Source organism: Mauremys reevesii, linkage group 7 (assembly GCF_016161935.1).
Source record: "Mauremys reevesii isolate NIE-2019 linkage group 7, ASM1616193v1, whole genome shotgun sequence".
Lineage (NCBI taxonomy): Eukaryota > Metazoa > Chordata > Testudines > Geoemydidae > Mauremys > Mauremys reevesii.
In genome coordinates, this window is record NC_052629.1 from 9168708 (window position 1) to 9433751 (window position 265044).

Here is a 265044-nt window from a genome sequence, read left to right on the forward strand (position 1 = left end):
GCCCTGGATTCATACAACAAGGATAACAACCCTTTATTACTCCTTCCCCAATAACAAGGAGACTAGGAATTCAACACCAGCCCAAAGTGACCATTTGGGGAAGCAATCCCATCATGCTGAGCACCTAGCCAGGCTGGGTGTGCCCATGCAAATGAGATGCCATTCTAATGACAGCTCCTCAAGTCCTCTTCCGCAGCTCATCACTGGATGTGAAGAGGGAGCTCATTCAGACTCTGCTTACATTAGAATGGCATCTAATGCCCTGACCATTCCAGGGTCCCACTGTGCTAGGGGTTGCGCAAACATATAATAAAACCATCCTTACCCCAAAACTCTTACAATCCTGCAATGAGCTCCATGTGAGTGGACTCCTGCATTCACGGGAAGCCATACTGATCCCACTGCAGGATGACAAGCGGTGCAACAGGTGGGTGAAACAAACATAGGAGGATCGGGTAGCAGAAATACAAACTCATTTTACAGAAACTACCTCTGAGATTTTGCATGGCTCCTAGAATCACTCTTATGACAGAATCTATTCTCTCTCCCACTGAGTCGTCAATTGTGGTGGTGATTTTTCTTTATACCTGCCTGAAAATGTCTTACAGCCGGTCAGTCTGTGGTACACTTTTCAGTCTTCTTTTTGGCTGGGTTCTTGAAATCCTTAGTTACAGTTTTCTAGTCTGGGTCCAAATTGGTGCAAGGACTTTAATACAAATGGTGTTGTCTTCTCTGTATGATTTTTTTTTTTTACCTTTTGTCATTTCAATTAAGCTATTACTGATCACTGAAACATGATCAAATGTAAACCATTATTTTTTTAAAAAATCTTCCCATACTCTCTATGAAGCAGGTCAGTAGTACCTGCCCCTGTGGCGATGGAGAAATAGATACAAAGAGGTGAAGTGACCTGGGTAAAATTTTCTGAAGTGCCACCGTGAAATAGAAGCCTACATCTCACTGACATGCAACAGAACTTAGATGCTTTTGCAAATTTTACTCTTTGTTGAAGGCCTGAAAGAAAGTCAGGGCAAGAGGAAGAGATAATTGTAATTATAAAAATGTATAGTAGACGTATAGTAGATGTATAGTAGAGGGTTTTCCTCTTTGCTCCTGCTTCTGTCTGGTTTACCAGCCCAGCACCCACCTGGGTTTTGAGTGGCACACCACTCAACTGTTGGATGTCTTGAAAGATTTTTGGAACCCAGACAGACACACAATATGTTTCTAGTCAAACAGCAAGACTTGATGGACAGTGTATTTCTGAAGGATTATCAGAGGCCTGGGGCACGTTGTGAGATGCGAGGCTGAAGGCCAAGAGCTTTCAACCCCTGCAAGTGCAGTAATCTGTCAGAAATGCTTTGTCCTAAACAGTTTAATTGTGGACTTTGCACAGAAAATGATTAAGAAAGGAAAGGAACAAACAAGTTTGCCTGGCATGTTTAGTGGGGATTGTCAGTAGTTGACTTGAAATCCTGTCTTGTTCATGGCCGGATTAACTTTTTGTGGTCCTGGCGCCAAACATATTTGTGGGCCCCCGCTGGGGAATGAAGGGGCCAGAACACAATGGGCAGGGTGGATTTGATTTAAATAATGATTTAAGTCACTAGTCAGGAAGATTTGATTTAATCATGGTTTTCTAAATAAAAGTGCATTCTTGTTGGTTGTTGTATTCTTCACAACTCAGAGATAGATGTAGGTTTCATTTTAGTAGGTACACACTATATATTTTTAAATAGTGATTTATTTTGAAAACTTTTCAGATGAGTTTTACAGCTATATCAGAAAATGAATGATTGTTTTGGTTATTTCATTTACCAAAGGTAACTGAAGCAGATATTTATGAAGTCATTGGGAAGTGAACTATCTCCAATTCAACAGGTTAATCATTAATATTTGTCAGATGAGACATTCAGGGCTTGACAGCACTCTGTTATAAAACTTTTACAAGCAGCGTGATCCACAAATCATGCAGAAGGATGGGACTCTTACGAAGCACGTATTTCATCTGGCTTGCTTTTTCACCTTCCATTCTCTCCAAAAACCACCGGAACTGATTCTTTTGCAGGAGCACTGGGAGCTATGCCTTAGGCTATAACAAATAAGTGAGCCTCTAGGTGATGCCTCAAAATATCCCCAAATAGTTTTCAAACATCATTTTCTGTCTCCTTAGCTCGTTGAAGTCAGTGACCATTTATACCAGCAGAGCATCTGGCCCCTAGACTCTTTCCTGTCTCATAACTCTTAGTGCTTCTTCTCCACGAGGCAGAGTTGGGATTATCATAGAAGGAAAAGCCGCTGGATTCCTGTGCCTCTTTAGAACAGAGCCAGCTTGGCATGATGGGAAACAGACTCAGGAAGGAAGGAAACCTGAGGTGGAGAGGAAACAGCTGAGCCACCTAAGGAGAGGTGTCCCAGGGATCAGAGCCATTGGGGATGCTGTCAGAGGTGGAAAATGTTCCAAAGCGCCTGTTAAAGAAGCTAGAAAGTAGGGTGACCAGATGTCCCAATTTTATAGGGACAGTCCCAATATTTGGGGCTTTGTCTTATATAGGTGCCAATTACCCCCCACCCCCGTCCCAATTTTTCACCCTTGCTATCTGGTTACCGTACTAGCACGGTTCCATTGGGACACAGCTTTGGCAGTGGGATGGTTTTCATTTGGGGTTCCACTGAGGAGCAGACCCAGCAAGAAAGATTCTGAGCTGTTAGGGAATCTTAGAGGGAGGAGAAGAGTATATTGGAGGGCAGAGAAAGCAACAGTCTGACACTAACTGGACAGCATGGACACAGTGGGCTTGTAGGGAATGCCCATACCAATGAAGAGCCAGATTATCCCTGGCCTGTGGATAGTGGAGGGGTCTTCAGGACTTTGTCTAATGCAAGGACCTCCACTGAGCCTCTTAGTGGGGTATTCACTGAAGATACTGAAGTAGCAGCATCCTCCGAGTGTATTATTCAATCTGGATATAACGGTAGGCAGGGCACAAACAGTCTGCTCAGTTGGAATGATTTTGTTTTGTGTTAACCTTCCAACAGGGATTTATCTGTGTCTGCTGGGAATTATGATATGAAATACTCCAGGGTGGAAATTCTGTGTGGGGATTATCAGACTCCTGTTTGGTTAACCCATAGCTGTCCATGAGCAATCCAGAGCTCCCATTGCAGAGGTTCTAAAGCATTAGCACTTAGTGACAGTCAATCCTAATTCTTTGTGCAAAGGAAAGAAAACGAGGAACATTTCTCTGCCATATCCCCCTGTGGTGTGCCAGTGTCTGGGTAAGAAATTTTCAGCATTTTCTTTCTTCCCCCTGGCCTTTTTTTAAAAATCCCTGGCTCATCTGAAAGATGCAGGAATTTACTCTCCAGCTTTGGTCTATGTGCATGATTTCCTGATGGGTCAAACTAAAACCTTGGATGCAAACACTTCCAAATATTGGGGAGGTTTGGATCCAGATCTGGATTTTGCACCTTTTCCTGACAGATTAAAATACAGAACAATTGAATTTCATATATACATTCCCCAGTTATCACAAAGCATTGAACAAAGTAGCACTTATTTTTTAGCTGGTCACGGATGGTTAACAGTATATGCAGCTTTGAGGCTACCATTGAAAAGCTCGTGGAAGTAGAATAAATGCATCAATTCATCTCTTAAAATAGGTGAGCAGTTAAGAGCATATAACTGTGGTGGCTTGGCATGGGCTATCTGTATGCTTCTGGGTGCAGTTCACCATATTGAGCCCAGCTATCTGAGATAATGCTACAGACCCTATGTTGTATCATGACTGTTACAATCCTCTGGAGCCCATTTGTTGTCAGTACCTCAGGGCTGAACTCTCCAGCTCCAGTTATCAGGGCTTTCTCAGTGGAGGGCCCATGTCTGCTCCATCCACTAGTCCACTAGAAACTCATATTTGGCTAGCTTCAAGGTGCAGTATAATGCATCTATTTGGTCAAGAGTTTAAGTTTATTATTTTAGGTGCAGGTTCTACACAGAGTAAAGACAGAGCTAGGTTTTGTGAATTCTATATTTAAACTATCATAAGTTGTCCAAGTGCTGAAGTGATGGGAGCTGTTTGGGAACCCATTAATGTATTGCTGTCACCTTCTGAAGACCTCGCTAGCGGTCTGATCCTGTGTGGTGGTCATTACCCTCAAAAACTATCCATAATGATGAGATGGAGCTACAGAACTGTGGAATAGTCTCCTAGTGGAAGAAGTGATGGGAGCTCCATTGCTTGTGTCACTTTAAACTCGATGCAGAACTGAAAAATATTATCGAGAGGTGGCAGGTAGCCTTTTCATACTATAGTTGCCACTAGAGTCCATGATGATGCCTTATTTTTTCCCCCACTATAACTTTTTTGCTTGAAAAATTTGGCCTGATAATTGCCAGATATACTCTGAAAGCCAAAGAGAATGTTTTTTGAAAAAGTCATTCACCTTTCTGTCTCATTTTCCTCACCTGTAAAATGCTGATAATACTTGAAAGCACTATATAAATGCTAAGAATTATTGTTATGAACTAATGACATTCCATTACTGGGCAATGTAGACCTAGTATTTTGTTGAGATCAGTGTTGTAAGCCCTAGTTATGTCCACTCATTCAGTCCTCCTCTCCTGATGTGCCCAGTCATCATGTAATAAAATAATCAGTCACACTTCGTGTTAAAGGTTACATTTATAAATAGTTAATTGGTTAGATGTTTAACTAAATGGTGAATCAATTGTTATAGATTCCAACAGGTCAATAGATTGTTTCCAACTATCTCGAACACCTTTGTGTAATGTGCATATAAACCAGGCTGGTGTGAGAACATTCATTCTGTACTCTTTTACTTCTGTACAGTTACAACTCAAACCTTATTGGAACTTTTCTTTTTCCTGCGTGCAATTATAACATTCTATTTCCGTTGCTAACCCTGTAGTTTTGGATCCCTGAACTTTAGACTTTGAAAGCTGCATTTTGATTTGAATGTAAAGCACCTGCTATTTAGAGTGACACTTAAATCCATAATGAAAATTCAGTCCTAATCATCAAAGGAAAGTGAGAGTTAAGTTTGTGCATGTCCTATGTATCCTGTTTCCCTGCTGCTCATCCACAGAAAATAAATTACAGTGGATGTCATTGCATCTCCTATTCTTTGTTTAAATGGTTAGAGTGGTCAGTGAGTCTGTCATTTTGGGAACACCATGTGAATACTAAAAAACATTTTTTTTTGGATAGTCAATTAAAATGTTTTGATGAATACAACCTCCCTTCCCCCCCATTTTTAAAAAAGTCATAAGAAATCTATGGGTCTGATTTCACCACTGTGGCATTCCAGTTCTCTGCTCATGTGACTCCATTGAAATCACTGGAATTATATGTATGTAAGAGTGCAGGAACTCAACAGGCCATTGAAATCAATGGAGTGACACAAGCCTGAAGCTGGAGTAACACAGTGGCGAGCCGCAGTAAAAGGCAGTGCACAGGAGACAATGCAATATGCACCATATTGCTACTCAAAGTGAAACAACACAATCCAAAATGTCCATGAAGGTCCAGAAGCAAGTATGCTGTCCAAGAAGTCATTGGTCTTGGGTTTCTTCAGACAAGACATCGATAAGTAGATCCCAGATTTTCTGCATTCCACCTGAAAGTTGCCCTTGAAATGAGCAATATAAAACGTCTAAAGACATGAATGGAAGCCCACAGGTCAAGTAAAAACACCCAGTTTTGTCCACTTTAACAAGCCAGCTTTCCGAAGGCCATCCCACCATGGATGTTCTGAGTACCTTCAGCCCTCAAGTGATGCCCAGCACCCTAGATTTGTTTTCCCAGCACATCTCCAAAAAGACATAACACAGACCTGAGCCACAGAAAAGCAGTAAAAGCAATTTTACAGACGTAGGACTGAGAGCTGCTGCGATGCCACACAAGTTAAAATTAATGGGAAGATTTTAAAAGGCACATAATGGAATTAGGCATCCAGGTCCCCTTGACTTTGAACCACTATTGGGCACCTAACTGCCCTTGTATCTTTGAAAAATCTTCCCCCTAAAAGCCTAAGCTATTTAACATGGAAAGGAAAAGAGGGAAGGGAAATCTCATAAAGGTCTATAATATAATGACTGGTATAGAGAAGCATGGTCTCATGGTTCAGGCATTGCTTGGGGACTCAGAAATGTAACCCAAAGTCATTTGAAATCAATGGGAAGACTTCCATTGACTTAAATGGGCTGTGGGTCAGTGCCCAGGAAATCTCTATTCAGTTCCCAGCTCTGCCAGACTCTAATCAATCTATAAAATGGGTATAATACATCCTCTCTCCCCCCCTTTGTCAGTCTTGTCTATTGACATTACAAGCTCTTGCAGTCAGAGATCTTCATGTAGCACAGTGAGGTACAAATGTCTAGTCCCAATTCAGGAAAGAACTTAGGAATTTAAAAAAGGGAAGGAAGAGGATCTGGGGAGCTACAGGCCAGTCAGCCTCACCTCAATCCCCAGAAAAATCATGGAGCAGGTCCTCAAGGAATCAATTCTGAAGCCCTTAGAGGAGAGGAAAGTGATCAGGAACAATCAGCATGGATTCACCAAGGGCAAGTCATGCCTGACTAACCTAATTGACTTCTATGCTGAGATAACTGGCTCTGTGGATGAAGGGAAAGCAGTGGACGTGTTATTCCTTAACATTAGCAAAGCTTTTGATATGATCTCCCACAGTATTCTTGCCAGCAAGTTAAAGAAGTATGGACTGGATGAATGGACTATAAGGTGGATAGAAAGCTGGCTAGATCGTTGGGCTCAGCATGATCAATGGCTCCATGTCTTGCTGGCAGCCGGTATCAAGTGGAGGGCTCCAAGAGTCGGTCCTGGGGCCGGTTTTGTTCAATATCTTCATTAATGATCTGGAGGATGGCATGGACTGCACCCTCAGCAAGTTTGCAGATGACACTAAACTGGGAGGAATGGTAGATATGCTGGAGGATAGGGATAGGATACAGAGGGACCTAGACAAATTAGAGCATTGGGCCAAAAGAAATCTGATGTGGTTCAACAAGGACAAGTTCAGAGTCCTGCACTTAGGACAGAAGAATGCCATGCACTGCTACAGACTAGGGACCGAATGGCTAGGCAGCAGTTCTGCAGATAAGGACCTGGGGATTACAGTGGACGAGAAGCTGGATACGAGTCAACAGTGTGCCCTTGTTGCCAAGAAGGCTAATGGCATTTTGGGCTGTATAAGTAGGGGCATTGCCAGCAGATTGAGGGATGTGATCATTCCCCTCTATTCGACATTGGTGAGGCCTCATCTGGAGAACTGTGTCTAGTTTTGGGCCCCACACTACAAGAAGGATGTGGAAAAATTGGAAAGAGTCCAGTGGAGGGCAACAAAAATGATTAGGGGGCTGGAGCACATGACTTATGAGGAGAGGCTGAGGGAACTGGGATTGTTTAGTCTGCAGAAGAGAAGAATGAGGCGGGATTTGATAGCTGCTTTCAACTACCTGAAAGGGGGTTCCAAAGAGGATGGATCTAGACCAGGGGTGTCCAAACTATGGCCGGTCAGTTTTTATTGGCCCGCAGCAAATTCTGAAAATATAATTGAATATGGCCCGCACATGGCGCTTGAGCTCAACTCTGTTGCACTTCTCAGTTTCAACACTAGATGGAGCCAGTCACAGAAAAGGTGCTTCTCCACTAAACAAAATTAAGCAAAGAAAAATAGTTACCACGAGTCACCAGAAATGGCAGCACCGAAGAAACGCAAGATAGCAAGTGAGTGTAGAACAGGGGTGGGCAAACTATGGCCTGCAGGCCACATCCGACCAGCGGGACCGTCCTGCTGAGCCCCGAGCTTCTAGCCCGAGACGCCGGCCCCTCCCACACTGTTCCCCTCGCCCACAGCCTCAGCTCGCCGCTCGCTCCACTGCCGGAGCCGGCACAAGGCTCTGCTGTGAGCTCCTTGGGCAGTGCAGCTGCAGAGCCCGGCCTGACCCAGTGCTCTGAGCTGCGCGGTGGCGGTGGTGGCATGTCCCGGCTCCAGCCGGGTGGCGCGGCTGTAACACTGCCAGCCACTGGTGCTCCAGGCAGCACGGTAAGGAGGCAGGGAGCAGGGTGGGTTGGATAGAGGGCAGGAGAGTCCGGGGTGGTGGTCAGGGGGCGGGGTGTGGATAGGGGTTGGGGGAACAGGGGTTGAATGGGGCAGGGGTCCCGGGGATAGTCAGGAAGGAGGGGGGTTGGATGGGGTGGCAGGGGGCAGTGGTTCTGGGGGCAGTCGGGGACAGGGAGAAGGGGTGTGGATGGGGCAGGGGTCCCGGGAGGGCCGTCAGGAATGAGAGGAGGGGTTGGATGGGGCGGCAGGGGCCCAGGGGCAGTCAGGGGACAGGGAGCAGGTGTGTGTGGATGGGGCAGGGGTCCCAGAGGGACCATCAGGGAATGGGGCAGTTGGATGGGGCAGGAGTCCTGGCCGGGGGGGGGGTGGTAGATAGGAGGTGGGGGCTGGGCCATGACCCCCTCCCCTAACCGGCCCTCCATACAATTTACGAAACCCGATGCGGCCCTCAGGCCAAAAAGTTTGCCCGCCCCTGATCTAGACTGTTCTCAGTGGTACCAGCTGAAGAACAAGGAGCAATGATCTCAAGTTGCAGTGGGGGAGGTTTAGGTTGGATATTAGGAAAAACTTTTTCACTAGGACGGTGGTGAAGCACTGGAATGGGTAACCTATGGAGGTATTGGAATCGCCGCAAGCCTGGGAGGTGGGAGAAGTGAAGCAGCTCACCCCTGCCCCGCCTCTTTCCCGAGCATGCCATCACCGCTTCACTTCTTCCGTCTCCCAGGCTTGCGGTGCCAATCAGCTTAGGCACCGCAAGCCTGGGAGGTGGGAGAAGTGAAGCAGCCACAGCGTGCTCTGGGAGAAGGCAGGGCAGGGGTGAGCTGGGGCAGGGAATTCCCCTGCATGCCGCCCCACCACCTTACTTGCTGCAGGCAGCCCTCCCTGCGCTTCCCTGCCCCAGCTCCCTCCGCCTAAATGCCGGCGGTGACCGGGGCGGCCGAAGATCCTGCCACCACGGTCACTGCTGAAGAAAATGATGCCCTCCCAAATCCTAGCGCCCTAGGCGACTGCCTAGGTCTCCTAAATGGTTGCACCAGCCCTGCTTCCAACCCTGATATTCTATGATTCTATGTGCTTGAGTGCTGTCCAGAATATTTGCCTGAATCTTAGATTCATAGAGTTTAAGGTCAGAAGGGACCATTAGTTCATCTAGTCCGGCCTCCTGCATATCACAGGCCATTGCATTGCACCCAGTTACCCCTGTATTGACCCCATAACTTGTGTTTGGCTAAAGTATAACTTCCTGACAGGCATCTGGTCTTGATATGAAGACATCAAGATATACAGAATCCACCACTTTGCTTGGTACCTTGTTCCAATGGTTAATCACCCTGTTTTAAAAAAAAAAATTGTGCCTAATTTCTAATTTGAATTGTCTGGCTTCAGCTTCCAGCTCTTGGTTCTTGTGCCTGTCTCCACTACAGTCATTATGCTCTTCTCAGCTTTATTAAAGATAACTAGTACCCAGTATTTTCTGCCCAGGAAAGCACTTATACCAGCGGTTCTCAAACTTTAGCAACCTGAGCACCCCATTTTGATTTAAAAAATTTTGGGGACTCCCCTAAGCCCCCCCTCACCCATTGCCCAGCTAAAGGGGGGAGGGATAGCTCAGTGGTTTGAGCATTGGCTTGCTTAAACCCAGGGTTGTGAGCTCAATCCTTGAGGGGAGCACTTAAGGAACTAGGGCAAAATCAGTTCTTGGTCCTGCTAGTGAAGGCAGGGGGCTGCACTTGATGCCTTTCAGGGTCCCTGCCAGTTTTATGAGATAGGTATATCTCCATATACTATATTATAACTCTCTTCCCCCAATGCCACATTCCTACCCTGCCCCTTCTCCAAGGCCCCCCTCCTTCATTCCATCCCCCCTCCCTCCATCGCTCGCTCTCCCCCAACCCTTGCTCACTTACATCAGGCTGGGGCAGGGGTTTGCCATGCAGGAGGGGGTGAGGGGTGCAGGCTCTGGGCTGGGGGTGTGGGAGGGGTGAAGAGTGCAGGCTCCATCTGGGCAGCACTTACCTTGGGTGGCTCCTGAAAGTGACCAGCACATCCCTCTGGCAGGGGGGCCAGGGGGTCTCCATGTGCTGCCCCTGCCCGCAGGCACTTCCCCGCAGCTCCCATTGGCCGCAGTTTCTGGCCAATGGAAGCTGTGGAGTCGGTGCTTGGGATGGGGGCAGTGTGTGGATGCTGCAGAGACCCACTGGCCCACCCCCCCAGGGGCTGCAGAGACGTGCCGTCGGCTTCCAGGAGCTGCACAGAGCCAGGGCAGGTAGGAAGCCTGTTCCACAGCATGTGGGAGGGAGAGGGAGGATCTGACTTACACAGTTTAATCAAGTGACCTCTCAGTCTTCTTTTTGATGAACTAACAGATTGAGTCTCAGTTGGGGTGTCTAGGTGCTACTGTAATGCAAATAAAGTAGTAGTGTGATTTGTTAGGTGCCTAATGTGTGCTTAGTGCTACTACAGTAGAAAAACAGTCCCTGTCCAAAGTGGTTTATAATCTAAATAGAGAACCCCTGTTTGTAAAGTAGTTTGCAATATGTACAGCGCTATGTAAGTGTGAAGTTTGATCAGATAGCCAGTTGGGAGCAGCCTTTGCTTCCTGTTTCTGATGAATGAGGGAGTATTTGGTCAAATAAAAGACAACCCGTATAAACCAGCTACATGATTTTACAGATGGTAAACTGCATAGGGAATTAATTTTCACCGTGCCTCGCAAATGGGGCTGTGACCATGTTTGGGGTCACTGGTCGTTAACATACTACACATAACTTTTATTTAACCTTTGGCGTGCTCTGCCGTAGAATGTTAGAGAGAGAATTTACTAAGATTCTAAAAGCAAGGATTAGACACATTATTATGAGTACAGTATCTGCTGTGATGCTAGCTGTGATAAAATGTCAAGGGCCATCAGTCCTCCTGTTTCAAAGCATACATTTATCATGAGCTGGAGTGATGGAGCAGATTCCTCAGTGGAATAACAAGTTACTGCTAGGCGATCTATGGTATCATTTACTGAATGCTCAGTCACTCAGCCATACCTTCTCCTGGTGATGCCCCTAGAAAGAAATCACCTGTCTTTATCCCAGGGCAGTAACTCAACCCCTCTTTATAATACATACAGTTAGCTCCCAGATGGGACTATGTCTCTAAACTGACTGAGACCCTCACTGAGGATTACCCCAAAAAACCTCACATTGCTTTCTGTCTCAGCCTGTCCTCAGTCTAGGGATACCTCTTTGCAGGGTCCCTCATATTTTTATGCACAAAGCTGAATACTAGATACTAATCTACTTGCAGACGTTTGTTTCACAGTTATTTTTCATCCCTTTCAGAAGGCAATCAGTCACCTAGTATTTCTTTCACTTCCCAATTAACTATAGGCATCAGCGTGTCTCTCTATATAAAGAATGACAATCACAGGAGCTTTCTCCACTGTAATAACATGGAAGAATTCCATGCAGAGCCCCTTTTTCCAAATCAGAAAGGGATGGAAGCTTGAGACGTTTAATACTAAACTGAACAAAGCACTAGAGAATGCAGTGCAAGGAACAATTCTTTGTTGGCAGGGAAAAGGATGTGATGCCCTGATTATTTTTCAAAATATATATAAAGTACAGGTTGCTTGTCATTCTAGAAAGTCTCTTCCGTGTTATGCTGCTATTGAAGGGATTGTACACATTGAAATATACGCTGCTGGTATAATTCTCCATGATCTTGAATCTGGTTGAGATATTTACGCCTGTGCAAAGTAAGTACAAAATGCAACCAAATCAGAATTTTCCACTCAAAGTGGAAGTAGTATGCAAATTTTTTCAGAAAGCAACCCCTTGAAAGAGTCCCTAACTAGTACCCCTTTTCTGTTTCTCTGTAATATATATGGGTATATATCAAAAAGCATGGAGATGGGGGTATGTTAAAGGTTTTAATAGCACTCTGTTTGCAATAAGCAGCATAATTGGCTCATTGCTTTCCTACTCATCAATAATGTGTCCATCAAAATTTATGCAGGTTAAACCTCTATCTCATATCACACTAGCATGCTGTAACTCTTTCTCTAATAGCGATTCCTGCATTAAAGCAGTGGTGGGTAAAGTTATTGCTATATTGGCCCTGATCCTGCTAACACTTACACATGTGCTTAAGTGTTTGCAAGGTTGTGGGCCATAACTTACACGATCACTCAGTAAAAATACACTCTTTGGGTGATCCCTAACAGGAGTTTCTTTTAGGGATGACTCCATAACTCGTGACTAGCATAGGAGAGCGATGACATTGCTGGCTGGTGCATAATCATCCTCTCCTATTTTATAAACACATGACACGGGCCATATGCAGCAGATTATTATTTCCAGGTGTACAATGGACACATTATTAGTAAAGGGTAAAATTATATTAACACTTCCCTCCCTCCCAGAGGTGGTGTGAAATTTAATGTTTGTAAAGCACTTTAGATCCTTGATAGAACTACATTATGGAAGTGCTGATATGTTGAAATATTAAGCTGGGTTTCCTTTCTCGGGCTCCATCACAAAAAGGAGAGAGGACTATGAAGCTCCCTACATTTTCTTTGGGCACAGGGAACAGCTGTATGCCGGCAGCAGAAACCTGTCCCTCCCTCCATACCAAACCAGTGACTGATTGCCACAAATAAGGCACCAATAATAAAGGTGACGGGGGAGATAGATTGTCACTGTGGTCAATTAGGCTTCAAAAACACAGTTAGCAAGCTTCAAACTTGTAAGGATTAGGAAATGGAATCTTTGCTTGGAGCTCCAATAGTGTCCCCACCTGTGCTTCTAGGAAATAAAGGACACAGATGACAGCAACTAATTTAGGGTGCAAAATCTTACAATTGCATCGGAATGCTTTGTTTGATTATTGTAGAAATATGGGTCAAATTGCTTTTTGGGGCAGCAATTCCCTTTGTATAGACATATAGGTACAACTTCCAGAACAGTGGGGTGCTACTGTAATAAGGATGAAAAATATATATTTAATTTTCTACAGGACATCAGGACCCCAAATAAGAGGCAGACAGAGATACCACTGAGACCCGAGAAACAATCAGTTCTGCAGAAGCCACCAGTGGGTTTCCTGCTGCATCTGTGAAGAAGGAGAACAAAGCAGAGGAAAGGTAATGGGCTGCAGGCTCTCTGGGGGATGGAGGATGGTGAGCTGCAGGGAGGGAGCTCCAGCTGCTGCTGAGGCAGAGCACTAATGGGGTGGGCAGGGAAGAGGCAGCATCTCTTCTAGGAGATGGGGAGGAAGCTCAGGGCCCTGGACAGTACCTCCCCTGGGGTGGAGCATTACTCCCCCTGCCCCTGTAGCTAGGGGGATGATGGGGAAGGGAGTGAGAGGGCAGCTGCAGGAATAGAGAGGGGATGGACCTGACTCACTGCCCCCAAAGGATTGGAGCGTTTGGGGGGGGGGCTAGTAAGGAGGGAGACAGGGGTGTGGGAGAACCCCATGGCTTGACGGTAGTAATAACAACCAAATACAGGGCTTCCGCTTCCAGCACCCCCACTATAACAATTGTTCCAGCACCCCTGGGGGGTGGAGTAGGTGCGGTAACGCCCCCCCCCCCCCCCGCCAGGAGGAGGATAGAAGCGGGGTCCTGGTTCACAGCACCCCCCCAGGCTGGAAGGGGGACCGAAGGGAGAGTCCCGGCTCGCTGCGCCCCCCGGGCCGGGAGGGGGCCGGAAGGGGGGGGGTCCCGGCTCGCTGCGCCCCCCGGGCCGGGAGGGGGACGGAAGAGGGGGGTCCCGGCTCGCTGCGCCCCGGCCCGGGAGGGGACGGAAGGGGGTCCTGGCTCGCTGCGCCCCCGGCCCGGGAGGGGACGGAAGGGGGTCCTGGCTCGCTGCGCCCCCGGCCCGGGAGGGGACGGAAGGGGGTCCTGGCTCGCTGCGCCCCCCGGCCCGGGAGGGGGACGGAAGGGGGGGGGGTCCCGGCTCGCTGCGCCCCCCGGGCCGGGGACTCTCAGGTGCGGGAGGGGGGCTGCTCCTCCCATTGGCTCCGCTGTGCCAGGCATCGCCATAAATGCTGCTCCCCAGGCGCCGGCCGCCCCCTTAGGGCCGCCGCCAGCCTCCTCGCCGGCCGGGGGGTGGCTCCCGCTCCGGGCTCCCGTGGGCCGGGCAGTCCGGCCCCCTGGCTTTGCTCCCTCCCCCGGGCTGGCTCCGAGGCGCGCTCCGCGGTGCCCCATCGCTCCTGGGGGCGGCTCCGGCTGGATGGTTCCCGCTGCCACCATGAACCAGGCTCCGGCCCCCAGCGGCTCGGAACAGCCCGACCGAGATGCCCGCAAGGCGGTCCCCGGCCAGCCGGCCTCCAGCAGAGGGATGCAGCCGCCGCCCCGCCTGCCCCAACTCATCCAAAAGTAAGAGGCGCGCTCGTGTCCGCCGGGCTCGGAGCCGGAGCGGGGTCCAGCTTCGCTCTGGTTTCTGGGCTGCTCCCGCTCCCCTTCCTGCCCCGCTGGGCCGGCGGTGTCACACTGACAACGAAGCGCACGGGGGGGTCTGTGTGCAAAATCTCCCCCCCCGATTCACGGATCTGTCTAGCCGGGTTGCTTTGGCAGGTCTGGAGCGTGCAAACCCTTACGGGTCCGTCAGCTGAGGGATTTAAACGGCGATCGCTGTTTTCAACTCTCCGAATTTAGGTACCAGCGGGAAGCAAATTTCACCCTCTTGGCCCTAGGGAGACAAACGAGGGTAAATTCTGTTCCTCTGATTTACAGAGTCATCCCTGCAAGGAGCAGCACAGGTTGAGTTTTGCTGCTGGTGCTCGGCTGAGTTTCCTTTTAAACGGGCTCAAATAGGTTCAGAGTATGTAATGGGTCCGTTAGAATCCATTTCATTTCAGGGTAGATTTTCAGATTGTATTTGGACGCTTCTGAAAAGTTTTTGCTTTTGTAGCTGTTGTTGCTTGTGGTTGCGTTCAGCACAGTTCATAAACAAAGAAGTTGTTGTTTTCGTATGAGTTGTAAATGTGATAGTCCTCAGGCCTACAATGAGCGGAGTCAGTATTGTACCGGTACAGACAAGAAATAGGAATAGTTAGGAAAACTTACCAGTCCCATGCATAGAAGACTCTTCCTCGCCCTTATCAGTGTAACAATGGTAATAAAAAACCTTATGGTATTTTACTTTTTTACTCTGGCACTCAAAAGGGGAAGAAATACCCTGACACATACAGTTGCTTAAGAGTGATACCTATTTTCTGTTGGGTTAAACCAGGGGTTAAAGACTAACTAAATGCTCTGTAGTTAGTACATGAAATATGAATACTATATAAAAACTATATAAATTGATATAAGGTAATTTTGTTAGTTTTCTCTGGTCATAGCTTTATGTTAAAAAAATAAAATAAATCCAGACTTGTATTTTGGCAGGAAAAAAAATACACTAGTAAATGTCGATTTGGGAGCTGATAGATTAGCCCCCTCTTGTTTTGAGATCTGCTGATTGCTTTGTTGATTAGAAAAGAGATTGAGCATTAAGCATTAGCATATGTTAAAAAAACACATTTTGACATAATGGTCCAGGCCACAACAGGTATTAAGTTCTTGCGTTCAGTTGTCAAGTAAATCTCTGGTATGGTCAAACAAAGTCTGATGCATTGTAAAGTAATACTAGCCTACTAGTTAAACTTGGTATTTGTAGAACTTTATCAGTAAGTGAACGTATTTTCTTTAAATATTACTATATGGTCAAGATTAAGTCTACAGAGCAAACACTCTCAACCTCCTTCCCCAAGATATTCAAGGGAACAATTTTTATTATAAACAGAACATATGGAACATTATTTTAAATTGAACATCTGTGTATTTAATTGAATTTTAAAATGTGTATGAAAGCAGACTCTCCAAGATGTCTCTTTACTTTATGGTACTAAAAGTCGACAGTATTTTCTGAAGCAGGCAGCATAATTTTATATATGAAACTTTCCCATGTTTGGTATATGTGTTTGGGCCAATTATTCTTATAGAAACTGAACTTCAGTTTGAAATATTAATGTGTATAATATACAGAAATATAGTATTTCTATAATATTAGTATCATATAGTTCTTCTGGGTAACTGAAGAGCTACTATATATGTAAATTGTAATCCTTCTACTAGCCACTTAAATTTGTTCCTAAATCATCACAAAGTCTGTCTGAACGTTTAAATGAAAGTCTCTAAAGATGGCCCTGATATCTTACTGTTTATCGAGATTTTATATGGCACATAACACAGAAGCTAGCGAGGTGAAGATGTCAAGGTGTTTCATGACCATCTTTCTGTTTTTTGTTTAAAACATTTTTAATAATCATCACATTTTTGATCATCGCCGCTGACAGCAAATTCTGGGTAAAAATTGAAATGTGAGTCGCCCTTCAAGTCTATCTTTAAGAAGACAGTTTAAAGAACATGATGTGCGTCAACTGTTCTGTATCATGGCAGCATGGCGTAAAATGGCAAATGTCGAACATCTCTAGCTGAAGCACTGCAACTTGATCGTGTTATTTTGTAACTGTGCTCCATAATTTAATCTGTGCTTCCATGTTTACATTATAGTTAGTGCACTCCCACATGAAGTATATTAAGTAGGAAATAATGGCAAATTGTATTTTGTTGCATGAGGAATATTTGGAAATTAATTTTATAACCCAAATATTTGATTCACATGTTGGTTATTTAAGATAACAAATATAATGGTACGTCTTAAAAATGCAGTATCAAATTAGCTTTTTAATGTAAATTAAATTAAATGTAAATTAGGACAGATATTATGATCCTCAAAACAAGATGCCTTAGAACAAGGAAATGGTCATTTGTTATTCTTCACAGGAAAGAGAACTGCTGATTCATAACTAGAAAAGTTCAGTGCTTATAGGAATTTTTCTTTTCCTCAGACGAGTTCTGCATTTCATGGTTGCCTTTTTAAAACATTTGTTTAACCTTTTGTTTTTGTTTTCCAATCTGCAGGAAAAAAAAGAGCTTTCTAGATTAGCTGCTAATTTTCTAGTTAGCCTAATGCAGAATATAATTTGTTTTTATTACTGTTTTTTGTGGGCTGTTTCCATTTTGTTACTTGTATTTATTAGATTTATTTTTAAGTGCTCTGGCTCCTCTGGCCCCCATAAAAGTGTTAGAAGCTATTGCAGACTTGAGTGAAATAAAGATGGGATTACTGAAAATATTTTAAAATAACACTTTACAAGAGTAACTTGGTAACCATTTACAATAAACAATCTGTTGGGCAATTTTGAGTAAAATTAATAGAACTGGAGATTTGATACTTTGACACAAAGTATCTTTGTTAAACTCTTGCAATGTGAACATAATAAACTATGATTCAGAGGCGGTAGCCCTCTTAGTCTGGATCTGTAAAAAGCAACAGAGAGTCCTGTGGCACCTTATAGACCAACAGATGTATTGGAGCATGAGCTTTCGTGGGTGAATACCCACTTTGTCAGACGCATGTAATTACATACGTTTACATGCGTCTGACGAAGTGGGTATTCACCCACGAAAGCTCATGCTCCAATACATGCGTCTGACAAAGTGGGTATTCACCCACAAAAGCTCATGCTCCAATACATCTGTTGGTCTATAAGGTGCCACAGGACTCTTTGTTGCATAATAAACTAACTTTCTTATTTCCAAGGATTTTAAAAAAATGGTTCTCCAGCTTAAATTCATAATATTTTCATAAAATGTAATTAAGGTATTTTAGGTTTCTTGCTGATACTAGACTGATTAATGAAATAAGATACAGAGTACTGTAGAATATACTGTCTACGCTCGGGTGTATAATTCTATGTTCTGAAAACATCATTGGTCTTGACTAATAAAGAGCCTGAAAAGAGATTTATAGAAAGCTTAAAATTGCAAACATAAGCATGATTTAGTTAGCTGCATTGGGAAATGACTTTTTATTCCATGGAAATAAAATTTGGCTTTGAGGTCAACGCCATCAGATTATGAGATCAGTGTTGTCGGGGGAATGTATGGTGAACTGATATTATTTTGAAGATTAATTTAAAAAAAATGCATATATTTGTATATAAAATAAACCAGACAGCTAAGGAAAGGAAACAAGGAAAATTTGAATATTAGTAGCAATTATTAATGATTATTTTATTGTATTCTGTTTCTACTGTGGTAGTGCCTAAGGACCACAAACAGAGATTAATGGCCAATTATACTAGGGAGTGTACAAACAAACAAATATTAGAAACCTGTAAAATACCTAAAATAGCTATTCTATACATAATAATGTTAAGTAACTGTTTGAACTTCTTTATTCTTTTTTGCTAGAAAAGTTCACTTTTACAGAACATGTTTTATATTTTAGATGTTGCACCACACAGTGCAAAAGCAATTTTTAGCCCATGGTTCAGTGTTGTACTGTATCACCTGCTCTTAGGTTGAGTGGGAATGCTTAAGAATCAAGAAGAAGCAAAAACTTGTATTGGTAAATCTTTGGCTTCCAAGATGCATGGTTCACTGCTGTGTAATAGAACAACTATCTAGAAATAACTTTGAGAAAAGACTGATTAGCATTATTACCTTAAATATAAAGAGACTTCATGAAATGCAGGTTGAATTCTGTATTAAAAACCTTAGTTAAAAAAAGCTGTGAGTAAATACACAGTTGAGGGCATTAATTGTAACTGAATGCATTGAAAATTTTAAATGATTAGTTGCACACTTGCAGTTTTAATAATTTGTCCTGGATATAATAATATCTAGCAAAAATGGTGCGGTTTATAGCCTCCGGTAGATACTGTTGACATGCATTGCAAAACAGATGCAATGAGCCTAAGGTATCTAAAATAATGAGACAAAAACAAAGCAAATATTTTTTTTCTAAGGGAAAATGTTACCTCACTGTCATGTTTTGGAAGGAAGATGAAATCTCCAACATCTGTGCCTAAGTACTCATCAGTTTTAGGGTTACACATGTTGGTGTTGAAAATTTTCAGAATTCCTTCCTTTACTCCCTACATCTTAAATAAGGAATCTAGTTGGGAGAAAAACAAGCACTGAAGGAAAACATACTGTGGGATGAACGTGTATGGTCAAAAACCTGGAAGATCCAAGAGAGGCTTCCTTGCCTTATATCCTAAAATAGCTCTTGTTCCCAAATTAGGAAAAGTATAAATCTAACTAATCTATTTTAGCTGTTGTTTTAAACATTAAATGTTAGCATCAAGTTTTCATATTGCTTATTGGGTTTTTTGTTGTTGTTGGGTTTTTTTTGCTAAAAATGTAACTTTTTGTTAAATGTAACTTTTTTTTCAACTATAGGACTCTTTGAACTCACCTGAGACATAAAATATTAGATGTACGCCATTATATCCATTAGTCATGGCAAATAGCTTTTTACATATAGTGCATGCATAACTGCTATTTAACAATGGTACTGTAGGAGAAAAACTGTTTTTATTGGTTTTGTTCTTATAGATCTAGGCTTTCCATATTTATGTGTAGATTTAAATGACAGTTTTAAAAAAAGGAGTTAATTTGATTCTTTACATTTCTCTTTCCCCCACCTAACAATGTAGTTAATGCCAATTATAACAATGTGATCTTCTTTGCTTTTTCCCTTAGCCCCAAATGAAAAAAAATTACCGTATCCGCCTTCACCAGGAAATATTAACAGAAAATTGGAAAGGAAATATAAAAACTAGATCAAGCAAAACTGGCATTGTGGTGTTAAGCAGAGCTTTACTAAACTCATCATCCTAGTCCTCTCATCTGCTGTTTGTATGTTTTTGTTTTCTTTTCCATTCTGCAGGACAGGTAACTTGTCTTTGTCTGTGAAGTGCCTAGTGCCTTTCTGGTACTACATAAACAATGAGTCCCTTCTCAGACAATGCCTAGTATTCAATTCAGGACTCAAAATGTGGATCACAAATTAAGTGCAAAATGAAAAAGCTATTTAAAGCTTCACTTCAATTTGAAATCTGTGTGTGTGTGTTTTTTTTTTTAACAACACAAAATGAGTTAAAAGTTGTTTCAGGCACTAGAGTGCTTGTGGCTTAGTTATAACTTCCTATTGAGAATATTTTTCTCTCCCCTGTGACTGCGTGGAATACTGTACATGGGAAAGAGTGAAACTGACTATACATGCGGTGCTGTCAAATGCACAGAGTAAGCAAACAGAAAAAATGAGATTTCTTTTTCTCTACTCTATTCAATTTAAGTGTTACTGCCAATAGTAGGTAAAATATTTTCAGGCATAAAGTGCGATTTTTTTTTTAAAAGTTGATGGCATTATTTTAATAATATAACTGTCTGAAACCAGGACTACAGAATTTGTTTTTGTAGTCCAGGAATTTTCCTGTGGGCTACATAATAAAACTGAACAGAGTTTTGTCCTGAGATGAGCTCAACAGGTTTTAGGACTTGAGGAGGGAGTATTGAGGTGGAGACAGAAGTGGAACACCAAGCAGAACTATGCTTTTTAATAAGCATGAAAAAAATCCCCCTGTGCACAAATATCCCATTGAATCTAACTTTTATGATTAGTTACGGTCATTATCCAATTTTGGATGACCCTGCAAATATGAAAGTTGTTTGGAAGATTTTAATGGAGAAAATGCTGCTGAGCTGCAGCTGGCCTGGATAGCAGGCAGTGCCCGTGGTTACAGTGCTAGAGACTTCAGTGGAATGAACCCATGCTTCAGGAGCAGGATAAGGAAATAAGCAAAGTAATTAGTGGTTTATGGAACACAACACATGGGAGTGGATTCCTTCTTACTGTTACTAAATGGAATGGATCTAGTTCTTTTTTATTGGAAATTCAATACTACTGTTCCCATCAGTGAGGAGGCTGGGAAATGTTTGCCTTCGTTAAGCAGTCAGCTCTTGCTACAGGCATTGTGAATGCAAATGCTCAAAGCAGTAGATATGTATAAGCTAAGCTTGGATATTGACGCTACCGCTAAACGACTATACTGCATTCTTCTCTTTGTTCTTTCCTGTATTAAGAGCCAATGTGTGTGGACAAATTCAGCCTTGATTCAGTATTGCAAAGAATCCTTTCTAAGGAATTGTTAGAACAATAATTAGAAGTAGTTACTTTAAAGAATATTAATATTATACTTTGTCTACAGGACTACACAGATGTGTTTTGGGAGGGGAATGAATGGAGGCATTATTTGCAACAATCACTATACTGGACTGAAACATTTTATGCACTTTCCAAATATTACCTTGATTTTTTTTTAATCCAAACAAATTCTTTTCATCCGTTTTCCAGCTAGACATTTTGTCAAGCTCTTTCTCCCCCTCCCCACCACCCCAAATATACGTCCCCTACTTTCATCCCCCTCATTCTTTGTAACATTTTTGTACTTGATTTAAGGATTTAAGCTTCTGCCCTTGCTTTCTTTAGATCACACTAATGACCTATCAATAGGAAACTGTCACTTTATGCTGTGGTAAAAACTAGCAATCCTGCCCCCTTGTATTGTGGAAACTTTTAATATCTTGTTTGTTCTGGCATCAAGCACAGTCTGTTTCACAAATTCCTCCTGCCTGTTATTAGAACAAATGCGAATTATACGCATTTTGCATCAGACCGCGGGAAACAGCTTAATGCTTTTGTAGTGTATTATTTGATTAGGCGGTAGATGTAATTATAATGCACAGAGGCTATTATTTCATGGCAGACTTATTGCATAGAGAAGTTTAGACTATATGCAAACCATTAGATTAAAAATGATTTTATCTTTAAACAACACCTATTAATGAGACCACATCCGTTTATCTCTTATAGTCAAAAGATTTCAAAGGGGCCAACTTTGTCACTTGGTTTTCCTTCATAAGCAGATTGTTAGGCCAACTAGGTTGACAATGACCGTGGGCCCAATGTATAGTGATATTACGTGGACATATAAATTGCAGCATAACTGTCATTCTTTCTGAATTTGCCACAAAATGGTGCTCCAGAATCTAAGCTATAATTTACACAAATAAAAACTTCTCGCCCTTATCGGTGGTTGTGAGGATAGCCACTAAACTGTAAAAGCTTACAGGGATGTCTGCCTGAGTCTGCAGACAGCTTGCATCTGTAGCTCTAGGAGGAGTGAAAGGTTGACTTTCCTCAGTGTGGTGTTAACTCTGCAGCCTATTGATAATTGAAATGGTGATATGGGTAACTATTTCACTGCTGATCCTTTTTAATAGATATACCCAGATTACGTACTCCTTCCTCAGTTTAGGATGTCCTGCATATACTGGGAATGAGTGAAGTGGGGTGTGAGAAAAGGAATTTTAACCCCCTTTCCCCCCCCACTCTGATTGCATTCTAGATGCCCCAAACCCCAGCTGTTCCCTACCTAGTTGTCAAAACCTCCAGCTTCTCCCCAAGATACCTACATTGCAGCTTTTTGTTTTCAATACAAAAAATGTGCAGCATATTGAAACTTTGGTAGCAGTGTAAAATATCCTGAATATAACATCACCAAGGATTACTGGTTTTGATTCTACTGAACAGTGGGGAGGCATGTTGTGATGGGGTGTGGGACTCAGGGGCAGATATACTTAATTCAGGATCAATATGTCTTCTAGGACATAGGGCCATGATAATGATATGCATTTTCTCTTAACGTTTGTATTGTATTTTGGGGAATACTGAACTACTTACAAGTCTAAGTACAATGAGTAAGTTGGCAGTTAAGTCTTCTTTCATTGAGCTAATATTTCCCCACCCCCCAGTGTGGGTTTTTGTATGTCTTACATGTAAGTGCACCAGTAACCTGAGAAAACAACAGAATCTATTTTCCACACTAAGAAGCATTATTTACAGGCAACTGTATCTGCTTAAAGGTAGTGTTCTTTAGTTCAGTAATACTTGTATGATTCGTTATACTGACTATTTGTAAATGGACTGTTCTTTGTTGTTGTTATGAGGCCATTACATTTTAAAAACATAACTTTTGTTTTTAAATCTGTGAGCCTGCATATCAAATAAATACAGTATATTTCTTTAATACTATGCAGGATACTGCATACTCTTTCTCCCTATTGCCCATTCTCCTTGGAAGTAAACTGAGTGCTGACAACTTATAGTATAGAGAAATTGTTTGAGAAATTCCCTCCATTATCCATAAATTAAACATGAGTAGCCTTATTCTCACAACTACATACTCGGCCTACTCAACATGGATGACAGTGTTGGATGCCAATTCAGAAATATTTTCTAAAAATGCATTTTCCCAACATAAGAAGTTTGTAGGTGTTAAAGATTACACATATCTCAGATCGGGGCTGAAGTCGTGAGAGGGTTTCTTTCCTAAAACAGCCGAGAAATATTAGTAAAAGAGGCAGCATATTTGTCAGCTCTTGACTTCTCTTACCTACCTAAACTCTTCCATTAACACATCTGAAAATTCACACCATAGCTATCCGTGTACTGTGAGCCATCCATTTGTGCTCTACTCTTTCGCCACCCAGGCACTTGGTTCATTCTTTCAAGGTCAGCCACGGTTTCCACCCTCCTGCCAGCCAGTAACTGAGCATCATGCTCTCTCCTCTGTTTACAACTTCATTTAAGGTCATTACTTTACGTTGCAGTGTACGTTACTGTCTTTTGGACAGGCCCACCCTGCTGCTGATGTCCATTGCTGGCTGTTCTTGAAATGTGTCATGAGGCTAAACATTTTAGGAAGCCATGTAGTTAACCTCTTCTATTAAGTTTGAACTGCTTACTTTATGTCAGTGATTTTTTCCCCCTTGATGTTAATGATCATGTCCTGGCAAGGATTTTTTTTCCAAATATTCACTACTGAATCATGGCTGCATGTTTTCCCCAGGGCCCACTAAGATGGGTTTTAGTAGCCCTGTTGGCATAATGGACAAAGAAGTTTGTAGACAGAATGGATTTTTAAAAACTATACACTTTCAGTTGACAGCCTAATCTTTGGACTGGTAGACAATTTGAATATATTAGTGTATTTTGTCACCTCTGTATACTTAATGTGCCAGATATGTACCTATTTCATATTTAATAATAAAAGTGGAGGTAAAGAGGGGAACTTCTACAAACCATAGAACAGTATGTCTTCAATAAACTGAACATTGTTCCAGAAGATTATTCATCATTATTTTCCAAGCTAAATTTCTATTTAGAGAATAAAATGGACTGACCTTGTTTGAAAGTAAAATAGAATAATTTTACTCTTTGTATTTCATTTTATGGTTGCATTTTAGATGACCCAAGTATGAGTTTATGCAGAATAAAACAACAGCTTTCTTGTAATTTACATATTCCTGCCTTATGTGGCCAGTCCAACTTTATTTCCTCTTTGGGTATAGTATACGGACTATAGTATACAGACTATGAGCCTGATCTTGCAAAGCCTTATTCACACACATGAGGGTTACTTATGGGCTCCGATCCTCTCAGCAAACCTCACAAAGCATCCTGAATATTACCATTAAGCTTTCCCTCTGAAGGCACTGGAGCTGCGGTACAAAAACACTTAAATACAATAATTAATAACAAAGACTTTATAAATATACAATAGAGGCCAAAGAAAGAAAGAAACATCTAAACCATGTACCATCCTATTTTAAAGGGGCATGGTAGCTGGGAGGAGATTCTACACAGGGTCCAACTTTAATTAAAATAGAAATCTATACAATGTTATCTTTGAAACAGGTGAGGGATGAGCTGAGACAGGTGTCCAGTCTCGATAAATTTCCACACCTCAAGGTTCTCCACATTAAGGATGATAGCTATCTGACTTCAGACATAAAAATAAGCAATAACAGAATTTAAAACTTCTCACTCGATCCATTGTCATGCTATTATACCTATAACTCAGCCTATGCATTAGAAAGCAAATACTGTTGGTCACGGTGCACAATTTTATCACAAATCTTGCCTGTTGTTGGTGTTTTGCTTAAAACCTCAGCTCCTGAGAATGTCAGGTTTCTTTTTGGGGGGGGGAGGGGAAGTAAATTGTTGGTCCTCATGGTTGTAGTGCGAACAAAGTGCAAACCCTACAGATTCAAAAACCAGAAGGCAAATAAAAACCCAACCTTTGTTTTTGAAAACCTCATGATTTTAAGCATCTCTCGTGATTTTTTGCGGTCTGATTCGTGACTTTTGAATACTTGGAGTTAGCAGAAGGTAAAGCTGTGGCAGTTTGAACTGATGAGGTTTCAAAAACTGGAGTGGGATGTGGATCATTTAATGAAGATTTCACAGTGTTGCTGTGTGAGATCATTAAAAAAGTTCTTCTCCAATTCATTCTGCATGAAGGAAGAGTGGCACATGTCAGGACCATACAATTCCCTCTACGCCTCTCAAGCACCATGGTAGGGGATACATGGGCAGACTGCATGGGGTCTCCGCTCAGACGCCATATAGGCCAGCGTGGAGTTGACTGAAGACAGTCCAGGAGGGGAGGACATAAGGTCTCTGCTTACACAGATCCAGTGATCCAAAAGTCCCATTTGGGGGGAGGGGAAGGGTGACAGCTATTATAGGATGGAATAGCTAGGAACAGGGGCCACACTGACTACTGAAATTTATTTATTAACTGAAAACAAGAACAACCTTTTAATGATTTGAGAACCATCCAGCTGTGCAGTCAATTAGCCTCTGAAACCAAACACTCCTGTTACTGTTTCTCTTCTCCTCCTCCTGTTCTTTTTGATTACTCGCTCCACCCATTTGCTGCATCTTGTGTTAAAATAGATTGTAAGATCTTTGGGGCAGGTATTGCCTGTTACTGTGCATGTGTGCAGTGCCTAATCCCATGGGGCTCTGACCCGAACTGGGGGCTCTGCAATGCAAAACCTACCTGTGGGGTTGGAGGCTGAGTGGCAAAATTCACATTTTGTCATGTGACAACAGTGGAGAACAGAGACAGCTGCTTTCTTCAAAAACCAAAGAAGGAACTCCATTAAAATAAGGAAAAACAATTTTCTCCTTTAAAGCTAATGTATCCTCTGCTTTGTTGTAGAGCTTTTGACTGGCTCCCTGCTACAGATGTAAAGAAACATTATTCCTGTCCTCATATATGAACAGTTGTTTACTAGGGCTTTTAACAGGTACTGCTAAGACTTCACCCATATTGCTTATTGGCTTAATAGTGATCAGTGTAAGAGATTCCGCCCCCCTATGTGTTTTAATTTAACACCTGTCTTGTTTGTAGAGTTGAAAACAAAAATTTTAGCTTTACCATTTCTTCAAGTTAAAGCACCATTAAGTCAGAGTTGGTAACAATGTCCCAAGGCTGACTACTTGATTGGCAAGTTTTAGCTTTGAGTAAATTTTCACAGCTGATCTACAAATCCCTGATGGACCATTAGATGCTTGACAGTAATGCTGGCAGGCACCACTATCATAATTGTAGTTTAAAGTTTGTTATATTTAGCGTTCTCAGCTCTAGTTGGAAGTCTAATGTGGCTGACCACTGTTAGAGATATCTCATTACAGATATACCACTACATTATCTGCATATCTTTTGCCAGTCAATTTTAAATTGGAAGTTGCTGTCCATACCAAACTCTTGAATGGCAATTTTGACCCATATTGACTCGCAGTGGGCAAGGTACGGGATGTCAGAGGACCCAATTAGTGACAAATGGACCCCAGTTCTCAAGTTTCCATAGAGAATTGCAGCACATCACGTCTCACTTCCCACCTTCTCCCCGACAACACACACACACGATGGCTGAGAGAGTTATTTAGTCAGGGAAAAGTTTCTTAAAGTTAAATGTGATGAAGATCCACGTCTGGTCCAGTTAGACAGAGAAACACACGACTTCCTGACGTTATTTTAAATGGCAAATACTGAGGTAAACTTATTTATCTGCAGCAAAGTTGGCAAGTATAAGGTTGACCACTAAACTCTAAGAGGAGGACTGGCATCCTAGCACAGGTGCCAATAGGTGTATCAACAGGCACTTCCAGCAAGACTTCAGTTACTTTTATTGTTTGTGATTTGTATTATGTAGCACCTTGGAGCCCTAGTCATGGACCAGGATCTTCTTGTGCCAGGTGTTATACAAACATAGAACAAAAACAATGGTAGATTTGCAAATGCAAGTGGAAGGCTGGTAAATGAAACAAGCCTTTTAGAATGATAGACATTGAAAACCACTGCTCAGATCGACATCCGTACACCAACGCAGCTGGAAACAGACAAGTTACTACTAGTATAGGAGTGGCTATGATGTTGCCTGTATCAAGCTTCTGAGAACACCCCGGGTAAATTAGGGGCCTGATTCAGGGTCTAGTGAAGTCAGTGGAAATACTCCCTTTGACTATACTGGCCTTTGGATCATGACCTACTGGTCCCAGAAGCCTGGGCAGACTCAGAATGAGCGGAGTGCTCAGGCAGTGAATAAAAAATGCTGTGCTTTCTCTCCTGACAAATCTTGAGTGAACGTTATACTTGCCATTTGATGTAATCTGGTGCACTTCCTTGTGGGAGTGAGCGGTGATTGCTCAGTAGTATAGGGGAAGGGGTAGGAAGGTGATCGCTGCCAAAGGTAAGGAATATTTCCTCCCCTCCCTCTTTGGATTTGGACAAAGAGAAATTAAATGTAATGCAAAATGGTTTTTGACTGACTGTATCCGAAGTTAGAACATAAGAACGGCCATGCTGGGTCAGACCAAGGGTCCATCCAGCCCAGTATCCTGTCTTCTGAATCCCTTCAGCCTTTTCAACAGAAGCTAAATCAGCAGCTCTTACATAAATCAGTAAATCCTTTTCTATATTTCATTACACATGAAGACAATTTGAAAGGCAATATCTGAACTATCTATCAACGGGGCAGAAAGAAGGAAAAATGGTCCCTGGTGTTAACTCAGGCAACTTTGAAATTTTTGATGGAAAAAAATTGTCCAGTGATGAATTCACATTAAAATTTATATATTAAGAGAACCTGAAATTGTGTTCCTAATGGTCGCACTGCAATGTAAATAAAAAGCCTGTGTGATACAGTCAGCCATGATGAAATGCGCATTGAAAGTGTGCTCTTGATGGAGGGACAGAAATAAGTTGGTTTAAAATGTTTCCTTGCTAGGAAGCATCTTTGGTTGATAGACATCCATTATAAAAGAAATAGGATCAGTCATCATCATAATCAGTCCTTGCTTTCAAGTGGCTTTACATTCCATTTGTGGCAATGAGCTCTCCAGTAGAACTTCACGCTCTTGTGGCAGAAACGTGATGCTAAGGGTGTCTGAGCCAGTTATGATATCAGACACTTGAACTAGATAAATCTTTAAGAGAAACACAGTTTTAAAGGAAACAAAACTAATTGCTTTCGTATGAACTACGCCAACACATGCAACCATGCCAATGGCAGAAAGAAAGAAGACAGCCCCAAGCTCATACATTTTTTATGGGACAATGATTTGCAAAGCAATAGAAACTTTTTAGTGTTGTACAGAAATGAGGTAGGACTCTAGCAAATATATCAGCCAAAAAACAGTATTAGAATAAGAAAATAATGATGTGAAGAAGATGGATATGAGCAAATACAGCTGTCAAAATCTGGAAGAAGTATAAAGTGACAAGAGCTCTCCGTTTCTTCCATTAGGGTTGAAGGAGTGGGAAGCAAGTGAATATGGGCCAGCTTGCAAACCCCTTGGTGAGATAGTGAGACTCTTCCTGGAGTGACAGGATTACTCACAGAGTAAGTGCTCACCAGCTTGAGTAAAGGGTTTACAATCTGGCACTAAATGGCAACAGTGGGTCTAAGTGGTCCCATTGACTTGCATGCCAGTACTTGCGTGAGGATAGAGTTTATAGGATCTGGCTTGATATGAGCCCCTGCTTAAGAAAAAAAAATTATATTAGGAAAAATGAATCTTGAATAATTTATTTTGATGATTATCTTGCCCTAAATTAAAGGTGGGGGAAGGCTATCAGAGAGGGCAATGGATGAAGTAATGAGTCCATCAGCTTTTTATGGCTATGAGAAACCGAAGGTACCGTACAGAAATTAAATCAAGCCTGTGTTTTCTTTTGGGGTTTTCCCCTCAAGTCCACGGGTGCCATCTTTTGTTTTTGCTGGTTGGCGCTACTCTCCGCCCTGCCCCCTGTGTGAACAGCAGGCCTAGGGAGGAAGAGGCTGAATAGGGGCAAGGCCTCAGGGCGGCGCATGGGTGGAGCAGGGGGCAGGGCCACGGTCTAGGTGACGGGGCTCACAAAAGATTAATTCAGCCATGCGGGTGCTGCACAACCTCGGGTGCTTGAGCCCCAGAACACCCATGGAGTCAGCATCTATGCTCACGTCATTAAGTGTTTTCTGGCTTAAGGGTTTTCTTTTCCTCCTATTGATTAGAATTAGACTAAAACTATTTTCCCCCGCAGATAAAAACGGAGGGAATTGGTTGTATCTTTATGGGAGGGCTAATCAAAATCTCACAATTTAAATAATGAGTGAGACAGTCTGCAATAAGTAAAATGCACCCATATCCTATTCAGTCAGGCATAGGTAATCTGGAAGAGAAGGCAACATGCTCGCAGCAGTCACAAGAACATGACCGTTTCATGCATCATTGGATGTGAAGGTAATACCAATGTTTGTTCCTGAAACCTCCCAGTCTATTGATGAGGACATTTTCTTTCCCTCAAAATAGGTGGAGAGATCAGTTTTTTACTTGGTTTTGTTAGAAATTGATATATGGTTCAGTGAAAAACTGGAAAAAAAAAAAAAAAAAAAGATTTGCCCTTGTCCCATGCAATGTTAACCTTTCAGCAGCCTCTAATATCTGAAAGTTCTCTGACTGGTTTGTGCGCCTTTGAGCATGAGTGGCCCGAGGAAGTAAACCAGAACTTTTTCCTGCTTCAGAGGGTGTACGGATTTAACTGGGACTACAGCTGTTTATTAATAGAACCTGCTGCATTTCCTTCGTACAAAAATACGAAGAGCGCTTTGCTGAGAAAAATTTTTGCTGCGCCTCTCTGTCTTTATGGCTCGCTCATCACCCAGCTAAAATTAAAAAGTGAAGTCAGGCTGTTCTTGCACTCTATTTTTAAATTGTTTTAGCATATGAATGTGAGTGTGAAATCTTTCTTTAGGCCTCCGTTAACTCAATTACCCACTTATTCAAAACATTCTCTTCTCAAATTACTGGATTATAACTGCGTTAACATGTTCTGTGTACATGCTGGAAAGTGTGGCTCTCAAGGTAACATGCTTTTCTTTAGCTACCTGTGTTTATTTCATTTGTTTGTATGCTCAGTTTGTAGTTATATAATCACTAACCAGTGATGATAAGAGACATCACAGAAGGCCAGCCAGTGTCTTTAAAATCTGCCTTGATCTTCAGGAATCCTAGTGAATAGAAATAAAAAAGATTATCTATACAATTCCTCCCCCGCTAGGAAGCATTTCAGCTAAGGCTGGATGAAAACCCTTCTCTCCCCACCCCCAACTCTTTTTCAAGTGACAAATTTTCATCTGAAATTATTCATGGGAAATTTTCAGATGGGAACGAAATTTTCATTTCATTTAATTAGAATTGAATTTTTTATTTTGATTTGGATTAAAATGTTTGTTCCATTTTGGTTTACAAAAACTGAAAAAAATTTAAATTTTTGGATCTTTGTTTTTCACCTTTTGTATCTTTTTTTCTTTTTGCCACTCAATTGAATAAAATGAAACATTTCTAGGCTTTATTTTTTTCACTTTTTTCCTTTATTTCACTCTAATTTTTCAAATTTAGAAAAGTTGCAAGTGACAAAAGGAAAAATGAAACACTGTAACTTTCCCACCCTGTAACTTTACATTTTGTTCTCAATCTTTTGAAAAGTTAGAAAGCAGCAAAATTAGGGTTATTTTTCTTTTTGTCACTCTTTAGAGCTTTTCCATCTTTAGAAAAGTTGCAAAATTAGAGAGTAGAAAAGAGAAAAAAGAAAAAAAAAGTGTTTGTCGGGGAAATATGGGGAAAAACCCAACAAGCCTCCCTCCCCGTCCTGTCCCTAGACTTTTTGCAGTCAGTGGTGAAAAGGAAAACAAAACTTTGAATTATTTTGAAAAATAAAATGAAAATCACAAATAACTAAATGAAAATATATTTTGTTTAGAAATTTTCATTAAAAAAAAAACTGAAAGAAAAATGCCAAACAACATTTTCCTCTAATATATATAAATTAGCAAGAATTTTTTTCCTTCGAGACATTTTGTCATGTTGGGAGAGCTGCTATTTCTTGAAACGTAGGTATTTCTGATCCCTGAGATATTGTAATCCCATGAGACGTCTCTAGAGGTCACCATCAAAATGAATAGGAAAGCATTGTGCTCACAAAGAGAGAAATCATTGCTCCCAGATTCTTGATGTGTGTTCTTTTAGTTTCAGACAATCACATTAATGAGGGAATACAGGGCCTGATCCAACTCCCACTGAACGCAATGGGAATCCTTCTAGTGACTTCAGTGGAAGTTGGATCAGTCTCATAGTGAGTGGACTTTCCTCCTTCAAATCTCTTCTTTGCCATGATGCCTATAAGACATTAGCCAGTTAATGATGGGTTAAAGATCAACCATGGAAATAAATGGCACTTATATAATATATTTAGCATTATCAGGGGAACAATTGCATCTGCGTATAAAGATTGTATATATTTCCTCGGCACAGGCCTCCTTAGCTTGTAAGATCTTTGGAGTGTGGACCATGTTATGTGTTTGTGTAGCAGTATGGAATCTTGATCCTGATTAGGGCCTGATTGTGTAGGGGGGAAAATGCCCCTTATGTGCCCCTGCTCCCTTGGGGCCTAGGATCATGTTACAGACAGCCTGCCCTAGTGTTCCCTCTTGGAGTGTTCAAATAAAACTTCACCCAGGCTTTTTCTTGGTAAAAAGTACATCTTCTTGGGAACTGGGTGAAAATAAACTGCAAATAAAACTAAAAATCCCAAACAAAGTCCATTCCTAAGTCCACACAACACAAGGTTTCTCTTCTTCCTCTTAGGCCGTCCTACCTGAGGCCTTTGCAGTCTCTTCACTGCTTGGACAGGGTCTCTCTAAGGTCTCCCTGCCTTGGGCAACTACTTTGGTCTCAGGGGCACCCCTGAAGGACCCTGTCCTCACTCTGTGCAGACTCTGCCACAATTTCTTGAACTGCTGCCCCTTGTTGCTCTTTGTAGGGAATTACCTGATCCAACCCAGGTATGCCTCATTCTGTCATCAAGATAGGCCAGTGTCAGCCCTTTAGTGGCAAGCCACCCTGTTACAGAATGTTTAGGCCTACCTTTGGGCCTAATAAAATAGTAAACCCGTTCTGAGAGTGCCATCTTTTGGGCTGGTAATGCAAGTGGTCCTGTGCCTCTGTCTAAGTTCTGCATGCTATCCATCTGCACGGCATCTTTCTGCTTATCTCTGTCTCTCCTGCCCACCAGAAATACCTGAGATTCCATGTACTTGGGTGTTAGCTGATAACACATTTCTGTTGCCGGATAGAGTATCATGTTGCTCTTCATGGTGATAAACAGTAGTATGGCCAGATAGCTAGACAGTGATGCCAAGTAACACAAACCTGGAGCCACAATATTTCTGACATATCGTTCCATGCCAACCTTTATGCTTGAAATAGCCTGCCTACTATTATGTGCCCCATCCCCCGTTCCTTCTTCGGAAAACCCTTGGAAAACCATCTGTTCTGTTAAATGTTCTAGCTGTAATGACCACTATCCACCCTGTTCCTTCTGCACTGTGCTAGTCTCTGTTGTCATCTCTTCTGCCTTTAGATTGTAAAGTTGTTCACATAGAGCTATGCTTGGCATATTTTGCCTTTTTTTTAAAAAAAGTAGACAGTTATCAGCTCCTCTTCCATAAATGGAAAGTTTCACTTTCAGACTTAAATCTGGACAATGTGGTTACTTGGGCAACAGGTTAATATCAGCTATTTTTACACTGATCAAATTTGCAGGTGTTGGCAGAGGCCCAACATTCATGATGATGTCAGAGAATCTGTATTTATTCACTAAATTCACTACCAATATGATATATGCCATCATGTGCAAGCAATGCCCCTCTGCCATGTACATTGGCCAAACCGGACAGTCTCTAAGTAAAAGAATAAATGGACACAAATCAGATGTCAAGAATTATAACATTCAAAAACCAATCAGAGAACACTTCAGTCTCCCTGGTCACTCGATTACAGACCTAAAAGTCGCAATATTACTACAAAAAACCTTCAAAAACAGACTCCAATGAGAGACTGCTGAATTGGAATTAATTTGCAAAATGGACACCATTAAATTAGGCTTAAATAAAGACTGGGAGTGGATGGGTCATTACACAAAGTAAAACTATTTCCCCATGTTTATTCCCCTCCACACACACACACTGTTCCTCACAACTTTTTGTCAACTGCTGCAAACGGACCATTTTGATTACCACTACAAAAAGTTTTTTTCTCTCCTGCTGGTAATAGCTCACCTTAACTGATACACACTGTAACGAGAGTGATGGTAACACCCATTGTTTCACATTCTCTCTCTGTGTGTGTATGTATATATACATCGAAGCTGCGGGACCAGCGGACCCTCCACAGGCATGCCTGCGGGAGGTCCACCGGAGCCGCGGGACCAGCGACCGGCAGAGCTCCCCCCGCGGCTCCACCGAAGCTGCAGGACCAGCGGACCCTCCGCAGGCATGCCGCTGAAGGCTGCCTGCCTGCCGCCCTCCCGGCGCCGGCAGAGTGCCCCCCATGGCATGCCACCCCAAGCACGCACTTGGTGTGCTGGGGCCTGGAGCCGACCCTGAAGATGCCACAAGTACTCCTGTTCTTTTTGCAGATACAGACTAACACGGCTGCTACTCTGAAACCTGTATTTATTCAAAGACTCTATAATTCTTAGATTGCTGATTATTCAGGAAGTGTTACTTGACTGTGAATGGAATCTACTTTCCTTTACAATATACAGAGTTACAGCTGATAGCACCAAACTGTCTGCATTTTTAAGTTTCTATAAGTATTGTTAAAATGTTGACTGTGTTAATTTTTGTGAATTAAAATACCCACAGTGCTTATTCAGAGGCCCCAGTAAGGAAACAAAGTTTCAGGAATTCATGAAAATGCTTAAGCATTCATTAAAGTTTTCAAGAAAAGCAGAAACACGGGTGGCTTACTTAATTGGGGCCTGGAATATCTGCTTGTCTAGGTGCTTTCACTGTGCTCAACACCATGGTATCTGAGCACTTACAAGTGTTAAAGGTAGTCTCAGGCATGCACGTTTTGCGTGTGTGTGGACACTGTAAAACGAATGCAGAACCAAACACATGAGTCTACACAAGAATCCTTATTTTCATTTTGGAAAATAAACTCTTTTACAGATTAACCATTTATTTGTATTTCTTTGCTTAGTTTTACTACAATCTTCATATTTAGCCACAAATTTAGTAGCCACTGTAAAGAACAGGAAATATCTTGATAGATGGTGTAGTGAGGCGGCCTGTCTCCCAGCTGCACCTGAAAGGGCCGAGCCAGAACAGCCGCCAAAGTGGGCGGAGTCACCACCGCCTGTCCCCGCCCTCCGGAAGTCAAGGGGCGGGACAGGAAGTATAAAGTCCCGGCCCCAACGCTCAGTTGCAGCCTGGCCGTTGGAGAGGACAGACGTGGGTGCCCGAGCTCCTGCTGAACCGGGCCTGCCCCGAGCCCGGTACCCTGAGGAGGACTGGCCGAGCCTGCCCCGAGCCCGGTACCCTGAGGAGGACTGGCCGAGCCTGCCCCGAGCCCGGTACCCTGAGGAGGACTGGCCGAGCCTTCCCCGAGCTCGGTACACTGAGGAGGACTGGCCGAGCCGGCCCCGGTCCCACGACCCAGAGGAGGAGTCGAGCCCTCCCGTGCACCCGTAGCCCGAGGAGCCGATGCTGGTGGGCCCCACTGCCGAAGCCACGACAATACAGGTACCAGTGGAGGGGGAGATTGGAAGTGGCCCGGGGATAGCCGACCCCAGTCTGGCTGTAGCCGACACTGAGCCTATGTCAGTGTGTTGCGGCCAGGATCCCCACTGACTGCAGCGGATCCCCGCCGCTGCTAGGGCCCCAGGCCGGGACGCAGTGGAGTGGGTGGGCCCGCGTCCCCCCGCCACCCCCTACTCATGGGTGGCAGTCTCCCCCTCACCCCCAACGCTCAGGCTTAGAAGCCTGGACTTACCTGTTGGCTGCTCAGCCCTGCCTGAGGGTCTGAGCCCTGTACCTGTGTTGCTGCCCCGCCCTGAGCTAGGGCTTGGACAAACTGAACTGCTCTGTTTGCTCAGCCCCTGCCTGAGGGTCTGAGCCCCTGAACTGCTGCTTGTTTGCTCAGCCCTGCCTGAGGGTCTGAGCCTAGGACTACTGTCTGTTGCCCCGCCCTGACCTAGGGCGTGGACCTTAAGACTGAACTGCTACTCAGCCTCCTGTAGTGGGGCGGCCTGGTTCCCAGGTGCCCCGAAGGCGAAGAGCGACCCCTCACCTGACAAGGGGACCCGTACACGGACCCTTACAGATGGTCAAAGCACTTCCCTCTTATAGGGCTGATTTTGCAAGGAGTAGTGAACGCAGTTCTGAAGTGTGAGTGCCCTCAGCTCACACTGACTTCACTGAGAGTCAAGGGTACGCAGCACCTTTCAGAATTGAACCTCTGGTGCACAGCAATTGTGAGATGAAGTTTTCAAATAAACATACAGAAGAATGTGGGTTTTCTGACTTCTCCATCTTACCTGTAATCGTGAAAAAGTGGTCCATTGTGATCACAGCTGTTGTACATACTATCTCTGCCTTTCTAAAACAAGATTGCGCCCATTTCCAATGCAGGTGTGGAAGGGGGAAGATTTTCACAAGGAACAAAGGAACACAAGGGTTCTATGGGCTCACGGAGCTCAAGGGCTGGCCATTTATTGCCAGAACTAATGAGACCATATGCTGCATGCTTTCCAAGGAGGGTGGGATAGCAGAGCAGCAGTGCTTTCCACAATTCTAGGAAGCCTTGAGCCTGAGTGAGGCAGAGTGCCTTTCGGAGCATCCCATTGGTCAGTGGGCTTCAGCATCATCACCAGGGCAGGGTGGTAGCTATGTACCAGGTTCTCATCCATGGAGTTTCCCTGTTACTGTCCATGACTAATTTTGTTGAAGATAGAGACGCATCCATATTCTCACTAGCAGGTGTTTTGAAGCCATAAATTGTGTCTTTAAAACTATAACAGGATTCAAAAAGGAACTAGATAAGTTCATGGAGGATAGGTCTATCAGTGGCTGTTAGCCAGGATGGGCAGGGAATGGGTGACGGGGATTTGCCAGAAGCTAGGAATGGGTGACGGGGGTGGATCACTTGATGATTACAAGTATCAGAGGGGTAGCCGTGTTGGTCTGGAACTGTAAAAAGCGACAGAGTCCTGTGGCACCTTATAGACTAACAGACATATTGGAGCATAAGCATGCGTCTGATGAAGTGGGTATTCACCCACAAAAGCTTATGCTCCAATACATCTGTTAGTCTATAAGGTGCCACAGGACTCTTTGTCACTTTTGATGATTACCTGTTCTGTTCATTCCCTCTGAAGCACCTGGTATTGGCCACTATTGGAAGACAGCAAAGAATCCTGTGGCACCTTATAGACTAACAGATGTTTTGCAGCATGAGCTTTCGTGGGTGAATACCCACTTCTGCCACTGCTTGCATCCGAAGAAGTGGGTATTCACCCACGAAAGCTCATGCTGCAAAACATCTGTTAGTCTATAAGGTGCCACAGGATTCTTTGCTGCTTCTACAGAACCAGACTAACACGGCTACCCCTCTGATATTGGAAGACAGGATACTGGGCTAGATGGACCTTTGGTCTGACCCAGTATGGCCGTTCTTATGTATTCTAAACCATCATATGAAACTCAGGCAACGTTTCTTTTGCTAATGCAAGGCTAATATTCCTCTATTAAGGATAAATAGATTAGCATATCAATTGCCATTTAAAATTAATCTACTGACACTGACATTGCTTGTAACCAATAAGCTCTGTGAATCTTTCTAGCTCGCTCAGAAATTGGAAAGAAAATTTTATGGTGCTGGAGCGATTATGATAGAGAGATTAATGAGCATTTATAAAGAGTAAATTAAATGAGTTTCTTTAGATAGTTGAACTGTTTAGCAGTTACCACCGTCGGTTTTAAAAATCTTACTGGCTTTAGCCTGTATGCAGCAGACACTTTAAATGCTGTACTGTGCCTCTCAATGGAATATTGAATTAAGTGAGTAGAGGATTAGAAACTGTAGCTGGTATTTAACAGCTTGAAAATTTTTACCCATTTATTTGGATGCTGTATGTCTTTTATATGAACAGATTTACTAGCCAAATTGAACGTTTTTGTTTTAAATCGAAGACTATTAAAATCCTAATTATGTTTTCTTCATATAGTGGCATTGAAAGTAGTTGTTATTATGAGCCATTAGTGTTTTACATAGCAATCACTGAATTAAAGCTGTATATGTGGCATATTTAATTTGCTACGGTTGTATCTTGGAATTTTAGCATTATACAGTCAGTTTGGTACTTAACATTGACCGTGGGTCTGAGAACCCTCTCACTTGATAACAGACTTTATGGTGCAATGCTGAGGCAAATCAAGGTTAAGCTTTTATTCTACAGCTGCCTTCAGTGACAGATGGGAAGAGGCAGCAGGGGTTAGGGGTTAGGATGCAGAACTAACACTCTACAATTCAGGAAACATTGATTCTATTTTTGGCTCCGCTAATGACTTGCTATGTGACCTCTGGCAAGTCACTTTATCACCTTTTTGTCTCTATTTCCCTAACTGTAAAATGGGGCTAATGCTGCTTACTTACTTCCATAAAGCACGTAGAGAGCTACAGATCAAAATCTGCTATATAAATGCTAATAATAATAATTAATAATAATTAACCATTTTCCTCTGATTTAGCAGAATTTCACATCACAGCATGTTGTGTAACTGTTACTTTTCATACTTGCAAATGGTGCTTTGCCACATTTTATTTAATCAGCAAGAGCATAACAGAATATTTTTATACTGCACAATATGTTTGTTTGTTTATTTATTTATTTTTTAAAAGTGCTTATGCCCTCTCCCCTTGAAGGAAATGGTATCTCTCCTTCCCATTCATTTGCACTGGAGTTTGCTTTTTAATAAATACTTGCTGTGTGCTTCTAGTGGCTAGTTTAATTTAAACATCTTAGTTGTGTAATTTTTGTTTCTTAAGAGTGGAATGAGACCACATGGAACTCATTACAGGACTGGGATCTTAGATTTCACTTCAAAGACCAATTGTAAAATTTAATTTGTTTTAATTTAAAGGGAGACAAAAAAAGAAACAACCCGTAAAACAATAAAAGTTGCATATTTTCCCAAAGCTGTAAAACTAAACCAGCATGTAGCATCTGCTCCCAATGAAGTCAGTGGGAAAGTTATTAACTTGAAGGGTTAAGGCCTTTAGAGACTTGAAGTTTGAATTAACACAGTGCAGATTACCCCCTTGCGAAATTTTAAAAATGTGTCAGAAATGATCAAATTACATGCAGTTTAAACAGCTCTGACTTTATTTTAGGAAACAACTGATTTTTTCTTTTAGCAAAAATGATGGTACTGGGATTTATAAGAACAATATAAAGGGGTTTCTTCCAGGAACTGGTATAACAGCCAAAGAACTAGCAGCAATTCAGTGAAATATAGCAATAATTAAATGAAGTATTCAGAACCCCTAAAATAAAAAAGAATATCCCATTATATTAAGCAAAGGAAGATGTATACCCGGATTACTTTATTTATTCAACTCAAATTATTTATTTATATATATTTATAAATTTATTTATTTAACTCAAATTACTTTAGAAAATATGTTTTACAGTTATTAATATTAATTACTCTTCCAAGATGTGAAAACTCCCTTGTTATCTCCAAAATAATCAAACCCTTGTCCTTCCAAAGTAATCTGATCTGATTTAAACAGAAGTTTATGTTAGGCTTGAAAATTGAATGTAAAGCAGAATTATTTGGTATAATATATATCATTATATATTGACAGGAAGGATTTTTAGTTATTCAGTCTGATGCAAAGCCCAAGGTTTAAGGTGCCATTAGAATCAACCCTTCAATTCTTTGGTTGCAATCCTAAAAAAATAATGTTCTATCCCAAATTATGTGCTATGTTTTGGCTCTCCTGTCAATTTAGGGTTAGGATTATAGCAAGTATTCTGAACAGTTGGATGAGTGTGCAGATGTGTTATGTTTTAGCAATGAGTATGTGAAACATACCAGGCAGTGGCTACAGATAATTTGGATTGTGCTACAAGGTTATCTTAAATTCACTGATTTTCATTCATTGCATTCAAAATAAATTAGTGATCCACTTTTGGGACAAGTCCTATGAAAAGCATTTTTAAGATTAACAGATCTTAAAACAGGGCATCACTGAACACATGGTTTTATTTATTTTAATGTTAAAATTAGGTCACAACCCCCCCCTTTTAATTGCACTTAGTATAAAGCGGAAAATCTGTTCAGATTTTTCACTTTCCTTTAACATTTTTCTAAATTTGTGCACTTACATGGTTCCTGTTCTTTTGATCTTAAGCTCTGCCCCACTGTGCTTAAGGCTAAATAAGTCTTCAATGATTGTCCCTTCGTCGAACCAAACTAACTGAGGAGTCAATGGGAGTCTTTCCACTGACTTAGGCTTTGTCTACACTACTGCGGTAAATTGACCTAAATTACGCTACTCTAGCTATGTGAATAATGTAGCTGGAGTTGACGTAGCTTAGGTTCACTCGCTGCGGTGCCTACACTACGCTGTGTTGATGAGAGACGCTTTCCCGTCAAGTTACTTTACTCGTTCCGGTGGCGTACCGGAGTCGACTGGAGAGTGCTCTGCTAAATCAGAACCAAAAAAGACACTTGACTAATCAGACTGGAAAGCAGACAATTCCATCGATGAAAATTACTTCGCTAGTGAGCACTCTTAGCTGCTGTGTTGTACACTAGTGCATTCTTCAGCTGTGTCTTCACTGACAAATGGGATGTTCAGTCCACTCCCAGTGTAGCTCCACTAGTGACAATGGAAACTGTAATATACGCAGGCCTGTGTTTTCACCACCATATGGTCTTAGTCATTAATTTAGATGATAAGCTCTTTGGAGAAGGGACCATGTCTTTCTGTGTTTGCTGTGAAGAGCCTATCATGCTTGTGGATGCCATAAAATATTAAATACAAGTCATTACCAACCCAGGGAAACTTCAGATCAGCGTCCTGTTAATGAAAAATCCTGCATCTCAGTACCATACTCCTGAGCTATCCAATCCGCTTCTAGACCACATCAGTGAATTCAGATATAAAAGAGGATTGCTTGAAAATATCTATCTATCTATCTATCTATCTATCTATCTATCTATCTATCTATCTATATATCTGATAAGGGTGCAGCCTGGAATTTAAATTCACACAGATATTATACTTTTGTTCAAAACAATAGCCTGCTTAGTAAGTCAATAGCATATTCTACAAGTTTTCATGTGTTCATGCTGGAGCTCAGATGGGTTATGTTGTAAGTGTGGAAAAGATTTAGATTACTTCACAGTATTTGTGGTTTTCTTGTAACATTTTCCAGATGGCAGAACGTGATATGACCTATACTGTGTCATTTGCTTCAGTGAAAGCTCAGCCATACCTAACAAGTAACTAAGAACCTTGTAGAAGTTTATCATGCTAATACAACCATAGCTGATTAATCCAAACAGTCTTTATTACGGGGTCTGCACAGATTAACAAGTCAGTGGTCAGTGAATGCTGGAAGATTGATTACCAGCTAGATCTCCCAGATAACTAGATATCTAACATGAATTAGCTAGTTCAAACTGTACTCGAGTTGATGAATTCCATTTTTCTAAGGACCATTAAGTAGTTCACAGCCACTGCATTGTGCGTTTTGTTAAAAATCAGATTGTTTTGTTAACAATCAGATTTTAACAATATTTGTGGTTTTGATATTTTTCCTTGAACAGACTAGCAGTAGGCAAACTTTATTTTGCATTGGCTTTAAATAAAATGCATAATGGCTGAGATCAGGCTAAGTGAAGCTTGCTGTTGCTCATAATTCTGCTGGTGTCATTCCAGGAATGCTGTTTACTTATTGATTTTATTAGGCTGACAAATAAGACACACAAATTTTTCAAAACAGACCATAATTTGAATGTTAAAAACCCCATCAAATTTTAACAGGCCCTTAAGGGTAAATCCCGCATCTTCTCAGCAATGATGGAAGACCTCAGATGTACTGCGGTGGGACAGATATGAGTCTCTGTGCAGGGGCAGAATCTGGGGAGCACACATGGAGTGAAGTTCCCTTGCATAGCACGGAGCCCAGCTGTGTAGGGCTCCCTATCCGAGTCCCCATAGAGCAGAGCTGTAGTGGCACAGGGTCTGCAGATCTACTGATCATCATCTCCAATGGAGCAGGAATGCAGGAATTCTGTTCAGAGTCCCTCTATCTCTTCCACTAGGCCCATGTACTTAGGTTAGGTACAGGAGAGCGGGATGAAAGGAGGGCGGGGAAAAAGTTTGGAAGAGGTACAAACTTTCATAGGACATTAGCCAACCTCTGAGGAGTTAGGAGGAAACTTCCCCTATAGTCATGTTATTTCATAATTGCTCACTTCAGGATTTCTTGCACCTTCCTCTGAAGCAGCTGGTATTGGCCGCAACTGCAGACAGGATATTGGGCTAGCTGAACTGGGCTGATCTAACAGGGCAGTTCCTCTGTTATTGACAGGGCCGGCTCCAGGCACCAGCTTATCAAGCAGGTGCTTGGGGCGGCCACTCCGGAGTGGGGCGGCACTTTCAAGTATTCGGCAGCAATTCGGCGGAGGGTCCCTCACTCCCGCTAGGAGTGAAGGACCTCCCGCTGAATTGCCGCAGATCGCGATTGCGATCGTGGCTTTTTTTTTTATTATTATTATTTTGGGGGGAGGGAGGACTGCTTGGGGTGGCAAAACCCCTGGAGCTGGCCCTGGTTATTGACACGTGTTCCCTAAGTAAAAAAAAGAGGTTTGCAATCAGAGTGGATTTTTTGGAGTGCTGCTTAAAACCCCTGAAGCAATTGCTACCATAATTTATATTTTAAAATATCTTTTGAGCTGTATCTAATTGTAACGATTGTACTTATGGATTTTTTCCTATGGTTTTTATTATATGTGGCATTACCAGGCTGTAAAATATTATTATCCCTTTTACCACGTTCTTAGGGAATTCTAAAACTCAGTATGGAAATGTCTCTTTGGTGGACAAAAGATGATTTATATGATGCATGTGTCTTACGGTATAGCTCTGCGATTATCTTCCCTCGTCTTTACTCTTCGTAACAAGCTTTTTGTTGTTCTGAGACATTCAATCCAGGCTCATTTATTGAATCAAGCTGTCTCTGCCCTGTTCAGCACTGCTGCTGCTGAATATACTTTGGAGTCTGATTTGTATTGCTTGTCCTGTGAAGCAAAACACGTCAGAAGATTTCAGAAATTAAAGAACAACTGCAGAAATGAATTAAAATTATTAGCTAAGTGTTTACTTGACTTGTGACCAAACATTGCAAAGTGTGAGCAAATCGTGGACTTACCTATATCGTTAGAAGTAATTACCTGCAAGAAAGTAACTAAGGCCATAAGCCAACTGAAGAGTGGCAAAGCATCAGGCTGTGATAAGATAGATGCCATAATGTCCAAAGCTGGAAAGATTGTGAATTACATGTGCTGAATGGTTTGGGAAAAGGAAATCTGTAATAGAGAGAGAGAAGAGAAGAAATAAAATCTCTAGAGAGAGGAGACCAGAGACCTTGTGACTTGTGGAGACAGTTCTGTCTCTCTGTACCTAAAAAAAATTTGTTTTTTTCATTGTGATTAGGACAACAACTGCTGCTGATGAAGTATTCAGGGAAGAACAGGTTGGATTTTGACCCAATATGTCGTGTTCAGATCACATTTCCATCTTGAGAAGAATTATTGAGAAAGGCTTATCATACCAGCAGAAGATGGTTTATAACGTCATTGATTTTACAAAAAAGGTTTGATAGTGCCTACAGAGAAGCCCTCTGGAAGCTCCTGAGACCCTATGGAATGCCAACAAAGATTGTTAATTTGATAAAAGCTATGTCAGGATGGAGAATGGAGATATAGAATGGCTTAAGCTTGTTACTGATGTAAGGCAAGGTTGCGTATTCTCCCTACTTGTCTTCTGCATTGTCCCAGACTTTGCAGTGAGAAGACTGATGACTGCTGCCATGGACACTGGTATGGTCTGGGTAAGAAATAAGCTGTGATACCTCGATTTTGCAAATGTTATAGTCATATTAGATACCAGCTTGGATAGAATCAAAAGAGTTTTTATGAGCATAAAAGCAGAAGTGACAAAATGGGACCCGCAGAAAACCTAGATGATTGAAACAGGAGAAAATGCTGCCAATTCTGGCAGATGTATGAGTGGTGGAAAAGAATACGAAAGAGTTGATGACTTCATCTATCTTGGAAGAACAATATCTGCTAGTGGCCAGCTAACAAAGTGAAGGCGAGAATTGGTAAAGCCAGTGGATCATTCTCCAATCTGGCAAACATCTGGAAGAATAAGAAGATACATATACACACTAAAATGAGATTGTACAACACTGTTGCCCTCCCAACACTATTGTACATGTTGAAAACATGGCACATAGTGGAAACACTCAACGGGAAGCCGAATGCACGTCACCAGCATTGTTTAAAAAGAATCTTCGGAATTCATTGGAGAGATCATGTAACCAATGTGGAACTGTTGAGCCATATGGGTCAGCCAACTGTGGACTCAATAATTGGACAGAGATGGCCACAGTGGTTCACCCATGTCATCCAGCTACCCTGTGGCAGAAGCACAAGGTATGTCTTAGACTGGATTGCACCTGGAGGGAAGAGACAGCATGGAGGACAAAGAATGGCCTATCACAGGATAGTTGAAAAGGATGCTGCCATCATGGAGACAACTTATGATGGAGTCAGACATCTTGCTCTGGACAGAAAGCAGTAGGAAGAATGGGTTTCTCAGGTGCCAGTAGGCACAGGCGATTCTATGTCTAAGTAAGTAGACTTCACATTCAAAATGGGCTTGTACCAAAATTGACTGTACCGTGATCTGTGCACTTGTAACTGGGGATGGTGCTAGTTTCTCTAGTGAGTGGCCATCATTCTGATGTTCAGTCCTGTCAGATGTAACACATTTTGTGTGACACTAGCGCATCAAGCTCCTCTGTCATGCCTCCTGGTTTTCCAGATGAGAGACCTCATGCACTCAGCTGGGCTGTGGACGAGCAGCTGCGGTTATTCCTTCCAGCTGCTGGGGAATGCTGTGGCACTCAGTTTCAGGCAGCCTCTCTTCCTTCCCTCTCTCTGCACCCTCTGCATTCACCTGTGGAACACAGAGCCCCCTGGAAGGCAGGGGCAGGAGCTGGGGAAGAGAAAAATCCCTCTTTCAAATTCTTTTCCACAGCAACCACTTCCAGAAGCCATTGGCTCCCTCCAATACCCTGGTCCCCACTATCTCCTCCCTATGTGTCTCCTTACTTCTCAGGTGTGCATGGAGGAACAGGCTCTTGCCTCCTCAAGAAGCACTCCCCTTGAATGGAGGGGGAAATCAATGACTTTTTCTTGCTGGCAAGAAATGCCTCTCCTGTCATTGCCAAGGATTTTGCAGCTATGGCTGTTTCTGAGCTGGAAACCTAGTCCTTTTGGCTTTAGTTCGAGACACTGGAAATGCAGCTCAGAATTTGCTTGTGTGTGAGAGGCTGATGTAAATGCGGAACAGTTTTTCTTGAAAAATAACATTTATATGAAAATTTAGTATTTGCCTAGTAACCGTTTATCAACTACTTTTTGGCACTAAGTGGTCTCTGCTTTTAAATAACCTAATTTTTTGACGTGAAGGGGGCAGAAGGCATAAAAGTCGACATTAATTTGGGTCTGTCGAGTTAATGTAGTATAGAGTGTCCAGATACCATATAGAGGAGGTCTAAATCCTGGCTGAAGGGAGCAGTCTGGCATGTCAGAGCACTAACATAAGGAGCAGACGCTGTGCTGGCCAGACACATACCACAGCTTCCCAAGCTAGACAGTCCTTGAGCAGAAAAGGTCACAATTGAGGTTACTGTGTGTGATATAGTATTATTTTTAGAAATTAGAAATCACAGAAATTAGAGAGATCTGTTAGGACACTCTATTCCTGCTTCTGCTAACGGAGGATTGTTACATACTTGAGTCCTTTCTAAAAAAACAAAACAGAACTCCCTACCAGTTTTAAAGGTCTATTTGATTTAAAATGTGTTTAAAAGTAGTTTCAGGTGTATACTGAAAATTGGCCCCCTGGCCAATTTTATGGTTTTACAGCCTCATTTTCTTTTCCTTTTTTTTAATCTGAAAAAATCCACACCAATAACTGAGAGAACTGTTTATATAGAAAGCACAGTCAAATGCACAATATATTTTCAGCAATCTTTCAGTGATAGCAGTTGAATGTGTTGTTTTTAACAGCAATAGGTTGAAAAAAAATTCAGACACAAGTATGATTTTTTTTTTTAATGTTGTCATTGTCCCTTAAAAATTTAAATCATTACACTTCCCCTCCCTTCTCCAATTTCCAGTTAGTCCAAACACTGTCAATGTTTTGTAAACCATGTAATCACATATTTTAATCCAGATATTTATTTAAGCACAGGAATTCTTAAGGACTAGTAAATCAACAGTACTGCACTCAGCAGTTGTTTCCTAGGGAAGATTTGTATTTATTCCAAGCCAGCTGTGTCCAGACAATTTTTACAAAAAACGTTTCGGAAAAAGCATGAAAACTGGTTTCTTGTATGAATTACTTGTTTCAGTCTTTCACTAAACTTCTCTCCTCTCCTCCAGATGCCACCTTTTACCCTTTTCCACCATATTGGTCAAGACTGCTTTTTTAAAAAGCAGTCAGCCCACAAAGTACTATGGTGTATTTTTGTGTGGGTGTTGATAAATCCTCTTCCTTCCTGCAGGTAAAAAATAAATAACCTTAAAAACATCATGAAAATTTGTTGTACTGATACAGTGTGTGGTAAACTTTAATATTGAATCATGCTACTTTTTTACATCCTGACTTCACTTGCATATTATCTCTATTTTGTTCTAAGCTTTTTAGATGGAGATCTACATGTCTGTAAAGTGCCTAGTGCACTCTTGGTACTATATAAACATTTATTTTTAAAAAGTTTTGATAAGTAAAACTTGCCCAACTATTATAATCTTCTGTGTTATGTACAGAAAAAATAAATCTCAGTAGTAACTAGCATTTCGTGTCATATTTACCTATCACGGGAACTACTCTGCAGATTAGAGAAATGCATCACTTTTTTTCCAGAGGTGATAGATAAGATCAGGGATACGGGGGCTATTGACTTAAGTCAAAATATTATCTATACCAGGGGTAGGCAACCTATGGCACGGGTGCCGAAGGTGGCACGTGAGCTGATTTTCAGTGGCACTCACACCCCAGGTCCTGGCCACCAGTCCGGGAGGCTCTGCATTTTAATTTAATTTTAAATGAAGCTTCTTAAACATTTTAAAAGCCTTATTTACTTTACATACAACAATAGTTTAGTTAGACTTATAGAAAGAGACCTTCTAAAAACGTTAAAATGTATGACTGGCACGCGAAACCTTAAATTAGTGTGAATAAATGAAGACTCGGCACAGCACTTCTGAAAGGTTGCCGACCCCTGATCTGTACAGATACCCACTTCATTGGTTAGTTTAGGGACATTTGCATACCAAAGACAATAAACAAAACAAAACCGTGTATAGTGATGAAAGCTTAATGGAAAGTCAACCATACAATAAGCATATTTCTCCATTTTTGATAATTTTATTGTAGTTGAGCATTTTCTCTTAGGAGACACTGATATGTGATAAACAAGATGATGTATTACCGGTATGCATATAACCTACTCTTTTCCCCTCTTGTATTATTTCATCTGAGGATTTTTCAGTGTAATTGTGCGTTGAAAAGTAACTGCAAAAATGTCCCATTCTTACTCAGTAGATCTGTTCCATATGTGTGCACAACTGAATACAAATAATTAATAACAATATTTGACATTATAGCTGCTTGCTTTTATGAAATTAGCTTACCTCTGTTGCAGTAGTTCTGCATAGATAGTACCGCAAAGAGAGAGAGAGCTTGATTGTGTTCCAGCTTGCGCAGCATCAAAAGGTTTGCATATCATCAAAAGAACTGTTCACCTGTCTTCAAAATGTAAGATTTGTGATGTGTGATCCCAAAAGAACCTAAGCTGGCTTTGAAACCCTAGACTGAGGACTGACCATTTAGCTTGCAAGTAAAAAAAAAAAAAATCTAAACATTTCTAATATGCAAGTCATTTAGAAAAGTATGAAACCCCCCAGTGCCAGTTTGAATAGCTTTTCAGAGTGTGTGTGCACTGAGAAAATTTTAAAACCTGCTTTACAATTACATTTTAAAGTTGAACTGCTCTGGTTTCTGAATATGTGTTCACTGCTGACTTTATTAGTCACATATTTCCTAACTGCTCTGAAGGCAACTCTCTGTTCAGTGGGAGAGATGCAGACGCAGGACCAGATTCGATGGAGCTATTCCAGTTCACACCCTACAGGGAACTGACCCCTTATTTATATCCTCATATTTGTCTCAAACCTGATTAACTGGTTATTCATGCTCTGAATTATCGCCACATAATACCTATGCTTCAAATTACTGATTCCAGATTATTGCTTTTTTCTTGATCTCATGATTTTCTACTCTCTCTATAAAGTTTCTAGTATCTTAAGATGTACTGTGTGCATTACACTGTAGTATCTGAGAGCATCTCTGCACTGGAGTCAGAGGGGTGATTGCAGCTCATGGAGGTGTAACTGCCTTTAATCTAGTTTGCTCAGTTAAGTTAGTGGTGAAGACACAATGGCATGGACCTGGTGAATTTATGCAGACCGCACCGAAGCCCATGTCGCCATGTTCTTCGCTGCAATTTTTAAGTTGCAATAACTACACGAAAGCTAGCCAGATATGACTAAATGAGCTGCCGCCACGTCTCCGATTGCAGTGTAGACATACCCTGAGAACCAAGCATTTAATTTGCCGTTAAATCTTCTTGTTAAATGTCAAAATTATTGGTAGAATTTTACAGATAGCAAAAACTTTGACTAAAGTGTTAATCCATTTTTCCCCTTTACTTTGGGGAATTTTTAACAATGATTTCATCCTGATACACTGTACTTGGTGGTGGTAACATCTTTATAGAATGGTATATTTCTAGTTGCAGTGCACAAAATATTGCAGTTTCACATGTTCAGAGATGTTTTTCTTTCTCATATACGATATGGGTAAGATTTCCTAAAGCTGCCTCGAATTTAGAGGCTCTTTAAAAAATTGGTCCCTACTCTCTTGTTTCTTTTAAATGCACCCCCCTCTCTGCCACGTTCACCCCCTGGAAGAGCCAGGGGTGATATTTTTAAAGTTTTTAAAATTCCAACTATAGTGAACCTGATTCACTGTCCACTTCTCCCTTGTGTCACTCGCTCCCTCCCTGCCACTGCACCCCCTGCAACGAGCCCTTTTTGCCTCTCTGCAATCTCTTCTCTGCCACTACACCCCCGCCCCCTCCACCCTCTGCAACAATCCCGTGCATCTTGCATTTGCTAACCCTGGATATTCCCAGGATTTACAATTTTTAAATAAAAGCAAACATAAAATAGCCTCTCAGTACTCTTAAAGAGGGTGAAACCAGGTTTTGAATGTTATTGTTTTGCAAAGAACTCTGTCCATGCTGAACAGGATAAACAATTCTTATTAATATGTTAAAATTTGAATAAATCAGATGCCTAAATGTATTAATATGTTTTCAGGGAAAAAAATCACTTAAAAGCAGGTACAGTACAGAAAATGAGTTTTCTAAAATCAAGCTATTAAAAACCAGCACTTCTGCTTCCAGTAAGATTCATCAATGAATCACAGCATCTAGTGGAAATGAAACAAACTACAATTTGTCTAAATGTATTCAGTTAACAATTCAAAATGCTCTTATGTAGCTCCTTAAAAATTTAAGGTGACTTTAAACTATGCCACCAAAATGATTTACTGTGACCTCAAATTCTGTTGCAGGCCCCTGGTTACATTTCACAAGATAAACCAATAAAGGCCAACACTTGTTATCTGACTTGTTTCCTGACTGCCAAAGACTTAACTTAGCCATATTGACTTCTGAAAAATGCATGAGTTAGAGCCTTGCTAACTTGTGTGAATGTTCAGGAGGAGCGTGGAGAATTACTGAATTTTTGTGAGCAAAAGAACAAGCTCAATTAAAAAAGCCAAAGATTATGCATCACAAAAGGTATCGTGTTCATTTAGTTTGACAATTTTCGTTTAGTTTTAATTCATCAGAATAATATTTCATAGTTCTATAAATCAATGAAATCTTAATAATAGGATACTTTACTACTGCATCTGCCTATTAAATCTCTCTTCAGAAGGAGAGAGAAATTGTTTTGTATGTGTATGTCTGGTATATTACAAAGTATGTAGATTAGCAAAATGCAGATAGATGACGGTCTGGTTTTTTCAGTCGTTGTTGTAAAGTATGTGGTGGTAACCATAAAGGGTGAGGTTTCTTCATATGCTTTTTACTTTGCTATTTTTGAAAGAATCTTGAAAGGGTACTAGTGAAATCACTTTAATTAACGTAGTAATAGGTGGGTTTTTTTAAATTGTTTCTTATTGCCCTTCACCATCCTGGGTTTTCAAGGGCATGTCAGGGAAAAAGCTATTTTCAAATAGATTGCACCAACTCCAGATGCCATTATATCAAGTGCTTAATGGAGTTCACAAAACAACTCACTGTGAGATAACGGTGGAACTGTGCACCGCTGCATTCAGAGTGAGATGATCTATTTCTGACAGTGAGACCATTAACAAGCCCTGGCTTTTATCAGGTCAACTGGTGGCAACTGAAGGCCTTATCACTTTTTATTTTGCTGACAGCATGTCGTTATCCGTGATGGGTCACAGGGTGATGGGTAGATACCTCTGGTATTTAAACACCTAGATAAGAGATGCAGCAGAATTTATTTTTCTATTTTTAATGATACTAGCAAGACCCAAGTAATTTGCAGAGGCAGAGAAGTGAGTTGGGGGAGTGTGTGAAAATATCAGTAGCAACATTGGGAGGTCACGGGGAAAAAAAAAATCCTAACTACTTTTCTGAAACTAAAGGTATTGATAGCATAGATTAATGTTTGATAAACTTTTTGAAAATCTGCGTAGATTAAACTTTATTACTCTTTTCCATTTATTTAATTAATAATTTAGTTTCATAGAGATGCTTGCAGCAGAAGCACATTTTATTGACTATCGTTCTGGGGGTTTGTGATCAGATTTTTTTTTTCTTCATTTTTAACTGCTGAAGAGGCCCACTGACATTGCATGGTACTCAGGTTAAGAAAAGAAGTTATTTAAATGTTCATAATATTTACAACTAAAAAAGCCAGTACAAACTGGTTAAACAATCTTACATAACTAAGCCACGGAAAAAAGCTTCTGAGTTGTGCATAAACAGAATGCATCCCATTCCGTGAGGTCTTACACCCTGTGAAACCCGCTAGAACTCACAAAGGCGAATTTGGATAAGCAGAACTGATTTAACATGTTAGAGAGTGGTAATAGCCAAAATCTGGTGGCAATGCATAACCACATTTTATCAACCATGTCAACCATTAATTGTTTTGAATGATAGGAATTAAAATCCTCAGACTTTACAGAAATGAAATAAGCCAGTAATTAAGTGTGATATTTTAAATAGTGACTAATGGATTTATGGATTAATAATAATTAAACTAGATAACCACCAAAATGTATACATTGAATCAGGTTCACTATAGTTGGAATTTTAAAAACTTTATTTCAGTAAAATGCAACTAATATTTTTAAATCTTTGCAGTGATAAAGTATACAGGGTTTATGATGAATGTAAGGGACACCATTAACTCTAAAATCTCATTGAAAATGTAGCATAGTTTACTGTAATTACAAATAACATTTAAGATTACTGTAACTGAAAGCAGCTAGGAAAATCACCATTTTTCCTTGCATTCAATTCGTTTACTTTGTGCATTAGACAATATTTATGTCTGGTCGCTGTTTCCTCAGTATAGGTAATTAGCTGGTCAGTTTCTTCCGTATTGAAAATACCCGTAAAAATGAAATAGCAGAATAGGAAAACCCTTAATTTTTAAAAAGGTAATATGATATGAAACCTTCCCCCCAAAATCCAGGGCATGCTATTTAAAGGGTGTGCTGTCAGAAATAGGGGTCTTTATTTGGTAGTCCGTTTCAATAATAATTTTATAAATCTTCAACTTGGTAATGGTCAATAAAACATGCTGAAAAAAGTTATATGGACACTTTCCTGATTCGGCAATAAGAAATTTCTTTTCAGTTCTGCAGTTGCAGATTTTTTTTTTCTGACACTCAGTTGTACTTACTATGCGTATCTTAATATAATCATGCCAGAAAAAAAACAGAAAATAAGGTACCAAATTATGCATATTTTTATCTTGCATATATGAAGTCCAGCAGGAGCTAATATTTAATACTTTGGGTAAATTTGATCTTACAGTTAATGGATAACTTTTTCTATGAAGAGCAAATACTAGGCTGAGCAAAGAAAAATAGTTGAATCCCTTTCTTCTCTTAAAATAATTTGTTAGTGAGATGAAGCATGGTCTTGTAGTTAAAGCATTGGACTAGGAGTTACATCTTCCATAGCTTATATAACCTACTTGTCTCACCTTGCAAAAGTCAATTAACCGTTAAATGCCTGAGTTTTCCTAATCTGTAAATGTTTAAGTTCTTTAAGTCTGTCAGATGGCAGGTGCTGAAGTTGCACAATTAATAGATTATGGCTATTTATGAATTATTCAAAATATTTCTGTAACAAATATGAATAAGCTTAGCTACCTTAGGTAAAACTGGATACTCGTGGCTGTAGTTCTTCATATTTATCTTAGAATAGATCATTCCTTAGTGTTATAAAGTGGTTATTGATGAAAAGCCACCGAGCAGCACAAAAGTAACTTCCGTTTAAAAAAAAATCATGTCATTGTTTCTAGCTAAATTACTATTATACATTGTTCCTATTGCAGTAGCGCCTGTGGACCTCAAACACTGATTAGACACTCGTTTATATTAGGTACTGTCCAAAAAAAGCTGAACAGCCAAGATGTCGCTGCCCCAGAGAGTTTACCATGTTTAAGTGATCATGTACAGAGGCATGACATTAGCAGGCATAAATCACTGGAGAGAAGGATACAAATGAGTTTAGGGAAGAATGTCCGAGAGAAGACAGTTGCCCTGAGGCAATCTCTAATTCCCTGGTGTGTAAGGACAATTTTATTCCTCATGACTCATAGAACCAGAGAAACCAGATAGCTATGAAAAGGTTCCCCTGCCAGCAGTGTAATTTAACTGTCATGTAACCGTCCCAAAAAACTTGGGTTTGCCCATTCAGTGCATGCACGGCTCTGTTCAAAACCAAATATTTGTACCTCTGTCAACACAGAGCCCTTTGCATTACTACAGTTAATGTGTTGGTATTTCTCCTTTCAGCCACTTATCTTCAGGGTTTAAACAGCTGAAAAAAATCCCTTGGGTTGGCCTCCGGCACACTGTTTTGTCAACTACATTTTTAAAAAGCCTTGTGGCTGACTTTTCAAATTAATGGTTTTCTCCAAATATAGCTTGTAGTTTTATCCTTTGCTGTGGGTGGTGTTCATTAGGGTTCTTTAGCATAGAAACCACTTTCATTTCTAGTACTTCGTTTTCTAGCTAAAAGTCCATAACCAAGCCCTGTGTAACATGTATTTGGGTATTGTTGGAGGGGGGATGGTAGGGTGTCATGTATTGGGTTTTGCAATGTTGTCTAGTGGATACGTCCGAGAACTCAGGCTGCTAACTGCAGGGTTCTATCCCAGTTCTGGCCCTGACTTGCTCAGTGATTGTATGCAAGCCACTGAACCTGTTTGTGCTTCAGTGTGCCCATCTGCCTCCCTCGCAGGAGTCTGGTGATGTTTGCGAAACACTTTAAGATCCTTTAATGAAAGGTCCAATTGAACTGGAATGTATTCTTTAGGGAGTGTGACAGGGTTCCCGGGGTGCAGCCTGGACTCTGGGACCACTGAGCCATTTCCCACCAACCTGGGGAATCCTTTTCACACTGTGATGCTGTTGTTAAGCCACAAACCTCCGGTAGGTTCTGCACTTATGCAGACATCCACAGGCAGGGACTCACCCTTTGCCAGCCACTCACGAATCAACAATAGAGCGGCTCCAGCCAATTCCCCCCAACTCCCCAGATTTGCACCCCAGAACTGTACCCTTGCTCTGGTCAGAAGTCTGACCCATGTAAGTTCATTACCCAGTCTGCCCCCCTCTCGATGCGGAGAGGATGCACACTAGCCTTTGGAACCTGAGCTGAGCTTTCCCAAGCACTTCAACCAAAACACAGTGTTTTAGGTAAAATATAGAACAGATTTATTAACTGCAGAAAGACAGATTTTAAGTGATTATAAGTAGCAAGCACATAGATCAAAGTTGATTTCTTAAGAAATAAATAAATGCGCAGAGTTCCACAAACTAAACAGGTTTTGAATCAAGCTGTGTCTCCCTTGACAGATGGTACAAGCAGGTTACAGTTCCTCAGTACACAGGCTGGGAGTCTTTTCCAGCCTGAGACCACCCTCCCCAGTTCAAAGTCTTTGTCCCCCAGATGTTTCTTCCAGGTGTTGAGTTGGGGGATGGAGGGAAGAGAGGTCAAGTGATGATATCACTTCCCCTCTTTTATAGTTTTTCCAGCTTGCTGGAAAGATTTATGCTTCTGACATGGGAGTCTGTTCCCATTGGTCAAGCAATGTCCATTGTCTACGTGCTCTCTCTGAGAAGTCTTCTGGGAGAGTGGTTCCCTTTAATGGGCCATCAGGACATCTGGCTACTCCATTGTTGTACCTGAAAGGCTGGTTGTGGGTGTTTCCAACCTCACAACATATTTCAGTAATATCTACAGCAATACTTAACCTCACATACGATGATAGCACATACAATCCAACAGGATATTAATGTTCAACAGATCAAGACTTTCACAAAGCATACTTTGTACAAAGCGTATCATAATTATATGACAGTGGTGAATATGGGGGTTCCAGGGTGCTTCTTTGATGTACAGTGTGTCACACCACCCCCCTTAGTTTACTGCAGGAATGTTAGTCACTGACTAATGTGGGGGCAGTGTGCTCAAGGTCCTCTTTAGGTTTTGACCATACAACTCCCAAGTGTTCCTAAACATTGTAGTGTTACTCACGCGTGTTCTTGCAAAGTTCTGTATACTTGTTAACACTTTGTGGATCAGTCTGGTGATCTCAAAAGTTAGCAAGTGTGCCTTCTCTGGGTTGCTAGAAAACATCTCTTTGTATCTGTGCAGCATTGTTAACCCTTCTGCTTTTCCAACTGGTGTTAACTCAGTACAGATATTAATGTTTTCTAGAGTGTAGGTATCTTGGCATTTAGCCATCAATGCCATGAGGTGGTGTGCCTCAGTTTCCCCTTCCACACAGCAGACCAGTTTTATTATGGTTTCTCCGCTGTGCCAAGCTTCAAGCCTGTTTACAGGTATTAGCTGAGAAACAGCATTACCATAGGACCTCTTAACACAGGGTGTGTTCTTATTTACCATTCTTATCATGTTCCAAAGCTTTTTCCCCAAAATCACCTTTTCATAGGCTTTGCCATCAGTACCAAATTCTTTGTCATAAGGTTTACCATTAACACCAAACTTTTCATCATGAGATTTAACAAGAACACCAAATCTTTCATCACAGGTAGATGTTTACAAGTATTTTAGTCATACCACACCTTCTGTTTAGACGTCGGGTTTGTTCAGTACCGACTGTATCTTTCAACTCTTTCCTGAACCTTCACATTTGTTCAATTACTGGTTTTTCTTTCCATTCAGTGTTAGTCCACAACCAAACCATGTCTTTGGGGCTGTGGTACTCCAGGGTCTGGTGAGGTAAGGATGTGAGGAGGATTCTGCATGTTGGCTAACCCTCAGTGGAGCTGTCTTGCAATTCCAGGGTTATGCCCATGCAAAAATAATCTTTATCCCCTCTTGGGGTTACCCTGTGATCCTCAGTTCCCTAGAGGGTTGTGATCTGTGTTCTCTGGACTAAGAGTGTCTACTCTTTGGACACATGTACCTTTTCCCATCAGCTCTCCCTTAGCTGTTTTCTGTGTCTTACCAGCCCGGGGGGAAGACACCAGTTGCATTCTCACAGACAGCCATTCCTTCAGTAGAATCTTAAAGAGACACTGTTAATTTCCACAAGCATATCAGAAGCAGCATCCTGAAAAACTGGGACCTGGCTTGGGGTACCCTCCTTCACCTCTTTTTCTGTCCCCTAGAGGTCAGCTGTGTGATTGCTCCCCTCTGAAAGGTCAGTTGCACAGTTCTCTGTCAAAGCTGAGTCACAGGCTGAGTTCTTGGGTGCACAGATGCTGAATCAGCCACTCTGTCCTGGGCATCCTCTCCCAAGTGACTCGTGAGGAGATATTCTTGAACTCCTATTCTTTCCCCAGTTCCCCTCTCTGGGGCCCTCCTAAGATATCTCTCTATGCTCTCTAGAGTGGGATCTCACCCCTGTTCAGCTGTAAAGGGCTCACAGTTAGTCAGAACTAAGCCATACAGTCAGAATTCCCATTATTAAGCATTGGCAATTGAGCCTTAGAACAAATACATATTTGCCAGAGAGAGAATAAACGTATGGAAATTGTGATTTACTCATGGTTGTTCACTGAGCAGAATAGGCTGAGTTTGTCCAACCAGTTATTAATACGGGTGTATTTGAAATAATTGATCTGGGACAATTTCTGTCCCTGTCCATCCTTAATTAACTATCAGTGAGCTGACACATATGGACCCCAGGCCTTACAACCATTATACCTCAGGGGGTTTACTCAAGACTTTTGGCCTGGCATGAGAGAGAAACTTAAAAAGAAAAAAATCTGCCCAGTATACACTGTTGTTTGTTACTGACTTCCTGAGGAAACTACAATCCTTTGGTGATTATTCCAGAAAACACCATCCTGGCCACTATGGAGGTAGACACCTTCTACACCAGCATTCCACACAAAGATGGACTACAAGCCATCAATAACAGTATCCCCGATAATGTCACGGAAAACCTGGTGGCTGAATTTTGTGACTTTGTCCTCACCCACAACTATTTCACATTTGGGGACAATTTATATCTTCAAGTCAGCGGGACTGCTATAGGTACCCGCATGGCCCCTCAGTATGCCAACGTTTTTATGGCTGGCTTAGAACAATGCTTCCTCAGCTCTCGTCCCCTAACGCCCCTGCTCTACTTGCGCTCCAGTGATGGCATCTTCATCATCTGGACCCATGGGAAGAAGGCCAGGGAGGAATTCCACCAGGATTTCAACAATTTCCACCGCACCATCAACCTCGGCCTGGACCAATCCACACAAGAGATCCACTTCCTAGACACTACAGCGCTCATAAGCGATGGTCACATAAACACCACTCTATACCGGAAACCTACTGACCGCTATACTTACCTACATGCCTCCAGCTTTCATCCAGACCACATCACAAGATCCATTGTCTACAGCCAAGCTCTAAGATACAACCGCATTTGCTCCAATCCCTCAGACAGAGACAAACACCTACAGGATCTCTATCAAGCATTCTTAAGACTACAGTACCCACCTGGTGAAGTGAAGAAACAGATTGACAGAGCCAGAAGGGTTCCCAGAAGTCACCTACTATAAGACAGGCTCAACAAAGAAAGTAACAGAACGCCAGTAGCCATCTCCTACAGCCCCTCATCTCCAGTGCCTAATCAAGGATCTACAACCTATCCTGAAGGACGATCCCTCACTCTCACAGACGTTGGGAGACAGGCCAGTCCTCTCTAACAGACAGCCCCCCAACCTGAAGCAAAGACTCACCAGCAACTACACACCACACAACAAAAACACCAACCTAGGAACCAAACCCTGGTGCCAACTCTGTCACATATCTATTCAAGGGACACCATCATAGGACCTAATCACATCAGCCACACCATCAGGGGCTTGTTCACGTGCACATCTACCAATGTGATATATGCCATCATGTGCCAGCAGTGCCCCTCTGCCGTGTATATTGGCCAAACTGGACAGTTTCTATGCAAAAGAATAAATGGACACAAATCTGACATCAGGAATCATAACAATCAAAAACCAGTAGGAGAACACTTCAGTCTCCCTGGCCACTCAATAACAGACCTAAAAGTGGCAATTCTTCAACAAAAAACTTCAAAAATAGACTCCAAGATGGAGCTGCAGAACTGGAATTAATTTGCAAACTGGACACCATCAAATTAGGCCTGAATAAAGACTGGGAGTGGTTGGGTAATTACAAAAACTAAACCTAATTTTCCCCTACTGTTACTCACACCTTCTTGTCAACTGTTTGAAATGGGCCACTCTCATTATCACTACAAAAGTGATTTTTCCTCCCTTGGTATCCTACTGTTAATTGAATTGTCTCGTTAGACAGACCTCACACTTGGTAAGGCAACTCCCATCTTTTCATGTGCTGTGTATTTATACCTGCCTACTGTATTTTTCACTCCATGCATCTGATGAAGTGGGTTCTAGCCCACAAAAGCTTATGCCCAAATAAATTTGTTAGTCTCTAAGGTGCCATAAGGACTCCTCGTTGTTCTTGTTAAATCTGTTAGACAAGTGACCTCTAAAGAGCTAGAAGAGTTTAGCAATTTTCGCCTTATGGTTCACAGGATTAAGACTTAGAAAAAACATCCTCCCTGGCTGAATGTTTGGAATTCCTCCAATCATGCTTGGACAAAGAGTTGTCTGTCAGTACCCTACGGACCCAAGCACCTGCTCTTAGAGACAGGATGTGGGGAAGATACCCACTATCTACATCTACGTAGTAGGGCAGTTTTGAGAATACCTATTAATATTAGACCCAAGGTTGGAAGTTTGTCTCCTCTCTCAGGAGCTTATATTTGATATTTAAACTACGAGAGCTATCCTTCTAGGGTCACAGCCTCGGCTATGTGGATTGTCAGAGCTCAACTGAAGTCAACAGAGCTATGATAGCTTATACCAACAGAGCTCCTGGCTCCTACAGGTCCAAACCCAGTCCTGCTCCTGTAGGAACCAGTAGCACAATTCCATTTTATTTTTTGGGGAGAGAGACTGTGCATGATCTTTGTAACTTTATTTGCTTTTTAAAAAATCCACTGGAAAGGCACCATTTGTTCACTAGAGCAGGATGAATACTGCAAATAATCATTCATTTCATGAACTAATACATATCAATTCTTTCTACATGCTCTTTGTGTTTGTTTTTCTGATTATTTTAGTTTAATGAGTTTATTAGCAGTAATCTTCAAATATCAAGCAAGTACTGCAGGTTTATGGAAAGTGAATTCTGAATTTTAAAGAGTTAATCATACAAGAAATTTGATTCTAAGAATTATGTACATGCAGTAGAACCTGAAACTCATAGGATGGGACCCAGTGTGTCCAATCACAGCATCAAATTTTAAATATCTAATACTTGCATCAAATTGCTTGTGAACAAATTGCAGATCAAGAATTATTCAGAGAAGTTGCTTAGCATATAATTTTTGAATAACTAATAAATTGGAGAATCAAAATCTTAGCAGTCAGTTTCTGAATGAAAAAATAGGAAATTTCTAATAATTTACTTGTTATAGATTATTCACCCAGCTCTGATATTAATCACCAGGGTCTAGTGAATTGTATGTTTCAAACATGTAGTGTGCTGTAGGTTTTTTAGAATTTCCTCAAATCTCTGTTTACGGTGCCAAACAATTCATTAGGTTTCTAACACTTATACACCTTTTTAAAAAATCAGTATTTAATGAGAACATATGACATTTTTTGTTCAAGAAGCAAAACATTATTTAATTTTATCACTTTTGCTACATGTGCTGTATTTGTACTTGTATTTCTTAATTGTCATTCTATTAGTTGGTAACTAATCGATTACCTATAAATTCCATGTACAATAACAAGAGACTGTCTAGGCAGTGTGTAAAATATCTGCTTCATATTTTAAAGATGGTTAGTTTAAATCCAATTAGAAGGCTGCTTCTGTAGATTTTCTGTGATAGTACCATTATATATTACTACTTTCCACTTATTCAAGCAATAAAATATCTGATTCAGAACATTTCACTTTTTTTTTAAAAAGTGTCTAAAACCTAACCATGTTAGAAAAGGGTGAACTCTTAGACAGCACAACAAGGGATAAGTTGGTCCCTATTTCTAGAATTTTAAAACCCACGGGAGAACTCTGAAATGAAAAGTATGATAAGGCATAATGACGATTGTGTGTTTGTGACCATTAAATGGCTGTCTACTACATGGATGTTTAATACAGATACTTCTCATGAATATGTATGTATGTAATATTATTTACACATAACTTCATATATATTATTATTACTAACGTTTATGTGGCTCAACTATTTTTTTTAACTTGAAATTTAGAAGGTTTTTGACACTTTTGGTATTAGAGTAAATAACAGTTTGGTTTCTTGTAATGTGGGATTTGGCCAGCTGCTGGGTATCTCTGGGGTATTTCTGTCTTATTGTTATTGATTGGCAGGCAAAAAAAGGGGGGCATTTTCTGTGCTGGGAATTTGCCATTGGGTTTGGTAGGACTCTCGGGTATTTTCTGTATTTTGAAATCAAGACTTGGTTGTTGACTGGGCTAAGTTGCCCTGAAGTTAGGTGAGTTCGTTCCTGCTTTCTAGCAGGCTCTTTGAATTGAAAGCTGTGCAGGTTTTGATTGAATTAAGCCAGTGATTAGAGACAGCTGAGTGAGAGGGGTTGAGTCACCCATTCCAGCTGAGTGTGGGGCCCAGACGTTAAAAAGTACACAGGCTCTCACAGACAAAGGCTGCTGGCAGACTAAGGCAGTTAGCCAGTGGAGGAAGGTAGGGAGGGTTTTTTCCTCTCCCTTAACTTGAAGGCTTTCTACAAGGAAGAACCCACAATGGGAGGAAAACAGCATGTTGCCAACACCACTGCTAGCTCTTTTCTCTGCCTGTACCTATGGGGTCCCAACCAGACAGGCGTCTTGACACTGGACGCTTTCTCTCAGGTCCTGACATGCTGGGAATGTGGCCTACATGCAGATTAAAGCCAGTCTGGGGGAAACCCCTGGTATGGGAAGTGTCTATTGGTGGAATCCCTCAAGAAGCAGGTAACAGGGCTGCCGGAGGAGGTGGGTTTTCTGTATAGTATCCAGGAGCACAAGGACTTCATTGACAGCATGCATGTGGGAACATGTGAATTGAAGGATACTGGACAACTACAAATGACTGCAGTAGCACTAGACGAGGAAGGAGAACCATCCATGGGCCACCGCAGGCAGTAGACAATTCTCCACCCCCACCCAAGTCCCCATCCATCGCGGCCAAGCACCAGTAACCTGTAGTGGTGACAGGAGATGAGGAGCAGATCCCAATGGCTGAGGAGAAGGAGCCCCTTGCCTTCAAGTCTGGGAGGCTCATGGCCACCATGCCCAAGAGGAGGAGTCATAGGGTGCTGATGGTTGGGGACTCCATTCTGAGGGGGACAGAGATGTCCATCTGCTGACCTGACATAGAATCACAGAACTGGAAGGGTCCTCAAGAGGTCATCTAGTCCAGTTCCTGCACTAGTGGCAGGACTAATTATCTAGACCGTCCCTGACAGGTGTTTGTCTAACCTGCTCTTAAAAATCTCGAATGATGGAGATTCCACAAGCACCCTAGGCAATTTATTCCAGTGCTTAACCACCCTGACAGTTAGGAACTTTTTCCTAATGTCCAACCTAAACCTCCCTTGCTGCAATTTAAGCCCATTGCTTCTTGTCCTATCCTCAGAAGTTACGAAAAACAATTTTTCTTCCTCCTCTTGCAACAACCTTTTACATACTTGAAAACTGTTATCATGTCCCCTCTCAGTCTTCTCTTTTCCAGACTAAACAAACCCAGTTTTTTCAATCTTCCCTCATAGGTCATGTTTTCTAGACCTTTAATCATTTCTGTTGCTCTTCCCTGGACTCTCAGGAGGAGTGGATGAGGCATTTCTTGAACAAAAACCAGAAATATCCAAAACTCAAGACCGGGTAGTAATGGGGGACCTTAACTACCCAGACATCTGTTGGAAAAGTAATATTGCAAAACATGTCCAGTAAGTTCTTGGAATGTACTGGGGACAATTTTTTGTTTGAGCAAACATTGCCTTATGTTTTTTTTCAGACAATTAGGGTTTTTACTATACTTCGATAAAATTCAGGTGTTAAGTATATTTTCATCACGTTGTTTGATCATTTTGAAAGTTCTCAAACACTGTTAAAAATAAAAGTTCAGATCTATCCCTTGTATAACTCTATTCCCTTCAAAGTTATTTAGGGGATGAATTTCTCCAAAGCATCGACTAAAATGAAAATATTGCCCCAGCCTGATTTGATTGTATCCTTGTAAACACCAAACTGATTGGTATAGTAGCCCTAACTATTGTAGTTATTTAGTAGATGCCAATTAAAATAAGGACAAGCCTTTGAAGTTTAAAGGAATGTTTTTATATGTATTTTTTAATCTGAGAAATAAATGAACTGGAAGAGAAAAGTCAGCAACAAAAAGACACCTTTGTACAATATGAAATGTTTCTAGTTACTTCATGGATAATGTCAACTTACAAGAAAATTTGTTTAAAAATATTTTATTATTAGCAATATATTATTAAAATTTACTGGAACTGAAAGAATTTACAAATCCAATTCATATATGCTGTTTCTTTACTTACATTTTCCTCATTAGAAGAAGGAAAATTACTTACGTCAGCTTCCGTTTTGCATATAATCAATTTTATTTTCAGATTCTCTGTGCTGGGACATTTGGGTTACAGACATCGCTGGAGAATGTTTATCTGTAGAAAAGCCTATTAGAGATAATAATTGTCACCATTGATATAAAAAAAAATCAACGAAAACATTTCTCTTGGTCTTGGCTCTCAGGGACAAGGAACTACTGTTTGAGAAGTGCCTCACACATTGTGCATGTGAGCATACTCCAGAAAGTAAAAAATTAAAACAAATAGGCTTTAAGTTTGCTTTTTGACAAAAAAAAAATCTTAAATTTTGGGCCAAACTTTAATTGGCAGCTTCCCTTTAATAATTTTCAATTAAATATTTTCAAAGTGAAAATTAAGATGTTTCTATTTGTTGTTTTAATAAATATTTCTGTCCTTTAAGAGAGGTAGCGTAGAGAAAAAGCTGTAGTACAGCTGCAGAGGAACCATGATAGGTAAACCAGGAAGGTCAGGAATGATGGTGAGTTGCCAATGTAAGGTATTTTGTCCATTAGTAAATAATGCAAATATTGTTTGTTTTTCTTAAAATGTATTAAAATTGGTGTTGACAATGAAGTGCATTTATCTGCCTTCTAACACTCTCCTGTAGCCATCTGGCCTGATCCTGTCACACTACAATGTGTCATGTAAGGTATCATGTGTAAACTTGGTGACACGCAGGTCCCCAAAATCATTGTGTGATGTATGTACGGGTTGTGTACAAAGAGTTATAGCTTCTAGATGTGTGCTGGAAATATGTTCTTAAAATGTGTTTGGGAGGCGGTGGATAAACCCAGCCTGCCCTAGGCAAAGGAATGTGTATTTACCTATCTGGGTGGCTTGGTTACTAGCAGAAGACAGTGAAAGTACATTTACATACACAGTAAACAAAACTACACGCTAACCAGCAGCTTAATGAGCTTACCAGGGGAAGGATTGTGCACTCTAGGAATCCTACCTGGCTTGTGAAGCAGAGACAAGGGACTTTGGGTAATATAAGTGGAGCAAAAAGGTATTTTGGTTACCTTGTCACATAGGGAACAAAGGAGATCCACTGTTGGATTCTGTGAACTTTGAGTCCCCTGGCCTGGAGATCCTGGTAACTCGATGTGGGTAAGAAACTGCTAAGGCAGAGATTGTAACTTGCTAATATTAAGTTTTAGTCACTAGATAACATGTTGTGTTTTGGTTGGGTTCTAACCATATTTGTCTCTTTTTCTCTTGCTTAAAATCACTTAAATCTCTGTTCTTTGTTAGTAAACGTATCCTTGTTTTAGTACAAAGCCATCCCAGTGCTGTATGTTAAAGTGAAGTGTGAGTCTTTAGCTCACCTAACTGGCTGATCTGTGTACTGTCTCTTTGGAGACAAGCAAACCTAACAGTTTACGTGAATGTCCAGTGAGAGGGACTGGACGCTGCAGGGAGACGTCTCCGGGGAACTGAGGCTCACTGATTGTTATCTGCGAGGCCAGGTTTAGACTGACACAGTCTCGAAGAGTTTGCTGGCAAGGCAGACAGGCTGGTGTGTCATGGAGCTGACCCAGAGCTTAGCAGCAGCAATGCTCTCACTTGCTGAGGTAAAGGGTAACATAGTGGCTCACAGTTCTGGGTGCCTTGAGGAAGATGCCGCAGTGGGTAATAATATTATCTGTGTTGTAGGCATGTGGTGAGGCCCAATGCATTATTTTTGTAAGGTACTTGGGGTCCTTGTGTGGAAGGGGCTCTAATGTTTAACAATGTTGTTAATTTGGATTGTGGTAGAGCCTAGAGGCCCCAAACCCATTGCGCTGGGCATTGTACAAACATAACAAAAAGACCCTCCCTGCCTCCACAGACCTTAGCAGGGATTAAAAGACCTCAGTAAGGATTGGGTCTCCATTATTCGGAGTGTTGGAAAATTCAATCCCTGCTTAAACTGGGAAGAGCTTAACACCTAGTTTGAAAGAAAGTGCAGCCACAATGGGTTTCCACAACTTGTTCAGTTATTTCATACTGTGAACATAAGGGTGCTGGGACAAATATTAGCGAAGTATGGGAGAGGATTCAGAAGGATTAGGGTAACAGTAATCAGAATAGATGATGACATATAGCAGCTATGTGTACACATTGATGGCTCTGAGACCGCAAGAAATATTAATACAATTATACACCTTGGCAAATTATTACTAGCTTAGTGATAACATGCTACAGTATCGTGCATCCCTGCTCATTTGCATATTGAATAGAAATAGACTATATTACTATGTCTCACGTGGATGAAATGGGAGACTCCCTGTGTGCAGTTTAAAAGATCAGTATTATAATTTACACCAAAGAAAGCACAGGTGCAGGGAACATAAATAAGATTGTGCATGCCTTAGTCATTCCATATCATGAACTGGTTAACTATACCGCTTCTCAGCGTGTAACTGAATATGTCCAAACTGGGCTCATGTTTATGAACAGCAGTGGGTGATATTTTGTATGAGATTCCTTGATGAGTTTCACATATCGTCCACGTGACTCCCTTCACCAGAAGCCACTTCCTTACTTCTGTGCCTGTCGAGAGCCACAGACTTTTTGACGACACACTGACAGATGAGACCTGTTTACTGTAAACTGGAATCTTTTCCATGCTGGAGAAGATATTGTAATAAGTTTTATAGCAGACTCTTTCTGTCGTTAAAATGGCCCTGCTCTTCTTAAATGAAAGAAGAAGGTCCTGATGCAGTGGTAATGGAAACTTATAGGGAAATGGAAGCTGACTACATGCCTTAGGTGGCTGCTAACAGGATAAAGAGTCTTCCACATTCAGGCCAGAGATCTGCGTTTAGGCCAGATTGGTAGTGACTGAAGGTGTGTATCATGGGGTATTTGTTTGGTGGCCTGTACAAAATGACGTGGTAGATCTGAATTTGGTTTCCAGTGAGTAGATGTCTCTGTTGCATTGTAATTAGCAACCTGGATGGTGGTTATCAGCAGAAAGGACAAAGATGGAGTGGAGACTGAATTACCTCCCAACTCAAGGAGCAGTTCCTCAGATGAGTGGGGTGGAAGTTTGGAGGTGATTTAACCGTTGCTGACTGTTCTATGTGTAAGCTGGATTCTAGTCACCGGGGCTGTCACATGTCTGAGCAGGCTTGAGAACTATTGTGTCTTCCACCTTCCAGAACAGTCAGAATTTAGGCACGCATTTCAATGGACTTGTGAAGAATTACCATTGTTCACGTTTTATTCTAAATTTGCCCATCTCGGCCCAAGTCATGCTCTTTTGGAAAGCACCCATAAGAAGCTCAGAAGGCATGTAGAGACAAAGGAAATCCAAAAGTAACCAATGCTTACCCCTGCACATTACATCTTAGGTAGTTACAAGCCTCAGTGTTTTGATAATCTGTATGCAGGGCTCTTCGTTTTTGGTTTTTATTTTATTTAATTTTCCCCAGCAATTTATCGATGTTTATTACTACAACAACAAAAACAAGTGAAAATTGGTGGAAAAAACTGTTAATTTTCCTGGGTAAATATCGGGGTTTATTTCGGTGGATGGAAGGATGCGGGGTAGGGTGACCAGACAGCAAGTGTGAAAAGTCGGGATGGGGTGGGGGGTAATAGGAGCCTATATAAGACAACGCCCCAAATATCGGGACTGTCCCTATACAATTGGGACATCTGGTCACCCTAATGTGGCGGGGAGTATTCAGTAGATTAATGGAATTCAGTGGGGTTTGCTGCAAAATGAAAACAGAACTCAAAACACAATGCCACCTCTGAGTTTAAGAAAACAATACACCTGTAATCCCCAAATAAAACTTTTCCTGTACATTTAGAACTGTTAGCCTATAAATGTTTACATTTAATAACTGGGCCACACCATTTGCCGTGCATACACTCAACTTCATCCTTTTCTCCTGATTTTGTTTTGTTTTTTAAACTTTCGAATACTTCCTTGTGTTCTGAAATGTATTCTGGTACAGATTTTCATTTCCTTTCCATTTTAATGTCAGATCTTTAAACCGTTGTCTGCTAACAGCTTGAAACATATCTGTGGTGGGTGTGAGATTCATCAGTACATTCAGATGCGCATGCACTTCAGAGCTTGTGTGCGTGCTTCTTGGATTATTGTGTGTATCTTCTACACTAATACATAGCCTTACTTCAACAGGCAGCTTTGCATAAACACACAGAATAATGTATTATTATAATAATGTATCTTGTGCAATGTATTATATTTTCCTAATAAAACAAGTTTTTTTATGTATTTCAATGATTCAAAAGTAGGGTGAAAATCAGAAAAAAAGAATAATACTTTTTGTAAAATTCAGGATTTTTTTTTTTTAGTAAAAAACTGTTTAAACTGAAACCAAAGGGGCTTGTCTATATGTGATATGACAGACAGGGCTAATGTCCAGACCCAGGGCTGGCTCCAGCTTTTTTGCTGCCCCAAGAGGTGAAGGGAAAAAAAAAAAAGGATAAAGCTGATTGGCGGCACTTTGGTGGCGGCTCAACCGTGCTGCTTCATTCTTCAGCAGAATGCATCAGCGGGTCCTTCGCTTCCTCTCTTCCTCTTGAGTGGCAGCTCAAAGAGGAAGCAGGGGTGGCTCCAGGCACCAGCGCTCCAAGCGCGTGCCTGGGGTGGCAAGCCGCGGGGGGCGCGCTGCCGGTCACCGCTAGGGCGGCAGGCAGGGTGCCTTCGGCGGCTTGCCTGTGGAGAATCGCTGGTCAGCGGCCGGCGGACCTCCCTCAGGCACACCTGCGGGAGGTCCGCCGAAGCCGCGGGACCAGCGGACCCTCCGTGCTTAGGGCGGCAAAATGTCTAGAGCCGCCCCTGAGAGGAAGAGAGGGACTGAGGGACCCCGTGCCGAATTGCCGCCGAAGACCCGGACGTGCCGCCCCTTTCCATTGTGTTGTTTGGTTCGGTAAAGTGTTGCAGGAAGTTCTTTAAAAACTTCTGCTACCACATAGACAGGAGGAGGCGTGGGGTGGTATCCCTGGCCTCTCATGGAGTTGCTCCTTCTGGATACTGTTAATTTATCCCTTCCAGAAATCTCTGGACTCACAAGAATACCTTTTAAAGAGCAAAATTTTTTTGCCTTTGAAATACATCAAATGGCAGGTATTTTATAGGGGGAAAAATCCCAGCGGATGATGTCCCCATACAGCCCCAACCAAGTCTTCACCTTATCCCATACTTCAAACTATACAAGTTGAGATGCTGAGCTTATCCTATCAATATATGCTGTATGTTTTTCAGGAACATAATGTAAAGCTTCCAGTATAATGTATTTAATCTAACTTTGTCCAAAGTGATGCCTCGTTCTTTGGTTACTCTTACAAGGAAGTATTTGTGCATAAATGGGAAAACAAATGAAATTGTTCCCCAGTCTTTCCCTTCCCTTTACATGAGTGCATGCCCACTGGGTACATGGAGTTTATCACAGGCTAATGGAGAGAATTTTATGGTAGCCCCTTGCTTAAAATATTGACAGCAAACCACTGATCTGGTTTTAGTTTCTGGTTCTTGTAGGATTATGGACCTACATTGGACCTAAGTAAAGAATGGTTTTAAATTGCATTTGAATATTGGCATGAGCAAGGCTTAAAGCGTGTGACCCCCCCCAAAAATAAAAAAATTAAAGATCATGAGAAAGAGAAGTGTCTTGTGTTAAATCTGTAGAGACCCTGGAAATGCCCGTGTTATCTTATTGACATACCTTATTACTGGAGTGAAGTAATAGAAATATAGAAAACCTGGTTAATTGGGCACCAGCTGCAGGGTTTAGCACTAAGGCTCCTTTTTCAGTCTTTGGCTAAAGTCCAATAACCAGCAGTGACATCACATGTTTGTTATATTGAATAAAATCAAGGTATTCTAGCAGCTCTTTGTCAGAGCTTTTCCTTATCCCTCTGGAGTCGTGCTGTGATGGGAAGATGTCTGAGCCTTTTGCAAGTATTTTGGCCAATGATTATGACTGAATTGTTGTTAGGATATAGAATATAGGTGTATGAGCTTATATTTGTATTTTGGTGGAACTAATGACAAGTGGCCTTTGAGACTAATAAAGGAATGTTTGTATGAAAGCTGAGTCATGGTAGACCTTAATAAACGTATTCATTTTCCAGCAGTCATGTTTACATATTTTTTCATTAAAGAATCATCCCTTGGAGGTCTCATGATTCAAATAAATTATAAGAATAACAGGCTTTTTTTGGTCCTCTTTCGATAGTTGACAAAAACAACATGGCTACATTGTTTCATGGAAAGGTTTCACATCATATTTACTTACACAGCAGCAGAGTGGTACTGGGTGTAGTCTAACTGCTTCAGGTTCACACGGCCTCTGGACTTGAATGTGTCAGCACAATGCCAATGGCAGTAAATATACACAGTTATGGTTGAATGAAGACACTGTGGAAAATGAAACACATTAATCTACTGTGGCTGTGGGTTGTTGTTTTTTTAAAGTAAGCTTGTGCAATAAATTGCAAGTTTTTCCTTGACTTCTCTTCTACTTGTGGTTTCCCTTTTTTGTCTGGAGGGAGGAGACTGGAAATTGAGCTGAAGTATTAAAAGTATTAAAGTATAGAGGCAATTAAAAAAATATAAATTGGGTCATACCTGTTTAGTGAACTCCTCCCTCCTTGTGATCTCTCCCATGAGCAAATGTCAGTGTGTCAGGAAAACCTGTGTGTCATTTGTTTGGATGGTGTTTTGGAGGTGGTGGTGGGGAAAAAGATGGAGACATGGAACCCTACATCTGGAAAGAACTAGACTTGAGAAGAGAACTGAATTAGAAAATATTGTTTAAAGGTGACCTACAAAGGATCCTAAAAAACTGGTCTTTTGCCTTTTTGTTGATACTTTAGCATATCTAAAAAGTCCTGGAAGGTTTTGTTTGCTTTGTCTTGTACTTTTCTTTTCTGCCCTTTTTTTTGTTTGTTTTTAAACCTTGGATGTATCAGGAGTTTCAAGTCTGGTCTTCTCTGAGGGATGGTCAGTGTGAACTCTCCCTAGCTAAAATGGAGAGGATTCTGAATACTTTACAAAGGCTTTCTTTATCCAAAATGTTAATTTGGTATTGAAATTTAAAAGATATAGATGTAAGCAGTGTCAGGATGAGCTCTACCCTGACGTCTGGTGGTGAATTATGACGAGTGTGGAAAAGAATTTCAGGGGCTGATCTTGTTTGCATAGGCACACCCACCCCGCCTAGCACGAGTCCACGGGAGCCTGAAATGGTCACTTTGACAGCTGTGGGATCCCCAATTTCTCTGTTATTGGGGCAGGAGGAATAACATGTTGTTACCCTGATTATGTGAATGAAGGACTATGAAACTGTTTTATGACAGAGGGTCTCACCATCAACTATGTAGCACTTGCTAGACAAGGGACATGGGTTCCAAAACCCAGTGAATTGAGAGAGGTTGGGGACTGGTATGTGTACCTGATGGTATGGGCCCCTTTTGAGGGCCTGGATCACCAATTGCACCTTCTCCTCTCTCCACTGTTGAAGAGCAGAGCTAATTTTGATTCCATTAGGAGTCCATCTAGAGGCTGCTGAGCTGAATTCACTTTGGGCCAATGGTGCACCAGCACTGGGGCTCCCCTACTACAAGCTGAAATCACTAAGAGCTGAAATCACTAAAAGAGCTAAACTTACTGAGCTGAGTGCTGTGTTAACTAGTGGGGGAGTCTGAAGATCTATCGCTAAGTGGCTGGCAGAGCGGAGCAGTTTGCAGCATGGTTGGAGCAACCCCCAGAACAGTGAGTGGAGCGGAGCGGAGCTGAGCGATTTGTGGGATGGTTGGAGCAGCCCACGGAAGAGCGAGCGAGCAGAGCGGTTTGTGGGGATGGCTGGAGTGGCTCATGGGTCGGCTGGAGGAGCGGCGCAGCTGGTGGAGTGGAGCCAGTCGTGGTGAAGGCTGCAGCAGAACTCCACAAAGAGGAGGGCCAGTTGGCCCCGGCCCACATAAGGTGCCCCTTAACACCCTGTGTGCCCCCCCATTTCCACCCAGGCTGGGGGGCGGGTAAAACTCTGCAGATGAACTTTTGAACTCTGGGGCGGCACTGACCAGGGACAGAGACTTTTGGGTTGTTGGACTTTGGGGTGATTGGACTTAAGACCCTAAGGGGAAAAGGACATTGTCAAAACTTACTTGGTGGGTCTTTTGCTCATGGTTTATGTTATGAATTCTGTTTGTGGTGTTTCCCCAATATGATGCCACATTGTTTCCCTCCTTTATTAAAAGGATATTGCTACATACAGACTCTGTGCTTGTGAGAGGGGAAGTATTGCCTCCTAGAGGTGCCCGGGGTGGGGGGGTGGTATGTAATTGTCCCAGGTCACTGGGTGGGGGCTCGAGCCGGTTTTGTATTGCGTTATTGAAATGGAACCCCTGGATACTGAACCCGGCCCTTGTTGCTGCCAACTCAGAGGGGCAGAAGGGTTACATAAACAAAAACAAAAAGTTGGACTAAAAACCCCCTTCCTTTCTCAGCTGCTCAGTCATTTTCTTGTGATGTCACCATTACACTAGTTCTTCAGTTATTATAATCTTCACCTCAGACAGGACATCAATATTTAATGTAAAGAATAAGTAGAACATCTCCTGCTTTTGAAAGAAAAAAACAACAGCAAACTTTCAAGCCACTTTCAGAATTGTAAAGAAGTGAAAAAGGGCACACGCTCATATTTTAACCCATAATGATCCAAAGCAGAGTGGGTCGATGCATGTTCATTTTCATCATCTGAGTCAGATGCCACCAGCAGAAGGTTGATTTTCTTTTTTTGGTGGTTTGGGTTCTGTAGTTTCCTCATTGGAGTGTTGCTCTTTTAAGACTTCTGAAAGCATAGAATCATATAATAGAATATCAGAGTTGGAAGGGACCATAGGAGGTCATTTAGTCCAACTCTGTGCTCCAAGTAGGAACAATCCCTCATAGATTTTTGTCTCAGATCCCTAAATGGCTCCCTCAAGGATTGAACTCTCAACCCTGGGTTTAGTATGCCAATGCTCAAACCACTGAGCTATCCCTCCCTACTAATGTGCCACACCTTCTCCTTCTCAGATTTTGAATGTCACTTCAGATTCTTAAAGCTTGGGTCCAGTGCCATAGCTATTTTTAGGAATTTCACATTGGTACCTTCTTGTCAAATCTGAAGTGAAAGTGTTCTTAAAAAGAACACGTGCTGGGTCATCATCTGAGACTTATAACATGAAATATATGGGAGAATGCAGATAAAACAGAACAGGAGACACACAATTCTCCCCCAAGGAGTTCAGTCACAAATTTAATTAACACATTTTTTTAATGAGCATCATCAGCGTGGAAGCATGTCTCTGGAATGATGGCCGAAGCATGAAGGGGCATATGAATGTTTAGCATATTTAGCATGTAAATACCTTGCAATGCCAGCTACAAAAGTGCCATGTGAACACCTGTTCTCACTTTCAGGTGACACTGTAAATAAGAAGCAGACAGCAGTATCTCCTGTAAACGTGTTTGTCTTTGTGATTGGCTGAACAAGAAGTGGGCTGAGTGGACTTGTAGGCTCAAAAGTTTTACATTTGTTTTGCTTTTGAGTGCAGTTATGTAACAAGAATCTACATTTGTAAGTTACAGTTTCACAATAAAGAGATTTCACTACAATACTTGTATGAGGTGAATTGAAAAATACTATTTCTTTTGTTTATCATTTTTACAGTGCAAATATTTGTAATAAAAAATATAAAGTGAGCACTGTACACTTTTACTTCTGTGTTGTAATAGAAATCTATATATTTGAAAATGTAGAAAAACATCCAAAAATATTTAATACATTTCAATTGGTATTCTATTGTTTAACAGTGCGATTAATCGGGATTACTTTTTTTAATAGCGATTAATTTTTTTGAGTTAATTGTGTGAGTTAACTGATTAATCAACAGCTCTAATTAAAATATTTATTTTATGGGAGCCACTTATTCGTCTGGAGCACCTCAGAAGCACCCATTCTCTAGGACACAGACTACATGGAAAAATTAGCTTGCTAGGGTTATGATGTGTCAAGTAATTTCACATGCTCCTATGAACTGTTTACTCTTTAGTCAAGGAGTTTGATACCAAGTCAGGATGAAGGCTGATGTGGAATATGTGTTATACTGCCATGTCACTCCAGTTAAATCAATAAAGCAGTGTACACATTTATCCTACATGGGCCCGGTCCCTGAACTACATTGATAGAATGTTATTTTTGTCAGATCGATGGTGTTAGATCGTGTTTAAATAGAAATAGTTTTATTCATAGTCTAGTGGCTCACCCAATTTATTAAACATATTGAAAAGCCCAGCTGAAGCCATAATAAATTAAATTCTCTGATAGAAGAATTATAGAAGTGCCGGTAGTTTTTATATCACTGTAGTGCTCTAAGAGCAGAACAACTTCAAGTCCTATTCCTATGGACAGTTCTTGCTCTCAGAAGCAGGCATCCTAGAGTTGGACCTAGCTACAGTACTGTGGGGCACCGAAAATGTTTTTGTTTTTCATATGAAAAAGAAATTGCATGAGGTATCATCATTGAAAGAACAAGAGGCACAGAGGAGAATAAAAGGTCAAGTAGGGAGAAAAACAAGATTTTCTTACTAAAATTACCTCCTGGGATAACCCATTATTGGAAATGCACCATCCACCAGGGGCCTGGAACTTGTTAAAAGGGATTCGGCAGGGATCTAATGCCTCAAAACATCTGTTGCAGAATTCCAAAAATGCATCTACACAAGAAATTTGGCCAGACACCTTCTTCCTTCACTTTCCTTTTTGGTGCATGCCCCAGAGGGCCCATAATTAGTCATGTATCTGAGTGCTATATTAATGAGGGTTTAAATGCTACCTCTTGCATTGTGTTTTCCAATCAATATTGCTACTAGTTTATCATTTTTTTGCTAGACTTGAAATGGAAGTTCCATCATGGAGGGCTGTAGTCCAACATTTTTGAGCCCTTGGGGGACCCTCCCCCACGAGGGGGGAGATTACCAGAGCTCGGACGCCAACCTGAGCCAACTGTCTGCATTTCAATTAAATAGCTCTTTAGTCTGTGTCCCACGAGCCCGAGTCAGCTGACATTTGCCAGCTGCAGTGTAGACATACCCATAGAGACTCCCTGCTCAAATTGCTGTTGGCCTCAATCTCTCATAGATTCATAGATTCTAGGACTGGAAGGGACCTCGAGAGGTCATCGAGTCCAGTCCCCTGCCCTCATGGCAGGACCAAATACTGTCTAGACCATCCCTGATAGACATTTATCTGGTAAAGCATTAAGGAGTATCCTAGCTGGGTTATTCACTTCTCCAGATGTGGGCTTAGGTGCATCTTCAGGCACAAAATGTGAAGCTCTTGGGCTCCACATATATGTAGTAGAATTGAGACCCATCTAATTGACTGCTCTCTTGGTTGTAAAGGTCAGGTGGTCCAGATCTTGAACTCAGCAGTGTCCCTTCTGGTTAAAAGATAGGAAACAAAGGGTAGGTATAAATGGTCAGTTTTCAGAATGGAGAGTGGTAAATAGTGGTGTCCCTCAGGGGTCTTGTACTGGGACAAGTCCTATTCAATGTATTCGTAAATGATCTGGAAAAAGGGGTTAAACAGTGAGGTGGCAAAATTAACAGATGATACAAAACTACTCAAGCTAGTTAAGTCCCAAGCAGTCTGGGAAGAGCTACAAAAGGATCTCACAAAACTGGGTCACTGGGCAACAAAATGGCAGATGAAATTCAATGTTGAGAAATGCAAAGTAATGTACATTGGAAAATATAATCCCACCTATACGTATAAAATGATGGGGTCTAAATTAGCTGTTTCTACTTAAAAAAGAGATCTTGGAGTCATTGTGGCTGGTTCTCTGAAAACATCCATTCAATGTGCAGTGGCAGTCAAAAAAGGAAACAGAATCCTGGGAATCATATTAAGAAAGGGATAGAATATAAGACAGAAAATATCATATTGCCTCTATATAAATTCATGGTATGCCCACATCTTGAATACTATGGGCAGATATGGTTGCTCCATCTCAAAAAAGACATTTTGGAAAAGGTTCAGAAAAGGGCAACAAAAATTATTAGGGATATGGAACGGCTGCCATATGAGGATAGATTAATAATATTGGGACTTTTCAGCTTGGAAAAGAGACGACTAAGGGAGGATATGATAGAGGTCAATAAAATCATGACTGCTAAGGAGAAAGTAAATAAGGAAGTCTTATTTATTCCTTCTCATAACACAAGAACTAGGGGTCACCGAATTAAATTAATAGGCAGCAGGTTTAAAACAAACAAAAGGAAGTATTTTTTTCACACAACGAACAGTCAACCTGTGGAACTCCTTGACAGAGGAAGTTGCGAAAGTCCAAGACTATAGCAGGGTTAATAAAAGAACTAGATAACTTAATGGAGGATAGGTCCATCAATGGCTATTAGCCAAGATGGGCAGGGATGATGTCTCTAGACTCTGTTTGCCAGAAGCTGGGAATGGGCAACAGGGGATGGATCACTTGATGATTACCTGTTCTGTTCATTTCCTCCGGGAAACCTGGCATTGGCCGCTGTCAGAAGACAGGACACTGGGCTGGATGGACCTTTGGTCTGACCCAGTATGGCCGTTCTTATGTTCCCTCAAGGAGGATCTCATTCCAGAATGATGATTCAAAAGGACACTTCACTCTGAACCTGGGCCATTTGTCAAAATATTTTGTGAGCTGTATACCTGCCTGGAGTGTCTATTTATTGGACTCAGTGTGAGAATCAGAGGATGGTAACCACACTCCAAAGACTGGCTCAACTGGATAAGCAGAGAATGAATTTTCTGGTCAGGAGGGGAAAAAAAGTTCTTTCCCCACTTAGTGTTAAGTCTTAGAAAATAAGCTTAAAAGTATGTTAAAATAAATAAGTAAAATAAAGCTCTGTGTTGCTCCAGTAGGAAAAGGAGATGGAGAATTCATTGCAGCTGTCTTTTTAATACATGTCCCAATGTTGAGTAACGGAGGCTGTGACATTCCTGTTATCCCTTCCTGATAATCTGAAAATCTTCTGTGCTGGATTGCCTTGCTCCAGGCCTGCAACACTGGAGTGCCAGATAATGTCTGTGCCTCATTCCCTGGTGGATACATTAGCCAACAAGTTTATACAACAGGCCTCTGTGGGTTGAAAACAATAAGTCAAGAATCTCATGTGAGGCCCTCCCAAGAGCTCAGAAAGTTATAAATTTGCTAATTACATTGCAAAAGGATATGGGTGGGTAGGGTAAGTGGAGCTGAATCAGTCGTGACCTGCTTAAAGTAGACTAAGATTTCCTTTTACAGCCAATCTCACATGGCATTTCTTTTATTCAGAAGAGTATCAAAAAGTCCACTGTCTACTCTTTCTATATAAATATATATTTTTTCCCCTTAGCAAAAGTTAGTGGAGAGTCAAAAGAAAAGTAGTGTCTGGCCACTTGCAGATCTCTCTTCTATGTGATTGTTAATAATAGTGTGTTGAAGATATTAAGCATCAGGTCACTTTTGAGTAGCATGTGTGTGTTAATATATAAATTATTGAAATTCTCCTATATTCCACCTCAAGACTAGATTATAGTGATGTGCTGAACTTGGGGCTGCACCTTAAGTCACTTGGAAGCTAAAGCTAGTGCAGAATGTGGCAACCTGTTTTTTAAATAGTGCTCTGTTATGAACGTATCCAACCAGTCCTTCACAGTCTGCACTGGCTGCCTTTTGGTTTCCAGGTGAAACTGAAAGTGTTGGTATTGATCTGCTAATTCCTAAATGACTGAGGAGCTTTCTACCTGAAAGAGGGAGTGCCTCTCTCCATGCCTTACTAATGGCTGCAGCTGAGATCTGCAGAGGTGCTTGAGCTAAACCCTCTTTGGTGTAAATGAGGCAGCTGCTGGCAGAACATGTTCAGTGAGGTTCCCTTTCCTTCGGAATCTGTCCTTCCTCTTTGGTCCAAAGGCCCTGGTCTGTGTAGACCTTCTGCACACATTGTAGGAGAGCTGCGGAAGATGTGAATATTGCTTGAAGAGTGCTGTGTAGGGAAAAAAGAATTTGATTTGTGTTGTATGGCTATTCAGTTGGGCTTTGCGTGGGTGCTGTTTGCATTCTTTTAATATGGATTATTGATTTGTTCTGTTTTTACCTAGAGTGCAAAATAGGTGCCTTTTGTCCTTTTATAAATGCAAATAAATCCATTAATATATGCAATTCCATTGTTAAAGAGTTGTGGACTCAAAGCTGTTGGACGACACTTTTTAAAGTTGTCACATTTTGCATCCCATATTCCTCATAATGATATGATTATGTTATGGTTGTAATATAATTATGATGCATCTTGTACAAAATATGTCATGTGAGATGTCAATGAAAAAGTTATGGTTTGCTGAATATGACTATCCTATTTGTATGCATGTACCATTTTTGTACCTAGAGTTATAAATACTGACTATGCATCTATATTTCAAATGTGTTTGCTCCTGGGTAACGCCCACATATTAGTCTACATCCAGTGTAGCCAGCACAGTGTAAAGGGGCTGTTATAGGTAATGGCCCATCAACAAGAACAATCGGCCATGGGAAAAGCTTAGCCTCCCCTGATAAGCTTTCCTGTCGACGCTTCAGCCAAAATAAGGGTAATGGCTGCCATGACTCATCGAAGCATGCGAGGGCATTTACTAAATCGTGTGATATTGGACTCCATTTTGGTGCCTGTACTTTTCCACAAACTGTGCTGGGGGCTTTGTTTGGGAACATGGACGAACCTATAAAAAGGGGAAGTGACATCATCATAGGGCCTCACTCCCGTACAACACAACACCTGAAAACACCTGAGGAACAAAGACTGAGCTAGGGAAGGGGGGTCCCAGGCAGGACAGAAGCATTCCTGCCTGTGTATGCAAAAGCTGTAACCTGCTTGTACTAGCTAACAGGGTGAGACACTGCTTGATTCAAACCCTATCTAGTTTGTAAAGCTTAGATTTCGTTTCTCTTTATTTCTTAGATAATCTGCTTTGATCTGTACCTCACTACTTACAATCACTTAAAATCTATCTTTCTGTGTTTAATACATTTGTTTTATATTTTTTTTACCTAAAACAGTGTATTTTGCTTGAAGTGCTTGGGGAATCTGCTCAGGAGCAAAAATTGGTACATTGTCCTCTCCACATTGAGGGAGGGGTGGACTGGAGAATAAACTTACTGGTCAGGCTTTTGAGCAGGGTAAGATGGTACAGCTCTGGGGCTGGGGAGCTGCGGGAATAGCCTTCATGGAACTGCTGCTGGGTGAGTCCCTGTCTGTGTAAAGGTTTGTGGGAGTGCAAGACTGGGAACGGTCTGCAGCTTGTCACAGCAGCACAATGAGTAAGGGAGCCTGCGTTGGTATGCCAGCGGTTTCAGTTCCAGGTTACACCCCAGGGAAACCCGTCACAAAAGAAGTTATCTAAGATTAAAGGATCTCACCCAAATCCCATTGACCTCATTGAAAATCTTTCCATTGACTTTGGATAAGGCTGTTTTTAATTGCCACGAGTCTACCACAAGAAATGGGTGGTCATGGTACTTATTTAGAAACTAGTAATCATTTAAGTGTAACAAATCATACTTACTAAGCCTGGGTACTCTGGACATTAATAACTGATGAAGAATTGTATCTATGCATTCATTAGGTGGTTGTCCTTTGGGAGACATTTATTACAGCCAACCAAGAATTTCTGGCGCTCCTTATCACTATGTGCGAGCACCATTTTATTCTTGTAAGCTACTCAGCTCTTGCTAAAGGTAGACATTTGTTCAAAACTGTTTGCAAGCTGTACCTTTGTGATTATCAGATGTGCATAGTAACATTGGTTTATGAAACAAAAACTGATCATCTTTGACCCTGTGCAAAGATTTGCATTCCCTGGTGTTCACCCACTGATGGAAGCATTTTCAAAGGCAAACTGAGAAATTTAACACAATGTATTTGCTATGTTCAAGCATCTTTGCCACTCAGCTACTCCTTATAACGTTGATGTTTATCACTGATCAGACCTGTGCAACCTGCCTTTCTCTTGTTTTTTAGATATTGAGAATGAATATATATATTTTAAAAGACCCTTGTGTATTACAAAGCAAAACATATAAAGTGTAAATATTTACTGTATGTAAGTCTCTGCATGTTTCCATGTAACAAACGGGTCTCTAGTCTTTATTTTTTATTATTGATTTAATATAACATTAAAACAACTTATCTACAGGTTGCTTGACAAATTTCTATTAGAAAATTGTTGAAATGAGTGTTACAAGACAACTGCAGACGTTCATTTTTTCTTCTTTCTCCAGTTACTTTAGTAAAATTGTCCATTGTACTTAAAGAAAAGCCACCTTTTACTGCAGATGTGAGTTCTGACAACATAAGGTAGTAGAATGGGCCTCATTGTCCAGATGTGGAACACATATAAGTATCTGCTGTGATTAAGTGTGAATACAGCACCTGATCATCCTAGTACATGCTGAGAAACTGTCATCGCCCTTGAATCCCAGATGCCTGCAGGATTAGGCTGATGAAGAGGAGAATGAGGATCTGATATTGACAAGAATGTGGTCTTTATATTTGAAAATAAAGGATTGGAAACAGTGGATTTGAGCCTGTTAAGCACAGTATGTTCTGCTGGGGACTTATGAAATGCCATTTTAAATTTAAAATATGCATCAAGATAAAGTTTTAAGTTAATTTTAGTCTTAAACAAGAGCATTTCCCCTAGTAATAATGTTTGATAAAACACCTCACAAGTGCTTTGTGACCAACCCATTACATTTTCTGGATCAAATACTCTCCTTTGCGCATGTGTGTGTGCACATGCACACACCTACTGAAGTCAGCATAACCTTGACTTTAGCAAAGTTTTTGATACAGTCTCCCACAGTATTCTTGCAAGCAAATTAAAGAAGTTTGGATTGGATGAATGGACTATAAAATGGATAGAAAGTTGGCTAGATCATCAGGCTCAATGGGTAGTGATCAATGGCTCGATGTCTAGCTGGCAGCCAGTATCAGACAGAGTGTCCCAGGTGTCGGTCCTGGGGCCGGTTTTGTTCAACATCTTCATTAATGATCTGGATGATGGGATGGGTTGCACCCTCAGCAAGTTTGTGGATGACACTAAGCTGGGGGGAGAGGTAGATATGCTGGAGGATAGGGATAGGGTCCAGAGTGGCCTAGACAAATTGGAGGATTGATAAGGCTCAACAAGGACAAGTGCAGAGTTCTGAACTTAGGAGGGAAGAATCCCATTCACTGCTACAGGTTGGGGACTAACTGGCTAAGCGGCAGTTCGACAGAAAAGGACCTGGGGATTACAGTGGACAAGAAGCTGGATATGAGTCAACAGTGTGCCCTTGTTGCCAAGAAGGCCAATGTCGTATTGGGCTGCATTAGTAGGAGCATTGCCAGCAGATCAAGGGAAGGGATTATTCCCCTCTATCTGGCAAGGGTGAGGCTACATCTGGAGTATTGCGTCCAGTTTTGGTCCCCCCACTACAGAAGGGATGTGGACAAACTGGAGAGAGTCCAGTGGAGGGCAACGGAAATGATTAAGGGGCTAAGGCACATGATTTATGAGGAGAGGCTGAGGGAACTGGGCTTATTTAGTCTGCAGAAGAGAAGAATGAGGGGAGATTTGATAGCAGCCTTCAACTACCTGAAGGGGGGTTCCAAAGAAGACGGAGCTTGGCTGTTCTCAGTGGTGGCAGATGACAGAACAAGGAGCAATGGTCTTGAGTTGCAGTGGGGAAGGTCTAGGTTGGATATTAGGGAAAACTATTTTACGAGGAGGGTGGTGAAGCGCTGGAATGGGTTACCTAGGGAGGTGGTGGAATCTCTATTCTTAGAGGTCTTTAAGGCCTGACAAAGCCTTAGCTGGGATGATTTACTTGGTGTATGTTCCTGCTTTGAGCAGGGGGTTGGACTAGATGACCTCCTGAGGTCTCTTCCAGCCCTAATATTCTGTGATTCTATGAGTCTATGAAAGACCAAATTCTTATAGGAAGGCATTTGATTCAACTTCCAGAAACTCTCTCCTCGCTCTGAAGATGCTTGGAACAGCAATGATGGTCACTAACGAGGTCATAAATACGCTAGAGGCATTCATATGGTGAGTTTACCATTTGAAGACCAACATGATGACATTTACAGAGCTACGTTGGCGGATGTCTTCTAAAAAGCAGACAAATGGAGAATTGCCACTGATAAGGGGTGCATTTACACTACTATCAAGAGGGCAAATTATCAAGCAGTGGAGTGGCTCCAGGATGATCAAGCACATCTAAAACTATACTCCCTTATCAGGCATAGATGGGTCTTGGGGAAGAGCTGATCAGACTCGTTAGGCATGATATACAATACGCACCTGAATCAATCCTCCAACTAATCAAATGTTCATGTGCAAAGACCAGATGCTCACTACCCTGCAAATGTGTGGCCAGCAGCCTGCCTTGTGCAGAGATGTGCAAGTACAGCATGGATGAGCCATCAGCATGATGTGTCTAGCGGTGGTGCCCTAAATGGAGATAGAAGAGGAGTATTTGTGGCACCTTAGAGACTAACAAATTTATTTGAGCATAAGCTTTCGTGGGCTACAGCCCACTAGCCCACAAAAGCTTATGCTCAAATAAATGTTAGTCTCTAAGGTGCCACAAGTATTCTTGTTCTTTTTGCGGATACAGACTAACACAGCTGCTAGGATTGGTCCTAGGACTGACCCTTGGAAACTAGATGGAGATGACACTCAGGATGACTTTGATGAATAAATGTTTTCTGTCCTACATGTCAAGGCTAACTTCCCTAGCATTACCAATGCTCAATGTCTTTTTTTTTATGTAAATGATGCATCCCTGCATTAAAGTATAATTTAAAAAAGTTGATTTTTAAACATTTTCTCAAATACATATCTACATAATAGTTCCAAGTTTGTCATGTTTGATACCGTTGTGTTTGCAGGTTTTTGAATGATATCCAACTCAGCCCATTTCTAATGAGGTATTATCAATATTTCCACCAACTGGAGGACCTGGAACAGGGGCGAGGGCAGTGAGTTTCCCCAGCCATGCTGCAGACGAGGTGACAGTTGACATTATGATTGTGTAGATTTTTACAAATGAAATGACACCTTCCTGACCTGTCAATAACATGCCCACGGAATGAGATTGTACTACATTATGCCCTCAGATGATGGAAGCTGATTTGCAGTGAGTCATGTCAGTAAAAGCTTTAAGTGCAGTGCTCTTCACTAAACGATTTGTTAAAAAAGTTGGCAGGAATCAATATGTCTGCTCAGATTTTAAAAACAAACCAACCAACCTACGGGGATGGAGTAGGACAAAGAAATCCCAACCCCCTTTTTATTTACTAAAATGATCCACACAGAGACTTATTTTGTCTTGAAACAGGTACTGCAAACACTGATATTTGTATATTGCCAAGAATGTGCTAGGCACAATACAGATTTAAAATCAGATAGGTCACACATCATGGTCTAAATAGTTATTACACAAAGGGATGGAGGAAAGAATTGACCTCAAATAATTAATTATTATTATGGGATTGAAATGTCTAGCTGATAATGAAGTACGGCTCCTTCTGGGGTGAAAGGCAGCCCCTGTTCAACAGCACACAAAATCAGCACTCAGCAGGTGAAACCCCACCTTGATCTTGCAAGTGATTCTGCAGATGGGTTTGTTTCATTTTGTGGATAACTTATCCACTGTCATCAGGAAATTTCCTTTGCTCTTTTGGCACAGTTTGCGTAACTGGTACTTTCAGCTTGAGGACTTAAGCGGCCATGGAGAGCTTGTAAATCTCTTCAAGTCAGCACTTCAGTTGTACATTTCTGTGGGCATAAGGATTAAAATTCATAGCTGAGACAGACCCTGGAGGTCATTGGTGTAACATTTGTTAGGAAGCTTTATGAGTGAGAGGAAAGGGTTAAATGCACGTCTGCTTGGCTGTAATAAACAGTTGTCTCTGGTAATAAATTATCCAAACTGCAGGTGGTCTGTGGTATTGACAAAATACTGGCTGAATGACCCTTAATATGACCTATGTCCAAGCTAGTAAACACTTCAGTGCATCTCTGTGCCATATTGTCTAAAAATAGTCAGCAACCCTGATGGTCTACTCTAACGATTTCTTTTTTTGGGATTTCTTTTGTATTTGAGTAAAAATGGTATGTTACTTTCTGCAATGCAACTACTAGAGCACAAGAAAGGTGCAAACAGCGAAACAGACAAAATTAATACGAAGCATGAAGGAGGACAGGTAGTGCACCAGTGGCAGAAGTTGATGCCAAAGCTGATAGGTTGCAGTATAAAACTTTTTTAGATCATATGCTAAAATTCTGGCTGTGCAATGCATGAAGCAAAGAAACAATTATTTCCCTCCACCGTAATATCACAATTCAGGGCAACTGCACCTGTATTCCCCCTCCATGGTCCAATGAGGGCATCCACTCCCAAGCTTCCAGCTCCCCAATTGTCACTTCTCTTGGGCGAAGACACATGTCTTGCTCCCTTCTGACTCGGGTAGTTCCAGGCTGCACGGATCCTTGCCCACACTGTGTATTTCCCAGCAAGTCAAAGTGCCTAAGCAGGCCTGCTTTGCCTTTCTCCCCAGAGGCTATAAACAATATAATCACCCACAGGTATAAGTTAACACGCAGCCCTTTCTGAGCAAGCACATTTGTTCTTAAGGTGAAAGCATGACAGAGAAAAACACATTAAAACAATAAAAGATCCTACACACATGCTAATAAGCTTACCAGAGATCACCCCAGCCCCAACTAAGGCTCTTGCCAACACCACCAAGGGGTTTTTCTGTGGTCACAAGTCTGTAACAGCTGCTAGCTTAAAACAAGCACACCCATGAATTTGTGTCTTTCATATAGTTTGGGTCTTTGATCCGCAGAGACTGTGAATAATCAGCCATACAATGATCCCCTTCTCAGGGCAAAGCTTCAAAAAGTTGGGTCTTTGCATAATCAGAGATGGTAATTTGCACTCACCTCCCACCAGGTATCTCCTAGGAACCCTACTTAACTTTGTTTGTCCGACACATTGTTTAAAATAGTCCTTTGACGCTCATGACCCTTCCCAAGGTTTACACCGGCTATGTCTCCTTTCCAGAGATGTTGCATACAATCCCCCAATAATAAATAAACTTTGCATTTTTAATTCAGTGGACTCTAAAGATACTTAAACTTAATTCAGTGAAGTTTAAATTAGTTCAGTAGGTTTGTCAAAGATATTGCAGGAAAATGTCATATCGGTTACATGTAGCACCTTCAAAATCTCTAATAGTATGGTTGTCTGCTTGGTTAATTTGTTCCCTGCATACAAGTTAGTCTTATGCTGCTGATTGGGTGGTTATTGTTATGTGATCTTGCTATTGAATTAACTGTTACAATGCCTAAACTATTGCATATGGGTTTTTTCATTGTTTTTTAAATCCAAAGAAATAAAATAAAAAGACAAATCATTTTAGTCCTTGGCCTAGTCATAGGTCAGGTTTTCTAAAGCTTTTATCATTTTTTGTTGCCAATTTATAGCCATCTTTGTTAACTTGAAGAAGGCCTGCTGTAAGATATAGAGTGAAATCTGTGGGTAGATGGGCATTTATATGCTGAACTGATTTATGTCGGGAAAAATCATGGTCTAGTGGCTAGATTCAAGATCCCTGGGTTCTGTTCCTGGGGTGAGTCACTTAATTTCTATGTGCCTCAATTTTTCTCACCTGTAAAATGCAGATTATAATACTGGATTATAATCCTTACCAACTCAGAGCTGTCCTATAAAACAAAATTAAGGAATATTAACAAAGTACTTTTGCAATTCTTGGAAAGAAAGAAGGCCCTATAGAAGTCTGAAATATCACAGGCTCAGTTTTGGGAGGGTAGCACCAGCAATGCAGACTGTTTTACGTAGGAAAGCTAAGTTCAAATTGGAAGCTCAGCTCTCATGAACTTGAGCCCCAAGTGTTGAACTGTAAATGTCCTGTTCCTGAACAAGAGCCCCCAACTTTGCTTTATGAGCCTTTCATGCTATGTGCTAGAGAGGTGAAAAGTATTTTTATTGCTAATTTATTGTCTCTTTGAAAAGAGTTATGATCATATTTCCAGGAGGGCAGGGATAATTTGTGGCAGTCTAGGAACACCACTGAGGGTGCAAACCGCCACACTTAGATGTGTGAGGGTGGCGAAAGAAGAAAAAGTTCTAAAATTCCATCTGGGAGAAAATGTATTTCCCAACAATGTTTCTTCTCATGTGGAATTTTTGGTTCTGCATCGATATGCTCAACATACATGGAGTTCTCTAGCCATGATGTCCTTAGCCTAAAGGTTCAATTGCTGATAGAATTATACCAGCTTCATTTCAGCAGCTGGTGAAAACTTCTCAGCCACATGGTCCCCTTTAATGAATGATCATGTGACACACATGGGCAATAGTTGTTGACAGGTATGTGGGCCAGTGCCCTATGTCTTGCAGCAATCTGCACATGCCTGTGTCTGCAACTCCTGAGCCACTAGATTAGAAAGTTACGAGACACAACAAATGTTTCTTTGTGCAGAGGTTGTTTTGAATGTTATGCACCACACAGGTTGTATCCTGAAAGCATTTACACACAGGAGTAGTCCCATTATGGTCAGTGGGACTATTTTGCTTGAGTAAAATTACTCATGTGTGTAGGTGTTTGCAGAATTGAGCCCCAAGTGTTGAACAGTAAATGAAAGCTGTGAATGACTTCTAAGTAAAATAGGAAGGAAAACAAATTATGTTTCTATTGTAGTGCTTGGCAGTGGGTGGTTTTTCATCAGGGGGTCACTTGTACTTCATCCTCATGGCAAGTGTAGCGCTACAGATTAACATGCATGTTTTCTATTCCTTTAACTGCTTTAAATAGTGGAATGGTGGGAATGGGAACAAGTTATTTGTGTTTGCCCAATCTTGGGTATGTGCTTTTATAATGCACCGGATTAACCTTCTCCAATAAGCTCTACAGTTTGTAGCAGTCACTTGCTGTGCTTCTTGTGTGCGCGCTTCCAAATCTTGCTCACTCCTCCTTGATTCTTGGGAAACTAACAAGGAAAGATGTGTAACTTTTACAGCGTGAATTGCGCAGGGGCAAGTGAATCCTCTTTTGCGTCTGTTTCTATGAAAGGTTTGCTATGCCGGGTTATTTATATCCCGCACTTCTCGCCAAATATGTGATGTAATTTCCTAAACTGTGGACTCATGACTAGTTGCTAATGTTATTCTATTTCACAAATAGCATGAATGAAATACAAACTTCACACATCTAAAAGATAACCGTCTGCCTGCCTCTCCCACCTGTCGCCCTTCTGTGCCCATATGCCGTGATGCTCCTATAGCTGGATTTTTAGTGTACATGGCTAATTGTTACTACACTTGGCCAATGTGTATCAAGTTTTCAGAAATACAAAGTATCTTTATCTTAGCTGCACAAATCTCCCATGAGCACTAGGTTTAACTACATCCCGCATCATGCATTATTTTGGGAGGCGGTGGGGGGTCTAAGTGCCCTGTGTTGCTTGAATTAAGGAGGGCAATTTTAAATCCACTGCCCTTGTAAAAAACATAATGTTATGGTTTATTGCTGTGTGGCGTGTGCACAGTAGGCCAAGCTGATTGGTAACACCAGGTTTTCCCATGAAGCCTGTGGGATTGACAGCCACAGCTTGATCATGACAACAGATGGAAATCTGCTGTATCTGCAAGCGTTCTCGCCCAGCAGGTTTTAAGGCTGCAGCAATGTGAATACCATTCACAGAGCAAAGTTGTGTCTGTAAGGCAAATGCCCAGTCACGGGCCCTGTTGAGATTCAGAAGAATGAGTACACGCTTGTTATCTAGGATTATTGTACCAGAGATGGCTGATTTGCTATGATCTGTTACATAAAAATGAGTATCTGAATCAGGTGAGGCCTGGGGCTCGATACACTCTCTTCTTTCTCACTTGCTCTTCCTCTCTTGAATGAATGCCCCTTGTTCTCAGTGGGTGGCAAGCCTCCTACTCATCCACTTGACATTCCCTGCTGGCTGCCTCTTCAGCGAAGACCCACTTCTAAGGGGGTCAGTAAATCCCTGCCCATCCTGGTTTTGCTTTTCTGAGACCCCTGTTATCTCCTTATGGGAGATGGTGTGGACCCAGAATCAGGGGCAAATAGAAGGGCTAGTTTGGTGGCAGTATTTCCTGGCATGTGAGGGTCATAGGAATTGTGACTTGATTCCACCTCCCAGGCTCCACAGATCTACTATCTTCCCCGACACAATATCCCCTACACCAGTGGTTTTCAACCCTGGGGGTACACAGAGGTCTTCCAAGGGGTACATCAGCTCATCTAGATATTTGCCTGGTTTTACAACAGGCTACGTAAAAAGTACTAGTGAAGTCAGTACAAACTAAAATTTCATAGAGGCAATGACTTGTTCATATTGCTCTCTATACTATTCACTGAAATGTAAGTATGATATTTATATTCCTATTGATTTATTTTATAATTATATGGCAAAAATGAAATTTTCAGTAGTAGTGCACTGTGACACTTGTGTATTTTTGTCTGGTTTTGTAAGCAAATAGTTTTTAGGTGAAGTGAAACTTGGAGGTACACAAGACAAACGGACTCCTGAAAGGGGTACAATTGTCTGGAAAGGTTGAGAGCCAGTGCCCTACATACTTCCACCTAGCCGAGGAAACTGGTTGGTTCTGCAGGCCTAATGTATCTCAAGACTGGCCAGTGTCCTAGTAACTGAGCGCAGAATCTGAAATTTAGTGCAATGGTGTTGATTATTTTGACTGCTTTTTGTTATCTTGAGAATGCCAGTGTTCTTGGAACAAACTCATCATTCACAAATATATCATCATTTACATGAAATAGTGTGTGAAGCAAAATCTTCATCATACGAGTGATTGCTTAAAGCTTGGTAAACACATACGCAACATACATTTAGACAACTCACCATGGCTTGGAGTTGCTAAGATTTTCCTGACTTGGATGTTTTCTCATAGATAAATCAAACTGGATTTCCAGTCATTACAACAAACACTTTGGCCATCTCAAGATTTTTTTTTTAAAGGTCTTGCAAGACTTTTCACTACTCAAATTTGAGCTGTGTGAATGGGTTACAATACAGTTTTATTTAGCACAAGGTCTGGCTACCCTACAAGTGCTACAGCGGCACAGCTGCAGGTACCCCACTGAGTGTAGATGTAACACCGACAGACCCCAATCATTGGTGGGTGGGATCAAACCTGGGACCTCTGGAGCTAAATGCCATCTGGCCCTTAGCTAAGGCTGTAGAGCAGACTCATTAATCTCCCTTTAAGTGGTCTTGGTGCCACTAGATGGGACAGAACTCCACACCCAGGAGGTGTGTGGGTTACATGCTTCCCCTAGCTGAGGAAGTGCGTCCCAAGCTTCAGAGGCTTCCCAGTTGGAATCCCGAATGAGCCCCCACTTGTAACGCTGAAAGACTCCGGTTGTCAGTGGGTAGAATCGAACCTGGGACCGCTAGGAGCTTAGTGCATGAGCCTTTACTGAATGAGCTAAAAGCCATCTGGCCCTTAGCTAAGGCTGTAGAGCAGATGTATTAATCTCTCTCTAAGTGGTCTCGGTGCCACTAGATGGGACAGAACGCCACACCCAGGAGATGTGTGGGTTACATAGACACCTGCTACAACAGCAGAAGGGGTATTTCCATCACTATAGTAAATCCACCCCCTCAAGAAGTGGTAGCTAAGTCAACAGAAGAATTCTTCCATCTATCTAGCAATATGTAAACCAGGGCTTAGCTCAGATAAATTACATTGCTCAGGGGTGTGAATTTTTCTCATCTCATCCCTTTGGTTTTTATTCGAAGATGTGTATACGCAAGTGATTTCCCCCTCCACCCCCAGCTCAGATATGAAAAGTGGGGCTGAATCAATCAGACAGTGAGAGAGAGGAATTTGGAAGGCTGGCACTGGAGACTCTCACCAATCATGGAGAGATTATGCCTAAAGGAAAGAGGGGAGCCGGATGCTAGTTTGGTGGGATGGGCAGCAGAGAGATGTAGGAGGGGCTTAATGCACATCTTGGATTCCTTTGGCTGCTGCCAGCAGAATGCCACACTACTCCTGCAAATTTCTTTCAGTTTACTCCCTATATTATTTTTAATTTCACGCAGTAATTAGTCTTTCCCACTTGCTGTTCCACCAAAGTGTTTTCTGTTAATTCCAAATCTTCCTTTACAGATAAGGTTTCTCCTCTCATTTACATTCTGACGTTTTTACCGCTTTTTCACCAACTTCCAGTTAAAACCAAAATGTCTCTGATAGGAAAATATCAATCCAATACCCTTATTTTTATATCATAGCCGATGTTAGAGTTTTCTAAGTGACTTCATTACATTACCCCCTTTCTCATTTTTTTCCTCCTTGCTAGCTTTCTTAACCTGCTTTTTGCCACTTAATAGTTCTCTAGCCACTCAAATTAGTTTTGCTGATCCTTCCTGTGTCCCTACTTACTTCTGCGTAGAATGCCCTGTAGGCTGAACCACGAATAGAACCCAACGTTTCTGCTTCCCAGTCCTGTGCTTTAAATGGGAAAGCTGTTCTGTAATCTGTAATAACACATAATAACACATACCACCTGCCTCAAAGGGGTGTTGTGTGGTTTAAATAGTTAATGTTTGTACATTGCTTTGGACATATAAAGTACTAAATGTTATTAACTATGCAACAACACTTCCACTCTGCTTATCCACAGACTAGGTGCAATATGGCCAATGATATAGCAAGCTTCTCCCCAACCTCCCACTTGACCTGGACAGGCCAGCAATGGCCATTTTCCATGGCTGTTCAAGCATGGGCTCCTAGCTGCAGCCTCCAGCATGGGTGCCAGCTGTGGGGGGTTACTTTTTTGTGTGTTGTGGACTCCTTTCTGCTAGGATCTGAGCTAAAACCACCAACTCATTTTTCACAGGCCACAAGATAATCTGCAGATGAAAACTATTGTAAATCATTACTGACTCTGGCTAGAACCAAAGCATTGGTGAAGTGTTGACCTATACCTGTACCATACTTTTCCCCCTACTCCACACTGCTTTCTCCTATTTAATTTGCTCTAATGTGGCTCCAAGATATTAGGTTTAGCTTCTTGATGTTGCCTACCTGTAGTGTAATACCGCCGATACAGCTTCACAAGAGGGCTGTGGGAGGGAGGCTGGTGGAGGGTTGGGTAGGGCACTCTACATTTAAGATGCCATTGCCTGTTTTAAAGTTATTGATAACTCAGAATAACAGGATCTTGAATGCATATGGATCAGTGTGCTAACTAACAAAGGCCAGGAGGAGGTTCTGGTGGTGGTCTGTTTATAGAGCACCAGATCCAACCAGAGAACAGGATGAGTTACTGCATAAGCATTGTCTGTAAGGTGTGGAAAGAAAAATGTGTGGATATGGGGAACTTCAGTTTGGGAGATATGTGCTGGAGATCTCATGCAGCCAATAGTAAAACATCAGTAGAATTTTTAAAAATTGCAGATAATGTTTTCATACAGAAGGTAATGCACCCAGGAGGTAACTCTAGTTTGGACTTCATTATGACAGATAAAGATGAATTCATCACTGGGCTAGTAGTTGGTGATCATGGCCAAATTGCATTGATATGGGCAAACAGATGGCAATCCCAGCAATTAATATGTACTTGGTGTTTCACAGCAGCTAATTTCCCAGAGCCGAGGAAAATTATGAAGAAAATTAATTGGGAGATGCCAGTCAACATGGTTTTATGGAAAATGGGTCTTGTCAAACAAACCTCATTTCATTCTTTGAGGAGATCACAAGTTTGGTTGATAAAGGTCGTTGCATAGATATAGTATTCTTAGATTTGGTAAGGTGTTTGATGTAGTGCTGCACGGCATTTTGACTACAAAATTGCACTCTATATTATCAATAAAGTACCCATTAAATGGCTGACAGATAGATCTCAAAAAGTAGATGTCAATGGGCAATCATCATCAAATGGGTCAGTACTAGGCCTGACGTTATTCAACATTTTCATCAATGACCCTGGAAGTAAATATAAAATCACTGCTGATAAACTATGTGGATGACCTAAAGATTGGTGTAGTGATAAATAATGATGAGGAGAGGGCAGTCGTATAGAGATCTCTGGATCACTCAGTAAGCTGGTCACATTAAAAGAAAATACATTTTAATACACCCAAATGCTAATATATCTACCAGCAAGGAAGGCAGGCCACACCTACAGAATGGGGTCCTGGAAAGCAGTGACACAGGAAAGGATTTAAGGTTCACAGTGAACAAGCAACTCAACCTGAGCTCACAGTGCAATGCTGTAGTTAAAATGGCTAATGTGATCCTTAAGCATATAAACAGGGGAGTAGTGAGTAGGAGAAGGGAAGTGATTATATTGCTGTATGTGGCATTGGTGGAGGTGATACTGGAATACTGCTTCCAATTCCAGTGCCCACATTTAAAAAAATATATTGAAAAATGGAGAAGGTGCCAGAAAAAGCCACAAAAATTAATGGAAGGCTAGAGACAATGCCCTAGAGAGAAAGACTTAGAGCTCAATCTGTTTAGTTTATCAAAAAGAATATTGAGGGGTGACTTGATCTGAGTGTGTAGGTACTTCCTTGGGGAGAAAATACTGGGTAGTAAAGGTCTCTTTAATCTAGAGAAAGGCATAGCAAGAATCAGTTGCTGGAAGTTGAAGCCAGGTTAATTCAAATTAGAAATTTTTAACAGTGAGGGTGATTAACCACTGGCACAAGCTACCAAGGGAAGTGGTGGAATCTCCATCATTTTACTGTCTTCATATCAAGACTGGATACCTTCCTGGAAGATGTGCTTTAGTCAAACACAATTATTAAGCTTAATATCAGAGTAACTGGGTGAAATTTAATGGTCTGTGATGTACAGGAGGTCAGACTAGATGATCTAATAGTTCCTCCTGGCTTTAAACTCTGTGAATCTATTTTTGTGTAAAAATCTCACAGATGGGTGACAGTGACAGGGGTCAATATGAAACTTGACAAGGGAGGCAAAGCATGGAGGGGCGGAGTTCTGTAAAGCTTTGAAAGTGGTAACAAGAAACTTAAATTTGGCATGATATTGGCTAGGAAGCCAATGAAGGGATTAAAAAAGGGGAATTATTTGATCAAACTGAAGGGCAAGGAAGAAAAGTCACTCGTTATTCCCAATTGCTTTTCCTTGTCCGCTATTCTGTCCAACCTTATGCACACACAGGGCCGGCTCCAGACCCCAGCGCGACAAGCACTCATGTGGGGCGGCACTTGCCGGCAGGGGCGGCAGATTGGGCCGGCGGACCTGCCGCAGTCACGCCTGCGGGAGGTCCACCGGAGCCCCGGGACGACCGGACCTGCCGCAGGCATGACTGCGGAGGGGGCGCTCCTCCCGCGGCTCCAGTGGACCTCCCGCAGGCGTCACTGCGGACGGTTCGCTGGTCGCGCGGGTCGGCTGGACCTCCTGCAGGCATGCCTGCGGCAGCTTAACCACAGCCGCCGGACTAGCGAACCGCCCGCAGCTGCGGGAGGTCCAGCCGAGCCGCGCGACTAGCGGACCCTCACCAGTCAAGCCCGCGGGAGGTCCGCTGCTCCCAGGGCTCCGGGGAGCCTACCGCGCATGACTGCTTGGGGCGGCGAAATATGTAGAGCCGGCCCTGTGCACACAGGTTTACTCCAGTGTCTTGCTCCTGTACCTTTTTTTTGCACCGCACACCACACTTACTTTATCACTAGTGGTCTTTTGTGGAATTAAATATTTACTTGACATTTCTTTGCATAATACGGTACCTGTTCTGAATAACTATGTCAGGATAAAAGTCAAGACAGATACACTGGGGTTGTTTTATCTTTAAAACAAAAACAAATGTTGGGTCAGGAATGTTGAGATATACGACAAGATTCATGTTAACTGATCTCCCAACTCTGAGACAGTGACTGAGATGCAGTGATTTGTTGTTACTATGAATAGAATGACCCTCACAAACCAGCTAGCACCCTGGCATTGGGCATAATAATAAAGGTCACAGAGTCTGTGGGTGTCTGTGGATCATGAGAATTCACTTACTTCTAAGTATTGGACCCTGGTCTGTAATTTCATATCAGGTCTAAAATCTTTAGGTGCTTTCAGATTAAGTGCATTGGACAAGTGAATGTCACACCAACATTGTACACGACTCAGCTGCTGCCTGCTGCACTTGATATTGAGGTGGCCCATAGCTCAATGGAGCGTGAAGAGATGCTTATCTTATTCTGCAAGATTATCTCCTCTACACTGAGGGTGTGGACATGTCACCACCAACGTTTTTGCCTTTCCCAAACACTTTCTCTCAGAGTAAGTTCAAACACTGGAGTGAATTCTGATACATAGTTAGCATCTCTCTCTTAAATACTGTAGAGTAGAACTTCATTAACTCATCCTGATTGAGACCTCAGCCCAGCACAAAATTTAAGCATTGCTTAAAGTTAAGCACTTGAGAAGTCTCACTGACTTCATTGGGATTACTGATGTACTTAGCTGATGTGCTGGCTGAAGGCCTGAGAGAATTAACAAATTAGCAAGTTAACACAATGTGTGTAGGTTTTGTTATGCTTAGACTAATCCTCAGGCATTTCGTTGACAAGTTTTAATTATTTATAACAACACTCATAATATATGGAGTAAATATTCTGTGATGACTTTTGTAAACGCTCAGCAATGAAGTCTTAACCGCAGCACTCGATTAACCATTTGCTGACCAGTGTCTTGTATGAGAGTGTATGATCAGCAAAGTGCATGCTAGCAAGGGTCTGCTGTCCTTCAGTTAAAGCAAGTTGCATTGAACCTGATGGGATCCAAGGCTTTCAGTTGCTATAGTAAAATGTTTAAGCAAGAGAATTTATATTTCAGGCAAAAAAATGACTGTGTTGTGGAATAGTGTGAACCCTGCAGCGTTTGGTTCATGGGGACTGGTGGTGAAGCATTCCCTACAGGCGGGGGTGCTGGGACAATTTGTACTGTGGGGGTGCTGAGAGCCATTGAACCAAACTGTAAATCCTGTATGTGATGGAAATCACTTCAAGCCAGGGGGTGCGGCAGCACCCTGAGCACCTCTTCTTCTACCACCTATGCCTACAGGTTGACTGAGAAATTCAAGTTCTAATTCAGGCCCCTAAGAGGATCCTTTGACTTCCACAGGGACGCTCTCCACATTCTTATTAGGATGCTTTGGAAACTTAAGGTAAAAATCTTCTTCATACTTCACTAGCCAACATGGTCTTAGTCTTTAGACTTTATTGCCCAAAGAGTGGATTCCCTCCATTATTTCTTGTGACAAGATCATAAACAGCCGAAGGAACAGGAGAGGTCGTGAGCTTGATGTTCAAAGAACAACAGTTGGAAAAAAACCACACACACCCTTTTTTTCCCCTCTGCCAGTTAAAGGGGAGAGAAGTCTCTAAAACATTAATAAGGATAGGAGTAGAGCACGTATCATGAAGGCTTAGGCTGCTGAAGGTGTTACTCTTCCTAAACCCCTTAAACATGGTCAGTGAAATCAGCTGCATCATCACGGGCCCTAAAAAGGACTTGTTTGTGGGCTTGCTCCTGCTTAAATCGTAGACTTATAGGGGACCAGGATGGAGCCCTAATGTGTGTGTAAAAAATACCCATATTAGCACCAATTTTCATATTGCTTATGAGTGGTTTCACCCAGTGTAAACATCTACTGATAAACCTTTATACCATGCCACACCATCCTGTATTCCTTACGTATGGGACACCGCAGTTTATCACATGGTTAATACCTCCACATATAGGGTGTAAAATATATACGCACGTGTGGACACACTATGTATATTATAAAGTGTGTGCACATACATGTCATATTTTCTGTTATCTATAATGTGTAGTAGTATGGCTGTGTAATTATAAACATGATATCTCTTAACTTTGTGATAAACTGCATAAGTAAGGAATACATGGCATGCCGTGGTATAATGGTTTATTAGTATGGGTTTAGAATTGGCTAGCAAACCCTTGCTCATTCTGGGTCTGATCAAAAGCCCCTTGAAGTCAGCGGAAATATGCCCTTCAACTTTTCAGTGTTCCTGATCAGGCCCTTAATGAAGGTTATAGTTTCTCAATTCAATGTCAAGGGCAATATGAGAGATTAAGAAAACCCCTAATAATGCTGTACCACATTGCATGTGACCTACAGAGTAGGCGATCTAATAGAGGTCTAACAGGGCTGGCTTTAGGCCGATTCCCCGGAATCGGGCCGCACTCCCGTGCCTAAGAGGGCCCCACACCTTAGGCACCTTTTAAATTTTTTATTTTTTTTTTACTCACCCAGTCTGCTCCAGGTCTTCGGCAGCATTTTGGGGGTGGGGTGGGGGGTCCACTCTGGGTCTTCGGCATTTCGGCGCCAGGGGGTCCTTTGGTGCCGCAGAAGACCCGGAGCGGACCCTCCCCCCCGCCAAAGTGCCGCCGAAGCCTCGGACTGCCGCCGGGTATCCGAATCTGGCACCGCAGTTCAGAAAGCCGGCCCTGAGGTCTAAAGTCTCTGGCCACATCAAGCTCTTAACAATTGAGAGCACAGATACTGTGTATATTTGTAAAATCCCTGACGCTGAGCATTTTGTGAGTTGGAAACTCAATCTTTTGGCAGCAAATACTAAGTAGCATGCACTTGAGACCTTAAGTATGCAAAATTCACAACTTTGCAAAAGCCTGGGAGGAGTGGGAGGCACATTTTTTGCAGCAGAAACATCAAGGCAGCTTGAAATCCTCTGTTCAAATTGCCGTCTAAGTCACACACAACTGTAACTTGCCTCTCTCTTTTCGTAATGTTGTTTGACATAATGTCACCAGCACTGAGCAAGTTTTTTCTCCTTGCACAGTGTGTGTGTCAACACATTACAGCTGTGATAAACAATCTTTCTGCTTTAAATTTCATACATTTTTGGATTATGTTACACTGAAATAAGCTGGTCTTCATCTGGTATTTTTTAAACTGCATATATGTGGAAATGCTTGGCCCTATTATAAGACCAAGAGCAACCAAAATGCTTTGAGCATATACGGCATGTGAAATAAACTCCTACGTGTACGTGACTAAGGAAAAAATATAGTTGAGAAAAAAAGAGATGGGTGTTGCATGAGCTGAAATTCTGTTCTTATTATATTCTGGGGCATGCATAAATGAATTAAAAGGTTCCTTCAATTCTAGGAAAAGGGAGGAGGTTCTTTTAGAAGATTCACCGCAATCTACTCCATAGCTGAACATTTACTATAGACCACACACTGAAAACATAAAAAATGATTTTTTTAAAAGAAGATGTAGATTAACATCTAGAGTCCTCTATTGCAAAATAATAAAGTGGATCTGAAGTTCTGATACAGTGGTTACAGTACACTGGTTTTTAGAAACCAGAAACTAGTGCGTTAACTTGTTGGATGTTTGTCAGAGTGGCTTAATAGGGCATGTAAAATATTTCTAGTAAGAGGCTTTTGCATTAGAGAATTAGGATTGGGAAACACCATTTTTGTTTAAAATAGCAGAAAATCTTGCAATAGCCAGAGAGTTTAGCTTCTTCATAATACAGATTCTGACCTGATCCTTATAAACATTTGATGCTATCTGGTGTCTTTTCTTTCTTTTTTTTTAGTGAATTTCTTGCTATTGTTATTCTAAAATGAACTGTTTGGAATCTGGCAAAACGAAGTCCTTGAAAGTTCAGTGTGATTGGCTGCCTGAAATGTTGACTAGGGAAAATATTGGGAAGAAAATGGTTAGAAAAGCTACCTTTCAACCAAGAAGCATGGCACTGCAGGGAGAGGAAGCCTAGACAGTACCTTTCTGGTTGACTACCGTCCTCCTAGGTGTAACCTAAAGGCTCTCAAGCCTTTCTCTCTTGCACAGATTTGTCATGATACATGGTTTGCTACTGCAGTATATAAACCTGTACTTACATACCGACGAGGCTTGTGTGAGCTTCAATCTGCCGATCTGGACAGTAGGTCATTCCATACGGCTAGAAACACAACCATTCAAATGACTGAATTCTTATGCCACTGCTAGCCCACCTGCCTCCCTCCCGTCCTAAATCTGCTTCAGTCTCTGGTTTGCCTCCTGTCAATGCAGACTTGTTCTAAAATTTGGAAGATGCAGTTAGTATTTCCGGGTCAAATGTTGGATTCATACCAGTTCATTGGCATGACTAACAGGAAGAGAGAAGCAAACACAGAGACTGTGCTACCCTGCAGCCCTTCGTTAGGGGCTCCTTTATTGTTTTTAAACTTCTGATTGGCAGGTCCTTCGTTGTCTAAGGCAGGTGTGAAAGGAGCCTCAGGTATTAATAAATCTTTCCTTTAGGCCTACAGACTACACAGGGGGCTTTAAGGCTAATGGAAGCTTCCAGTCCAAGTTGCACCGAATGCCCATAAGGAAAGTGCAAAGAGGTCAACCATTTATCAAGAAACCTCCTCTCTCCAGAGCATGATTTCCCTCTCGCCCTTCCTTCCAGACATTCCAGCCCACTTGAAAGCAAGGTTGTTTTATATTCTGAGACCAAGTTTAGTTTGTATCTAGTAGGGCTGGGCAAATGGCTTGTGGGAGTGGAAATAATCCAAAAATATTCCAGCCTTTTCTCTTTGAGATGCCTTCAGTCTTCCTTAATATGCCTTAGTAATGTCAAAGCCCGGAATCCCCTCCCACACCCAAACTCCCTCCCGGAGCCTGCATGCCCCAACCTCCTATCCCAGCCCCCTCCTGCACCCCAAACCACTCATCCCTAGCCCACACCCCCTCCTGCACTCTGACCCCTTGACCCCAGCATGGAGCCCCCTGCTGTGCCCCAAACCCCTCATTCCCAGCCCCTCCCCAGAGTCCACACCCCCAGCCATAGCCTGCACCTACTCACGCACTCTGAACCCCTCTGCCCCCTCCTCCCAAACCCCTCATCCCCGGCCCCACCCCAGAGCCTGCACCCCCATCTGGAGTCCTTGCACCCCTGCCCCAGCCCGGAGGCCTCACTTGTATCCTGAACCCATCATTCCTGGCCCCACCTGGAGTCCACACCACCAGCCTAGAGCCCATACCCCCCCACCCCAATCCCCCCTTCCCCGGCCCCACCCCACAGCCCACACCCCCAGCCAGAGTCCTCACCGCCCTCCTGCACCTCAATCCCCTGCCCCAGCCTGCTGAAAGTGAGTGAGGGTGGGGGAGAGCAAGTGGGGGAGGGAGGAGGGGATGGAGTGAGCAAGGGCGGGGTCTTGGAGAAGCGGCAGGACCTCAGAGAAGGAGTGGGGTAGGGGTGTTCCGTTTTGTGCAATTAGAAAGTTGGCAATCCTACCCGTGCGGTTAAGAGAATGAAATGAACGGTTCCCAGAGGTAAAAGACCTGGGATTTTGGTGATGGGCCTTGGGCTTATGTGATAGGGTGAGACCTTGTGGCCTGCCAAGGTCTCCACCGTGTTGCACCCTCTGTCCCCCTCATGATGCGGGTGGGGGGGGGAGCGGGGGGGGGAGGGTGTGAGAACTCAGGGAGAGCTGAGTCCTGGCGGGATAGACTGAGGAGAGAAGTACTCCTCGTTATGGGCAGGAGTAAAAGTAACATTAAACACTTACCAGTATGGGGGCCGGGGGCGGGGCCTTGGGTGGAAGGGGTGTGGCCTTGGGCGGAAGGAGCGGGGCTGGGGGTCACCCTCCTCCAGCCAGCCAGCCCATCTGTGTTGCCTGGCCCACACCGCCTGGGGCTCTGACAGTGATTTAAAGGGCCTGGGGCTCCAGCTGCTGCCCAGTATGGGCGGCGGCCAGGAACTCTGGGCCCTTTTAAATCGCCGGCCCCAGGGCAGCTGCCCCTTTTGCCCACCCCATTGGTGGCCTGGGGTGGGGGGTCAAAAGGGGCAATGACTGCGGCAGCGCTTTAAGCAGGGTCCTTTGCTATGGCAGTGCTTTAATGTCGGCTGCATACAGCCGCTGCATACAGCATACTGGTGGCCACTTTTTACTGGTACGCCGCACCGGCCCACTTTCACCCTTGGTTATGGGTTATATGGTAAGGAGCCCCATAACCCCTGCACTGGAACCAATGAAATGCCTGGTATAGGAGAGTGTGGGGGATAGGAGGGTAGTGCCCCTCTCTTGTGCTAAAAGTTTAATAAAAGTTGCATCCTGCTGCTTATTTCCATGCATGTCCTGTCCTCATTTTGCTGCTGTGTCCACCTCAATGAGGCATAACTCCCATAAGTGTGAGTGTTTCTGTTGTAAGTCCATATCCATTCGTGCCCCCCACATCATACATATGGCTGCATTATTCATAGCCTGGGAAAATCAAACAACACTAAAATCCTTATTGACACTGGGCTGCGGTTCTGTCCTCTGTTACATGTGGACAGGTCCAAGTTGGATGGATGTTAAATAGGGTAGAATTTGGTTCAGCGTACGCTGTCTCATCACTACCTTTTTACGAAGTCTACTCCCTCAGACCCATTTTTCACCAGAATCCCTCTTCTTTCCTACAAAATTGAAAGTCTGGGAGACATGCAGGACTTTCAATGCCTTATGAAGCAAAGAACTATTATATATTATCAACAAGCTGTTGCATCTGACACACCTGTGAAATTTCTGCTCAGTTCTGTCATACTTAAGGCTTGGTTGGGTGGCACTGGAGTTTAGCAGTGATGAAATCCTAAAGTAGTTATTGTGTTCACTTATCACCTATTAACAATTTGCATATTGCAATGCAAAGGAACAGGTTAGGATACCTGTTGCACTATAAATAGGGTGACCAGATGTCCCATTTTTATAGGGACAGTCCCGTTTTGGGGGACTTTTTCTTATATAGTCACCTATTACCTCCCACCCCCGTCCCGTTTTTTCACGGTTGCTACCTGGTCCCCCTAATTATAAATAGTTTCACTGTATCAGGGTGGACTATTAGAAGGTCCTACTGTATTTATAATTATACACCTATGCCTGTGTATGTACTGCACACGCTTGTTAGTTTAAGTGGACTAGCTGACCTCCTGAGGTCCCTTCCAACCATGATATTCTATGAAGCGGGATTAGCTGCTACACAGGCCTCTTCACAAGGGAGAATTTCATTCTGAATGAGGTAGGAATCTTGCAGAAATAATAGTATGTGATTATGTAACTACATAATTGAAAACCATACATGCGAGACAATCATAGTTCAGTTGTACATGGACAGCATGTACCTGAGAGGAATCTCTTCTAGGTGCATCTGATGAAGGGGGTTTTAGCTCACGAAAGCTTATGCCCAAATAAATTTGTTAGTCTCTAAGGTGCCACAAGGACTCCTAGTTGTTTTTACTAGGTTGCAGTATAAGATGGACTAATACCGCCTCCTGGTTTGGGGTATTTGTTTAAAGTTCAAAAAACTGGAATCGCATTCTACATTTTCTCACTTACAACACAGTATTTTAAAACTTGTCTCGTGTCCAGCTTCCCCAGTGGACGTGTCCTTTACTTCTGCTCTTGCCTCTCTTTCCCAAGTGTTTGTTCTTCAGCTGTAAAACCTGCAGCACACAGCACTGGGGCTAGAACATTTTTAATAGTGTGAGTGCTGAAAACTAGACCCCTTACCCCTGTCTGTGCCCCCCCCCTCACGAGCTGGGGCCTGGAGCAGAGCCATGTCTCCGGGAGGGGGCACCCGGACAGGGTTAAGGGGGCCGAGGCTGGGGTCACAACTGGGGGCAGGTGTGGGGCCAGGAATGGAGTCCCAGGTGCAGGGCTGGCAGCTGGGACCCTGGGCTGGGGGCCCGCGTGTGGGGCCAGGAGCTGAGCCCCACCTAAAACCTAGGGGTGCTGCAGCACCCTCTGCACCCCTAGTACCCACATCTATGGCACACACGGGGGTGGGGGTTTTAACATTGCAGCATCCAGATGTAGAAATGTGAAAAAGGTTCTTTTCCCGGTGGAATTTGGCAGGCGCTATAGACAGACAGGTGTGACAACTTTGGAGTTGGCATTATGTTCCTGTACTTGATAGGGCTGCTAATGAGCTATTTTATGCTTCCTTGCTGTATTGGATGCTGTTACAATTCTGAGGATGGTCTCAGGTTTCCTTTTGGGACTATGGTTATTCACAATTTCTCTGGAGATCTATGAGTAGGCTCTTTCATGGTACTCTAAATTGAAGTCTTTTCAGATGCTCACATTTATTTAACAGATCTGTGTGCCCACCCATACATACACTGCATGCTGAATCGTTGTGCACTGAATTATTTTCTTTGTGTCTCATGTGAAGGAATTCCACAGCTTAATTGACTGTGTGGTAAACCAAACTGAACGATAGTGCTGATAACAATTGTGCATTGCAAATGCCCTATTAATAATAATAATAATAATTAATACACAAGTATTCATTTCTCCTGGAACTTTGTGAAAGTTCTATTCTGCACATCATATGTATAGGAGGATAAAAAAGATTATGCGTCAATTTTAGAGGTCCTTAATTAGGTTTTAACTCAGATTTCATAGTAGTTTTGCCTCGCTATGGTCTGAATAAACATTTTGGGATTTGGTCAGACCTAAATTAGAAATGGGATGTTTTATTAATGAAGATGCCCATAGTTCTTTAAGTGCAGTAATATTATTGGCCTGTATTACTTTAATGAACACACCCCTTTGATCTACCAGCATCTGAAAATGGGACAAAGAATTCAAACTGAATAGTAAAATGTTCAGTTGGAAGGGTAAAATTATTGTTTGTCCATTTTTTAGACTATCCAATAACATTTGCTATAACTTCTCAACGTGTGTGATGTAAATAATTTTCAATCGACAAAGCATGAACATCCAGTTTTCTTGCAAAAACATGGAAATGGGTCTGCACTTCTATTAATGAATAAAATTCCCAAACCATCCTACACAGATTTGTGCACTGCAGCAGACTTCTACTGATAAAATACGTTCTCATGCTTCCGCCTGAGGATCAAATGTATTCATGTTTTGATAGTATCCATAACATGATAGACGCTGTCTACACAAACAGGAAGATAAAGTCACACTCTGAAGAATTTACAGTCTAAGAAGACAAGCAACATACAAAGGGGGAGGGGGAGAGAGAAAAGAATATACCCCAAATGTCTTTTCATACACTTCTTTAATGTATATTTCATGCAGTGTTTTAAAAATCTGCTATACCTGACTACTCTGCTCCTCAATTTATCCAGTTTGTTGTAGGCATTGTGAAAGAAATAAATCATGAGGAGGGACCTGAGGAAGGCAGTGGGCTTATGTGTAAGTTCAGAGTGGGCATTCCATGCAGAAGGAGCAGGGTGAAAGAAGTTGTGAAGATGATTGTAAGAGAAGTGGACAAGGAGGATAGCATCACTGATGAGGTAGAAAAGATGAGGGTGATGCGAGAAGAGGCAAGAGTGGATAAGAAGCTGTGAAGGGCACTGAAAGTGGGGGTAAAAAGCATGGACTTGATATAGTGGTAAGTATGGAGCCATTAGAGATTCAAAAAGGAAGGTGATATGGTCAGAGCAGCGGACAAGGATCTTAGCAGCCATGTTTTGAATGGATTGGGGGGGCGATATGGGTGTTGGGGATGTGAGAGGAAATGAAGTTGCTGTAATTAAGACAGAAGACGAGCATTTGGACAAGTTCTAGTGTCAGGGCTAGAAAGAAAAGATGTATCTGAATTATATTATGGAGGAAGAAGTAGGAAAATTTGAACATGGGAAGGAGGAGAGGAGGGGATTATGGAAGAGGCATGGTGGGACTCCTAAAGAGCAGGAACAGAACCAGCTGAAAGAGATACTGATGGAATGACAACAGATAGGAGGAAAACCAGGAGAAGATGGAACCACAAAAGGCAAGGGAGGACAAACTGGCAAAGGAGAGGAGGGTATGATCATAATTGTGAAAAGCAGCAGGAGCTCAAGAAGATGGACAGTGTAGTAGTTGTTTGTTATCGTCTGATAGGTCATCTCTCCAGGGACTATTTTCTGCTCTCCTTACAGGCAGAGTAACTTCATAGAATAGAATCATAGAATATCAGGGTTGGAAGAGACCTCAGGAGGTCATCTAGTCCAACCCCCTGCTCAAAGCAGGACCAACCCCAACTAAATCATCCCAGCCAGGGCTTTGTCAAGCCTGACCTTAAAGACCACTAAGGAAGGAGATTCCACCACCTCCCTAGGTAACGCATTCCAGTTCCTCACCACCCTACTAGTGAAAAAGTTTTTCCTAATGTCCAACCTAAACCTCCCCCTCTGCAACTTGAGACCATTACTCCTTGTTCTGTCATCTTCTACCACTGAGAACAGTCTAGATCCATCCTCCTTGGAACCCCCTTTCAGGTAGTTGAAAGCAGCTATCAAATCCCCCCCCATTCTTCTCTTCTGCAGGCTAAACAATCCCAGTTCCCTCAGCCTCTCCTCATAAGTCATGTGCTCCAGCCCCCTAATCATTTTTGTTGCCCTCCGCTGGACTCTCTCCAATTTATCCACATCCTTCTTGTAGTGTGGGGCCCAAAACTGGACACAGTACTTCAAATGAGGCCTCACCAGTGCTGAGTAGAGGGGAATGATCACATCCCTCGATCTGCTGGAAATGCCCCTACTTATACAACTCAAAATGCCATTAGCCTTCTTGGCAACAAGGGCACACTGCTGACTCATATTCAGCTTTTCGTTCACCGTAACCCCTAGGTCCTTTTCCGCAGAACTGCTGCCCAGCCATTCGGTTCCTAGTCTGTAACAGTGCATGGGATTCTGCCGTCCCAAGTGCAGGACTCTGCACTTGTCCTTGTTGAACCTCATCATATTTCTTTTGGCCCAATCCTCTAATTTGTCTAGGTCCCTCTGTATCCTATCCCTACCCTCCAGCGTATCAACCACTCCTCCCAGTTTAGTGTCATCTGCAAACTTGCTGAGGGTGCAGTCCACACCATCCTCCAGATCGTTAATGAAGATATTGAACAAAACCGGCCCCAGCACCGACCCTTGGGGCACTCCACTTGATACCGGCTGCCAACTAGACATGGAACCATTTATCACTACCCGTTGAGCCCAACCATCTAGCCAGTTTTCTATCCACCTTACCGTCCATTCATCCAGCCCATACTTCTTTAACTTGCTGGCAAGAATACTGTGGGAGACTGTATCAAAAGCTTTGCTAAAGTCTAGAAATAGCACATCCACTGCTTTCCCCTCATCCACAGAGCCGGTTATCTCATCATAGAAGGCAATTAGGTTAGTCAGGCATGACTTGCCCTTGGTGAATCCATGCTGACTGTTCCTAATCACTTTCCCCTCCTTTAAGTGGTTCAAAATTGATTCCTTGAGGACCTGCTCCATGATTTTTCCAGGGACTGAGGTGAGACTGACTGGCCTGTAGTTCCCTGGATCTTCCTTCTTCCCTTTTTTAAAGATGGGCACTACATTAGCTTTTTTCCAGTCATCCGGGACCTCCCCCGATCACCATGATTTTTCAAAGATAATGGCCAATGGCTCTGCAATCTCATCGGCCAACTCCTTTAGCACCCTCGGAAGCAGTGCATCCGGCCCCATGGATTTGTGCTCGTCCAGCTTTTCTAAATAGTCCCGAACTACTTCTTTCTCCACAGAGAGCTGGTCACCTCCTCCCCTTACCGTGCTGCAGAGTGCAGTTGTCTGGGAGCTGACCGTGTCTGTGAAGACAGAGGCAAAAAAAGCATTGAGTACACTAGCTTTCTCCACATCCTCTGTCACTAGGTTCCCTCCCTCATTCAGCAAGGGGCCCACACTTTCCTTGACTTTCTTCTTGTTGCTAACATACCTGAAGAAACCCTTCTTGTTACTCCTAACATCTCCGGCTAGCTGCAACTCCAAGTGTGATTTGGCCTTCCTAATTTCACTCCTGCATGCCTGAGCAATACTTTTACACTCCTCCCTGGTTATTTGTCCAATCTTCCACTTCTTGTAAGCTGTTTTTTTGTGTTTAAGACGAGCAAGGATTTCACTGTTAAGCCAAGCTGGTCGCCTGCCATATTTACTTTTCTTCCTACACATCGGGATGGTTTGTTCCTGCAACCTCAATAAGGTTTCTTTAAAATACAGCCAGAACACTTCATGTGTTCTGACAGGTTTCAGAGTAGCATCCGTGTTAGTCTGTATCTGTAAAAAGAACAGGAGTATTTGTGGCACCTTGGAGACTAACAAATTTATCAGGTCATCTTAATTAATTAGCCTCTTAGAGCTGGTATGACATCTTCTCTGTATGTATATATATACTCTTCTTATATGTTCCATTCTATGTATCCGATGAAGTGGGCTGTAGCCCATGAAAGCTTATGCTCAAATAAATTTGTTAGTCTCTAAGGTGCCACAAGTACTCCTGTTCTTGATATATTCTATCTCTGTCTACTAACATACTGTATTATTTAATTGTATCCACACTTTGCAGCATTTCAGATACTTAACCTCTTTTTCGGAATAATCAGGAGTAGCATACAGAGGGAATCTCTTTCCGTATTTTTCTTACTTGTGTACACAGATCTTATTGAAGAGGGTAATTGTTTTAAGTGGCTAACAACCTTATGCATTTGCTACTTACTTCAGTCAGACATCCCCATCTAGTGGTGAGTAGGTCTTCATTAACAGTCCTCTTTTGGGGACGAATGATGCTGTGCAGACCCTATATGCCCATTCACATCTCCCTAGCATTTTTACTTTATAACACCAGGTATTTGCCTTAACGCTTTATGTTTCTGTGTCTTACACTTTTACAAGTGCATTCACACCTGGAGCTTCTACTGTTAACTGTGACAGTGTCTTACACATTCATCAGCTTCTGCGTAGAGAAGTTTCTCCTGAATCCCTTAGCACCTGGCCCTTTCTTTGTTTTAGTTGTGTCATACTTCATTGGAGCTTATTAACCTCAGAAATATTGTTGGGGTATCCACCTTCTTCCTACACCTCAGTTGTGTCGAATTTTAGTCACCCATCTGGTGAATACAAATCTAACTTTCCTGACTTCTCTATAAAAACCTTGAGGCCTTTCTCTTCTGAATCTTTTTCAAATTGTCGGTCTCCATGTGATACTGTTGGTTTAGCGTATACTGTTGCAAATACTCACTTTGGTCTCATCTTGCCATTCTAAATTAGTATTGCAAATTGCTGTCATGCAGATTTTAGCCAGAACCACATAATCTACTCCCAGGTTGAATTCTGCCATGATGTATCTGGATTAAGAGACACAGAGGCCCATTCTTACTCCCGTTGGAGGCAATGACAAAATTTCCATTGAGTCCAATAGCTGCAGAAGAAGGTACATTGTAGATTTTGCGCCCCCCCCCCCCGCTCTCCCCACACACATTTTCTTATGTTTGGATCGGCCCCCTCTCCTTCCACATCATTCCAACATCAGTAATAATGTTGTTTACAGAGCCAAGGGAGAGAATGGATTCAAGGCTCTGTGTAAGACTTTGTTGTTAAGGTCAGTTCACTTCTGACAATTTTAGATTTTCCTTTTTTTTTTATGGTTATTTTTCTCTGTTTTCTTTTGTTTGGCAAACTGAATGGTGCGTCCTCCCCTTGGCTACTGAGCCCAGATCTAGTTCAGTTAGTTAAAGTTCTGGACAGAGTCCTAGATACTTCACGATAGAAACTGATAATCTGAAACACATTTACAGTAGAACCCCGTTTATCCAAGCCTCCATTATCTGGCTCCTGTATTAACCGAACCAGGCAGCGGGGCTCGGGCAGTCACCCCCGCCGCCCTCGGGGCTGATAGCTGGAGTCCCGCCACCCCACTGCCCACGGAGCTAACAGCCCGAGCTCCGCTGCCCGTGGGGCTTAAACTCTTTGCCTATTCTTCGGATTATACAAATTTTGGATTATCTGATTTGGCCCTGGTCCCAATTACATCGGATAAGTGGGGTTCCGCTGTGTTTTATTGCAGAAATTTTCAGAGTGCAAAAGCAGCATATTCTTTTCCCTTAAATCAAGATTCCTATGTGAAAAATAAATTGCTGCATTATTAAAAGGAACAATAGTTTATTAAAGCAACTAGCACATTAAACAAACTGAAAATAGAGAACAGTCCTCCCTCCTGACTGTGCAAAGAAATCAGTGCCACATCTGTTGAAAAACAACAAAATGGCAAGATAGAATAAGGTCAGCAACTAGTACAGTGTCTTAACCTTTAATTAAATGATGAAATCACAATCAAAATTAACAAGGGTATAAAGTAGCATTTTACAAAGACAAAGGATAACAACAATCATTTAACTTTTGAGCTTCGTTTTTCCACGGTTCTTGGTGAAAAACTAACTATTTTAGATTTTTCACGTTAAAGTCCAAATTTTCTTCAGTTTCACCACAACCCACCAACATAAGCCACATGCTGCTAGAGATATAAGGATTTGCTACTTTCCTGTTTCAGTGACAGGTCAGCTCATTCAGTCAAGAGAAATGGAGCAAGAAACGTGGCTAGGATTTGTCACATGGCCAGGTGGTGGAAAAACCATTGGAACCACATGGTCCCTCCTGACTAGCACAACAGAAACTGTAAGGGATCATGCACACGTACACAGGTAAGGCGATCTCATCACTCAAAGGTAGAAGTTGAGTTACTAGACCACCAGAGAGGAAAGACACAATCACATACATTTCATGGCAGCAAGTTCAGACATGTGAATCACAAGTTAGTCATGACAAAAGCCTAGTTTATTCCCATGCTAATGCAGCTGCAGGCCACTTTTTCCATTCTAGTTGTCTACAAGGATGAGCCTTCCACCACAGATAAGACTGTGTCACTGTCTTTATAGGTGTCAGTGGCAGGAAACTTTTCCTGATATTGAGACTAGATTTTCATTTTCTACATTTTATTCCAGTACTTCTTTTAGTACCAATGGCATTGCAGGGTGCAATCCAGACCAGCGAGGGGCTGTGTCACCACTTGCCCTGCAACCTGGGGTGCCTCCCAATGCTTTGCTGTGGTAGCTCCCAACCCAGCCTCCTCACAAGCAGCCAAACACCAGGCAGGTCCCACCCTGAGTGTCTGTGTAAAGCCACAGCCCTGGTCCAGCAGTTCTGACCCCAGCAGCCTGTCAGGAAACACCAGCCACCCTCTGGCTTTTGGCAGCCCTGGTTACTACTTGCCTGGCGACCCCAACACCTTCCCAGTCCCAGATTTCCCCCCAAAACCACGTGTTCTGCACTGTTCATCTCTCTCCGGGGCAGTCCAGATTTATGAGGTCCATTGCCCCTCTCGGGCTCAACATACAACAGTCTCCTGCCCTAAAGGGAGTTACCCAACCAAGCCACAACACTGGAATCATTTTAATTAAATAACAAAACAAGTTCATTTAGCTATAAAGTGAGAGATTTTAAGTGAGTACAGGTAATGAAGCATTAAAGTTAGAAATGGTTACAAGAGAAATAAAGATAAAATGCTTTCTGGACTTAACAAATTAGACTTGGTTCACGGTAAAGGTCTTACCGCATTTTCAGTACATTGCTGACCAAACTCTCAGGCCAGGATCTGCTCCCAAAGTCCAATGGCTGTTCCTTTTGTCGTCTTAGCTAAACGGAGAGAGATGGATAGGGAGAGAGAAACTGGGGTGTTTTTTGCCCCTCACAGTCTCCCTTTGTGATGCATTTTCCTGAGAGTGACCCCTACATACAGCTGAGAGCAAGGAGACATGGCACCTGGTGGGGGAGAGGCTTGCTAAGTTGTTTGTAGATGCAGATCTGTGTGTTCCTGTCCTGCTTCCTTGCCAAAGAATGGCCACTTGATAGGTGATGTCTCCTCAGCTTTAATGACACCTGTCTAGAGGTGTCAACTCTTGTCTTTGTCTTTGAGAAACAGGTTTACCCACTCCCCAGACTTGTCTGGGAAACACACTTCAGTCATGATTTCAGCTTATGTTCATAACTTCACGTACAATATTGATAACTTCACATATAATGACCAGCAAGTTATTAGTTTTCAAATGATAATTTACAAGGCATATTTTGTACAAAGATTATTAGAAGGGTGTGTAGGGTGTGAATACAAGGATGCATTCTGCCACAGTTACCCGTGGAGGGAGAGGAGTTATTTAACAGCCTTCAGACATCTATTTTGTACTTTGTCTAGTAGTACATAAACTTCAATCCTGCAACTGTATTCCTGAAGGCATAGCCTCACTGAAGTCAGAAGGGCTCTGCCCAGGTGGATTTGATTACAGGAGTAGGGCTAAAAGTTTACATTTAGTCTCAGTCTCCCAAGCCCTTTGGTCATTTTTGTTGTTCTTCTCTGAACTCCTTTCTGTTTGTCTACACCGGTGAATTTTCATAAAATAATTGGTTTGATCATTCTCCCATCCCTTATTTGCTTTGTATCAGGTAATGACCAAAATTTTAGTCAGCCTTACAGATGCTTGCAAAGCTTTCGTGACCTATATTAAGCATGCAGCTTTCTGTGTACAATATACTGAGCATATTACAACATCTGAAAATAATTATGGTTTTGCTATTAAACTAAACTCTGTAGCCCTCAGTCTGTCAATCCTTGTTAGTTTCTAAATGGCCGGGGAAACAAAATATTGCCTGGAGTCAGGCCCATGTTACTACCAGTGTTTCAAATGCAGGGTCGCTGTCAGTCCTTTTTTCATTTGCAATGACGGGAACTTCTCATGAAGTCCTTCTTTGGACTTGGCAAATTGGTGTCTGCACTTCTTATGATATATGGTCCGGATGAATTGCTTTCAGTGACTGGGAGTCCAGAGGTGATCTGGGAAGCCTTTGTATCGGGAAGAATATTCAAATAAAATCCTAAGAGCTCATTTAATTTCTTCCCTCCTTAGTTGGTTATTTTTGACAGCATCATCTCGTGAATTGAACTTGTTTCCTAATGAAAGCTCATTACCTGTATCCCCTTAGCAAAAGCTGAACTGATTCTCCAATACTTCAGTGTCTCCTTTCTTTAGCTGTTAATCACCATAAAAGCACTGGGTGGCAATATCAGCCAATTGGCACGTAAGTGAAGTGTTGAACTAAAAGCAATTGTGTGAAGTGGAATTATGATTTTAAAGAACAAGTTTCTTTATAAGGCATAGTGTTTATTAAAGGAACAAAAAGTAACGTAAGCCCAAAATACAAACTTTGTACAATTTTTTTTACACAAACTAATTATGAGAAATGTCATGAATTTAAATTACATTACTTTAAAATAGGTTTGTGTTTGGAATTAAACCTGCACCTCCTGCAAACTCTAACACAATAGCCTTATGCTTCTTGCAGGAAAACCAAAAAATAAAACTGACCCCTCTGAGTTTCATAGTCCAAACTCCATGAAGCACAAACTGCCCCCAAAACAAACAGTGAAAAAATAAATCAGATTTCAAATTATTTCAGGTTCAGTGAGATGTTACTGCTAAACCAAGTCAGGTCATTTTAAGAATTTGGGGCCACTGACAAAGTGGGGCTCTTGTCTATCCCCCTTCTGAATGTTGGATGTTTTTATGAAATTGTATCATGAAATTACTGTGTCATGGAAAACGTGTATAGATGTGGATCCACCATGAGCTAGCAGGGTTGTGTCGTGTCTGTGCGAGGCCAGAGACAATGTTGAATGACCAGCACTCAGCAATCCTCTCGAGGAGACTGGTGGGGGGCCATACTGGGAGGACACCAGCTAAAGGGGAGGACATGTGACCTCCCCATGTGACTCCTCCCCGGCTGATCTATAAGAAGCTGGGACAGTATTTTTCACTATGTAACAGCACCGTGTCCTACCCAATAAATATGAGTTATTCTTTTCATCTGCTCCACCCAATGAGATTCATTGTGCTCCAATAATGTACTAAGGGATGGACAAACAAATCAGGGAAAAAATAAGAACCTCTCTCCCCAATCCTTCCCTTACACAACCTGAAAAATGTCACCTATCTATCTAAAATAAACCCATTTGCTTTATGGTTAAAGAGTCCCCCAAAGATTCTAACATCCGCCCGATGGCTCCTGGCCCCTGCTGCCTCTCCCCTCCCCCATGTCCCCTCTCATCCCCACTGCCTCCCCAGGCTTCCCACCCCTGCATAAACCTCCTCCCCCGCCCCCAGACACATGGCCTCTGCTGCAGACGCCCACCTTTCCTGGCTCCCACTGCTTCCCCCAGAGCACATGGCTGTGGGTCCCTGCTGCCTCCTCCAGCCCTCCCCTATAATTCTCCCAGCCCCCATGAGTCCCCTTCCTTCCCTCCCATTGCCCCGACTCCCCAAGCTCCCTTTGCTCACCCCAGGCAGTGGAACTCAGGCAGGCTAGTCCAGGCATGTACTGAGCAGCAGGTAACAGGAGCAGCTGCAGGACCAGAAGGGGACACACAGAAAAGCTTTTCCACACCCCCTCTGGCAGAGAGCTGGGCTGACAGCCCAGTCTCCCTTTCCTGCTCTAGGCACCATCTAGTGTGGATCAGCAGGATAGCTAGCTGCTGGCACCTTTTCCATGCACACCTGCCTGCAGCTGCGCTCCGATTTCAAGTGGTAGAAATGTGCTCCACCCCCAGACATCTGGGGAAGGGCATAGGACTCTTCTTGCCCCTCCGAGGCGTCGCCGAATGGAGAGTTACCAGGAGGAGAATAAAAGAAGCAGGTGACCCCAGCACCTCAGCTGGTGTAAATTTACATTGCCTCATTTGATCTAAGCTGAAGTTTAATGGCTGGGATCTGATCTATATTTTTATTTTCATGTTGTCCCTTTGAATCAGATTGTAAGGTGGCTTAAAAACAAAGATACCACACAAAATAAATTAAAATTCTGTGGTATGAATGAGGTAAAAATGGCATTAGAAATGAACAGGGAGAGAGATGACAATACTAGGACCTTTGGATATTTTATTATCCCTTCTTGAGAGAAAGGGAATGCAAACTGGGAAGATATGTATGACTTTCAGATTGTACTCTGAATAATACTCCAACAACTACTGCCAAGAGAAACCCTTATTCCCAGGTTGACCTCATTGACTTCAGTGGGACTGCTCCCACAAATAAGGGTTATAGGATCAGATCCTTACATCACGAGTGTTGGTTTTTTTTAAGGAAACCCTGCTTTTATTCACATTTCAGTTAGCACGAAGTTCATTTATCCTTTCAACTTTGCACCTGCAAAATGCTGTTTGTGATACATCATGTATCATCCAAACCATCTCATATCAGGGATCGGCAACCTTTGGCACGCGGCCCGTGATGGAAATCCACTGGCGGGCCGGGACAGTTTGTTTACCTGCAGCGTCAGCAGGTTTGGCCGATCGCAGCTCCCACTGGCCACAGATTGCCGTTCCAGGCCAATGGGGGCTGCGGGAAGTGGCAGGGGCAGAGGGATGTGCTGGCCGCTGCTTCCCGCAGCCCCCATTGGCTTGGAGCAGCGAACCGCAGCCAGTGGGAGCTGCGATCGGCCGAACCTGTGGATGCTGCAGGTAAACAAACTGTCTCGGCCTGCCAGCGGCTTTCCCTGACAGGCTGTATGCCAAAGGTTGATGATCCCTCTCTTATATTATAAGCAGTAGTAACTAGAACATCAATTACATTACAGGAGACAATAACATGACTTTTCAGTTTCATGTTCACAAACGCGAATAATAATAAACAATCATAAATGTGAATAAGTCTAATGGAAATATATGTCTTAATAAACTGATGGACAGCCTGGGAAAAAGGAAATGATTTGATGCTTGATACTGAGGAATGAACACGAGGGGCTTTTTTTTTTTTTCCTAATTCACTCAATTAACTAGTAAGTGTGAAGGAGGAAAGATAATAAAACAAATTAACAAATGAATTTTTCCTCAGTTATGTCTTATGTAATACTAAATAAACAATCATCTTCTGATGTTTTTATGGTGCAGAGGAGTCAGTTGATCCTTTTATGTTTTCATAAAGCATATCGGTTAACTCATCTCAGTTCAGGCTGGCTGGATTACAAAGAATGCAGGTAAACTTTAATTCACTCATAATCCTTTCCATTAAAAACTCCTCAGTTTTGCACAGTGCTAACATAAGTCATTAATACCTTGTTTATTTTTTTCTTTTAAATAAAGAAGATGATGCAGTTTGGTTTGACTTTAGCTAAGTAAATAGCTAAGCAAAGTCCATTTATTCAGGTCTGAATACTAGTGACCTCAGAGCAGAATTTTCAGAAGTCTTCTTGACCCATCGATAACTTCACACACTCAGCAGCTGACCTCTCAGCAATCTGCTGCACATTAGCCATCCATCTTCTTGCTGGTCATTCCCTGCAGTGCTGACCTGACACCATTCTCTCCATTATAACCTTTTCAAAGTTAATTCTATCTCTACACCAAATCACATACATTTGTGCCTGTTGATTTCTGACAGCAGAGTCCACTTCCCTCCAATAATATTTCTAACGTAAGCATTTGTCATCTTTCCCATCCACCAGACACACAAGAGTGTTTGCCAGCACCACATCTGCAAAGCTTCAATTTTCTTCTTGTCAGAAGCATTAGTTTCCCAGAATTCACATCCATAAGTCTGAGTCTCCATGGAAAAAAACAAACTTTTCACCAATCAAACCTTCTTACATTGTGAGATGCCACAGATCTTTCAAACTTTCGTAAGGGAGCCTATGGCTGAGCGAGCCATCCCTATTCGTTTTCTGATTTCTTTGGAGAAGACTCGTTGGTTGAATATGTGTGATCCCAGATAATAAATTCTTAAATGACTTTAGCAACAGGTAGGAAAATGTGAGAATTACATATTGCATACTCGTCAGATTTTGCAGTCTTTATCAGCATAAGTGCCCTCTGGAACAATCACAGTATAACAGTTATTAAAATGATGGGCATAGGTTTGGTTTGGTTTTCTAAGTTTCTGGCACTGCTCTTGCAGTTTTATAAGCCTGATCTATATATCCACTTCCGCATTGAAAACCAAGGTTTCTTGGAGTAAATTGTCAGGCAGTTCATCTTTAGTTTCAGCTGGTAGCCCTGATAAGAAAGCCTACTAAGATACTGCCACAAAGTTTTCTTAAGATTAGTTTTTAAAAAACACAGTTTTGTCATGAATCACCTTGCTCACATATGCCTTGATATTTCTGTCTTCTGTTTAACCCCTGTGTTATCTTCTTAGGGCAGCTGTAAATCTGCCTCTAGTCTTGCTTTCAAACCTCTCAAACCTTCAAACTGCAGAATCAGGTTTAAAACCCCATACATCGTTCGTTGCTTTCGCTCTCACTCTCTCCTCAGCTGAGATTGGGGGGGCTGAAAAGCCCTCCACTGTGCTTCCCGTATTCTCAGCTCCAGATCATTACTCTTCATAAGAAGAAAATGTGAAGTGCACTAAAGAAGGGAGTCCTGTGATGCCAATCTGTCTGTCACCCTTCTGTCCACCACCTTGGTGGAGTCTGCCAAGTCTATATCAGAATTAGGAAGAATGTCCAGCCTTGATGGAATTTGGGCCAGTCATCCAATCAGAAGCTCTGAGAACTGTCCATCTGGCTACCTAGGAAACAGACACTTGCATTTCATGGCTAGTGAACATTTGGTTCCATGATAATTAAGATTATCTGTGCTTCCATCTTCTTGCTGAAATTGCAAACTACTAACGCTCCGAATCCTGGAAAAGCTTGTGTTTAATCCTGCCTAGCCAACTACCAGTTTCCAGACTTGTTTTTCTTGGAAAGTTTATTAAGCAGGTGATGGCTGCAAGCTCCAGCAGCCCCTGCCTTCTGCCAGTGTCTTGATTACTGCAAAATCTGATTTCACACCGGGCCATGGTAAAAACAATTCTGTGATGTCACTTGTTGATGACCTTCTCCTGGCCTTAGATGAAAACAGATAGTTAATAGGAAAGTTTAGAGAATTGGTTTCTCCAAAGTAACAGATCTCCACCTGTGATCCTGGGAGCACTTGCTGGTGGTCCATGGAAAGCTGATTGATCATGTGGTGTTAACGCTACTTGTTTTCAGTTGCTAAATCACACTAAACATACATTAAATATTTTCCTAATACTAATTATTGTTTACTAAGTGTTGTAGTAGCCGCAGGGATAGCATATGGGGGTCAGGTCAGCAGAAGGAATCTTGCAGATCTGCTTAATTGTCTGTTGGTGAACTGATAATTTAAAAAGAATAGGAGTATTTGTGGCACCTTAGAGACTAACAAATTTATTTGAGCATAAGCTTTCGTGGGCTACAGACCACTGCATGAAGCTGTAGCCCACGAAAGCTTATGCTCAAATAAATTCCTTGTCTCTAAGGTGCCACAAGTGCTCCTATTCTTTTTGCGGATACAGGCTAACACGTCTTTACTGACCTCCAGTATAACACAGGCTATAGAATGTCACCAAGTTTCCCCTGTAGATTACCTGGAGGTAGTATGGCTTAGTGGATAGAGCTCTCAATTTCTATTCCTGATTTGCCACTGGCCTGCTGAGTGACCTTGGGCAAGTCATTTTAACTGCTTTGTGCGTCAGTTTCCCCATCTGTGAAATGGGGATAATAATACTGACCTCCTTTGTAAAGCATGTTGTTATATAAATAACTCTATTCGTTGGTATATAAGAGCTAGGTATTATTATTATTACATTATATATGATCCCAACCTTGTAGCTCAGAGGAGACAGAATATGTGGCCCTGAGAGCTTGCAGTGATTGTAACTGCTGCAGTCCATAGTTTTGTCTGTGGATGGTTTAAATGGATCTGAATGGTATTTTCCATCTTCAATTTCTTCTTCATTATGCAAATTTGACAGACTACTTAAATGTTCCTGAGGGCAGGTATGGGCCCTGTTCACATATGTAACAATGACCGTTGTTACCCCATCAATCCTCTAGATGGTATTTCTAGTTTGCTATTTACTGTGTGGGGTATTGATGCATAAGAAAGCCCCTCTTGCTTTCCTGTATGTTGTAAGCAAGTTGGATGAGGAATTAGTCTGTCTTAGGTTTGTTTAAGGCAGCTGGGTTGCTGTCCCATGGACAGACTAACCTAGGGTACAATACTGACCCCAGAAAGGCTATTAATATTTTTAAAGAATTTGTTTGAGTCTCTTACTATAAGAAAGCCTAGAGAATAACCACTCAATGAGAGTATGAATTTGTGCTGTGCTGTGTGTGACAGTTCGACATGAAATTTGCTCAGAGTATTCTCTTCCCTCCTCTCTCTTGCAGAACACACTCTTTATTACTAATCAATGAATTGAGGTTAAAATTGGAGCTGGGCTCGCTTTGGATCAAACCCAATTACAGTCTGAAGACTAGTACATTTTTACTGTGATTTTTTTCATAGGAACGACATACAATATATATACTCATGCTTGGAATGATAGATTTTTATCAGTAAATTTAAATAAACATTGATTTCACTGTACACACACAAACTGACAAAAAAAAATCCATCAATAACAATCAAAATTTACCGATAGGCAAAGTAAGAAAAATGCTGCTTAAGACCTTATTAGAGTTTGATTTAAGGCTGTTTATTTAGTATATTTTGACATATTATGTTGGCAGTTTGTTTTAATTGTTATAAAGCTTTAACTTTTTGAATCTGTGTCTATGTCATTAAATGATTGTCTGACCCCCCATAATTTCCCACCCCTGTGAAAATTTAAATTGATAAAAATTGATAAAAGCTTAAAAATAAACATTGACATTATGCATCAAAGTTGTAAATAAAAACAAATTCTTCCAAGCTTACATGTACGATAGGAACATAGGAATTCCTATAGTGGATCATACCATCATTCTGTCCAGCCCACTAGCCTCTCTCTGACAATGGCCGGTACCAGATGCTTCAAAAGAAGGTGAAATAAACTTTGAAGTAGGCATGGTATTGTAGACCAATAGGGAAATTTAATCCTAACTACCATTATTCAAGAGTGCCTTATGCCCTGAAGCGTAAGGTCTTATATTTCCTCCAGACTTTGGGTTTGCCAGAGAATATACTGCATAATACTGTCCCTCCAAACTGGAAAATCATGCAAAACATATTCAGCAAAATTTCCTGACTAGTGAATCAGTCGGCTTTGATGTTACTCTCCCTATGCTTGCAAGCAGTTTAATTCAGGAGGGTGTGGAAGAGAAGACAGAACAAGAGGGGCAAAGTTTCTTGTTTTCCGAGTGTTACACAGGGAATAGTGTGGTGTCCCACATACAACCACTGCTCTTCACCAGCTGGTTGTACTGCCCTTGGCTGACTGACTTCTCCATTTGTGACAGGTTTCAGAGCGGTAGCCGTGTTAGTCTGTATCAGTAAAAAGAACAGGAGCACTTGTGGCATAGTACATATTTATTTGGGCATAAGCTTTTGGGTTTTAGCCCATGAAAGCTTATGCCCAAATAAATTTGTTAGTCTCTAAGGTGCCACAAGTACTCCTTGTTCTTTCTCCATTTGTGACTTCTGCTCTGCCGGATTGAGTTTGTCCTGTACTGCATTACTTCGTCTTCCATTTTGTTCACACTACAGGTGGTCTTAATGACTTTCTCTTACATCCACTGCAATTGAAGAAGAGCCTATGAACTCCCTTGGGCCAGAGTCTAACCAACTCCTGCAGGTGCCATATTACCCTAAGAGAAAGGCACGCATGCTGGAAGATCATATGTGTGGATGTTGTTGAAACTAGACAACAATTCCCATCTGAAAACAGTGAAATGGCTCCCAGGTCTAACTTTACACAGCGAGGATTATGGGGCTATACGGTCACTAATCCATCTCTCAACTTGATTAACTTTCAAAAATAAAACAAAGCAGGGAGTCTTGCAGGGTAATTTTTTCATCCTTTTAAAGTGAGGCTGCGAGGGGAATGGAAAGAGGCATTGTAATGCAGTTTGACACAGTTTTATGCTGAGGGGCAGATCTCTCTATGGGATAAAACCAGCCTCCGTAGTTCAGCACAGATTTGTTTGAATTCAGTAGCTAGGCAAAGAGATAACATTCCACAACAGTGAAGTTTGCCAGATTATCTGAAATGTTGTGATTTGGTGAGGGTTGCCAACCCTCCTGCTTTCACCAGTAGCCCCCTGGAATCTCCTGGAATCATGCTCCATCACCCAGAGGCTACTTCAGCCAAACTGGGAGATTTTGGGTGCTAATAGTCTGGTGCAGCAGAGGAGCTAAGGCAGGCTTTCTTACCTGCCTTGGCTCCGTGCGTTCCCAGAAGCGGCCAGCACCATCCCTGCAGCCCCTGGGGAGAGGGGGCAGGAGATCTCCGCACGCTGCCACCACCCTGAGCGCCGACTCTGCAGCTCCCATTGGCCGGGAACTGCACCCCAACCACCTGCCCAGCCTAGGGCCTGCACCCAAACTCTCTCCCAGAGTCTGCACCTGCACCCTCTCCCATACCTCAACCCTCTGCCCCAGCCCAGAGCCGCCACCCAAACTCCCTCCCAGAGCCCCCCCTGCACCCAAAATCCCTACCAGAGTCCACACCCCCTCCCACACCCCAACCCTCTGCCCCAGCCCAGAGCCGCCACCCAAACTCCCTCCCAGAGCCTGCACCCCGCACCCCCTCCCACACCCCTGCCCCAGCCTGGTGAAAGTGAGTGAGGGTCGGGGAGAGCAAGCGACGGAGGAAGGGGAGATTGAGTGAGCAAGGGTGGGGCCTCAGAGAAGGGGTGAGGCAGGGGGATGGCCTCATGGAAGGGGCAGGGCAAATGTCTTTAGGTTTGCGCGATTAGCCAGTTGGCAATCCTAGATTTAGGGCCCTTTTTAACCCTAGGTACTGAGTGAAATGGAAATGGTTTACAATAGGTGAAAATCTGGGCAATGGTCAAGGGCATCTATATGGCTGAACAGCTGAATCTTTGCCTGTGCTAGGACTAACTACACCAGGCCCGGCCTTCATACTGGATAACATTTTCTGCAATCAAATTGCTTACGTTGCTTGTGTTGCTTTACTCCGTCATCCACCCATTTTGGCTTGGTAGGAGAAACACAACCAGTGTTGATACAATAAACACACCCATGCTACAGACTGGCTGACCAGCTGGAAGCAAGAAGGAGCGAGTCATAGACAGGCAGTGGTGAGGATTGGGTTTGTTGCTGGACATACAGACCTTGACCCTAGTTTCTGGTTAGGCTCTCTGTGGGGGTTTCCCATGGTTTTAGAGAGGTTTACCTGAAACAGATTCATGGTTGCTTTGATTTTTGATCAAGATCATTCGAATTTAAACAAAAGCTGACTTGCATCTCCTCGTCCCACTTAGTACAGTATATATACCCAGGGGTAGGCAACCTATGGCACGCGTGCCAAAGGCGGCACGCGAGCTGATTTTCAGTGGCATTCACACTGCCCGGGTCCTGGCCACCGGTCTGAGGGGCTCTGCATTTCAATTTAATTTTAAATGAAGCTTCTTAAACATTTTTAAAACCTTATTTACTTTACATACAACAATACTGGCACACGAAACCTTAAATTAGAGTGAGTAAATGAAGACTCAGCACACCACTGCTGAAAGGCTGCCGACCCCTGATATATACAGAGGATAAAGTGGGGAGAATTAAGTTAGATTGAGTGGAGAGACACAGTGAAGCTTTAGAAAAGTGCTTTAGGCCTTGCTAACTGCCTTTCCTCCCATAGAACGTTAGGCTCTTTTCCACCAATGAAGCTGTGTGCATGCAGAGAAACACTCTGAACCATCTGTTAGGCGCTCCCCCTTTTTAATAACACTCCCATCCAACTTCTAAAGATATGACTCCTTAGTGGGAGCCAGGGCCGACTCTAGGCACCAGCACTCCAAGCATGTGCTTGGGGCGGCACTTTCCAAGGGGCGGCATTCCGGCTCCTTTTTTTTTTTTTTTTGGCTTGGGGCACAAAAAGCTGGGAGCCGGAGGGGAGCTGCGGCAGTGGGGGGCACATGGAGGGCCGCAGGAAGTAACCCTGGGGGAGGGGCAGAGGAACCGCTCCCCCACCTCCAGCTCACCTCCTCCTCCTCCCCCAAGTGTGCTGCTGCTCCGCTTCTCCCCACTCCCTCCCAGGCAAGCCTGGGAAGGAGGGAGAGGTAGGAGGGGAAATGCGGCACGCCCGGGAGAGCAGGCGGGGCCAGGGATTTGGGGAAGGGGTGGAGTTGGGGCGGGGCTACGGGGCACGGGAAAAAATTTTTGCTTAGGGCAGCAAAAAACTTGGAGCCAGCCCTGATGGGAGCAAAGTCCTAAATTAGGTGAATAGTTTTCTTCTTTGGAGAGATATCGGATGAGGTGTTTTGCAATAAGTGACACTTAGGAGACAGAAAAGCAGATCATGAGAAAGAAAGGTACAAAAGATAGTTAGGGACACTTCGGTACTCAGCTTGGGGTAAACGTTATGCATTATAAAACTATGGTTTATGAACAGTCAATCATGGAAACTCATACACCAGTTTAGCACAGGTTTCAGAGTAGCAGCCGTGTTAGTCTGTATCCACAAAAAGAACAGGAGTACTTGTGGCACCTTAGAGACTAACAAATTTATTTCAACATTAACGTTCGTGGGCTACAGCTCACTTCTTCGGATGCATAGAAGCATCCAACGAAGTGAGCTGTAGCCCACGAAAGCTTATGCTGAAATAAATGTGTTAGTCTCTAAGGTGCCACAAGTACTCCTATTCAGTTTAGCACAGAATCTGCTTTTATATTTTCAATAAATCATAATTTTGGAACTGGCATCTTCAGTAATAAAACCTTGTAAGCTGCAAAATGCCGGCCATGTTGTGGAAGGTTTATGGGCTCCCAACAACTGTTACTAAATAAGGCTAAAAAATAACTTGCTTTTCCCAGGAGCTTAAAGAGGCAGGCAAGCTGAACAGCTGTAAATTAGCTGTAAAGGGAGTGAGCTGATTGACTCCAGAGTTCTACGCACCTTAGAGAGCACAGGCACAATTGGGATATATTGATCTTTGGACGAGGGACAGCAGCTCCTTTATTATGCTATCAAAGTGCAGTTTGCAGTTTTGGGACGGGGGAAGGACAATAGCATTTTTTTCTGGCTGAATCTTGGAACAACATAAAATAGGAGAAAGCCAGTAATTTTCACATCCAGAGAAGAGTAACCAAAGTTCTATCCTGTGTATAAAGAGGAAAAGCTTGTGTTTTTAGGAGTGAGTTCTATGAGCATGAAATGGCCAAGAGGAAAGATTGATGAGACAACTTTCTAAATATGGTGTAAAAATGCACAGCTTTCTGTTTCCTTATGTCGTTGGATCAGAATCACTGTTCTGTGTCTCATGCTAAATACTGTTCATATATTTAATGAACAATATATTCACATCGTTGAATGCAATTCCATTTAACAACATAGCAGTAATTATTTTTACAGTAATTAATTTTTGTTCTCAATAACTGAATTACTGGGAGGTCGCAAATCTTCTGAAAATGTCTGATTGGATCAGGAACAGAAATATTAAATGAAACACATTATGTGAGTCTCTGTTTTTTGAGTTTGACAACACTGATTATTTGGAGATTATTTTTTGAACTTTGGACCAAAGTACAATTTCCCATTGTTCTCTTGTAAAATTAACAATTCTGATATTTTGTCAATGTATGTCAATTTTTTTTACACAATTTGCCTAACTGGATTGGGACCTCCTCCTTTGTAGGGTTCCTTGGAGTGAATCTGTACGGATCTGGCTCTGTGGTGCTGGTATGTGAAGAGACCAAGAACATAAGGCATAAACATCAACTGATATTATTTGCCATTTACACTCCGTTCATGTAATGCAAGAGACCTTGTGACCTGTCCTCCAGTCCTGGATATGGGTTGTTTTTTTTTCCACCCCTAAAGTAATGACTTTGTAAGAGGAAGCTTGTAAATAGTCAGCATGCAGAAAGCAGGTAGAATGTCAATGGGATGTTTTAGGGAGGTGTGTGCTTAATACCAAAAATGGCTACTGGCTGCACCTCCTACTGGCACCCTTAAATGTTACAAAAAGGTAAGATTGCATAATGTCATCATGTCTCTTCCTACCGTGGAAGTGACACTGGTTTCTGTCCTCTCCAAAAAACTGGCCGTATTTTAATCTCCTAAGTATAATGGTGTATTTTAGTAGTTTCTTGTGGTCTTTTTTAAGTTTAATTCTAAAACACAAATATTTCCATAACAAAAGAAACTTGTAACAGTTAACTTTTATTTTAAATCAACTATTCAGTCCATATCATGTAGTGATTGTGGTTGTGTTTTTGTGAACTGGGATTTTTATACTTTAAGAAACTTTCCATATGCTATTTATTTTACCTGTTTAATTACTCTTTGATGAGCATTTTAAACAATGTGAATAAATGAAAGGCAGAATTCTGTTAATTCTGAGCCATTTAAAAAAAACTTAAAATGAATCAGAACATCAAAAAAATTTCAAAGTTGGCTGAATTTAGAAATGTTCTTATTTGCTAAAGAACTGAGACTTTCATTAAATGTAGATCAAGCATCATGTTTGTGAATAGAATTCTTCAGAACAGAGAAATATCAAAGCTATTATATTAAGGATGATACATTTTTTGCAACTAGTATTGGATGTGAAGTTACTTTTGAAGAAGACTTTTAATTTTCAGAGAAAAATCCAGAGACATAAGTAGCATATAATATTATAGAAAAGTGTTTCATTATTGTTTATTTCCAGTAGTTCACACGATATGGAAACTGCTTTCAAAACAGAAAAGAGAGCACAATCTGTGGCCTGAGAAACATTTTGTGATTAAAAGATGTATCAAATATGTATTCTGAATTAAGTATAATAATCTAATATGTTACCAACAGAACTAAATAAGACCTGTCCTTTTTCATGAACATAAAGCTATTGAGAAGTGTGTATTTTCAAGTAAAAATATGAAAAACATACCCCCCCAAAAATAACTCACAGAAAATAAGTATATGCTTAAACAAAAAGTAATGTCTTCTCAATTTACAATTTTATCATCTTGATTTAGCGTTTCAGTTAATATCTGTAGGGGGGCTGGGGCTTTGTTTGTTTTGTTTTTCTGAGAGAGGGTAACGTAGTAAAATCATTAGTTGAAGGAGATGTCTGATATCAGACAGTGCTTAATTTGTAATGAAAGCCCAGGTGCTGGGGCTCAAGAAATCATTTTACTTTCATAACTGATGTGGCAAGCCCAGAGGTGCCGGGGCTATGAACTGCCAACCCTAAAGATGCTGGAACTCAGCCCCGGTAAACCCTGGTACAAACTGAGCACTGTTATCATCACTTCTTTTTTTTTCTTTCGCTCCACAGCCGCTCCGTCCAATTCTGTGGAATCAGATATTTTCAGCAACACTGTTTCTGATTTTCCAGCATAATACGCTAATTGCTTTTACCATGGAGAGCTCTGAATATGTTAACTGTCAGTTAATCCTAACTAACACTGAAGGCAGAAATAAAGGAAAATCTTAAGAAGGTAAATGATATAGAATTTGGAATACAGAGTTTAGATTAAATTGCCTCCTTTGTCGAAAATGCATTTGGTGTGTGTTCAAGATCTAAGCATTTAAACGCTAGTCTATTTAATGTTTAGATTTGGAAACTGGTTGAATAACACTTGTTTTATTATTCAAGACAATAAATTAATATTCTCTATGCTAAAGAGTTCCGGTAATTATCGCTTGATATAATGCATTTTCTGCATGAAAGGATATACTATCTAAACTCTGCTGTGATTCACGTGAACTACTGCTCTTTAAAGCTAAAAAAAATAGAGAGACATTAAATATATATCATAAGACTTGTATATAAGATGGCCTTATCTTTGCAATTTGGATCCTTTTAAGAAAACTGAATAACAGACAACTACAAAACAGAGAGTGAAGCCTTGTGGCCAAATTGGGTCTCCTTTTGCCCCCAGGAAATCTTATTGATATCATGTCTTAATAATCAAATCTGCATTTAGAGACCTTTAAAGAAGACTATTCTTCAACACATTCTTATGTTTTTAAAGTAAACATAACCAAAAAGAGACATGAGGATTGATGCTGTTCTCACTGAATTCACGAAGAGTTTTGCAATTGATTTCAATTGCAGCCAGATCAGTTCTGTGTTTATCATGATTAATATGTATATAGTGTATGTGTGTGAATATATAAGTATATATAATAATGTGTATCTATTTTTAAAATATACAATATACAACATACAAGGAATACTTAAAAGAATACCGAAATATGCAATTATGTAATACGAACATCAGTTAAGAAAACTGCGGAAATTCAGATATCAAAAAATAGACCCATCCTGTTATTCTAGTTGGCACATATTCTTTCAAATGTATGTCACAAGGACAAAATAAATTCCATTAGCTCAGGGGTTCTCAAGCTGGGAGTCGGGACCCCTCAGCGGGTTGCGAGGTTATTACATGAGGGGTCGCAAGCTCTCAGCCTCCACCCCAAACCCTGCTTTGCCTCCAGCATTTATGATGGTGTTAAATATATAAAAAGGTGTTTTTAGTTTATAAGAAGGGGTCATGCTCAGAGGCTTGCTATGTGAAAGGGGTCACCAGTACAAAAGTTTGAGAACCACTGCATGAGCTGCTTGTAATAGAGAGGAGTTATTCTCAAATTTCTCTTTAGAAGTTCGCATACCATGCTGATTAGTATGTTATATATACCTAGATACTGTGTGTGTGTATATATATCACTTTATAATTAATCCAGTATTACTTCAACATCCAAAAGCCATATAGCTAGATATATGCAATACCAAATTGCTATTGGATGCTGTAGTAGTATTGGATTAATTGTACAGTGATTATTAACAAACTGGAAGTATTATGAATTATGACAAATATTCTCATGTAGGTTTGACTCATTAAACATGCCATTTATTGACTTTTGTACATATAATTTATCATTTAGACTATTTACCAACTAGTGGTTATTTATCAGCCATTGTAATATTTTATTTTTTCCCCCAAGCAGCAATGTTTATACTGAGAGCCAAATTAAAACACTAAGAGTGTTTATAAAGAATGTCACACACTGGGTTAATCATATGTCTTTTTTTTTAAAAATCTTACAAATATTAGAAAAGCAGGGAAATTCTCTGCACATTTGGTGCGTACAATACCTGAATGTTAGACAGATTTTCAGTTTGTCAAGATTACAAACTCTTTGTCTGCCAGAGCCTGGATTTATTAATGTGCCAGGCATGCGGCAAACCCCTGCATGTTTCCTTCTCTCTTCTCAGTGTATTGAGGATGCATCCGATGAAGTGAGCTGTAGCCCACAAAAGCTTATGCTCAAATAAATTTGTTAGTCTCTAAGGTGCCACAAGTACTCCTGTTCTTTTTGTATTGAGGAAGTGCTTTGAAGGATGGGATAATTACATCTGTGAGCAGTCCTTTTGTATTTTGTGTGTTTACCTATGATAGGCACCCAGACTACTGAATGGGTGCCTAGAGCTACATTATATAAATGTGAAGAAATAAATAGGGAGACAGAATGTCTAGTGGTTGGAGAATGAGAATGAGAGGCTGGGCTTTTTTTCCCTACGTTCATTAACTGTGCTGCTTTGGGCAAGTCACTCCAGCCTAAATTTTCAGTCATATTCACAACTTCTGTGCACCTCAGTTTTTGGCTGCTTAAATTCAGACACCTCATTTTCTCACATTGGACACTAAAAGTAGTAGTGAAATAGAGACAGTAACTTTGCAAAAGAGCTTTTAGATTCTGTGGGGAAAGGCATAATATTAGTGCAAACTAGTAATAAATATGATTTATTAAAATGAGGCATCATTCACCCTTACAACATCATGTCTTCCTCCATTTTTAAATACAACAAAAATTGCCCAGAAGCCTTCAGGTATTATTATGTGCATATAGTAAAATATATTTGTATATTGTTTAACATTAGTATGTAAGATCCATATTAAAATATTTACTTAGTTATTACAGATATTACTGTGGTAATGTCCTTAGAAGTAAGTGCTAGTTGCAAAGGATGTTTTTAAATTGGGTTTTTTCCATTTTTTGCTTAATTATGGGGTATAAAGGAGGCTTGAAGGGATTTTTTAATTAGAGTTTTTGTTGTGTTCTGTTAAAAGGCTTCTGCTTGTTTTTTCGCTATGGCTAGATCGGGAGTGTCAAGCTACTCTTCTTTATTTAATGTTACTAGTTGGGGTGGGATGGGGGTCTGGGACATGTGCTGTGAATACTCACTGAGACTTAAAGATGGGGATGCTGACTCTGACACTGGCATCCATTCTTGCAAGCATCCAGTAGACAATGCAGGTAGTTGGCTAATTATCTTCTCTCCTCCTCAGTCTCTCCCCTCTCACTCCACCTCTGTCCTGGGGGCCTTCTTCCCTCTTTGATCCTTCTTGCATTTTCCAGGTCTGCACCTCTCTCCTTCCTGGGGCTCCTCTCCTCATCCCAGGGGCATCTCCCAGTCTCTGTCTTTTCCTCTCCTAGCTGTTCCCCCTTCCTTTCATGTTCACCCCGGGCCCTTCTTTCCCTGTTTTCTCCATCTATCTCTTTCCATGTCGCTTTCACATTGGATCCTCCTCTTCTTTTCTTCTCCTTTCGGGGCCTCGGGTGACCTCCTCTCTCCCACCTTGTGGTAGGCTTTTCCATAGTCCTTACTCCTTCGGAGGCTCCATTCACACTTTCTAGGGTCTCTCTCCCCACACTTTTTTCTCTGTCCTGCCCCTACAAATAGCACTTTGTCGCTCTTCCGTCTCCCTGGAACCCCACCACTCATTCAGTCCCACCCAGCTCTGTACAGCAGCCCTGCCCCAGAGCATCCCCACACCATTCTGCATGCCCCGGTACCCACAGCCATTCTGTCCCCTCCCAGTCGTTCTGCTCCGCACACCCTTGCTCGTGTCTCTCCTACCCTGTGCCTCATAGCTCTGAGGACCCTGCCTTTGCAATGGGGCTGGGGTGAGGTAATACTCCTTGGTACCCCTTCTTCACACACCCTGCACCCAATCTCTCTCGGCGGTGAGACATTCTGAGTAAGAGGCGTTGGCAGCCAACTGGAGCAGAACTGGATGTAGCCTGCAGAAGGCAGTAGCATGTCTTCCTCTGGGGATGGGATGGAGGAAGTGAGCCATTAAAAGAAACAAAACCCTACTCAGTACTATGAGCCTGTTTTGAGAGGCTGTGGGAGAGGCATCACCCCTGTTTTATACTTAGTTGTGTCTGGATCTTCTGCCACAGAGGACCTAACGCAGACACAGGGTTAATTCACAAGCTCCAGCTTTATTGTGGCTGCTTAAAACATGGCTTCTCAGATAGTTCCCCAGGAGCTGTCGCTTCCAAACAATTCCCCTCAGGAAACAGTACGCTGCCTGAAAGTGTCTGTTCGCACTTTCATATTGTTACATCCCCTCTAATTTCAAGAAAACTGTCACCTCCCCCCAGCAATAACGGATAACATAAATGCATATATTCCTTTCAGACGCTGACCACTCTTGAGGTTACTGCATTCATCACCTGATCAGTTTGTCTAGCTATATACCTGTACAGCTTGGAAGTCCATCACACAAAATCCCTCAGATGAGCAGGTCTGTTAACAATCCACCCTCCTCTAGTACAGTATGGTTCACTGGTGATCCCTGGTGCTTTCTTCCTCCAGTTTGGTCAACTACAGTCTCTAGGTTTGGTGTTGCTGGGTGCTCTAGGCTTGGTGTTGCTCCATTGAAACACCTTCTTCCTCCTGTCTTTCCTCTGGTATGCCCCGGATATTGTCTGCTTTGAACAACTCTAGCTCAGGATTCTCCTGCTCTAGAACCCTAAGACACGTTGTCCAGGTTTCTTTTATTTTCCTGGGGTGCATATGCTTTCGCCTCACTCTCTGTCCATTGCCCATTTGCCGTTGATATGATCTTTGGTTTCCTGGTTGAACCACAGTGGCTTTGTGGTAGAACGAATCCTGTTTTGTTAATGGTTACGTATGCACTTTGTCACCTGGCTCCAGATATGGCTGATCTCTCACGGAGCTGCTGTGGTAAAATGCTGGTCTTTTTTGTTGTTTTCTCTGCAGCTCAGCAAGTGAAGCACCCGAGTACCCTGATACTAACAACCTTCCACTCCTCAGCAAGAGTGTCTTCGTTCTACAGCGCATCAGTCTTTGGGCTGGACTTCAATTTAGGCCTTGCGAGGGAGTATTTCTGTGATCTAGTAGTGCTACATATGGGTCAGCCTCAGCAGTTTTCATTGTTTTCAACAGTTTCTTAACACTTTTTACTGCTGATTCCACTTTGTCATTGCTTTCAGGATGCTCTGGTGAAGATGTTATGTGATCAAAATCCTTACTGAAATGCCAGAACTCTCCTCAAGCCAACCTTGGTCCGTTATCGACACCCATGATGTCTGGTATCACGTACCATGCAAAGTCTGCTTTTATATTCCATATGACAGTTCTGGATCCCTGTGTTTGGTAAATAATCTATCTCCCAGAAATTAGAAAAATAGTCTAAAACGATCATAGAAGCAACCTTCAATTCCCAAATGTGACAAGTGAACGTTGTGCATAATCTCATTCCTAAGAGCTGCTGGAATAACTGGTTTTTCTCCCCCAAAATATAATGTCATTCTGTATACACAATTTGACTCTTATCGGAAGGAATGGTGTTATTCCTTTTGGGTACTTGGTCTTTTGTCATTGACCATCCTTATAGGATCATGAGTTTCAATGTCTGAAGTATTCTGTCTTGCTCGGTACTTTTCTGTATCTCTTTCTACCTTTCATTGGAGATAGATAAGTACCATATTTATTGTTTCCACCTCAGCCTCTATGGATACTTCCTTGCTGGGTTCTGGTAGGTATGTATGGCTCAACGTGTCTCCCAATACCAAGTGCACTTGAGAGGTTTATTGTCAGATTGCATGTCCACAGTGTGACCGTAAGTGCATTGGTGAAACTTGTCAATTCCCAAGAGTATTGGTAACAACTCTTTTTCAATTTGAGCACAGGTATTCTCTGTCACGGACAGTGCTGTGTTTGCAAATGCAACAGGCTGTCCCCTTACAGCATGGTAGCGTGGATGCATCACGTTGCAGAATCAGAGGTTCCTCTGCATTGTAATATTTCAAAATGGGAGCCTTCCCAATCATCTCTTTTACTTTCCAAAATGCTTGTTTGTGTTGGTCCATCCACTCCTATAAGGGTTCTCAGTGTGTCAGCTGCCTCAGGATCTTGCAACTCTCAAACAGATGGCTGCAACACTGTGCTAAATACGTGACTATTCCCAGGAATCTATGGACTCCTTTAATACTGCTGAATCTTGAAGTTTCTCTAATTTCCCTTGCTTTCTCTGGGTCTACTTTCAGGCCTTTGGAGATCAACAAATGTCCAATGTCAAATGTTGGTTACTCTCATCCCGAGGTTGTCTAAGTTCAATTTTGTATTATTTTCTTTGCATCTCTGTTATAAATGTAGTAATTTGTAGTCATCATCTCATTGTGATCACCCTCTGCCACTGTCTGAACATCATCTGCTGTTGTGTGGATTCCCATCAGGCCCTCCAATGCTTGGGTCAATCTGCTCTGCAACACCTGTGGTGCAGGACTGATTCCCACTGGCATCCTTAATCATTGGTATCTCCCAAACTGAGCTGCGAAGGTTGTCAAGTAACTTGATTCTTCATCCAGTTCAATGTGCCAGAATCCATTTTTACATCACATGTTTGAAAAAGTCTCACTTTAGACAGATCTGGTAATAGGTCCTCAATTGTAGTCAGAGGGAAGTGGTTCCATTTTAAAATTTGGTTTGAAGGCTTTGGGTCTATGCATATTCTTAGTCTTCTGTATGTCTTTCTTACCACCATAAAACTGCTTATCCTGTCTGTGCTCTTCTCTACATGCTGTATAATTCCACAATTCTGTAGGTTCTGCAGTTTGTCTTTCAGTGGCTGTAGTAATGCAACAGGTACTCTTGTTTTTTTGGCAATTTAACTGGCTTCACACTGGTGTTCATCTCTATTTTATAAACACCATCTAGCCATCCACCTCCCTGAAACACATGTCTATGCTCCCTCTGTATCATCTCCTGGTCCCAGGTAATACCATCCAAGTTATCTTCAGTCACCCCAATATCCGCTTTCTTTATGTTCTGGAGCTGTATTTTTATCCAGTTAATGGCTTGAGGGGCCTTGCTGTCCAGATGTGGTACTGCTGTCTCGTCATCTATGATCACAAAATCCAGTCTGTCTTTCTTTGTGTTCCTTGGATTTCTTAATTTAATTTTACGTTTCTCCATGGGCTTTAAAGTGGTAAGGTTGTACATTGTTAACAGCTGGTTAGTCTCTTCCAACCATACGTTTGGGTTCACCAGATTGGTTGGGATAATGTTACAACTTGCTCCCCAATCTAATTGAAACAGTATCACTTTCCTCCCAAATAACATGGCTGCATACAACTGTTTCTAATGCTCACTAGGGTCCTCTGGCACTGTGTTTACCAGCTGTTTGGTCAACCACATAATGTCCTCATGCTCACTGTTGCTCTCTTCAGTTATTGTGTGTAGCTTGGATTTTTTTTCTTCTCTCTGGACAAACACTTGGCTGCAAAATGATTAAATTTGTCACAGATATGGCATTTTTTCCCATAAGCCAGGCACTTCTCTTTCCGTCTTACATGTTTTCTCCTACAATACTTACATGTGTCTGTACCATTGTCATCTATTGATGTTGTATCTGACTTTGATTTCTGTTTCTTATGTACTGCATGGGCAGTTTCTGTTGACTGTCCTTCCAGGGTTCTAATCCTCTCCCTGGACAGTTCTGCAGCCCTGCATATCTCCAAGCTTTTCTTGACAGTTAAGTCAGCTTCCCTCCAGAACTGCTCTCGTACTTGTGAGTTTTGTATCCCACACACTATCCGATCTCTTATCAGCGAGTCTTTAATATTTCCAAAGTCACAACAGGCTGCTAGCACTTTTAAACTGCTACTGTGCTTATCTCTACCCTCCCCAACTGCTTGATTCCAACTAAAGAAATTGTATCTTTCCACCATTTCATTGTTACAGGGGTTACAGTGACTATCAAAACCAGACCATTATTGCGTCTATGGTGCATTGAGCTCGGGGAAATTCTGCACACAGAATCTCACTTATCCCTCTCCCTCTTTCTCTAATCAGGTAACAAAACAGTTTGATTTTCACAGCCTCCTCTTTATCTGCCCTAGCGATATCTATATAGAGGTTAAATTCCTCTTTCCAGTTCTTCCATGCCTGAACTAAATTCTTAGCTTCCAGGTTTAATGTTACTGGAGGGTTCAGCCCCTCCATCTTCTGTATCGGTTTTGTCTTGTAAAACAAAACTATGTACTCAGAGAAGTGTTCTGCTCTCTGCAGTGCAACTCTGAATGGTCTCTCTTGCTGTCTAGGACACAATTACTACTGCCACTAAAGGAAATATTTCTTCACACAACACACAGTCAACCTGTGGAACTCTTTGCCAGGCAATGTTGTGAAGGTCAAAACTATAACACAATTCAAAAAAGAATTAGATCAGTTCATGGAGGATAAGTCCATCAATGGCTATTAGCCAAGATGGTCAGGGATGCAGCCCCATGGTATGGGTGTCCTTGAACCTGCATCACAAATGATGAGAGCCAGTCTCTCAGAATAGGGGGAATTGGTATGATTATTACATATTATTAATTTATAAAGCTATATTCGTATTTACAAAATAGTCCTCAAACACTATGACAGTACATGCAACACTGCTTTGAGAAAAATGGTACAAAGTGGTACAATAAACATCACTTCAGTATTCAAGAGTAAATGGAGTATCTGTTTTATATCTGACACATTCTCTATCAGAGACACTCTATCCTGTACTTACAAGGGGCTGGCTTTGCCTAAACAGTATCTTTTCCACCTCTAACTTCTCTGACTCAAATGGAAGGAGGGTGTTACATGAGAGAGTTATAAAGAAAAGCCAGTTATTACAGTACCTGGAAATTGCACAGCAAACAGATGCCATATAACACAGAACATTTTCTGAGCAAAACTGAAGGTGCTGGCATCAATGTGAATGTAAATCAAACATGAGGGAACAAAATAGTGAAGCACTCTGAATGCCACACTCCTTGCTTTGCTGTTTTTATGCTACTGCCCTGGCTTGTGATCCATGACAGTAGCTTCATGGTTTGAGCCAGTCAAATTGAACAAAACTCTCTGTAAAGAAAACAAAACATTTAGTTGATTTCTGCAAGTTCTGTTGTCCCAGATGAGCCATTCCCAGACCTGTGCAGCATAAATTGGATTGGTTAATAAGAAATATCTCAGCAGCATTAGATGAGATGCAACTTTTTGTCTTACAACTGTAAGTGTAAAGAACTGTTGATGCATATAAACGGAAACCATGTGGGGGATAGAACCTGGGAGGCTAAAGGACTTGCAGTGGGAGTCGGGCATCTCACTCCCTTAGACAGCTTTGAAAATCCCAGCCTTTACAGCTGTGTGATTAAATAGTGAGTATTTGCATTCTATTCCCCACCGAATGGTTAGCTTTGTGTAATAGGCTGGATACGGGTACAGCCCCCAGTGCCAAACACACATGACTGTTCTGTCTAGGTCCCATCTAAGCATTGGCTGATGTTTTCTTTTAAGTTCTCAGTAACATAATGGTGGGCTTTTAATATAGAATTTGGATTCTGAAGGATTTATGCCCCCATCATTTAAATGCATTAAAGCAAGTCAGATTTTCAGTGCCCTTGTAATTAGCTGATTTTACTGTGACCCGAGCTCAGCAAGAAACCTTCTGCTGGATAAGATTTCAGAACCTAAATAATAAAGGTGGAGTTCCCTCCTCTCCCTTCTGCAAATGTCCAAAAATCTTCTGACCCAGCAAATCCTCCAAAGAAAATATTATCATAGAGCTCTGGAGGAAAAAAGGGTCCTGGAGTATAATTCAGATGAAAGAAAAATGTTTCCCCATACGCTTTTCCACCAAAGCACGTATCCTTATTGATGTAAGTGGTGAGCTTATTTAACAATGAATTTAAACCCTACATTTTCTGGGAGGGCCAGAAGAACAAAAGAATATAAACCTTGATTTTACTAGTTAACCTGTTTTATATTACCTGGACTTATCATCACTGTACTTGTGACCCTAATTGCAGCCCTGTTATAGGTATGGTTATGAGCTCTTTTAATTCTAGGGGACAGATTTTGCCCTCATGTGCCCAAAGTGCTCATGGAAGATTGCTAAAATTGTGCACATTTATCTGAAGGCAAGGTTTGGCCCTAAGACCGTATTGATTTTTGTTAGCTCTTTATATATAATATGGGGTTGGATTTATTTTATTTTTTTGGTTTGCTCCATCAGCCAAATGGTGAATATATTTTTTAAAAGTTTAGAAACATTAGTCCAGCTGTTTTGGAACTAATGAAGCATTGGGGAGAAGATATGGTTTTTTTTACTTTTAACAGAATATAATGTTTTGTGTTCAGATAACTCAAAAATGGCCTTTTTAAAGTCATCAAACTCACCATATACATAGTCCTCAATGAAGAGTTACAAGTTACAAGAAAAAATTGATTCAGGCAAAAGTTGTAATTTACCAAAAATAGCATACTCTTGCATACACAGCTGTCATAAATTATCATAACTGTAGAGTAGTGCAGAGTCAAAAATAGAAATACATTTAGAGTACTCCTGTATTTCAAGTTGTTTTGGTTTATTTTTATGCACTAAAATGGATCATTATTTTCAGAAAACTTTGCTGAAATATGCACATTTTTAATTATATTGTTAAAATGAAAACAGTTTTTACCTTGGAAATTTTCACAAATTCATGTTTTCTCAATGTTCCAATGAAAAAATGTCATCTCAACAAAATTACATGTAATGCCAGATTCAAATGCATAATCACAGAAGACAATACGTTTTCATACGGAATTCCACAAAACATTAAATTTTACACACCTCTGAAGCACAGTACATTTGCCTACCCTATTTAAACTCACACCAGGTGTAACAGTCCAAATATATGCATGAGCAAGCATAATCCAAATCAATCACTCCACAAGTGTAATTCAAAATAGAATAGAAAGGTAATTTACTAAACCGCACTTTATGAACAATTTTGGCTTTGAATAAGCAATCAACATATTCTTTGAGTCTTCTAAAGGACGTTTTCTATTTAGCCTTTTCATTGCTCTCAGAGATGGGGTTATTCAACTAATCCACGTGTCCAGATACTAACTACAGACAACTCTGTGATACTGTCTGTTCCCGGGATGCTAAAGGTTACAGAGATAACAGATTGGTTGAACTAAATAGTAGCAATCCAGTTGTGCCGGCTTTTGCAATTTTATTGTGAATCTCATGATATTTGGTGTGTTTCTTAAAGCCTCAGCTCCTGGAGTCATATGAATGTGTATGTGAGAATCAGAGCTTTCATTTTTTTGGTTTGGGGATTGTTTTGGGTTTTTTTCCCTTAAAGGTTTCTAGCCCTCATAGTTGTAGGGAAAAAAATGGAAAAGGTGACCTGCATACCCCAGATGTTAAAAATCAGAAGGGAAATAAAAAGAACCCCCAAAACTATTAGTTTTTTACCTCCAATCTCATGATTTTTGAACAATTAGGTTTGGCAATACTGGCAGCAACAAATAACGTATAGGAGATGGATTGTTTTGTCCGTGTGTGTGTGTGTAAATAGGGTGCATTACTAATCAAAAATATCTTTGCTGAGCAGAATCTTAATACAATTTATAAAATCTTCAATATTTGGTTAAATCTGTGCCTCGGAGTTGACTGCAAAATTGTGCTGGCAAGAACTAGTCATAAATGTAAATATTTTGCTCAGATTGTAGCAATAGAGAAACAACATTTAAAATGATTTTATATAAATTTTTCAGGTCCCATAACCTCTCCTAGGTCCCATATTACATAGGGGAGCACAAGGTCTCAAACTTTTTCCTATCATGCACTGCTCTTTAAATATAGAGATCCTGTCCGAGACACAGCTTCTCTCAGCCTCCTAATCTACAGCATCTTCCCAGCCCGGATGCAAGTGCCTCACCTTCCCAGTCCTAGCTACAGTGCTTGGCTGCATTTAAAAATATCCCATTAAGGAAGGCGAGGGGGTGGGAACTCAGCAGGGCAGAGGGGAGGAGGGAACTGTGTTAAAAGAACTTTAAGGTTGCAACATGAAGCATTCCGAAGTCTGGAAATGCCAATGTCAGAATGAATTTGCAACCCATGTCCCTCCCCTGCACTTTCCTTCATGTTTTCACTTGCTAACAGTGTTAGGCAGGGATGGCAGCAGCTGCTGATGATTGGCAACTTAATCTCACTCAGGCTCCTCTCTGCTCCAGCTCTGCAGACAGACACAGAGGGTATGTCTACACTACAATAAACCCACCCTGGCTGGTTCAGGTCATGTGGCTCAGGCTGTGGGGCTATAAAATTGCAGGGTAGACATTTGGGCTCAGCCTCGGCTCTGGGACACTCTCCCATTCCTCCCCCCCCGATCTGTGGCCCCGCAAGGGGAGGGAGAGTGGAGGTTGCTGCTCAGAGCAACACCAGGCACCGATCTCTGCTGTCCACTTGTGTCTCCCTTCCTGTCCTGCTTTAAAATAGACAGATACTTCACTGTTGTGACAAAAGCAAGCTCCATGGAGTACCTTGAAATGTCGTGTGGCCCACGGATAGAGAATCGCTATGAAAAGGCACTATGGTATAGAATCTTCTGTGGGGCAATGTTAGCAGTGCTCCCAAATTAACTGCTATATTTATGGCACATCGAGTACCCGGCGCTTTTGGGGCATGGTTTGATAACATGTGAGACAAATGGTTTTACCGTCTCCCCTGAGAACTAGTTCCATGTGGCCAATAGGAGCCGTTACAAAGCCATTGCAGCTGTTGTGCTGCTCTGATGGGTATGTGCTATTATATATCCTTTCAGCACCCTGGGATTAAACTGTTAGAAACAGTATTCATCTGGATCTCCAAAATCTCAAAGAATTATAAGTGGAACTACAAGCCCTTCAAGTTTTTATTTTCCAACTACTAGGCAATGCGTCTTTATGCTCATAAAGCATTTTTATAAAGAGTTTCATTGCTTTTACGATATACAGGATGGACTAGCAGCTAAGAAATGAAACAACAGTTCTGATTTCAGTGAATCCCACGTAGCATAACAGAAATAAGGATATTCCAGATGCTAACTACATAATTTATCTTTCATAGTATGTAATTAGGCATAATAGTGTGTCTAATTTTCAGGTGGTAATAGCAACGTATGCTAGTTTTCTACCACTGCATTGCATGCTAAAGCAATACAGTTTTGCTAATTGGCTTGATTTTGCAATGTACTGAGCAACCTCATATCCTGTTGACATCCGCTTGGGATTTGTGGGTGCTTAGCCTCTCACGGGATTGGGTTTGTTTGTATGCACATGTCATATTTTGACCATGCTTTCCGGGTAACTTCCTTTTGCAAACGAATCTGTAGGAAACACTACCATAAAATCAGGTCAGATAATGAGCAATGGAAAGTAAAACCACCATAAGATAAAACAAAAGACTCTACAGAGCTGAAGTCTGCTGATATGCATTTATTCTACTGACAGCGAATTCTGTTGCTGCATAATGAAATACTGTTTGATATCCCTAGAGCCAGATGTGCCCTGCAGTTGCTAATGGACATTTAACATTAAATATGAAACCCATTTATTTTCTTTTAGTTGTACTTTAGATTTAACCAGATGTTTTACTAATTTGTGCTTCTAAAATGTCACATACTGACAAGCCATCAAAATTAATTACATCTTTATAAATCAGCCAATTATTAACAGCAAATGTTGCATTGCAGTTGATGGTTAATTCTTGCCTTGAAATTGAAACTTAATATATTTTTATAGTACAGATAAAATGAGTCTTGGACAGGATTCCTCTTATTCAACAGCTTAGTACTGTGTGTAGTGGTTGAAAGAATGAGCAGCCATTTGAAATGTGTTGATTATCTGTGGTATGCAGTGTTGTTGTAGCCCTGTCGGTCCCAGGATATTAGAGAGACAAAGTCGGTGAAGTAATATCTTTTCTCTCGAGAACTTGTCTCTCTCACCCACACAAGTTGATCCAATAAAAGATATTACCTCACCCACCTGGATTATCTGTGGTGTTTGTTAGCAGAAGCCCCTGGCAAGGAAAAGAGGGTGACATGACAGAGGTGGAAAATAGATGCAACCACTCCTCTGCTATGGGCCTGTAAGGGTATGTCTAGTTGGCAGCAAACCTCCAAGCTTGGGTCAACAGGCTTGGGTTAGCGCGATCAGAGCTAGCTCTCTAAAAATAGCTGTGTAGACAGCACTTTGAAGCTGTGTAGACGGCACTTTGAAGCCCACCCCCATGCCTAGGCTTCAGAACCCAACCTCCAGCCTGAGCTGTCACCAAAGCACTGTCTAGATAACAATTGTTAGAGAGCCACTGTGAGCTCTGCCAGCCCAAGTCTATTGACCCTAACGGCCCAGCTGTGTCCAAACCGGGGCTTGCACTGCTTATAGAGGGAGTGTGGCCGGAGGATGCCATATTATGCACATCCACTGAGCAGTCTCATTCAGAGATGGTGCATATTTCCTGGAAGCACACAGGATGGTCATTATAGGCAGAGGTGATGTTTTGTGGTTTTGTTTTAACGTTTTTGCAAATACAGTTCAGCTGTTTTCCAAACTCACGGGGAAATGCATTGTTTGGCCGGTGTTCTAAAATTCACACAACTGTCTGGGGAAAAGTTCTAGTGCTTCCATGTTTCAGAGCAAGGATATGAAATGTAGCAGGAGGGTTACCATGGGGACAGAGAGAAGCCTTGTGCTGCACCCATGAAAATCCTGAGCATGCTGCATTGTGGAGCTGAGCAGGACTTTTCCTGCAATTGCTTCTCCTCCCTGTCGGGAGCCATTCTGGTACTGGGCACAAGAACTGAAAGCAGTGAGACTGTCCTGTGCTTTCAGTTCTCCCCCTGCTTGATCCCAGGCAGCCGTGGTGTCTTTATAAAAATAGCAATTGTGTAGCTAAAGTGCATCATAATGCATATGTACAATGGGGCAGAGTTAAGTTTCTACAAGCAGCCTTAATTCTGACCTTTCCTAACTTTTGTGTGCTTGACTTTGCAACCTTAACAATATTTTAATGTAGGGGTTTTTTTTGTGTGTAATTTATATCCTTACGCAGTTATTCAATTAACACCCTACTGCCCTTTGTTCAGCGTGGTATTTAGCTTCCTTTTTACTGATTTTTATTACATGTGGCTAAGCTGAGTGGGAACATAACATCCCTCTACATATTCTCCCTCCAACCTTCTCTCTGGGCTGTTCCCTTTATGCCTTTTTTTTTCATACCACCCTTACATTTGGATGAGCCTCCTAATTAAAGTTCATCAAGTATCCTCCTTTCCCACCCCCACAACTCTCCTGAAGGCTTCCTTGTATTGTGCAGCATTCCAGCTCTGAATAACACACTCCACTGCAGCCCTGCTCCTGCAAGCCGTTAAGCACACGCATAAGCGCCATCACATTAGGAGTCCCATTCAAGTTATTTAAACAAGGGTATATGATGAACATTAGCTGGGGTGAAAATCACGTAGACCGTGATTTCGATCTGGTGAGATTGTAGAATTATTTCATCTCTTGCGATTAAAATGTGCAGACTTCACAGAAGTGTGTGTGTGTGTGTGAGAGAGAGAGAGAGAGAGAGAGAGAGACTCTCCTAGGACAGCTCAGCTATTTCAAGGGAGAGGAGTTGTCTGATCATCCATTCATCCTGGCTCTCACTGTAGCTTTCCCTCCTGACTTTGGCGGGCCACTTGACTTTCCTGCCACAGTTTTCCCATCTGTAACATAGGGACAGTCCTTACTTACTCATCAGAGCCCGCACTCCAAGCCAGAGACCTCACCCGCCCCCCCGCGCCCACCCAGTGAAAATGAGCAAGTGAGCGAGAGTGGGTGAGAGCAAGTGACTGAAGGAAGGGGGATGGAGTGAGTGGGGGCGGGGCCTCAGAGAAGGGGCGGGGCAGTGGGCAGGGCAAGGGTGTTTGGTTTTCTGCAATCAGAAAGTTGGCAACCCTAGATCAGACTCTAGATAAACATGTGGCTTTTTTCCCATCTTTGCACCACTGATCTCCCTAATGACATTTTAATTGAAATGAATATGGCACTAGACACTTGAGAGAGATGGCTTACTGCTGTGTCATAAACCACCATCTCGCCCTCCACAAGTTTAGAAAATGTAGCTTCTTAGCCCCGGTCCCATTATGGTAAGAAGGGGCTGCTGTTAACTTTTAGATTAATTTAACGAAACCGTCTCCTGTTCCTTTTCAGTGCGGCCAAGTTTCTGGACAAAAATCCATTCTCTGTCAGCGCTCCAAATCCACTGCTTCCTTCTCCCGCAAGTCTTCAACTCGCTCAGCTACAAGCCCAGCTTACCCTGCACAGGCTAAAATTGGCTCAGACAGCAGTCACCAGCAACACAGCAGCTGCAACTGTTCTGAATCAAGTTCTCTCCAAAGTGGCCATGTCTCAGCCACTGTTTAATCAATTAAGACATCCGTCCATGATTAACACTCCCCAGGGGCATGCCGGAGGACCTCAGCAAGGACCTACGATTGCCAATACTAGATTTCCATCTAGTGGAATACCTTTTCCAGCACAGAATCCAGCTTTAGCGGTACCAGGAGGGAGCATGGGGCCTGTTGGGAACATACAGAATCAAAACCCAAATGCTATTGTCATGCACCCCTTTGGAGGTGTAATGTCTCAGACATCCAGCCAACCAGCTGTAGTTATGAGTCTCAATAAGACAGGCCACTCGTCTGTTGCGGGAGGATTTTATGACTACAATAAACAAAATGTGTCTGCCCCTCAAGCATACACAGCTGATGCAGGCCAAGGCAATCAGCACAACTTCATGACCAGTGGGTCTCACTCAGTCTCCTCCTCCTCAGGAGGGGTACCCTATGAGGGTCAATTTGGTCCTTCTGGCCAACTAAAACAAGACAATCAGCCTGGATTTCAGAAAGACTTCTATGGCCCCAGTTCTAAAGGACAACATCCAACAGGAATACAATCTTTGGGTTTTTCTGGTGAGCCACAGATGAGTGCTCATCAAACTGTGAGTCAGAAAGGAGAAGCAGGCCCTGTGGTACATAACACAGGTGCAAATAGCCAGTGGGAAAACACTCCTAATTTCTCCAGCCAGAACAAGGCTGACCTCATGGTCAGTGGCAACTTGTGGCCATCCACAGGTCAGCAGTATGAAATAAGAAATGAACTGTACAACCCTGAAGAACCGACACCTGACACAAAGTTTGGTGCTGGGACTACACTTCCTTTCCACAGACTTAACAATAGTAAACCAAGTTTCAGTAGTTCCCGAATGAGGCAGAATGAGGAGTTGACCACAAAAACATCTGATTTGTCAGTGAGATCACTTCAGCCTCATGAACTAAATGACTTTCACGGCATAGCCCCTCTTCACTTCCCACACATCTGCACAATATGTGACAGAAAGATCTTTGATCTAAAGGTAAGTGATTCTACTCTGCAGAGTGATTCAACTAAATTCATATTGTGGAGTTCTCTGTTCATATTGTGTCACTAATATCATATTGAACTTGCTTACTTTACAAGTAAAAATGACTATGTTGGCTTTTAAATACCAGTCCCGCAAACTCTACCTAGTCTCTGAGAGTCAAGATGGGTTCTTTCCTCCTTGTGCATCATCACTAGTAATAAAGATGCTGCAAGCTAAGTTATGCTACTTGTGTAACCCCATCAACCTTGACTGGAGTTACCTGGGTGTAACTGAGGACATAATTTGTAGAGTTGACTGGAGGACAGCAATTCTGTTTTGAGGCAACTTTTGAGGTCTTGACATTTGCTTTTGTTTCATGCTGGAACAAAAACAGAACATTTTTATGAGCAGGGTCGCAGTTCTCCAAGGTGCTGAGAACCTTCAAAATGTATGGACACTAACGGAATTTGATGGTACTGAGCATCTTGAAGGATGAGGCCTTCAGCTATATTAACTTAACTGATTTAATACTCATAAACTTAATTGCTTGAGAAAAGTCATGCATAGACAATTTTCAGGAGCTGGAGTCTTTTTAACATCCATTTATAGTATTTTACTTACAAGTTGCGAATTGATGTAAGCATGGAATGAAAGTCCATGTAGAATTAGAATCATTCCATTTAGTACCCTTCTTATACAGTAAGCCTTTTTATTCTTACTTACCTCATGAATCACACCTCAGATTCTCTTGCCAGGTTTTTTCCATGAACTATAAAGTTAAATGAAACTACTAGTATATGAAAATAAGCCGATTTCAAAAACAGCCTCTACTGTACACTTATCAGTCATGTCCTGTTTATTTCAACATAGGACTGGGATCAGCACATTAAAGGAAATCTTCACATCCAAAAATGTATGGTTTTCTCAGAAAAGTAAGTACTGTTTCAGAGATCTTGGGCCAAATTCATGCTGGTGTAACATCACTAACTTCAATAGATTTATACCAGGGTTGAATCTGGGCCTCTGAAATTTTGACATATTGTGTTTGTTATGTTCCTGCTTCTTGAAGTAAAGCTCTCTTTTCCCTTTAAAGCACTGGCATCCGATGTGTGTTAAGTTCACCAGAGGCAGCGTTGCATTCATCTCCAAATAACACATCAGTTTTCAATCCTTCTGGCGTCGAAGGTGAGTTGTTTAAGTATTCATTAATAATGCGTATGCAAATTAAAGTGAAAAAGAAAGTAATTTTATAATGAACACCTTTTTTTGTAAAATTTCATCCTAAGTGGTCCCTTTTTAAGCTTTCTGTGCTAGGAGTTTATGGAAGAACTAAAGCCAAGAAAGCGAGATTGTACCTTAAAGTATGAATTTGTTTTTCTTTTCATTCGTGTTTTTTGCTGTAGTACCACACAATCTATAGTTCTGTGCAGAAGCGTGAATAATAATTCTGATGTTTTTAGAAGCAGTCTTTTAAAATTAGACATGTACATACAGCCAATACAAGGTTTTCACTGTGTGTGTACAATCCATTATTTAGATTACCCATCGAATGCTGGCTCATCTTATACTACTGTGTCAACAAGAGCCTTCGGTCAGCCAGGTCCTACATTTTCTTCCCCTCCATCTGGAGTAAAAGTGAGTATATAAGGCAAATAATCTCTTCTTCCTTGATTTAATTGCAGAAACAGACTACGCTTACTCAAATCAACAATGAACTAATTTTAAGGTCCCTTTTGGATAAGCAACTAAATCTTCAGATCTTTATTCAGATTTGCCTGTACCTCCTACATGTTTCTGGTCTTGGTTGAGTCGGGACTTTCTTACACATTTATGGTTATTTTTGTTGTGTGCCCCAGATGAAACCTGGAGTGGATGAATCAGGAGAATGGTTTTCTGAATGTTTTCAAACCCCAAAGAGGCTCAGGTCCAGTTTGAGCTTGGGATGAAGATCTGAGTTAGTTCTTATCTTATTCAAAATGTTTCACCCATCCCTATGAGCAACATGTAACATGCAACATGTAATTCTTTTGATAAAGTACTTTCTAGCAGTGGTGTTCAACCTTCCCCACACTGGGACACCCTCTTATTTAGCAATATGGGAAAGGCAGGATGGGTGCAAGTCCCTGACACCTGTTTACTCCCCGCCCCAATGGTTACAGCCCCCAGTTTGGGAACATGTGCTCTATAGGACTAGTTTTCTGTTAGTTAAACTTTCTGTGCTACTTGCTTGAGCTAGTGCCATTAGTAATGTTTCAGCAAGTTCACATCCCTGTTCACCCTTCCATGATTTCAGGTTGCAACTCTTCCCTGCATTCATCATTGTTCCTCTCACATGCCAAAAATATTCCCCTGTTACAGTCTCACCCGGGTCACCTGAACTTTTATCCAAGTGGATAAAAAATTGCAAGGGTTAAATACAAACAAAAGCTAAAGTTGAAACTGATTTTTAAATTTAAAAGGGCTAATAATAATAATGATAAAAATATAAAGAGATGGGAGTTAAAGCTGAAATATAGAAAAGCTCGGGTGAAAAATAGGGAAGTCAAAGGTTCACTTTGGGTGCTGCTGCAATATAAATAATAAATAAGATCCAAATGTGTTTTTCTGTTCAGCTTCTTATGCACTAGTCTATTGGGCATTATGGTGTCAAAAGCATCTTGGAAACCCAAGCTGATTCTGTTCCCATCTCGCCCCTATTTGCTTTGAGTTATCACCTTCGGAAACATCACCCTGTTTGTTTTAATATGGTTATTATTCTTCTGTGCTCTCATTTTTCTCATGCCATGGATGTTCGGAAATTCATAGATGATAAAACTAGAAGGGACCACTGTGATCATCTTGTCTGACCTCCTGTATAACACAGACCATAGGACTTCCCTGAATTAATACCTGTTTGAACTAGAGCATATTTTTTACAAAAATCTTCCAATCGTGATTTAAAAGTTATCAGTGATGGAGAATCCACCACAACCCTTGGTAAGTCGTCCCAATGCTTAATTACTCTCACTGTTAAATTTGTGCCTTATTTCCAGTCCAATTTTGTCTAGCTTCAGCTTCTAGCCATTGGATCGTCTTATACCATTGTCTACTAGATAGAAAAGGCAATTTTCAAATTTTTGTTCTGTATGTGGGTACTTACAGACTCTGATTAAGTCATCCCTTAACCATCTCTAAACTTCCGTGAGTCCTCTTTGAGTCTGGGATGAAGATTTGAGTTAGCTCTTACCATATTCAAAATGTTTCACCCATCCCATGTTTTCTTTTAATCATTCTCATGGCTCTTCTCTGACCCCTCTCCAATTATCAACATCCTTCTTGAATTGTAAACACCAGAATTGAACACAGTGTTCCAGTAGAAGTCATACCAGTGCCAAATACAAAGGTAATATCACCTTCCTATTACTACTCAAGATTCCTCTGTTTATGCATCCAAGTGTCGTGTGAGCCTCTTTTGGCCAGAGCATTGCACTGCAACCTCATGTTCAGCTGAATATCTAACATAATCCCAAGTGAATCACTGCTTCCCAGAATAGACCCCCCCATTCCTGTAAGTATGGCCGGCCTACTTTCTTTGAGCATAGATGTCCAACTTTACATTTGGCCCTATTAAAATGTACATTGTTTGCTTGCACCTGGCTTACCAAGCCATGCAGGTCACTCTGTATGCGTGACCTGTCCTCCTCATTATTTAGCACTCCCCCAATCCTTGCGCCATCTGCAAACTTTATCAGTGATGATTTTATTTTCTTCCAGGTCACTGATAAAAATGTTAAAATAGTGTAGGGCCAAGAACTGATCCCTGCAGGACCCCACTAGAAACACGCCGTCTTGATGATGATTCCCAATTTATTATTATATTTTGAGATCTGTCAATTAGCTAGTTTTTAATCCCTTTAATGTGTGCCATGGTAATTTTGTATCATTCTAGTTTTTTTTTAAACAAAATGCCATGTGGTACCAACTCAAATCCCTTTCAGGAGTCTGAGTAGATTACATCAGCACCATGTTTTTTAATCAACCAAATTTGTGATCTCATCAAAAAAAGATATCAAGTTAATCTGACAGGATCTATTTTCCATAAACCTATATTGAGTGGCATTAACTATATTACCCTTCTTTATCACTTTATTGCTTGAGTCAACTGTTCATTATTTTTCCTGGGATTGATGTCAAGCTGACAGGTCTATAATTACCCGGCTCATCCTGTTTACCTTTTTAAAATATTGGCACAACATTAGCGTGCTTTCAGTTTGATAGATTCATAGACTCTAAGGCCAGAAGGTCCCACTGTGATCATCTAGTCCATGTCAGTTATCCCTACGCACATCACAGATCCTATTACACACTCAATAGCCAAACTCCCATTATCGTTGTTTGCCCAAATATAAACAAAAACTGTGGGGGGCTGATCCTTGTACCTCCAAGCTCTGCCTCTTCAGCTTAGAGTCCCCCTGTTTTCTGAGCTGGGAGAGAGGCTTTCACTATTTGCAATAGGCTGCCTTGGTCAGCCTTACATTGATAACAATCCAGTTTTGTCCCAGTCCCAGGATTTAACCGAACTGTTTCCATTCATTTTTGCATTATTGCCCATCTCCCTCTTTTACGAACCAAATTTATCATTTGTTGCAGTCGTTCCATACGGTCACGAGCCAGGTTTGAATCCTTTCTTGCATCATACATATCAGACACAGAGCTGTAATTTACAGGGCTCATGGTGATCAGCTTCCATCTTCCTCACTCGCAGCTGCTTCCTCTTCTGGTGAACTGCTGCCTGAAAAAAATTCAAGTTCTGTAGCAATTTCCACAGCCCCTCGGTGTGTCTTTGGCCTCCTTTTGCTGATCTTGATCTGCAAGTCCAGCTGAGCAGCTGTAGATTGGTTCATTGCCAATCTATCCTGGAAGGCCTCGGTTGTATCCAGATAGGCCAGGAATACAGGTTCTCTGCCAGTTCAGATGGGGTTTCTTCTTTCCCTCTCCTTCTAGCTCTGTAGCTGTGCCATGGCCAGCTTAAATTAATGGCTAGCTCCAAACCGCATCTCAAAGGCTTTTATTAGGTCTGGATAACTCCATCTCTTTTCAGGGCATAAATTCTGCAGCACCATCAGAGGTGGGTAACCCAAGTTGGCTGCTTGTAAGCCCCCTTTCTCTCGTTCTTCCAAGCCATTCATTTGAGCTATCATGTTGACTTGAGCCAGATATACCTCCCAGAGAGTTTTTCCCTTTTGCATTATTTGAGCCGGGGGATACATTTGCACTGCAGTGTAAGCCCAGGGTTCAAACTCAGGTGCAAGCCTATGCCCCCATTTTCCACCTACATACCAATTGCACTAACCCAGAGCTTGGACACAGAGGCCCAGGACCCAATGGGGGTTGAAGGTCCAAGCCTGAGGCAAGTCAAGACTAGGGTTCAAATCCTATTGCTTTTCAGCGAAGATGCAGCCCCACTTGACTCCTGCTCTGGGAGTCTGCCAAAAGTATCCCACAATTCCACAGGCGGACTTTCTTTGTCCTCTGGACAGTCAAGTTCAGTAGACAATCAGATTTTCCCACCCTGCACCACAAACAAAAGTCTAAAGCAGCCACCTTCTTGGAGGGCGCTAGGAAGTCTGGTTGGACTCGGTCCTACATAATGCAGTGTAGATGCTGGAGCCCCAGGTTGGGACTCAGAGATCAACAGTCCCTAACCTGGGGTTAAAAATGAGTATAGACACTCCAGCCCTAGGTTAACACATTCAGGGTCTGCTAACTCTGGCCCTCTGCGGGTTCCAAGAGTGGTAGAAAACTGTTGTAAATGTCCGGTCTTACCCAAGTCCTCTGGCTGGCTCAATTCCTCATCCAGAGGGGGATGAAATTTCTGTTTCTGATCAGCTGTCAGAGAGAGGAAAGCAGTGCTGAAAAAACTTAAGGGAGAGAGTCCTCATGCTCAATTATGGGAAGGATGGAGAAAGTATATAGTGAAGCTAAGAAATGAAAAGAGATGTAATAAACATACAAGAAAAGTGTTTAAGGCTGGTGAAATAGCATTTGGCTAGTACTGTTTGATGTATTTCACACAGGTATGCCTCAAATAATTTATTCAACAAATTTTTCATGGTATTTGACCAGATCTATAGGTTAATTACATGTAGAAATGGATTGTAAAGAAAGTTGATTGAAAATGCTGCTGAAAACCATACCTAATCAACAGTGCACAGCTGTTTCTTTAAATTGTAGGGTATGGATTTGGCATGCGTGACAGAACAGGTATTTTTCATCCTCATTGACTGACTTTATCCTCAAACTAGTAGGAGAGGGAAATCCATCAAGCCCTGTACATTCTCTGTATACCATCTGCTAACAGCTATAACAAAAAAATAATTTCACAATATCTTTGTTTATATGAATGTTGACTATTGAAGTTTTAAAATAGTGATTGTTGCCTGAATGCTTGAATTGGTAGAAAGTTTTTTACCTAGTTATGGAATTTAGATACTGATCTGAGTTCGGGTTCTGAGCTACATCAAAGCTCAGATGGGCCCACTTCTAGTCACAACCGCACACAATTACAGAGTTCACAGGAGTGGAAAATACAAAGCTATCCATCTGCCCAGGTTTGCTCGACAAGTTCATGAACCTTCGTAACTTTTCAATTAACACAGTCTGCATTCGTGACAAGGCCCAAACCTTTCTGAGTTTTGCATGGTTTCAAGTTGCATCTTTCCAAAAGCATCACACACAGGGCTATTTTAATATATCTCTATAGTGACTGTGCCTGCTAAAAGGAACATACAGCATCATATTATCCTGAAATGTTGGCAGTGACAACCTGTTCATCGGCTTTTAACAAAACAAAACAATTATCAAGGGGTAGAGAGTGGCTCATGAAACCAAAATAGCACAGCAACACAGCCCCAGCTCTGTCCTGCCACCAAAGTGCAAGCTTCTGCTCAGTTCCAATGTCAGTTTCAAAGGGAGATCCTGTCACTCAGGGAATGTCTAGACTGCCACCATGGAGTGTGATTTCAGCTCAAGTACACATACCTAAGCTAGCCTTAATCGGCCTAGTTCAGGTCCTAGAGCACTGAAGCCCTGGCAGCATGGGCTAGCCAGCTGAGTAATTCCTCAGAGTCCCGGGTGAGCTTCTACAGTTCATGCTGAAGCCCACTGTGGCTTCACTAGTCTGTCACCAGAGCTAGCTGGATTAAAGCTAGTTTGGGTATGTCTGCTCAAGCTGCAACCAGACCCCATGATTGCAGTGTAGATATGCCCTCAGTCAGGAATGAGACTTGGGCTTTCCTGAAAATTCTCTGGTAAATCAGAATTGCTGATCTTGAATTGGACCTTGTTGATAGAAGATTGTAAGCTCTTTGAGGCAGGGACTGTTTCGTACTATATATGTGTGCTTGTGTGCATAGAGCATCTAGCAGAATGGGTGCAGGTTAGGGCCTTTAGGCACTAATGAAATACATATACTAGCAAACTAGAAGGCAATACACCATACCTTTAACATTTAACATAGATTCCAAGAAAAATTTCTGGCTGATCAATATGATGCAAGTCTTTTTTATCAATATGTCTCATATAAATAATACATAAGACCTCAAGCTTTTGAAAAAACTAGGATACAGGCACTTGACATCCATATTAGGTTAAACAACATTGGATTATCACTGAAAATTTAAAGGGAAGTATATTTAGATTTAAAAAAATGAATACTTCTCATAGCAGTTTTGGTCCCTTGGGCATGTGTCTACAATATGCCAAGCATCCTCAGCTCCTGTTCCCTTCGGCGGGAGTTGAGAGTGCTTAGTACCTTGCAGGATCAGGCCTTTAGCTCTCTGTTTGCTGGAGAAAATATCTGGCTTTTTGAACTTGGCAGTTGTTCAGTTTTCATAATGCAAAAGGATCTGCCTAGAAAAGCCAGGTATTGCAAAGCTAGTGCATTTGTAAAACGTCTTGATTTTCATTTCTGTTCTAACGACAAAGCAATGAGTGACAATGAACAGATTAAAGGAGCTCTCCATTCTGGAGGAAAGGTTACTATGTGTTCAATAATTCAATGAATATTATTTGACCAGCACTAGTGGTAAGATATAGAATCGCAATAACACTCATTTCCCAGTGTCTAGGCAACCTAAGATACAACTAGATAATAAATTGTGCACTGTACAGTGTCTCATATTTCACTGCAATGGAAAACAAAAACAAACAAATGATAATATGTTAATGCATGGAGGCAAGGTAATGGGTCAGAGGTGCAAATTGGGCAACATTAACTTTCTAAATTATGAACTCAGGTGACAAGCCAAACATCTGTGGTGGCTCCAGTGAACTTGATTGTATTAGCTCAATTGATTTGCACCTTTCTTTGAACTGCACATTCTAACTGAAGGCAGAGTTACTTCTCTGGGAAAAATCTGCCCTCACCGCATAGCAAAGATCATAAGTCCTCCAGAGTACATCCCCAGTTATCTCCTGAGTGAGAGGTCTTCCGAGTAGCATTAGCTGGGTTACATTACATACATCTCTCAACATAGCTCGATGCCTCTTTGAACAGGGAGTGTAAAGCCTCTTTTCCACGTAAGGGCGACAGGAGACTGCTTTGGAAACTGCCTCAGCATTTCAGAATAGATTTCCACTATCTCGACGCGATTACCACTCTGCCAGCTTCAAATCTGTGCCAACCCAATTAGGGAACTCTGTTTGGTGTCTGTGTCAGTGTTCAGAAGGGGCCCCGAAGTGGAAACACCGCAGTATGTTTCATTGTCACGGTGGAAGGGGGAGGTTGTAGGTTCTGCAAAATGAAATACATGTGACTGCCCTAAAAGTTAAACAGGGCTCACTTTACTTCCTGCATGATTCAGTCTAAGTTAGACAGCAGGATTTAAATGCAGCCCAGGGTTATCCGATACCTCATTTGTAGTCCCATCACCTGAACTTATTTCTATCACTGTATAATGTCCTGAGATGTCTTGGGTCTGATATAGAACTATAAGGTCGAGAACATTTAAAAGGAAGGAAGTTTGGTTTTAATTTTTTTAGTGCTGATTAGAAAATCTCATTTGTGCAAAAACCTACATAGTGCTGTATTATCAAACCTTCTATACAACTATGTTTATTCCTCTTAGTTTCCACAAAGCAAATCCACCGCGGGCCGAGTAGTACACATCTGCAATCTCCCAGAAGGAAGCTGCACAGAGAATGATGTCATTAATCTTGGACTTCCCTTTGGGAAAGTCACTAATTATATCCTCATGAAATCTACTAATCAGGTATTTTGCCTTTTGTGCCATTGATTGAGATGTATTAATCTTTGTGTAAGGCAGTTTCTTCGTAACAGAAGCTTGAATATGCAAAGTATGTGTAACCCTTCTGCCAGGCCAAGTTGATAGCAGCAAAGGCCGGGTTCAGTACATAGGGGTCCCCTCCCAACAACGTAACACAAAACCAGCTCGAGCCCCCACTGTAGGCTCAAATGGTCAGGGTGGGTGTGCCTATGCAAACAAGATCAGCCCCTGAAGTTCTTTTGCACAACTCGCCACAATTCACCACCAGATGTCAGGGTAGAGCTCATCCTGACTCTGCTTACATCTGCTATTAAGGTACAAAGAGGTGTTTTTTAAAGTGTGATCAGGGTTACAAATGTGTCTGTAACCCATGGCATCTCTGATTGCCTATTAACTGGCAAAAACAGGTGAAAACTTTGTATTAATAAGTGAAACATTTTTGCAAAAATGATTCTTTATCATTTCAGAAATTGGAACAATTTTGACTTGTCCTAATACCCTTAGTAGCCTCCTCTGTATTTTCATCGTGCTATTTATTTTTTCTACTCATCACTGCAGAGCTGATTTAGCCATGGGAAGAATGAGTTGTGTTCTATTCTGCTTCATTCATCATCCACTGTAGCTAAGTACTGGTTACAGAATCTTCATTTTTGGTGATGCAGAAAGCAAAGCACAGCCTGGATTTTTAGATCATATGTTGAGCTCATAATTCTGGCTGTCAGCAAAATCTTATGTTATATTTAAATTGTAAACTGATCAAAATTATATAGAAGTAAATCACTTAAGTGGGATATGTATGATTTTATAGTCTTCTCATCATAACCATACTTTAAAATGCAGTAAATTTACATTCATGAGTTTACACTGGCCACTTAATAAATATATTTTTATTTAAATTGTTATATATCTGCTTGTTAACATCACTCTGATTTTTAATTCTTTCTGGCTTTTGATGGTGACAGACACATCTCCTAAATTTTTGACATTTGATTTGTCTTGACTATCAAAGTCTGGATCCTGACTGAGTCTGCAAAACTCAGTTGGAAATCTTAAGAGCAGCACCTCTCACAGTATTTCAGTTCCTCTGCTTCCTTTCACCAACTAACCATGAAGTTCGAAGGTGATCAAAAAAAGGGGAAGAAAGTGAATTAACTTTTTCACATGCCAAGAAAGATTTAGTTAAAGTAATTTTTATTTTTTGTTAAGTGGTTTCTTCATCTCTGTTTTTAGTAGGGTCTCATCTTTTATAATTGGCAATCCATTTTCTTTTAAATAAATGGAGACTGATCAAAATACTCACGGTTACAATTTCAGTTCCAAAGCTGAAAAGCTACCTGGCTCTAAGATCAGAGGGGTAGCTGTGTTAGTCTGGATCTGTAAAAGCAGCAAAGAGTGAATATCCACTTCGTTGGATGCATGTAGCCATGCATTTACAATTTACTATCACTATTACTTAAAAATATTATGAACTAAAGTTGGTGTGCCACATTTTTCTCTTTCATTGCATATTGTCTAGCATCCACCAGCTTCTTCTTTTTTGTGATAGGCCTTTCTCGAAATGGCTTACACTGAGGCTGCACAGGCGATGGTGCAGTACTACCAAGAGAAACCAGCTATGATAAATGATGACAAGTTACTCATTAGAATGTCTAAAAGATACAAGGAGCTTCAGCTGAAGGTACACTATAAACATGTTCTGGATTGTACTATAACTCCGAAACCCATCTAAAATCCTCTGCTAATCACTGATTTTTACTTACCATAGTAAGAATTTAAAAAATGAAATGATGGCAAATAAGTTAACCAACATATGCTAACAAGCCATGTTTACTTGACTGTTTGGCTTTCTTCTTGTATTTGAGTTATTTGCAGAGATTCTACTTAATCTGATTGTCACACCATTAATTCTAAACTCCTTCCCCAGCTGTCTTATTATGGCCAGACGTTGGTATTGCTCAGTCTAACGAAAGCCTAATATCCAGCCACGCATGAAACATTGCAGACTCCGTGTGGTGGCAAAAATAAGAGGCTACTGTTCTTTCTGTCATTCTTCAGATATGATTTACTAAATACGGCTTCACTAATTGTACCCTGGAGCCATGCTACAATTTCCATGTATAACTATGGTGGCAGTGCTGCCTTAAACATTTTTATCAGCGGCTTGTTTTCTCTCTCTGCGGATGATCTAACTGAAGTGCAGAATCTGGCATGGGGAATCAGAATGCCGAATCATCATTCAGCCTTTGGCCTCTCTACTGAGAGTGTCATTGTACTGATTCCTGTACTCTAAAAACTGGACTGAGAAAACCTAATGCATTTCACATATGCTACCAACACTAAGGGAATAATTACTTTCATGATGACTAACCTGGGAAGGAACTAGTGATGTAGAGGTGAAAAGTTCCATAGCTCATTACCCACTCTCTGAGCCACATAGCATGTGGTTTCATTTCACTGTATACAGGCTGAGTTGTGTGTATGTTGTAGCATTGGTTTGGGGGTACACTAGTGAAGAATGATGGTCAGTAGTTAGGGCACAAACCTGGGACTCAGATGACCTGGGTCCCATTCCCTGCTCTACCAAAGATGTGCCAGTCTCTGTGTGCCTCAGTTCCCCATCTCTAAAATGGGAAGAATAGTTCCTCCCTACCTCACAGGGTGTTGTGGGGACATATACATCAAAGCTTGTGAGGTGCTCAGATACTATGGTAATGGAGGCCTGGTAAGCATCCAAGGTAGATAGATGTTGAATGTGAACTACTCAGAAAACTCTAAAAATGTTCAGCGGTTCCAATTGCATGCAGCCTTATGGCTCAGCGGTTCCTGAGTCTTTCCCTCAGAGGTGGCAAAAATGATTTTTTTTTAATCCAGGAAAGGGTGGCTTATACTGCTCTGAACTGCTTCCAGTGCCCATATGACTATATTGTTCAGCTATTGTTGCTGTTAGTGTTTGAAGAGGTATGCCCACTTTGATCTGCTGTAATACGTTTTTTATAAATGGTCTCGAAAAAATTTCACCGGTTGAAATTTCACTTACAAGCTTTCCTTGCATTTTTTACGTGAAGCTCCCATGGCTGCACATGGTGTTGTGTGGCCATGCTCCTGAATGGGCTAAGCAGTGAAATTAAATACCACACCAATCTATTCCTAGGGAGGCAGCAACATGAATGACACGTCTATTTAATCCATGTTTTAGGCTAGTGGCCTAATTTGCCTCATGTTACATGGAGATTCCTAGCAAATATTCTATAGTGAATGCCCAGAAAAAAGAGACTGTCTAGTGTTCAGGTCATATCATATAAGCCAGCAAATATAAAGATACAATGCTGTAGTGCCAGGGTAGGCAACCTATGGCATGGGTGCCCAAGGCGGCACATGAGCTGATTTTCAGTGACACTCACACTGCCCGGGTCCTGGCCACCGGTCCAGGGGGCTCTGCATTTTAATTTAATTTTAAATGAAGCTTCTTAAACATTTTAAAAACCTTATTTACTTTACATACAATAGTAGTTTAGTTATATATTATAGACTTATAGAAAGAGACCTTCTAAAAACATTCAAATGTATGACTGGCCCGCGAAACCTTAAATTAGAGTGAATAAATGAAGACTCGGCTACCACTTCTGAAAGGTTGCCGACCCCTGGGGTAGTGTAACAGGTCACTGTTTTCTATCAGTACAATTTTAATGCATCAGTCACCATGCTACCAACTTTAGAGAAGACTGTAGGAAACACACTGTATCAGAACATTTTTCACAAGTACACCTCTACCTCGATATAACACTATCCTTGGGAGCCAAAAAATCTTACCGCGTTATAGGTGAAACTGTATTATATTGAACTTGCTTTGATCCACCAGAGTGCGCAGCCCCGCCCCAAAGGAGCGCTGCTTTACCGTGTTATATCCAAATTTATGTTATATCGGGTGGCGTTATATCGAGGTAGTGGTGTAGTGTCATGAAATGCTACATGGAATGTCACTTCATAGATGATGTTGCACGTAAAATAGCTTAGAGACATATTGGATTCTAAACAGGTATCTTTTGTTTTGCTTAGAAACCAGGTAAAAATGTGGCAGCAATCATCCAGGACATCCATTCTCAAAAGGAAAGAGATATGTACCGTGACGCCGACAGGTAACTCATGATGTCAGCTGGGCATACTTTGTTTTTAATGACTTGATTCAGAGCAATATAGAAAGCAAATTCTGTACATTCTGAATACTGTGCCATTATCCTTGTTGATTTAGAGGGTCACTGGCTGGTTTGGAAACGGGGGCTTGATAACTCTGCTGACCGGCAAGCAGGATAATCACTGCATGTCTATTAACTTTTCTGTCTTAATTCTCTCTTATGTTTTGGAAGTCTTTTATATTTCATTTCTACTGCTTGGAAAAAAATGCAAATGGATACAATGGTAAATCATAGAGCCTGGGTAATGAAACACGATGACAGATGGAATGATTGTTATGAAAGAAAATGATGTTTTTATTATTAATTGCTCATTATTCTGAGCATTGCCCATATGCTTGGCATGATGTACAAAACACAAATTACAAAGGATTCCCTTATCTAAAGACAGACAGGCTAAATGCACTGGAAGACCCAGAGGAAGGAGACACATTAAATAAAAAATTATTTGTATATATTTTGCATACTTTCCATATCTCTCTTTTCTGTTGTGTGCAGTTATGGGCCTTGCGTTATGAGTAGTTCTGTAGGAGGGATAGTCACAAAGTGAAACAACTTTTAAAACATGAAAATTCAGGGTAGATGTGCCACTTCTTATCACCTTAGTGATGTCATGGATGCATAAATGGCTTGTATTAAACATGTCATAGGCTTTAGAAACTGACCCCTTGTGACACTCTTAAGGAAGAACAAGTGTGTTCTCTCATGACAGATTCTGTGTGGATGTTTTGAAAATGCTGTGAGTGTTAGTACAGGCCTAAGCAGGCTCCAGCACATGCAAGGGAGTGATGCATGTGCAAATGGGTACATGTGCAAAATCTGTGGGTGCAATTTTTAAGGTTGGTTTGTTTTGGCCTTAGTGTACAAACCCAGTATTCAGTATGGCTGGATCCAAACAGGTTAAAGATTCCCTAGATTTTCTCCAGACAGAGAGGATTAATTGTGTGCTTTCCTTCTGCTGCAGGTATGGGACTGAGAGGCCCCGGTCTCGCAGCCCCATAAGTCGCTCTCTGTCACCAAGGTCCCACACCCCGAGCTTTACTTCCTGCAGCTCACCTCGCAGTCCGTTGGGTGCCAGCAGGACAGACTGGGGAAATGGAAGAGAGTCGTGGGATCAGTCCCCTTACTCCCGAAGAGAGGAAGAAAGAGATGCAGCACTCTGGAGAGAGAACGGGGAGGAGAAAAGGGATAGGACTGACACATGGGTTCACGAGAGAAAATATTATATACGGCAGCTGGATAAGCTAGACTTAGATGGACGGATTGAAGGAGCCAGAGGGCACAGAGAAAAGTACTTAAGGAGTGGTTCACCCAATGCCCTTCATGCTGTACCTGGATATAAGAGCAGGGAAGATGACTATTACAGAAAAGCACCTAAGTCAAAATCTGATCGATACCAAAAGCAGCTGCAGGATGCTCCCGTGAAGTCTAAAAGAAAAGAGGCCAGGTTAAGAGAGCGCAAACACTCTCACTGCGAGGACCTAGATAAGGAGGAAACTTCCGAACAAAGGCCCAACAAGATATCTGAAGGCAGCAGGCAAAAGCAAAGTGATAGATATAAAATCAAGAAAGCTGATAAAGACCCAGTTGCTGCTGCTGCTGTGGCTGAAAGCAGTGACCCGAAGGAAGGCAGCGCACCTGAGAATGAGGTAACAGGGAGCTTCTTTGGTTAGAATAGGGGACACTGTGTAAAAGTGAAAAGCTGTCATGCTGGAGTAATGGCTTTTCTAATGGGCTCATAACTACTGTGATTGCTGTGAAGCTAGTCCAAACATGTCCTTTGTCTGCTTGTTTGCAACGAAACTGCAGTGATGTTTGCAGGTAAAAGGAATGCATGCAAAATGTTTTGTTTTGCTCCCCTTTCAGCTAGCCAGCAACTCTCTTTCTATACAGCCACCTGCGATTTGTGGAGCAGTCAGCGTGGGAACGACCTTTTACTCTTGTGACTCAATTTTCTTGGTGTTGTAGGCACAGCAATTGGTAACTTGAATTTGTAATTCCCTACCTTTGACTGTGACAATGAATATTACTAATTTCTCGCTTCATGTAATCGCCGGGCAGGGACTCGTTATCCTCTCTAGGCAGAAGCAGTGAATCAGTTTGCACGTTACTTCATAGTTTTAAATTCCTTAGCAAATTTTGCTGGTAGGTAAAGTTACAGTCTCTCTGGGCTTGATTCTCCGCTTGGATGGAATGGAGATGAAAAGCTTCATGGACCCGGTAGCAGCTCCTAAATTCACAGCCCATGCTCCGGGCTGCCCTAACCTATGCCCAAATTCACGGTTCACTTTGGTCACTTTCATGGCCACAAGGTCTTAAAATTGGTCAATTTCAGATATTTACATCTGAAATTTCAGGTGTTGTAACCATGGGGGTCTTGATCCAATGGGCGATTGTGGGGGCCGGAGGAGGGGGTGTCCCAAAGCTGTTGAAGAGGGGCTGCAGGATTGCCATACTCCCTTCTGTGCTGCCTTCAGAGCCCATCTCTGAAGACAGCAGCTGCGGAGTTTCCTGCAGCTGGAGGGAGTTCCTGGAGGTGGGTCTGATCTTCCCAGTGCTTCTGGAAGTGAGTTGTGGATATAAGTGAGTCGTGCCCCAGCTGGGGGCTCCTAGCTGCTAGTCAGGGCCAGTGGTGGATTAATGTATGGTCCCATGGGGCCCGTGCCCAGGGACCCCAGGCAATTTGAAAAATGGGTGCCTCAGCCCTAGCAGGAGCTGCGAGGGCAGCAGCCCTGAGCCCCGGGCACCCTGAGCCCCGGCTGGAGTCACGGGGATGGGGGGAGCCCCGAGCTGGGCAGGAGATGTGGGGGATGGAGCTATGGAAAGTGGCAGCCCCCAGCCCAGATCCCTAAGCCCAAGCAGGAGCCACAGCCAGTAAGCTCCCAGCCCCCACAGGGGCAGTGGCAGGTGAATACCCCAGCACTAGGGCACCTCAAGCCCAGGCAGGAGCCACAGGGGAGGGTGGAAGCCCTGGAACTAGGGTGCCCTGAGCCACAGCAGGAGCCGCGGGAAGTGGCAGCCCCAAGCCCCGGCAAGAGCCATGGGGGGCGGCAGTCCGGAGCCCAGCTCTGGGGCTGCTGCAGTGCAGAAGTGAGAGTTTACCACCCTCACTTCTGCGCCGCCTGTGGAGGTGGGTCTGATCTCCCCCCATAACAGTTGTGCAGGGGAAGAACAGGTCCTGTCCCTCCCCAGCCTGGTTGATTTTGGGGAGATCGGATTTTATGGAGAAGAGCTTATTTCATGCTCCATGACATGTTTTTCACATCCATGAAATTGGTAGGGCCCTACGTATGCCACTGGCATAAGGTCCTTTACAGAATTTACACAGCTGGCACAGGAGGCAGCAGAGCTGCCACCACTAGATTTCTGCCAGCAGAGTGTTCCCCTGCCTAGAGGGAATTCTCCAGTGGCTATCTCTGGCTGGCTTAAGGTCACTTTGTGCTGCTTCAGACCAGAAAATCCAGATCATCAGGTTTAATAGAAGTGAAAGGTAAACCTGTCCAAGGTGTATTTCAACAGGGGATGGGCTACCTTTCACTCGGCACCAGCCCTCCACAGAACAATCATTTTATACAGCAGCTCAAGAACTCAGTAGCAAACTTTGAGAGCAGAAGTTTGTTTTCCTTATTCATGCACCTGGGGACCTGTCATGTGTAATATCTCTACGCTTTCTTGGGGAGCAGTTGCACTTTGAGGGGTGCAACATACACTGAGCCAGTTTTGAACTCACATTATTAACACCAAGCAGGGAGAAAAAGCCACTCGAACATTTTGTAACTTGCCACATCAACAGAAATACCATTATGGAGAGCTCTGTTATTCACTCCAAGTACCTTGCGGCTTTCTTCCCCAAAAATCATTGACTAAAAGGAGTCTACTGGGACACCAGTGGGATTTGGGCACTGTTACCAGATTTGCCCATTACTTTGGGGTATGCTCATTTATTCGGGTTACTCTTCTGGGGAAGGGGATTCTGTAATTCTATGAATGTACTGCTTGTGTCACTTGTGTTTTCATATGGAGCTCTACTCCCTTCTGCAAGTCCCCTCCCAATGGAGCTATCCTGCAGGACCTAGGTTCCCTAGGGCTGGGTTCCTCCAGCCCCAAAACCGGATGAACACCCACCCACCCACACATACATTAAGAGAGCAAGTCTGAGCGGACCGGGTCAGTCAGCACTGTCAAGCTGATCCCTTATATGTCTCTGGACTCACTGGGCTGGATGAAGCACCATTTCCAAGCTGACTCTCCTTATATGCCCCTGGGCTCCATGGACTGGGTCAAGCAGCAATTTCAAGCTGTCACCCTTATGCGTCCCAGATTCAGCATGGCCCTATCCCCACTCTCACAACACAATTGTACTGGCAGTAACCTACTTGATGAGCAAACCTCACAGTATTATGGGCGCTGCAGGGATCTTTAGCTTAGGTAAAAGAAGTGTTGCTGTAGAGTGAATGGGGGAAGCTAAAAACACAAAAGAGTAAAGTTCAGAAAGAGAGAGAGAAGCAACCAACTTAACCACAGAAGTTATTTATTGAATATTAGTGATAACTACACAAGGAGGCTAAACCAACATGACATAATTATTAAAGGTGAATACCTACGGTAGAAAGGAAAACAGAGAGAGAGAGAAGGGGAGAGGGGTCTCACCCACTCCATGAGGCTTGAACTGGTCGGGGTTCCCAGGTGATGCTGGTAGCTCAGGGTCCTGAGGGCTGGAGACAGGCAGAGTCCCCAGCACGATCAGCCAGGAGAAGATGGAGTTCCAGTGGAACTGATGCCTAGTTTGGATCTAAGCATCAGAACCCTGACTAGAGGGTGAGTAGGGATTTTTGTAGAGAAAATATAATTGTTCAAGGGAGAACACTAGATTTGTTTATAGGTAAGCTGATGACTCAAGGGTTTTCTTTAGACTAGACAAAAGGAGCTGATCACTCTTGGCTATGGGTGGTGTTTTCTTCCAGGGAGCTCAAAATGCAACTAGGCTGCTTCACTATTTGGATCTAAATTAAGGATTCATTACTAGAATTGGTCTGATAATTGCTGAGCTGGGTGTGTGCAGACATCGGCTCATTAGCAGCTGGAGCAGAGATTCCCATGATGCAGTGCTTCCCTGCTTTTTCTAGTCCCAGAATTCAGTGTGGTTCTCTGTTCTCCATTCTGTATGTAAATGGAGATGTCTTTCTGTCCCATCTTTCATGCAGATGAGGCTAGGGGAGTCGTCTCTGTTCTCCATTCTGTATGCTAATGGAGATGTCTTAATCTTGTCACCCTTGTCAGGAGGGGTCTAGGTGTGTCTTCCAATGCCCTTCACTGCTCTCTGCAAGTTTTTCTCTCTGATGGGTTTTGGTTTAAGCAGAGGCTGGGGAGGGGTGTCTTTCATGAGTCAGGCTGGATACTGCACCCTGGTTCCCCAAGAACACAGAGGTGTCTGGTATCAGCACATAATTTATTTGAGGTCTTCTGAAAAGTTCTAACCTTAACTCTTTGTTACTTTGACACTAAGTACGAAGATTAAGTTGATAACATTGCAGGACAGGTGTGTAAGTGTAATGCTGCACAGAATGGAAACAAGGCTGTACATGTATTTAACTAACAATAGTCTTGAAAATGGGTAGGTGGTCAGTGTCTCTCACTGGGAAGCGTTTACTTGCAGAAGCTGCTGAATATCCCATTTCTGGTTCCCCAGGTGCAATGACTTGAGTTGATCCCGCTGAACTTCAAAATCTGTAGCCAGCTCAGGGCAAGCCTTAGTTGATCTTGCTCTCCTTCCTCATGCAGGGAAAAATGGCGTCCGTTTCCAGGTATCCGGGTTGTAGCTCAGCAGTCTCTGTAGCAAGCAGGCGATGGCTCTGCCATGTCCAATTGATCTGTTTATCCGCACCAGATTTTTGTCCCCTTTTTCTTTCCCTGTGTATTTCAGCGTGGCTGAATGATACCTCGGAGCAGGGCTCTCTCTAAGGTGTAGCCCTATGGAGCCAGGTACCCTCCTGTCTGGCCCTGTGACGTTCCTCTTGGGGCAGTCTGCAAGGACTGCTAACGACAGCAGCTCATGCAGTTGGAGTCTCAGAGAAGTAGAGCGGGAGTAGCCCACATCAAAGCTGTCATTCCTCTGTGTTAGGCATACTCCTGGTCCATGGAGGATACGAGTCCGCTGCAGCTGCCGGGTGTGGATCTCAATCCTTTTGCAGAAGCTGCAGGGGCTCCTGCTTTTAACTCCTGGGTTCAGTCCCTGGTGACAACCAAGATGATGCGGCTTGATTGTCTTTTTGTGGTCGCTTTGTGCTTCCTTGGAGAGAAGCTGCGGTAATTGCACACACATACATAGTCATCTTAAACTAACAGTGTTAGCAATAGACCTTCTGAGAATCTTTGGTTAAGGTCACTCAAGGGACGCCCTCAAGCTTAAAAGACCCAAACTTCCAGTCCACTTACTTTTTTTTTTTTAAACACCATATAATGTTGTGGTTTGTTTTTCCAAAATATGACCTATGCAAGGAACTGCATTCCTGAGCAGTCCTACACTAACAAATCAATGGGTTGGGGCCCCCTGCTTACACTGCATTCAATCATTATAAACCAGGGTTGGTTGGAAAACTGAAGAAGGAAGATTGGAAATTCATGAATTTCCAATCCAATTTTTTTCTCAAAATTTCTTTTCTTTTTCAAATTTTCTGTCCAGCTTTGCTAGATAGAAGTCTCCAGTCTCTGGGTGTTTCCCCAGAGTACAGTTCACTTATACAAATTTGATGAATAAGGAATGGGACCATGCTGAATGCCTTTGCTCACAAAGACTCAGAATGGAACCATAATGGAAATCTCTCTGTTCAGGATTACTGCTGAGTGTCACTACAGATATACATATTGTATTTGTTTTAGCTTGGGAAAGAGGAGCATATTATAGAGAAGACCTCACCGTCAGCGAATAAACAAGGAAAAGATTCAGCAGATTCTGTGGAAAGCACAAGAAAAGAGAAGGTAAACTGGGTGTTTACTGGGTTTAGTCTCTATGATAAAATGAAGCAACACATGAGTTTGTCAGCAAATTTTGCAGACAGAAATATTACACCCCCATTGAATGCCATTTCTCAGACACTCTGAGAGGGGATGTCTAAATTAACTTACCTCGTATTGAACTCTGCTTCTATGGATAGCTTTTGCCTGACAGGGTTTTGAGAGGCTCTTTTTTTAGTTGCTGTATGCCCATATAGATTACTTTTAATTGCTGCTGCCAAGTGCTATGCATGTGAAGGAACGTATGCCTAAAAAGACTACATAACTGTACAGTGTGTCCAAAAATAGAAGAGGCAGTCATTCTGGAGCTACAGCAAAGGATGGGACAGGAGATGAAGCCTTTCCAGAATGATGGCATTAGATGGACTGTAGACAACCTCTTTTTAAATATTTCTCTTTAGTTAAATAATTTCACTCCAAACTTTCTGTTGCAGTAGCACAGAGACATATTCTTCGAAATTCTCCAGCTTCATACCTTTACAGTTACGAGCTGATGGTTGAATGTGGTAGCTATCAATGTCTGGTGCAGTAGAAAATTGATCTCCTGATCAAGAACAGTCTGTCTACCCTAGGACACTGCCAGGCTTCATGGGAAATGACCAAAGAGGGGAAAAACACAGATTTTTAATCTCTTATGCACATAAAATGATTCTGGGAGTTGAAATCTAACTTATTCCAAGTATGCATTAAAAGTAAACAGGCATTGTAATTAATACAATAACTCCTCACTTAAAGTCGTCCCGCTTAACGTTGTTTCGTTGTTAGGTTGCTGATCAATTAGGGAACATATTCATTTAAAGTTGTGCAATGCTCCACTCTTACGTTGTTTGGCTGCCTGCTTTCTCCACAGCTGGCAGCCTCCCTACGCCTCCTCCTAGTGCCTCCTGCCCACCAACAGACCCCACAGATCAGCACCTTCCCCATCCTCCCCCCGCCTCCTGCCCGCAGCAATCAGCTGGCTTGCGGCATTTTGGAGGGAGGGGGGAGGAGCAAGGACTGGGCGCACAGGTTCCCCCTCCCTCCCCTGCCTCCCGAATGCCAGAAGCCAGCTGATTGCCCTGGGCAGGAGGCGGGGGGGAGGGAGGGGGAGCCTGCACCAAGTCCTCGCTCCTCCCCCTCCCTCCTAAATGCCGCAAGCCAGCTGGCTGCCCCAGGCTGGAGAGAGAGGGGAGGAGCGAGGACTCGGTGTGCCCCCCCTCCCGAACGCAGCAATCAGCTGGCTTGCAACCAGGGCAGCAGCGGCAGGCGGGGGCAGCGGGCAGGGCGGGAGGGGGCGGCATTTGGCATGGTGGAGCTCCATGCAGCATGCCTGCGCCTAGGTCGGCGGCACGGGCAGCGGACGAGCGACCTGCGCCAGGAGTCCCGTCTTCGGGTCCGGCTTTCCCGCCCGCCCGAGGCGGCGCGGCGCGCAGCCCCGGGTCCCCAGCCGGCCGGCCCGACCTCCTGCCGGCGGCCCGGGCCCGAGGGCGCGGCCGCCTGCCCCCCCAGGAAGCCGAAGCGGAGGGAAGAGGGGACCCGGGGGGGGGGGGGAAGCGGCGCAGCGCTCCGCGCTGCTTGGGGCAGCGTGATTTGTAGAGCCGCCCCTGCTTGCAACGTTTGGGAGGGAGGGAGGGAGAGAGAGGGAGGAGCCAGGACACAGTGTGCGAAGTAAAGGGGGAGGAGGTGGAGGGAGAGAAGAGGTGGGTCAAGGGTGGAGGCTTGGGGGAAGGGGTGGAGTGGGTGGGCTGAGGGTTGAGCCCCCCGTCCCTGATGCTTGCAGAGTAGGAGAAGATGCCCTGGAACCTAACTCCCCACCATTTACATTAATTCTTATGGGGAAATTGGATTCACTTAACATCATTTCACTTAAAGTTGCATTTTTCAGGAACATAACTACAATGTTAAGTGAGGAGTTACTGTATGTGCACTTCTGAAAGCCAGTGCTAATGTTTTGGAATGAAGCGCCACTGTCGGATACTGAGTTTATAATTCGTACCATCCTGCGGTTTTATTTGGCATTTATCTAGTATTCCAGGAGATTAAAAGCTTAGTGTAACTCTAAAGGCTAACTTCCTTCAAGGTCTAAGCCAGCTTCTGCCAGCAGAGTCTCTGGCAGAGGGTCCATGTGGAAGGAAGTGACTGCAGTAGGTAGCCACAAGTTTCCTTTCTCTGTAGCAGCTTGAGGTAGTGTGCAGCCAGGCAAAAAAATGACTGGGTTGGTTGGGGAGAGGTTGGTCATGGTGATGATGAGGAGTGGACAAATTCAGCACATTCCCCCAGCAATCTCTGCTGGCAAGGCTCCTATGTCCCCAGAGGGGTAGGTAAGTGAATTTCCTCTGAGCCTGAAGAAACACTTATTCAAAGAATTAGGTACAACAGGTTGTGGATTTCTGGGCAGTTGTGGCACTGCTCACATGGTGGTAATTAACGTAAGAGTGAGATGGGGAGATTTCAGCAACCCAGAGAGTTACAAAATATCCCCAAAGAAGTGCAGTGCTTGAAGCATTTATATGGCTATTGTAAAGTGTTCTGTGTATATTGTAACAGACCCAAACCAGTGGGGTACAGGAGTCTGGTAGAGGGCAAATATACTGGTCACTGGATGAGGAGTTTTCTGTTCCCTGAGTGACCAGAGCAGGGGCTGCACTAGAGTAATCAGGAACCTGCTAGAACCAATTAAGGCACAGGCTGATTAGATCACCTGCAGCCAATCAAGGCAGGCTAATCAGGGCACCTGGGTTTAAAAAGGAGCTCACTCCAGTCAGGCGGGGGGAGGGGGGGAAGTGCGTGTGAGGAGCTGGGAGCAAGAGGCGCAAGGAGCTGAGAGTGAGAGTGAGTGCTGCTGGAGGACTGAGGAGTACAAGCGTTATCAGACACCAGGAGGAAGGTCCTGTGGTGAGGATAAAGAAGGTGTTTGGAGGAGGCCATGGGGAAGTAGCCCAGGGAGTTGTAGCTGTCGTGCAGCTGTACCAGGAGGCACTATAGACAGCTGTGATCCACAGAGCCCTGGGCTGGAACCTGGAGTAGAGGGTGGGCCTGGGTTCCCCCCAAAGCTCCCAACTCCTGATCAGACACAGGAGAAGTTGACCCAGACTGTGGGGAAGATCACTGAGGTGAGCAAATCTGCCAATAAGCGCAGGACACACAAAGGCAAAGGAGGAACTTTGTCACAATATGTAACCGTGGGGGAACTCTCTTAGTGGTTAAACACAACTCCTATAGAAAAGCACATGCAGATCCAGAGTTCAGTCATGGAGGACTTTCAGCAAGGATTCCCCACAATCACGTCCAAAAAGAACAAAGGGAATGAACTTAATTCTTAAGTACCAACTTCATACAATCTTATAATAATCAAGAAACAATAATAATAATAATAGCTTAATTTCTACTATCTAATAAGGCTACTTCAGAATTCACATACACTAGCTTCACAATTATACATAAATATAAACAAAAGAAACAAATTAGATCTAAACAGCTCGGTCCCCACAAACACACAGTGAGAAGTAACTCAGAGTTCCAACAGCTTAGGCTGAGTTTACCTGTCTCAACTAGAGTCTTTGTTCATCGGCTCCATACAGTCTGCTAAGCCGAAAGCTCTGTTGCAATATCATCCCTCCCCTTGCTTGTAGAAATCTCCAACTGGAACCCAAGCAGACGTTCTCCTCCTCTACTGGACTATGGAATCACTCAGCTAGCTAGCTAATTAATCAGCCAATCGGTATTAAGTATATAAATCAATAACCCTATTACAAGAAAAATACAAAACGGAGAATAGCCAGATATAGACGACTTTCCCCATCATCCCATTTAAATAAGAAAAAAGTTGCTGAACCGAACTGGTAAAGACAATTGAACTAAAATGGTTTGGCTAAAATCAAATCACACTCAAGGTGTGTAACTAAAATGAAAGACATTAGTTTCCCCTCCCAGTTTCCTCTTTCTAACATGGCCAGGGCTTCCCAGTGTTGGAAAGTTAACAATATTCCTAACCTGCTGTACAGTGCTTCAGAGTTAAGGGAAACCAGCCTGCTTTCTGCTGCCATGGCTAAGCTGCTCCCAGCAGGTCACATGTCCTTTTGTAAAGAAGCTGCCTTGATTACTTGTCCTCAGTGGAGTCTATGAGTCCAGCTACCACACCCAATTCCAGAAACTTCTGGGTGTGGAGTGCTAATTGGGCATCTGCCTAGCAAGAATGACCCAGACACAACTCACTCCTCTCCCGCTTCTCTCTAAAGAAATATCACCCTATTAGCACGTGGATTACATATACACCCCCCTACACATACACAGAGTAAATCAAACATGGTACCACAGTGTACCATTCCTAGGAATTGTGGACATGGTAGGACATGAGGGATGGCCAGGAGATGAGGGATGGCCAGTCCAAAGCATCACTTGTGATCACTACGCCAAAGCCCATTCCCTAATATTGATGATGTATAACTATGACATCTTTCCCAACTCATTTCCCTCTTTGCTGCAGGAGCGAGACTGGGAAAGTGGAAGTGAGATGGAAGGCGAGGCCTGGTATCCAGCTAACATGGAAGAACTGGTCACAGTGGATGAAGTGGGAGAAGACGACTTTATTATGGAGCCAGATATAACTGAACTTGAAGAAATTGTTCCAGTTGATCCAAAAGACAAAGCATGCTCAGAAATGCATCAGTATGTAACTAGCACATTAGAACTGGAAAATGACCATAGCCAGATAAACAGGTGTGAAGGCGAATCTGCCCCGGAAGCTCCAGAAACGAGCTTCAGATCAGCAAAGGAAAGCATAGCTGCTTCCGGTGGCTGTCCAGAAGATGATGATGATGATGCAGTTACCGAAGCATCAAGCCTAAATCTGGACACTGAACAGAAGCCAGATGAATCACAAGAAGACAGAGCTCTTAGGGATTCTAATTACCACAAAAAGGAAGGAAAAATAGAGGAGAGCTCTGATATTCACATAAAGCTGGAGGATGGACAGATACCTTCTGATCAAATGAAAGGAGAGACTCACCAGCTCTCTGACACTTTTATGGATCATTATAAGCAGATGGGATCACAAGAAACAGAGAGTAGAGAAGTCATGGAAATGCTTGTAAAAAACTCCAGTGAAGAAACAACGCGTGGAAGCCAAGAGTGTCAAGAGACCCGGGGTAACTACTTCTGTGTTTTCTTTTTTGCTGGTGGAGAGCTTCTATCTGTGCAAGATGCATTAGATTTTAATCTGCTGCTAACAAGAATAAATGTTGCTAATAGTGTCAAGATTTTCCTAGGAGCAGCTCAGTAAAATAGCCCTGCTGCCATGAGAGCCTTGTTAATCCATTAAAGGCTTTTAGTCAAATGGTGTAAAGGAAATACGATAACCAACTTGCAATAATCAGCTGTAACAGTCACATCTGGGTTCACGTGAGTTGAGCTGAACTCTTGCAGCCCCCTGCTAAGTACTTTGAATGGTCAATGAGAAAAACTACAGTTCCTGCAGGTCAACAAATAACCGAGGGATCTTTTATATCTATGTGGCTCCCACCAACATAAGAAACTCAGGATGAGTGTTTCTTACCCACTATACAAAAAGATGAAAATAGTTTGTAGATGTTCTCTGTCCCTGTTCATGCAAGCACGTGACTTTGTGTGGGGACTTGGGTGGGTACTAACCAAGTACCGTTATTTCTTATATGTTTCCTCTAATATAACCTGACGTGGCAAGGCACATGGTAACACAAAGCCAGAGAATATTTTCAGAGGGTAAGATTAATCATACCTGCCTATTAAAAGCTTTAGCTGTCAGGAAAAATATCTGAGTAAGGACAGCAGTGTCTGGAAGAACTGCAGAATCAGAATCAAGCCCTTTATTCTTAATCCTGCATCTCTGTTGTAATGCTGTAGTGATTTGGGATTTTGAGTGGCTCTGTATTTTATATATAATATATAAGCAATTCACATGTCTGGAATGGGGAGGAAGGATATCTTTCTTACCAGCCTTAATCCTTCCCAGTAAATCAACACAATATTTCCCATGCATTAAATCTGCTGCCTGCACTGATTTAACATATAAATATAGAAGAATAGTGTTTGTCAGTATCCTGTAATACTGAGGCATGCATAAAGTATAGCTCCAGTTTTAACACACTCTCTCTAATGAAAGTGGGCAATTACCAAAATGGAAAAGTTTAAAATATAAACAGAAGAGCAGAATGAACATGCAAGTGTCTCTAGATAAAAAAAAATGTAGTTACTGTGTGTGTGGTGTTTCTTATTGGTTAGCTATTGGCAGCTGTACTGTATTAAGCAACCAGATTGGATGGAAATATACCATTCAATGCATTTATTCCTTTGTTAAGTAAATCCTAGGTACCTGGAAATGAAATCTCCTGAATTCTCCGAGGTGAAATCTAAAAGACCCCATTCTTCACCATCCTGGGAACAAGAGGATGTTTTCACTGAACTTAGCATTCCTCTAGGTATGTCTAAACATTTAGGTCTCTCTCCGCATGACACTGTCCATTGCAATACCTTGAATGTACAACAAGGTGTCACTTTAAGGCTACTTATCGTATTTGTTTCTCAGAACGAATGCAAGGAGAATCAAAAGAAACAGTAAGTAACACGTGGTTAAATGTTGAAACAACTGAGATTTTTATTCCAGATTATTGATTATTATTCCAGATAAATGGACTATGCATTCATTAATGACACTGAACAGCTGAAATAACTGCCATTGGATTCCAAGGTCTAAAACATAGGGGGACTGACACATTCATAAGGAAATTATCTGGGCTTTGGTAGAAGCATTGCTCAGTGCCAAGGAAATCTTGAGGGCAGAGAGATCTCTCATGTGAGTTCTCTGTACAGTAAGGAGCTTCTAAGCATGTGACATGAAAAATTAGAGTGATTAGCCCCGAATGGATCGATTACACTACACAACCATAGATCATGAACATACAGAATACAGTGTGGTGTGATCTAATATAAGGCTATTATTGGCACTCGCTAGGAATGACCTATATAACTCAGTTGTGACTTTTGCCCCTAGTAAATTCTGGGACTATACCACTATACTTTGTGGTATATCATCATGTATTCTCAATAAATATACATGCATATATTATCTGAGATAATGTATAATACATATAATACCTATGAGAATATATACAATGTGTATTTGCAGTACATGATGTTTTAAATTGTAATTTTTCGCCATCATTCGTCAGTGTTACAGAATTTGATGTCCTTTCAGGGTGAACTTGAAAGTAGTAGATCTGGGATTAGCCTTTGTTTCTTTATCATTGAGCTAAATTATATTTTTCTCTTTGAAAGTAAACCATGTTAATGTGATTCAAAATTGTTTGGTAGGTGTGGAATTTGTGGTGCCCAGAACTGGGTTTTACTGCAAGCTTTGTGGACTTTTCTACACGAATGAAGAGACAGCTAAGATAAGCCACTGCAGAAGTACTGTTCACTACAAAAATCTTCAGGTAAAACACACATGTAATTAGTTTTAGTCCTGCTTCTACTAACGAATGGGTCAGACTGAGTAAAACTTTCTGGTGCTATAAAACGGACTTTCATGGTACGCACAGAATTCAGTGGCATGGAAATGGACAGTGTTAAATCTTTTAAGCTGACAAATGTATAGAAATCAAATGGTTTGTGCAGCGCTGACAGCCAGCACACTAGCCTGTCACCTCTGATCCCTGTGCTTAAATCATGGCTCACAAGTGAAATGAGGTGAGAAGGCCACATCACAAAAATACTAGCACATAATTTGGCCCAGTTGAGTCTCTCTTCTTAAGAGTCCCAAAATTAGGGGATAGTAGCGGTGTTTCAGGTGAGGACTGAAGTGCATAGGCAGTTCTTTCTGGGACAGATTGCACAGAGCCTGCCACCACTAGTGATTTCTTAATTTCATGGCAGCTAAATTTGTTACCCTTTTAGAATGTGTATAATTTTATTTCTGTGCCAATTTATGTCTCTACAGTATGTTTCAACTTGAGGAATTTCAAAGCATTATGTGTATGATACATAAATGATCTGAGGATGGCTTCATAGGCCACTGAAATGCAGCCATCTCTCGTGTGGAACATGGCAGCTGTCCAACAGTGCAGCACAATGCTACATAACAATTGCTAGAAGGCAGTGAAGAAGAATGCCATGTCCTGTGTATTTATTTAGATTTACTTTTAAATCCTCACCCATTGCTCTAGGTATTTTTCCAAATATAAAAGCACACATTAGACAATATTGCACTAAGATCATTGGCATATCCAAAAATAAACCAAACCAAACCCAACCCACACCTCCGCCTCCGCTCCGCCTCCTCCCCTGAACACGCCAGGTGCCCACTTTTTCCCCCTAGCTCCCAGCGCTTGCACCGCAAAACAGCTGTTTTGCGTGGCTGGGAGGGAGGGGGAAGGAGGGAGAATGCAGCGCACTCAGGGAAGAGACGGGGATGGGGCAGGGATTTGGGGAAGGGTCCAATAGGAGCAGGGAGGGGGTGGAATTGGGGCAGGACTTTGGGGATGGGGTTGGAATGGGGGGCGGGGCAGGGGTGGGGAAAGGGTGGAGTTAGGGCAGGGCTAGGGGGGCGTAAGCACCCACCGGCACTGGGGAAAGTTGACACCTATGCTTGGGGTGTGCTATAGACCACCAGGATCTGAATTCAATATGGATGGAGACCTCTTTAATGTTTTTAATGAAGTAAATACTAATGGGAATTGTTTGATCATCAGAGACTTTAACTTCCCAGATATAGACTGGAGGACAAGTGCTAGTAATAATAATAGGGCTCAGATTTTTCTGGATGAGATAGCTGATGGATTCCTTCACCAAGTAGTTGCTGAACCAACAAGATGGGATGCCATTTTAGATTTGGTTTTGGTGAGTAGTGAGGACCTCATAGAAGAAATGGTTGTAGGGGACAACCTTGGTTCGAGCGATCATGAGCTAATTCAGTTTAAACTAAATGGAAGGATAAACAAAAATAGATCTGTGACTAGGGTTTTTTATTTCAAAAGGGCTAACTTAAAAAAATTCAGAAAATTAGGGAAGCGTATTGGGCTGAAGAACTTGTGGATCTAAAGGCAGAGGAGGCCTGGAATTACTTCAAGTCAAAGTTGCAGAAACTATCAGAAGCCTGCATCCCAAGAAAGGGGAAAAAATTCATAGGCAGGAATTGTAGACCAAGCTGGATGAGCAAGCATCTCAGAGAGGTGATTAAGAAAAAGCAGAAAGCCTACAAGGAGTGGAAGATGGGAAAGCTACCTTATTGAGGTCAGAATATGTAGGGATAAAGTGAGAGAGGCCAAAAGCCATGTAGAGTTGGACCTTGCAAAGGGTATTAAAACCAATAGTAAAAGGTTCTATAGCCATATAAATAAGAAGAAAAAAGAAGTGGGACCGCTAAACACTGAGGATGGAGTGGAGGTTAAGGATAATTTAGGCATGGCCCAATATCTAAACAAATACTTTGCCTCAGTCTTTAATGAGGCTAATGAGGAGCTTAGGGATAATGGTAGGATGACAAATGGGAATCAGGATATGGAGGTAGATATTACCTTATCTGAGGTAGAAGCCAAACTCGAACAGCTTAATGGGACTAAATCAGGGGGCCCAGATAATCTTCATCCAAGAATATTAAAGGAACTGGCACATGAAATTGCAAGCCCATTAGCAAGAATTTTTAATGAATCTGTAAACTCAGAGGTTGTACTGTATGACTGGAGAATTGCTAACATAGTTCCTATTTTTAAGAAAGGAAAAAAAAAAGTGATCCGAGTAACTATAGGCCTGTTAGTTTGACATCTGTAGTATGCAAGCAGGGCCGGCACAACCCATTAGGCGACCTACGCAGTTGCCTAGGACACTAACATTTGGGGGGCGCCGACCGCGGCGGCCGGATCTTCGGCCTCCCTGGTCGTTGTCAACATTTCGGGGGCAGGACCTTCCGCTGCCTCTGTCAGGGGTGGCATTTCAGGGGCGGGACCTTCTGCAGCCTAGGGCGGAAAAAAGCTGGCGGTGCTCCTGTATGCAAGGTCTTGGAAAAATGTTGAAGGAGAAAGTAGTTAAGGGCATTGAGGTCAATGGTAATTGGGACAAAATACAACATGGTTTTACAAAAGAGGCCAAACCAACCTGATCTCCTTCTTTGAGAAGGTAACAGATTTTTTTAGACGAAGGAAACGCAGTGGATCTAATTTACCTTGATTTCAGTAAGGCATTTGATATGGTTCCACATGGGGAATTATTAGTTAAATTGGAAAAGATGGGGATCAATATGAAAATTGAAAGGTGGATAAGGAACTGGTTAAAGGGGAGACTACAACAGGTCGTACTGAAAGGTGAACGGTCAGGCTGGAGGGAGGTTACTAGTGTAGTTACTCAGGGATTGGTTTTGGGAACAATCTTATTTAATCTTTTTATTACTGACCTTGGCACAAAAAGTGGGAATGTGCTGATAAAGTTTGCAGATGACACAAAGCTGGGAGGTGTTGCTAATACAGAGAAGGACTGGGATATCATACAGGAAGATCTGGATGACCTTGTAAATGGGAGTAATAGTAATAGGATGAAATTTCATAGTGAAAAGAGCAAGGTCATGCATTTAGGGATTAATAACAAGAATTTTTGTTATAAACTTGGGATGCATCAGTTGGAAGTAACAGAGGAAGAGAAGGACCTCGGAGTATTGGTTGATCAGAGGATGTCTATGAGCCGCCAATGTGATATGGCCATGAAAAAAGCTAATGCGGTCTTGGGATGCATCAGGCGAGGTATTTCCAGTAGAGATAAGGAGGTGTTAGTACCATTATACAAGGCACTGGTGAGACCTCATCTCAAATACTGTGGGCAATTCTGGTCTCCCATGTTTAAGAAGGATGAATTCAAACTGAAACAGGTACAGAGAAGGGCTACTGGGATGATCCGAGGAATGGAAAACCTGCCTTATGAAAGGAGACTCAAAGAGCTTGGCTTGTTTAGCCTAACCAAAAGAAGGCTGAGGGGAGATATGATTGCTCTCTATGAATACATCAGAGGAATAAATACCAGGGAGGGAGAGGAATTATTTAAGCTCAGTACCAATGTGGACACAAGAACAAATGGATATAAACTGGCCATCAGGAAGTTTAGACTTGAAATTAGATGAAGGTTTCTAACCATCAGAGGAGTGAAGTTCTAGAACAGCCTTCCAAGGAGAGCACTGGAGGCAAAAGACATACCTGGCTTCAAGATTAAGCTTGATAAATTTATGGAGGGGATGATATGATGGGATAGCCTAATTTTGGCAATTAATTGGTCTTTGACTATTAGCGGCAAATATGCCCAATGGCTTTTGATGGGATGTTAGATGGGGTGGGATCTGAGTTACTACAGAGAATTCTTTCCCGAGTGTCTTGCTGGTGAGTCTTGCCCACATGCTCAGGGTTTAGCTGTTCGCCATATTTGGGGTTGGGAAGGAATTTTCCTCCAGGACAGATCGGCAGAGGCCCTGGGGGGTTTTCGCCTTCCTCTGCGCCTTGAAGTCTTAAAACTACAATTTGAGGACTTCAATAGTTCAGATGTAGGTTAGGGGTTTGATACAGGAGTGAGTGGGTGAGATTCTGTGGCCTGTGTTGTGCAGGAGGTCAGACTAGACGATCATAATGGTCCCTTCTGACCTTAAGGATCTTGGCAGGCAACGTTTGAGGTTTAAAAATGGACCAGCCACTACCCCTTCCCCTCAAAAAAAAAAAAAAAAAAAGGGGAGGGGGAAGGTTGCCTCTGGAAGCTGAAGAATAGTTTTGAGTCACCTCCTGCTAAGCTATACACATGAAACATAGAGAGTTTTGCCCTTTCTCTAGAAAAGGAAGACCACATTGTCAGTACTGAGTTTACAATAGTGCTGGGCCCACACTCAGAAGATGCCCTGTCACCTGGACTGTGGCCACCCCCCAAAGCCACGACCCCACTTGGCCTCTTCCCCCTGAAGCCCCACCCCCAATCATTCCTCTCCGCACCCTTCCCATTCCCCGCTTGCACCTCTTCAATCCCTCCATGCTTGGCCCCTCTCCACCCCCTCCCCACCTCACTCCTCTCCACACACCCCTCGTGTGAGCGATGGGTGGGGCCTGGCGGGAAAGAGGCCAAGCAGGGGCGGGACCTCGGAGCGGAGCATGGGTGGAAAGCAGGGGCAGGGCCTTGGGGAGGAGTGCAGGGGCGGGGCCTTTGGGCGGGCTCCAGGGCCCACAAAGGGTTAATCCTGCCCTGCACATTGTGAGTTTATGCGGTGTACTGTATAGACAGTGCAACAGCAGGTCACACACAGGCACCACTGAAAGGAGAGACACAAAGCAGGCGATAGAGTGCCTGCTGCGGAGTTGCCATGAAGATTCTGTTTTTCCTCCCTGGAGCAGTGTTTTTAAATGACCAGTCCTAGACCAGAGCAGTTGTTCGTAGCTAGAGATGTATGTGATTTCTCATTGCAGCTCTACGTAGCTGCATTAGCTGATGGTGCTAATTAATCTGTTTCAAGAGTTTGAGTAACTGGCATTTGCTGGGCCAGGATCCACAGAGAGGAACATTTTACCGTTTGTTAGATTTATGGTCTCTAATAACACTCAGATTAGTTACTCATGTGTGTGAGTGTGATTATATATATATATATATATATATATATATATCTTTAATAAAACCCTTGATTCTGACCACATTTACTTGTGATGAGGAAGTTTTGTTCCCTTCTGCCTCTCATGCCATTCACCTGGGTTGAATTTGAGTATAAAATTTTTGCATGCCTCTCTCATGCCCATGTCATTCCACCTTCCATTTTGTGTGCACCTCTGCCACCCAAGGGCATTGCCAGTAAGTCAGCAGCTTTACTGGCTGCTAATAGATTTTAGGATCGCACTATATTATTGATATTTAAGGCACTTGAACTCCATCATAATAAAACAAGTCAGTACAGGCAAATACTCCAGCAAGATTGTTAAATTCTGTCAGTGATGATTGTTGGCTTCACTTTTCCTTCCACTTAAAAGAAATAGGTTTATATACATCAAAAGGTATGTGTCTAAGTCAGACGCTTTGCAAATGTAACGTATGTTTTAAGTCATATCAGGAACTATGTCTGCCTGCAATCACACCACTTTGATACCAGTGTAATTCTGTTCACTTCTGCAGCATTACTGCTGATTTACCCCAATGTGAGAGCAGAACTGAGCAATCAGCTTCTATTTGCCAGGAGAAAGGGTCTAGTGGATTGAGCATGGGACTGGGAGCCAGGATATCCTGAACTGTAGTCCTCCTGGTTCTGCCACTGACTTCCTGGGTGGCATTGAGCAAGTCGCTTAACCTCCCTGGTCTTGTCAGCATTAAGGGAATTTGATCTGGGGGATCTACATTAATACAGATACACCAGTTTAAATTTCCTTAGCGTAGACAGAATGTCTGTGGGTTCTATCTCCCAGGGTTGTTACGGGCTAGTGACAGTGCTTTGAAGCTATAAAGCACTCTGTACTGAGTATTATCAGTCTTGCTAATGCCACCTCTGGTTTTCCTTTGGTCACAGAAGTATCTATCCCAACTTGCAGAAGAGAGTCTGAAAATGAATGAAGAAGACTGCAATCTGCCACAGGACGTTGCTGGGATTGTTCCCCACTTTGAGAAGAAAAAGCTATGATGCGCTCAACTAGAAGAGTTGTAAATGAGTGAATGCTGATATTTCATTGTTGAGCTACATGATGTGGTGATCAATTCGCACTGTGCAGGAGGAAGGAAAGCACAATAAACAGCATATTCTATGCATCTGTGCCCAGGGTGCCATTAAAAACCATAATGCCTGAAATAGTTTCCCACGGGGAAGCAGTCCTGGCGTATCTGTAACAAGCGCAGCTATTCTTTCTCAGGCTGTGTGTTGGGAGCGGCTTCCTATACTAACCCAGAATTCTCAGGGATTCTCAGATGCCATACAGTAGGTCAGGCTGAGTATTTAGAAGAACTTAGCATCCTCCAGTGGAAATGATCTGAAAAGAAATGTCCTGAATGAAGCTTTTAACATGAATATATTTTAAGTCACTTCACTCATTAGTATAGTGAACAACAGGCCTTGTTTAAGAGACCTACAGCCATTGTGCTAGTGCTAACTGTTAGATGGCATAAGGTAAACCCCAGTGGCCTCAGGATATGTGCACCTAGAGCTTGGTGATGATAATCATCATCATTTTTAAATTTTTGAGTATTGTCCATGTACTAGATGTTGTACAAAGATGGAGGAAGTCACAGCCCCATCTCTAGGAACGTACAATTGAAATCCAATACAGGCAGAACAGTTCAGGCTGAAAGTTATTTGCCTTCATTCTCCAGTGCTTTATATCCTGTGGGCTGGATGCTCTTTGGTAATTTCTGTGTTTGGAAATATTCCTTGGGAAAATTCTAAAAGTGTGTCCACTTGGTGTCTTAGATTAAAGTCGCACAAGAAGCTTTATAACTGCTAGATGTTTCGCTTATGTAACTTGTAGAATTCTTTATCCATTCTCATTGTGGGGGACGGGGGGAGGGTTTAAACCATGTTTTTCTAATCTTGGCCATCTTGAATTTCCTGGTCTTTATCGAAATAAGCCAGACTCTTAATGTTGTTTTAACAGTTTTTGTATTCATTCCCCTGAATTTTTATGGCAAGTGCAGCAACTGTTCACAGAATGCTGCAGTGAGAACACAGGATGCACCAGCAACTATAAATATTATTATATGGCATTGTTTATACTCAGAGTTGTTGCTTAATATAATGTAAAGTCCCATTGAAATGCACTGTTTAGATTTCTGGTTAATTTCAATGGGCTTTGTGTAGCAAAGTGAATATATACTAAAACTGCTGCCAGATTTGATCCTGGAATTATGCTTTTACGAAATGCACCACAAACCATGTCTCCAGGCAAGTGGTAGGAAAATTTTTGAAATGTTTGAAATTTGGTTGAAAAATGGAGAATGGGAGAATTTACAGATTTTTTTTCCCATTCTTTGCCCAGCTCTGATATTGACCATATTAAAGGCCACTGAAATCTCTGGCATTAGGTGTTTCACTTAATACAATAGGACTTTGTGCACAGTAAATAATTTTTCCCCAGAATGGCTTATCCATCACAGAGAACAACATTAATGTTGCAAAATAATGCAAAATGGCCAATCTGCCAAAACTGCTCCCACCAAAAAACCTGTTCCATATCACCTGCACCAGCAGCCATATTCTTCTTTCTCTGAAAATGGTTTCAGCTCAGTATCATATCTCCTGGCTGCATTTTGTTGTTTGGCAAGTTCCCTTTCAATTAGATGGTGCAGGCATTCCATTTATTTCAACCGGAGGTGGGTGCAAGCTGCAAATCTTGGATTCATTTTTCTCCAAAGTTCAGGGATTCTGTGGATTCCAGGTCTGGCTTGGTGCATCAGAGAGAAAGAAGGAAAGACACAATATTTAGGCATAGATCTGAGCATCACCAGATTTCAGGTGTGACAGGATTTGGGCCCATCTTTATTTAAAACATGGCTTTTATTCCTCAATCAATTGAAACAAAAAATCTTGAAAAGCAAATTCTTCTCTCTACAAGATTTCTTATTACATTTTGATGAGATTTGTTAGGCCAACATTTTTATTGCAAGATGTAAAATCATGAAAAGGGAAGTAAATATTCTGTAGTTACTGACCAAGGCATAGCTGTTAGGGCAGTGATGCATACACTGAATGTGAAGAATTAGTCGCATTGCCTTATAACACGATATGAGTGGGGAGGGGAATCACCCCAGATGCAAGCATCTGATTTTTATATCTCAGACTGTTCCAGAACTGGAGCACTCACCACTGTGGTAGTAGATTTTTAGATTACCTGGTTACGCTTAAAGTGGATGGGAGGTGGGGTTGATAATGCCCCAAATCCCCACATCTCTAGCAACTTATCTCCAGCCAAACTCAAGTACGAAGAGTATTATTATTATCCATTTGTATTTCAGTAGCTCCGAGAGGTTCCAGCCCCATTGTTCTAAGCACTGTAACAAAAACTTTCCCAAACCCCAAAGAGCTTACAATCAGAGTTCAAGGTGAGAGACAACAGGTGGATGCAAACAAATGGGAGGGAGTAGAAGATGACAGTGAAACCATTCTGGGCAGCAGTAGTAAAACCATGAAACCTAGCTTCTGTGTTTGCCCTTGGGCTCATGGTCAGACTTAAATGAGCGATTCAACTGATTACCCACAAAATATTAAACGCTAAGGCCCAGATTCACTCCTGTGCTGCACCCCTTGCATATTTCACCTTGTGCTCGCAGGGCCAGTTGCATCAGAAGTGCAGAATAGGTCTGTGCTGTGGGTTGGTAGTGGTATCCTACAGCCCCCTCCCCAGAGATCTTTCCTGAGGCAGAGTGCTTCAGTTTCCAGCCAGGGCTCCAAAGGTTGGAGGCTTGACGGGCAGCCCAGGATCTGTGCTGAGTCAGCACAACTCTCAGCCAGCCAGGATCACCTTGCTTGTGCTGGCTGGTCCTAATCCCCCCCTGCAAAAGTGGGGGCACCCCTTTCCATGTGGAGTTTCCGCCTCTGACAGCCTGCAAACCCGGGTTCCACTGGCAGAACCCAAGGGGTGATGCTGGGCTAATTACTGTATTTGGGGTGCAGGGCCAAATGTTTAGACCCTCCAGAAAGGCATCTGCATGTGCACAAGCATACAACTGTGATCAAATCCAGGCATTTTCAGGAGGGATTTTAAAATCTGGCCCCTAAGGACTAACTACTGACATAACAGCACGTGAATGTGGCCAAAAAGGCAGCTGTAGTCCTGAGAATTTTATTTTATTTTGCAAAATCCCTATATTCAAAAGCAGTTGAAAAGAACCTCCAAGTCTTAGCATTCAGTCTAACAATCTGTGCAATCAACTTTCAGCCCAACGTAATTAGAGACCTGAAATATAATGTCTTTCCATGAAAACAGCCCATAGAGGCAATGCCGGCAGGCATTTAACCCCTAGACATCACTCGAATACCTATTCTGCTGAGCGGCAATGCACCTGTACAGGGAGCTATTTGCCTCTTTCAACTGCTGTAAAATGTGCTGTTTCTCTTTTGACTTGCTATATTTAAAATCTAAGATGTAGTATTTTTCTAGTCAGCATAGTTCTTCAACAATTTACATTTCGGATTAATATATGTATAGCAAGGCAGTCTCAAGTCTAGCCAAAAAAATTATTTATTATTATTTAAAGAAGAGCTTCCATGATATTTATGAATCATTTCAACATGTCTCAACCAAAGATTTCACAAAGGCTGCAGCCTTTCTGAACAGTGAACATGTTTTTATCTGCTGATCTCAAATAGTCTTTAATGTCACAATGCAACTTGCTTTCTTCAAGATTAAAAATTTTAAAAAAAATCTAAACATTAGCCCCATAAGACTTAATACATTTTAATATTGGCTTGAACACTAAATTAGTGTCAGGCTGGTTATATTCAGGGTTTTTCTATTCTCTATTAAGGCTGTGATTTGTTTAATTATACTTGAACTGGACCAGACATACTATTTATTGAGCTTATAGAATCTTGTTAATTTAAGTTTTGCCTTGTAAAACAACTGGAATTTGTTAGAACTTGTTGAGTTATGTAGGTGGTGTCACCAGTATTAATTGATCTGTGCAACTGATTGCAAAGTGTTTCAGGTTGTTTCTTAAAAAGGATTTTAATAAAGAGAATTTTAGAGCATAAATAATGGCTGGTAGTTGTGCCAATGTTTTCACAATAACTTACAGGGAGATTGGCACCTCTCAGAATTTGGTTCTTTGTAATTATGATTGAAGCCATTCCTTACCCACCTACTGCCCCTCCAACTCCCTTCCTACACTTCACCTCCAGACTTACTGAGTGAGCTATCTACAGCTGTTTCCTCTTGAATTCCTCTCTTCCACCTCCATCCTGGATTCCCTGCCACACTTTCTGAAACTGTTCTGATCTCTTTCTAGCCAACTCTCAAGGCATCTAATTCACCTACATCCTGCTTGTCCCATCTACTGTGTTGATTAGACTCACCTGCTTGACATCTCCTTCCTTGGCTTTCATGACATGGTCTTCTCCCTGGCTCTCCTGCCGGGTCATTTTGGTTGATCATACTCCCCTCTCCCATTTTCCCTACTGGTTCCACAATGCTCTATCCTAAGTCCCACGGTCCCACCCTCTTCTCTCACTAAGCCCTTTCTCTGAGTAACCTCCCCCACCAGAAGTGGGATCCACATGGAAAAATACTCAATGAAGAATCATAGTTAGTTTAAGGGTAAGTAACCGTTCTTTACTATTATCACTACTAAATAGTTAAAGAAAGCTGTAAGGACAAGAGCAGTGAGGAAATCTATGTGTCTTTCTGTACTGTTGAAAAAATTGGAAAAATAGGACAAAAACAGGACAAAGGGGCGAGCTAGGAAGAAGACAGAAAGTGGGAAGGTAAGATGAGACAGGTTTGCCTCCGCTGTACAGTAAATTATTACACAAAGTTGTGATTGCAGATTCGGTATCATTGGGGTGGTGGTGACAAAAGTTGATGATGTACAAAGCATACAGCTTGACTTTGAAATACAAACTCACTCTGCGTAGCAGCCAGATTTCTTGTGGATAATATGTCTGGAATACCCCGTTGTCCTGGTTACGGAGTATCTTTGAAGAACATAACTACACCTTAAAAGGCATGCTGTGTAAATCCTTTGGAACTATATCATGACATCATAAATGTGTATAATACCAATATATTGAATAGACACAGTACCTCAAGGATGCTCTTTATTGTGTCATTCAGGAGCATGGAGGTTCAGGCTGAAAAGTCAGTTAATTCAAGGTCCAGGATTCTTTTCCCATTATTCACAGAATTCCCATTGAAAATAATGCAAGTCTTGCTTGATCCCCATTGCCATGTGAGAGATCTGAACTGGGAGTGCTTCAGAAATAGTGCTCTGCCACTGGGAAAGAGGAAGTGTCTCATGTCATCTATCAATAAACCCTTTGGCAGGCCTCCTCCTCCAGGTATGAAAACTAGTGGCCACGCTGTGGAGCCAGGAAAAAGAACGTGAAAGCATTTGTCTGCGGGGGAAGGTAGAGAGCATAAATAAAGAATGTATTAAGATTCATACCATCCCAGTAGTTAGAGAAAACTGTCCCCCATTTTACTGATGGGAAACTGAGGCACGATGTGACTAGCCCATGATCATGCTGTAAATCAGTGGCAAAGCCAGGAATTAGAACCCAGGTCTACTCCTCAATCCTTTGCCTTCACTTCTTTTAAATAAGGATGGACTTGTGACTGCAGCACAGGAGTAATATATTTTAAGCACAAACATTTTCAGTTCTTTTCTCTGGGATGGCTTCCAGAGAGTGGTTCCAGTGAAGAATCTGAAAGAGAATTTTGGCCCTGGTTTAAAATATTCCTTTTGCTAACGTTCTGGAGCATTCATATCAGTGATTTGGTTGTTGTTTGTCATATTTTAGGTGTGTTGCCATTTTGTTTTGAAAGTTGCATTATTCAGATCCACTCCCTTAATGCCTACATTGTTGGAGTGTGAACCAACTTGTTTGCACTGTTGAAAATTCAGTCTTTATTTTGGCATGTTTCCAGCACTATTTGCTGTGCTTAGAGGGACATTATCAATGCTGATACGCTCCAAATATGAGTGCGCACACAGATACAAATGGCAGCTTTGCCTTAAAAAGAAAGGCTACAATTATAATTGAGTGCATTTTGGCAGTCACCTAAGTGTTGCGATCTTGTCTGATCGCACAAGCCAAGCATGGCCAGGCTTGGCCAATCATGAAACAGGAGACATCCAAGGAAAACCTAGGTTCTGCTGGAAGTCACGTTGGTGAATCAATAGATGATGCTTTTCTCTCCAAGTCAGTACTGAATCAATGCTTGTTCCATGGATAAGCTAGGCCAGCATGATCAAGCCAGACGTGGTCCTGTGGTTCATGTCAGCACTTCTTAGTTGTTATTGCCACAAAGGTGTTCTCTGATTTACACAAGGGGTTTTCTGTGCTCACTTGGAGTGGCTATAAAGCCAGGATCCAGGTTAGCAAACCACGCTAAAGAAGGAGTTTGAGAGAGGCTAGTCATCCAGTCTTGCTCTTTTATTGATTTCTGTAGTTACTACTTCTGGGATTAGTTAGCTGTTTTGCGAGGTCGTTCAGGGAAAGATTGGGTTAGCCTAGAAGAACAGGTTTGCCCTCGGGTATCCTTGCTCACTCTTCCATTTGTGACTCATTTGTTTCCTTCAGTATGTCTAGCACATTATTTCTAAAGTTGGTTCTAATGGCTGCCGCCTCCTCCTGCCCTGATCTCTGTACATGTGGAAAATATTACTTCGGCATTCCAAAATTATGGCAACAGGGGCCATATAAGAACCTAGATCAACAAGTAGACAAATCAATCAACATTTGAAAGTTTCTAGACTGTACTGCGGTGTGGTTCAGGAGATTCTCCTTCTGGAGTCTAATCAAGGAATTAAATGTAGAGCCTGGTGCACAAGAGTTTTTAAGGTCAGGCTTGACAAAGCCCTGGCTGGGATGATTTAATTGGAATTGGTCCTGCTTTGAGCAGGGGGTTGGACTGGATGACCTCCTGAGGTCCCTTCCAACCCTGATATTCTATGATTCTATAGGAACTATTATGTTCACCTGCTCCAGAGTATCTATATTTTAGAGGTCTTAACCCTCATGACCCAGAGATCTCTTGGATGAGATTCAGCAATTCATCTGAATTACTAGTGGATCAGCCCTATGATGCAAAACTTCTGAAGCCAAATCCAAGGAGTTATTATTAGTGAGATAACTGGAAGCTTTTGTTTGTTTGTTTAGACCCGTAAGTCATATTTTTGGAGTTGGCATCCCGAAGAGCAAGGCCGAGAATTAGCTCATCAACATCAACTCATTCATGCTGCAAGGAATGTGATTGTCCTATTGTGCAAATCTGGACTGGAAGTTAGCCAGGCAATCTAACACTTTTGGCAATAGTACTTAACCCTTGGTATCCTGGCTGAAGTCCACTTTGGATAATTACATGCTCTTTCCTGAAAAGGCCTCTGCACTTTCATTAGGATGGTGTATTCTTCACTTTCCATCCTAAACTCTTAAACAGCTGGGGCTTTTTATGCCAGGTGTAGCTTTGTGGGTTAAGTATTTTTCTCTGTGTATGTATAAGTATATGCATAAGTTTTATAGCTGCTTGTAAGCCATGGCTGCATTCACACAAAACCCACAGTCGTCAATATGGATTGACCCAAGATCCTTCAAGACCAAAATCACAGGCCTCTATCAACTGAGCTAAAATACATTTTCTTTAGCTCAGAGCTAGTAGGTGTTAGTCATTGGGGTATGCTACAAGAGGGAGACATGCTCAAACACCCTGGCCCAGTGTATTATCCTTTGGGATCCTCTTATATGAAATGCACGGCATAAGTGTAAGATCCTGTGTATGTTTAAATAACATCACAGCAGCAAGTAATCCAGTACCAGCACCACAACATCACTCTCAGATATATCTCCCCTGAAGTTAGAACATTAGGGGCTTGGCTACACTTACGGTTTGCAGCGCTGGTAGTTTGCAGCGCTGGTCATCCAGCTGTGTAGGAGCAGCGCTGGTGTGTGGCCACACTCACAGCTACCAGCGCTGGTGTGTGGCCACATTTGCAGCATTTCCAGCGCTGTTGGGAGTGCTGCATTATGGGCAGCTATCCCAGCATTCAAGTGGCCACAACGTGCTTTTCAAAAGAGGGGGGTGGAGAGGGGGAGAGAAGAGGATTTTGGAGCCAGAGAGATGTGTTTAGCTTCCTGACTTTGAAAACAAAAAAAAAACAGAACCTTAGTCTGAAACCTCTTAGTTAATTTCTCTGCAATACTCTGCTCTCCCTGCCTTCTCCCTGCTGCTCATTTCTGATTTGGTACACATGATACACAGCAGCAGGAGCACACACAGTTTTTTTGTTTTTTTTTGTATTTTTTTTTAGCAGAGCAGCAGCAGCAGCTGAGCACCACACAACAGGGAGGATCTCAGATTGATTGTTGACAGATTGATCACAGAAACAGGAGGCAAACAGCAAACAAAGCAGCGGAGTAGCAAAGAGGAGACTCCGTTCACAACACAACAACAACAACAAAAATAACAAAACAAAGGGAGTAATTTTAGTTAAAGCATTCTGGGATATCTCCTTATTCCCGGTCCTCCCCGGCGCCAAGTGTGTGTGTGATGTGTGTCCAGCAGCGCTGGATCACCAGCGCGCTGCGCGCTGCCCCCCACCCTGGCCAGGTGTACAGCCAGCGCTGCAGCCAGGCAGCGCCAGGTTGTGCCCTGCCTGTGTGTGTGGTGTGTGGTGTGCTGAAAGCTGAAAAGCTCTACCAACTTGCAAGTGTGCAAGTGTAGCCAAGCCCTAGGAAGCCACTTTAGAAGTGAGGTAGTGTAACCTACACGTCTCCTGATGTGGTGCTCTGTCCCATCTAGTGGCACCGAGACCACTGAGAGAGAGTTAAACGAGTCTGCTCTACAGCCTTAGCTAACAGCCAGGTGGCTTTTAGCTCATGCAGTAGAGGCTCATGCACTAAGCTCCAGAGGTCCCGGTTCAGTGACGACCGGGGTCTGTCAGCGTTACAAGTGGGGGCTCGTCCAAGAATTAAACTGAGAAGTCAAGCTACAGCCATGCCACTAAAACTCATGTTGTGTAGCCACTGTTTGTTGGCTCTCCTGCGGACAAAAAACTTCCACCCCACCAAGGAGCAGCATTTATGTTGTCGGCAGGAGAGTGCTGTTGCCAAAGTGCTGTTCACACTGGCGCTTGTCATCAGCAAAACTTTTGTCTTTCGGGGAGGTTTATTTTTTTTATTTTTTTTTTAACACCTCTGAAAGACAAAAGTTTTGTCGTTCAATTGCCAGTATAGACATATGAGTCTGTACCGTGCATTTGCCCTTTCACCCTGTAGATGTGTCGTGAGTGCCTGAGTTAGTGAAAAGAACACTAGCATTTAGATAGGTCTGTATATCTTCAACATGCTGTACAAGTATTCACTAATGATGGGTGATAACGAAAGCGAACAGCCAACACAGAAACTGCTAAAACCATTAGTGGATTGCGACAGTTATGCTAGGCTGTGTCTCAGAATGCTATGCAATACAAGGGATTGGTATTCATGGTGTGTTTGCTAAACAACGTACCTGACACACTGCCATAGGGAGAACATGTGGTGTTACAATGGTCAAGGGCATATTGCCTACAGGGTTGAGTTCTAAATAGTCTTTACTAAAGACTGGCTTAATACTCTCTAAAATACTGATGAAAAATCCATTAATCTCTGTGCAAAGTTGGATGGGGGGATTATATTAGGGGGCTAGTATTGTATATTATATATTATAGTATATTGGGGGGGCTAAAGCATGGGAATCTGGAGTTCTCGGTCTTAATCCTAGCTCTGCCACAGACTTATTCCCAGCTCTGCCACGGACCTGCTGCGGGACCTTAGGCAAAGTCACTTCACCACTCTGTGCCTCAGTTTCCCCATCTGTAAAATGGTGTTAGTATGTCCCTTAAAGAGGCGGTACAAAGCTTGGTTCATTAACACTTTTAAAGTGCATTTAGCTCTTCAGATAGGAGGTGCTATGGAAGTGTGAGGCCTGATTTTATCAATCACAAGTCATGGTGGTTTTTAAAGGGCAAATGCCATCTTTGCTTTTCTATGGATGTTTAAGTGGCATATTTCCAAGTACTTCGACCAGCCTCCGGATCAGGAGCTATCTGCAATGTCACATGAGTCACATACTGATAAAGTCTTAATTTAAGCCTTGTGTATATTAGTATTTGTTTAGGAAAGTTCCCATCAGTGATAAGAATGGCGGGAGCCATAAGGTAGGCAGGGTACAGGTGTTCTCGTTGTGCTATCTAGAGCTGCTCTTAGTGGAACTAGATGACATAGTGGTGAAAATGCCTGAGCCTGGCCACAGCAGCACTCCCACCATTGCTGGTAGTGGTGGAGCTGCAATAGTGTAGTGCAGGCGTAAGAGGTGAAAAAAACTCTCAGATGATATCCTAGCCCTAAAGAAGTGAATGGCAAAGCACCTATTCACGTCTGTTGGGCCAGGATTTGCCCCCTCTTCTTTAAATGAGTGCTCTTATCCACTGTGCATGGAATAAGCTGCATGACTTCAGTGGAGTTCTGCTGATTCACAGCTGTGGGGATCTGGCTCCTAGTCGTTATGAAACATGTTACATTAGCCGGCACCCTTGATACTCATAGGTTGATGGAACTTAACCCAAGCAAGTAGCTTCCCCCACCATTCTGCCTATCTGTCTTCTTCCTCCTCTGCTTTCTCCCCGCTAAATGGCTCACTGAGGAGTGGAATTGTGATATCAGAGTTAAGTGGGTGATTAGGAGGGGAAAGGAGCTGAACTGAACAGGCCCTGTACACAGTATAAAGAGGCTCATGTTGGAGCTTGTCTGCACACAGAAGCGCTCTGGTTTAACGTAGGGTGTGGTTTTTAGTGAATTACACTGATGCAAAAAGTTGTATGGACACTATTATTGCAGCTTAAACCAGGTTTATTTTGGTGTACCTTAAATCCATTAGGAACAAGTTTTAGCTAACCTGAAATAAGCGACTTTTAGCTGAAATAAGAGTTTCATCATAGGGATATAGGACTGGAAGGGACCTCCTGGGTCACTGAGTCCAGTCCCCTGCTGTCACAGGCAACCCCGACATATAATCCATTCATAAATTTATCAGGGTCTGTGTTAAAACCAGTTAGGTGTCTTGCCTCCACTACTCCTATCGGGAGGCTGTTCCAGAATCTCATTCCTCTGATGGCTAGCAGCCTTTTTCTAAATTCCAGCCTAAATTTATTCCTGGCTAGTTTATACCCATCTGTTTACACCCATTTAACTAAATTGGTTTAACTAAACTCCTGCAAACTTCCATGTAGACCTGGCTGTAGTCTGCACAGTCAAAAGCTTTTCATGCAGGAGAGATCTCTACAAAGCTCATCTCATTAAATCTTTAAATAATTGCCAGGAGCATTCCTGGGTCAGCTTTCCTTTACATGGGATTGTAGTAACAACAGCATGACCTTTAATTAGTATGGCGCTTATCTAACTGATTTACTCCCAAAGCCTTGGAGACCTTGATTCCTAATTAGAAGATCTCTCCCCCTCTTTCCTCAGACTTGTTTTAACACATCTCCCTTTTGTTCCACCATCTGCAAACAGTGCCTGTGTGTCTTTAGAGGGCACAGGAAGCATGCTTTGTTTACAGGTTTCTTCTTGGCTGGGTGGTGTTTGCACTGCCGGTTGGACTGCTCCAGTTTATCTTTAGCAGATAGCAACATGCTGATGGCAGCAAACTTTCACCTTGAACCAGGGGGTGTTGCAAAACGGTGCTCGGCACACCTGTGACGGGGAACAAGGAAACCAGATAATAAGTGAGACATTCGAATCAGCCTCTCCAAAGGCTGGAATATGCACTAGATACTCTCAGCCCCAGGAACCGGCCCTTTGGGCATATTGGCAGGTCAGTGTGGGTGGAAAACATGCACTGCCTTGCAGTGGATAAGGTAGAGGGTGTTTAGTCTTCGAGGGCTTGCCAGTTTGCTGCCTTTCACCAGGACGCAATTCACTCTCTCTTTTGGAAAAGAAAGAAACATTTACTGGCTGAGTTTCTAACCTCTGAATCTGCCCAGTCTCCCCCTGGTCCCCCCCAGTTCTGTACCCATAGATACACTGCATAGTGCCAAACTCATTGGACTGGCCTGTGGCCGCTGTTGTCTGGATGCACAAGGAGAGAGCACCAGGAACTGGTGTCTGGGCTTTCTGACCGCAGGAGGAGTGGGGTAACCAGAAGCAAATCTCATCCCAAAGCAGGCATGGCCAGAGGTAGAGAGAGAATTAGACATATAAGAGAAAATACATCGATCACAGCATGAAAAACAGCAAACAAAATGCAGGCCTATCTTCCAGCTCAAGGAGATCGGCACTGTCTTGAACAGGCAATTCCAATGTCTATTTCCAGCTCCTCACATCAGTCAGAGAAGTTAGAAATGGGAAACATTAACTAATTATCCAGTTCGTGGTTTGGGCCCCAGGGAGAGGATATGCTGGATATTAAGCCGGCAATAGGTCAGTGATGAAGCCAAGGGCCCCAGAGGCGTGTCCTTCTTTCCTGTCCCTTTGCTCCCAAAAATAAGGTGTTTAAGGACTTTATTTAGCCCTGATTTTTACTTTGGTGTTTCTGGTTTTCAGAAGAACTATTAGGCACACCCATTCATGGGCAGCACCTCATCTCCAGCCCTTCACCACATACTCCTGCTCCCAGTAGGAATCTTCCAGTTTTCCCCACCACTTGCACCTGGTTGCACTCACCTAACTGAGGAAAGCAGGAGTGGTGGATTGAGAAGCCTGCAAGTGACTTGCACTGAAACAAGTGAGGTGGTGAAGCTGTACTTTGTCTCCGTGGCTTTATTTGGCCCGTTGACAGCACAATCTTGTTTTGCCAGGCAAAGGGTTAACGTCTAATCGGAGTGTTTTGAGAAGAGCTGCTGCTGCATGTGCATGAAAACAGAGCAGCCCATCATACAAGATATCCAAATGTTCATGTGATGAGCACAGAAAAGTGCATTCTGGGAGCACAAGAAGTCTGAAAGTGATCTGCAGGGCACTTATTAAGGGCCATTTTCCACACATGAGCGGACACATCTGATGTTTCCGCTGCTGTCTATACTTACACAGCACGTGCTGCATTCTCTTCCTTCCAGTACTGAAGCGCCTCTGATTTGTGAGCTGCTTCTGCTCAAACATCTGAATTTCAGCTGTTGAAGCCTACAGTGTCAAAACCTGTTCAGGGCCTGATCCAAAGCCCAAGGAAATCAATGTTAAATTCAATTGGCTTTCGGTCAGGCCCTTATAGCTCCTCCCCACCCCCATTTTTTTTTTATTTAAGCTCCTATTCAAAATGTCACCAAATCCTACCAACGTCTGCTGGAAAGGAGAGTCCTGAGACATGGTGAATGAAGTGGGATTAGAAGATCTTTGCACACTGAGCAAAGGGGAAAAAAAAGAAAGTGACAGAAAAAAGCAGTGAACACATGAAAATATCATCCAGGCAATAGCCCACCATAGCTACTATTTCACCTTACTTTAAGACTACGTCTACATTGGATGTGTACCCACACCCTGGCTTGCATGTATGTGGGTATATCGTAGCCAAGCCCATTTCCAAGAATTCACATTGCTCTACACAAACCATCTCCTGTAAAGCTGCAGCTACATGTTTGGAGCTAGGATTTCTGGGGCACATCCCAGGGCTCTTAGTGCCTGACCAACTGGAGCCGCTCTAGGACTTGGTTCCATCCTGGTGCATTGTGGGAGAACGTGTCTATCCTCCCCAGACACTTAGGAGGAAGTGGTTTTAGCCCACCAACACATTTAGCTGAAGCAAAGGTTACTTACTTCCTTGCTCTGCAGGCCTTGGTCAACCACAGAGGCATGTTAATGAATATTTAATGTCAGCTGTACAGGAGCGGTGCGGGACACTAGGATGGTGAGGAGATCTTGCGTTTTCCTGTTGAGACAAGCAGGGGCATTATTCCCTCCTAATAACAGTGTTATCAAGGGGTGTTGGTGTATAGTGCTATTTTGGGGGTCTTCGCCTACCTTCTCCTGCCATAGCTCATGAAAGCAGAAGATACAGGTGCAGGCAATTGTGGGAATGGCAGCAGAGGACTATCTAGATTTAGACCAGGCCCCCAGGCCCTTACTGCTCCACACGGTAAAGTGGGCCAACAGGGTGGGGGTCACAGCTCAAGCTACACTCTGCCATGTGCCCCCAGAGGAGCACAACCAGCTCAGGTTCAATATCTAAGGGCTTTGAGGGTGGCTGATGGGGGAGGTTGGGAACAAAAGCTTAGCACAGCATGCAGCAAGCCTGCGGTGTAGACATACCCTACGGGCTAAATGATGCAAGCAGATGCAGCTTTTTGAAGCTTACACCAGTGCTGATTTGGGGCCTGTATATCTTCAAAAAGGTTACCCCTGAAACAAAAATGAATAACTTTTCACAAATACAAGAGACACGGCCATGGAGTCAGACTCCTTAAATAACCTTATAAGAGCTCCTGGAGCCTTTGAATCCCTTCCTTCCTATGGGAGATTTCCTACTATTTAGGATGAGTGCCCCTGAAGAACACTGAGTTACTGTAACCAAAAGACAATCCCGCCCAGCAGCGTGTGTGGGATGTTAAGACTCCAGGCCTTTATACTTTAAAGATTAGCACTGAAATGTGAGGCCATAATAGGCTTCTATTATAATCTCCTCCCATAGCTTTCAGCATGTCACTCCTGTCTAAAACGCCCTGTAGAGAGCAGCTGCCATTGTTATTTAAGGATGTGGGTATGGCTGCAAAGATCAAAGGCCACCCTCAAGCATTCAAAAATCATGAGTCAGGCCCCCCAAAATCATAAGATTAGCTTAAAAATCATGAGATTTTTTTTAAATTAACAAATTTGGTGTTCTTTTTATTTGCCTTCCAATTTTGGAGCCCTCAGCATGCACATTTGTACACTTTCATCCACCACCTTGAGGGCTAGGAATTTACTTTGCTCTTAAATGAAAGCTGAGGTTCTCTTGCACTCTCTTGATTCAAGGAGCTAGAGTTTAAGAAATACACTAAAAATCACGAGACTTGCACTAAAATCGTGAGAGTTGTCGACACTACAAAGATCGTCTTCTATTTTGGAAGGAGGGAGCTCTGGACTGCAGAGAGCTGCAGGCTGCTGTCTGTCACAGCTTCAGGGGTAACTGCACCTGTATTCTCTCTCCCATGCCCCATCAGGTCTTAGATCTCCAGCTGTCACCTGTCTCTGGGTGGGGACCCATCTCCCATTCCCTTCGGACCAGGGGTTTTAAGACTGCACAGCCCCCGACATGTACTGTGGTATCCCCAGCAAGCCAGTGGAAGGCCATGGGTCAATTCAAACTCATCCTTGTATACAAAAGCCCTTTCCTTGTTTCCTAGCCTCTGGAAACCCCAACCTGACCCAAATATGTGCAAACCACCCCAGTGGGGTAGAATGTCTCTGGAGTTGCTTGTAGTCTCACTGATTCACCTCTCACCTTTTTTTTTGTTCCTTGGGGAGCTGCGGGAACCCACCCCTATGGGGTAGAATACAACCATACCTAAACCATTCATAAATTCAATACAGAGGTCCCCAAAAACACTGCATGGGGTTGCAACATCTGCCACACCAGCCACCCCAGACTCTGGCTGCTGTTGTGTTAGTTTTAGGTCTACACTTAAAATGCTACAGTGGCACAGCTTCAGCCACTGTAGTGCTTCACTGTAGACACTACCTATGCCAATAGGAGGGGTTCTCCCATTGGCATAGGTAATCCAGCTTCCCGAGAGGTGGCAGCTAGGTCAACAGAAGAATTCTTCCATTGACCTGTGCTGTCTACATGAGGAGTTAAGTCTGTGTAGCTACTTCTCTCAGGAGGGTGTATTTTTTACACCCCCCCCGGAGAGACCCAGCTATACCAGTGTAAGTTCCTAGTGTAGACCAGCTCATAAGGTTTAAATACAAATAATATAGTTGTTCAGTATGAGCTCTCTGGGCCTACATAAGGAGACCAACTCCTCCCTGCCTGCCTTCCACATAACTTCATCTTTGACCCAGCAAACATTCCGCTCTGAGTTCCACCTTACACCCTGGCCAGTGGACTGTGCCTTTAATGGTCCCACTAGTCACCCACCCCATCATGTGCAGCTGGGTGGATTCAGGTGTGGTGCATGTAGAACGATGTTTGAGCAGGCTGCACTACCGATCTGTTCCTTGGAGCCTCCTGCGCCTGGGTCTGATTCCAAACCTAGTACATTACACCCCCTCCTTATGCACTTTCCCCCCAGCCCTTAACTGCTGCTTTTATTCCCTCCTCCCATTACCAGCTTCATGCTGCCTTTCATACAGCCCCTTGTGAGAGAAGCATATTCCTAGTGTTGCAAGCACAGTCCCTCAGAAAAACACACACACACACACACACACACACACACCCAAACCCAGCTGCACTGACCAAACTACTCTGTGGTTGCCTATATGCTGCCTTTTGCGATGTCTAATACAAGAACTAGGGGTCACCAAATGAAATTAATAGGCAGCAGGTTTAAAACAAATAAAAGGAAGTTCTTCTTCACGCAGTGCACAGTCAACTTGTGGAACTCCTTACCTGAGGATGTTGTGAAGGCTAGGACTATAACAATGTTTAAAAGGGAACTGGATAAATTCATGGTGGCTAAGTCCATAAATGGCTATTAGCCAGGATGGGTAAGAATGGTGTCCCTAGCCTCTATTTGTCAGAGGATGGAGATGGATGGCAGGAGAGAGATCACTTGATCATTGCCTGTTAGATTCACTCCCTCTGGGGCACCTGGCATTGGCCACTGTCGGTAGACAGATACTGGGCTAATGGACCTTTGGTCTGACCCGGTACGGCCGTTCTTATGTTCTTATGTTCTTATAGCTCAGGCACATTTCCTGACCTGGGTTTGGGAAGAACCAAAACCCAGCAAGGGTTAGTGGTGGTATATGTATGTAGCTGCTGCAGCACTCCAAAATCTTTGGGGATGAAAAGCAATGTATAATGGAGTAAACTATTAGCATTATGACTACTACCTTGCAATTATCTAGCATCTTTTCATCCAAGAATTTCAAAGCACGTTGCAAGCATCAGCTAATTTAGCCCCATGGCATCATACAGGGTATATTATTATCATCCCCATTTAGCAGCGTGGGGCAAGGAGAGGAAAGAGGCGAAGTGACTTGCCTGAGGTCACACACTCCATGGGAGAGATGTGAACAAAGCCCAGAACTGCTGACTCCAAGTCTCAAGCCCTAACCCTAGACCACACCCCGTAAGATAATACTACTGGTTTATTTGTTGTCTCTGTGTTGTGTGACTGAAGTGCAGGGCCAGATTAGGTAATCTGCCTTTTTAGTAGTGCAGCAGACAGTGCAGATTCTATTCTGAGCGTCAGCACAGCCCCAAGAATTGTTGTCACTTCCAGCAGCCTTGCATTGTCTATGGGCCGCTCCACAGCTCAGAATGACTGGAGAGCAGAGCACTATGGCCATCCCTGGTGCTAACATGTCCCCCTCCAAACCTTGGCTATACTCCTAATCAGGAGGCTGCCGGGGCGGCGGGACAGGTGTTCTAGGCTGGGGAATTCTCCAGAGAGCCAGGCCAGTCCCTTTACAACCGCCCTATGCCATAGCTGGTGCCAGAATCTGGCCCAATGTGTCCACAGAAATGTTTGTAGCAGAGTGCTAAAGATGCATCAGGCTGACAGTAACTTGGCAGAACTACTGGATTTCAGTGGGGATTTCTGCTTTAAAACAGAGGGAATGGTGTTGGCTTAGTTGGAAGAACAACCTCGAAAGTAGTTTTTGTAGACAAAAAATCCTATTTCACTCATTTCCCGCTTCTCCTTCACCGACTCCGCCATACCCTTACAGTATGCTTCAAAGTGCTACTTTTATAGAATTGGTATAGCCAGGGTGAAAGGTACACTAGTCTGGGCCTGCCAGGGGCTTAGAATTGCTATTCTAAATGTAAAATGAGTTTGCTGTCTTAGCCAGCTGGGCTGCAGAGGGCTGCGTTAGCTGCCAAAATCTATGTGGTTGCAACACTGAGTTTGAGAATTCAACCACGCATACGCTGATAAATTCAGTGCCTTTCATTACATTGTCTCACCTACAAATTGTCAATACAAGTCCGAGATGCTGAACAGAGAGACAAGCAAGGTCGGGGGAAGGAGGAGAGAGGTAAGGAGAGATTGAAGAGGAAGAGATGGGGAAGAGCAAAAGAGAGAGAAGGGGGAAAAAGAGAGACAGGAAGATATGCAAATAGCAATAAGATAGACCAGGCTCGTCTACCATCTACAGGTCTCAGACTGTCAATTGGCCATGCTGGTATAAAATGCCCTTATGGGTGAACTATGAAGCAACTTTAAAGGTGACCTGCAAAGATATTTTGAAAATATAATGATGTATTCTAAAAAGGATAGAAATTTATTTTCCCCACATTAAAGCTGTGTTTGTCTGTTTGGTTTTGCTTTAGACATACCAGGAATGTCAAGTTTTGGCCTGCCTAGTTTTGCAGGAGGACTTGGGAGGTCTCAGATGTATAATGGGAGTTTTCTTTCAGCTTAAATTAAGTTGTGTATGTGTGTGCTAAATTTTACCACAGGCCTTCTTTCTCCCATATGTTCATTAGATATTGGGGTGAGATACCTGTTAAAACCAAACACACCCACATTTTGTCTCCAAAATCCCTCTCCATCTCAGTTGTTCAACTTCCAGGCTCCCGTCTCCTGTCATTGTGATGGCGGCCATCTTGGGTAATGAACTGGCGACCTCCAGACCTGAAAGCATCAATTCAAATATGAAAACAATGGAGCTAAAGAACCAAGCTCTCAAGTTGAGAGCTGTAATAGATCCATTTCCTCTGTGGATCAGGCACATAGTGGGGGAAGGTAACTGGCACTCATCAGCGGGTTATGTCATGATTTCACTAGTTCACCACAGACTCTTCCAGTTTAAACAAATTTCTGAAGTAATGAAAAAAAACAAAAAGGAAACAAATCAACTAGTAATTATAAATGACTCCCGGAGATCTTCTCCGACAATAATCTAGCGGAAAGGAACAATTATCATGTGACAAAGACTATGTTTTGTGTCATTGGTATTGGCTTTTGACTGAATTCACTGTTTGGAATTCTTTATAGTCTAATCGGATCACTTGATTTTTCCTACATAGCCTATAATATGCGGAGCCCTCTACAAAGAAGGCCTTTTCAGATGAGTGCTGCTGTTGTTAGGGCAAGAATCAACAGATAAGGTGACAACTATAATACAAAAGAGACATGTCTGGAATGGTTATTACTGTATTACAAAGCATGCCCAGAGCTTTTTCTAAGATTTCTTTTCAATTAAAAAATTTACTTATATCTTAAATAAACTCCCCTCCACCAGAAGTGGAACAGTATAAGTGTTTCCATTTCACCAGATATTTTTTTCTGAAATGTGGTGCCCCCAACCTACAAATCCAGCTGGCTGAACATTGGATGAATTATTATTATTTTATTTATGTAGCCTTATATGTTATTTGTACATAATACTGTACAAAGCACATAGGCTAGGTCTTTGCTGCAAAGAGCTTACAAGCTAATTTAAACAAACACAGTACATAGGAATAAAGCTCTAATTAGAGATGGGCCTGAAATGAAAAACTTCGATCTGGGTCTGTATTTCAAAGATCTCAAATTTGTCCTGCATCTGGGGTTTTGAGTCAGACTCTTCTTTTGTTCAAATACAAGACACGGTGTTGCAATTCTTTTAGAGTAAATCAATGTAGGAAAATTCTAGGAAAATAAACAAAAAACCAACCAAACAAGAACAACAAAACACCAGTTTTAAGAGTGTAGTATGCCATAGGGGGTAATCTAGAATATAGGACATGGAAGGCTGTTTTAAGCCATAAGGAGTAGGTAGATGAGAAAACAGAGAAGCCATTTTATAGGTGGGGAAACTGAGGCATGGAAAGGTTATGTCATTCCTCCAAAGTCTCACAGATAGTCAGTGACAGAGCTGAGAATAATATCCATAGCTCCTGAACCCCTAATTTACAATCTAGGTCACATGCACTCTACTAATGTGCACATTCTAGTAAAACTTCAAACAGGCAGCAACAGCGTTTCCTGTTTCGCAGCCATTGCAAAGGATCATGGGGAAATTTCAAAAATGACCATAATTAATTAGCACAAACAAATAGCACCTCAACTAAACCTTTCAACCTGTCGCCATCACTGGCCAAAGTGGGATTAGATTGTTTGTTACCCAAGTAGCATTGCTATGTTTGCATCTAATTTTATTATGGCACCCAAATGCCAACACAAAGGATGCAGAATAAATATGTATATAAGAAAATAAAACCACAAGATAAATGGGATTGTGTTTGGCAGATCCTGTTGTTTTTTGCTGTCTCGACTGATTGATTGATACGCTAACCTAGACTCTGTTCTCCACAGGCTGTATTATGGTCAAACAGAACCACTGAGGTGTCTGGATCACACATGCTGCTTTTTTAAATGGTTTAATGACTAAAAAAAGTTGTTGAGAAAATGAAACCACTGTGTGCATTGGACTGTTATAGGACATCTCTAGCCAATTCAAATTAGTTTTTATTGATTTCTCTTGTGTTAGATGTTTGCTGGAAGTGGGTGAATCACAATAGCTTCGATTCACATAGGATTCAAGCAAAAATGAGGAGTGCTTGTGGTACCTTAGAGACTAACAAATTTATTTGGGCATAAGGTTTCATGGGCTAAATCAATTTGTTAGTCTCTAAGGTGACACAAGGACTCCTCATTGTTTTTGCTGATACAGACTAACATGGCTACCACTCTGAAACATAGGATTCACGAACATTCAAAAGACACCTTGATGAAACACATTTGTATCAGGGTAACCTCAGACTGACATCTGTAGATAAGTTCTAAAACCGGACTGTATCTATACAAATTGCTTACAGATCCCTGGCAGAATAACAGGGCATTCCCTGTGCTGGAGGAAGGGCTATTCTAATTGTTTGGGGGGAATTCTGGCCAATAGCTTTCTTTCCTCTGTTTATGGGCGGGCCCAGCAAGTAAGTTGAACGTGCCAGAAAAGTAGTGGATTCTTCGAAAACAACCAGAGAGAGAATGAGAATCTAGTGAAAAGCAAAGACTAGAAAGGGACTTGTTTGCCAGAGCTCAGGGCCACCCAGAGGATTCGGGGGGCCTGGGGCAAAGCAATTTTGGGGGTCCCTTCCATAAAAAAAAGTTGCAATACTTATAGAAAACTATAGTCTCGTGGGGGCCCCTGTGGGGCCCGGGCCTGGGGCAAATTGCCCCACTTGCCCCCCCCCCCCCCCCGGGCAGTCCTGCCAGAGCTTAAGCTCCAAAGGGAATCTATGAACTGCCTCTGACTCCAGAATTATCAGCAAGATTCTGGGCAGAAGCAAGGGTGGGGACAAGTAATTGCTTTGAGTACCAACTGGCAGTTCCATGCTTGGAGGCATCATCATTATCAAGAATCCAGGTTAATAAAGCAGGCAGCCATCAACATCCCGGGTTTAAAGAATCCAGGACAGGACAACTCAACTCAGACACTTTGCACCTGAAACAAGGATCCAGCAGAAACCATTGAGAAAGGATTATTTCCAAGTGACTTTGGATAACTTAATTCCATCTGAATTATAAAACTGGGGAAAAAGGAAAAATCTGTTTATTTTACCTGTGATTTGTTAGAATATTTGCTGTGCAATATTAGTCCTGGTAGTTACAGAGATGGGATGAAATGTATCAAATTGGTTGCAAGCTAAGTATTTGTGTGGGCATTCAGTGTTTACTAAATCTTGGATATATTTGCAGCATCTATATGTCTGTAAGTGTATGTGCTCCAGTTGAGTTGAGATTTATGATGGTTGATATCAATGCTCTGAGCAGGGATATTCAACAAGAAAAATGCTTTTTATCTCCTGGAAATACCAAGGACAATATTGGGGTTCTCATCCTCTTGTGATTACCTTTAGCGAATCACAAGTGCTCCAGTCCTAAATAGCCTCCCAGAATCCCTTCTGCAATTTTACACAGCACTTCAAAGGGTGCAGTGGGAATTGGTGCAAAGGTTTACTGGGGTGTCTTTGGTGAAAGCCTTCTCCTCTGCAGTTCCTTATTATTACAGTCCAACCCTCCTCACCTAACTTCAGCCAAACTCCCATTGACTCCAGTGGGAATGCTATACAAAATAAAGTTGTACGGTATTAACTGAGGAGCACACCACTGCCAGTAGCTGAATCAATCCACTTTGCAGCAGATGTCTAACACCAGAGAGATCAATAAAAAACAAAACTGAATTAGCTAGAGATGTCTCATAGCATTCCAATGCACATAGTGGTTTCATTTTCACTGTCTACCCCGAATATGGGTTGTATGTATTAGATTCATAATTTCAAGACTAGAAGGGATCTGCCTGCTGGGTCATCTTCCACTCTACAGCGTCCCTCCTTCCCCTCAAGTAGAGGAGTTATATGTACCCTGCCTGAGGCTTTGGTGTGATATCTCAGACCTGGTGCCAGAATCTCAAAATATTCAGTGCTGCAATTCTGGAGAAAACACTGACTATGGTAAAGGAGGAGGAGGAAGATGTAGCCTGCAAAGGCAGACTGCAAAAAGGACAGTTCTTGCCCTAGTCTAGTCTGGCATCACTTAAAGATAAGGAATATATTATTTTCCTGATTTTAAAAAAAAAACCCCAAAGTATTTCATTTATTTCAATTTATTTTTGGTCATTTGCCAAAGAGAAAATGTTGGGGTTGGGTGTTGAGTGGTAAATCTCAAGCTTTTCAATTTCCTCACTGTAGGCAAATACAGCAGGAATGTACCACTATTGCAAGGCTAGCCTTTCTTGGTAGGTCTTATGATTTAACTGGCATGGGACCAATTCATCTCCCTCCACACTTCTGGGTTCCCTATACACCCTGTTTACATATAACATTCTCCCTCACCCAGCCACTTCTGTCTGTCTGCTTGAGGTGTGTTCATACTGTCTCACACTTTGGACTCAGCAAACCTAATCTAAATTGGTCTGTCTGTTTGAGGTCTATGTGCCTCTCTCTATAGTATCACGTTGGCTCTAATAATCCTTTTAAATGGGCTGCTGGGAAATCAGGAGATAATCCTAAAGAATCAGAGGAGTAGTCGTGTTAGTCTTTAGCTGCAAAAACAAGGAGTCCGATGGCACCTTAAAGACTAACAGATTTATTAGGGTATAAGCTTTAGTGGGTAAAAACCCACTTCTTCAGATGCAAGCACAACATTACAAGTGGATGAGGGCAGCAAGCGAACTTAGTATCTGCCACGCAGCCCCCCTCAATGGGATGATGGATGGGGAATCGGTGATTTAACCCGCATGGGACCCCATGCTATGCCTAGTGGGTTGAGTATGTGTAACCCACACACCTGCTGAGTGTGGTGTTCTGTTGCATCTAGTGGCACCAAGACCACTTAGAGAGAGAATTAAATGAGTCTGCTCCGCAGCATTAGTTAACAGCCAGTTGGCTTTTAGCTCATGCGGTAGAGGCAGCACTAAGCTTCAGAAGTCAGGGCCGCCCAGAGGATTCAGGGGGCCTGGGGTCTTCGGCAGCGGGGGGCCCCCACTTTGGCGGTAATTCGGCGGTGGGGGGTCCTTCCGCTCCAGGACCCGCTGCCGAAATGCCCTGAAGACCTGTGGCGGGGACTCCCTGCCACCAGAGCGGAAGGACCCCCCGCCGCCGAATTGCCAACGACGACCTGGAGCGGAAGAAGCTCCGGGGGCCCAGGCCCTGCGAGAGTTATCTGGGGCCCCCAGAGCAAGTGAAGGACACCGCTCCAGGGCCCCCGAAAAACTCTCATGGGGGCCCCTGCGGGGCCTGGGGCAAATTGCCCCACTCCCCCCCGCAGGCGGCTCTGCCAGAAGTCCCTGCTTCAATCCTGCCCGCCGATGACCAGGGTCTGTCAGCATCACATATGCATATGTGACAGAGAGCCCCTGGAAATACAGTGCACTATGCAGCTGCATAGATCACCTAGGCTTCCTTAAAGCCACCTTTATTCTAGCTATGGAGCAATAACGTCCTGTGTTAAGCAGATCTGTCTGGTGTCCTGCAGGGCTAAACTGAGGATGGGGAAAAAAACCTGATGATGCATTATCTAATTGTGATATAAATGCCATGGGCCATAAACATTTATGGGACTGAAAAATAACAATTATGCCTCTGCTTTAGATCCCAGTATTTAACTGCTATTAATAAGGCTCTTTGGGAAGGCAACTGCCCTGGCCTCTGCCCCTGGTGAGTACACTGGCCCTTAGGAGTTTTGCAGTGGATGGGTGAATAAACCAGCAATTGCTGGCTGATGGGGTGATAAATGCCCTTCCAAAAGGATGGAGGGTGGCAGAATGTGTGGGCATTTGGCCATTGGCAACATAAGTGCCTGCCACCCTATGCTCATTTAGACCAGACCCTTACAAGGTGCCGGGCGATAGAACCTGCGGAGGCAATTTGAGTCCCAATACCTCCTCATTCTAGCACCCAGGGACCCCACCCCACCACTGCATAGAGCCCTATGGGGCAGCAAAGACCCCCTCTGCCTAGTATATGGCGCCTCTTAACAGGCCTGGGGAGTTTGATCACTCCTCCCCCTCCCCAGACAATGGCCTGGGGGCAATCGGATGATGTGCGCCCCTCCCTCCCTCCCCAGTAGGCTGGACCTCCCCTCCCAACACACAATGGTTCCTTCCTATCCCTTCCCTGCAGGACACACCCACACCCCTCCGTTCCGAGCGGGTGGTGTCGCCCTCCCCCTTCGCCCGGTTGCGTACGCTCCTTCTCTTCCGCCCCCTTCCCAACGCCTCGCCCTCTGATTGGCTGTGGCGGGTGGAGCCAGGCGACCAATCCGCGGCGGCCGCTCGTGGCCGCGTCGCTGGGCAGAACAAAACAAAAACAAACAGGGCAGCGAAGGGGGCAGAGCGAGGCCGGCAGCGGCTGTGGGGAGCGGAGCCGCGGGGACGGGGCAGCCCCGGGACCGCTGCCTAGTGCCTACGGGTAATGGGAACCCCGCCCTCCCGCGCGCGGCTCCGGGGGGGCGCGGGGTCTTTTCCTATTGGGAAGCCCCCTCAGATGGGGCGGGGATTGCGGGGTCCTCGCCCCTCTCCAGAAGCCTCCTCAGGGGAAGTTCGGGATCCTTCCCCGGAAGTCTCTGAGGCGAGGCGAGGGGGTGGGGGGTGTTCTGGGCTCCACGCCCTTCCTGGCCGGGTGGGCGTGTGGGGTGTGGGGTCCTTCCCAGAGCTCCTCAGACTTGCTCACGGTCCCCCCTTCGGTTCAGGACGCCCCCCCCGGTGGGAGGGATAGTGGGGGTGGTGTGGGGGGCCTTTGCTTCCCCCCAGCGGGGAGAGGGTGGTGTGAGGGCCTTTGCTTCCCCCCCCCCAGCGGGGAGGGGGTGGTGGGGGGTCTTCAGGCCCGCTCCTGCTCTGTCCCCCAGCAGGGGGGATGATGGTGGGGTGGGGGCTTTCCCCTCTGCTACCCTGTTTATTTCAGGGTCTTAACCCCCCCCCCTGCTTTCTGACTCCCAGTTAAAGACACCTCCTAAGAAGCAGTGCCCTTAATGGAGCCAGTGGTCTTCATCATAGAAGATCAGGGTTGGAAGGGACCTCAGGAGGTCATCTAGTCCAAAGCAGGACCAATCCCCAACTAAATTATCCCAGCCAGGGCTTTGTCGTAAAGATACAAGTCGCTGCCATCTGTGGGGAAGGAGTGATCCCCAACCCCTCTGCTCCCTGGCCCAGTCTGGCTGGGTGAGGATGCAGTGACAGGCCTGCTGCCCCCAAGCAGCACTAGGATTGAATTGGTTACTGGGGAGGAGGGAGCCTGGTTTAGCTCTTTACAGGAGAGCTGTTGGTTACCCCTCATGCTGTAAAGTCACTTTCTTTTCTTGTAAAGACTGAGCTGGCTGCGGCACCTTTAAAAACAAAACAAACTAGCCACATCTGTATGAAAACCACTTCCGCTGTTATTCCTGATACTTTAAAGTGTGCGCTTTAAGACTTGTGCTAAAGGTGGATTGGTGTATGTTTAACTGTAACAGGTCTTTTTTGAATAAGTAATATTTTAGGCTGTTTATACACTCTTTCCTATATAACTAACATCTAGTATTTATATAGAGCATTCTGTGTTATAAAAGTGTATGTATGTGTAAACCTCAGATGGAAATGGATCTTTTTACGGTACTGCAGTGAGCACATGGCCACAAAAAAATTCTGCTGTAACACTATGTTTTCACAAGTCCACAACCTTGAAATGTTCATATTTCAGGCTGGAGGTTTTCATGCTTGTTCTCTGCTCAAAGGGAGGAAAAAATGCTGTGAAGTTTAAGCAACATTTCTTTTGTTTCAGAGTAGCAGCCGTGTTAGTCTGTATCCGCAAAAAAAAAAAAAAAAAACAGGAGTACTTGTACTTTCTTTTGTTGTTTTTAAATGTGACTTCAGCCATTTTGCTGCAGTTTAAAAATGTAGTATGGCATTAATGATTAGTACCTTTTGCTTGAAGTTGGGGAAGGGGGAAATTGCCATATCAAGCATACTCAAAGAAGATTTAAAATCTAGAGATTTTTAGAGTTTTCTGAAGCCTTGTTCCTTATCTAACATCACTGCAAATTCTTGGTCAGGGACACATTGGGGTACGTTTGCTTATGTTAACCTGCTAGTGGGAACGCTTGGATGCAGGTGATCGTGAGATATGTACCCGGCTGATGGGTGCGGTTTAAATACCTACAGAAATAGAAGTGTCTCATTGAAATAGTCACAACTGAATGATCCAGAAAAGCTCCTTGCCTATCAGAGACCAGAGAAAATAATGGACTTGAGAAAAAAACAAGACACCACCTCCCTCCAAAACAAACCTTCCCAGGATCCTATGGTTTTTGGAGTCTTTGCAGCACTCTACAATGTTCTGTAAAAGCAGCAAAGAGTCCTGTGGCACCTTATAGACTAACAGATGTTTTGGAGCATGAGCTTTCGTGGGTGAATACCCACTTCATCAGATGCATGTAGTGGAACAATGTTCTGCAAATTCTTAAGTTTGAGCTTTTTTTTTTTTTTTTTTTTTTTTTAAGTCCCCGTTGTGTTGTCTACCTGTCGATTGTGAGCTCTCTGGGGCAGAGACTGTTCTGTTTTTTGGTTGGTTTTTTTTTTTTGTTTTCATAGAGTCAAGCACAGTGGATACTTGGTTCCTGATTAAAGTAGCACCAATTAACTTCATTAATATAAATAACCGAACTAGACAACTGTGTCAGTTGCCTTTCCAAGGAGATTTTACAAGCCCAGTCCTTGGGTCCACTAACATATTGGCTATCTGGCCTGAGGAAGGGACACAGCGAGTAAGCCAGTTTGATTTCAGATACATCAATCAGGAATGACCCTGGAAGTGAGGAAAATTATGCCATTTGGATCCAGGGTTCATGACTGTAGTACCTGAAGCCTCAGCACCCAGAGAAGATTTATCTCTTCCATTGTTGGACTGTTACTGTTGCTGCGGATGATTTGGGCTTTTAAGGAACTTATCTTTGTTGATATTGGAAGTTACCCATATAACAAGAAACAAGGTACCGAGCAGGTATCTGCTGATGTGTTTGTATTGGATACTCATCTGTTCTGCCGGAACAAGCCAATGTAGGTACTTGGTACAAGGTACTTTTTCAGTGCAGGACTCTTACTTGGCTCTAAGGAAGTCAGTACCACAGTAAGAGGCTGTAGGGCCATCTTCAGCAGTCTCCTAAGCCTTGAGCAAGTCTTCATTTTGAGAATGTTTTGGGGCTGCCCTCAAACATAAATTAATATGTTGGAATTTTAGGGTTTACTCTGCAGGGCTAAGGTGGCATCAGTCTCAGGAGTATGAATATGCAGAAGTAACCCTCTTGAACCACATAGTAGTTTTAAGGAATAGGTCATTAACTTAGTACTTACATAATGTTGATATGCATTACTTTGTTCATATTAACAACTCTGCACTACAGATCTTGTCTCTAAAGGCTCCATGACCCTATGGTGTGTCCGTGAGTGTTAACAATTTAACGTTCAACCTGTTTTGTTTTCTTAAGTGTGTTTACAGTAATTAAAGTGACCCTGGAAAAATAGAGCCAACAGCAAGAGGCTATCTTTTGTCTTAATATTCATATCTGCTTAGTCTACTGGTCAAAACCAAGTATCATTGCTATGGAACAGAGAGCTGTGGAAGTGGGACCTGGATTTTATTTCACATCAATAAAATTATTTATTTTTATCCCAGAATATTTTTTGTTGTTGAGGATTACACAAAGGAGGAAGGAAAAAAAAACAGGCTTTAAGTATCTTAGTATTATTGGCATTCAAACTCAAAATATTTAACTTTTTGTTAAACATGTTAACAGTCAATGAAGGTACACATTCTTCCTCTATTACTGTGGCTTACCCAGATGTATGATCCATGTGGTACCCCCTCTCCCCTCTGACATCCCCCAAAAATCAATTTTGTGGCTGTAACCTCACTAAAAAAGGAAGTAAGTATCTGCTTGCATGGTAGAGGGAAGTGGTAATACAAGTAAGTATTTTTATCATTGATCAGTGGGGGCTGGTAACATTTCAAAGCATGATAGCACAACTTGCATGTAAAAGTGCAAATACAGAGTCAGCTTAGAGGGGTATTTCAATTAAGTAATTGGACTAAGATATGAAAGATGTGGGTTGAATTTCTAGCTCTGCCACAGACTTCCTTGGCAAGTAATTTAATCTCTCTCTGCCTCAATTCCCCATCTATAAAATCGAGAAAATAATACTTACTTTTACCATGTTTTTGTCTTGTATATTCAGCTGAGACAGTGTGGTCTAGTTCAGTGGTTCTCGACCTTTTTTCATTTGCAGGCCCCTAAAAAATTTCAAATGGAGGTGCAGACCTTTTTGGAAATCTTAGGCATGGTCTGCAGACCCCCCAGAGATACGCAGAGAACAGGTTGAGAACCACTGGTCTAGATGGTAGAACTCTGGACTGGGATTCAGGAGATATGGGTTCTGCCAGTGGCATGCTGGGTGACTTTGGGCAAGTCACTTCATCTCTGTGCCTCAGTCACTCCCTCTGTAAAATGAAGGTAATGATGCTGATCTCCTTTGCAAAGCCCTTTGAGATTTGCTTTAAAAAAATTAACACCAAGTTTGAGTGTATATATCTACAGTATATATACTTATGCTCTGGTTTTGCTGTGAGGCACAAAAGCTCTGATCTTCTTGTGAATATGTGTGTGTAACTTTGAAAACTTTTTTTAACACATGACAAATTATTCTTGACTATATGAAGCTTTAGAAAATTAATTTGAGCAAAATAGGAGCACATCATCATGTGTCTAGACTGGCCTGTATTTATGACACGATGATACCAATATGCTCTTTTTACAGATTTTCAGATCTTATACTGTAGTAGATGAATAATAAAGGTTTTTAGTTAGGAAATGTGAGGTAGTCCTGAAACTGAAGTTGAATACTAGCATTACCAAGTTTAAGCAAGCCCCTTTAACCATACTGATTTAAAAAAACAACCAGATATAGAAGGGTAGTGAAGGTAGCTATTAAAAATAAAAATATATAACAAATGGAAGAAAGGGGGAAGTTGATAGTAATTGGATTGGAATTGTAGAAAATTTGTAAGAGATGCAAAGGGACACAAGGAAAAAAAATCTATGGTGAGCAGTGTTAAGCACAATAATTATATATTTAGATTTTATTAGGAACAAAAAGAATCCTGACAATTGTATTGGTCCATTACTAGGTGGAAATGCTATAATTAGCAATAACAATGCAGAAAAGGCAGAAATGTTTAATAAATATGAATTCTGTATTTGGGGAGAAAACAGATGATGCAGTCTCATCATATGTTGATGATAACTCTTTCCATTCTGCTAGTTTCTCTGGACGATATTAAGCAGAAGCTACTAAAGTTACACATTTTAAAATCAGCAGGTCCAAATAATATGCATCTGAGAGTTTTAAGAGCTGTCTGAGGAGCTCTCTGGATCATTAATGTAGATTCTCAATAAGCCTTGGAACACTGAGGAGTTCCAGAAGACTGTAAGAAAGCTAATGTTGTGCTAGTTTTTAAAAATGGTAAACAGGATGACCCTGGCAGTTTCAGTCTGTCAGCCTGACATCAATCTCGGGCAAGATACAGAGCAGTTTATATGGGATTCAATTAATCAAGAATTGAAGGAGAGTAATGGAAACCAACATGGGTTTATGGAAGATAATTTGACAGGTTTTAACTGGATAGCATCTTTTTAATGATTACTAGTTTGGTTGATTGAAGATAATAGTGTTGACATATTTAGATTTCTATAAGGTGTTTGACTTGGTGACATTTTGAGTAAAAACCTAGAATGATATAAAATTAACATGGCACACCTTAACAGGATTTAAAAATGTCTGATAGGTCTCAATGTAATTATAAATGGGGGATCATCATCGAGCAGATGGGTTTCCAGTGGGGCCCTGCAGGGATCATTTTTTTGGCCCTACGGTATTTAATGTATCAGTGACATGGATGAAAACAAAGTCATCACTGATAAAGTTTGCAGCTTACTGCAAAATTTGGGGAGCATTCAATTATGAAGAGGACAGGTCACTGATTCTGAGTGATCTGAATTTCTCGCTAAACTTGGTGCAAGCAAACAATATGCAATTTAATACTGCTAAATATATACATCTAGGAACAAGGAATATAGGCCATACTTACAGGATGGTGGACTCTATCCTGGGAAGCAGTGATTTTAAAAAAGATGTGGTGGATAATTAGTTGAAAGTAAGCTCCCAATGTGACTTTGTGGCAAAAAGAGCTAATGTGATCCTGGGATGCATAAACAGGGGACTTGAGAGGTTGTTTTACCTCTATACTTGACACTGATGTGACCATTACTAGCCAGGGATGGTGCCCACAATTAAGAGGGATGTTGATAAACTGTAGAGGCTGCAGAGAAAAACCAAAAGAGTGAATAAAGGATTAGAAAATATGCCTTATAGTGATAGATGGAAGGAGCTCAATCTGTTTAGTTTAATGAAGAGGAAATTAATGGGTGACTTGATTAGTCTGTAAGTACCTGTGTGGGGAACAAATATTTGATAATGCGTTCTTCCATCTAACTGAAAAAGGTATAATACAATCCAAAGGTTGGAAATTTATATTAAGACGTTCAGGCCAGGATTATACTACAGACCTATATCAGTATAATGGCGTTGCTCACAAGTGTGAAAAATCCACACCCTGAGCAATGTAATTATATCAACCTAACCCCCCGTGTAGACAGAGCTATGTCAATGGGAGGTCTTCTCCTGTCAACATAGCTACCGCCTCTCAGGGAGGTGGATTAATGATGCCGACTTCGATTCTGTAGTGCTATAAGTGAAGACAAGTCCTCAGACTGAAAATAAGATGTTAATTACCCTCACTATTGAATATTTACCACTGGAGTAGTTTACCAAGGGTCCTGGTGGATTATCCATCACTGGTAATTTTTAAATGAAGACTGCAGGTTTTACTAAAACATATACTGTTCTAGGAGTGTTTTTGAGAAGTTCTGTTGCCTGTGTTTTACAGGAAGTCAGATTAGATGGTCACAATGGTCCCTTCTGGTCTTGGAATTAAAGTTAATATTTAGTCAGGAGGTGTAAATTTTACCCATCTCTAGACTGACAGCAGGGCCATCCCTACCCATACACAAAGTACACAGCAGCATAGGGGCACCAAATTTTCCTGGTGCCCTGCGCAGTTGCGTGCTGCTCCAGCCCCGCCTCTTCCCGCCCCTGCTTCCCTCAAGCCCTCGCCCCGCCCCTGCTCCGCCCCAGTGCTGCTCCCACTCCCCTGAGGACTGCAGCGGGGCTGGGCCTGCACTCACCGGCGACGGGAAGTGCAGCAACCCGGCCCTAGCCGCACTGCCAGTGAGGGCTGGGGGGCAGTTCCTCCCTGCCCCCCCAAGCCAGCCCTGCCCACAGGGGGGCTGCGTAGGGCCCCAGAATACTTAGGGGTGGCCCTGACTGACAGTACAGTCTCCTGATTAGTGTGAATATGTGATCAGTAAAGCTGAGGTGTGCTGGTACCCATGTCATGTTCAGAACCCCATCTTAGACTATAAACCTGAGGGTCATAACCCCCCAAGGAATATTACAGACAGGTGTCCTTTCAAATTTTCTAAATGGAAGGTGGTCTCAAGTAGATTTGTGGGAGGTCCTGTATGGGGAAAAAAGTCCTCACTGGTGGTGGTTGTTATAATTATTTTTCCTAGCTCTAGTGTTCTATGCAGTCTCTTTATAATTGTATTTTCCTTTTTGTTTTAAAGGAGAAACACATCTGTAATGGAACATTCTGCTAGGAAGAAGAAAATCAACCTCCTAAGATAGTCAGATGATCTTGATTCCCCTTCCTGAGTGAGTAGTACAAGAGAAGACTCTCTTAGCATAATAAGAGTGCTTCAGAACTGAATGATTGAGGTAATGCTGAAAGAAAGACTTGTAAATGAGGTATTGGATGGCATGGGGAAGAGGACATTGCCTTACTCAAGGTTAATTGTTTGAAATTGAGGTGTGACCTGAGAAAATTGGATTATATGCAGAAATCACTGTAAAAAGGCAAGTTTTGTACCTTCAACCACTGGTTATGCATCGCTGTAGTCAATAAGTCTGTACTAGGCAAGTGAACTAGAGGAGAAAAGTGGGGAGGGTTGATGTCACCTAATGTCACAAACTCGCCACTCAACAATAAAGTGTTTGTAGGACTGCAACGGGTGGAAAGGGAAGAAGAGAAGAGCCATTGAAATCTCATGGGAGAACTACACATACCAATAACATTCACAAGATGACAAAGCAACAGAGAGTCCTGTGGCACCTTATAGACTAACAGATGTATTGGAGCATGAGCTTTCGTGGGTGAATACCCACTTCGTCGGATGGGTATTCACCCACGAAAGCTCATGCTCCAATACGTCTGTTGGTCTATAAGGTGCACAGAACTCTTTGCTGCTTTCACAGATCCAGACTAACACGGCTACACCTCTGATACAAGATGACAAAGTGATTCACGAAAACTTTGCCGGTAAAAGTTTGTGATAAATGATATAGCCAATATGTCTTTGTGTAAGCCCACCTGATTCATTTGCATATTGTAGTCTTACTGGCTGAAATATTCTTTTTTTTTATGAAAAGGGGAGATGCCATCTCTTTCAAAATCTCATTATTCAGCTGTTTATAGAGATGAATGGGAAGGGATGAGAGGAAAATAACAGTAATCTCTCTAGAAAGAGGGAACTTGTTGACCTTGGCCCCTAGCTAACAGAATACACAGAAGAAGGAGAGAGCAGAGTATTCATGAGAGAATACAGAGGTGAGAGCTTCTCAGGTGTGTGTACTTCTGTAGACTAAATTTATATAGCCTATAGATCTGTGTTTGGGTGTACGGGAGGCAGTGAATTAGGATGCATGGTAAGGGCTTGTCTAGACTAGAAAGTTATAATGCTTTAACTATAGTGGTATAGTTGAATCAGTACAACTCTCCTAGTGTGGATGCATGTATGGTGTCATAAAGATGCTTTAAACCCACATAGATAGTCATATGTGGGAAGGGGACAGGGATGAAAGTAAAATACAGCTCTTACTGGTACAGGTCCCACTTTGCCCCAGACGGAAGGGACGGGGCCAGGGGTGGAAATAAGTTACATTTCTTACCCGTACAGTCCAAACACAAGCAACCCACCTCTCCTACATACTTCATGAATCCCTCCCATTGCATGACTTAGATATAGAAAATAATGCTAATATTACTACTACCAGTACTGTCTGTAATAAAACTTTACTATGGGAATAAAACTGAAAACTCACTGTCACATTTTTCTCCTTGTCCTTCCTCCTCCTCCAGCCAGGCTGCCCGACGTGGCTAGGCTCCCCGTTCCTCTGACCCCCGCACTCAGCAGGGGCTCCCCTCTAGCTTGTAGCAGGGGGACTGGCTGAGGGAGAAGCCTCCCCAGGTAGCCTGCTGCCTGCATAAGAACAGTTTAAATTTAGCTGTTCACTCCACTGTCTGAACTCTGGGATTAGGGGCTATTTCTAGCATCCTTGTTAATTTCACTCAGGGTTGGTGGTGGTGGGAGGGTGTGTGTGGGGGGGGGTGTGTGACTAAAGCTGGGGCAGTTCTTTCTGCCCCCTGGATGAGACGATCTGCTGTAATATAATACTCAAAAAATACAATCAAAATCAGGAACCATTTCCAAGTTCAAATCTATGGGGCAGAAAAGAACTGCCCGGCTTTGGTCACCCTTCTCCCCCCCGCAACCCTGAGTGAAATTAACAAGGATGCCAGAAATAGCCCTGAATCCCAGGGCTCAGACCGCAGAGTGAACAGCTAAGTTTAAACTGTTCCTATGCAGGCAGCAGGCTACCTGGGGCGGCTTCTCCTTCAGCCAGTCCCCCTGCTAGAAGCTAGAGGGGAGCCCCTGTTGAGTGGGAGGGTCGGGGGAACGCGGAGCCTAGCCGCATCGGGCATTCTGGCTGGAGGAGGAGAGGGAGAGAAACAACAAACAAATGCGACGGTGAGTTTTCCCTTTCCAAGCATTTATTAGCTTTGAGTTTGAACTTTTTGTTATGCAGCCAAAAGAGGTGAAAGTAAGCCAGTACTGAATGCTCCACTTACTTGCCAGTACACTACTGCCACCTTTTTTTTTACCGGTACTCCGTACTGGCTTACTTTCACCTCTGGAAGGTATGAGTCACCTTTACATCGATGTAACTGTGCCTGCACTAGGGTTTTTACCAGTATAACAACTACATAGCTCAGTTAGGGGTGTGATTGATTTATTTAAACCAAAGTATACTGGTAAAACTTAAGTGTAGATTTGACCTTTGTCCTGGTGTTACCGTTGTACACTCTTACCTGTGCTGTTTTATAAATGGTGCTCTCTATTACATTTTCACCATCCCATGAATATTTTCACTAGTACCAGTAAGTTAATGCTAATTTAAAAAAAAATACCAGTCTTAATTCTTGAATTTGAGTGAAAATGAATGTTGACTAGACAAAAGACTCCTAATGTTCTAATTCAGTCAGACTTTAGTCTACTGGAAAAATCAAATATATTTCTGTATTCAATGTAATTGCATTTACTGTCTTTTTTTTTTTTTTTTTTTTAGGCCTGAAAGGAAAGTATTAAGATTGCTGTTTACAGTCAGTTCAGTGGAAGTGCAATTAAACAAGTATGGAAGTAGAAAATGAGCAGATATATAATGTTAACCCAACAGGTATATAACATCTTTAGTTTTTGTATTTAAACTATTAATTGACACTGGAATTTCTTTTATTTGTAAAATGTATTTTGGTGGCTTCTTTAAAGATCTTCATAACAAACTTGAAGAAATAATCAATTTAGAAACGGTTCTTCTAACTGTATTACATTTGCTGCCTGATGTATTTCTTTTAAAATTGGAATAATTGTATGCAAATAAAATCTGTTCCTTAGGAGTTCCTCTTTTCCTCCTGTTTGTTTTTGTTTGCAACATCCCAAGTGGTTGCTTAACTAGAATACTAGATGATAGTGACTTTGAAGTCATCATAATCTGATGTTTATTATTACTGTCACAGCAACTAGTTGTGATGTCACAAACACAGGAATGACTTCAGGTCACAATTAAACAAGAGCAAATAAACTCCTTTTGGAGCAGAGATTTTTGCTCTCATGTAACTGTCCCTAGGATTAAAAGCAGAGGAAACACATAATAAGAACATAACATAAGACTGGGAACTGGGTCAGACCAGTAGTCCATCTAGTCCAGTATCCTGTCTTCTGACAGTGGCCAGATGCTGCAGAGGGAATTAACAGAACACAGCAAGTTATTGAGTAATCCATCCCCTGTCATCCAGTCCTGGCTTCTGGCAGTCTGAGGTTTAGGGACATCTAGAACATGAGATTGTGTTCCTGACCATATTGATTTATAACTATTGGTGGACCTGTCTTCTGTGAACTTACCTAATTCTTTTGTGAACCCAGTTATATTTTTGGCCTTCACAACATCTCCTGGCAATGAGTTCCACAGGTTGACCATGTGGTGCGAAGAAGTACTTCCTTTCGTTTGTTTAAAACTTGCTGTTTATTAATTTCTTTGGGTGAGCCCTGGTATTATGGGAAGGGGTAACTAACACTTCTCTAGTCACTTTCACCACACCATTCAGGATTTCGTAATCTTCTGTTATATTCCTCCTCAATGATCTCAGGCCCAGTCTTTTTAATTTCTCCTCCTATTACTCCTGAGGGAATTCTGCACCAAAAAATTAAAAATTCTGCACACAATATTTTAAAATTCTGCACATTTTATTTGTCAAAGTAACACAATATAATTGCTTTAGTTTCAGTTATTTCAGTAATTTATTTCAAAATACATGTAAGTATGTCTGTAACAATACAGACAATAAAAAAGATTCAGGAAATGTTTTTTGACAAATAGATTCCTTACTAGGCATATTAGTGCAGAAGTCTGAGTCAGGCACATGTGGCCTGGCACCCCCCACCCATTCAGCCCCTGGCTCAGTGCTGTGTCCCCACTTCAGTCTGTCCCCCCGCTAGCCCTTCTGAATGCCAGTGCATGACCCCCCAGCAGCTCTATGTGCCCTGCTCGGTCTGTCCCTCCCCCGTGTCCTGTGCCGCCTCACCTGACCTCTGCCTCCTCCCTCTCTGTGGTTAACTGCTCTGGCTTATGAGCCGGCTTCCCTCTCTTGTGATGCCACAGCAGCCCCTGGTGGGCAAAATATGTAATTGCAGCGACTCTCTCTGGCAAAATGTATTTTCTGCGGGGGTGGGAGGGAATCTGCAGGGGACATGAATTCTGCATGTGTGCAGTGGCGCACAGTTCCCCCAGGAGTATCATATGGAAGCAATTCCATTCTCACAATTGGTTTTGTTGCCATTTTCTGTACCTTTTCCATTTCTAATATATCTTTATTTGAGACAGGGCTACCAGAACTATTCGCAGTATTCAAGGTGTGGGCGTATCATGGATTTATATTGTGACAATATTTTTTTGTCTTATTATCTATCTCTTCCCTAATAGTTCCTAACACTCTGTTAGCTTGACTGCCACTGAGCAGATGTTTTTGGAGAATTATACGCTATCACTCCAAGATCTTTGAGTGGTAACAGCAGATTTAGACCCCATCACTTTATATGTATAGTTGGGAGTATGTTTTCCAATGTGCAGCACTTTGCATTTATCAACATTGAATTTCATCTGCCATTTTGTTGTCTAGTCACCTAGTTTTGTAAGATTCCTTGGTAACTCTTAGCTAAGTCCAAAGCTGACTGCAATCTTGAGTAACTTTGTACCATCTGCAAACTTTACCATCTAACTGTTCTTCCCATTTTCCTCATAACTTATGAATACAATGAACAGCACTGATCTCAGTACAAATCCTCAGGAGACCTCACTATTTATCCCTTTCCACTGTGGGGAAAAAAATGACCATTTATTCCCACCCTTTGTTTCCCGTCTTTTAAACAGTTACTGATCCACGAGAGGACTTTCCCCTCTTGTCCCATGACTGTTTACTTTGCTTAAGAGCCATTGGTGAGGGACCATCTCAAAGGCTTTCTGAAAGTCCAAGTACACTATATCCACTGGATCACCCTTGTCCTCCACATGCTTGTTGACCCTCTCAAAGAATTCTGATAGACTGGAGAGGCATGATTCCTTTTTACAAAAGCCTCTGTATTGCTAAACTCATCCTGATCATAAACTTAATAGAAGATGAACTGGTTGTACTTGCTCAGTAAGTACTATGAGTCTCAGGCTCTCCTTTATACTAGAAAACTGGACTGACTTAACTAAATTAATGGCGTTAAACCCAATGTAGGTGCACTTTAAGCACATTCATTTTTGCTTAAATTGCTTCAGATTATCAGTTTTAAGATAAATTTATAGAAGTCAAGGTTAAAGGTTTTAAGTGTTACTACATTAGTGGTTGTATCAGTTTAACTAGATCAATTTAGCTAAACTGGTTCACTTCTTTATTATGGGTAAAGGCTTACAGTGAAACTATTCAAACAAATCTTTTTTCTATTTGTACTTAAATATTTATTTAAATAGTAAACACTTTTTAGAGAGAGAAACTTCTAGTTACTCTTCTCAAACTGCACTTAATGCATTTACCCCGCTCTGTAGTGGAGGACAAAACGATAGAGCTTAAAACATACTGGTAATTGTGTATGGCCGAGTGCCAAAACTAATGCTTAATTGTTTAACATACTCTTAGTCTAATGAGGTGACTAATTCTCACTGTGATCTAGTTCCTTACAGAATTATAAAGGTAAGCTGTTTTTGCACAGACGAGGAAAAAGTATGTTCTCAATAGCCTTTGTTCAAATTTTTTTTTTTTTAAATAGTCACTTTGACGTTGATAGTAAGTATGTAATGTTTTAGCATTGCAACAATGTGCTGGCCCTTTGAGGTTTAGGAGTACTTCTGGAAAGATTTCCATATTACTGATCTAGAGACTGAGACCAGAGTTGAATGACCAGGGTTGACTGTAGCGTCACTCTTGTCACGCTGCCTGGTATACGGTTAAGAGTGCCAATCTCAGGTCATATTGCCAAAATACAGGGCATGTACTCCAGACAGGTGATATATTCTATCACCAAGCCAATAACAACTATATGCTTTCAAAATACTATACTAGTTATTATGAAGCCAGAGACAGGCCTCTTCAGGCACTCTAGGCCCTCAGGCGCCATCCAGACAACCAGACTTCTGTGTTAAATGACCATTAGAACTAGAAATCACATATATTAGGTTCTTCCAACTCCAAGGAGCCAGACACACTCTCCAGATCAACATGTACTTTCAGGATCTCACCAAATACTACGCTGCAGCCAATCTTTAGTAACCTAACTAAAGATTTAGCAATAAAAAAGAAGAGTTATTAAATGGTTAACATGAATCATATAATTACAGCTGATTTCAGAATATGTAGATCAGGATAATAGGAGTGATGTTAAATCTGCCAGTTCGTGTAAAGTTTTTCTGGTGCCTCTCAAATATTGGGATCCTCAGTCCATTGTTCAAAGCTTTTTTTGTTAGAAATCACAGTCCAGAGATGTGGAACAGGAAAGAGGCAAAGAAATGATGGCTCACTCTCCAATTTATACCCCAAGTCCATGTGCATGGAAAGTTACTGTCTCAAACATGGAGTCAGAGTTCATATGTTCTATGTGCCTTGCTGAGTCATGAGGCATCCATTGTCTACATGCTCTCTGAGGCATCTTCAGGAAGAGTTTGAATCTCTTTAATGGCCTATCAATCATGCTGGCAGGCTTTGATGTAAATCTGTCTTGGGCATGTACCCAGGAACACATGTTTGAGATACAAACAGATAGCAAAGATTCATAACTTCATACACAATGATAATACATAAATATAAACAGGATAACAATGTTCAGCAGATCACAACTTCTCCAGTGATACCTTACAAGGCATACTTTGCACAAGATTTGCTGCAATTGTATAACGGTGGTTGCCACAATAGTAGAGGGTCACCTTCATTTTATACAGTCACAACTCTCCCTTCAGTAGTAAGGACAAAGCTGGCTCAGGGTAATTCTCATCTAGTCTCTTCCTGAGAAGCAAGAGAGCAGGGATTGCTAGGAAGAGTAGTTTTTTGGTGATTGAGTTGTAGACCTGGGCTGAGGAAGGACATTGTGGGAGATCAGGGTGTAAATAAACCCACTTCCCCCCCCCGCCCCTCCTTAGTTTTATACAGTTCTGTTTTACTTTATAAAGATGCTGGGCAAACTTATATGAAGCCTAAGTTAAGGGGAATATCTTTCACAGACAAGGGTCTTGTTTTTTTGTTTAGATTGTTTCCAACATGAGAGGAACCATTTTTAAGTAAGTAATTAGTGGAAAAGGGTGACTTGCAGTTAAATGGTAATGCAGCCATTCCATTCTAACATTCAGATCTGGAAACACTAATATTGCAGCATGATTTAATTGATTCTGACAACAAACACTTGCATCAAGCGTTCTTCATTCTGAAATATGTAAATTTATGAACTGTAGTTGTCTTTGACACCGGCAGATACTTTGAAGTTGGAATTGCTTCATTACAGCATTTTGTTCTCAATTACCATCCATAAAACTGCTTAGTTTTGAAAATATTTCAGTTCTGAGAAACGTAGCCCAATGGAAATTGCCAGATAGTATTTACTATAATGAAGTAATGTCACTTTAAAAAAAATTGTACATGAATTGAGTGCATGTGGAAGTGCTAGATTGATAGCTGGGAAGTTTAAAATTTTCTGTTCATCCACAGAACAGATTAAGTACAGGCAGACATGTTTTCAAATGTCTGTTTTAAAAATAGAAAAAATGCTAAGGGCCCCACTCTGCAAACCTTCAGCATGTACACATAGTTGGAATTCTATTTTAAAAACTAAAGTCTGAGCCTACAAGCCGCATTATTGGGTGAAGCTCTTACTTAAGAGTGTAGTCCCATTTACTGCAATGAAACTATACGTAGGTGTAAGCATTGTGTCCAGGAGTGTTTGCAGAGCCAGCCCAATAAAGTATAATGAAACACTTCCTATTTTATGTTGTTGCATCTAGGTAAAGATTCCAATTTTTTTAAAAAAAGTTGTTACTGCTTATCAACCGGTAAGACAGTTCTTCATTGGTGGCATGCTGAGAAATTTGCAAGTGTGTGCTCTTGCAGTTTATCTCTTTTTTTTTTTTTTTTTTTCCTATTGCAGCCAGTGGTACTCTATGAATTTTCCTTAAGGAAAATTCATATGTTTTACTGAGTTTGAGAGACATTATAAACCCAAGTAGCTCCATGCTCGTTTACAGAACCTCTTTACTTGGTTTATCTACTTGTAAAATATTCATTCAGTTGCTCTTCACCCACCCACATACATGTTCTTTGGCATGTAGCCTAGGAGAGCTTTATTTCCCATTATGCTACTGCACCGGCAATGGAAAAGCAACAAATTTGCCTTAAATAAAAGTAATTGGAATGTGGCCAGGTACTTTGGTTCAGCAACCTTACATCTAATATTTCTTTTATATGACAGGTTTCCATTTTAAAGATGTAATTTTTTAAAATCATGATGAATATTTTGCATAACTTTTATGATAACCGTTTAAAGCGGTAACTAGATTTTTCTTTGTGTCTTCTCTCTTTTGAGAACTTGATCATCTAAGTGACACTCCATTTTCTGGTGAGGAAGAAAATGGTGGAAGTGAGGAAATAAAGACTGAAATCAATGGAAATTGGATAGCTGCATCTTCCATTAATGAAGCTAAAATTAATGCTAGAGCAAAGAGGCGGTTAAGGAAAAATTCTTCTCGTGATTCTGGGAGAGGAGACTCTGTTAGTGATAATGGAGAGACACTGAAAAGTGGAGTCACTGCACCAACTAGTCCAAAGGGAAAATTTCTGGACAGACGATCCCGGTCTGGAAAAGGAAGGGGACTACCAAAGAAAGGTTGGTGTAGCCTACTAAGAAGGGTCTCTGCTTATGGGCTTTCGTCTAAAAGCCTGTTTTTTCCATTTGGATTATCTTCTGCCTAAAGAACATTTTCTGTCTATCCTCCCATTCAGTAGCTCTTTTTATAATGGTTGTATGGGGAAGGCCACAGCAGATAGCAATCTTCAATAATGGATTATAGTGTGCGTGCACACACACGCATTATTCGTTATACCAAGCACAATCAACTTCTTTCTTTAGGATACTACATTGTTGTTATATCATAATGTACAGTACAATCTACAGATCTTGAGGTTTTATGATGGAATTTATATCTGGGATACTCCCTTTAATAACTTAAAGCCCAATTATTTCAATCTTCAGCACTCTTCATGCTGCCTCATGTTGCTTACAATTTCCTGACTCAAGTGATGCAAAGCTCAAATGGCTGGGAGTTGAAAGATACTTCTGCATATCCCAGAAAATCTGAGTCTTACACACACATGCCTGAATGAGGCATGGTAGTATGGAGATATTTTGAGATCAACCCAGCATTTACCATAAGCTGGCTATCTCTTTTTTTCACTTTTGCATGTTTTGCTAGGTGGTGCAGGTGGCAAAGGTGTTTGGGGTACACCAGGGCAAGTGTATGACGTGGAGGAAGTGGATATTAAAGATCCCAACTATGACGATGACCAGGTGAGCAAATGTTTTGTCTTATACAGTGCAAGTTTGAGATGGAAATAGCCTTTTTATTCACTGTAATTGATGCGACATTTATAAAGGCTTGATTCTAAAGATGTTAAACACTGGCCCTGATAAAGTGTTTGCTTAACTTTAAGCACGTGAGTAGGCCCATTCACTAGCAAAGAGGTCGGTGTAGCCTTTTAAGGTGTCTTGGTTTGTCTAGTGGGACTACTCATGCTTAAATTAAACGTATGCTTAAAGTGCTTTGCTGGATCAGGGCCATGGTACTTAGCACCTTGCAGGATTCAGCTCTAATTCTGTAAAAACTAATGGACATTCAACAAAAAATGTTTGTTTCTCAGTCCCTTTAAATTGTAATTAACATATATATTTTTATAAAAATGCCTACATTCTTGTATTGGTTTTACTACAAAACTAGTGTTCACAAATCATCAGGGTCTCTTACTACAGTAATATTTTGAAGTGTTAAGTTGGTATCAACAGAAGTGAAAACAAATTCCATTTTCAGTATTTAGATACCGCTAGTGTTGGTACTGATTTTTAAGGTGCCTATTGCACATGGATAAAAAGAATAGTAGATAAATCAGGTTCTTGACATATACTTTATACTAAAGATGCAGAGGTACAACTGCTCAGTATGTGTGGTAGCTTTTTCTCTGTTTTAAATTATTGGACATGAACACTAACTACTGCAGGTCTCTGAAGGAGTTCAAAGCCAGTACACCTTTCAGTTTTTAACTCTTTGTGCAGTTGCTCATTGTACAGACTCTGTGCAGTTGGTAGGGGGAGAAATTGGTCATATGTTCCTATCTTCAGTATTTGGGTATGAACCAAGATACAGTCAATTTCAAAGTGGAACACTGTGGCTTTTTAATACAGTGGTGCACATCAAATCTAGGAAATCAGCTTGATGCACTGCTTTGAAGGTAAAATATAGATCTAATGGCTGAAGTCAAAAGATTATTTAACAGATGTTGACACCACTGCCCACACTGTATCAGAGCTTAAGGGGGTGTATCTTGACAGCTAAAAAGAGATGCATAAAGTAGTCACTGTTGTATCTTGGCCCTCTCAAATAGCTTATAGTAGCTTGTTGAGGGCTGAGAATAGGTAGTCTGAATCTAAGGCTACCGACAATATTTAAAGAGCCTAGGACAGAGATCTCCAAACTCTGAGGTGCAGAGGAATGTTCAGGGAGGCATGGTGGGGCCTGGGTCAGCCCCCACAGTGGATAAAGCACCACCTAGCCCCGCTCTGCCCCCATTTCTGCTCCAGCCCCAACCTCTGCCTCCAACCGTGGCTCTGTTCCCGGCCCCAGCTGTGGCCCCAGCCCTGCCCCCTTACTTCTGTCTGTGCCCACCCCCGGAGGGCCGGGAGTGAAGCCATGGCTCCAGGGGAGTCGGGATATAGACAGGTAAAGAGGGGGCATGACCGTGAAAAGTTTGGGGACCACTGGCCTAGGATAAGTGTGTAAATATCCACCCTCAAGTGTGGCTTTCCCTTCCAGGGCTTCCAGTTGAATGGGTCATAGGGAGTTGTAGACCCAGATTTAAAAAAAAAAAAGTCTCCAAACATTTAAAAATCAATCCGAACTGCTGAGTCAGACACTTTAAGCACTGTCTTACCAAAGCTGCTTCTCTCAATTTATGCAAGACACTGTGGGATGTTTTTTTCAGGCTACGTTAAGTACTGGTTTCCTCTTTAGCTTCCTCATTAGACAGCACCATGTTACACTTTGTCCAAGCTGTGATGGTTCTCTTGTATATGGAGGCTGCAGTACCCCAGTGAACTACAAATGAATATCCTATGCAGTGTGCAGCACAGTCTCTGTTAGGGTGGTCCAGGACACTAATATATCTATTCCTCCCATGCCCCCACCCAGACATAACCTGTTAAGGAATTGTCCTTCCATCCCATTCCTTCCACACTCTCACACCCCTATCTACCTACTTCTGAAAATTAGCAGGTCAGTTCAGGAGGAGTGGGGAATGGAGGGATATGGAGGAAGATTGGCTGTGCTGGAGTTCTGGTTCTTAGGCTTATATTGCCTTGCAAGGTCAGGCTGCTTCTTTATCGTGGAGGGGAGAGTAGCTTTTGGGGGAAAGATACAAGGTGTCTGGTTAAGAGTTTGCCTTCCTGCAGAGCTGGATATGAGTTTGTCTCCTTCCCTTCTATGTATGGTACTTGAAAACTTTTGTTTCTAACAATAATGTTGCCAGAAGAATCCTAGGTGCTTACGATGTTGGAAGTTCTAATGTTACTTACTAGTAGATTCAGCTTTTATATTTTTGGGAAATGTTATCTTTGTTCTAGAACTGATGTTTCCACAGACTGATTTACAAAGGCATGATGCAGTCATTGCTGATAGAAATCTTGGCTGCAAGTACCAAAGAGTTCATTATTTAAAAAGCATTTAAGCTCTGCAATAAAGAGAACAAGAGAGACGCTGCTGCTGTTCAGATGCAGTATCTGATTTCTTTTGTTTTTTTAAACAGGAAAATTGTGTCTATGAAACTGTAGTTCCACCTTTGGATGAAAGAGCATTTGATAAAACTTTAACACCAATGTTACAGGAATACTTTGAACATGGAGATACTAATGAAGTTGCGGTATGTCTGACAACTTGTATTTTTAAAAATATCACACTTGACATGGGAAGTCACAGCCAGTTACAAACGAAATTATAGAGGTGCTGATATGGAAATGCAGTTAAGGCACCCAAACAACCTTCCCTCTGCCCTTGTAGTGATTATTTGAAATTTTTTTATTAAATCTTTTAAATCTTTTATTAATTGTTAACATTTTTTATTAAAATGTTAATATATTTTCTTCAAATCTTATTTAGGAGATGCTGAGGGATTTAAATCTTGGTGAAATGAAATACAGTGTGCCAGTGTTGGCTGTATCATTGTCATTAGAGGGGAAGGCTAGTCACAGAGAAATGACATCTAAGCTCCTCTCTGACCTTTGTGGGACAGTAGTGAGCACAAGTGATGTGGAAAAATCATTTGATAGACTACTGAAAGAACTACCTGAGTTGATGTTGGATTCTCCCAGAGCACCACAGGTATGCCTACAGCCCTTTGCACCAGATCTTTGACTTTAACCTCCGTGGCTGGTGTTGTTCAGTTAAACTGCTTCATGAAATAAGGTGTAATGTATTTTAGTGATATTATCACTTGTATGCTGTAGCTCCCTTCTGTCTCACCACTCCCCTTCCTAACTCCCAGACCGGTGTTTTAATTTGAGAAGTTTCCCTTTTTTTTTTTAAATTTGTGTAGCAAAACTAACCCTTATTCAAGTAGTGTTCCTATAGGTGCCCCACTTCAGGTGCGCATGTGCTCCATTTACCTCTGACCAGATTTTTTGTTTGTAGTAGTGCCCGTTTAGCCCTCGCAGGCACGCCAGATATTCTTGTGCCCCATTCCAAGGATACATAAAGCTGTGCAGGCAAACTGCTCTCAGTTCCTTCTCAGCTGCCTGATGGCCTGAGACAGAGCTTCTAGTGTGCACACTTCAGCTTTGCTCTAGTTTGGCCTCGAGTCTTTAGTTCCGTTTTAGTTCTTTTGATGATCATACTGTAACGCAGAGTGTCTCCTGTTCTCTGCAAACAACTCTTATCTCAACCTGACAAACACATGTCTTGGAGGGTATTTATTATTCATAAAAAGTAGCATGGTAAAAGTATCTACAGAAAGCCCTTGTCAAGATTCATAATTGTTGCAAGCAGTATGTACATGTAAAATTTAAGGAATAATATACTTGTATAGAAAGTATGTTTTATAGACTTTAAGTAAAAGTTAGTCACTAAAAGACAATATGTCTCTGGTGTCCCATTGAAGCAGGAGGGAGTTGTCATGCCACCCTAGTTAGTTGTGATGTAAGGCAAGACTCCGTTGTTTAGCCTTGCTCCATCCTAAAACTATCAATGGGGGTAAAAAAGGAACATTACCACAGACAAAACCTTACAAAGGCTCAACCTGTCTATGAATAAAGACAAAAGACTGATTCAATATAGGAGAGAGAGGAGAAAGACACTCTTCCTCCTTTCAGTGAGGAGACATCTTGGGGAGCAGGGATGTTCTCATGAAAAATTGGATCCTGGTTCCTGTGAAGCCAGCCAGCTCTTCAACAGACTGAACTTGGCAGGAAAAACCTACTTTATTAAATAGGCAAAGTAAATGTTAATAAGCATAGACACAGGTTTGTAGGTTTTAGGATTTGTTTTGTAGTCATTTGTTTCCACCACTCTCTGGTTCCTAGTTAACTCTGAATTCTTTTTTAAGCAAACCTACTTTTTGTTTTATTGTAAGTGCTCACATGTGTTGTGTGTATTTTTTTTTTTTTAAATTGTTTTTACAGGAACAGTAGTTTGAGGTAAAACTTGTGAACTGGGGTACACAGCTCCTTTTGGGGGCAGAGGATCTGGGATTTCTTTTGATTAGCCAGTGACAGGGGCTGGATATCACAGGGAAATGATTCAAAGGGACTCTGGGGCTGGGGTGCACCTGTTGTTAACCTGAAAGGGAAAAACAGGGCTTGAACAGCCCAGAGGAGAGAGCTCCCTAACACCACCAGCCTGTTAGCCATTCAAGCAAACACCCAGGTACCACAAGCAAGACTTCATTATGTTGCAGGCAGGTGGGTAACAAGGTGACTCTCAATCCTGGGTACCCAGAGACCCATCACACATACCTCTTAAGTTTATTTGGGGGGTTTGCATTTAATACCCCTCCCCTCCCAGTTCTGAGGGGTTTGCCTGAGGGGTCATTGTCGACCAGGTATCCCACATCTCAGCCAAGTGCAAGACCTCAGTTTCTAAAAGTAGAACTAGGAAAAAAAACAGATGAAACTTTTTGGCTCCTCGTGATGGAATATTGCCTCTAACCAGCCTTGGATCCAGGCCTAGATACCACCCCCGGTGCCAAAAGAGCTTCAGTCACTATCAGGATCGACCATTTTGGACTTTTTTTATTCTCATACCCTCCTCACAACTAAACAGAGTTATGAAGGTTGTTGTTGAGCATGGCAGACAACATCCTACTAAGTCTACACTGTTCAGTAAAGACCAGAAGCTCCTCTACCTCTTTGGGTGTGTCCTCCCTCTGCAATTCTCCAGTTTAGAAAAGAGAATTATCAGTCTCTGCTGGCAAACTATATGAGCACAATTCAATGCTTTTTTAAAATAAATTATCATCTTCAGAACACTGGGAACAGTTCTAGGCTACCATAACTGAGGGTCATCTCTCAGTGCGGACTGTCTTGCAAACTTCCCTACATTCAGTTGACACTGCAGCTTGTTCCATCTCAACTGCTGTTGTCATGTCAAGCATCTTGGCTGCAGCTGTCGGGGTTGCCTAAGGAGGTTCAGTTTACTGTAGAAGACCTTCTCTTTGATGGACTGACACTTGAGTGAGTCCATTGACTAATCCTTGCACACCTTTATTGGATTCAAGGGCCACACACAGGTTTATATACAACTGCAGATAAAAGAAAATTTAGCAGAGCCCAAATGACAGAAATCCCATCTGGTCCAATTCTTCAGTTTTCATAGACTAGCCAAACTGCCTAAGAGACCAAGATATCAAAAGAAGAGGCCCCCCCACGGGGGGAGGGATAGCTCAGTGGTTTGAGCATTGGCCTGCCCAGTTCTAGGAGATTAGTAGATCTCCAATTATTACCTATTACCTTTATCACCCAGCCTTGTGTCATCATTGAAACCTCAAATTTGGTGGCATGGTGGAGGGTTCAGAACATCTCCATCTTGAGATTCTTCAGCTACAACATACTACCTGCTTCCCTCAATTTGGAGATTGAAAACCGGAGAAACTATCTGCATGGGAGCAAATTACATCTGATAAATGGGTTTTGGAGGTATAACCTCGGGTTACTCAATCCATTTCCCTGTCCCTCCTCTGGGACTCTTTTCACAAACAGTTGCTGAGACAGACCACCTCCCTTTTATGCATAGGAGCCATGGAACTTGCCACAGAGGGAAGAGGTTTTACTCCAAGTAATTTCTGGTCCCAAAAAGGAAGACGGGATGGAGACCAATATTAGATCTTGACTTCCAAACACCTTCATGAAATTACAGAAATTCAGAATGGTAACTCTCTCACAAATATATTTTTGTTGTTAGATTCCAGAGATTGTTTTACAGCCTCGACCTCCAGGGCACATACTTTTCACGTTGCCATTCACTCCTCTTATAAAAAGTTTCTAGTATAGAGTGCTTTGCTTCAGCTTCTCATCTGCCCTCCAGGATATTTCGAAAGTCCTGATAGTAATAGCTGTTCACCTTTGTCAGTGAAGAAGAATAAGAATCTTCCTCTACCTTGACAATTGGCTGTTCAAGTTCTGGTCATGCATCGAAGTTCTCTCTGCAATACAGACAGCCATGTCCCTATTCTGCAACCTAGAACCTCAGAATGATACAGAAAAATCCATTCTAACTATACTTCAGCAGATTTCATAGGACCTTCTTTGGATGCCATAGCATTCAGAGCATGCCGCCTTGTGGAGAGACTTAGGACACTGACAAGACTTATTGCCAAAATTCGAAATAACCCCCCATACCAACTGCAACAAATTGCCAAATGACCCAGCAGTTGGAGGCAGATTATACTTTTGTCACACAACATGCCAGTACATCTTTGCTGTGTCCAGGTTGCTCCAGAACTGTTTATATCCCCAGTAAACATGGTCTAGGCAAGTTGGTGTCTGTCCCTGGTTGGGTGCTAGACTCACTTGATGGAAGGACACATCCAAAATCCATGCAGGAGTTCCTTTACCCACTCTCTACCTACCATTTACTGTAATTTTGGATGCACCAGTTGTGGGTTGGGGAGCTCTGCTGAGGGGGTGGGGGCACACCATCCAAAACAAATGGTTGCCTCGAGTCTAAATAAATTAATGGAGATAGGCTATCTCCTAGAACTGGAAGGGACCTTGAAAGGTCATCAAGTCCAGCCCCCTGCTTTCACTAGCAGGACCAAATACTGATTTTTTTTGCCCCAGATCCCTAGGCGGCCCCCTCAAGGATTGAACTCTCACAACCCTGGGTTTAGCATACCAATGCTCAAACCACTGAGCTATCCCTCCCCCCCGAAGTCTTTTCACATCAACCTCCTGGAATTATGGGAAGTCAGAAATGCCTGGCTTCTGATTAAAGGAGGAAAATGGATACAATCTGTCAAAATCCTGAGACAATGTAGCCTGAACGTTCTACCTAAATCATCAGGAAGGGATGAAATCCCCTTTCTTGTGCTGAAGCAATAAAGCTATGGAATTAGTGTATAGCCAATCACATTCTCATCTCAGCTTCTGAGCTTGGTTGGTGCTGTTGTCACTGCAGTCTTTTCTTCAGTATTGGATCCAGCTCCAAAGCCTTCTCTTTCTTCAAGGGATACCACTCAGGAGTCACCTGAAGTGAAGCCCCCATAGGCCAATATTCAAAGAAAGAAGTTACCCATCTTGTGCAGTAACTGGAATTCTTCTAGATGTGTATCCCTATGGGTACTCAACTACTTGCTTTCCTTCCCCTTTGCTTCAAAGTTTTATCTTGTGTGACTTCATGGTAGAGAAGGAGCTGAGGGTGGCTTGCCTGCACAGCTGTGTATATCCTTGGTATGGGGCATGAGGATGACAAGCTCATGAGTAGGTCAAATGGGCACTGCTATCTAAAATCTCTGATCAAAGGCGCATGGGGGCTGTGTGCACCCAAAGTGGAGCACCCATAGATGAATAATTCCGGCTACTACCCAAGGTGAATAACCTCCACATTTTAAAAACAAAGCCTGAATAACTATGCAAGTTAAAATGTCTGTTCAGAAATCATGTGGAATTCAGTGTCTCAAAAATATTTCTCTTCTGTTGCAGTTAGTGGGCCAGTTTATTGCAAGAGCAGTTGGAGATGGGATTTTATGTAGTACTTACATAGACAGCTACAAAGGCACCGTGGATTGTGTCCAGGCTCGGTAAGTGATTGCTCTTTGTAGTTAGTGTGTATAGGTCAGTTTTTTTTTAAATCCTGAGCAAGCAAACCAGTAATTTGGAATTTTAAAATAAAGTAGGTGTGGCCACTCTCTTCTAGTATTAAAAACAAGTGAACAACAACAACAAAAACCCTCAAAGGAAGCCTGTCACAAAAAAAATGCCCCAGACTTTTAAACCAAGAGATACTAAACACTTCTGGCAAACTCAGTCTTTAGTATCTTAGTTTAATCTGTTTAACTCGGGCAGTAAACTAAATTTGACTAGCATTTTTGCAAACTGAATTTTTACAGTTTAACCTTTCCTCAGCCACTTGAAAAGAGCTTACTAACTTATATTTAAGAAAAATTCTGATCAAATCAGAAACTATTAGGGAGCATTTTGCTTTAGAAAAAGACTGTATACGACCAGTAGGTAAATACAGCATCAGGAGAAGCAACGTAAGGATTTTGTTAAATAAACAAACAAACCCTTTTTGCTTCATGCTTAGTGCTGCACAGAGAGTGTCAGTCCTTCACATTCAGAGACTTTATATTGTCCCATGTGGATATGAGGACTCAGTTTCAGAGTCAAAACTGTTTGAAGGAGCAGCCTATGTGCAATGGATGGGGAGGTAGAGAGTTTGAAAAACACCCTCAGATTTTGGATGCATCAGTTTTTGTGTACAGTGTTTACCTTTCAGGCTTGGTTTTTGGAGATGTTGAGCACCCATAGCTTCCATTGACATCAGTTAGTGGTGTTGGTACTTGGTACCTCCTGAAAATTAGGCTACTGTTTAGGTTACCTAATTTTAGGCACCCAAGTGTGAAAACTTTGTCATTCAATTATGCAAATCCTTTTACTGTGGTTGAAGGACTTTTTGGTCCCAATAATTAAGTATATCCATATATTTAGCACTTCTGAGTCAGTTTACTTCTCACCTCACCTAGCCACTCCAAATAGTGAGTACAGTTTTCCATGCTATGACTACGATCAGCCTCAATAAATGGCTGAGTACTCCTCCTTGTTCAGGTATATGGTAGCCAATCTGAATCTAGGATTTTTCATACCTCCTACTTCTTCTCAGTGAGGTGGCAAGCTTCTCTAGTTCCCCTGTCTTTTTAGAAACTCTGTGTTTGATGTTCCTCTGCTGAAGCACCATTTTGTCTCCAGACCTCAGGAGTTCCAGAACTCTTTGAACCCAAAGGGAGTAACCATTCTCCAAGGTAAAGGCACTTTAGGTTTAGCCACATGTTTGGAGACTTAGATTACTAAGCAAATGCAGGGCCTTGAAAGATCCCAGATTTTACCGTAGAGGGAATCCAACACACTTTTTTTTCCACTGGGTAGAGGAATGTCTAAGGTCCTGCCTTGACAATTCAGATAGGCTGCCACCACTGTGTGGTTTGTCCCTATCAGAATGTAGCTAAAGGGAGAAGTTGGTGGGGAAGAGATCTTCAGGAAGCTCACCTGATGGCTGTCAGTTCCAAGTTGTCAGTGTGGACCTTGCATTGCTGAATAGTGTCTTCTGAACTACCTGTGATGACGTGTGAGCACATCATCTGAGGAGGATGGCATTTGTGATTATGTATATTTGTTGGGTTGCCTTGAAATAAGGGGTACATTTTTTTTCTTGGAGTTGGATCTCCCTAGTCACTTATTGTGGGAAGCTATTACTAGCTGAGTAAAAGGAATGAGATGTTCTGTCCTCTTGTGTCAAATAAGGGAAGGATACTTGATGATAAAGAAGAAGAAATTTGGAACATAGCCTGGCCCACAGAATCAAGTCTTGACATAAGAGAAACTCCTTGTTCTTTCTTCCCTCCTCTGTAGTGAATTTATGTAAATAATTTTGTAACACAACCTTTGCTTTATAGAGCTGCATTGGATCGAGCTACTGTGCTGTTGAGTATGAAAAAAGGTGGAAAGCGTATAGACAGCGTATGGGGATCTGGTGGTGGACAGCAATCTGTAAAACATCTTGTTAAAGAGGTAGCTAATTTGTAAAAAACCTGTCGTGTGTGTCAAAGCTCATGCAGATTGACTGGGAGGGAGGAAAGAGATGCATTAACCCTGCACCTAAATTGTATTCTGCTGTTTTGAAATGTGTATTTATTATGAATTAAAGATGTTGACCATTACATTGACTGACTGAAAAGGATGTTTGTCCTCTGTAGGCTTGTTTAGTACTTGGCTTTGTACAATGACCACCCTAACGATAAGACCTGCAATTAAGAGTTTATGATCTTAAAAAGATAGACTAATAGAAGACAAGAAGCCTGAGAAATCCAGAAGGGATGATTGTATTTGATTAGTCTCCCTTTGGCCTCATGGTTGGAGGGTAGCTTTTTCAGAAACTCCAGGTAGGATGGGGAAGAAACAGCAGCAAGCTTGGGATACGTTCCAGATATTAGTAGAACATTTAAAGGAAGGAGTTTGTGACTTTGAGGTTGCAAACCTGTCTTAGCTGGACAATGATAGTGCCACCATAAGTAACAAAAAATGGGAGAAGATTTGGAGAAAAGAAAATGAGTTTGATCTTGGTCATATTAAGCTTGAGTGGCCCTTGGGCATTTTATCAAACATTATTTCTAATGATGGGCTTGTTTTGAAATGGTGTCTGGATAAGTGTTCAGCTTCATACTATCTGTATAGTTAGACATAATTTCTCAATTTAAGATGTGTGTTTATTAAAATACTAGTTGCAGTTTGGGATACAGGTGTTGTTTTTTTTTTTTTATTTTAAATGCATGTCACTAGTTTGTTGCTCAGCTGAGTAGGGGATTTATCAGATTAATTTTAAGATTTTAAACTATACCTAGTATTTTTTTAACAAATCCAATAGATTGATATGTTGCTGAAGGAGTATCTACTTTCTGGAGATGTATCAGAAGCTGAGCGTTGCCTTCAGGAACTAGAAGTGCCTCATTTTCACCATGAACTTGTATATGAAGTAAGACAGAAATCAGACTCCTTTTCCTTTGTAACTTTTTTTTAAATTGTGGATAAATATGAGCAGATTCTAGGTTTTTATTTCAGTGTGGACATGTAAGTCATGTAACTGAATTCTGAAGTTCAGCTCCTAAATATTAATGTTATCAGATGTCTAAATTTTCGAAGTACAGTGCATGCTACTTGTGCTTGGGTAAACTGTTGGTGTCTTCAGGAAGATGTAGAATTAAACTGTATTAATTGCATGAATGGGGCAGTTACTGGATATTTTGTACTGAAAGAGCCATTTCACAGTTGTCTGCTGTGGAATAATGGCAAGAAAAATCCCATGCTCTAGTTTTTGTTAAACCTAGATTTTCTTGTTGTTGGTAGTGCTGTGAGCTATTTATTACCGCAGGTTACAAGCAGATAGATTGCTCTTTTAATAGGTCTTTACCACTTCTGTTAGGTTATACAGTCAATCCTTCACTAGTGGAGGATTGCTCCCTGTAGTATACTTCCTAGTATTTTGTCTAATCTATTTTTAAATGCCTTGAGAGAGGGAGGAGAGACTATTCCACAGCCTAATACTGCCTTCTGTCAGTACATTTTTGCTGATATGGAACCTAAATGTTTCCCTTTTTATAAGTTGCTCCTTCATTCTCAAGAAGCTCCTTTGTCTTGGTGTTTACACCCTTCAAATGTGTATAAAGTTTAATTCTCCATTGTGGTGTCTGTTTGATGCAAATACATGACATCAGAAAGTAGAGCCCTCCATACTGCTGCTAACTGATGCCCGAGTACAGTGTCATGTGATTTACAGTACCTCTAGAAATAGTCCAGAAAGCTTTTTGTTCTCTCTCTCCTCTTGTCTGGTGGTCTGTATACCTATAGTAACACCGTCCTTGTTGTCAAGCTTCGTATCCTTACCCAAATAATTTTTCCACCCCATGCTTTGTTGTTACATTGTAGTATACTAGCATTGTAGGCGCATGTGATAAATACACATTTCTCCATGTGGAAATGTTACAACTCTGTTTGCGGCATTCACTTTTCATTTCTTGTCAAATGTACTTTTTGCACTGTCTTTTAGTTAAACACTTCCTCTTGCTTTATTTTAGGCAATTGTGATGGTTTTAGAATCAACTGGAGAAACAACCTTTAAAATGATGCTTGATTTGTTGAAATCCCTCTGGATGTCTACTGTTATTACTCTGGACCAAATGAAGAGAGTAAGTATATTTTTCCAAAATATAATTGGAATAGTAATTCACAAAAAATTGTTGTGTGTTTTTCAAACATCATTCCTGTTTTACACCTTCTCTTAAACTATAGATGGTGATCCATTGTTATCAATTGTACTGCTATGGTTCTGTTGGCCCTCCAGTGACTTGTACAAATAGGCTATAGCTGATGTTTCCAAGATATAGCAATAAATGTTGTGTCTCAAGGGGGTACAAAGGAACTTTAACAGTGTTGTCTTGTGGAGCTGCAGAGTTGAGAATAATTTAAAATATTTTCTAATAACAAGGAAACTTTGAGGTGTCTTACTGAATTATGCAGTTTAATTACTAAAAAATTAAATCTTTCATAATGTTGCAATATAACATAGGGATGTTTTTATGGATCTTGACCAGCCATTATTACTGAAGTAGCCTTATTTAGATTTACTTGACTTAAAAAAACAATGACTTAGAGTATAAAAACAAAATCATTTAGCTATATCTGAACTAAATTGTGGTTTTGCCATAAGCCCTGAACAAGTGACCGCATATAGCTGTGTTGTCCCACACGCTGGGAACCACTCTGTGACACCTTCACAGTCTAGTTTCCATCTCCTCCCTACCATCTACTCTGCTTCCCTTGCTCTGGGGGGAAGTGATTTGTGTCGGGCACAGATTATTCAGCTGTCCAAGCTGGTGTGTTACGGAGATGCTTAATGACCGGAGGAATAGTAAAACTCCAGAAACTGCTCCCTCTCTGATGTTACTACCCATGAGACTATACTGCACAGGCAGGTTAGCCTGGTCAGTCAGGTCCTCTGATTTTTGGGAATCCTAAAATTTAGTTCATCTACCTGGGTAAGTAAATACATCTAGGTAATACTGTGTTCTATAGTGTGGTGCCAAGTTGCAGATGAGGTGGTGTAGATTCCTTGAAATTATGTTTAATACTTTTAAAAAATGAATAAATTACTTGGATTATTATAATCCCCTCAGAGTATAAAAGGGTAACCTTTCTTGTAGCAAAATGTGACTTCATTACCCAATTCTGATATTGCAGGGTTATGAACGAGTTTACCGTGAAATCCCAGATATTAACCTGGATGTGCCACATTCATACTCTGTGCTTGAGCGGTTTGTAGAGGAATGCTTTCAGGCAGGAATCATTTCCAAACCACTGAGAGACCTCTGTCCTTCAAGGTACTTTTAATATAATTATAAAAAGAGCTGGTATATTAAATTTGCCTGACATTTCCCATTATAAGACCCTGTCTTCAGTTGCTTAGAACTTTACCAAACTTTAAGAATTTAGAGTGTATCTTTCCATGCTGGGTATCTGCCTGAGGCTGACTTCTTTTGGAAAATATCAGCCAAAAGGGTAGAGCAGTTGCTGGGAATGAGCCTAGGAAATAATACATTGTTTGGTCAATGTTAAAAAATCGTGTCAACTTTTTCTGTAGAAAGCTTTAGAGCTCCCATGCTTTGGACCAGGAATTTGAAATTTGGCAGGAGGTTGCTGTTGTGTCAGGAATGTGTCTTTTGCTATCCCTATGAAAATCTGCCCAAATTTGGTCAATTTATAAGCCTTTGAAAACGCAGTTCATACATGCTCTTATACGTCTTAGATTTTAACAGCTACATTCCCCAAAGATTCCATCTGCACTTGGCATGCGCCACTCCAGGACTTTCCCTGTAATTGCAGCTCCAGCCTGCTGCAGGCCATGCCTGAACTGAGAGCAGGGAACACCCCCTTTTGGGTAGCATGGAGGATGAAGTTGCCTGATTTTTTGAATGCAGATAGGAGAGCAAGGTTAGAAGGAGTACTGGAAATAACTGTGTGAAGATTTGAACAAGGAATTGGGGGTGGGGTGGGGAACAATGACACTGAGATTGGGTGATGAACTGGGGAGGGAGGTTAGGGATGAATAATATGAGGGAGGGGCAGCAACTGGAGGCCAGGGTTGCAGGGAGAGACCGATCAGATGAGAAGCTGGGAGTTGAAGGAACTGGAACTGGCTGGGCAAGGAGACTAAGACTGGGAGTCTGGAGGGGTAAGCATAGGACCTGCTGGGCAAGGGGACTGGAATGTGGAGCTGTGGGGAATGGGGAAGAGACAGGACTGGGGTAGGGAGAGGTTGGAGGAGATGGGTAGAAGGGTCAAACATGGGCGGGGGGGGGGAGAGGGAGGAGGAAACAGAGGTAGAAGAGCCTATGCCCACTTGATCAGACTTCCTTTCAGAAATTGGAATGGAAACTGAGAATTCCTGAGTCTTGCCATTCCTGTGCTGTCAGAGAGTATCTGTGAAACCCAGTGACAAAGCGTCCAATAGCTTTGTAATGCAGATGATAACCTACTAGTGCAATCAGTTACTCCGTTAGCTCAAGGGGCCAAGCTCTTGGTGGATCTAAAGGTTTCAGCCCTGCTGATGGAATTTAAGTGTTCTTTTTTAAAACCTAGGAATTTACACACAACTACATTAAAAGGTTATTAAGGATGTGAAATCAAGCACATAAAAGTTAGGAAATGCCAGGAAATGTGCAACCTTAATTTGGCCCCTTGTACATATGCATTATAATGCAGTCTTTATTACATGGTAATGTTTACTATTTTTTTTTCCACAGGACCCCTGCCTCAGTTAAGACATGAAATAGATAATGCTCATGTAACGAGCAGCTAGTCAATGTTTTGTTTTATCCTCATTGTTCAGTAGGTGGCCCCATGCCTTATTTCTTGCACTCTGGGACATTGAGCTCTTAACACTGTACTTCTCTTTAGCTTTTTAAAAAAAATGAGTTTTGCAAATTATGCTGCCTATTCACAAGTCATTGTTACTATGGGTTAGGTTAGATACTGTATTTTGTAAAGGTCTTTTTAATTTGATCTGCTGAAAATTAGGTTTCTCATGTAGAAATTATCTTCCTGATGGCAATAAAGTCAGTTTGTAAAATTTTAATGAGTTTATTCTCATCCCAGAGCGAGCCAATATCCATAAATTAGGGACTAAAATTGTCCCTTGTTCTGTTCTTTGAGGAGTCAAATCCATTAGGTTTTATACTGACACATTCCCTGGTATAAGTTTTTTTTTTTTTTTTACATCATCATTTAAAATATAAAGCTCCATTATACTTCAGTTCTAGTGACTGTATGTAGAAGCACTATCAAAATAACTTTTTGCAACCTTTAATTAAACCTCTCACCTCCCCAGATGGTTAGCAAAGCACTTTGAGCTTTGTAATTGGAATGCCCTATAAAATGTGCAGAGGTTTATAACTTTGTCCTAGAGATTATTCCTCCCACTTGGGTTTGAGGACCAATGACAGGGCAGCATAGGGAAGGATGCATTGCATGACTTTGTGCTACTCCTGCTCTTTGGCTAAATAGAGCTGCAGTTTCTTGGCTGTCAAGCTAGCACTTTTCTCAGGTTCTAACACTGTATGGAATTCTAAGAAAGGGAGAAAGAAGTATTATGCCTGTTAAGAAACTTGAGTCAAGTTTTGAAAAGCCTATTATAAATACACAAATAGTGTTCTGTCTAGAATATTCAGATTGATTATGTGGCCTTTTCAGATGATCAAGAATTTGACAGGTAATATTGCTGATCACCAGCCACCTCCATGTTACTTCCAGGACCTTAAAGTGGTGCAGGGGATCACTCTAAGCTATGGTAGATAAGGAAAGACTATTGACACTAATGTGAAATTTATAATCTTGTATTTTTGTTTTTTGCTTACAGGGGAAGGAAGCGCTTTGTAAGTGAAGGAGATGGAGGTCGTCTTAAACTAGAGAGCTACTGAGTGCAGAAACCAACTCTTGCAGCCTTAGATGTTTAAAGGGAAAAAATATATTCTTTATCTAAATTGTAAGAGTTGCTTAGCACAGTTCATATATATATATTTTTAAAGCACTTGTTTTGGTACAAATCATTTCTGAAATAGTTTTGTAAATTTATATTCAGGAAGGAAATTCCTTTCTCTGGGCATATAGTAGAAGAGAACAAGTAACCACATTTCAGTGGTGGTGCCTTCAAATAAGCTAACCTTTCGTAAGTGCCATATGTTTATGACCTAATCATTCCATGTTCTGCATTGATGTCTGACTGTCACTCCTTTCCTTCAAGGACAGTGTTTATGTAGTAAAATCACTGGTTTATACAAAGCTTTATTATAGAGGGGTCAAGTTAAGCTGCTGTAACCTCATTTTGGCTGCTGCTGTTGAAATGCTGTGCTTTGGGAGGAAAAATGGTTATTTCTTTAAAGAATCTAAAAAATGGATTGGTCATAAGATGTATTCGTCTTTTCCAGGGGAATGCACTGATTGGTCTTAAAGACCAGTGCAGTAAAAGGTGGCTGGAACATCTATTTCTCTACAAAACTGGAAAAAATGAACAATTCTGGTAGAATGTATTACAAAATAAATTTTTGTAAAGCTATCCTCTTTCTTTGTTTTTATATTAGCAGTTTTGGAAAGCTCTTTAGGTCCTCTGCAGATAATCTTTGAACCAGGTGCCAATAAAATACATATCTAGAAAGTACCCTTTTGCATAGCATTTTGCAGAGGATTAATGAATACCTAAACTGAAAGGGACATTTTACCAAAGATTTCCCTGAAAATGGGTACAATTTATGTAATCACATCTTTTCCTCAGTGTTAACTGTGCGATTGTGTTTTGTTTTTTTAACCACAAAATGTCAGTACGTACTTGCTACCATGAAAGTAATTACCTTAGTTATGTCTGCATTTCCAAAATTAACTTGTTTAAGCTCCTGACATCCTATTTATTCAGGCTTTTGAAGCTAGTAGCCTCTCCAGATTTATATTTACTCTTTCACCGCTTCTTTTAAAATTGCTTTAGAAAAGGGTTATTTTAAAAAAACAAATACCCAACAAACCAACCCTTGGCATTAGATACTAATATGGTTCACAGGGGTATAATGGAAGCTCAAACATGTAGATGGTATTAACAGTATATGCTATTGTCTCAGTGTAGAAAACAAAGGTGACTGCCCATAACCAGCTCTTGATCCTAAATATAACAAGGCTGATAATTATAAATTCTGGTGTCTGAGAGACCATTAACGAGCAAGTGTTCCAAAGCAGAAGGTACTCTTCAATATGAAGCACCCACTATAACAGTTTTATCCTAGAACTGATATTGTATGCCATTTTGTAATAAGTAAAGCAGCAGCCTACAGTTCTAGTAAACATTATCCAGGGCCCCTGTATTGATGTATACACCTGTTCCTTTATAAGAGTAATGGAATGAGTAGCTGTACTGGTATTAACTACCCCAAACCTGCTAAAGAGACTGGGTGGGTGAAGTAAGCATTCAAGAGTACAGTAATTGTCTGGTTTCACCCACATAGTCGTCATTGGGCATTTAGTGCACTGGATGAGATACACCACATGTTGTGATAGGCATGTGTAGGACCCAGGGATCTTGAAAGATGTGCTCCCTTCACCTGCCTCCCCACCTTAGTCTCATTGTTCAGAAAGAGGTTTGAGTATGAAACATGATTACATTACCCTAGCTGTTTGTTAATATTAATTTAATAGGGGGAAGATGACAAGACTAAGATCTTTGACAAATTAGAATCTAACATTAGAAATTGTGGTTTTAGGGCAAAAGTTATGAAACATGCCTCCTGCCTAATGAGGGCAAAGCAACATCTGCACAACACCATTCTCAAAAAACTGCTGTGGCTAGAGCTTGAACTCAGTTCAACAGTTGCAGCATGTCAGCTTGTGCCACCCACTTAACTGTGGCAGACTGCCTACAAACTTTTGCTTGCAGCAGACTTACTGCGCATGTACATTTCACTGTTTTTGGTGCATCAATTTGTATCAACCCATGGTGTAGGAGCAAATTTTACCCACTAAAAGGGGGCAATGAATTAGCTAAAATAAATCCTGAAAGGATAAGAGCAGTTGGAGGGTTTGATCCCCAATCATCTCAAATGATCCCCCACTCTGGACATCAACCTTATCCGGTACTCATCAGGCACAATACATTTCAAGACTATTCCAGTAAGCATGTGGATTGTAGAGCACTTTACGTAGTGCTTTAAACAGTAAACACTGCTTAACCTCTAGCAGAGCTGTGCTCTAACATAATAGTAGACCAGAATGGCCAGGCAAGATTTGTAACATTTCAGAAGTGTTAGCTATACAGCTGCAGCCTCAAGTAATGAATAAAGTGCAGTAACGCCTCACTTAACAACCTCCCACTTAACATGGTTTCAAAGTTACGTCGCTGCTCAATTAGGGATCATGCCCGTTTAAAGTTGTGCAATGCTCCCTTACATCATTTGGCTGCCTGCTCTGTCCACTGCTTGTAAGATTCTGTGGAAGAGCAGTGACTTTAATAGGGAGCATTGCACAAATTCCTCTTTCCACCTCCTCCCCCTCCCTCCCAGTGCTTCCCCCACCACCAAACAGCTGTTGGCAGTGGGGGAAGCTTAAGACTTTCTGTGAGGGAGGGGGAGGAGTGGGGAAGCGCCATGTCTCCACTCCTCCCGCTCCCTCACAGAAAGTCCTAAGCACAGCCAAACAGCTGTTTGGCAGCACTTAGGACTTGGTGGGGAAGGAGCGGGGATGCGGCTGCTCTGGAGAGGAGATGGAGTGGGGGTGGGAAGAGGTGGGCCTGGAGTGGAGCGGGGACAGGAAAAGGTGGGCCTGGAGCATTCCCTGACAAAGTGGGCACCTGTTCTTCTCCGGGGAAGCTGCTTCCTAGCGCCCTTGCCTGCAGTGGGCTGTGTCTGTGTGGGGTAAGCCAGGGGCACTTCCCAACCACAGCACAGTACTGTACAGTATATAATGCCTTTTGTCTGCCCCCCAAAAATTTCCTTGGAACTTAACCCCCTGCATTTACATTAAATCTTACGGGAAAATTGCATTTGTTTAACATCGTTTCATTTAAAGTTGCATTTTTCAGGAATGTAACTACAACATTAAGTGAGGAGTTACTCTAAGGTGAATAGGTTACCAAAAAAAAAAATTAAATATGTTGAAACTCTTCATGGGGCTTTTTTTTTTTTAAGCCAGCACAATTATGGAGCTTTTTAAAAAAAAAAAAAATCAAGCTAAGATAAGCTGAAAGCCCCAACTATACAGAAGGTAGTAAAGTATACTAACAGACTAATCTTAAGCAAAATCTACAGACATTTATAATATAAGAAGACATGAGCTAAGAAAGTTTAGTTTGGATGTCTACCATTCCTGTACAGCAAACATCACTAGATTAAAATAAGCAAACTAAGGTACAATATTTAGGTGAAATATTTCTTAGAGGGGGTGAGCCATCATGGACCCTATTGTTGGCTTTGTTGCTGCTGCTCCCTCTGTGCCACTTCTTGCTGGCGAATGGTCTCCTGGGCGGCTCGCTGCATCTTCTCTAGCTTTTCTAGGGTAACAGATTTTAAAGGCAACAGTTTTGGCTTACATAACACCATGGTAGCCACATCCTCCACTGACAACTGCCCTGAAGTGTAGAAGGAAAAATAAGAATATGTAAATTTCATATAACTGGCATAATTTTACAACCAAGTATAAATACATCTCAGATAAGAGCACCAAATGTCATTGGAAAACCTAGTGTGTATATACAAGATAATACTTAATTTTGGACAAGATAGCATTAGTTTTTCTGAAAGAATATACTGTTATTTTGGGGAAAAGGTTTGCAAAAGCACGAGTCATTATCCTCAACTGATAAAGAAACCGGCTTGTTTTTAAGTGGGCCTATAGTCTGATTTTTGAATCACATGAAAAAAAATATTTTTTTCAGGAACTGGAAAGTCACATGGCTGAGGGTTGGGACTTTTATATATTCAGATCTGTGCAAAAAATACAGACATCTAGACTATCATTGCTCCTTCTATTTATCTTCTAAAAATCAAGTTAATGACTAGGAGTCTCAGCTTTCCAATAGCTGCCAAGCAGATTGCTTATGTAATATACCACCTTATGTCCTCATGTGACAGCTTTCCTGCCTTTCAGTGCCTACATTTTTACCAGCACAGCTACTAGAATTCAGTGCTTTACTGTCTGAAAGCAGCCCTGCAATCCCAACATTCAAACTATATTGCTAGAACTAACAATTTGAATGAAGTTGTCAAAACCATTTTATGATTAAGATGGGAGGTGGGATACAGGGCAGGTAAGTAAAATGGTAATCATCATGTGAGCTTCCTTTCTCCTGTTTTCTGTCAGGGCTTACAATAGTTTGTAAACACAAATGTATGTGCTTTCAAATACCCTCACTGGTAAGGGAAAGAGTGATCAAAATAAAACAGGATTCCTGCTTTAATTGAGAATATGCCTACACACACTTCTCATTGGCCTTGTCTAAATCAGGAAGGTGCGGGAGTAGCTGGCTTTTGGTTTGCTGGAGGTTCTAGTTGCTGTAAGAGGCAGTGGTTCTCAAACTTTTGTAGTGGTGACCCCTTTTACACAGCAAGCCTCTGAGAGAACCTCCCCCTTGTAAATTAAAAACCCTTTTTAAAAAACATTTAACACTATTATAAATGCTGGAGGCAAAGCAGGGTTGTTTTTTTTTTCCGTGGGGGGGGCTGACAGTTCGCAACCCCCCATATAATGACTACGATCCCCAGTGTGAGAACCCCTGCTGTAAGAGATGGTGAGATTGATTTATCAGGGGGTAGTCCCATTTACATATAACACCACAGCGGTGCATGGTGCTGAAGAGAAAACCAAGACAAGGTCTCTACTCTTAAGATCTTACCATGGGCGGGTGCATGTCCATCTACCCCAGAGAGGAAAGTCTGGTACAGGGGTTAGCAATCTTTCAGAAGTGCTGTGCTGAGTCTTCATTTATTCACTCTGATTTAAGCTTTCATGTGCCAGTCATAAATTTTAACGTTTTTAGGTCTCTTTCCATAAGTCTATACTATATAACTAAACCATTGTTATATGTAAAGTAAATAAGGTTTTTAAAATGTTTAAGAAAATTCATTTAAAATCAAATTCAAATGCAGAGCCCCCTGGACCGGTGCCCAGGACCCCGGCAGCGTGAGTGCCACTGAAAATCAAGTCGGCACACGTGCCATACGTTGCCTACCCCTGGTCGGGTAGCTGTGCGGCCAGGCTAGGGTGACCAGACAGCAAATGTGAAAAATCGGGACGGGGGGTAATAGGAGCCTATATACGAAAAAGACCCAAAAATTGGGACTGTCCCTATAAAATCAGGACATCTGGTCACCCAGGGCAGGCACCCCCATGCTAACTGAATGGAGCCAGCGTGGGCCACACCGGGCTCGCTGCCCCGGAACAGCCGGGGTACGAGCCCCCTAACCCCTCGCTGCTGTGGGCAGAGGCAGAGCGCCTCGATTTCCCCCGGCTGGCGGCGGTGTGACCCCCCCCCCCGCTCTCCGGGGGGGAGCCCTGCGCGGGGGGGGGGGCAGTTACCTTGCTTGGGCAGCACCTCCCGGAAGAGGGACTTGCCCTCCGGCATGGCGGCGTCGAGCGGCTGCTCCCAGCCCGGCCAGGTCCGCCCCCGTTGCTAGGGCCTGGGCAGGCAACCTACCCGTATCCGCGCGCCAGCACGGGACGCGTACCGCGTACGCAGCGTCCTGTCGTCACGTCGTAATTCTCGGTCCCAGCAGCAGGGCGCGCAAACGCACGCGCGCTGCGCATCGACCCGCCTTTTTGCTGGAGATCGCAACGCATGCGCAGCGGCCCAAACATAACGCGCCCCCACCATGCACTGCGCTGTCTTGTTCCATGCGACCCTGTCGTCGCTGCATGCTGAGAAGCCTGGTCTCTTGGGGGGGGGGCGGACTGCATTCTGGGAAGTGTAGTCTGGGGGTATCGCACTGCATGCTGGGAATTGTAGTCCCACTGCATGCTGGGCATTGTGGTGCGTTGGTGGTTCTATAGCACATGGGGGAGGCTGGAGCTGCCCTGGGCTTGTTGTATGCCGGGGGCAGGGTCTGTGGGGTTGCTGGTGGATGTGAGAGGCAAGCCCAGCATGCCACACCTCCATAATTAATACCGCCTCCGTCTGCCCTGCTTTATTGCAAATGAAGCCTTGCCCTCGCCCCGGGCTGCTGGGATGTGGCCCTCACTTGGGAGTGTTTAGCAGCCTGGTTCGGAGGGAGGACACCCACAGCTGTGGAATCTGACCTGCCTTGGTTTTCAGTCTCCCTACCTGGCTTCTAGCTACTCCGGACGCTGCAAGGCTTTTTCTCTTTAGAGAACAGAAAAACCACCCACCCACCTCAGCCCTTGAGGGATCCCACCCAGGAGTCGTCCATCCACCCCCCATGACCCTTGGGTCTGTTGCAGTTTTGGCAGGCTGAAGGCCCAGCATGAAGAGTGGGACCTGGTATTGGCCCTGCCATGTGATGCATATGGCAGTTAAAGATTTTGATGCACAGCTGCATGTGTTTGCATTTTACGAGGAATGCTGGTCCCAAGTGAAAACCAAACCTAGCATATTAAATCTTTTCATGAGAAACCAACCAGGCACCACAAAATCTGCCCAAATAGTTAAAAACTGGCCAGATGGCAACCTTTCCTATTTGACATGTTTCTAGAATGTTCTGGAAAATCACTAAAGGGGGAGGGGATAGAAAGCCCTTTGCCTTTAGATCTCTGGTTGAAGCCCAGCCTAGGGTGGAGGCTCTAAGTTATCACTTGGCAGCTTGCTTAATGACATCAACATGAAAGGAGGTGGTGAGCCTCTGCCCAGTTCCTAAGGGACAGGGCTCTGCAGTACAGAAGTTGCCCACCATACTTATCCCGAATTGTCCCCTTGTTGCCAGCCTGAGAAAACTGAATGTGCCAGGGAACTTGAACTTGACGGCCCACAGTGGGATTCTCCCTGTCAGCACTGATGGTCTTTGGTAGGGCAATGTGGAGAAGTCCATCTTACCACTGAGAAGTGCTGAACTTCTGCAACTCCAACTGACATCAACATGAGGTGAGGGTATTCAGTACCTTGCAAGAGCAGGATTTCCTTCTCTAGGGCCATCAAACCAGCCCCTTTCACTAGGGTGACCAGATGAGAGGAAGAAAATATCAGGACACATGGGGGCGGGGGCGGGGGGGGGGTCGCCGGTGAAGCAAAACAAACAAACAAAAAAAGCAGAATGCCGCCGGTGGAGCAAGAAAAAAAAAAGGGGGAGTGCCACGAAATATTGGGACAAATTGTGTCCCGACCAAATATCGGTCGGGACACGGGACAAACGCCTAAATATTGGGACAGTCCTGACTTTATTGGGGCGTCTGGTCATCCTACCTTTCACTGACATCAAGTTCACTCTACACTTGTTTGAAAATATCAACAAGATATTGCCCATTAGTGGTTTTTCCAGGATTTCAAATTCTGATCAAAGTTTTAATCTGATGTCCTAGAACTTGTAGTATGAGTGGCGCCACTGTTTCATGTAAAATTTAATTTAAAATGTAATCAAAGGCTGGGGTATTTCTAAACGCTAAAAGCACAAATCCAGCAAAACCAGATTTGCCAGCATTCCTCTCATCACTCAGATAAATGCAGGGCCTGTCTGTGTTTTGGAGGATGCTTTATCATTTAGTAGCAACTTTCGTTGAAGAGCACTTGGAAGTAAATGTGCTAACACAAGTCAGTAGATGCAGTTTCAGCTTTCTGGCTCTGCATGTAGATGGTAATCAAGTACTAATTCAATTCCAAGCTGAACTGTTATTTTTAGATTTTGCTAATGATATTGTTTATATGGCCTGTACACCCTGCCTTTTACTTCAGTAATTTGTAGAGGGAAAAGCTCACATGTAGGAACAGTTCACATGTGTCAACCTGCTAACCACAATCTCAGCTAGTATCAGTTACCCCTATAGATGTAGTAAGAAACAGCAGATTCTGGTAACATTTTTCATAGTGATGTATATTAGCTGTGGACAAAGATTTGTGGAAATTATAGACAACGGCACTGTTCAGTGATCAAAAGAGAATGAGGAAAATATTTTTTTTCCATAATAAGTTTTCTTTCTGGTTTTGATTTCTCTTGGTCGTGTTTCCCTCTGCTGACTTGGATGCTGTGCAGCTGACCCATTGGATGATCCTTCACTGCTATTTCTAATGCATTTGTGGGGTTCCAGTGAAACCTGTACTAAGAATCCCACTTCCAGTAAGCAACACCAACTCTTCAATAGCTTTTAAAGCACCTGCAAGCATTGATTAAGGACAGTTTTCTTTTTCCTTTAAGGCAACCTATACTAGGAATCAGGTGGTCCCTCAGGTAGTCAGTTAAGACAGCTTTCACTTTACTTTTGTCTGTTTGTCACATTTGATGCCAGTATTGCAACTTGCAGAGGGCAAGAACAAGCCTTTTACTTTCTGCTTGTTGTGGAGCTGGCCAAAGGTAATGCTTTCTGTCTTGTTCCAGGGGAAAGGAAAATCTTCTATTGTGAGCCACTTCTTCCAAATTCAAAATCCCCAAGCCATAATCTTGATATTAATGAAGCCATAAAATTGTCACATTCACTTCAGGGCCTGCCTCTTTATTCTTTGAAGTCTGTGGGAGTTTTCCCATTGCCTTTAATATGAAAGGTTTTATCTGATGCCCTAGAACTGCACCTACTGGAGTTTTCCCATGATTTTGAGGAAAACAGGACTAGGGCCTTATTTAGAAGAGGCAATTTAACATGATTTGTGTAATTGATTAATTTGCAATCTGAAAGTCTAACTGGCACTAATTTTTTTAAATTGGTAAATGGCCCAGTTAGAAATGAACTAGAAAATCTTTATAATCAGCTTCTTATACTATGTAAATATTAAATTGTAAAGTACAGCTCAGGTTTTGCAAGATGCCAATTATGAATGAAAATTCTGCAGCACTGGAGCAACGCATATTTCTGTGCTAGTGAAAAAGAGCCTTAAAGTGACAGGAAGTTTAATTAAATACAAGACGGCATTAACTTCAATTCCTGGGCTAGGTCTTTCTAGCTGTTTGTTCATCGCAGATGGTTGTTTGGAGTCTAGCATTATGTAAGTATTGGCCTCTACAGCAACTAAACCTCATCTCAGTCATGTAGGGAGTTACTTTCCAAAATGTTTTTCTTGCCAGTATTTTTCCTCGATGATATGAAACAATGGTCAACTTGATTTGTTACTTGTGAGTATTTTACTGATTGAGATCTGGGATCTGGCAATGTGCTAAATCCATTTTCTCAGCTAGCCAAATGCCAACTTGTCACTCTTCTAAACAAGCTGATCCTTAGGGTTGTGGTGATGTATGGGTGGTTACTGGTGATTGGTTCCAGAAGTTGCCAGTAGAATTATTTTTAAAACACCTTGTGACACTTGGAGGAAGATTATATTAAACCATTAGGAATTGGAAGGCTAGAAAGTGAGCAAGAGGTACAGGTATGAACTAATATATTGCTAGTTTGCACCTTCTGTCTGAAGATTTCAAAGTGCCTAACAAATGTTAGGAGATTTAGTCTTGAGCTCGGCAAGTATTATTTACCACGTTTCACAGATGAGAAAAATGAGGCTTGGAGGACCCACTCCTGCTCATTCTGAAAGCAGTGATTAAATGACAGAAGTTGTGACTTGTCAAATTATACGTCAGGGATCTGATTCTTTGGTTCTGCTAAGAAAAAGTGGCTTTATGATCCCTGCTTCTGGGGCTGAGTGAAGGCTGCTCTGACTTACGCTCAGTTGCACAAGTGGCCAATCGAGCTGCCAGAAATAGCCGGAGAGCAGAGGTACTTTGCCCACATCTTCTATTCCCTGCGAATGCCCCTTGTGCTGGGAATAGAGTAAGCAGAGCCACTATGCTGTCTCTGTTCCACCTTGGGACTATCCTTATGAAAGTGTAGTTCCCAGCTGGCTGGTTAAATTGGCACAATGTACTGTAGCTGGAATGGAGGCCAGGATCTGGCCCCAGGTTTGTGGCAGATGCAGGAACAGAACTCCAGTATCCTGATGCCAAGTCCTGTGCTCTAACCACATGTTTCTCAAAGGACATGAGACAGACCTTAACATAAAACCTAGTATTGTTCCTTAAAGTAGCCAAGCATGAAGATAATATATTCTGGATGCCATCCTCAAACTCGTTATGTCACAAATGAGTTATTCTTGTACTTTGCAGAAAGCCTCACAACCACAAAACCAGCAACAGCGTTATAAATGATAACCTTGTTTTCCTCCTCTTCCCAGGGATAGTCTCAGAACAGCAGACAGCATATAGACATGCATTGCTGGAATCCAGTGAGTTTCATAACATTGCAGCCATTTGCTGAAAGCCCCACAATACTGCAAATACAAAATGAATGTTTATTTTAAGTTTTGAATGAAAAATATCTACCTTCACCAAGGATAGGTCCCATGTCCCATGGGGGAAGAATGGGCTCAGGAGTAGCAATGTTGCCAGTTCCAAGAGTTAAAAAATCACGGGTCAGGCCCCCAAAATCATGTAATAGTTGTTGGGTTCTTTCTGTTTTCTGAGCCATTAGATCTCATGCTTTCCAGCTTTTTCCTGCAACCAAAGGGCTAGAAACTTCACTGTATTTTAAAATGAAAGCTGAGATTCTTGCATGATCACATAACCTGGAGTTTTAAGAAAATTTAAAAACAGCCAATATCACATGTATTGGCAATGCTCCGGGTGACCATCTGCCTTGGGTTTTAAGGGATATCTTCTGCTTGGTTGATAGTGTCCATCCCATATTCAGTACGGAGCTACTAATACAATCTGGTCAGATTAAAAAATGTCTGTTTCCCAAATCTTTATCATTGGTTTTTATATAACTCTTACCTCTGTAAGCACTGATGATAGCCATGTGAAGATGCATGACTCTGTGCCATTTATAAAACATTGTGTGCGGCATTCCTTACAAGTAAGCTTTGGTCCTGGGTTTTTCATACATTTATTTGTCCTTTATTTCCTTGAAACTTGCACAGGCATTCTAGGGTACAGACCATCCTCACCCAGGATCAAAGCAAGAGATTTACTCATACAGGTATACAGTGTGAGATCACAAGGTAACTTTGGGGACAGAAAGTCCAGTTTGGCTCTCAGAAAGAATACAAGGTGCTATAAAAACTGGAAGGTAGTCAGACATGGAGTGCGGCGACTGCCTCTGTGAATGAGGTGGTAGGGCCTGGGTTTATTTCTGATTGATTTGATCATTATATTTGAGATTTTTTTGATGGTTGCAACCTGTGCACATTGAGGCTAGAATAAAAGCCTGGAGGAAAACCCCGTGCTTGGTAGAAGGGCTTGTCTTTTGTTGCTGAATGAGCTGATCCGTGCCACAGTGAGAGAAACTCTTCCTTTCAGCTTCGTTCAGTGTGAGCAGAGTCATGCTGAACGTCTGAAAACATATGGCAGAGGGGACACAGAAGTAGCTTTCTGACGGGCTGCACTTTCTATTCCGTCTAAGTCACTATTGTCCAGCAAATGCTGAGATCTCACTGCCTGCCTTATTGTTATATATAAATTCCATTCTGTGCTGTCACACCAGATGCTCCAGAAAGGAGTTTCTATGAGATTAGTGCATCACTTGTGTGGTTAAAATCACTTAAGCTTTGGCCTGGGGCCTTACAGAGCTAGGAAAGGGTGATAGAATTGCTCATAAATGCACCGTCACTTTATTGTTTATTATTCCACCTCTCCCCCAGCTGCTTAGAGTGTCTCTTGGAATATTTCTTTAATTGGTTGGGGACAATCTGAGAATCATCCTTTACTAACTGGGTAAAAATTAAGTGATGAGTCAATGGACCCTATACAGAAGTACACATAAGTCAATCATTGATATAACAGAGTAAATGTCAATACCTAAAAATGTACTAGAAATTAAATTAATAGTTTAACATACAGACCATAAAACTCCCAATGCAGTCAAACAAGAAAGTTGTATTATCCTTAGAAATATATCTCCAGAGAAGCTGGAGAGGTGGAAAAGACCTATCAAATTATTTGATCCATCTTCCTGATGGTGCAGGATCATTCCTATGGTATATTGCCTAGTGCTCAGTCTAGTCTGGTTTTAACATTTCCTGGCGTTGGGTGTTTGAACACGTCCCGTTGGGAGACTATTGCACAGCTCAATAGATCCCGCTTTTCAGGCTGTTTTCCCAGATATTCAGCCTAAACATCCCTTTTTTATTATTCCCCTCCCAAGTACCTCTGCCCCCCCAAAGTCTTATTTTGAGGGCAAATTACTATTGTCATGTTCTCTCTGAAAAGAAACTTAAGTGAGGTCTGTTTGGGGGCTGTAAGTGCAAGTGTTTTTCCCATTAGATTCTCCCATGCTTCCTGTGACAGATATAGCAACCTCATGTAATATCTCTGGGGACCATATTGTGTTAAGTGTATGAATGGTCTGTGTATCATTGTGGGCCTATGAGATTGTATGAAACTCCAGCAGGGGGAGCGTTGCCACACTTTCCCCAGGAACTAAGAACAGTAGGGGGTGATTAAGGCGATTCCCTCAGTTTGTAAACATCTCCAGAGAAATACCACCTCTTGGGAGGCTTGCATATACTGGTTCAAACTGGGTTTTCCGGAGACCAACAGACAAAGAAAGGGCTTTTGCATAAAAAGCTGTATTTAAACTGACTGGGGGTTGTTAGAAGGCTTTCCCTTCACCCTCTCCTCTGGTTCTTGTCATGTACACAGAAAGCAGAAGACTCAGAAGTCCAAAGTGCAAACAACGCAGTGTTTATTGGGATTAGTTTCTAAGCAAGCATAGTCAAAGCCCTTCACACTAGTCGGGCTTATCTCTATAAGCCAACAGAATCTGTTTCCCAGTGTTCCGTTCCCAGCTATGATGCCGCAGAGCATTTAACCCGTGTCCCCCTTCCCAGCTCTGACGCCACAGAGCCTTGCCTGTGTCCCTGTTCCCGTTCCCCCCCTTAGCAAAAATGATTACAATTTCCCGCCTTACTTCTTGCTTGACCTCAGTTTATATAGTAAAATTCTCAGCTATACCTTAGCCAATCATTTTACTGAAATTTAGCTAACCAATCTTAACATATTGTAACATAATTCTCTAACCAATTATGGCCCACTCCCCTAATTAACTTACACCTAGCAAAATTAATTATACAGCAGACAGAAACAATTAGAGAACCCGACAGATTAACAATAGAAAAGATAATTTGATAAAGATAAAATGAGAGTTTCACAACCACAGCCACTGATAAGTGATTTCTTGCCAGACAGGATGCTATCAGACTAAGTTTTTTTTTTAAACCATTTTAAGATCTGTTTCTTTATCTGGTGGTGATGGGCACTATCAGGACAGGATCATCTTCCTAACAGCCTAATAGCACCTTATTTCAATGTGACTGGTTTGGAATGTGAGGATGGGACCGTTCATTTCCCAGTTTATGGCTGCCCCTGATGCTTAGCCAAAGGCCTTAGCCTAAGAACAAGACCTCAGACTATCCTAGTGAGAGAAGACCCATACACAGGCGGGCTTTGATTTTGATTCTTTGTTTTATACCTTTATAACTAAGTGATAAAAATACACCTAAGTTCTTAAAGTATAGGCCTTTGCAGGCAGGCCTGAATAGCTATATTCTAACAGGGGTCTTCTTTCTGCTCCAGCAAATGGACAGGATGTTCTGTCCAAGATGGTCCACTCCCAATCCTTGCAGAAGGGGTAGAAAGACTTTAGCCTGCTAGGGCCCTATAAGGCCGATGAGTGAGTCCTGGTATGTTTAGTGTAGGTTTAAATCTGTTTAGGGTTTTATATATTTTCTCTCGAATGCTTTTACCTGAAGAATAAGTGTGCTTGCTTAGAGAGTACTGCATGGTAACTTGTAACTACTGGCGCTACACCGTTCATAGTCCTTGGAGAGAAAGCAAAGTACTGGCACTGGCTTTAGGCAGACTGGCTTCAGGGAGGGTGTCACGATACTGCTCTGTTCACCACTGAGTGGTGCCTCCTCCTGGTGATTAGCTCTGCCCAGTTCAGTGCCTCCTCTCTGGTCTTCTGACATGCGGTTCTTCTCCTGCTCATGGCGTTACAGTGACTGCTTTGTGACTCAACCCTCCAGCCAGCTCACACTGTAATTTCCCCTTACGGGGAAGTCTTTCAAAGTCCTACTGCAGGCAGTCCTCATGCCCGCTGCCCTGACTATGTTACTCCAGCCGGTTCCCTATTCACTGCCCCTAGCAATACCACTCTGAAGTGGATGGTAGAGGTACCCAGGCCCACCCTCTACTCTCGGTTTTAATCCAGGGCCCTACAGCGAGCAGTTAAGGTATGTGGCTACATGTACCTTACTGCTCTCTTCCCTGGACTACTTCCTACCATGCTTCCCCAAGCTTTTCATTCTCTAGTCCAGGGGTCGGCAGCCTTGAGAAGTGGTGTGCCAAGTCTTCAGAAATGTAAGGTTTTGCATGCCAGTAATACATTTTACATTTACAGGGGCCCCTGACAGAACCCCAGGCTGGCAGCAGGCTGAGCGGGGCTAGCGGCAGGGGCCCTGGCTGGCAGGGGCCGGCGGACGGAACCCCAAACCGGCAGCAGGCTGAGCGGCTCAGCGCACTGCCGATCTGGGGTTCCGTCTGCCACGTGCGCTGCCGGTCTGAGGTTCTGTCCGCCGGCCCCTGCCAGCCAGGGTCCCATCCGCTGGCCCCGCTCAGCCTGCTGCTGGCCAGGGATTCCATCCATTCAGGCCAGCAGCGGGCTGAGCGGGGCTGGGACTCCGGCTAGCAAGGGGCTGGCAGCCAGAAACCTACACCGGCAGCTGGCTGAGCGGGGCAGGCAGACGGAACCCCAGACTGCTGGCGGGCTGAGCGGCTCAGCCAGCTGACCGTCTGGAGTTCCGGCTGCCGGCTCCAGCCAGCCAGGGTCCTGGCCGTCGGCCCTGCTTAGCCCGCTGCCGGCCTAGGATTTCGTTCACTCAGGCAGGCAACGGGCTGAGCGGGGCCGGTGGCCGGGACCCCGGCTGGCAGCAGCGTGCCAGTAAAAATCGGCTTGCGTGTCGCCTTTGGCACGCGTGCCGTAGGTTGACAATCTCTGCTCTAGTCTTCATAATCAAACCCCTCTCTCTTAGGCCTGCTTGGTAAACTCTTTCTCAGGGGTAATTTCCCCCACTTCCTTACTTTTTCCTTACCTTAGGGAGCCAGACTGGTAGCTTCCTCCCTGTAGCCTTGCCTATACTGTTGCCAACCTCCAGACTTTGTTCTCTCACAAGTGAGCTTCCTTCTTATTAGTGCCCTCCACACAGCCTAAATCTCCCCTGTCTACAGCTTAATTGGCCGATTGGGCTCACCTGGCCTAATTCAATTTTCTCAGGACTGGTTGGGAGCACACCCTATCACAGGGGGATATCACAGTGTAAGGCTGGGAGCTGTGAAGCCTTAAAACCCCCTGTCAGAAAGGAGTGGGAGAATGGCCCCTGCTGAGACAGGTGATGGCTAAAGACCTGAGACCTGACTGGGCATTTCTGGAGTGGACCATGGAACTTCAGCTACCCTGAAATGTTGACACTGCCAAACACGCTTAGTTCCTGATCTGTACGTATACCACAGTTCAGATGGTGGAGCTTCCAAAAGTGGTGATTTCTAGTCCTGACGCTGACACTATTTCCATCTGTTGTCTTGAGTAAGTAAGTTAACCCGCTCCATTCTGACTGCAGAGAAGTTGCTCTGAACCCCTCCTGTGTCTGCTTGAAGATTGGAGGATCAGTAAGGTCAGTACGATGTCCTGCTTTGTGGGTATATGAGGGCCACCCCCACTTACTCCTGTAAATGGCAGGGGGCAGAATGTAGTCCTTTGTTAACCTGGTTTATGAAGAGAAACATATGCTACTTTTATACCAGCACTGCCATGTGTCATGCTATACCAGCGTGTGTGGGGCTAATAAATCTTCAAAGACAAAAAACACCACCTAGCAGAAGCAAATCTGAGCCACATCAGAAGAATTCAGTAATTAGTCCTTAGTTTTAGCCCTGTCAGACATTAGGGATGAGCAAAATGGGCACTGTAGTAACAGATGACGAATACTCCTTGTGCATGAAAAAAGCAAAATAGAAAACGCACACGCAATGTCGGAGAGGGTGGCAGTAATGTGTGAAATGTAACAAGCATGTGGCTTGAAACATAGTTGACCTGTTGTCTGGTTGTGGCACATTGCATTGTACTGTAGAAATGAAAGAGCTTGATAACTGTAAAGCAAGAGTGTTGAGATAATGCAACTTGGCACATGCCAGTAATGCAGTCCAGACCACTTTCTTTGGAAACTCAACCATCATTAAGCATGACTTGCCGTAGAATTTAGCAGAGGAGTTACATAATCTTTGACATATGTGCGATACTGTGTTTTGCATCTGTGAGAGGCGGAGGCACATTGAACAAACAAGATGCTCTTAAGACAATAGAAATGGACATCAATGCCTAATTTGTATAGTGAAAGTGGACTGATGCCAGCAGTTGCACAGGACAGAAGCAGCTGCACCATTCCTTTCACACCCACCCCAGCACGTACATCACACATTCTGGCTCCCACAACTTCTGATTTTCAACACTTTTGCTCCTGCACTTTTTCTTCTGACAGGTGATAGCTCTTCTCTGTGTCCCTGCGTTCCTTGCCTTTGCTGCACCTTGCAGGCACGTATAGTCTGGCACCTGGGAACATTTAGCCCAGAAATTTGCCTGTTTCTCTCCTGTGCATTCAGATGGTGAGCAGAATTTCCTGTGTCTCACGCATCATTTTCCAATGTCATCCAGATTCAAGATGGCAGCTTGTTCTTTTAATTAATTATTTTCTATATGTTATAATAGATATGTATAAAATATAAAGGTGTTTTTAGAGTGATTTACTCTTCTTTGTAACAAGAGTAGTGATTAGATTATATCTTATGTTGCAGTCTCCCTTTCAGGGAATAACATCTTTCTTTTGTAAATAATGCACTAGCTGTACTGAGCATTTCATGCATTGGTCTAAACAAATTAGATATATAGAGCAATAATATTTACAGTAATTGGCACTCCTATTCATACAATGAATCTGATTTCAAGATGCAACTAAACTGAAAGATCAGGTCTAACTTTGAACACCTTGAAGCAAATTCTCCGTTTCTAAACCTACATCAAGCATAATTATCTAGTCTTGTTTCAGACACCTAGAACTATAAAGTCTTGAAAAAGATCAAATCCGCATCTGTGTCCTCCTAAGTTTTTGTGGCTCCATAATACACTCTCAGTCCACTTTTGATTTAGAGGAAAGGAAAATTGCATATCCAATAGGCTATCAAGCAAGTTAAACTTCTATCATGCAAATTGAGAATCAGTCAGTTCAAATAGTTTATATTTCCAGGTCAACCTTACAATGTAAATGAGCAAGTGATTACTTCTCCTCACTGACAACACATCTTTTGCTGAACATACTTTAGACAGGTTTATATGTTATTGAGGAAAATAGACTCTGGTAAGTCAAGTGTAAAAGTATAATTAGACAGGCCAAAAAAGAATTTGAAGAACAGCTAGCAAAAGACACAAAAAGTAACAGCATTTTTTTAAGGACATCAGAACCAGGAAGACTGCCAGAGAATCAGTGGGACCACTGGACAATCAATGTGCTAAAAGAGCACTCAGGGAAGACAAGGCCATTGCAGAGAAGCAAAATGAATTATGTGCATCAGTCTTCACTACAGAGAATGTGAGGGAGATTCACACACCTTAACCTTTCATTTTAGGTGACAAATCTGAGGAACTGTCCCAGATTGAGGTGTCAGTAGAGGAGGTTTTGGAACAAATCACTAAATTAAAGAGTAATATGTTACCAGGACCAGATAGTATTCAACCAAGAGTTCTGAAGGAACTCAAATATGAAATTACAGATCATACATGTCCTCTAGTATGTAACCTATTGCTAAATCAATCTCTGTATTGAGGACTGGAGGATAGCTAATGTAATGCCGATTTTTTTTTTAAAGAGTCCCAAGGCAGCCCTGGCAATTACAGTAAACCTAATTTCAGTACTAGCAAATTGGTTGAAAATATAGTAAAGAACAGAATTATCAGACATGTAGATGAACATGATTTGTTGGGGAAAAGTCAACAGGGCTTGTGTAGGGAAATCGTGCATCACCAATCTATTAGAATGCTTTGAAGATGTCAACAAACGTGGACAAGAGTGATCCAGTGGATATAGTGTATTTGGACTTTCTGAAAGCCTTTGACTTGCTCCTTCACCAAAAATTCTTAAGCAAAGTAAGCAGTCATAGGATAAGAAGGAAGGTCCACCCATGGATCAGTAACAGGTTAAAAGACAGGAAGCAAAGGGTAGGAATCAATGGCCAGTTTTCGCAGGAGCGAGAGGTAAATAGTGAAGTCCCCCAAGGATCTGTACTGGGACTAGTCCTATTCAACATATTCATAAATGATCTGGCAACAGGGGTAAATAATGAGGTGGCAAAGTTTGCGGACAATACTAAATTACTCAAGATGTTAAGTCCAACGAAGACTGCAAAGAGTTACAAAAGAATCTCACAAAACTGGGTGATGGAGCAACAAAATAGAAAATGAAATTCAATGTTGATGAAGTATTGCACAAAGGAAAACATAATCCTAGCTATCCATACAAAATGATGGAGTCTAAATTAGCTGCTACCACTCAATAAAGGTATCTTGGAGTCGTGGATAGTTCTCTGAAAAAATCCACTCAATGTGCAACGGCAATCAAAAAGGCTAACAGAATGGTAAGAACCATTAGGAAAAGAATAGATAATGAGACAGGAAATATCATTGTCACAATATGAATCCATGGTAGCCAATACCTTGAATACTATGTGCAGTTCTGGTTACCCCATCTCAAAAAAGAATTGGAAAAAGTACAGAAAAGAGCAAAAAAAAAAGTAATAAAAATGACTGGGGTATGGAACTGCTTCCATAGGAGGAGAGATTAAAAAGACTGAGACTGTTCAGCTTGGAAAAGAGCCAACTAAGGGGAATATGATAGAAGTCTTTAAAATCATGAATAATGTGGAGAACGTGAAAAAGGAAGTGTTATTTACCCCTTCACATAACACAAGAACCACCTAATGAAATTAATAGGCATCAGGTGTAAAACAAAGGATGTACTTCTTCACACAATGGACAGTCAACCTGTGGAATTCCTTGCCAGAGGATGTTGTGAAAGCAAAACCATAACTCGATTCAAAAAATAATGTGATAAGTTTGTGGAGGGTAGGTCCATCTATGGCTATTAGCCAAGGTGGTCAGGGATGCAACCCCCATGCTCTGGGTGTCCCTACACCTCTGACTGCCAGAAGTTGGGACTGGACGATAGGATGGATCACTTAGTAATTGCCCTGTTCTGTTCATTCCTTCTGAAGCAACTGGCAGTGGCCACTGTCGGAAGACAGGATCCTGGGCTAATGGGTCATGTCTGAGGAAGCACTTATCCCCATTCCCCATCCTTCCACATACACCTTAAGTCAACCAGGGCCTCAGTTTGGCCTGAAGAGGATGCAGTGGGGGGAACATCACTATAGACTTAAGAGGGAGATGCTGAAGCTAGTGATTCTGTTTGCTGCTCTACATCAATATCACAGTGGCCAGCTGCAGAGAGCTGTAACTGAGGTATTTTCAGTGCCACCAGCGAAGTGTTGGGAGAGGGAGAACAGAAGATTATTTTTTGTTCACTGTGCCTGTGTTGTTTTTTTTAACATATTTGAGGCCTACCGTGTTTGCACCATAGTTTTGATTCCTTTGAATATGATTATTTACTGACATTGTTTTTTCTTTTATATTTCTAGTTGGATTCATAACAGCGTCCACAGCTGTTACCTGAAGCACTTGTGTCTTGGAAATATTTGTGCCTGAGGAAAGTCAAGGAGGCTAACACTGGCCTGTAAATCCAGTTCTGGAGGTAGGGCCAGACTCTGAGATGTCAGCAGAGCCTTCGAGCTTTTTTCCCCCTCCTGTTCTTTGCCCTTTGTGCCTGATAGTGGCCTAAATGTGCGCACTGCTGAGCAAACCCGCTCCAAAGTGAGATTCTGTTTTCTGATGGCTGCTCTGTGTAAAATGCCTCTAAACTTGCCTCTGCCATGATGCACCACTTCTGTCTGGAAGTTGCAAGGGGGGCACTGAGGTGTCTGCTAAACTCTATTAGTTTTATGATTATCTCATCCTTCCAGTATGCCTCATCCCATTGCAGCCTGGCTGACAGGTAGATAGTGAGCTCTTTGGTGCAGGGGCTGACTTTTTTGGGTTCTTGAGCTCTATGTTGCCTGGCGTAATAGGAGCCCTGATTGACAGTGCTACCATAATATAAATAATAATAAATGCCAGGACTCCATGGAGGGCAGGTGATGTGGGGTTCTTCCTTGGGGCAGGCACTTGAAATTACACTTTGTGGTACAAAATATTTTCACCCAGTAGATCCTTCACCCAGCTGCAGTCCCCTGGAAATTCCATGGTAGGTGCATTTTCCTGGTCATGCCCTTTCTGTCTATGCCCCTTTCAATAGGCATTACTTTTTGTGCCTGTATTCCACCTTCCTGAGAAAATGATCAGCAGATGCAAACAGCACTTGGATTCCATTCTCCCAGAAGTTCAACCCAGTGGCCCGGACCCTTTAGAAATGTCATCCAGAAAATTGTAAGGAAAGTTCAACTATTTTTTATTAGAATTTTATTTTGGTTAATGTAATAGTAACTTAAGCACCTTTGTAATATTAAACATTTTATCTTAATAAAAAAATAATAAATAAAAAGAAAAGCAGTGCTTTCAAGGTGGTAAGGTCTCCTCCTACATTCAAATGCTGATCAGCCCTGCTTGTGTCTCAGACCACACATCATCAGACTAGACTGATTGGAAGCATCAGTAAAATGGCAGCCAACACCGAGTGACACTAGCACCTTTCACACACGAGAGAAGATATTTAACTGTTTAGGAAATGAATTATTATATATTACAAGCAGGACTTGTAGCAATGCCTATTTCTAAGGTTGCCTGACACTTTCGATTATAAGGTCCTGTTTTCAGTTGCTTCTCACTTGTCAAACTTTAACCACTGGGGCTGAAATTTTTCATACCAGGTATCTGCTTCAGGCTGAATTGTTTGGAAAGTATTTGGCCATTTTTGAGAATGAGGCGAGGGAAATATATATACAGATATTTTGCCCATGTTAAAAAATGCTGATTTTTTTTTTGGAGAAGTTCTAGCACCTCTATATCGTGGATTGGGAGCTTGAAAGTTAGCAGGGGGTGGTGTTTTTGTCAGGGATATGCTTTTTGCTGGTCTAATGAAATCTACTCAAATTGTACAAGTTATGTCTTTGAAAAATCTCTGTTTGCACATGCTTGGTGAAGACTTTTCAGAGTTTAGCCACTACAGTCTCTGAAGAATCCATCAAAATTGAGCATACTCCACTCTTCACCAGGGACGGCTCTAGCTTTTTTGCCGCCCCAAGGACGGCAGTCAGGCAGCCTTCGGCGTCTTGCCTGCGGGAGGTCCCCGGTCCCACAGATTCGGCGGCTTGCCTGCGGGAGGTCTGCGGGTCCCGCGCCTTCGGTATACCCACCGCCGAATCCGTGGGACCAGCGGACCTCCTGCAGGCATTCCACCAAAGGCAGCCTGACTGCTGCCCTCACAGCAACCGTCAGACCACCCTCTTCCCCCCCCCCGGTGCAGCTTGCCTCCCCAGGCACATGCTTGGTGCGCTGGTGCCTGGAGCCACCGCTGCTTTTCACACCACCTAGTGCTGACCAAACTCTGCATGTGCCTTCCCAATGGCATTATTGAGCATGGTCTGGGCTATAAAGGTGAAGCTGAACTTTCCTTGTAACTACTGCTCTGCACCAGGGTGGGGCCAGGCCCTGGAACTGAAAGCAAGGGTCCTATCTTTCCTGTGGTTTCAATAACCACCCTTGCTGGCATCCAGCAGGCAGCATGGGGGAGGACAAGACAAGAGGCAGACTGGGGAGGGGCCAGGGAAGGTTAGATTGGGACAAGAAGGAGTCTGAAACTGAGACTGGAGAAAGAAAGTGGGGATAGCAATTGAGGGGAGACTGGGACTCCTTGGGTGTGGAAACTGGGAGCTGGGGGAGGAGTGGAGGCTGGGACTGGTTGGGCCAGGAGACTGGGACTGGGGGTCGGTGTGGGAAAAGGGGGAAGACACTGAGATGGGACAAGGAGCTAGGGAGTGAGGCTAGACAAGAAGACTAGGATTGGGAACAGCAAGGAGGGAATGGGGGTGGGAAGGGAGAGGAGGTGGATCAGAAAAGGAGCTGCAGTGTAGGGTGGGAGTACTGGGACTGGCTGGACAAAGACACTTGGACAAAAAGCCAGAGGGAGAGTGTGGGAGGAGAGACTGAGATTAGCTGAGGAGCCTGAAGAAGGAAACTAGGACTGGGAGCCAGTGGTGATGAGGAAACAGGCAGGGGATATAATTGGAGGCTGGTGGGGAGAGGAGAGACAGATTGGAGAAGGAGCTGGGAGGATAAAAAATGTACTGGCTGTGCAAGGAGACGGGACAAAGAGGTGGTGAAGTGTGTGTGTGTGTGGGGGGGGGGGACTGGAGCTGACTGAGCAAAGAGACTGGGAGTGGAGGGAGATGGGGATAGGATGGAGGAGCCTAGAGGAGGAGAGTAGGACTGGCAAATAAGGAGATTGGAATTGGGATGAGAAGCCTAAGGAGTGGAGACTAGGGCTGGGTAGGCAAGGAGAATGGAACTGGCACAAGGAGTTTGGGGAGAGGGGAGAGACAGGGCAGGGACAGGTTGGAGGGAACAGGGCAGAAGGGTGCTTGGGGGAGTGGGAAGAAGGGTCTGTGCCCACTAGAATATATACCCCTCCAGAGCCTGGAATGAAATCCAAGCTTCTGGGTTCTCGCCATTCTTTAGCAGCCAGTGAATATCTGAAACCCACTGCAAAGTGTATGTCTCATTGCTTCTAGTGCTGGTCCCCTAGAGATGACAATCGACTATTGTATCAGTTATTCGGTTAGCTCAAGTGGCAGTAAAGATTCCAACCCTGCTGGTGATCCACGTAAGAGTCAATATGATGCCACACGATAGAATTTCTGGGTTTTTTGGTTTTTAAAAAGCAAAGAAATTACATGCAAGAAACCTACATTAAAACAACATTAGTACGGTTGCGTAGTTAAGTGCTCAAAAGTTAGGAAACTCCAGAATTGAGGTTGCCTGTGAGGTTACCATACTTGTAAATAAGGTTACCATACTTGTGCAGCTGCATTGTGATAGTCTTTAAATTATATGATCACATATTAATTTTCATAGGTCCCTTTTTATGGGTGAATTATGGATAGTAACTAAAGACACTCTTGCATTTACTCAAGTATTAGCTCTCTGCTTTCCAATGGAAGGAGATGCAGGAACATGCAAAGTACTGTCTATGGCTGTTTCTTTAGGGAAAAGGATTTGGTTACACGAGCAGTGGTATAGGAGTTGCAGTATCACATGGTTCAAACATTGGTCTTTTAAACTAGCATCTTGCCCTGACAGTGGTGAATAACTGATGCTTCAGAGGAAAGTAAACATTGCTCCCACACACAGAATACAGTTGGCCAATTGTGCAATATTGAAAATTTGTTAAAAATGTTCTGATAGTTGCAGAAATTAGTTTAGGTGCTGAAGCATGAGATTTGATCACCCCTATTTTAGCATGCTGTATCATGTCATCATAATATCCAGACCCATTTTATATATAAGAATGGCCATACTTGGTCAGACCAAAGGTCCATCTAGCCCAGTATCCTGTCTTCTGACAGTGGCCAATGCCAGGTTTCCCAGAGGAAATGAACAGAACAGGGAATCATCAAGTGACCCGTCCCCTGTTGCCCATTCCCAGCTTCTAGCAAACAGAGTCTAGAGACACCATCCCTGCCCATCCTGGCTAATAGCCATTGATGGACCTATCCTCCATGAAGTTATCTAGTTCTTTTATTAACCCTGTTATAGTCTTGGACTTTCACAACTTCCTCTGCCAAGGAGTTCCACAGGTTGACTGTTTGTTGTGTGAAAAAATACTTCCTTTTGTTTGTTTTAAACCTGCTGCCTATTAATTTAATTTGGTGACACCTAGTTCTTGTGTTATGAGAAGGAGTAAATAAGACTTCCTTATTTACTTTCTCTGTAGCAGTCATGATTTTATAGATCTCTGTCATATCCCCCTTTAGTCATAAGGTAATAATTGGAGATATACCAATCTCCTAGAACTGGAAGGGACCTTGAAAGGTCATCTAGTCCAGCCCCTGCCTTCACTAGCAGGACCAATTTTTGCCCCAGATCCCTAAGTGGCCTCCTCAAGGATTGAACTCACAACCCTGGGTTTAGCAGGCCAATGCTCAAACCACTGAGCTATCCCTCCCCCCAATAGCTATCCCTCAGCTATCATCTCTTTTCCAAGCTGAAAAGTCTGAGTCTTATTAATCTCTCCTCAAATGGCAGCCGTTCTATACCCCTAATAATTTTTGTTGCCCTTTTCTGAATCTTTTCCAATTCTAATATAACTTTTTTGAGATGGGGCGACCACATCTGCACACAGTATTTAAATTGTGGGCATGCCATGGATTTATATAGAGGCAATATGATATTTTTTGTCTTATTATCTATCCCTTTCTTAATGATTCCCAACATTCCCATATGAGTGTGTCTCCTCTGCATATGCTGCAGCAATTCTGAGAACAAAAGGGCTGTTGAACTTAGCACACAAGAAGACTTAGAAATGTAATGGTGCAGTACACAGACAACAAAACAGCCAGCTTCATAGCTATATACAGCACATACGAAATATGATCACTAAAACAGAGGATGCAGTTAGGAACAAATCTACATGGGTGCTCAATAAAAACTGCACAAAGAACAAATATTTCAAACTGTAAGGTCTCCAGGGCAGGGACTGTCTTTATATTTGGCTAGCATGGGGCTGGGCGCGTTGATGTAACTTCACAAAGAATTAACAGTAATAGAAACAAATGGGTAGTCACCATAAGGAATGTTGCCCCCAGGACATTAAACCTCCTATGTTGTAGTTTGCCTAGCGTTTGCCCTGTGACCTAAGTGCTAAAAATTAATTCTGCCTGTGTCCCCATCTAGCATCTGTTAGCAGAAAAACATGTAAACAAGTCACTTTGGCTAATTTGCTAAAGAATTGTATGAAGGAAACTAGCAGGATGCATCTAACCAAATGTGAACGGCTTTGCTGGACTGGAACTGTCCTTGCTTGATATCCCAATAGTGTTGTGAGGACCTGACAGGGTTATAATATTTAAGCTGTATTATTTGTTTTCTTTTTAATTACCAGAACATTAACAGTAATTTGGTTTTGGTGTTTTGTTGACAAGGAGTTCATTTCCCTTTTCCATAATCAAATCAGATTTTTTTAAAACGGTGTTTAACACATAAAAAGAAATAAATCAACAGGCAATCAACTTATTGGAAACTTTAAGTAAATCTTCATCTTACTACAAACAATTGTAGCCAACTTTTTTATTCTTTCTCTTTCTAGTTAAAAACAAAAAACATTGTTTGAAATTAAAAAAAATACTGTATTCTTGGAGGCAGGGTTGTTTTTGTTTTGTGGGGGGAGGAACAGGAAAAGTTATTTGTAGACCTTGTTCTTAAAACTTTATATTTTACCCCAGGGGTCGGCAACCGTTCAGAAGCGGTGTGCCGAGTCTTCATTTATTCACTCTAATTTAAGGTTCCGCGTGCCAGTCATACATTTTAAGGTTTTTAGAAAGGCTCTTTCTATAAGTCTATAATATATAACTAAACTATTGTTGTATGTAAAGTAAATGAAGTTTTAAAAATGTTTAAGAAGCTTCATTTAAAATTAAATTAAAATGCAAAGCCCCCCCCCCCCCCGACTGGTGGCCAGGATGCGGGCAGTGTGAGTGCCGCTGAAAATCAGCTTGCGTGCCGCCTTTGGCACGCGTGCCATAGGTTGCCTACCCTTGTTTTACCCCATTAAGAGAAAAGACAAATGCACACCAACAGGGAGAAAGAAAAGAATGGCAAAAGTGCGGAAAATGTAGCTTCTGTGGCTGATGCTTGCCATTTAGATACTGGATAGGTAGATTGTCACAGCTCCATTGACTTCAATTTACATCTGCTGAGGATTTATTCCTGGAAGACCATAAGGCACAACATGTGACCCAATTAGTCACTCCTGGCAAGCAAGAATTGCTTGTACCTTGCCAAACTAGTTGCAAAGTGTTGCAAGGTTAGATTTGTTCTGGCTGGTTAAGCCAGATGGTTGTTAGACAGAAGGTAAAAATGGGAGAGAGGAAAGAGGTTTAAGATTAGTATCAAGGAGGAAACTCACACAAAAAGGGAGGACAGCAGAAGCCTTAGGTGGCTCAGGACACAGCTATAGCAATGGTGTCATCTGATTCTCTCCTCCTTTTGTCCAAATGGGCTGTTTTCCAAGATCAGAAAAAAAAGGGCAAAGAGCATGATGATAAATCCTTCGCACTCAGGAGAAGATTGCTGTAAGAATAAAGGGGACATAGAAATGATACTGCTGCTCAAAGCCCCCTGCCATCCTTTCTGACACACTAAGTTGCCAAATTCTCCACTGAGCAGAAATGTTCAAAAGGGGTGGCAACCTCATTCCATTAAAATTGCCCCATGAAACCAAATTTCCAGTAGTCACTGTATGAACACTACTTTTATTTGGTTTAGTGCTATATCTGTGATACCTTACCAGGAGCCCTGAAAAATCCTAATTAGCTATTAGCAAATTTGTGGCCTGATTCAGGATACACTAACACATGTGCTTAACTTTACACACATCAGTAGTTCATGGCTTTGTTCCTGCAAAAATTTCTGCAGGGACTTAATTTTACACACTTGCGTAGTCCCACTGAATTCAATAGGGTTGTGATGGGCCTGATCAAAGCCCACAAGTCAATTAAAAGACTCCAATGGGCTTTGGATGAGGCACCTGGGGCATAAAGGTAAGTACATGCATACCAGGTCCATGGTTTACATCATTTCTGTGACCCCCATTCTGTGCTTTTTAACAACAGTTTTACATAACATGTTTATAGGTAAAAATGACATTCTGGGATCTTACCCTACTTCGGACAATGTAAGACTCAGCACAGACTACAGTTTAACATAGCAGTTGGTCGAGAAGTAAAGAATCCAGTTGAACTTGAAGGGGGAATCTGGTTGTAACTGCTCAAATTATAATGTGGCGGTCAGTGACACTGTCGTTCTTTACAGAGCATGGTGTATACGCCGATGAGTTCTTTGATGGCTGCTGAGTCCAATGTGCCAGTGACAGTCCCATGAAAAAGGTAGGGCTCACCCATGCACTAGCAGTGCTCTGAATCTGAGCAGCAGATTCTTTCTTCCTCTGACTCCAGTCATCACAAAGCTTGAGCCAGTCTGCCTGGCAATGCCTCACTCCATCTACAAACTGACTCTGTCAACCAGGGTGGCATTCTGCACTTTCCCAATCATCTTCACAAGCATCCTGAAATCTGTGCAGTGGTATGCCTCTTTTTCTGAGCTTCAGAGTACAGCACACTCTTTGAGATCCTCCAAGCCAATGTTACGAAAACTCTTTAGTCGTTTGGTATGTTTGGGGTAAGTCATCGTCCATGTTTCTCAGCCATTTAGAAGAGTGGATAAAACACATCTCATAAATATGGATTTTCACTTTAGTTGACAATTTGTTATTGTTCCAGGCTCTGTCTTGCAAAAGACCATAGTTCCTGGCTGCTTTGCTACTAGTAAGCTCAGCATCAAGATCTACATTGCTGGTAACAGTAGAGCCAACGTAACAAAATTGGTCAACAACATCTAGATGAATACCATCTAAGGCAGTCGTGGGCAACCCGTGGCCCATCAGGGCAAGCCACTGGTGAGCTGCCAGACCATTTGTTTACATGTGAACGGCCGCCCGCAGCTCCCAGTGGCTTTGGTTCGCCGTTTCTGGCCAATGGGAGCTGTGGGAAGTGGCCATGGAAATGTCAACAAATGATCTGGCAGCCCACCAGCAGCTTGTCCTGATGGGCCGCAGGTTGCCCACCACTGATCTACGGTGATATGTGGACCTGGTTCTGAAGAGCCTTGGTGCATGAGAACAGTCTTCTTCAAGTTTATTTCTAGCCCAAAGATTTTGTGTGAATTAGAAAACTTGGTAATAAGATGTTGTAGGGCACCAACACTATAAGCCGCAATGGCTGCATACAATAGATCCTTTATGAAGATCTCAATCACCTTCATCTTAGCTCTGAACCTTGCAATGTTAAACAAACCTCCATCATGTCTAGTGCTAAGATAGACACCCTCTCGAACATCATGGAACACGTGTTGAAGCAGTAATGAGAAGTAAATATTTAAAAATGTAGAAGCCAGTACGCAACCCTAATTCACTTCATTGTTGATGTTAAATGAGTCAGACTCTTGGTTTTCATACATTACAATTGCCTTCATGCCATTATGTATGGATTTCACAAGGTTTAGCAATATAGGTGGACAACCAAGCTTCTTCAGAACAATATAAAGCCCTGACTGACTAGGCCTGTCAAAGGCTTTTGTTAAATCTATAAAAGCCAGGTGCAATGGAATACGCATCTCTCTGCACTTTTCCCGCAGTTGTCTTACAGAGAAGACCATGTTTATGGTGGACCTTCCTAAGTGGAAGCCACACTGGATTGATTCTCTCAGCTAAAGTTTGAAGTCTAGGTAAAAGAATACAGCTTAAGATTTTTCCAACGATGTTAAGAAGAGCTACACCTCTGTATTTATTAAAAACACTTAGGTTGTCGAGTGAATCAGTAGTAGGAGTAGATTTGTAGGTGATCAAGGCAGATCTTTTTCTCTCAATGAGTGGCAGCAGTATCTCCAAATGGTCTATTAACCGTTCAACATTTTTCTTGGTATTCTTTCCAAAACTCTTGATTGCTGCATTGTACATACTTGTCTTTAAGACGTCCCTGCATCTGAAGCAGTTTCATTCATTCTGGCTGTCTTTGCTACTTCTTCATTAAAAAGCTGTTTCTTGAGAGGATAATTGATTCGGCACAAGTCAATACGAGGTTGTATGACAGTTTTATTATGGTGGATCTTCTTAGCTTGAAATTTCACTTTGCATCAGACAAGAGAGTGGACTATGTCACAGTCTGTGCTTTGGAAGGATTGTGTATGTAAGATATCTTTCAAATATGTACATTTTGTCAGTACCAAGTCCAGCTGGTGCCAGTGCTTGAACCTCAAGTGTCTCCATGATGATGTTCTTCTGATGTTACCAGCAAAGAAGGTGGTCACTGATAAGCCTTGACTGGCACAGAGCTCGAGAACTCTCTGACCATTGTCATTCCTACATCCAATGCCAGGCCTACCCAGAATCCCAGGCCAGATGTCCACACTGTACCCAACTCTTGCATTGAAGTCTCCAAGTACTAAGATGGGTTCCTTCCTTCCTTCTAGCTGTTGGTAAAAACTATCCTTCTCCTCATCACTAGCCTGCAGAGTTGGAGCATAAACACTGACGCGGTTGATGAATCTCTTCTGTAAACTAACTCAAAGTGTCATGATATGTAAGGACACTGCAATTGGAGTATCACACAATGACATACATTCTTTTCCGATAGCAAAATCTACACCATACTCTCTCCTTACTCCCTCAGGTTTCCCATGCCAGTAAATGGTGTAGTCCTTCTCCTTAATGAAGCCTGTATCTGAGAAGTGCATTTCCAAAAGAGCTGCACTATCAATTCTGAAAGATGCAGGTTTGTTACTCAACACTACCATTTTCTTCCAATCCGAATTCAGGTCAAAGTCGTATTTGGGGTTAAAGTCCGAATATTCCAGCAAGCAATTCTGTTTATAAAAACAGTTGAGCCAGGATGTAAACAATGAGGCAGGACTTGTTTGACCCACCTTTTCTAGGGTCACTCTCACATGAGGCAAGCAGGCCATCCAGAAACAGGACTTCATGGAACTCTTGGAAGCTGCCCCAGGGCCCCCATGCTTCTCTCTCAGATTCCTGTGACCATCTTGCCAAGACCTTCAGTGCATATGCCTAGGCAAAGGTATGGAGGACTGGAGGCTGCCAAAGACTTGTCATCCCCCCTTTAGACCACTGACATAGCGGTGGGTGAACCACAGTATCGGGGAGGCTAGCTCCTGGCCTGGCCCACCCCTTCCTCCTGAGGCCCTGTCCCCCTTCCCCCAGGGAAGCCTAGAGCACCCCCCATGGCCGCCAGCCCTGCCCAGCCCCAGGCCACCCAAGCACCTCCAGCCCCAGAGCACCCAGTGGGCGGCACGTGCCCCCCCCAACCCTAGAGCACTGAGTGGGTGGTGCATGCCCCCCCAGCCCTGGAGCACTGGGCGGGTGGCACCTGCCCCCCCCCAGCCACCCAAGTCCCAGCCGCCCTAGCCCCAGCTCCAGTCTCAGCCCTAGCAGGCTTCCCAGAAGAGGAGCAGGTTGCCTGGGCTGGGGCCAACTAGTGGCAAGCAGGAGGGGGCCTCGGGGCAAAGCATGGGACTGTTTGAGGAGGCACAGCCTTCCCCTGCCTATGCAACCCGCTGCCTATGACCACTGAGCCAGAATCCAACCACCAGAGTGAGTCTGGACATTCAGTGACACAAAAGTTGTAGCTTCTGCCAGAGAGCAACCTAGATAGAGCAGCTAACTGCCTTTCGCTTCAGCGTGAGTGCCTTTTCTGTTGGGATGAGATCCCTTAGCCTTTCTTCAACTAGGAAGTATCCACAAGGCAGCGGAGGATGCAGTTTAACATCATGCCCTACTGAGGCTAAAGCTGCTCTTGGCAAAAATATCACGGGGTGTGTAATAATGAGTATTGGGAGCTTGCTTTTCCATGCCATACGAAAGAAGATAGCTCCAGCAGCAGAGAGTGCTCATCACTAGGCTGCAGAATAGACATTCATTATTGACTCAGAAGGAAGGTTGTCATCCTGCTGCACAGCCAAAATCACTTCCTGCAGTACCCACATGTTCCTTTCAGTGGTAGCCTGACCCTGTATAGCTTGTAAGATCTGATGTAAACATAATGCAAAGTACCTTGCTGTAAGGTCATAATGAATGCCAGCTAGAGACAGTTCCTATTCTGTAGCAAAATATTTTAAAATTTTCCACTCTATCCCTGCAATGTCAGAACAGTAGTTAACCATGACCTGCAATGGGGAAAATTTGATTTGAGTCTTTTAATATTATTAGGATGCGTATAATGACTTAAAGGTTTTGTTTTGTTAATTACATTAGTATTTCAGGTCATGTATACCCTGAAGGACAGTATGGGGACTGGAGTAGTAGATACATTATTACAGCTGGGGAGAAAATGGGAGAAATGTTCCCATTTTTCATAATAGTGTAATAGAGTGTCATCAGCAGTCATTGATGCAATTATTGGATTTAGAGACTAATTATGGATTCTCCTAATCATGCAGGGAAACCTTAGTTACATTCTTTTTGTGTTGGAAAGCAGCTAAGCAAAAGGAAGATTGACACCCATGTGCATGGCTTTCAGACTTTGTAGTCTTAGAGGTGGGGCTAGAGCAAGGGCCATGTGTTGAAATCATATGGGTTTTAAACTAAGTGTTGAGCTACCAGTTGTTGCAGAAAGCCTGTGTGTTCAACTGCAGTCGGTTTTGGCTATGAGTTTATGTGGGTCTGTGGAGAGAGGCAGAGGAAGAAAGCTGCTTCTTTGGGACAGAGCAGTGGTGCTTGTGTTCCTGAATGGGGTTTGTCACCACCCCTGTTTCAAAAAACCAGACCTGTGTATATCTTGTAAATAAACAGATAGAAGGATGTATTTGGTTACTGCAATGTCACCAATTTCTGCTCCAAACAGGAAACTGGATCACAAAGACCTGTTACTGCTTGGAGAGGTAACATTAACATTATTTTGACAGCAATTTTCTGAACAGGTCTAGAAATTGTGACATTGTAACTAAGAGACTGAAGTCTGAGCAACTGAAGAAGGAAGGGATTTGAGTCAAACTGTTCAAAACTGTGCTAGCTCAAAAATCAAGAGTCAGGCCCCAAAGAAATCATGAGATTGGCTTAAAAATCATGAGATATTTTACCTGTGGAACTCGTTGTCCATAGATCAGAGATAGATTAAAATTTATTGGGGCCCTGGACACAAAGAACATTTGAGCCTCTATTAAAAACATGACTATATCAGAACACATTAATACAAAGACTCCATTCACTGTTTACACACTGCATTAATAATGAAGCAAATCATATCCCAGTTCATTATACCTAAATTAACTGCTCAAAGTTTCCACATAGACAATGAATATGGCTAAATATTATCCATACCATAACACAAAGATGTTCACTGCTGATCTCGAGAACACTGGCATTACAAGAATCAGTCGTTCAGAGGTCAACAAGTTGTTCTTGCATCTCCCTCAATTTTCTTAAACCTGACCATTATGCAGGGGGAGACCCTCACCAGTGGCTGCGACTCTTGCTGGTGGCCGCTCTGACACTTTTTCCTAAAATACTTAATTAACTTTAGGAAAAATAAATATACACATATCCACGTCCAAATCATTGTAATTTATTCATGTAGAGTTTTTCTTTTTGCAGACTCAGTAATAAAAATAGACAGTTGTCTCTATTTTTTACTGTACCTAAACAGAATAGAAACACAATTAAGGTGCTTGGCACGTTCTTGTCTTTTTTGCTATTTCTTTTGTGGGGGGGGGGGGGAAGGAAGCAGGGGGAGGAAGGTTTCAGCTCAGGGTCAGAGCTTGCCGCTATGTGGCTGGATCCCAAAGCCTGCGGTTGGGATCCCAGGTTCCGAGCCTGAAGCCTCACGGACGGAGTCTGGGGCCCACAGCCAGAGCTGGGGGCTCCATGGACCTGTGCATTAATCCACTGCTGCAGAGGATGTTGGGAAGGTCAAAAGTATAACTGGGTTCAAAAAAAGAATTAGATAAGTTCATGGAGGATAGGTCCATCAGTGATTATTAGCCACTATGACTTAGGGATGCAATGCCATGCTCTGGGTGTCCCTAAACCTCTGACTGCTAGAAGCTCGGACTGGACAATGGGATGGATCACTCGATAATTGCCTTGTTCTGTTCATTCCATCTGAGGCAGCTTGCACCGATCACTGGTGGAAGACAGGATACTGGGCTAGATGGACTATTGGTCTGACC

General features: G+C 42.4%; 3 protein-coding genes and 2 long non-coding RNA genes across 15 annotated transcripts; 3 read left to right on the top strand and 2 right to left on the bottom strand.

Moving 5' to 3' along the window:
• Nucleotides 1-14251: 14251 nt before the first annotated feature.
• RBM20 (RNA binding motif protein 20) lies at nucleotides 14252-177681 on the top strand. 8 transcript variants are annotated; one of them, XM_039481672.1, is made up of 18 exons: nucleotides 93358-93390; nucleotides 96526-96701; nucleotides 122309-122471; nucleotides 126467-126572; nucleotides 127052-127447; nucleotides 138341-139544; nucleotides 140403-140464; nucleotides 140626-140717; nucleotides 141070-141167; nucleotides 148640-148783; nucleotides 150345-150476; nucleotides 152855-152934; nucleotides 153953-154637; nucleotides 159868-159966; nucleotides 164468-165128; nucleotides 166317-166436; nucleotides 167329-167450; nucleotides 173519-177681. In XM_039481672.1, exons 5-18 carry the CDS (start codon nucleotides 127374-127376, stop codon nucleotides 173627-173629), a joined length of 3684 nt encoding a protein of 1227 aa, XP_039337606.1. In that variant the 5' UTR covers nucleotides 93358-93390; nucleotides 96526-96701; nucleotides 122309-122471; nucleotides 126467-126572; nucleotides 127052-127373; the 3' UTR covers nucleotides 173630-177681. The 8 variants fall into 8 exon arrangements, with proteins under 8 accessions (XP_039337604.1, XP_039337610.1, XP_039337606.1 ...); XM_039481671.1 differs by lacking the exon at nucleotides 93358-93390 and adding an exon at nucleotides 120683-120842 and having other exon boundaries at nucleotides 96651-96701; XM_039481677.1 differs by lacking the exons at nucleotides 93358-93390; nucleotides 127052-127447 and adding an exon at nucleotides 120683-120842 and having other exon boundaries at nucleotides 96651-96701.
• Nucleotides 70871-98676, bottom strand: LOC120368928. Its single transcript, XR_005582850.1, has 3 exons — nucleotides 98613-98676; nucleotides 96127-96184; nucleotides 70871-70909 (listed from the first exon to the last, which is right to left on the bottom strand). It is a non-coding gene; the product is annotated as an uncharacterized LOC120368928 (long non-coding RNA).
• A 20852-nt stretch (nucleotides 177682-198533) lies between the features above and the next one.
• On the top strand, nucleotides 198534-232384 carry PDCD4 (programmed cell death 4). Of its 4 annotated transcripts, XM_039547732.1 has the most exons (14): nucleotides 198534-198662; nucleotides 205966-206053; nucleotides 208805-208912; nucleotides 214840-215139; nucleotides 215726-215820; nucleotides 218325-218438; nucleotides 218675-218896; nucleotides 223708-223805; nucleotides 225678-225792; nucleotides 226646-226753; nucleotides 227853-227963; nucleotides 229015-229154; nucleotides 229657-229764; nucleotides 231689-232384. In XM_039547732.1, the coding sequence occupies exons 3-14, from the start codon at nucleotides 208870-208872 to the stop codon at nucleotides 231747-231749; spliced, it is 1515 nt and encodes a 504-aa protein (XP_039403666.1). In that variant the 5' UTR covers nucleotides 198534-198662; nucleotides 205966-206053; nucleotides 208805-208869; the 3' UTR covers nucleotides 231750-232384. The 4 variants fall into 4 exon arrangements, with proteins under 4 accessions (XP_039403666.1, XP_039403669.1, XP_039403668.1 ...); XM_039547735.1 differs by lacking the exon at nucleotides 229657-229764 and having other exon boundaries at nucleotides 198535-198662; XM_039547734.1 differs by lacking the exons at nucleotides 198534-198662; nucleotides 205966-206053 and adding an exon at nucleotides 206135-206254.
• Nucleotides 232385-235095: 2711 nt separating this feature from the next.
• On the bottom strand, nucleotides 235096-237592 carry BBIP1 (BBSome interacting protein 1). Its single transcript, XM_039481594.1, has 2 exons — nucleotides 237379-237592; nucleotides 235096-235432 (listed from the first exon to the last, which is right to left on the bottom strand). Exons 1-2 carry the CDS (start codon nucleotides 237422-237424, stop codon nucleotides 235263-235265), a joined length of 216 nt encoding a protein of 71 aa, XP_039337528.1. The 5' UTR covers nucleotides 237425-237592; the 3' UTR covers nucleotides 235096-235262.
• An 844-nt stretch (nucleotides 237593-238436) lies between these two features.
• On the top strand, nucleotides 238437-259186 carry LOC120369457. Its single transcript, XR_005583170.1, has 4 exons — nucleotides 238437-238894; nucleotides 251679-251791; nucleotides 252392-252522; nucleotides 259120-259186. It is a non-coding gene; the product is annotated as an uncharacterized LOC120369457 (long non-coding RNA).
• Nucleotides 259187-265044: the final 5858 nt, after the last annotated feature.

Excerpts from the sequence above, each read along its gene's own strand:
- RBM20 (XM_039481670.1), top strand. The coding sequence starts at position 14,328 with ATGGTTCCCGCTGCCACCATGAACCAGGCTCCGGCCCCCAGCGGCTCG. Across the intron at positions 148,784-150,344 it reads TCATGAAATCTACTAATCAG|GCCTTTCTCGAAATGGCTTA; the intron begins GTATTTTGCCTT and ends TTTTTGTGATAG. Across the intron at positions 152,935-153,952 it reads ATGTACCGTGACGCCGACAG|GTATGGGACTGAGAGGCCCC; the intron begins GTAACTCATGAT and ends CTTCTGCTGCAG.
- PDCD4 (XM_039547732.1), top strand. The coding sequence starts at position 208,870 with ATGGAAGTAGAAAATGAGCAGATATATAATGTTAACCCAACAG. Across the intron at positions 218,439-218,674 it reads GAGATACTAATGAAGTTGCG|GAGATGCTGAGGGATTTAAA; the intron begins GTATGTCTGACA and ends AATCTTATTTAG. Across the intron at positions 225,793-226,645 it reads TAAAACATCTTGTTAAAGAG|ATTGATATGTTGCTGAAGGA; the intron begins GTAGCTAATTTG and ends CAAATCCAATAG.
- BBIP1 (XM_039481594.1), bottom strand. The coding sequence starts at position 237,424 with ATGCCGGAGGGCAAGTCCCTCTTCCGGGAGGTGCTGCCCAAGCAAG. Across the intron at positions 235,433-237,378 it reads GGAGGTGCTGCCCAAGCAAG|GGCAGTTGTCAGTGGAGGAT; the intron begins GTAACTGCCCCC and ends TCTACACTTCAG.